At 38.9% G+C, this 278,279-nt stretch overlaps 3 protein-coding genes across 4 annotated transcripts in view; all 3 read right to left on the minus strand.

Moving 5' to 3' along the window:
- Positions 1-17,391, minus strand: part of ubr2 (ubiquitin protein ligase E3 component n-recognin 2) — a 42,207-nt gene extending 24,816 nt beyond the window's left edge. Inside the window, 11 exon segments of the mRNA XM_079855030.1 lie at positions 879-912; positions 914-937; positions 939-988; positions 1,262-1,382; positions 2,356-2,418; positions 2,522-2,660; positions 2,870-3,000; positions 4,025-4,135; positions 4,834-4,912; positions 8,332-8,591; positions 17,243-17,391. Of these exon segments, the coding sequence (XP_079711156.1) occupies positions 879-912; positions 914-937; positions 939-988; positions 1,262-1,382; positions 2,356-2,418; positions 2,522-2,660; positions 2,870-3,000; positions 4,025-4,135; positions 4,834-4,912; positions 8,332-8,591; positions 17,243-17,326 (1,096 nt within the window). The 5' untranslated portion in view covers positions 17,327-17,391.
- Positions 17,392-24,837: 7,446 nt separating this feature from the next.
- On the minus strand, positions 24,838-37,501 carry LOC307149690 (uncharacterized protein). The gene is made up of 19 exons (XM_079856197.1): positions 37,151-37,501; positions 36,889-37,018; positions 35,712-35,854; positions 35,532-35,618; positions 35,222-35,372; positions 34,440-34,601; positions 34,122-34,231; positions 33,063-33,191; positions 32,886-32,977; positions 32,694-32,805; positions 31,350-31,520; positions 30,667-30,737; positions 30,412-30,579; positions 28,158-28,276; positions 27,878-28,082; positions 25,768-25,975; positions 25,605-25,681; positions 25,295-25,464; positions 24,838-25,096 (listed from the first exon to the last, which is right to left on the minus strand). The coding sequence occupies exons 1-19, from the start codon at positions 37,217-37,219 to the stop codon at positions 25,053-25,055; spliced, it is 2,418 nt and encodes an 805-aa protein (XP_079712323.1). The 5' UTR covers positions 37,220-37,501; the 3' UTR covers positions 24,838-25,052.
- Positions 37,502-38,722: 1,221 nt separating this feature from the next.
- Positions 38,723-225,953, minus strand: prkn (parkin RBR E3 ubiquitin protein ligase). Of its 2 annotated transcripts, XM_079855031.1 has the most exons (13): positions 225,825-225,953; positions 223,728-223,787; positions 190,253-190,416; positions 159,005-159,221; positions 149,049-149,167; positions 131,380-131,463; positions 129,207-129,322; positions 121,414-121,550; positions 53,982-54,043; positions 52,164-52,313; positions 42,400-42,486; positions 41,695-41,812; positions 39,171-39,474 (listed from the first exon to the last, which is right to left on the minus strand). In XM_079855031.1, exons 1-13 carry the CDS (start codon positions 225,928-225,930, stop codon positions 39,365-39,367), a joined length of 1,530 nt encoding a protein of 509 aa, XP_079711157.1. In that variant the 5' UTR covers positions 225,931-225,953; the 3' UTR covers positions 39,171-39,364. The 2 variants fall into 2 exon arrangements, with proteins under 2 accessions (XP_079711158.1, XP_079711157.1); XM_079855032.1 differs by lacking the exon at positions 223,728-223,787 and having other exon boundaries at positions 38,723-39,474; positions 225,825-225,950.
- Between the last annotated feature and the right edge of the window lie 52,326 nt (positions 225,954-278,279).

Consider the following 278,279-nt stretch of genomic DNA (forward strand, 5'->3'; position numbering starts at 1 on the left):
CTAATCTGTCATTTATTTTTGTTTTGATAATAAATGGAGCCAGCCTCCAAAAGTGAAACCTGTCCTGTGATTTTTTGAAAAGTTTTTATATTGTGTTTATTGTCTTTACATTAGATTAATAAAGTTTCATATAATCTATAATATGGAATAAATAGCATTCAATACAAAATGAGTATCTCTCATATATTGAAATCGAGTTTTTATGTGAAAGATTATTTGCTTTGTTGTGCATTTTAGTCATATTACAAAATTTATTGAGGCCAAACATAAAATAACATTATAAACTGTCAGTTCACCACGTGACAGTAGCAATCAGGCAGGCTCCTGATTGGTTAACGCGGCGCGAATTGACGCAGAAGTTCAGATTTTTCAACTCGGGCGGCAGACGCGAATTCGCGTCAAACGCGTGATGCACAAAAAGCACAATTCGCGCCTGAGCGAAACGCGCCAGACGCTCAATTCCGCGTCATTCGCGCGAACTAGACGCGCGAATGAGGCGAATTCGCGTCTACCGCGCCGCGCTAAACGCCTCATTCGCAGCCGCAAGACCTCCAGACGCGCGTAAACGCGTCTTACCATTGACTTAACATTGAAATCACTCGCGCCAGACGCATTTTCGCGTTTGGTGTGAACGCAGCATTAGAGAGAAGAATATGTTCAGCCCCCTCTCTCCGAAGCTTCGAATATTCGATGTTCATTACTACTGAAGCTTCGAAGCTCAAAAATGGTATTCGGACCAGCCCTAACAACTTGTTAATTTGTTTATTTTGAGGTGACCTGTCAGAGGGAAATGTCGTCATGTCATTCTCTGTGCCGTGTGTTTCTGCAGTGCTGCATTATCTCAAGAGAGCTGATGTCAGCACACGCATTCACCTCACCTTTCCACATCTTGGAGTCACAGAGCAATGAGCGTGTCCACTAGAGAAGAGTTCTCTCCCCTCCGGCCCGCGCTGCAGTCCCACCTGACACAGGATCCTCCTCAGAGCATCTGCTGGGCGACAGTAACACACTCAGGCACTGATTCACTACAGCAGATGCAAACGCTGACTCAGAACACACTGCTCTATTAAACACGCGAAACTGATGAAAGATTACTGGAATCATAGCAAAATACCAAAATAAACAGCTGTGAAACAGCTGGAGAAGATTAGAAAGTTTGGTTTTGCACAAGACAGAGCAGAAATTTTATAATATGACTTGATTAAAAGGAAAGGCAAACGACAACAGAGAGGAAATGAGACAGAAAGATGCAGAGACAGACCTGAGGATCTGATGATCTGGCCGAGCCAGTTGAGAGCTTTGAGCGCAAAACACTGATGAGCCACTATAGAGGAGTGCATGACCTGAACCCGCAGAGGTTTCGTCTGACGGCTCGTGTTCCTCTGCAAAACATGTGTTCACAAACAAACTACATTTACAAGAACAATTAATGATGCTACAGTGTTGTGAATAGTTGCCAAAGAAAATATGACTGCTTAGTAAAAGTATATTATTTACAGAAAAAGTGAAACCAAAGTTAAAGTTTTCATTTGATTTAGCTGAAAACAGAAAATAGTTCTAGAAAAAAAGTTACACATCAACTAATTCATCAAATGTATTTAATAATGAACACTCAAATAAGAAAAAAGTTGTAATTTAAATGGCACAAGACAATATTATATCAACCTTTTATTATGATTAAATTTGATAAATGATTACAATTAAACAGTGGATATAATAAAATGTTTTTATAAAATATTTATTCAAACAAGAGCTATATTAAATAATGAAGACATCACTAACCGGATAAGTAAAATTATGATGAATATGTATTATAGTGCAAATATATATCAAAATGCTCCTCTCTTAAAGAGTTTTTTTTTGTAATTGGCTATCAAGCTGTGAACACTGAATGGCTTTCCTAAGGTAAATGAAACATTACAAGATGTTTTACTGATGTATCCTCACAGTTGAAACTGATTCAGAGTGATTAAATGAGACATGTTAAGGTGTACTGTTTCTTTCCACATACCTTCTGATGTTCATTCATGTGATATAACTAGTAGTAAAGAGGAAGAGATGATTGGTTCATGTGCCGCTTGAACTGAAGCGAGCATCAAATGCTATTTATTGTATGGGTTTTGGGATAAAACTGTCAGATATGCAAGCTGACACTTTTTGGCGAAATTTTGATGCATCAATGATAATAGTGATGTTTGTCTAAGCAAACAACTAACAATCTTGTTTGTGAACCATGTGTCATAGCCAGGTGCTGAACTGGATTTCTTCATAAGACTTAAATGAATGCCTTAGCTAACAAGAAATAAAAATAGTAAAAAACCCAAACGGATGGATTTGTGATTGCAGAAAACTTACCACGATAACAGATTTGGCCAGCTCACAAAACTGAAAGTCCCCGAAGCGAACAGACTTCCTGCCCTGAATACGGTGAACAGAAGTAATCAGTGAACAGAAGCTAGAGCCTTCAGCCTGAATCGTGGCTCTGGCAGGTGAACTAACAGCAGGTTAAGCTGGCACTTACATCTCTGTCCACGGTGGTGGCGAAACTGACGGCCTCCTTCTGGGTGCAGTTCACAGCTTTCTGTAGTGTGTAGATGACCTGCTCGTACGTGTGGACCTCATCATTGAACAGCATGCAGTAGTACGTGTCTCCACGGGCCCTTCAGAAGAAAATAAGCAAGTTACACATCTCCTAATATACTAAAACGCAGCTTTCAAAAACATCACATGCATGATGGACGATCATGAGCGTCTAGAATGGGTTTCTCTCCTACCCAAAAGCTAAAAATTGTGTCTTCTGATTGGGGAAAAAACATTTAAGGGACATGTCATCACATGACTTCAAGCTATGAGTGATTATATATCTTACGGTGGCTCGAGGCCTTCAGGTAGCTCGTCTTCTTTGTCCCAGGTGAGCATGTCCACAGCGTATTTGAGAATGATGGCGAAAACATTATACGTGCGAGCGATCATCTCCGCAGACAGATTAGCCAACGGATCCTGCCAAACAAGATGGGTTGTTATTGTCAACTACAACTATTAAAAATCATTAAAGCTTTTATTAAAATAAAAGCTGAAATGAGTTTAAGTTATCCTAAACTGACTAAAACTGAGATTAAAATTAATTAAAGACATATATTAGAGACATTAAAAAAACATATATAATTGTAATACTGTTATTTTACAGAAAAACAGTACAACTACAATATTATTGTTTATGGCTGTCTTAATTTTTGTGCTTTCCAACATTAAATCATAGAGCATTTAGTCTAAATCATAGACCTTTTGTCTCTTTTATTGACAACATTTCTCATTTCAAATCATATAAAATGGTTGGTGCATGTTGTTTTTAAAATGCAAGTTATAATCGCCCCAAACTTACAGTACTGTACAGAGTTTTGATGGGCATACCGCATACAGAAGCAACCAATGCATGAAATAAAGGTATTAGAAAATACAGAATTTGCCGTTTGTTTAGTAACTGTTTGAGGCAATGCAGTCAGATTAACACAGTTCATGCGGGTCCCAGGTCGAACAGCACGGAAATCCATATAAATGCGGAAAAATCACATCCCTGATGACTTTGATGTGGTTCCATTAATGGTCCTTGAGCGTAATTGGGATCATTAAATGCCTCATTATTCCCCTCCTGCTAAGACTATGTCACGGAGGAAGAGGTTTGTTTGTTTGATTGTTTTTAACGGCATGCCAGCTTCTGTGGCTATTATCATGGCGAGTAAAATTAATGGTAAAACTAAATCAGTTGTTTACAATTTATTTTTGCTAAAAACTCTTAAAACTATATTTGGTTTAACTTTGTAAAATTTCTTCAAAAGAGTTAAATGAATTTAAAAAAAAAAAAGTTTCACAGGGTTAAAATTAGCACAATTTAATAAAACATGTTTCAATGATAAGGAGTTTTGACAGAAAGAACATTTTGGTGGATTTTCTAGTATTAAAAACGTGTGTGTCATCCGGGAACGGCCTGTTCTACAACGGGTCCTCGGAGGAAGAGGGATCTTACCTTCTGGGAACAGTCACTGATATTGGGCTCGTGTTTCTGACAGTAAGGGCCCTTCTTCCAGGCCTCTGTGTCGCCACAGTCACAAAAGCCTCCTCCTCCTGAGGTGGTCATCTACAGCGAGCACAAAGACAGCAGCACATGATCTCAAGTCTCCTATATCTGTCTACCTCATTGTCATGAGTCAACCTGCAACTGTCTGTCTGCTCTAGTGTTCCTTAAAACAAACATACTTTTTTTTTCACACCCTAGAAAGCCTACTGTATTGTATTTGCTATGCACATTTCTATGGCCTCTAAATTATCAACATGATCAAAAATGTATTGTTGCGCACAATCTACTACATGCCTTCTGTCGTCTGATTGATAATTTATAGAAAGTAAAAGGCCTTTTAGTATAATTCTTAAAACATCCCACTTCAAATCATGATTCACGTGTCTTTTTTCTGAGAGCAATTTTTGCAATGGCTTTTGGTCAGCTGGTGTCAAGGTGATTTTTGTATGAAGATGTCTCATTTCAAACAAAATGGTTACAAAAATCAGTCATAGTTTAAACTGAAACTGTCCTTAAATTATAGGACAGTTAACTGTGTTAGATTGATTGTTTTCTCTTCACAGACACAACAGCCCCATCAGTCCTGTAACCTTTACAAAGAACTGTACTGTAAGACTTTCTTGTCAGGGAGAAGTCAGAGTCCGCGTGGCACTAGTGCAGACGGGTCCACACACTTGGTATTTGACACTTTCTCAAGGACTGTCACACCAACATGCTGACATACCCGAGTGAGATGTTTAAGACTCGTTTCCTCTTACCCTGTAGCGATGCTCTTTGTGAACGCTGCCTAAGAAGCACTGCATACACAGCACACAGGTTGGATCGGCCGCACACTCCCTGATAAGGAGAAACAAAATCAGATGTAAATGACTTCAACAGAAGGACAGCAGCTGTTAAAACCCCAGTGAGCTGCCTACAACAAACAGGTAGCAGAGACACGGATGAAGGTTGTTATAAATGGTAGCAAAATCATTAAGATTCCTCTTGACATGCATCGTAAAACATTCCCAGAATGCAGTGCAACTGAATAGCTCTCTTGCTGCATCCCGATTTGCCTACTTATACTATGCCCTAAAAGCATGTACTGTTTTTATGAAGAAAATGTACATACTTTAAGTGGATAGCAAAAGAGTAGGCAAGCTTTTGTCATAATCACATCTTTAACGGGCGGCTCCGTCACTTAATTACATGCATCCTGTCCTGTCACCATTTAAACTGATGACAATCATCGTGTCAGTTCATTGTAACATTCAACTTAATTTCATTTCTTACAGTGTCAGAGAGAAATGTAGCAGCACAACGTTGATCTGCCAGTCGTGGGTCTTTTTTATGCGGAGACTCTCCTCGTGTGTTTGCATAATGAGTCATTTACAAGTTAATATAACCAACATGTCATTACAAAAAGTTCAATTTGAAGTTCTAACTTTTCATTTGAACTTGTAAATTCAAGGTTTATTTAACTAAACAATATTTGAAGGGTACAATACTGTTTTATTTATCTACTTATTAATAGCATTAAAAACAAACAAATTTCATTTATTTAATTATTTTGTTACATTAAAAAGTTAAACGTAAAAAATAGTTACAAATGGTAGCATTTGGTTTCCTTGCCACTGTTGCTTAGTTGAGGACACATTTAGCAATATTATTGATTTGACAGCGTAGGATATACTAGTAGGGGTGTGCCGGTTTCAGAATTGGTGATGACGGTTATGACGTGAGTCATATGTGACGGTTCGTAACATAACCGTGGGGGGGGGGGGGGGGACGCCTATAACAGCGTTCGTCTGTTATAGGACAACTTAGTTTGAATAAACGAGCAGACACTGATTAGCTATTTGATCGCCTAAATTTAAAAAAAATACAATTTATATTTGTGTAGTGTTCAATGTTGTTATCGATAGAGATACGCGGATGGGGTATTATTTCGTCCGCAACCGCATCACAAAACTCATCATCCGCACCAACGTTTTTTGACCAAATTTCAAAGCCGCACCTGCCCGCCATCCGCTGATTGTTTTGCGGTCTATGGACGATGCAATGCTCTGCTGATGTGAGCCGCAAGAAAGCCTTTGTCTGTTCTAGGATGCAGCAAAGATATTTAATGCTAATGTATGAGGCATAGGCCTACGCTGAGTTTCATTCATTTACGACGAGACGCGCTCTAGTTCACAATGCAATGCAAGTGAACGCGGCGCATCGGAGCCTCCATGTCACGGTTATTATATTGTCATTTGCTTTTTATTTATTAAATACATGCAATTGGTTGATGAAACATTTATTAAAATTAAGATACAATTTGTACAAAACGAAATTCGCTTTAAAGAAAGGCTTTTAACAATGCAATGCAAGTGAACGCGCCGCGCTGTCGCCTCAATGTCACGGTTATTATATTGTCTACTATATTTGCTTTTTATTTATTAAATACATGCAAATGGTTGATGAAACATTTATTAAAATTAATATACAATTTATCCAAAACGAAATTCGCTTTAAAGAAAGGCTTTCTAAAGAAAAACTTAATGAAGTGGTAAAAATTATGTCTGACGATTTACAAAACAAAACTTGCGTTGGTACTTGGCAAAGAATCAAATACAGTTGGAAACGACGTAGACCATTAATGACACAGACTGTTAACAATTGTTTTTAATTAGTGTTTAAACATTCTCTATGATAAATGTTTGTAAAAAATATTTTAATAACACGGTTTTGGCGGTTATAGAGATCTTATGACGGTCGACTATAACCGTCAGTCTCACGGTTATATACTAACCGTCACACCCCTATATACTAGTACTGATAGTATTGGATAAGAAAGTGAACTGAGCCAGAACTGACATCACTGTTTTCTGCAGAGCTGCTTTATAGATGAACATTTCATATTTGATTAACTTTACATAGTTATTGAACTGACCTCAGCAGAAAAACACACTTTTCTCTTTAGAGATGCTTTAAAGCAGAATTGAAGAACTCTTATTTTCCTGTTTATCACTGTAAAGCTGCTTTGAAACAGTCTGTATTGTATAAAGCGCTATGGAAATAAAAGTGACTTTTTTTTTCAGACACAAACGGTTAGTGTACGAGAAAAAATAATAATAAAATAATCAGCCTTTTCATTTCAAAATCACTCCGCCATTTCAGAGCAAACATCAAGAAAGGATTTATTGAATATCGTGAAAAGGCTGAAAAATCTTCAACAATATATAAACGCTATGTAATTGTTATTGGTATTGTTTTAATCACCCAGCCCTAGTTGAATGAAGCTTTCTGAAGCTCCCTTGGCTGCACAAGATGTAGCCTATGTAGACAGCAAAGCAGATCCCTGGGGTTTTGGATCAGAGCCAGTAACACATTACATGACAGGATTGTAAAAAGATCTGCACAAATTCTTAGGATGCATTATATTTCACACAACAATCACATCAGATTCCAGTCTCATAAAGCCAGCGTGATAAAGTATCTGGGATATGTGTGAGCCCTTTCATTTGTTTCTCAAAGACACAGAGCAGACTCCAGTCACCTCCGGCCTCTTAGCCGGCTTACTGTGATCTTGCCTAAAGGACTTAACCTAACAGCAAGCTGACCTAATTCAGCCAAGACTTCCTCGTCTGTGGGAACACAGTGACCCGCACTATCCCAGGTCAGACGGCTACAGCAGCATACATGGGGAAAATAAATAAATATATTATGACAGACAATCTAGGCAATAGACGATGAGCAGCGCACAGAGTCATGATCATCAAACATCAAACGAATTGAGAATAATTGTGGGTGCAGACTAGATGAGAATCAACACCCTTCTTTGGGTGGATCAGAAAGACAGGGTTCCCACAGCTTTGTTAACTTCAAATTCAAGGACATTTCCAGGTCCAATACCATCAAATACAAGGACTTAATGTGGAGCCACATTTCAAGTGAGAGCAAGGTTACATCGTGTTACCTTGTAAGATACATTGTTACAGTTTTGAGTGCATGAACGTCATGGCAACGTACAACACAAAAGTACCTCACGCGGGAAACACTTAACGTAATGCGTAAATGTGCATAACTAACGGAAATCAAGCAAGCTAGTATGCATAGGCCACGAGGTGTTGGCGAAATAACACATTAGCGGACCGGAGGGAATAACATGGAATTTTTTCCAGAAAACGTCTTGCACACTTTCCAGGGCCTTGACATTTCTTTTTCAGATTCAAGGATTTCCAGGACCCGTGAGACCCCAGGAAAGAGATGATGATGAAGTGTTGACGGTGTACCTGCAGGAATACGTTGGCTCTCCCACTTTAAACACATGGCCACAGAGCTGTGAGGGCTGGTTGTTCTGCTCCAGCTTGGCCAATCCCACGGACGGCTCTTCCCCGCACAGGTACCACTCGAGCGGGCCCTGGAGCAGCAGCTGGGCCAGCAGATCCTCGTTCTGGGGGTTCAGGTTGGGGCCCAGGCAGTAGATCTTGGGGACGTAGCAAGCCAAGTGCTGGTACACCTCTTTGGGCAGGTTGCTCACCTGTAGCCATTTCTGTGGACAGAAGGGTCAAATATTAGACGCACACACACACAATAGGCCTGGGACGATACACCTATCTCCCGATTCGATACTATCACGATACTTGGGCGCCAATATGATATGTATTGCGATTTGATATTGCAATATATTGCGATTTTTTAACACTACACCATGGGTTAAATCATACACTTGCACAGACTGTACATGATGTGTAAGATGAGTCATATTTACAAAAACAATTCATCACATCTTTCTGACTTTTATTTCAGAAGCATCATACAATACTACATTCTCTTGAATAAATGATTCATTAAATACATTTTTTAAGAGTCAGTTGTCGCCACCTAGTGGTGAAACAACGTAATCGATAAATGCGTTATTTTAAGCGCCAAGTTTCTATCAAAAGCTAATTTACTCTATTTTGATCGATATCATAGACATCAGTGTTTATATGAAGAGTTGAGATGCAAAAGCCTCTGAGTGCCATCTGAAATTTTCTTCTAGAATGATCATTTTTATAAATCTTGTATATTTAAGTTCAGTAATTTCACTTAGATGACAATTAATAGGTAATTTGCATTGCCATTTAAGTGAAATAATTGAACTTAAATATACAAGCTTGATAAAAATGATCATTCTAGAAGAAAATTTCAGATGGCACTTAGAGGCTTTTGCATCTGAACTCTTCATATTTGAACTTTTATCCCATTACTTCTGATAATTTGAACTATTGTATCACAGAAATAATGAGGTTGAAAAGACTGCTGTTGTTTCATGACTACTCTCTCTGGGTTACCGGCAAAAAAGATTTGAATGTTGCGATATGATTTTGTCAAAGGTTTAATAGACAGACGAAATGGAAGATGATCGCGTAGGTGTTTGAATCGAGATCTCAGTCTTTTAAAGATGAATCGTGCAGCTCTACTGTCTTATCTCTCACTCAGTATATGAGAATCACGAGTGCTTTTCAGTGCTTTCAGTCTCACGTCGCTTTCACACGTCCACTTGAAAGGGATGTTACGTCACTTTAACACTCATAGATAACGACACATTTCATCCTCTGCATTGCTATACCATCCGGTTTAAAATGTCTGTTTAAAGGAAATGTGAATAAGGCAGACACTGAGTCTCAGATCTGATGTTGCAATTAAAGGAGTTACTATTACTGATAGATGATGGAATAATTACTTTATTAGGACGTTACTAACTGAACACAGCCCAATATCTTCTAAAACACACTGGCATTCTAAAGTTGAGTGCATTGACTGGAAATATCATGCATGGTTGCTGCCTAAAAAATATTGCATAACAAATAAGGTGAGAGAAGCACATTTTAAAAGACTTCATCTGGTGTACCAGTTAAAACTCCTCCTCTTAGGTTTCGTACTGCTGTAGATGTTAAACGTGATTTCTGTGGGACTGAGAAAGAAAATGTTGTCCACTTATTTTTTAATTGCATTTATAGCTAAATGTTTTGGGTCGATTTGGAATGTTTTCTTTGTAAATGCTTAGGGATGAAAGTTTACTTTTCTGAAAAAGATGTCTTTTTTTATTTTAATAGACAAAGATTACCAACAAATGTGGCATTTATTGTTAATCTCTGTTTAATTATGGGGAAATACCATATACACAAACTAAAAATGGGCTAAAGGAAAAACCCAACTTTTTAATTATTTCAGATAGAATTGAAAAATTATATTGAGTTACTAATTGGGTTGAAAAATAGTAAAGCAAAACATACTAGGTCTTTATGTGAAGCTTTTATGCTATTTATATGATGATCTCATACCTATATATTTTTTTTTATCGTATTTTATTTTATTTGTATTATTATTATTATTTTAATTACACTATATTTTATTTTCCTATTTGTTGTCATGTATAATTATTTATTTTTTTATTATTATTATTTTTGTACAATATTTATTGTCATGTTTATTATTTGTATGTGACTGGCCTTCAAAAAAAAAAAAAAAAAAAAAAAAAAACCTTTTCATCCTCTGTTGGAACTAAAGTGGCTAACTTCTGTCAACCTTGTCTATGAGCAAGGACGAAAATAAAGCAATTTAATTTGAATTTATATCGATTCTGTAATAATAATAAAAAAATCGATTTTAAAATCGTAAAAATATTTTTTTTAAATGCGATAGCTAGGTGAATCGATTTTTTCTCCTAGCCCTAAAACACAACTGTCTGAATATTAGAAATGCAGCCTTTTACTTTAATAATTTTAAATCTATGAATACATTTATTTAGTCAATTAGTGCTACAGTGTGAAAGCAGACACACAGAGATAAAAAACAAAACAATGGCAAGGTAAATAGATCAGTGGACAAAGGTCAGGTCTGAAAAGGAACACTAGTAGTCAGTGTTTGACTGCATTGCTGCATCCACTGGTTTATATTTGCATGACCTTACAGGACAACCAGTCATTTAAAACATTTCTCAACAAAGTTTATATGTAGCAAGTACTAGGCAGAACACAATGTTTGTTTTAGAAGTGTGAGGGTAGAGCTGCACGATTCTGGATACATTAGAGAACTCCGGTCAATTTTAACATTGAGCTCATTTTTTTGTACATTTGGAGTGCTGTCAATACAGAGAACAACGACAAAAATCGGTGTTGCCTACACCGTGTTATCCTCTTTTAAAAATTTGCACCCTGTTGACTTCAATGGGGCAAGTTTTAAACCTGCTTTTAGCCTCTTAACATCCTTGATGTGTCATTACAAGTGCACAGCCAATGTGAGTGATTCCTTCAGAGTGAACGCGGGTGAATCTGACTGCAGTAGATGTGAAAGATATGAATAAAAATGAAGTTAATTCGGCCAGCGCTCATACCTGTATTTATTTCCTGTTTTCGGTCGAAGTCCATAGTAGTCGATTGTCGAGTTCACGCGCGTGATCATAGGTAACTAAGCAATAGTGGAGAACTCGACAATCGACTACTGTGGACTTCGACCGAAAACAGGAAATAAATACAGGTATGAGCGCTGGCTGAAATAACTTCACTTTTATTAATATCTTTCACTGCAGTCAGATTCACCCGCGTTCACTCTGAAGGAATCACTCACATGGCTGTGCACTTGTAATGACACATCAAGGATGTTAAGAGGCTAAAAGCAGGTTTAAAACTTGCCCCATTGAAGTCAACAGGGTGCAAATTTTAAAAAGAGGATAACACGGTGTAGGCAACACCGATTTTTGTCGTTGTTCTCTGTATTGACAGCACTCTAAATGTACAAAAAAATGAGCTCAATGTTAAAATTGACCGGAGTTCTCCTTTAAGGCCCCGTCCACACTACTGCGTTTTCGTTTAAAAACGGAGACCTTTTGCTACGTTTTCACCTCCCGTCCACACTAAAACAGCAAAAACGGAGACCCAAAACGGAGAAGTTTAGAAACGCTGCCGACCCGTTTTTCGTTTTGAATCTCCGGAGGGCGTTTTAGTCTGGACGGGTCAAAACGGAGGACTTTAGAAACGATGGGGTGTCATCAGTCATGGCGTATATCTTTGCTAGCAGCTGTTGTGCAAGTAAATTCTGCATTTTACAATGCTATGCTACATGCGCCGGAGGCAAGCTATTATTTGAGCGATCTGTGACAATTCCCGTGTGCAGCGGCGGTATCGACCGTACATGGAGCGTCGGTTTTGGGTTAACCCGGGAAGAACCAGCGCATGGTGGGATAATTTTATCAATGAAGTTGTGTTTACACCGGCACGCGCATGCCCAGTGTTGGTGAATGGTCACGTGATCCGCATTTTCAGTCGTTTTAATGTGGACGGAGATCAATTCTAATACGCAGCTAAAACACTGGTGTGGACGGAGATCGTATTAGTTTTAATTCTCCGTTTCTAAACTAAAACGCAGTAGTGTGGACGAGGCCTGAGAATCACGTCATTTTTTTTTTTTTTCAAACTGAGATCAAGATTCTCCAACAAGTAAACAAAATAACGTAATTTACTAGACGTTCTGACAAAATATGAATGGCTGAGGTCAACTTAAAATGTTTAATTAATCTGAAATATTTAAAACACTCGGTTTGAATGAATGATTCAATGACTCATTCAAACACGTTTCATAACTGGATGAATCAGCGTTTTTGAATGATTCTGACAAATAAATGTTTTCACTTGTCACCACATGGTGGCATAAAGTGTAATCGATATAATCGTTATTTGAACCACCAAGTTACTTTAAATCGGGGGTTTGCTCTAATTAGATCACTACCGTAGACATCAGTGTTTTTATCTGAAATATAGACTTTTATCCCAGTTCTTCTGTGATAGAATATTTGTAAGGCAGAAATAATGATACGGTGAGGTTGAAAAGACTTTAACATGACACCTGCTCTCTTTGGGCCAGCAGCAGCGTGAACACAGATCTGAATGTTGCGGTGTGTTTCGTCAAAGGTTTAATAGACAGAACAGGTTTAAAGGTTTAAAAGATTGCGTGGGTGTTCGAAACGAGATCTCAATCTTTTAACCATTAATCGTGCAGCTCTATGTGTGGTGTGACCAAATTAAATGTATGTTATTGTTTTTTTCTAGATTATACAGCAGACATTACAATATGGATATTGTTGGTGGAAATTACATTAAATTAACATTTAATCAAATTAATTTCATCTGATTATTTTTCATTTTATTTAGAAGTTTGCAAACATGTTGATTACTAGAAAATTCACAACACAGAATTAGTGGAAAACAAAACATTCATGGAATTTTTTTTTTTTTTTTTTACTAAAATGGTTGTTTTATTAATATTCAAGCATCACAGACAATGCCAGACAAGGCAGCTCTGGCATAATGTCAATAACACTTAGTTTCTTTACAGTTATTGAGGTAAAAATGCCTAAATTACCAACAAGAAAAGGTACCGGCACCGGATTACCGGTTAAAAGGTGAACGGTACGCAACCCTAGTGATGAGATGAGTGGTTCATGTGCGCTTGAACTGAGATATTACAGTGATCTGTCAAACCGTATTAAAGAGCACCAAAATTACTTTATTGTTTGAATTTCATAATAAAAGAAACCAACAGAATTTTTTAGATGAGACTTTGCTTCATATTAAAAGTAACGAAGCTTTTTGCGATTATTGAATGGCAGGCATCAAACGTTTAGTGAAGTTTTGATCAACAGAAAGCAGCACAGACTAAAAGATTTTAGATTTAAAAACCCATACCATTACTGATTAAAATCAAGAAATTAATATTGTCAATGCAGAGCAAGTGTCCACACAGCTGACATGTTCCACGTTGTGTGCACAAAATAGACGAAAGCGCTAATGAAACATCTGTTTCGGCCACAGATTCAGCCCCAATTCAGTTTCAGACCCAAACTGAAAGCTGCTGTTTCGGCCCAAAAATTTTGGTGCATCTCGAGATTTTAATGGCAGCGATATTTGCTCGCTTTCTGTGTATAAGTTTTTATTTAAAAAATAATAATAATAAAATAACTACATATTGCAAAGTTTCTAGATTGACAACCGTATTTAAATGTGCAATTGAATCAGTTGTCATTGACAGTAATAACAACAAAACAAAACAAAATCTGATACAGTATGTCAAATAATCTGTATTAAGTCTTTGAGTGTAAATTTTTCATTTTTTATACTAACTTTTCAAATCAGCCACTGAAGTCTCATGAGAAGCCAGGTTACTCCGCTATATTTTTCTGTTGATATGTAAAATCAGGTAGCCTTAGGGATGCGCGGTATACCGGTACTGCAAAAATACCGGTATATATTATATTTCAAACGGTACAATATCATAATTTTGCTCAATTCGGTATTTAATGCGCTGCTGTTTCGAAGTTCACCGCTAGGCGGCAGTGCGCTACCCAAACTGACGCGGGTCACGCACAACCGGCAAACGGTGACAACGGAGGAACACGATGGATCAAACAGATGAAGCTCATTCTACACGCCCGAAATTAATAAATAAAGAGAGCAGTAGGAGTGAAATATAGCATTACTTTGCCTACAAAAGTAATGAGAAAGGTGAAGCAACAGACCTCAATGCACCACTCTACAAACACTGCTTTAAATTTGCGACGGGAGGCAACACATCAAATCTGGCTAACGTTGAGCACTTGTCACTTGATCATCCTGACTTGTTCAAAGAGTTCAGAGATCGACAGGTGAGTCCATCATTCAACTGTTTTAATTTAGACTTTTATTCATAGCGCACATACATAAAAGCTTATCAATTAAATATGGCACGGTAAACACGAAAGCTCAAATGTGCTTGCATGACACGCTAGAACCAATGAAGTTTAGGTCTCATAATTTTTGCACTTTCAAACAATCATATATTAATTGAATTTGAATGAATAAAGAGATTAGTGATATTAATTTTAGTATTAGTGATAGTAAAATGAATGGCATATCACTGCTGCTGTGGCGAGTGCGACCCCTAGAGGAATCTAAGGAATCTAGAGTAATAGTAGTAATATGGATATTACTAATATGAATGTTAGAGTAACACTTTACATTTAAGCTACATTTGTCAACATTCATTAGGTAACCTGACCTAACCGTATTATAGCATTTATTAATCTAGATCAATCAGTAATTATTATTTAAATATACTAATACATGTTTAGCATGTTAACATTACTTTATATGCAATGCATTAAACTAATATGAACCCAAACACAAACAGTAATCAAACCAAGATGAATAAATGCTATAAATGTTGATAATTCTCTGTTAATGCATGACAGCTAAAAATTAGTCATTTCATTATTCTATTATTATTCTATATTAATCAATTATTATAGATATTAACCTATTTTAATTGTATTATTTCAGGTTTCTTTCTTTCTTTTTTTTCAAAATCAAAATTTAATCTACTGTAAGTTCCCTGACTGTTTTTTATTTATTTATTTATTTTAACATTTTGATACTTTTTGTTTGCACATTCAGTACTGCAGAGTTTCAAGCAGTGTTTTTTAATAAAATTGTTTCAATTCACTTAAATTTTGAGGCTGGTTATTTGTCACCTGTGGTATCGATTTAGTATCGATACCGAGGTATTAGGTTCTGGTACCGTACCGAAACCAAAATTATGGTATCGAGCCATCCCTAGGTAGCCTACATTTAGCAATATAGCGGGTGCATTATGTATATGATATATATTGCGATGTAATGATGAACTATTTGCCTTTCTTTGCCTTTCTGCTGTTTTTTTTAGAAGGCAAGTGAGGTGTCTGACTCTGAGATAATGAACGGGAACATGGTTTGTGTAACATAACACAATATTAGCTATTTAATAACAGTCAAGGCTAATCATGCTAATTTCAGTTATGTGTCTGACGTTGTAGAAAGCGATTCATAAAACGCATTACCATTTTGATACATCCACATGTAGAGCCTGTATGAGTGAGTGGAGGCTGGGCTCATTTGCATATTCATGTAACCGCGTATACTAATTAGCACAAAATTGTACAAAAATGAATGCATGCCTTAAATTAGAAGACAGCCATCCATGTAGGAAGCTCACTAGGTTTTGTAACTATAGTGTGCAATTCTGACATAATTTGTTCCTAAAGAAAATACTAATAGCAACCTAGCTAATGTCCAACAGCAGGTATGTGCCACAATCACATGCTAAAAGGAAACACAGGGATTACATATGTACAGTAAGCGGAACTTGGCAGTCTCTGTGACTGTCTACATCGACCTACTAACCTGGATTTAGTGCTAGAGAACATATAGCCAAACAATCCAGCATCTCTTTTCAGACAATTCACCATATGCATGAGTTCATTTGAGATTGCCAATCAGATTGTAGTTTTATCGCTACAGACCTATAACACAAAATGATCCATGTTTCATGCGCATGCTGATTAATAGAGTCTAATATAGCCAGGATAATGTGCACTGTTGTCGTTCAGTCTATCAGACAACACAAACCAAGACAAACTGAGGTATTGAATGTGGTTTCAAATAGCCACCGTGTGTGCTACATTGTAAAAACAAACCTACTTGTGTTTAACCGATAGATGTGGCATGGAAATATAGTGGGTAAGCAGATATGCAAAAATGAAAAACAAACATGTAACTAGAATATCTAAAATAAATGAATGTTTAGTTTGTTAACCACAACATTCTTCAACACCTGCTGTTCTGCGAAAGAAATACAGATCATTCTAATGTTTTTACAGGAATGCAGAAAATCTAGGCTACACAAATAGTCAGGCTCGGTTTGCTTGTCTAAATCAGTTTAAACAGCGTGTCAAAAGAGCTGTCCGTGAAACAATGTTATTAGAAGAACGCAAAACCGTTAAGATATTGAACAAAGCCAGTGTTGTTTTTATCCAACTCTTGACAGATCTCTTTAAAAGCTTAATTTCCTAGTAAGCAAAACCATAAGTTAAACACCATAAGCGAGAAATTAAAGCATTTATAACGTGTAGGTACACTGCAGAAATACATGTGTAAACGGAGTGTTAAATGCGTGTTTTGGAGCTTGAGTTGTGAAAATTTCACAGGCTAGCTTGTTAGCGCGTTAGCAGGACAACACTCATCAAAACAACCCGAGATGAGGAGCGAGAAAAACAGAAAATTCCTCGCCCTCGCATCGATTTCTGCCAACAAATCTATATAATTCATCAGGATAGGGCATTTGCAGAGTCTTTATGAAACTGTCGCCTACCGCAGCGGTGTCCTTTGCGGAGAAATTGAGGAATTCGCTACACAGAGCGGACGGTGCATCGCGATCAGTCTCGGCCGCCGCCATCTTTCCTTCAGTGCCCAGCAGCAGCAGAAGCAGCAGTGCCAGTGAGGGAACCGGAAACCAGCCCTACTTCCGTTCCGTCACAAACCTGGAAAACTTTTCTGCTGACTAATGGGAAAGTACGGTCTGCGTCCCTGTGGTTGCCTTGGTGACAAGTCACGATAGTAGCCAACCACTCCTTCAAGTTCTCACAGGTTTTACCAAAGCATCTGGTGTTTTCAAAGGAAAAGAGTTGTCCTTCCAAACACTGTATGCTGTTATTTCTCTAATAAACTCCCTACATATGTTTCATAGAGGTGCTCATGATGTGAAGGCTTTTCTAGTGCATTTTTGCAACATCATTATGCAGTTATTTTTCAATCACCCATAGGCCAGTTGATCTATCAGTGATGCCAAACCTGGCATGACATCACATTTTTAAGTAAGACTATAAGTGAATATGAATAATACTTACATGTTCTTTCTGTTCCTCCTGATGTTCTGTTCCTTCTGAATATCCTAAATATTATAACAATTTAAGATAACTATTTAACCCTTTCACGCATTGTGGTCACTACAGTGGACAGCTATTAAAAAAGCATTTTCTTGAATTTGCACGGGTTTTTATGGCAAAGTTGCACATCAGCCTCTTCATTGGACCCTGGTGCATCATCCTATAAATTGCAACCAAGTGGCAAGCCGTTGTGTTTCGATTTATTTACCCCTCCAAACCAAGATGGCCAAGGGTCAGTCAGACATGCCAAGTTGCTCCAGAATATCCACCCATTCCTTCTATCCTAGGAGACTCTTGTAGGTAAAAAAAAATATTGCAGCATCAAGCAATATCTAATGAGTCATATCACAGTAAAATTTTCCAAGTTTTGATTTTAGATTGAGAGAAAACGTACTCGGTTCTCTCTAGAAGAGGGAACGAGTACTGCGTAAGTATCTTACGCTATGGGGAAATCTCTTTTCCGCGAGATACTGAAGCCAAAAATTATCCTTTAATTTTTAAATAATGTAAAGGCATAGGCAAGACGGCTCGCGTGCCTATTGGCTGACCTGCGGCAACTGCAGCAGCCTATCGAGAAAGGCCCCCGTGACGTCAGATCCAATGGGGGCGCTTCGCGCCCACTACGTCACTTCCCGCCGAAACTCACGTGGCATGGGCCTAATAAATATGGATTGATAGGCTGATCACACTGGTTTTCATTGCCAAAGCGAACCAGAGCTTGTTGCATGCACTGCAAAGATACGCAGTACTCGTTCCCTCTTCTAGAGAGAACCGAGGTTACGTTAGTAACCGAGTACGTTCTCTTACGAGAGGTCTCTCGTACTGCATAAGTATCTTACGCTATGGGGAACACAGTGTAAAACGCCGTGCGTGCTGAGATCCAACACCAAAGTCCCAAGGGCAGGCGCCCGGGGCTCATATAGTGCAAAATCATAAGGGACTCACAGAGAGTACGGGAAGGGGGCTGATAGCGTCATCCCTAAATGAATAGCACCTGATAAGGGGCCATTTATATGGTTTCACACTGCTAGGGCAAGAAATCAGCCTGGACAGATGAATATAATGGGTCTTATACACTGCCCGTTAGAGATATTTGATCGATCTGCGAGCGTTGCTCAAGCAGTTTCAGAATCCTGAGCCGATAGCGTCGGGGCAGATAGTTCTGATTTAATGGACCGAAAGTAGCTTAGCCTGCAAAGCAGGAACCTCTAGGTTATAAAACCTTATAAATGTAGACGGGGAGGCCCAGCCTGCCGCCATACAGATATCTTGCAAGGCAATCCCGCTATACCAAGCCCACGATGAGGCCATGCCTCTAGTGGAGTGCGCTTTGACACCTAATGGGCACTGCAAGCTCTTAGAAGTGTAAGCCAGCGCTATAGCATCAACTATCCACCTGGACAGGGTCTGTTTCGATGCAGCTAGTCCCCGACGCGCTTCACAGAAGCGAGAGCCAGAAGAAACGCTGTCTTGAAAGACAAGGGTTTGATGTCTATTGACCGTATTGGCTCGAATGGGGGCCCCTTCATGGCTTTCAGAACCGTAGAAAGGTCCCAAACGGGAACTGAGGGGGGTCTGGGAGGATTTAACCTCTTAGCTCCTCTAAGGAAGCGGATGACCAGATCGTTTCTCCCCAGTGACTGGCCGAGCGTCGGTTTAGCGAACGCCGCTATAGCCGCCACATAAACCTTGAGCGTGGAAGGGGTTCTACCCTTGTCCAGTAGCTCTTGTAGGAAGGAGAGAACCTCTGTCACTCCACAGTCTGTGGGTGATATACCACGAGCTGCGCACCAGCTATAAAACACAGACCATTTCGAAGAGTAGAGCCGTCTAGTAGACGGAGCCCTAGCTTGCGTGATCGTGTTTAACACTCCCACTGGGAGGTTAGCGGGTACCCATTGATGGCCCACACATGTAGGGACCACAGCTCTGGGCAAGGATGCCAGATCAAGCCCTTGGCCTGAGAGAGGAGGTCCCTCCTCACTGGTATTGGCCATGGGGGAGTGCTTGACAGCTGCATCAGAACTGGGAACCAAGCCTGGTTCTTCCAGAACGGAGCCACTAGCAGCACTGAGCATCCGTTTTCCCTGATTCGCTCTAGTACCTGAGGTCGGAGAGGAACTTGGGGAAAAGCATAGACCGGGCAGCGGGGCCAGACGTGGGCCAGCGCATCCCTGCTCTTGGAGAAAAACTCCGGACAGTGAGCGTTTTCTTGAGACGCAAACAGGTCTATCTTCGCTCTGCCGAGAGTTTTCCACAGCAGTTGGACTGTCTGTGGGTGTAGAGACCATTCTCCTGCCGGAACATTGTTCCTGGACAGTCTGTCTGGTCCCAAGTTCAGATGGCCTGGCACATGCGCTGCTCTCAGCGAGCGCAGATTGTGCTGAGCCCAAACCAGGAGGCGTTCCGTCAGCCTGTACAGGTTTCGGGATCTGATACCTCCCTGGTGATTTATATAGGACACCACTGACATGTTGTCCGAACGGACCAAGAAGTGGTGTCCTTTTATTCGGGGACAAAAGCGCCTCAGCGCGTTGTCGACTGCCATCATTTCCAGGCAGTTTATATGTAGGAGCTTTTCCCATTCTGACCACTGGCCGAAGAATGGTCTGCCCTCGAGCAGCGCTCCCCATCCCGAGGTGGAAGCATCCGTAGACACCACCATCACACTCGAGGAAGTCCCCTGGCTTACACCTGACCGGTACCAGTCGGTCACTTTCCAAGATTTCAGGGCTGCGATGCATCCCTGAGTGATCTTGAGGCGAAAAAGACCAGAGGTCCAAGCTCGCCATGGTACTCGCGCTTTTAGCCAGAACTGCAGTGGGCGCATGCGAAGCAGACCCAGCTGGAGCACTGATGATGCTGAGGCCATGAGACCCAGCATTTTCTGAAACCTTCTGAGCGGCACTGTAGTGCCGCGGCGGAAGGATTTCGTCATGCACTGGATGTCCAGCCTGCGCTGTGGCGATAGCTGAGCTGTCACAGACAGCGAGTCCAGTTCCAAGCCCAGAAAAGAAATTCTCTGACTGGGAGACAGTGAACTCTTCGCCCAATTGACTTTGAGACCTAGATTCTCGAGATGCTCGAGTAAAATGGTCCTGTGTTCTATGAGCTCTGATTGTGATCGAGCTAGAATCAGCCAATCGTCCAGGTAGTTCAAAACTCGCATGCCCCGGAGTTTCAGGGGTGCGAGCGCCGTGTAGGGACAAGCCGAACGGCAGGACTGTGTATTGATAAGCCTGGCCCTCGAAGGCGAATCTCAAGAAGCTCCTGTGACGTGACGCTATTTGTATTTGGAAATACGCGTCCTTCAGATCTATTGACATAAACCAGTCCCCTTGGCGAATTTGCGTGAGGATTTTCCTGGTCGTGAGCATTCTGAACCGGCGTTTTGAAAGCACTCTGTTCAGCTGTCTTAGATCTAGAATGGGTCTGAGACCCCCGTCTTTTTTTGGAACCAGAAAGTATCTGCTGTATAGACCCCCTTCGCTCTGAGCTTGAGATAAAGGCTCTATGGCCCCTTTGCTCAACAGTTTCGCTATTTCGGCTCGAAGTAGATGTGCTACTTCCTCTTTCACCATAGTTTCGATTCGCGCTGCATAACGGCGGGGACGTCGAGCGAACTGTAGCGAATAGCCTCTCTTTATGATGTTTAGCACCCATTCTGATACCCCCGGAAGCTTTGCCCACGCACTTGCATGAATAGCTAGGGGTTGAATGAAATCTGGGCTCTGGCCGCGACATGGTGGCGACCGGAGAGCTCCGGTGTGCTGAAACACAAACATCGCGCTTGTAGCGTTCGAGGCGGGGGGCGCGCTGATCGCAGCGGGCAGCCTGCCCGCGCTCGACTCTCTTACGGCGGGTTGCCGAGGGAAAGCGAGCGAATGCGGGCGCGGGACAGCGGGCGCATTTACTGCACTGAAAACACCGTCGCCGTGAGCTGACTGTATGTGTGTTAGTTTCGTTTTTACAGAAACCGTGGGACATGCAGTGTGTAGTGTTTGTGGGCACTGGTCGTGGGCACATTCACTACGTTTGATGCACAATCGACATGAGTCGATTTTATGTGTGCGAGCCCTGTATTTTGGCAGGCAGTGCTTGTGTGTAGGAATGAACACTCATAACACCATCGGCCGTGGCCGGAATACCAGAAAATACACTCTTTATGGGATTTATCTGGGTCACCGTAAAAACGGCGTTTGTGTGCAGGAAAACGGGCTGTGGTACCGATTTGTTTACTGCTGAATACACTGGAACAGTCGCATTTACTGGAACTGAACGAGCGAGAAGTTTTGGTGGAAGTCTGGCCACAGCGGGACTTGAACACCGTCGTTTCCCTAGGCTGGCTAGAAAGACTTTGAGGCCTCGGGCTTTATTTCGATCTTAGGCTGGGGCCCACGCGGCGGGGGCGGCGGCCAGCAGAGCGAGAGCGTGGTCTTGTGTCCCGGCTGCGGAGCTGGAGCGCTTAGGCAAAAAGTGCCTCATGGCCTGTGACGTTTTCTGTACCTCAGCGAATCTATCCGCGAAATCTTTGACGGAAGACCCAAAGAGGCCGGCAGAAGAGATGGGGGCATCGAGGAACGCGGAGCGCTCAGAGTCCGGCATCTCAGAGAGCGTCAGCCATAAGTGTCTCTCAGCCACGGTGAGAGAAGCCATGATTCGCCCTATGGCCTGTGCAGCGGACTTAGTGGCGCGAAGAGCCAGATCCGTGGCGCTTCTCAGGTCCGGGACGCAGATAGCTTCCGGTCCTTCCTCGTCCAATTTACGGAGAAGGTCGGCCTGGAAGATTTGCAAAATGGCCATTGTGTGCAACGCAGGTGCAGCCTGTCCAGCAGCGGTGTAAGCGCGACTGTGTATAGCTGAAGTAGTGCGGCAAGCTTTAGAAGGCAGCGCCGTCTTAGCACGCCGTCCAGCAGAGGGCGGGCAAAGATGGGCTGCTACAGCTTCTTCCACTGGAGGAAGAGAGAGATATCCTCTGTTTTTAGCATCGTCGACTACGGAGAATGCTGCTGAAACAGAGGTGCGCACTCTGGCTGAGAAGGGGGCGTTCCAGGACTTCGCGACTTCTTCATGAAGCTCAGGAAGAAAAGGCGCGGGTCTAGAAGACTTTGCAGGAAACATCCATCCAGCCGGTTGTGCGCGGGTTCCGCGGGCGCCCCCCACTCATGTCCACTGTAGTGGACTTCATGCATCAATTGCTATATTTTAGCTACAATTCATAATTATAATATGAATATTGTTTTTGAAACTTAAAACTTAATCTGCAGTGACTTTTTTTACTGTTAATAAATGTATTTGTATTATTAGAATGTAATTTTTATTGACATTGAAAAAAGTCATGTGATTACATAATGTATGACACTTGTAATGCATTACTTTACTTGTTAGATCAAAAAGTAATCTGATTTCGTAATGCACGTTATTGTAATGCGTTTTTTTCTCATAACATCGAAAAGTAATCTGATTACGTAATGCATGTTACTTGTAATGCGTTTCTTTACTCATAACATCAAAAAGTAATCTGATTACATAATGCATGTTACTTGTAATGCGTTTCTTTACTCATAACATCAAAAAGTAATCTGATTATGTAATGCATGTTACTTGTAATGCGTTTCTTTACTCATAACATCAAAAAGTAATCTGATTACGTAATGCATGTTACTTGTAATGCGTTTCTTTGCTCATAACATCAAAAAGTAATCTGATTACGTAATGCATGTTACTTGTAATGCGTTTCTTTACTCGTTACATCAAAAAGTAATCTGATTAGGTAATGCACATTAGCTGTAGTTAATTACTTATTAGATCAAAAAGTAATCTCATTAGGTAATGCATGTTACAATACATTACTCGTAACATAAAAAACAAATCTGAATACGTAATGCATGTTACTTGTAACACATTACTTTACTTGTAACATCAAAAAAGTAATCTGAATGCGTTATGCATGTTACTTGTAATGCGTTACCCCCAACACTGATCATTTCAGATGAGATTGAAAACACGTATCGCTAGTTTTTCTCAGAGGAGGGCTATGATAGAAATGTCAAGATGGACATATCTTGAACATAATCAGAATTATCAGCTAATAAGGGTAAATCTCCATACTCTGGTGCACTGGAGGGAGCATCTGAGTGGTTTCCACAGTTGTGACAGGCTGTAGAACATTCTGATGGAATCACGTCCTCATGTTCTGATATCAAAGATAAGCGAAGTGCAACTTGTATGAAGTTATATGAAGCCTTTGCAATATTTCGCATTTCTATTTTTTGTATATATTTTATAGTTTTGATATAATTGTATTGATTAGTTTGTTAAATTCACATACTTTATCTGTTTGATTATTGTCTTATATTTAATACAGTATATCTTCAGTTTAAACCATAACCGCATGCTGTCCACTCAAGTGGAAATCTGAAGATCTCTTTGAAAAATTTGTAAAAAAATAAAATAAAAATCAATTCTTGTTTTTCATGCCCTAAGAGCAATAAAAACACACAGGAAAAAAAATCCTGACTGAGGTTATCATAATTCATGCATGAAAGGGTTAAAGAAAAGAATTTATTCCTGTGATCAAAGCAGATTTTTCAGCATCATTTCTTCAGTGTCACATGATCCTTCAGAAATCATTCTAATATACGGATTTGCAGCTCAAGAAACAATCATGTGACACTGAAGACTGGAGTAATGATGCTGAAAATTCAGCTTTGATCACAATAATAGGCCTAAATTACATTTTACAATATATTAACATAGAAAGCATTTATTTGAAATTGTAATTCACAATATTACTGTTTTACTGTATTTTGATCAAATAAATGCAGCTTTGGTGAGCAGAAGAGACTTCTTTCAAAAACATAAAAAAAACTTTTGACCAGCAGTGTGTGTATTAACAGCATATGAGTTTTGAATGGCATGAGGGCGAGAAAATAATGAAGAAAAAAAATGCATGGGTGAACAATTCAGAGAAATAGACTTGGTCTTCTCTCACATATAATATAATAAAACCTTAATAATTAAGATAAAGTCACTTTAATATACACAGATGCAAACCTATATTGTTACAGTAACTTGGTACAATGCATAACTTAAGAATAAAATAATAAAATAAATGTTGGTCACAAATTCACGTATGACTTGCTACACAGAAATCCTTTCCAAGTCTTGCTCCTGGTGGATTCGGTGTTGATTTCAGTAGTTCATTGATCAGTTTCAGAGGTTTTGCTATCCGGTTTAAAGTTGCTTTGTCTCTGAGTGTGTCTTATCCTCATCAGTGGCTGCAGAAACACCAGTAACATGACTTAAATGAATATTCTGGATGAACCTAAGTTGCACTTTGTCATTAACCATGCACAGACAATAATTTAGATCCAATGACTACCTCATTAAAACCAGTAAAAATGGGCAGAAATGAACTTGCAATGAACAGCATGTTTGCCCCACAGACTTCCATAATAAGTGCAGAAGTCTCTTACATGATGTTGAGTTTGTCCGGGGCTGGGTCAGATTGAGCAGCAAACTGTGGAGTTCCTTCACTTCAGCCTTCAGCTCACTCAGGTCCTGACTCTGCTTCTGCTGGTCTTTCTGAAGTCTGTGAAGAGTCTTGAGATGTTCTTCTCTCTCTGGAGGTGCGACGCTTCTCCTTCTGTTGAAACAAAAACAACATACGTATGTTAGGCAGCCTTTCCAGGAACATCACTTGTCACAATACATGTAATAAAGATGGTAACACGAAAAATGCAACAATCTAAGCCCAGTAAGTTCCAGGATGTTCAATCTACCAACCTTGTGACATCTCTGGCATCTGCATACTGAGGTGAGATTGTCTCTCTTTGGATGTTCAGATATTTATCTAAAGTATCCTGCAGAGCATGCAAAGTTTCAGTTATTCTGCAATATAAGAAAAGACATTTAAAATATAACTTCCAGTAGTTGTTAACGTAGAAACCTTGATCTGTTCCGTAAGCTTCTTCATCTCTGCATGCTGATCTGGGTTAGTGGTGACATCATCATCAAATAATTCTCCAAGCGGGGCGCAATGGCGGTGGATGTGCTCGTTGTCATAGCAACGTCTCAGACAAGACATGGATTCCTCTATCTGCAGAATGATCGCTGCTTGTTGCATCACCGCATTGGCCAGCGCGTTGTCATAGACCCTGCAAACATAAGCGTTCAGCAAAAGGGTTAAAGGAATAGTGCTCCCAAAAATGAAAATTCTACCCAGGTCGTTTTCCGTACAATGAGAGTTCACAGTGAGCATATCCATCGTGCCCAAAATGCACAATAAACGTTAGGGCTGTTAATCGAACGTTTCATTACGAAATGATCTAGCATCAATTCTCTTAGCCAGCAATACAGAATTTGCAGATAGCTCAAAACATGGCACCAAAGATTACAAATTTTATTAGATTCAGGGGTGTGCAATCAATATATAAATATAACAATAATATGTGCCTATTTTACACAACCAGTTGTATTTGCACAAGAACTCTTTGAAAACTGCAAATCCTTTATCCCAATTGGGACATCCATAAAAAAAAAAAAAAAAAAAATTCTATCAAATCTCACATGAGATCATCAATTGTTTGAAGATTAGGGCCATCCCTAGGGTGGTGCAACTGGTGTGACCGCATGGGGCACCGTGCCAAATGGACAGAGGGGTGGCCCTGCACCGAATGCCCCCCTCATCCCCGGAAAACGATTGTGAATGGACCAACGGGAACATCCCTACTACCCAACCCTCCCGAACAGACCACTTCCAACTCCACCACTCAGAACGCAATCGCGAACAAAAACGAGGGGGACATCTCCAACCTTCCCGAATGGACGACTTCCATCTCCACCACTCAAAACGCAATCATGAACAAAAATGAGTGGGACATCTCCAACCTTCCCGAATGGACGACTTCCAACTCCACCACTCGGAACGCAATCATGAACAAAAACGAGGGGGACATCTCCAACCCTCCCGAATGGACCAATTCCAACTCCACCACTCAGAACGCAATCGCGAACAAAAACGAGGGGGACATCTCCAACCTTCCCGAACGGACGACTTCCATCTCCACCACTCAGAATGCAACCGTGAACAAAAACGAGGGGGACATCTCCAACCCTCCCGAATGGACCAATTCCAACTCCAGCACTCGGAAACGTAATCACAAACAAAAACGAGGGGGACATATCCAACCTTCCCGAACGGATGACTTCCATCTCCACCCCTCAAAACGCAATCATGAACAAAAACGAGGGGGACATCTCCAACCCTCCCGAACCGACGACTTCCATCTCCACCACTCAGAATGCAACCGCGAACAAAAACGAGGGGGACATCTCCAACCCTCCCGAATGGACCAATTCCAACTCCAGCACTCGGAAACGTAATCACAAACAAAAACGAGGGGGACATCTCCAACCTTCCCGAACGGACGACTTCCATCTCCACCACTCAAAACGCAATCGCAAACAAAAACGAGGGGGACATCTCCAACCTTCCCGAACGGATGACTTCCATCTCCACCACTCAGAATGCAACCACCAACACAAAACGAGGGGGACATCTCCAACCCTCCCGAGCGGACCACTTCCAACTCCCCCACTCCCACTTCACCCGGAAAACAATTGCGAACAAAACCGAGGGAGGCATACCCAACCCCCATCCACTTTCTCCTACCGACACCCCCTCCCAACCCCCCCGACCGGAAAGCGATTGTACACAGACTGAGGGGAACATCCCCATCCCCCAACCATCCCGAACAGAAAAATTGTCATTGACAATTTGACATCTTCTAGGTTGCTGCATCACAATCATGGTGTTTGAACAGATTAAAAGAGAATGCGCACTTTGACGAAAATGCGTCTTACATGAAAGTTTCAATGCATCTTAAAATATACAGTAGTGGCCAAAATTGATGTCAGGCCTAGGAAAATGTATATCTTCATCCTTTATTTAAAACATGAAATGCTTGTTTCATTTGTTGGCATTGATTCATATTGATATGTCGTTATCCGTTACACCCCTAACATGCATATCATAAAAGTACATGACTTATTAATACCTTTGGAAGGTGTCAGAAAGCAGAGCAATCAGTAAATTAACACAGAGAATAGCAGACAGGGCCAGAAATGTTCCGCAGAGAAGGTAGGCCATCACTGGGTCCACATCCACCATGGCATTAAACTCATACTCATCCACCAGGGTGATGCGGTACAGGCTGTAGAGCAGCTCAGGAACCGTCTTCATACTGGACACCTCAGCTAAACCTGAGAGCAATAGAGGAAACGTTTATGTCTCATGCATCATGTCTTTAACTATACTGTAAGTCTTTGTGACAGTACCTCCAAATATGATCCAGAAGGCACAGGCATATGGAATGTAGATCTCTATATAGAGAAAGAGGAAACGCAGCACGTCTCCTGCAATCTTCCCCAGCATGACAATGAAGGGACCCATAGCTCTAGAGAATAACATCAGCCATTTACCTGGAGTACAATCATGTGTCACGGTGTTGGCTAAGGCTAATAGAGTGCAAAGATCAGTTTTCAGAAGTGAAAATCATTAAAATCTCATCATTTACTCACCCTCATGTCCTTCGAAACCAGTATGGATTTCTTTCTTCTACAAAACCCAAAAGAAGATATTTTGACAAATGTCTTAATCTTTTTTGTTCATACAAATAAAGTCAATGGGGTTCTTCAAAATATATCCGTGTTCCTTCAGAACAAAGAAATGTATAGGTTTGGAACAACATGAGGGTGAGTAAATGGCACAATTGTCGTGTTTGGGGAACTATCCCTTTAATTGACACCATAGAGAAATTGTACTGTAATTTTTGACTCAATTACGTCTTTTGCAAAGTTTCATTCACTTTATAATAGTACACTACTCTTTGAAAGTTGAGACCCTAAGATATTATACTGTCTTTGAAAGAAATCACTTCTGCTCACCAAAGATGCACTTATTTGATACAGTAAAAACATAAATATAGTGAAATTTTATTACAATTTAAAATACCTGGTAATATATATATATTCCAGTGATCAAAGCTGAATTTTCAGCATCATTACTCCAGTCTTCAGTGTTACATGATCCTCAAGAATTCATTCAAATATGCTGATTTGCTGCTCAAGAAACATTTCTGATTATTATAATCAATGTTGAAAACAGTAAGTGCTGCTATTTTTTCTGCTATTTTTTTTTTTAAACCAAAGTTTTTTAATATTGTGATTTATCTTGGAGCTGGTTAATTTGGTTTATTTGGTCTTAGTCTTGACAGAGTTATTTTTGCAATCCCTATGGAAACAATGGGAAAAGGCTGGAAAAAGTGGCCAATTATTCCTTGAAAAGTGCAAATACTGCAGTAGCATTTAGAAGTGACTGAGTACATGGTGTGCAAACCGCCATGTCCTTATGTTTCTATGGTGACTGTAACACATATATTCCCATGGTTACCTAGCTCACAAAGAGATGGCCACCTGTGGAGTCTCAGAGAAACCTGAGATACGGCAGCACTGTTGTTCGGGTCACTGAGCAGGTGGTTCAGTTCGGCTTCAGGCGCTCTGTGTGCCGTAGCATCCAGGAGACCGTAAAGGTGTTGTCATTATATCTGAGGGCCTTGCTTTGCAGCACGAGTATCTATGGTAACTGCCACTGACCAGGTGTTCCTACAGAGCCGATATTCTCGAGTTTTTTCTCAGGTGACCACGATTATAGACGCTTCATGACCCCCCTTTAAAAAACTGTTTATTTTAGCATACATCCTTTAAAACACAATTGAGCAGTGGAGAATTTATGATTCAGCCATTTTGAAAATGAAAACCGTAATATTGTGAAATATTATTACAATTTAAAATAACTATTTTATGGTAATATATTTTAAAATGTAATTTATTGATGCAAAGTTGAATTTTCAGCATCATTACTCCAGTCTTCAGTGTCACATGATCCTTCAGAAATTATTCTAATATGATTTTCTGCTCAAGAATCATTTCTGATTATTATCAATGTTGAAAACAGTCTTTACTGTCACTTTTGAACAATTTAATAAAAGTATTAATTTCTTTCTTTCTTTCTTTCTTTCTTTCTTTCTTTCTTTCTTTCTTTCTTTCTTTCTTTCTTTCTTTCTTTCTTTCTTTCTTTCTTCTTTTAATTTTTACTTACCCCAAACTAGGATCATGTGACACTGAATATTGGAGTAATGATGCTGAAAATTCAGCTTTGATCACAGGAATAATTGACAAATTAAAATATATTCTATTAGAAAACATTTATTTTACATTGTAATAATATTTCACAATATTCATGCATTTTCATCAAATAAATGCAGCCTTATAGTGAGCAGAAGAGACTTCTTTCAAAAACATAAACAAATCCTAATTATTCCAAACTGTTGACCGGCAGTGTAGACTTAAATCATCCTGCATTTGTTTTGCATTTCAAACATTTCAAATTACATTTTCAGTTTTTCATTTCACTCCGCAAGGAAAGATATAGTATGGGTTATTTGATTTTTGGAAATCATAATCAGTTCCTCTAAAATCAAATATTCTTGACCTGCAAGATCCCAAAGTTACTTTCAAAATGGTAAATTACCTAAAAGCACGGACATGCTTCATTAGCCTTAACCACAGGAAAATAATGGACACTGCGAAGAGGCGAAGACTGTTCTGTCGAAGTGTGTCGGACACTAGGAATACGTCTGTCAAGTGGATGCCCAGAACGGCCAGCAGCAGCAAATACACGAGCCAATCAAAGATATTCCTGTGGGCGACACATCAGCATACTTAGTATATTCATTTTTTTGCACACTCTTTCACATTCTACATTGGCTTATTGTGAGTACATTACCAGGGGTCCTGAGTGTAGGTTCCTTTCAGGTTTCGAATATACTTAATTTGGCCTTCTAAGTAATTGCGTTCCTATATTACAAAGCAAAAAATATGAATTATTACAATTGTGTATTTTATTATTGTTTTTTATATATTGTTTATTACATGTTTTTTATTTTTTATTTTTATTTTTTATTTACTCATTGGTTCTTGCTGAAGCTCAAACGTGCTGCGTAACACGAGAATGAACCTCATTGGTTCTCGCACTCGGGCTTTTTTTTTTTTTACATTGTACAGACAAGGCAGTACAATTTTATCACAAAATGTGGACACACATAATGTTTAAGTTTTGCATTTACATTTTAAACGTTTGAATTGAGTGGTTAGGTTTAATCCAAGTTTTCTAAAGAGAAATGACTGCTTTATAATGATGTACAGATTTAACTTAACATTTTATTCACATACAAATATTGATCAACGCACATCAAATATGGTAAACGGAAGCTCAAATATGCTTGATGTGAAGGTGAGTAAATGACGACAGAATTTTCATTATAGGATGAAACAACCCTTTAAAATACATGCCAAAACATGGGATCCATTTAAACATCAAAACGTTTCTATTCAGATTGTGAGATAAGTCCATAAGCTTATGATATCCTTCATCTCTTGAATAAGAGCTGTATGGGTTTGTTATGTTACCTCAGGCCACATGGGGTGCGAGCAGCTCAAGTCCTCATTGATCTTCTGTACAGTCCAACACTGCCAGTGCTTCAGTTTCCTCCCAGATCTCACAATCTCCATCACTTCCCTGTACACCGCGGCCACCGTCAGCACCAGTGCCAAAACCACCAGCAACACACGCCACCAGTCCTGCCAACAGCAGTGCATGTACTGGATGAGTGTGTGTGTGTTTATAAGCAAGAAAGAGGAATATTCCAGTGCTCATACAGCTGTTTGCATTGCGTGTTCTACATAATGTTAAATATGCCCTGGAACATCAACACAGGAATAATAATAATAATAATAATAATAATAATAATAATTCGCTACATTTATATATCGCTTTTCTGGGTACTCAAAAGGCTTTACATGGAATGGGGAATCTCCTCAACCACCACCAATGTGCAGCATCACCTGGACCAGCTTATCGGTGGAGAGGAGACAGAGATGAAGCCAATCAGTATATGGGGATGATTAGGAGGCCATGATGGACAGAGGCCAAGGGGCAAATTTTGGCCAGGATGCCGGGGTTACACCCCTACTCTTTTTCCGAAGGACATCCTGGGATTTTTAATGACCACAGAGAGTCAGGACCTCGGTTTAACGTCTCATCCGAACGACGGAAAACTGTGTTCGTTTCATGGGGTCTATAGCCTACAGTAGAGACCATAAGTGATGTCCAGAGGGAATAATGATTTTAATGACCCTACAAGTTTGATTAAACCACCAAAATATGAGGGAAATATGTTATAGTTTTATTTTTAAAACACTAAACTTGGTTCGGGTCTTTTATCTGACAACATTTGTTTGGGGAAAAAAGCAACTGGTAAGCTACAGGTTTTATTTTACTGTAAAAAAAATAAAAATAAAAAAAAGTATGGAAAAGCAAAAAGCAAAAAGCTCACAGGAAAAGGCATACATTGACTATTTTTGCCAGCCTGGGCAGAAATTATGACCACACACTTTGGCGTGATTCATTGCGTTATCACAAATTAACTCCAAGCACAACTACACACTATGCTTACTAATATTCGAATAAAGGGTGAAGATGCAAATTTTCCTAGGCTGTCCATCAATTTTGTCACCTACTGTACATATCAAAATTACTGATCAATTAGGACTAGGTTACATTTTATTTCAGTGGTCCACTTTAGACATTCTACTTCTAGTAAATTTGCAACTACATGTCAACTTATACTACTAACCCGAACCCTAACCTAACAGTCTACTAATACTCTAATGAGATAAGTAGTTGCAATGTTACTTAAGAGTTAGTAGAATGTCTAAAGTGGACCATTGACTATAAACTGCAGTTAGTCTGACCTGAGGAAGATTGTAGCGATCTCCATCTGGACGAACTGACACAGATATGGCTACTGTTGTCCAGGACACGATAAATAGGAAGTTGAAAAGCAGGAGTATCCAGGCGCCCGTTCTGTAGGAAAACATTTAATGTGATGTGAATCACAGCCCGTGTTTCTCCATGCATCAGCGCTGGACTTTGATACGGTTTACCTGCCATACAAGTTCCATTTGACAGTGATGAGTTTGAGCACTACAGGGTGCATGATGAGGTCCAGTTTCCCTTCATTGACTATAAACTCCAGCTGTGGACAGAGACAGCTCTCATAACCCAATGCAGCAACACCTGTACCGGGGAACTTTGTATGAAATATGTTTAAAGATGTGTACCGGTGATGACGGATCAGAACCTTTTGGGTTTGTCTTGTCGGCCGGCTTTGGCTCCAGAAGATGAAGGTAGTAGAACTTTTGTCGGGCTATTCGGTCTTTCATAAGGAACTGATTCATTGCCAGATCAGCCTGTCGAGACCAAGATGATGATCACTGAGAAGTGTACTGAGAATAGTACAGCACTGTTCAAAAGTTTGGTTTTTTTGTAGGCTGCATTTATTTGATCAAAAATACAGTAATATTGTAAAATATGAACAAAGTTTCTATTTGAATATATTTTAAAATGTAATTTATTCCTGATCAAAGCTGAATTTTCAGCATCATTACTGCAGTATTCAGTGTCACATGATCCTTCAGAAATCATTCTAATATTTCTCATTATTATCAATGTTGAAACCAATTGCACTGCTTCATATTTTTGTGGAAGCCATGATTTTTTTTTTTTTTTTTTTTAGAATTCTGTGATAAATAGAAATTGAAATTGTTTTAAAAGTGTTTTAGAATTATTGACTGTCACTTTTAATCAGTTTAATGAATCTTTGCTGAATAAAAGTATTAATTTTGTTTGAATAAAATCGTACTGACCCCAAATGCAGTAGTGTATTTTTTACTATGTAATTATCAAACTAATCGTTTAGGGTTCAAAAACAGGAATGTGAAGCTTGCTTTTTTTATAAGCATAAATAATACATTTAAAATAATGTAAAATTATTCACTTATGTGAGTTATATTTCAATTATTATACTAAAAACAGTCATCTTATGTAATGTTATTTTTTTTTAATGAGGTATGAACTGAATTTTCTTCACTAGACTTCATTATGCCACATGATTGCAATCTCCAGATAAACCTTGCAAAAACTGTTACACTTGCGTCTCCTCTAGTATTGCATTACTTTGGTATTTCCAAAAATGTAGTAGCAATACTTGTATTGAATCCATCTTGGATTAATGGCCTTTTCTAGTATTTCTTTCATTCGACGGTCACTTTGGAAGCATCTACTAATCTACGAATGTTGATTATCTTGTACTATAACCATAACAGTGTTTGAGTACTCACCACAGGACTCATTTTAGTGATCATGGCAGTAATGCAGAGCTGTCCGTCTGAGTCCTGCACTCCAGCATCAGCTCCAAACCCCAGCAGCAAACGTGCCGTCTCACTCCGATCTGTACGTAACAAGAACTCTCATCATACCCAGGGATGCAGACGTCAAAACAGAAGAGACTTCTTCGACTGCAGTCATCAGGTTTGTCCACTGTTAGAGCTTGAGGACATGCATTAGGTCTGACCTCGTGGCTTGTCTAGTCAAAAGGTCAGGTGTTTGAGCCCCACTCGGGCCTATCTGTACATGTGAACTGCTAATAAAAGCCTTACCGAAGATTGCAGCCAGCTGTAGAGGCGTCCTCTCTTTATAGTCTCGAACAGCGATGTCCGCCCCGTGCTGCAGCAACATCCTAACTCCGCCAACGGCATCATTCTTAGCAGCAAAGTGCAGCGGAGTCTGCTTGTGTTTCAGTGTGCGAGCTTCAATGTCCGCTGCCGTTACAGTGAACAATTCAGAGACAACATACACGTTACCGTACAAAAGTTATGATTTATTTAATTATTTAATTCATTTTTGAGATAAGTCTCACCAAAGCTGCATTTATTTGATCAAAAATACCGTAAAAACAGTAACATTTGAAGTAACAGTGAAATTCTGATGTTAAAAATGTAATTTATTACTGTGGTCAAAGCTGAATTTTTCCTTCAGATATCATTCTAATATGATAATTCGATGCTCAGAAAACATTTCTGATTATTATCAATGTTGAAAACAGTCGTGATGCTTCATAATTTTGCGGAAAACACATTTTCCAGGACATTGCAAAAGAACAGCATTTATTTTGAATGCATTTATCATAAATGTCTTTGCTGTCACTTTTGAACAATTTCATGTGAACCTGCTGAATAAAGGTATTAGTTTCTTCAACAACAACAACAACAACAAAACTTTTCAATACAGTATATATGTGGCTTATCTTTTAATGGCTTATCTAAGTTCATTTTCCTTTCAAATCCCTATATGTTATGGCCAATTTATTTAAAAATCACAATTTTATCTTAAACTCCTGATAGACAAATTGTGGATTGTGGTGAGTCCTGATATCACACACCTCCTCTTTCTAACAGGAAGCGCATCATCTCCTCATAATCCAGAGCGGCCGCCACATGAAGAGGCGTCACTCCAAAGGCATCGGCCCTCTGAAAATCAGCCCCTCTTTCCAGGAAAAACCGCATCACGTCCACGTTCCACGCCCGAGATATCTACCAGAAACACAAACATCTGTGAATGCTTTACAGCTGTTTATAGGCAAGGCGTGACATATACTCTCAATATTTCAATTCCAAGCATGAGCTGAACATTTACATCACAGAATGATCATTTATGGCATATACATCTTACATAAGGAGTCAAACATTAACCTCATGCAGGGCCGTTTGCCCGTATTTGTCTGCTGAGTTTGGGTCGGCTCCATGTGTGAGGACATCATTCAGCAACTGCAGGTCCACCTACAGCAAAAATCAATATCACTGTGTGACACGGACAAATATGACACCACGTCTCCCGAAATTCACCAACGTGGAGCATTTGCTTCGTGTTACCTCATCTGTGTCTTTATTGCTGGCCGCCAGATCTCGAAAGTGATCCAGAAGCCTTTTATTCAGCTGGATCTTCATATTCTTCAGGCCATCTACAGCGTCTTCATCTGTTGCCAGACCCTTGTACTTGTTGCCTACATATTCCTCTAAAAAGACACAATCAGATTTAGGATTGATATTACGCCGAAAACAAAAGTACCATAGGTATTTATTTTATTTATTATAAAAAAAAAAAAAATAATTGTTCCATGAAAAAATTGTGACATGTTCCATGGTATTACCTTGGACATATATTGTAATATATATATATATATATATATATATATATATATATATATTGTAATATATATATATATATATATATAATAGTTATTTTTTTATTATTATTCTTATGTTTAAAATAATTATTAATCAAGATGTTTTTATGCTTTGTGCATCAAATCATCATATTAGAGTGATTTCTGAAGGATCATGTGACACTGATGACTGGAGTAATGATGCTGAAAATTCAATTTTGAATCACAGGAATAAATTAAATTAAAATGTATTAAAATAGAAAACATTTATTTTAAACTGTAATAATATTTCACAATATTACTGGTTTTACTGTATTTTTGATCAAATAAATGCAGCCTTGGTGAGCAGAAGAAACTTTACGTAATTATTCCAAATTCTTGATCGATAGTGTAATTTTTTTAATGTATGTGTGTTATGATAATGCCATGGTTTTCTTTGATGTAAAAAGATATATAGCACTCATACATATAATATAAAATACTATACTGTGGTATTTGAAAATGATAATACTTCATGGAATGCCACAAAGAACCATGGTACATTAATTCAGCAAATGGTATTTCAAAGTACAACATTATTACATTCTGATACATCAATGCACACATACAGTACAACTACAGTAGCTTTTTCTAAGGGTAATCGTAATCAAACAAATGTTCCACCATTATTAAAGTTTGCATTATCACAACCCTCTTCAAAACCACATTATACAAAGCAGGTAAAAAGTTAGAAAACCCTTTATATATATATATATATATATATATATATATATATATATATATATATATATATATATATATATATATATATATTAGAGAGAGAGAGAGAGAGAGAGAGAGAGAGAGAGAGAGAGAGAGAGAGAGAGTATATTTACTGTAAATACCTGTGTGTTTCTTCCTCACAGGCCTGCGGGCAGCATGTTTCCAGCGGCCTCTTGTATAGGACGCCAGGTGAGCGACTGACCGTCCCACATCTTTAACTGAGGTCACGGAGACCGGAGGAGCAAAGATTGGCTACAGACAAAGATACAAAAATCAGAAGTAAAGTAAAAATACATCACCAGATAACACGAGAGTTTATAATGTGAGTTGTGCTGAACTCAACAGTTCAGGAGATGGGATATAATAATATGTCTGTTTCCTCACCTGACTGGAGACTCCATCAGTCAGTTCAAGCTCAATGTTATCAGGCTCATCTTGAGCAAATCTCTTCATTCTTCTCCTGTGTTCAGCCGAGAACACCTGAGGATCTCCTTAAGATGCTAAGAGTGAAGTCACGGCCCCGAACATGAGCTCAGCAGAAGTGTAATGGAAGCAGGACAGCAGAAAATGCGCAGCTTCAGGTCAGTTACCCAGCATATCTCTCTTGACGTCTTTAATAACAGGCTGTGTTTGTCTTCACATGATTTGCTTCTCAGTTACCAATACCGTGAGTCGTAAAGCACATGTGTGTTAGACACTCAGTTACACCCTGCCTGTAATAAATCTTGATGAACTAACATTTATCTCATAATGTTTAACTTGAGGTCGCAGGGCAACACAAGCACAAGCTCAAGCACAAGCACAGGATTATGTTTATGGCACCAGTACTGAGTGTCCTGTTTTAACAGATAATGACCATCAAGGGCATCTAATCACCATACACCAGATAACACACAGGGAGGCTTGTTTGGACACTCTACATTAGGGTTTGGATTTGGATTTGGACCACTCTACATTGCCAGCAACTACATTACAATTGATTTCAATACTTTGTTGTTAGCATGTCGCTAAGCTAACCAAACAGAACTCTAGTGAGCATACAATTACGAAGTATAGACAGATATTAGGTAAAATAGTCCATTTTAGGTAGTCTAAACTATTTATTTTCAAGCATATGTATCATTCAGCCTCGGCCTGTAGTGTTTAAAGGCCCTGGTGTTCAGTTTCTCTGTGGCCCCGTCGGTTCGGTTCATAATCCGGCCCTGCTGACGCTCATGAGGAGAGAACAATAGTGAAACACTGGAGCGGTAAATGACTGACATGCCAGGAATGCGATGACATCATGCATTGACAGATGTCAAATTACATCAGCAATGGAAGATTGAATGCAAATAGACAAAAATAGTAACAAACGTACAATGAAAACAGGTGGACGTGTTATGTTCATTTCATATCATGCCAATATAGTGAAACATTTTCAATTTTAAAAAGAATCATAATACAACTGAATCTTGGTCAGAGCTCAAAAATATAAATAAATAAGTAAAAATATAAAATAATAGTGTCCCTAGTGTCTTGAAGAACCTAATACACATCGATTTTTTTTTCAATTCACTTTTATTCAGCACAACTGTTTTCAACATTGATCATAATCAGAAAATGTTTCTTGAGTATCAAATCATCATATTAGAATGATTTATGAAGGATCATGTGACGCTGAAGACTGGAGTAATGATGCAGAAAATTTAGATTGATCACAGGAATAAATTACATTTTAAAACATATTAAAATAGGAAAGTGTTTTAATTGGTAGACTGCTTATGATATAATTGAAACTGTCACTGTTGTTTATGTTGATTATGCTTATTTATTTATTTACCTTGTTTATATGTATATGTATGTGTGTATGTATTACAATATACAATTGTATATTTTGTTGTGTATTTATTATTGTCTATTCTGATAACTTGGTGGTGTAATATTTTCATTATTGTTTGTGTTTGTTTTTTGTTTGTTGATGTACTGTTAATAGTAATTTTGTTTTGTTTTTATTATGTTATGATTGTGTTACGTAGTATGCTATACGACCCCTCGAAAACAAGATGGTACATCTCTCTCCATTAATCCTAATAATAATAAAGAATAATTGTAATAATATTTCACGTTATTATTGTTTTTACCATTTTATTTTGGCCTTGTTCAGCATAAAAGACTTCTTTAAGAATCTTAAAAAGTCTTGCCGACCCCAAACCGTTGTACGATAGTGTATACCACTGCTAGATTTTGAATGTTAGATTGGATCAGGTTAGCATAACAATCAAAGCTGGACTGGGGAAAAGTTTCATTGTGGTTATTGAGTGTAGTCAGAAATACAGCAACACTCCCATTAGCAAATTAAATATGTTGGAATTTAATGACTTAAAAAAAAAAAAGAAGAAAAAAAAAAAAACAAGACTCAGGATTTCATTCAAACATTTTAATAACACTAGAATTTTATTCCATCGCACCTAAAATATTTGTGGTTACCACAACTACCATTGAATGTCAGCAGCATTTCATGATATGTACCTCACAACAGTGATAATGATTTAACAGTGTCCTGCAAGGTTTCCCATTGGTTCCATTCCCTGAGTTTCTGAGCGTATCCAAATCAAGTCTTCATCCGAACCAGTGGTTTCCCATACATTCCCTGTTCCACTCCACACGACAGATCCAGCACCAGTCAAACCTGCACTGTGGACGCGGACACACCATGTGCATACAGCCACCTGAGGAAGATCATGACAACACACCATTATCTGCACTGAAGGAGATAACAGCGTCATTATGACACACTCTTCAAGTGTAAAGATAAAAACAAAGATAACCAACCTAGTTTTAAAATGTGAAACCATATTCAGTATATAATGCAAAACATTTCATACAATAATATGCTCACATGACCATATATATATGATCATTTATATTTCTGGCATTAACTAAACGCAATTTGCTGAATTAACCATTTGTGTATGTATTTATATACGCTCACCGGCCACTTTATTAGGTACACCTGTTCAACTGCCAGTTAACACAGATATCTTATCAGCCAATCACCATGACAACAACTCAATTCATTTAGGCATGTTGACACGGTCGAGACGATCTGCTGAAGTTCAGCATCAGAATGAGGAAGAAAGGGGATTTAAGTGACTTTGAACGTGGGATGGTTGTTGGTACCAGACGGGCAGGTCTGAGTGTTTCAGAAACTGATGATCTACTGGGATTTTCACACACAACCATCTCTAGGGTTAACAGACAATGATCAGTAAAAGAAAATATCCAGTTCTGTGGGAGAAAATGCCTTGTTGATGTCAGAGGTCAGAGGAGAACGGCCAGACTGGTTCAAGCTTACAGAAAGGCAACAGTAACTCAAATAAGCGCTCATATCTCAACCGAGGTCTGGAGAAGAGCATCTCTGAACACACAACACGTTCAACCTTGAAACAGAAGAGCTACAGCAGCAGAAGAAGCACACCTGTGACACTCCTGTCAGATGAGAACAGCAAACTGATACTACAATTCACACAGACTCATATAAGATTGGAGAAATGTTGCCTGATCGGATGAGTCTCGATTTCTGCTGCAACATTCAGATGGTCGGGTCAGAATTTGGTGTAAGCGACATACAAGCATGAATCCATCCTGCCTCGTATCAGCGGTTCAGGCTGCTGGGGGTGTAATGGTATTTTCTTGGCACACTTTGGGCCCATTAGTACCAATTGAGCTTTGTTTAAACACCACAGCACACCTGAGGATTGTTACTGATCATGTCCATCTCTTTATAACCACAGTGTACAGTCTTCTGATGACTTCCAGCAGGATAACGCACATGTCACAAAGCTCAAATCATCTCAAACTGGTTTCTTGAACATGTTCACTAAACTCAAATGGCCTCCACAGTCACCAGATCTCCATCCAGTAGAGCAGCTTTGGGATGTGGAGGAACGGGAGACTCACATCATGGATGTGCAGCGATAAATCTGCAGCAACTGTGTGATGCGATCAGGACAATATGGACCAAAATCTCTGAGGAATGTTTCCTGCACCTTGTTGAATCTGTGCCATGAAGAATTAAGGCAGTTCTGAAGTGAAGAGGGGGTCCAACACGGTACTAGCAAGGTGTACCTAATGAAGTGGCTGGTGAGTGTGTATTAAAAATTCCATTGTGAGATACAGTATTTCATGCAGTGTGCTCTGTGTACTGCACATTGTGGATAATAATTTAGATTAGGGCTCTTTAAGAGCGGGTTTGCGACCCCTAGGTGTCTATAGCGGTACTGCAGGTGGTTCACAAATTATTGTTTGATTTCAAAAGAAATTAAAATCTATGTGAAAAAAAAAAAAAAAAAAAAAAAAAATTAAAATTTTTTTCTTCCATATAAAACTTCCATATTAAAATGCATAATGTAAAATGAAAATGCTTATTTTTATCAATAATGGGTGATAGACGTACAGTTTCTTACAATAGCATGCACTGTATAATGGTCCTAGATCTCATCATTTTCACGACTCACAAGTTTTTGTTGACAGCAAGTTTTTTTTTTTCTTGGAAAGATTAGCTAAACAATCAGAATGTTGTTAAACAACAGTCCGAACCACTGAACACACTGCACTTCTATCCCTCACAGCCTCGTATTCAGTCCTGTCAGAAATGAAATATGACACTACCCTGTGCATTAGCAGTTTATAAACTGTAGTCTGATACTGATTACAAATTACATGACAGAAATTATAATTGGAAACAATCTATTACATTACACATTTTAGAATCCATTTAATGCTGACTTTAATGTTTGGAATCTGATTCCGTTATCCAGATTACATATAATCAGTGACTACCCAGCACTGTAAGCAGTCAATACTAGTAATAGTAAGAGCAGTATGGTAGGACTGTATTCTGAAAAGCCCCTGAGAAACTAGAGAAAGGTAAAAGGTCCCATCCGTACCGTTCTTTTCCACGGGAACTTGGCATTTGGGACAGGGGTGAGTGGTTTGGGCTATAGTGTCCTGTGAGGCCTGATCCCAGCGGGCAAGACGAGCCGCTTCTTCATCTACAACATAACCCTGAAACACACACACACACACACATGTCTGGTTCACTATCTTTGTGGGGACTCTCCATAGCCGTAATGGTTTTTATACTGTACACACTGTATATTCTATCTCCTTACACTAACCCTACCCCTAAACCTACCCATCACACAAAACTTTCTGCAATTTTACATTTCCAAAAAAATATAATTTAGTTTGTTTATTAACCCATTCCCCTCATGGCTGGTCCCCACAATGGAGGTGATCTCAAGTTTTACTATCCTTGTGGGGACATTTGGTTCCCACAATGTAATATAAACCAAACGCACACACACACACACACACACACACACACACACACACACACACACACACACACACACACACACACACACACACACACACACACTGCACAGGCAGACTTGAGCTTTAACCTCTTCCTCTTCTATGGTTCTGTCATGAATCAGGTGATTTGCGAATGGCTTGCACTGACACTCTTATGGCTATAATCTCAGGCGGCTCAACCCAAAAGAGAGATGACTGATGATATCTGGCCAACATAAACTGAACTGTGCCCATGCATATGTGATGTGGTAATATTAAAAGTGTGTGTTTCTCACCTGTATGGCACGTCCTGTAGCTGTGGCCTTCGTGTGTGTGCAGGAGCCCTCGTGATACTCTTCCTTACAGTCCCTGCAAAACACCAACTGACACAAACAGAAAATCACTTACTATATGCCACAGCTCTCATATTGATCAGCAATTACACTGCACATTTTAGAGTGGCCTTTTATTGTGGGCAGCCTAAGGCACACCTGTGCAATAATCATGCTGTCTAATCAGCATCTTGATATGCCACACCTGTGAGGTGGATGGATTATCTCGGCAAAGGAGAAGTGCTCACTAACACAGATTTAGACAGATTTGTGAACAATATTTGAGAGAAATAGATATTTTGTGTACATAGACAAAGTCTTAGATCTTTGAGTTCAGCTCAGGAAAAATGGAGGCAAAGTGTTGCGTTTATAATTTTGTTCAGTGTATTATTATTATAAAAAATATTTCCCTTCACAATATAAATAGAAGGTCAATTTAACTGCACTGTGGGACAGTATTATAAGTGTGTGTGCGTGTGTGTGTGTGTGTGTGTGAGAGAAACTGTTTTCTATCTGAATATATTTTTTAAACTTTAATGTATTCCTGTGATAAAAGCTGAATTTTCAGCATCATTACTTTTACAATGGTAAAATACTGTAAACTATTCCAGAATAATGTGCAGAGACAACTAAAAGCCGTGTTAGTATTTTAGTATTAATTGTATACTATTTTGTATTAATAATTTAAATTAGCTTTAATATATATATATATACACACACACACACACATACAGTATATTATAGTATAAATTCATAATTTGAATTAGCATTAAACTTAATATACATATATAAAATTCAGGCAATTTACGTAATATTAAAAGTTGATGAATGTTATATACTTTATTTTTATTTTTAGTACTTACATTTTTTTTCAGTTAGTTGACAAGGCAATATTTCTAGTTTCCCCCCTAATGTTTATATTATATTTGATCAAATATTAGCAAATATCTTTAAATAAGTCTTAGTTAACAGCGCTGACTAGATGTAAACCATTTATCACAGGTTTAATTCCCCAATACTTGCAGACACTTTGGCTCTGATTTCTAAACGAGTTCTGATACGCCTCGGTCTGTCTGAATCATCATCATGTTTACAATACCAGTTTATGACGTAAATAGCACAAATGAATATTCATGCAGGATCGGAAGGCCACACAAGAGGGCAGTGTTTCTCCATGCCCGTGTGAACACACACTCTTCCTCCAGCTCTTCTGAAGCTCCACTGATCTAGTGTTTCTTCAGAGATCCAGACTGTGAAGTAGGGAACATCACATCATCTTTTTGCATTATAATTTCAGCTGCTCATGACAGATCCTCCTCTCAAGGTCTAGAGACAGATGCTTCTTTGTTTTCCCTCTCTCCAGTAATGATGAGAAAACACAGCTCTTTCGACAGCCACTTTCTTTCTACTTTTTTTCACCCCGGCTATCATTTGTTCCCTCTCAGACGCGCCACCCTTCATGTTTATTACCCTGGTCGCTGGTGTCCTTCTCCAGCACACTCATTTCTCCGGAGTGTGTGTGTGTGAGCCAGTGCGTTTGATGTGGAACAGTGTGAAACCCTTCTTAGTGTGAAATTGTGTGTCGGTTTCTTTACTTTTCGAGCAATGGGATATTTGAATAGTCAAGTCAGTTCTCGTCACTAATAAGCATTTCAACAGGTTAATATGCTCCCACGGAACTCCCAGAATCCTCCGCAGATTCAGAACATCTGCCAGTCATAAAGCTGATCATCGCTCTGTGCTTTTGTTTATTAAATATCTGAGCTAATTATGGAATCCTAAACCTTCTGACTAATTCTTTTTCATTCCCCCCCCCCCCCAATCATTCATAATTAACCGGATAGAGATTTAAAAAAGATTACAGTAATTCTACTGAAGAAGAAAGAAAAAAAAATCTAGCCGAATAATAATTTCTTGAACATAACTATGATGATTTATACAATTTAACCCATGACGTCTTAGGATTTATCTTTTTTTTTTTTTTTTTTTTTATGTTTAAAATCAGCAAAAATGCTGGGGAAAACACTAACAATTGCACATACTTTGATATTTGAATTTATAATCTATTCCTGATCAAAGCTGAATTTTCAGCATCATTACTCCAGTCACATGATCCTTCAGAAATCATTCTAATATGAAGATTTGCTTTTCTGATTATTATCAATATTTAAATACAGTCCTACTGCTTCATATTTTTGTGGAAACTGTGACACAGTTTAACACAGATTATCAGAAAGTTCAAAAGAACAACATTTATTTGAAATATAATTATTTTGTAACTCAATTTAACGTGTCTGAATTTTTTTTCTTACCTTAAACTTTTCAATGGCAGTCTTTCCACAAAAATATTAATCAGCAAAAACAGAAATGCCACAGGAAAAAGTTGCATCTGTTCTTTAAATGTGTCAGTCCATAACAGACTTATAGAGCGCATTCTGTAATAAACTTTGTCAATTATACATGCCGAACACGGGGCACTATGCTATAGGACGCTTTGATCTGGGCTCCAGCGTTTATACATGCAGTCAACTCTGTGTGTGTGTGTGTGTGTGTGTGTGTGTGTGTGTAGACTTAGACAGGATCTGACAGTGGCAGTCTGATGTGTGTTAAATAAGAACGTCAGAGTGAAACGGTGAAAGAGTTCTTAGAGAAAGAGACTTCTCTGATCATCTGCCAGACTGATCTCTCTCTCTCTCACACACACACTCACACACACACACACACGCTCACAGTCCTGACCCAAATGTATGGCTTCAGTGCAATAATAGCATCTTTCTGACACCTGGCTCACGGTCCCCAGCGCTCAGAGCCACAAACACAATGAGAGAACAGACAGATCGTACAGAACAGTTTCTCATAAACATGCCATTTTAAAATCACACTTCATCTAGTCACCTGACGTTTCCTACAATTAGGGCACAAATCGAGTGTAAAAAGGTTTTTCTTTTTTTTCTTTTTTTAAGGCGCAAACAAACGAAAGGTGATACACTGTGATTTCCCCCTGTATGGTTATTATTATAACTCAACTGCCAAGGCAGCATTTCTCATAGTCATATTGCTTAACTTGATGAAAAAAAAAAAAAAACCTGAAAAAAAAACCTAATAAATAATAATAAAAATATAAACATGATAAAACACAACAAACTAATCATTAATAATTAACTGTTTTAAATTAAATAAAAACCAAACAAAATATCATTCAAAATATTGAAAAAAAAAATATAGTAGTATCTCAATGATACTATAATAACACTTTTTAAGAGTTGTAAATAAATGTTTTTTTCTTCAAAAAAAAAAAAAAAAAAAAAAAAAAAAATCACATTTAATTCATTATGTAACCTGCCATTTCATTTTAATAATTTGTGAAATTCTTTAGCAATTTCTGGGTGAACATTGTTTTAGATCAACTTTTTTAAGTTCATTATTTTTCCGGTTCAGATCACATTATTATTATTATTATTGTTTTTAATGTCTTCATTTTGCTTTCCTTTTTTCTCCCGCAAACCAAAAATGCCTGAAAAAAGTTTAAAACACTTTATAATTGTTTTAGAATTATTTTAAACATTAAATGAATAAAAACAATTCAACAGACATCAATAACATTTAATTAAAAATTTCTGATAAAACAAACACACACACGCACACACACGCACGCACGCACACACACACACACACACACACACACACACACACACACACACACACACACACACACACACACACACACACACACACACACACACACACACACACACACACACACACACACACACACACACACTTTAGAATAGGGTTGATTATGTAGGAAGTTGCTACATGTAGCTATTTTGGCACAAAATACAAGTATATTATATTTTAAAAATTGTACAACTGAAAATATAAAAACTTCTATACATTCAGCATTATTAATAATACCTGTTGTTCCAGTACAGCAGATCTTTCTCCATCACTACATCTTGATTCTCATGAAGCTGAGAGCTGACAGTTCACACTCACTGTACACACAAACCACCACAGCAAACCCTGCTGAATTCACACACACTACAAAACTGACACTGAATACAGCGAGATCAACTCTAGTTTTCAACACACACTGCCGATACGGGGCAAACAAAAGAGAGGAAGGCCGAATAAAACGGAAGAGAAGATATAGAGAGGGGATATATTGATTTTCCTGTAGGTGAAGTAGGACAGGTTGCGAGGTGTCCCTCAGGTCCAGAGTGTGTAAAAACCTGTCTGTGTTTTTATGTGCCATCGTTGGTATATGTGTGTGTGCTGGTGCAAACGGTTCATTAACACCACCTCCAATAAAGCCTTTATCTGCAGCTCACAGACGCAGCTCTGACCACAGCAGAAACCGGACACACACACACGCACGCACGCACACACACACACACACACGCACGCACGCACGCACGCACACACACACACGGACACGGACACTGTAGAAGTTGTGTGGTTAGAAGATAAGGGACAAGCTCTCCAAATTCAAACTTATTAACAAACACAAAAATAGACTGAATCACAGCTAAAGCTACACCTGTACGTAACCATTGGCCAGTGTGATCTCACTAGCAAAAATATATCAGAAGAAAATATTAAAAATATTAAAATATTGCCCACCACAGGATGTTACGTGCTATCAAATTTATTTCAGTTTGAAAGTCTTGAAAGTTTTGAAGTTCCCAGTTATCTTATTTTAAAGGTTCCTAATTTTGTTTTGGGTTCTCCTACAATTGATTTACATGCATCCAAGGTCAAAAAACACTTTCATTTTCTCATAATATACACTGCAGCATCACCTCTTTTCTCAAAGAGCCTGAAACGGTTAATTCAAAGATTCAGTCTGTCTAAACTCCTCCTTACTGAGAGCAGACTGAGACTCTTCCAGTCTCAGCTACAACTTCAGTGTATGAGGGTCAAAGTAGATGTTGTTCACGGGCAGCCAATGAACACCATAGAACTGACATTATGCAAATTTGTTACATTGTTACATAGGTTTGTAACAGGAAGTGAGACTGGAATTACTGACGACTCGTTTCGGCAGTTCAGAATCGATTCTTTCTTTTAGGAGACAATAACTTTATTTGTCGTGCACTTTGATCTTTAAAACTTTGCAGACCTTTTGCATTCACAAACAGCTATTTTACACTGCATGAAATGTAATATTTGACAAAAGCATAATAGGGGCAATATTTAAATATAAAGTGAAGTTGAAAATGAAAATTGTGAAAATATATCAGAAAAAAAGAAAGAAAAGAAAATACTGATTGCCTGTAACGTTCAGTCTGGTTTCCGTTTTGTAGTCCTGCACTTTTAGTTTGTAAATCATTGTATGCAGTGTTTCTTTTCTGTTTCCATGGTTTCTTAGCATGCTTTTGTTTGTTGCTATGGTTACTCATTGTTTCATTGAGTTGACCCACCTGCTCCTTGTTTAGCTGTTTGGTTTCTCTGTGCATTGTTAGTTTTCCGTTCTCGTCTATGTTTAGTTGGTTGTGATTCTCCTGCGTTCCAGCATGAAACTGCAGCGCTCCTGCATGTATTTTGTTTTGGTTTATTGTTAAATAAAGTGACGGCTGCGTACAGATCCTCCCTCACTTCTCTCCTTGCTGCAACTAACTGTGACACTGCCCAACACAGGACCGTTTTTGTTTTGTTATTAGGTTACCAAAATTGTGTTTAAAAACCCCTGCTTTGTGTGTTTTTGCAGCAATCAGAACTATTTTTTTATTTGTTCGGTTGAACATTGAAACATAAAATATCGACGTAATCCTCATCCTTCCCTCGCATCCTGTAACAAGCCCTTCCCCCGCGGGTCAAAATGACCCACAGCCCTAAAATTATACTTTTTGTTGTTGTTGTTGTTGATCAGAAAAGCTTATATTTCATTTTTGTAATTTTTTTTATGGTTTTTTTTGGGGGGGTGAGATTTTGTATTATTATTTTATTTTATACATTTTTATTTAAATTAATAGATTTTATCAATAAATAATATAATTTGAGCACATTCTTCACATTCTTTCAACTTAAATTCAAAATAACTGCAATACATGCACATTGGGTCTATTTAGGTGTCTCTGCCGACCTCTTGTGGGAAAAAAAAAAAATATATATATATATATATAACATGATATTCAATTACTTTTTCGACTAGATGGCCTTATAGCTCTATATAGAGCACATGCACTCTTCCGCTGGGTCAATTTCAAGCCAATTTCTTGAGTTTATCTCTTCAGTATGCATTCATGTAAGCACTATAAAATAATTTTCTGGCAAAGTTTTCGCATTTTAGTTTTAATTTTGAGCTTTTTTTTTGAATTCCTTGCATTTCATTCATTCCTAAGGGGGTCAAACTGAAATTTGTTACTATTTTTAATACAACCAAATAAACTCCTTGAATCCAGTCAATTTTGTTTTTTTGTGTATTTATGGTTTAAGTGCGACAAAAGTCCTAAGGTATTTGACCACTCCGATGAACACTAAAAAAAATGAATAAAAACAAAAACATGAGTTTTCTTTGTTTTGGTTTCTTATTTTATTTTTAAAAGTCTTAATAATATTAAGTTCAATTTGTTGTTTTGCAAAAGCGTGTCAGTCAGAAGGTGCTTCAACTTTAGAAATGACTGTTTGCCCATTACAGGATGCTTTGTTTTGTTGTGTTGTGTTTTACAGTGTTGTGCTGCAGGGATGACGTATTCTTCTTGCCAAAACCCAGAAACAAGTTTTTATTTTAGCACTTCCTGTTCCACCGTTCCAAAGTCAATTGTTTTTTGAATGAGTTTTTGAATGAGAAACTTTTGCTGATCACAGAGTTTATTTCCTGCAATAATCCAAAAGCCAGTGGAAAAATCATATTGTTTTTTTGTCGAGGGAACCAGGATGATGCTAACTCACAGGTTGGCCAAAAAAAAAACAACAACAACAAAAAAAAAAAAAACACATCACTGCAGCACTATTCTATTGCCAAAATAGTGTTATAAAACCCTGCTTTGTATGCTTTTCTAGCAATCTACACTACATTTTATATTTTATTTGTTTGGATGAACAGTGAAATCATAATATAACATAATATTTAATTTTTAAAGTTTTGAAAGTCTTAAATTACGTTTTTTTTTGCAAAAACTAATGAGTGAGAAGGTGATTCAACTTTAGAAAATACTGTTTACCCACCACTAGATGCATTGATTTGCAATCCCGCTTACCAAGTTTGTGTCTTAAAACAATTTGTGCTTGTTTGGATGAACACTAAAACATACAAAAAAAACAAATGTAGCCTGGTGTAATGCTCGTCTCCAGCTCAAACCCTGTCCATGACAGCGGAAGGGTTTGAGGCATCACCTTCGACAGAGACAGAGAAGCGCAGATACAGGGTTTCCTCCCACTGCAATGATGATGTTTTTGTTAGCAAACATGCAATCAGTCAGTGCTAATGGCAGCTGAACTGCACCTTAATCTTTAATCGACTGGCTAATTAGAAAACATCATGCAAATTGTGTGGTAATTACATCTTAATCGTGTCGTGATTGGACGAGTGGAGTATGCAAGCGATAGAGGGCAGGGATGAAACACAGGAATGCCATCCTAAACAAGGGATATACTCGCTCAAAGGTTTGTAAAAGTGCAGATCGTTGTCATTTCAGGCTGACTGTTATGCCTGTATCGCATGAGACTGTATTGTTTGATAGATAACTTTATAATTACGGGCAACACAACGCATACTAGAGGTAAAGTGTGTACTTTTCTGAGCCGCTACACTCCTCTATATAGACCTTATTCAGAGCAGCGCCATGATGGCTATGAAAGTGAGCTGTGAGGGATTGACTTACTGTGTTTTCAATGTCATCCGCTGTATAAAGCTTCTAGATCACTTATCATTTTCCACAGCTCATATTGTCTGGATTTTTTTTTCTTCTGTCTACTGACATTTCTTCAAAAAGATATTTTTTGCAGTGTTTAATCAGCAGAACAATCAAAAAACACATTCAATAACAGCACAGCCCACTGAAGAGGTGTACGTCTGGCCCTCACAGCCTCGCATTCATTTCAGATGTAAATCAAAGATGGCGTTGCTGTGAATCACGTCTAAAGAGCCTTAAAGGGTTCTGTCAGACACTTCACATACAGATCCTTAGGGGTTCTCATCATGGGATCATTTGATAGATTAAGTTTTAATTACATTTTATTAACTGAACAGCTCTTAAAAATTGAAATAACCTGTTATACATGAAACTATTGTGCAGTCATTGAAGACATTTCTCTTATTTAGAACCTTTTTGGCATAAAGCATTCTTTAAAGACTCCCTGTGGTGAAAATCAAGTTTTTAACGTTGTTTATATGTCTATGTGGTGTTTTTAATAAGACAAACCATGTGCAAATTCATAAGTCAACACCATTGTTGTATTTTTTTCAAACCTCCCATCTGTCAGTCACTTCGACGTGATGTCAATAGGCACGTTTCCATTACAGATTTGCGGAAAACTTTTGCGATTTTTTCTAAATGTCGACAAAACACCATTGCGAAATGACGGAGTTTCCATTAACCGATGTTATGCGACTAAAACTACTTCTCGCGATAAGTAAATCCAAAAACCATGGCAACGGACGTTGGTAGGTTTATGTACTATATCCCGGCCACTGCACTAGCCATTATCATTAATCGAAGGAGACGCATGTGTGTTTTACAAGCATTAATGGTAAGGAACGACCCTTATACTTGTGAGCGGCACATATGAGGTGTTTCTGGGTGTTTCTCCCTCAGATCTGCTCCGAGGTCTTGATTGTGGCATTTATTTGAGGTTTAGAATCCATTATTCCTGTAATTATTTTGTCTTATATGAATTTAATAAAGAACTCCATCTCGTATTCTGTCCAAACACACCGCGTCATCTACGTCAGGTGACCTGTAAATGCGCAAAAACTGTTTCCATTGCAGTTTTGCGAAATATTTCTTTTTCGAATTGCCTGAAAAACCACCTCATGCGAGCGTAAAAACTTTTTTGCGATAAATGGGAGTTTTTGCGAAATTGACGTGTTTCCATTGGGCGTATTTTCAATTCGCAATTTCAATTTGCGTAATTTGAAGGGTGATGGAAACACGGCTAATGACTGACACTAGGGCCAGATTTACTAACAGCTTGCGTCAGCACAAACCCTCTTTTGGCGTTAAGAAACTACTGTCAGGATTTACTAAAGACACGCAGTGAAAAATTAGCGCTGAAAAGGCGTGGACAGGGTTATTTTTGCGGCTGATCTTATTGCATATGCATTTGTAGGAGTTTCCCTTTCAGACGCAAAATTTATGGGAGGAGAGTATTTAAATGAATAATGCAAGCTGATTTACTAAGGTTTGCGCTAGTCAGTTTACTGGTATTTGTACCATTATTTACCGCCCAAAAACAGCATGTCTTAAACCAGACGCTAACTGGTAGATCGTGTTGGTCATTATGGATTTGATCCGGTTGCGTCTGTGTTCTTTGATTTGCGTGTCGTCAGTAGATCTGCACTGTTTTGGAATTGCTCACTAATTTGCCCTGTTTAGTAAATCTGGCCCTAGGGGTCATTCTTGGGAGCCTCTGATGATTTGAGAAACGGCCAATGAAAATAAGCGAGTGGAATTTGCATGTGGACATACGGGTATAAAAGGACCCGGGGTGCATCCACTCATTCTGACCGTTGTCTCTGCATTACAGTAAAAGCTGTTGTGAGGTCAGTGAAGTGAAGATCTTACCCCACAGCCGAGTCCATTTCCTAACTCACAGCAGACTCTCCTTCCATCATCCACAGGAATCAGCCCGGCACCACATCCGGGAGCGGGACACAGCACTCCCCCCATCTGAAGAACACACTCCTCCGCTGCGTAGCGCTGGTAGCGCTCGTACTGGAAAACAGAGAGGGGCCGAGACTAAAACACAGCTTGTGATGTCAGACAGGGACAGCTGATCCCCAAAAAAAAGATGAACATGTCATTCCTAATCTTTCTTCTGCAGAAATAAAAGAAGACAACTTTGACTTCCATTTTTCAGAATTTTTCAAAATATGTTCTTTTATGATCCACAGAAGAAATAATGTCATACAAATTTGGAAAGACATGAGGGTGAGTAAATTAAGTCAGAATTTTTATTTTAGGTTGAACTATCCCTTCAAGTGTGTAAAAAAAAAAGTCAAACACAAGTTCAAACACTGGATGATTATACACGTATACATTTTATTTTTAATAAAAATGAGTCATAAGACACATTTGATTAGCATTTTACTGAAATTATTTGTTAACCCCGTAAGACCTGGCACATAAAAAATGTATTTATTTTTAAATGGAACAGTTTATTAAATGAAAAAAAAAAGTTTGCATTTGTGTTTTTGTTGAGTATCATATTTTATACATCAGGCTTCGAAAAACAAAAAAAAAAAAACAAAAAAAAAAAACACCTACATTTAATTTAGAAACCCAAACTGAGCAAAAATATGCAATTTGTATGGAAAAAAAGTCAAATGAAATTGTGATAGCTTGTAATCACTGATATCTTTAACAGTCCAGCAGAATACTTACATAAAATGCATATAAATGTCACTTTATATCTTTTAATAATGTCTTAGTAAGTTGATATTTAAATTATTAATTTTATGGTTAGATCAAAGCTCTGTAGTTTTTATTGTGGGGGCAAAACATATAATGCAATCAATGCAATAATGATTGAGAGATGAACATTTAAACCTTCCTCAAAAGCCTGATGGATCATATTCGATACTTATATTATAACATGATTTTTCAAATAAATGATGTATGGATAATCAAGTAAACCTAAGTTGCTTCAGTCCAGTAAGTGTTCATCTTGACATAATGCTAACAATATAAAAGTTATTCTAACATAAAAGATACGCAAACCACAACCTGAAGGTGGACGTTTTTACTTGCTAAAAGTATAACAGGATGCATGTAGTAGATTGTGTACAACAGGTTTTTCAGCAAAGATTTGCTTATGTTGATCATTTAGAGGCTTTAGTGTGTATCAAATATGGCTTTAACAAGCTGTTGATCAAATTATTACTATTTTATGATCCCTGAAACTAAATTGGGATGGTAAAAGTATTGGTATAAAAACAACCCAGAGTTCATCTGGCATAAATTTGGTTGTGACATCTGGCCCGCAAGCCGAGCGTCCCAACAGGACAGGAGAGAGTGAGATGAACAAGATGCGCACAGATGTCAGGAGAGAACAACATGTTCTGAAGCGACTGCAGAAACATCCCTAATGGAGCTCTGCAGAGGTGACACACAACCGCTCCGATTGGCGTGAAAACTTCAAAGACAAACACTTGGTGAAGATGGAGGGAGGAACGAGGAAAACGGTTTTGCACCGCGAGGACGTTTGGTGAGACGGTGCGGTGGTGAGGTCTTGTTGCGAACAGCCAATTACAAGCCTCTCGCATGTGACCTTCTGATGACCAGGATGAGCGTGGATTTCACATGAGCCGTGATCAGGACAGGGAAGGTTGCTGAGAAGGTGTGTGTGTGTGTGTGTGTGTGTGTGCATGAGACCAAACCTACCTGCTCATCTCCCAGGACTCGGAAATGATGAACCTCTCTAATGAGTGAATCAGGACAGCCGGCTGGAGACACAGAAAGAAAACAGGAACATTAGCATGGGCTGAAACGGATGTGTACAGCAGAGAGTTTGCACAAAACTAAAAACATATATCATCATTTACTCACCCTCATGTTATTCCAAAACTAAATACGTTTATTTCTTCTGTGGAACATAAAAGAAAACAGTTTTGATTGTGTTTTTTAGAATATCTTCTTTTTGTGTTGCACAGAAGAAATAAAGTCATACAGCTTTGGAAGGACTCAAGAGAATTATTAAATTATGAGCGAATTTTCATTCTGAAATGTTTCCTTCTGGTATGAATAGGCCTTTACACCAGCATGAAGTCCCATCCTGCTTTATGTTATATGCTGGTTTTGGTTTTGTTGTGGTCAATCTAGGTCAATGATAAGATACTCTTTTTTATGTAAATCTAGTCATTTATTCAAAAATACATTAAAAAGGCAACTGACAATAACATGAATACACTTCAATGAACACATTTTGTAATTTCTAAAAATAAAATTCAGTTTCATTTAGAAAATGATTGTGGGCATGAAAGCAAATGTGTCAGAGTGTTGCAACTGTCCTGATTAGTGTTATTTTAGTATGATTAAGATTTTAGATTTGAATATGTTTTTTTCATTATTAATATTTTGAATTTAATTTTGTATTTTTAAAGTTCATTTTAGTTTTTTTGTTGTTTTCTTTTTGTCACTTTTATGACATTATGACATTTATTAGTTATTTTTTTTTTTTAAATGTCTAGTTTTTATTCATTTGATTTTAGTTAAACTAAACAAAGTTAAACTATTTGAAAATGAGAAATGTTGCTTTGACAACTAGCTGAAATAAAATAAGTGTAAGTTTTGTTTTATATTTTATTTTATTATTTTATTTCAGTTAATATGTTTATTTTATTTCAAGTTTTTTTATGGTTTTATGTTTAAACTCTAATAACCCTTTCCATGTTATTATAATGAAGAAAAATGCCTCATTAACAAAAAGTCAGGGTCAATAAGTCTTTTCAAATATCTGATGATACATTTTTAATGAATTTAACATTCACTTCCAAGGTAAGGTTATTTCACAAAATGCTTTATGATACCAAATTAATGTCATTTATGAATTAATAATTAATTAGAGTTGTAAAAACACATTTCTACCAAAAAAATATATTTGAATTTTTACAAAATAATTTGTATTCAAGGTGTAAAGTAAATATGTACATACGTTTTAATTGATGTTTATACCACATGACATTCTTTGAGTCATTAAACTTTTGTTGAAAATGGTATAAAAGTTTTCAGAATCATGTGTAACGTGTAAATTCTGTTATGTTCTGTTTTCACTCTGTTTGCTCTGTTCCGGTTTGCCTGAGTTCCTAGTTAGTTACTCTGGCTGTTAATTAGTTTCCACACACCTGTTTCTGTTCTCCTTGATTTGTTTAAGCCTTGAGTTCTTTCTTTTCGGTTTCCGGTATCGTCTAAGGGTGCGTTTACACGACAAATATGCTTAAAACAAAAAGGTTTTCCTTTGAGTTTCCTTGTACACACGACACCATTGTTAAAATGATCCCCATTCACACGGATCAGTGAAAACGACTAAAAACGCTGTATTCTGCTGCCAGACCAGTAGATGGCGATGAAACACTATAGATTGAATACGTAATACGCATATGCATGACTTCATCGTCTTTAGAGATTCACGTTTTTGTTGTTTACATGGAGACCGTTTTCAAAAATGTACACTTTGAAACCCGTTTTCAAAAGTTTGCGTTTTCAGGCACCGAACACGCCGGTGTCGTATAAACGAACGGCCAAAACGCATTAAAAGTTTCATGCGTTTTTTGTAAACAGCCCCTTAGTTAACATGTTAGTGTTATTTATTCTCCTGCGATCGCCTGAGTGTTCCTTGTTTATTTCATTAAGACTCTTTTGTTCCTACAGCCACAACGTGACAATATAAATCCAACGTAAGTTTGAATTTGTTCTAAACTAAGATTTTCTTCCTCATCTTAGCCACTTATTTATCACTGACCCATAGCAAAACATAGCTGGTGAATCTGGTTGACCTATGAGCTTTCTGGTCTTGCTACTTTGAAGTCTTGCGCGTCAAGCTAGCCATGAAGCCTGTTTGGCGCGCCACCATCCAAAACACAACATACAGTATATGCTGGTCATTTCAGCAGGACGTTCCTTATCAAAATGCAACGAGAATTGACAAGTGCATGTATTAACATACATTACGCTCAATATCCCGAACTCGGGCGCACACGAACGCTAATGAGCGGTGCTCTTCAGGACGCCCAGCACTTGCAATGCTGATACGCACCCAACATCCACCTCAGGGTCACGCTCTGAGAGGAGACGCCTTTCATTCGAGCCACCTAATCTCCAGGAGGAGAGGAGAAGCACCTTAATGGGGAACAGAGCCAAAGAGGTCCTTCGTTTTCCTGGCCCGCAGAAAAAAACTCGTGCTTAAACCCACACAGGATAATTATGGACGGCAAATGAGTGAAGATGAATGTGTGTGAGCTTAGGCAGGGGTCTGACCCCAAAGTGGCAGTCCAATCCTCTCCTCTAACAACCATGGTGTAATGATCTGGTCCCTTTTGTAGGGAAACGTTTTGCTTTGGACCAAAGATTCTTGCTACACACCAATTATCTCTTCGGAGACTAATGACTACTCTAATCTGCATGTGATGGCACACACACACATCCTTGGACTTCTCCGTACACCTAAGCGGAGTGGAACTTTAAATTACAAAGAGTGAAATGGAGTGATCTCTAAAAAGATGAATGTAGATTTAAAGGCTGATAGCATCTGAGTGCAAACAATACAAAACACACGCTTATCAAAACGGCCAGAAGGAATTTCCCATCATCACAGACGATCTGCTCCCCACCGATTTGCTTTTGTGCGAATAGATAGAGAAAATATGCAAGCTGTCGGGGTTCATTTGTGGCCACTAAGTAACATCTTCACAGCCTCAAAAGACAGTAAATTTAAACCCTGAACATCAATTTTAATCTTAATCAGTTATTTACTTTTCAAAGGCTTTAAATTGTTGATCTTAGGGTGATTTCATACCTGGCTCGTTTGGAGCATTTGTTTCGGAACCTGGTGTGTTTTCTCGCTTAGTTCGGTTCGTTTAGGCATATATGAACACAGCAATCGCTCTCAGATCCACACCAAACCAATGGCTCCGAGATCGCCTGGACGAGATGGTCTCGGCCCGATTGCAGACGAACTTTGGGCGATTCGGTTGAGCTGAGAAATCAATCTGACCCAACGGACCAATGAACCATGCGGCATCATAATTCATAACGACAAATGTGTTATATAAAAATCAGCAGTGTCTGATTCTGTGAGTGAGCATTAGTTATTGCAGTTGAAAAAATCTTAAAATATTGTGTAATTGCTCTTCTCCGTCCATTGCAAGAATGCTGTCCCGACGAAGCCTTGCTTCCTGCATTACATATGTTATATAATAAAGCGGGAATGACAGCTATATTCGTGTAGTTATAAATAAGCCACAATGAGCTCATGGAGTGAACTTGTCAATCATCTTGATGGATGACGCAGAAGGAAACTCTGACAACTAAGAGGACAGTTTTACGCACATCAGACTTGCATAAACTCATTTTGGTACGGTTTGAAATGTTGCCTTGTGAAAGCTAACCAAACCAAGAAGAAAACACATAATTGTAACAAATTAAGTCTCTGTTTCGGAACAAAACAAATGATCCATAGGTGTGAAAATGCCCTTAAATGGCTAGTTCACCTAAACATGACGGGGGTCTCCAGGGATGTCATCTTAGCTTTTGCGTTGTGTTCTGCATTGTTCACTTGTCTGACCCCCATCTGAAGTTTTTGGCCAAATGAGCATGTTGCATTGGAGTCGGGCAGTCGGTGAGACGGATCACTCTGATTGGCTGTTTAGATTAGCAAACCAGTGCATGAAAAGCATAGTGAAAGTGAGCAAACGGCAAAAAGTGCACACAGAGAAGGCTCTTCCAATTTGACATTTTCATGTTACATGAGCATTACAATACACGAATATGTGATTCATATTCAAATATGAATCATATACCTGATTAATATTCAAAATGGTAAGCAAGCATTGTTTTGTTTGCGGTTTGTATATCTGCACTCTTCATGCCTGGTTCTGACGAATAATGCTACCCATCAGAGTGTGCTACCAACACTACATTTGCATTGTTTTAAAGGTAATGGATGTTAATAAAGCCTCAAACCACACGAATATGATGCTTGTAACACAATCCATAGGTAGCATTTTTTGCTATTGAATTGTTTCTACTGTTTTAATGGGAGGTAGCAACACCGGCTTCCCTTTTTGATTGATAAATACAGACTACAGCCACCTACCAGTAGGTGGTCAATCTAGAAATAACAGACAGTTATTTCCTCTCATGCAGGCGCTAAATGTACATGCTAATTGGCCATTGATTGCGGTCTTCAGCCCGGACGCAGACGATGTGAGGTGACAAAACAGTCGCTTTGGTCTGCGAGTTCTTTGATATCGGTTTGGTGTGTAACAGCCTTTTAGTGGAATAGACTTTCCATGGTGGGACAGAAATCTCTCAGGTTTAATTAAAATATCAACACTGTGTGTGTTTCAAAGATGAACGAAAGTCTTATGGGATTGGAACGACATGATTAAATGATAACAGAATTTTCATTAATGGGTGAACTGACCCTTTAAAATTGTCTTAAATTGTGTTCTTTCCCATTTAAAAAAGTGCAGACACAACTATGGCTGCGTCCAAAAGCTTAGGCAGTGACTTGTTGCCTCGCTGCCTAATCAGGGAAGGATTTGGCAGACAGCGTTTGTGCACAAAGGTGAAAAGAAACTGATTTAGATTTAGAAGTCTGATTTCTGACAGACCTCTGAGGCAGCGTAACGGTTTAATGATCTACAATAAAATAAAGCAAGCTTTGGTGAAAACTAAGCGAATATTAAATTACTACAATACCAATTTGTTGCTAGAAATGACATCAAAAGTGGTGGACATCAATTTACTCACAAACTGATTAACTGCAACTTTCAAATGGCATTATTTTTTTAGCTCAACTGTCGCGGAATGGAACGCACAGCATTGTGGGATATCAAAGGCAGCGAAGGATACATCTATGTTGCCATCAAACATCCATCAGATGAAGGAATCTCCGGAGACAGGAAGTGAAGCCAATATTGGATTTGAATGTGCCTTTATAACCGGTCCTACTTGACCAGCTCCTAGCAAGACTTGAACCGGGGTCTGCAGCATGGGAGGTAGGAGCGCTAACAAGGACGCTAAAGACGTAGTGTTGTCATAAGTACCAACTTCGGTACCAAGTCGGGACTGAAATTTAAAAAATGTGACGCTTTGAGCGGAATCGCAAACACCTCTGATTGCCAATTGTGTTCACACGTTCATCAAATATGACTGTGATTGGCTAAAATGATCAGCGCTTCAAAAACATGTTGTAAATATACACCAATGACACTCTTCCCCGAGCGCTTACACAGATACACACGGGAGCAAATTTGATCATTGTAGCCAATCAGAAACATATCCGATGAGCGCGTGAACACAATGGCCAATCAGAGGTGTTTACGATTCCGCTCAACAGCGCTCAAAGCGTCACAATTTTACAATTTCAGTACCAACTTGGTAGCGAAGTACCGAAGTACACTACTCTAGCATCAGTTGCTAAAGCACCTCTTGAGATCAGAGGTTTACACGCACAGCTCTTTCTGGCCTACGTCCGTTACAATCACCCCCCTAAACCTCACTCTCATCCGGGTCAAGGCACAAAACGTAACCGGTCCTACTCGATCTGCTCCGAGCGGTATTCAAACTTCTGCATGGGAGGTTGGGAGCGCTAACAAGGAGGCGAAAGACTCCAGCCTCTAGCGTCAGTTGCTAGAGCGCCTCTTGAGATCAAGGGAGTGAGGTTTACACACACAGCTCTTACTGGCCAATGTCCGCTACACCTTGATGCCTTTCTAACTTTGGAAAGCATCCTCTGAAGGCAGCATTTTTCAGCTTTCGGATGCAGCCTATAAGTAAGACGTTCGCTGGTTTCCCTAAAAACATTCCCCTGTTACAACATACATTTCCTACCCAGACAGTATCTGGATGTTTACCGCCAAATTGCATTTACACCTTCATTCTAATGTGTCTCCAGTGCGATGGGATAGAAGCAAATAGCCACATATTACACTGAAATTTCCACAACAACAAAATGGACAAAGTTCTAAAGGTCACATAGTAGAAACCTGTAGCAAAGTTGAAGTCTCGAACGCACACACCGTCCTGTGGACTGCAGAATGCTAATGTTGCTAATCCTCCTCCAGGGCTGCTAGCGCAAATGCCGGCTCACTTTTCTCATGCAAATGGGGGCGAGCGCACTAATCGCACTGGACCCGCTGGGGGACTCGCAAGCTGCCAAATATTAGAATTATAAAAGGGAAAAAAGGCTCACATTTGTCTAAAAATAATTAAAGATAAAGAATACAGAGGGCAATGAAGGAGTGTAGCATACTGAGAGGTGAACTTTTCAGGACACACACACACACACAGACAGAGAGACATATGGAAAGAGACCAGTTTGACTAGCATATCTCCTGTGGAGTTACCTAAGGTCAGAGCTGTGGCACAGCTGTTAGCGCACATCAGCTAGAAATACTCTCACACAGTTTGAATCCCATACCCACATTATCTATACAATAAAGAGGCCACATGCAGGTGGAACACATAAGGAGTTATTATCAACGAGTCTAACTGCTCTTTTCCATTTAATATACACTACCGGTCAAAAGTTTGGTGTCAGTACAATTTTATTTTTAAAACTTTTATTCAAAAAGGACGCATTACATCGATCAAAAGTAATCATATTTAACTCATGCGCAAAACTGGAATATCACATTTGCGAATAAAGCAGCGTTTCCATCATGTGTTGAAGAGAACAAAATCGTCACTTCCTGGGAAACTGGCGCAAAATATCGTAGAAACTTCTTCAACTTCAGAAAACACACAGATATGAACCGTTTAACTGCACATAGCTCAGCCATGACTTGAACTGGGGTCAAAAGGTGATGATGTAACATCCAAGTAGGCACGCCCTCACGCGATTATGACTGGTCGATTGATAAGCTTAAATCTGATTGGTTAAAGAGTACGAATGACCCGGGTGGGAGTGCCTCCAGGAAAGTCTCAAAAATGCACACACACAAATCCAAGGAGATTCACACACGATGGATGATTTACACATTCAGATTTAACGATAAACTCGTACATTTTAAACATTCCAACCTTTTTGAGCACAGTTTGTAAAAAAATTTTTTTGCGCACGTGAATTAGCTTTTGTGCATGTGATATTGACTACGCATGTGTGCATCATGTCTTTTTGCGTGAAATATTATTGAGACTAAATTCACTCCATACAAATCCGAGGTCTGTCCCGAACCGTGACTTCTGTGTTCCGTTACACCCCTAATCTTTATACATTCAAATATCCTGCATTAGCTGCCTTTATATTTTGAAGAAGTGGTTCCTTGCAAGGGTATCATTATACTTGAGGATTCATGAAGTGACATTGCATAATGTCACAAAAAAAAAGGTGTCTGATAGTCCTGCAGGGAAAGTTAGCGTATCAGAAAAGAAGAGGCTCTGAGAAGAAGCATCTGGCAAAGGCAGCTATATGGAGATGTTAATACACTACCGTTCATTTGACATGGTCAACTTAGAATCATGCAGCACAATAAAACCTGAAATGGCAAATGAAAGTTGAAATGATATACTGCAATGAGGGGGAAAGTCACACAGCGAAACAAAGAAACTTCCATTGATTTTTATTTTGTCATGCTGGAGGATCCGCCATCTGCCAGGCACAACTATGATAAAATGTCTGCTAAAGAAACAGCAAAAAAAGCCTTTACATCTCATGTCTGGCTGGTCAATATCTGTTTAGTCTCCTGTGCAATTCAATTGATCAGTTGTGCTGTGCTGTGCTGTACAATTCAATTTTGCTTGCAAAAGAAAATGTATTACAACATAATGAAATCAATACAGACACACGCTAATGACTGCCTTTGCCTCAAAACAGACATCTTTTGTTCGGCGTGTAAACGTGCGGTGTCAGGACAATTTGACTAGTCGAACTATAGAGCACTTCAAATCCTCAGAGCTCAAACAGTTTCTTCTGTGTACGGACCATTCGGGAGGGATCAAAAGATGCAAACAAAAGCAGGAAGATCAAAGTTTAACTCCCACCCTTCTTTTTGATCTGTACCGAAAGATGTTTGACGCGCACACACAGAGTTACAAAGACGGAATCATAAGCCTGGCACAACTGTTAAAGCCTCATTTAGCGACTTTCATAGCTTAATTACTATTCGCAGTTTGCCAGCAGGGAGGCGTCTTAATGTATAGTGCCTCCTGCTGACTGGCACAGCTGTTTGAGTCACGCTCAAGAAATGTTTTAGGAAATGAAACCAGCGGGTCCACGGCAACTCTAAATTTAATCCAACCGCAGGGGTTAGTTAGCTACTTAATGTGGATCTTATGCTTCTAGCACACTGCAATGCTGATAAAAGCTTGTGTTACAAGTACAATAACACTCCCCTCCACAGGAGATAATGAGCCAATGGATGTTCCCAACGTGACCATGGGCTTACCTTTTACTGCATATTAAAAGGCCAGTTCATGCAAAACTTTTTTTTTTTTTTACAATTATTTACTCATCCTGATGTCGTTCTAAACCCATCTGACTTTCTTTCTTCCACGCAACACAACAGGAGAAATCGTGAACTCTGAGTCATGTTCGAATTCGTGTTTTTGACATCAAACTTAATAGTCAATTTTTATTTGTATAGCGCTTTTCACAATGCACACTGTTTCAAAGCAGCTTTACAGAAATCCATGATGCTAATGCTTAAAATATCTTAATATATTCATGCCTTATAGTTATATTTAGCTGATTAGAGATACGGATAAAGTTAGATTTGCATTTTGCGACAATATAAACAATCAAGTTGAGATCTGCTATATAGTATACAGTATATTGCTTTATGTGAGTGTACTGCTGTGAATATGCAAATGAGATTAGAGAGATTTAATGGAGGAAAAGTATCGAAAGCCAAATGGTTCAGAATTTGCGTGCTTTTGACAGCCGTATCAATATTAAAACGGCGTCTTCATAACGGCAATAAGTTAACGTCACACGCCGCCACGCATTAAAATAATGCCACTCGCCGATAGATGTTAAATTGACGCCACACATAGACTGTAAAAAATACATATGACTCTACAGATATTTTTTCTGGTTTCTGATAACGGGAGGGGCGAGCCAGACTACATCGCGCCGGATCTTAAGCTAGACCTTTTTATTTTATTTATTTATTTGTATTTTTTCTTGAACAAAATTCATTTACATTTACACTTCACACTCAAAGTCATTTTCAGTGTGTTTACACCGCAAAACAAATCCTCTCCTTGCCATTTTCGCGCTCTTCCAAACGGGATTGTCCTCTCCGACTTGCCGTAGAGTCCTCAAACTCAGTAGAGGAGGGGCCATGCAGATGAGCTCATAAATCTGCACTTTGAGTGGCGTGTGGCGTCAATTTAACATCTATCGGCGAGTGGCGTTATTTTAACGCGTGGCGGCGTGTGACGTTAACTTATCACCTGGCGGCGTTATGAAGACGCCGTTTTAATATTGATACGGCGGTCAAAAGCACGCAAATTCTGAACCATTTGGCTTTCGATAGAAAATACTTAAATTCAACATGAAACCTATACTGACCCTTTACCTTGTTTAATGCACATCTTATTCCGCACGATTGATCAGTGAACATTACTCCAAAGAAAAACAATCTTTTGTCTTTGTAATATTTAATCAAAATCCAAAACTTAGCCTACTATGGGATATAAGGAATAATCCAACCAAAAATCAATTCTGTTATCATTTACTCGCCTTACTGCCATTCCAAACACTAAATGACTTTCTGCTGCGAAAAACAAAAGCTAAACAACATTGGAGGCCATTGACTTTTACATGGACAAAAAAACATGATTCTCAACATATCTTCTTTTATGTTCTACAGAAGAAAGACAGTAATCAGTTTTGGATTCATAAATGATGACAGAATATTCACTTTTGAGTGAACTATTAATTTAATAATTCTGGTATGTAATGGCCACTTTTTTTCAATCCAATCTTTTCGTGATGGATTCAGTCAATGAGTTGCGAAAGGCATTACACATAGACTTTACATTTTAGCCTGTTTACCACACAAAGCTGTCATATGGGTATCAATTGTTTAATATCAATTCACAATTAGAAATTATACAAAATTATTTACAATAATTTGGTCATTATGACATTGTGACATTATTTCTATACATTAAAGGTAGGGTAGGTAGGAATTGTCTAAAAAACTTATTTTCCAAATTTGTTTAAACTTTATTTATATATCAATACATCATTAAAATGTAAGTACTCTGAAAAAGAAAGTATAAAAATCGAGTGTCTGTAGACCTCTCACGACTGTTTTAAAGACAGCTCATTATTTCCATTCACTCCACCCCCTCCCTTCTGGGCTCCTTCCAAAGCCACGCCCCCAAAACACATGAACGCGCGACTCCGACCGCTGAGCTAGAACAGGGTTTCTCAACCTTTTGCTTACTGCGACCCACTTTTTTTTGTATGCCAGTCATACGACCCACTAAGGCTGGAAATAATTCAATAACTGAAATGCCTCTCAGATCTATAGGCTACTACTCCGTAGGCCTATATGTTTATTATAATTAATTTCACAAAAACACAGAAACATTTTCAATAGACAGACTATGAGGCAAAATGATTTTTTTTTTTACTCACGTTAATGTGACACTTGAGACACTATAGTGACGAGACCGAGACGGATCACAAAACTTATCACGGATCCGTGCGGTTTGATTAAAGTCAATTTTATTTTAAAATGCGCTTCTTTGGCTGGCTCTGATATAGCTGGAAGGCAGCATATTCAGGATATTAGCCTACTGAAGCGGGAATAAACATCACAATATGATTATCTGCTTCTATGATGACAAACGTCCCAGTAACACCACTGAGAAGTTACACACATACGGAGTTTCACTTAATTGAGGCTAAAGCAAATGTTATTTGATTACTCACTCACTCTTGAGCGTCTGGCGCGAGTGATTTTTCAATTCAATGTAAAGACGCGTTTACGCGCGTCTAGAGGTCCTGCGGCGCGAATGAGGCGTTTAGCGCGGCGCGGGCGCGTCCAGTTCGCGCGAATGAGGCGAAACACGAGATAATGCATCTGTCTTTTCTATCATTTCACTGTAGCTCAGCATCGCGATGTAAAGTTAACGTTATTACTTTAACAGCAGCAGTAAAACGGGCCATTTAATTTTGCCATTCATAAATAAGTGTTTTGACATGTCTAGCCGAGTGGCACTATCCATGGTACTGGGAGGGAGATTTAATTCTTGCATGTTTTTTAAAGTAAAAGTAAAAATATTGCGTTAGGCTACTTCATGAGTTAATAAGAAAAAATATTTCACAATTCCTGCAAATGCAGTGATGAAGTTCATGTTCTCGTGATTTATTTTTATGAATAAAAATGTTTCAAAACATCCATACATTCAAAACATATTTTTTTCTCACAAATCGCACCCTGAATACAGCGTTAGAAGCCACGGCAATAATGAAGTAGCCTACAACATTCGAAAATCAGATTCGTTGGAGGACTGGCTGTTTACATGCACAACTTTTGTTTCAATCTGTGCGCGTTTATGATTAGGTGTTTACATTGAGGCTTTTTAGTCCGATTGAGCTGCCAATGCGTTTACTAACGGATTATTTTGTTGCATGTAAACGTAGTCTATTGCAATGAGACTATTGTGAAGCCCATTTATTAGCTGTGCTAGTGAACACAGAAGTCTTGCGACCCCCTATAGAATTATCAACGACCCACCGGTTGAGAAACCCTGAGCTAGAAGACGCATTATTTACCTGAGACGAGCGGAGAGGAAGGAGCACAGTGCATGTAGTGACATCATGTCAGAATCACATGTAATAAAAAAATCTAACTTTATCATTATGAATATAAACAAATAAGATGTATTTTAGTACTCACTATCAAGCTAGCATCTTGATATTGGTAAAGTTTAAAATATTTTTTTTTAATTCGCTATCGAGCTAGTTAAATCTATACGGCAAAGCTAAAAACAGGTTGCATTGATACACGTTTTTCCATTTCCATCAGTTACACTGTGATGAAGATGAATTTCGTGTAAGATTCATAACATATATGGTGTTCTGCATGTAAGAGTTTCCATGAGGAAAACATTGTTGACTCTGATGAGGACTACATTCCAGAGACAAGTACCGCATTGTCAGCTCGAGGACAGGTCCGGGGTCGAGGGCGAAGCAGAGGAGGTCGTGCAAGCGGCCGTGCAACTTGGGTCTGAGGATATTGACACGTGTTTTATTTCTTTGTTTATCCAAAGACTTTTTGTTCATTACCTTTTCTAGTACTGTCTTCCTTTTTTGCCTTGTTTGCCTTCGCTAACTGCATATGCCGGTAATGTGAATTTTGACTGCTCTTTCTCTGCCATAGTTTTGCTATTCCTAGGTTCCGTGCCTCTTGAATTCCTCAAATCAAACGGGTGCGCGCAAGTGGGCAGATCCTGTGTGGCAAAAGGGTGGTTGCCATGGTTGCGAGAGAGTGACAGTCGCCTAAGCCAATCCTTTGTTTCATCCCGAATGGAAATAATGAGCTGTATTTAATGCAGATTAAACGGTCTAGAGTCACTCGATTTTTATACTCTTTTTTTCAGAGTACTTACATTTTAATTATGTATTGATATATATAGAAAGTTTAAACAAATTTGGAAAAAAGTTTTGTATAAAATTCCTACCTACCCTACCTTTAATATGAGCGATTAGCGAATGTTGTAGTAATTATCATGACTGTTTAAATAATAATTCATGGATTTATTATTTAATAATTATTTTGGTTAACACTTTACAATAAGATTACATTTTTTATAGTTAAACACATATGTTAACATGAACTAACAATGAAAAATACTTCTAAAGTGTTTATTAATCTTAGTTCATGTTAAATTCTATTTATACTAATACATTATTAAAATTAATAGTTGTCTCTGTTAATCTTATTTAATGGACCTGAGCTAACACGAATTCATAATAAAGAGTTGTATTTTTATTAGCTAACATTAACAAATATTAATGAATACTTTTACAAATGTATTGTTCATTGTTCATTTAATGCATTGTTAGTTAATGCAAGTTCATGAAATTTTTAAGAAAACAAGTGTTATTTTACATTTATGACAGTTTAAAATAACAGTACAAATTATATCACATACATTCCTTAAAAATAAAATGACGGATGGGACAGGTTTACCACACAAAGCTTTTACAGTGTTTGTTCTTTTTGGAGTTTGATAGTTGATGGATGTTCACTGTATGCTTTCATAAGCACAGACATTCTTCAAAACGTCTTATTTTGTGTTAAACTAAAGAAAGCAAGTCATAAGTGACTGGAATGACATGAAGGTGAGTAAATGATGTTACATAAATAGTGAATTCACCAGCACGACCTTTCATTATGCGAGTTGTTCTGAATGCATGATAATCTGCCTCGACTCTGAAGAAGGAGCAGAAGTAATGCTGACGCCACAGTGCCACATGTGAGACGGGACTGAAGAAGTCTGGATTCGCAGTGATCCACCTCTTATATCACCATCAAGACTTACTCATGACCCTTGAGTCTGTCTATGAGCTAAATGTGCTACAGCTGAGCAGAAATGACCAGAGGCACACAGACCTTTTCATTTCAGGGACGAAGAGAGACACAGACAAATTCTGGCTTGCATTACTCCCCATGTGATTACGATCTTAAATGCGATCTATTGTTCCTACTTTGAACTGTAAGAAGCTTTTCTTGGTTAAGCTTGCCTTGAGGACAGCGATCAAAAATAACATTAGCTTAGATATAAAAATAATGAATGGGAAGGGCTGAGTTTTACAGACCCATAAAGAAGTGTTTTTCATATCTGATTTGGAAAAAACAGATGCTGATGGAGGTGGGCTGTGTGTGATGCAGTGACACACTGATGACTTCACTCATGAATATTAATGTCGTCAGGGTGACATTGCTGTGTAACCTTCCAGGGGTGTGTTTCCTGAACAATGACGTAACTCGCTGCTTAACTACAGTAGTACGATACTATGTTGAAGGAATCAAGCTAGTCACGACTGTTTCCCGAAAACCGCAAATGTGTCGTTCAACCACGTTGGTAAATGATGTCACACAGGTAGTGGAGTAATAACAACTTTTAATGAAACTGTTTAAGATCGAATTAAAGCTAGATATTTAGAAATAAAATAAAGACATGACATCTGAGGACTAATTCTCATTTTTATCAGTTATTTTGCTTTCTTTCCAGATTCAATCATAGACTTCATAATAGTTTTTTTTTTTTTTTGTATTTTACATTAATGACACTTTAAAATAAGAGTACACGTTATATAAAATGTTTCATATTCTGTAAAAAATAAAATGACGAATGGTATGAGTAAATTGAAGACCAAATTAAAACCAGTCCTAAATTACCCCTTGTTACGTTCTATACGTGTTTGTTGTTGCGTTTTTGTTTTTCCCTCTCTTGTACGCCTCCTATTCGCTCTCAGGTTCCTGTGATAGGCCGTGTCAGCTGTCAATCATCATCAGGGCGGCTCTTCTGCGTCCAATCTGCTGTCGCCCCGCTGGTTTAAAAGACTTCTGGCGCGTCTCGTTTGGCAGCAGTGTGTGTTTGTTCAGTGTCCTGAGTTGCGTACTTTGTATCAGTTTAATCGAATCCCAGTTGTGTATGTGTAGTCTAACATTAATTTCCTTAGTGTTATTTGTGCTTTACGCCAATGTCCCGAGCTTAATGTTCTTTAGGTGGGAAAAGAGATCAGGTCAGTAGATCGCGCGATGTACATTGCGCCCGTAGTAATGTCAGGTGTTAGACACACTACATAAGAAGTGTGTGCTACACTTTGTATTTTTGTTTTCTTAGTAAGAGAAGGATTTTAGGGCGTCGAATACGCTGAAGAATTCGGTTTATTTTTCACATTGTATTTTATTATGTTAGAGGTTGTGGGGGATAGTTTAAGGGAATTATTTTGTTATATTTGGTTCTTTAATTTGGCCCCACTTAAGTTCATTTTCCCTATAATTATTTGTATGTTCTTTTTCCTTCTGTGTGTTTTCATTTACATTGTACATAGCTCACTCACTGTATCTAGCGGCTTCGGCTTTTTGTAATAAATGATCATGTGTCCAACAATTGATGGTTCTTTCAGCTGTCCCCAATCTACCAGCACAAGTGTGATATCTGAAAGTTGCGTTCCATCTCTAGACCTTTAAAGATCGTAACACCCCTTCAAAACCAGTGAATAGAAAACATATTTTAATATCAACAAATTAAGCCTGCAGGTTTTTGCATCACTTCTCTTATCAAATTGTGGCCCATTGAGCTCTTCGCTGCAGATTTTACACTCACAAGAGAACACTGGGACCCCTGACAAAGGCTCATAAACTAGTCTCTATCATCTCTGGCCTGCAGCCTCATAACCTTTGATAGCCTGGTGCAGGGGCCAAGCTCATGTGTGTCTGACACCTCACATCTGACAGCCCTTTGTTGCATTACCCCTCCTCTCTTGCTCTCATTTTTGGAAACTGGCTAAAATGCAAGAGGTCACACCCTTGCAACTCTGCCATACTCCATTAACATCACCTTATCCCAACAAATCAAGCTCTGATTGTTCTGCGTTCTGAGACAAGAGGCCAGAATTAGCATTTGAAAGCCCAATCAAAAGCCAAGTACTTGAATACTTAATTATGTAGATAATCAATACCCCCCGCACCCCTCCCCCCACCGCCCTGTGAACCCATGACATTTCCAATAAAGAGCATGCATAAGAAATGACAGTCAAACGCCTTCTCCTGTTCTCCAATCAAATCTCTCTGCAGTCACGGCCTATTGATGTCCAAAAATATCAGGCAGAGGCTAAATATACAGTTATTTCTTTTCTTTTCTTTTCTTATTTTCTTTTAAAGGGGTGGTTGATTATGATTTGACTTTTCTAACTTTACTTAGTGTGTAATGTTGCTGTTTGAGCATAAACAACATCTGCAAAGTTACGACGTTCAAAGTTCAAAGCAAAGGGAGATATTTTATTTAGAGCCCGACCGATATGGATTTTTGGGCGCCGATGCCGATACCGATAAAAAAAAGCCAGATACCGATATATCGGCCGATATTATTTATGTGTATATTATAATACAGTAGCAATATTATTTATGTGTATTATAGTACAGTAAGTTTGGACACACTTTACAATTGGTGTGTACAAACTTTTGATGGGTACTAGAGCCCGACCGATAAAGGATTTTGAAGGCCGATACCGGTACAAATATTTGTTGGTTTTAAAATCCGATATTCCGATATATCGGACGATATTTTTTATTTTTTTTCAGAAACGCGCAACAAAACATTAACAAATTTCCCTAACATTAGTTATTTGTAGTTATTTATGAGTTTTAACTAAAATAATATGATAATGCATTTTAAAAAGAAACTTGTTTCTTTTATTGTCACAACAGAACAGAGGAACATCAAAATATATTAAAGTTCTGATAAATAAAATGTATAAAAATACAAACTTAAGATTTTTTTTTAAGACTAAACGTTTAGTCCTTTGAACAAAAACAACAATTTCACATTCAAATTGACAACAAATTCAAATAGTCATAATTTACTCTCTCAAGTTGTTTTTTTCTTCTGTTGAAAATAAGTTATTTGGATGAATGTGGGTAACCAAACAGTTGATGTACCCCAGTGACTTCCATAGTATATTTTTCTCCTTTGGAAGTCAATGGGGACCAGCTACTGTTTGGTTACCCACATTCTTCAAACTATTAATATTAGAAAAATATTAGAAGGAAATTAATACAGTTGGAACAACATTAGAGTGCCTGTAAATAATGAGATCATTTTTATTATTGGGTGAACTATCCCTTTAAGGACACTGTTGGCTACTGTCTCTTTAAGAGCTGAGCACGACACGTCTAATGTACACGCATTTGACAAGCAGATTTTCTCTCAATTTTGCCTTCACTTTAGACAACCGACTTTGTTTATGTAAATCTTGTGTGTATTTATCAGTATTAGCACAATAATACTCGAAAGATAACTTAGTCCAGTATCCAGGCGCTGGTAGAAAGGCTTTTAGTGCATGTGAGCTTCATATGTACGCGCTGAGAAACGCACACGTTAGAACAGCGCATCAGCATTTAAAATTAAATGTTTAACCGACAAAGCATTAAAGCACATGCACATTATGAACTTTTGTGAACTGCAGTGTTAACATTTTATGTGAATATAGCCTACGTCGCGTTGTTCCGCTTCACTCTCGGCTTATTTAACCGCAGCAAAACTGGACATGAGTCACGAATTTTGTCATCCTTATTTGAGTTAAGAGAACTGATAGGGATGTTCTTTTAATTGTTATTCAAGCAATGTATGTCTCGTGAGTCGTTACCAACTCACCATGAACACACTTCACCGATGATCTCACTCGCGGTTCTCTCTGCCCGACTCGGGCTGGATCAGCAGGTTGCAGAATGTGTGGCGCGTTATACACGAGTGTTGCCAACAGGGACGGTGTAGAGTGCCCTCTGGTGGACAAACTATACAACGCCAACACTCATAACATGGTTGAAGGGTGTTTCGTCCGTTTTTATTTTATTTTTGAAATATTCATTTATCGGCCGTTATAAATGCCGATACCGATAGTTTTGAAAATGCCTAATATCGGCCGATAATATCGGCCTGCCGATATATCGGTCGGGCTCTAATTTTATTTTACAGAAATCGCTTTTTAAGGACTACAACAAACGGCTGGTAGGGACTACACGAGCTTCCTCCCGGGTTAGTGAAATCACTAACCCTAAAATTTAAATAAACCCAGACCCCCGGAAGATTTATTGATTATCAAGACAAAATATGCTAATCAATGACTAGAAGATAACTACACATCAGCAAAATAAATTCGTCAACTAACTATTCAGAAATGTTGTCTACATGTTGTCACTTCTTCTTGAGTCTCTCCATCTTTCTGACTCCGGTTTGAACATAAAAGGCTAAACATTTTTGAAATTTTCAGAGCGTGTGTGTGAGGTAATGAAAGCTGCTAGGGGCACAAGTTGTTGAAGCTCCGCCCTCTGTGCCGGGAGCAGCAGCTCATTTGCATTTAAAGGGACAGACACAAAAATGATGTTTCTGCTCACCCTCAAAAAGTGACAACTTTAACATGCTAAATAAAAATATCTGTGGGGTATTTTGAGCTAAAACTTCACATACACACTCTGGGGACATCAGAGATTTATTTGACATCTTGTGAAAAGGGCATTATACCACCCCTTTAAAAGTAATAATTTATAATGTTATGATGGATTTTTATATTTTAAGTTGGTCTGGGACAAGGGGTAAAATAATCACATCTATCCAAAAAGAGCATATGGAAATAGAAATGCTGAAGAAATGATAAAAAAATTTCCAATTCAGTTTGAATATATATATAAAACAAATACATTAAATTAAAAAAAGTCTATAAACTGTTAGTATCACTATTACTAGGAGTGAGAATTTTTATGCTCCTAACGATTTGAGTCAAGTCACAAATTAATTTATGTTTTATGCAGAAGTGAATTAAACTGCATTAAAGGCACAATATGTAACTTTTTTGCTTTAAAAATATAAAAAATCACTATATCTATGTTATATATTTGTTTTAGTTGTGTACATACATTATCCCGACTGTTTCCAACAACTTTCAAACCAGGAGAAATTTGTAATTTAATTCGAAGACACGTCCCGTTTCTTTATTTCCGTTTTGTCGCCGTCAATGGCATCATATCCGCATTGTCCCTGGTTTCCGCTCGTACTGCCATAGCAACCAGAGCCCTCTGATAGTAACCAAGGTGACAGACGCAGACAACTGTGTAGTTCGCAATGTCTATTTGCACGCTGTTGTTGTTTCGTTCAAACATTATGGACCATGGCAAGCAGACTTTGGATAAAAAAGGAGAACTAAAACGAGAATCAATATCAGCGCGGTGTTTTCGAGATGCCGAGAGCTCCACGTCCAAGACTTCGATCGCTCCTACATGTACTTTATTAAACAGGTGAGCACATTTACATTAAACTAATCAATGTTATATAGTTCAACAATGATAAAATGTTAGAATATGATCTGTATGTTATTCTAATGTTGATCTAGCTTACTGCTAGTCTCATACAGACAAACTAACACATCAATTTCAACATATTGAAATGCAGTTTAGTGTGATAGTGTAATGTTAGACCAAGTGAAACAGCGCTGTGTTACCTCACAAGTTTAATTTGTCTAATAAACTGATCTGTGAGTTATAATTCTGCACTAGCGTGTAGTTCGGTAGAATGAAATGTCCATATTCCTTTTATATCCGCGGGACTCGCGTCGCGTGTGGAGCTGATAACAGTTAGCTGTCTCTTAGCAATCCCAAACTGCTTCATATCACAGTCATGATAAAAGCATCTATGTATTCAGTCAACCATAAACATTATTAGATCGGTCGGCTTGACGTTGATGACAAGATCCATAATTCTTAGCAAATGTTGCGTCATCAATACGCCTTTGTTATTGTAAAGAGGTTAGCGACCCCTAGTGGCGAAAAATTCCATACTGTCCGTTTAAACTGATCAAAAGTTATATTAAATATATATTTATAATGTTTTGAAACATTTCTATATAAAAAAAATGCTGTTCTTTTGAACTATTTCAGAAATGTTTCTTGAGGATCGAATCATCATAATATGTAATAATATATATAAAATCATAATATTCTAATATTATTAGAATGATTTCTGAAGGATCATGTGACACTGAAGACTGGAGTAATGATGCTGAAAATTCAGCTTTGATCAGGAATAAAATAAATACTCAAATAAGTACTGAGTATTATTAATTAACTACATGTACTATAGAGTTACGGTTAGGGTTGGGTTTAAGGTTAGTTTTGTAATTGTGCATAATTTACTGTTATTACTGTAGTAATAATAAGTAGTAACATGTAACTACATCACCAAATAAAGTGTTACCTAAATTACACTTAAAATATTTAAATAGAAAACAGTTATTTTAAATTGTAATAATTCACAATATTACAGTTTTACTTGTTTTTGATTAAATAAATGCACCCTTGGTAATCATAAGAGACTTTACTTACTTACTTTACTTTTCAAAAAGTATTACCAAAACACAACCTTTTGAATTATAGTGTATATAGTCTCTGATTGTTCCAGGCTTTGCATCTCTTGTAACTGCATTTTTCAATCTGAGTCTGAAGGTGTGACTGAATCAATGATAAATATAATGCGTCTCTGAGGTGAATTTACCCTCCAAATGTCTCTTTAAGGCGCACTTTAGGTGTAAGACGTGTGATTAACATGACAGGTGTTTACTTGTCGATAACCAAACCAGATGTGTATCTGGTCAGTAGAAAGCTGCCAGGGCTCGCAAAATTTCAAAATCGCTGGTAGCCCTTCGGGCAGGCACTATTCAGATTTTGGTAGCCCGAAATGAATTTGACTAGCCCAGATAAAAAGTCAATTTTATTAATCTAGAATATTGGTTAGGAGTCAAAACAATGAATCAAAAACTTTTTCAAAACACAAAATATCAACAAATATGCATCTGGTTCTAACTGAACTGAAAGGTGTGTGGCCAGTATGGAACATGAATCAGTCTGTGTCTGTGGCTCAGCCCCCAGTGAGGGTATGAAAAAAAAAAAAGTAACACTTTAGTTTAGGGTCTAATGCTCACTATTAAGTTTCATTAACATGCAGATGGCAGGGTTTTATCATCACGGAGGTCCCGAATGTGAGGTAGGCTAGTGAGGGGGGTTCAGGGGCACCCCCGAGAAAATTTTGATTTCTCTGATCTACATATGTGCATTTTAAGATGTTTTGAGGGCCAAAAAAATTGGATAACAATAGCTTTAAATCCATGTAAGAGGGCAGCTGATTATTTTTCTCTCCTCATCAGCATCACACTCCTATTCTCTTTGTTTTTCTCTTGCTCTGTCTCTTCCCCTCCTAAAGCTGAGCTTTGACTGATATAGGTATATATTAGGTATATACTGATATATTTTCATTTTTGTCTGTCAGTGAAGTAAACTTAGGGTCAACTGATAGGTTGATTTATGAATCATTTTCTCAGACGCATTAATTTACTGAAAGCTACTAGGAAAGCTAGGTAGCCTAACTAAGTTTATTAAATTCATTCACAGTATGTACACATTCATTATTGATCTTATTCCTAATACAGGGCTTTATAATCAAATAGGTCCTACATTTAAGGTTATTAGGGGGTTCAAATTTTTTATTTCTCTGATATGTCCATTTCAAGACGTTTGAAGGCCAAAAAAGGATAAGAAATAGCTTTAAAACAATGTCAGTGGGCAGTAGATTGTGTCAATACCTGCTCTCACTTCTTATCCATCACTCTTTCTTTTTCTCTCAGTCTCCTCATCTTGCCCTGTCTCTTCCCCTCCTAAAGCTGAAGTTTTTTAATTTACTGAAGGCTACAAATTGTATATTAATTCTCAACATGTACACATTCAGTATTAATCTTGTGCCTAACATGAAAACGGATTTGTTAATGCTCTGTTAATGTCCCCTCACAATGACAGTAAACTAATTATTAGTCACGTTACATAGGCCTATTTTCAGTTCAAAATGGCAAGATTCGACAAAAGTATATTCGTTTGTCTGATTATTTTTGTCATTCGTTTCACATTTATGACCTAAAAAAGCTGTCAAATATGAAATGTTTAGTTTAGCTACTTACATCTTATCTCGCACTTGGCCGTAAACTGAAGCGTCGAGTCGCTCTGCTCAAATTCGCGCTCTGCAGCTTCTTGTGAACATAAAGCCCGCCTACTTTGATTTGATTGGTCATCTCAAATATTCTGACATTGACAGACCAATGAGACTCAAATTAACACACACACACACACACACGTCACACACCCCTTTCTGACGTGCGCTCTGCCAGAGAATGTCTAATATGGCGAGAAGTTTCACTCTCAGTACACTTCCGGCTTCTGAACTGGTTGCAGTTGCACTCTGATTCCATATGAGGACGCTCACAGGACGAGTGCAGAATGAATGGAGGTCAATGGCGGTATACCCCTCAAAATCCACTTTTCTCAGGATATAATTTTTTGTCTAGTAATTTGAATGTTGTATTCGAAAGGAGATGCAAAGAAATTACACATTGCTGGGTGTTAGATTTTTTAGAGTCACTTATTTGCTTTAAAAAGTCTTTCAAAATGTCAATGACGTCAGAATGCTGACGTCATTAGCAGAATGCTAGCGTGTTATGGGCAACAACAACTCAACCTGTAAGAAATCAAAACGACATAAGTACTCGTTCATTCAACTTTCGACCTAAAATCCATGCTGAACTTGCAAAATCTACAATCAAACCTGAGATTTCTCAACGGCAATCGGGTGAAAGAGACAAATTTAGCCGTCTAGCCCCATTGACTCCCATTCATTTTGCACTCATGGCGATCGCCCCCAGTGGAACTCTGGTGGTACTACAACCAAAATTCGGTACAATAGGACTTAATAGGGAGTGGCAGGCTCTCCGTAGACGGGCTCTGGCTCTGCTCTGCACCGCTGCGGATTGAAGATGAAGAACGCGCTGAATCTGATTAAATAACAAAACTGAAGCGAACACTATTTCAGATAGCCCGTCGGGCAGGCCGGTTATGCATTTTGGTAGCCCGACTGGAAAACACAATAGCCCCGGGACGTCGGGCAGGCGATTTTGCGAGCCCTGGCTGCCCTGCATGCTGTTCTTTTGTGATAGCAAAGAAAGACACCATTAAAAGTTTAAGATGAAGGTTTAGGCTCCTGAAGCCAGTAGAGTCAGATGAGTCTCACACTCAGGTAAACCTGATGACTCAGCTGTAGGATGGCAGAGCTCTGCTGGTGGCTTTAAAAGACTGAATTATGAAAATAATTTGTTGCATTTATATAGCACTTTTCTGGGTACTCAAAGTGCTTTACATGGAATGGGGAATCTCCTCAACCACCACCAATGTGACGGCAGCCATTTTGCACCAGAACGCCCACCACACACCAGCTTTTTTGTGGAGAGGAGACAGTGATGAAGCCAATCAGTATATGGGGATGATTAGGAGGCCATGATGGACAGAGGCCAATGGGCAAATTTGGCCAGTATGCCGGGGTTACACCCCTACTCTTTTTCCGAAGGACATCCTGGGATTTTTAATGACCACAGAGATTCACGACCTCGGTTTAACGTCTCATCCGAACAACGGTGCTCTTTGACAGCATAGTGTCCCCGTCACTCTACTGGGGCGTTAGGACCCACACAGACCACAGGGTGAGCACCCCACTCACTAACACCTCTTCCAGCAGCAACCTGGTTTTCTCAGGAGGTCTCCCATCCAGGTACTGACCAGGCTCAACCCCTGCTTAGCTTCAATGGGCAACCAGTCTTGGGATACAGGGTGATATGTCTGCTGGCACAGGGAAATATGAGAAAGATAAAGAGAAAGCATGCGATTACAGGAAGAGAGCGACGCTACAGCGGATCAGTAATGACCCAATAGACCCGTTAATACTCATTCAGGCAGAGATGACTTGTGTAAATCAGACTGCACGAGGAGAAACAAAGAGACAAGATTAACCAGTTCCACAGATAAGACATGGCTCATTCATGTTCATATGAATTCATATGTATATATTATGTGAGTCATTCCTACTATGCAGTGCATTTCATCTCCTCATCATAGAAGTTGTATAAATAATATATATATGTATATATATATATATATATATATATATATATATATATACAGTATATATGTAAGGAATAAGGAATGGACTGAAATATACATACTCATATATTAAGATTCAAATTCATTCTATTCAAATCAGACTCAAATTCATCCTCAAATTGCGGACCCCAGTCCAGAAGGTTTCAACCGGACCATGAGACAAAATGACAACAGTAGCATCATTTTACCATTTCTACAGTTTAAAGTGAGCAGCGCGTCAAAACAACAGAGCAACAAAGCGCTCAGGGACGTTTATGGTAATGATCGTTCAGCACTATATATTCTAATATTTTCATCTAGAGCCAAATATGCTTCATTCAAGCCCTTTCCACTCCGTGCACATTGCTTCTCTCCCCGCTAAAGACGTAACGTGATTTTTTAAATCTACATTTAGCATTAGGCCTATTAATCAGCATGTTCATTTTCATTACAAACAATGTAATTGTGATTTATTTAATTTTTTTGTAGATGGCAAGGAAAGACCATTAAAGCTTTGAAAACAAGGCATTGGAAAGTTTGTAAGTACATCTGGGGCCGTATTCACAAAGCATTTTATCTTACCACTAGGAGTACTCCTAAATCGCACTAAAAGATTTTAGCTAGGAGTTTTCTCTTAAAAGTTATTCACAACGCCTTTCAGACCTACTCTTAGTAAAGGAAAATGACAACTCCTAAACTATGATGCCTCCTAAACCTATCTCCTACGATGATGAGTGACAGGTCTGAGAATGCGTGCGCTACACAAGTAGTGCGAAGGACGGGAGATGATGAATAACTGAATAAATAGCCTAAATGAATAAAGAGTAAGGCAAAACAAATAGCCTAGTAGCCTAATGAAACATATGGATTGATGCAATCTTTGCAACATTATTGAATTAATCTGTCACTATATGCCTCTGCCTACGTTTGCAAAGAGAAGAACATTTTAATTTGATTCACAATGAAACGTTACAATTAGTTTACATGCAATGAGTAGCCTAGTTTTGGTTGTTGTTGGTGGCGTTATTGCACCCCAAGTTATGCCTACAATGCAAAATTGTTCCCTCGCGATTGGAAGCTCTTGTAGCCGCCGCATACGCATTTCAAAACATCGCAACGTGAAATGCCACAAAAAGCGGTTTGAGAAGGTCTTAGTGAGTTAGGAGTCCTCTCGACTTCTGTCCCAGGCTTAGGTGCTACTTTTAGGGCTAAAATGCTTCGTGAATTACTCTTAGTCAAAAAAATTAGGAGTCCTAAAGTTACGAGTGACACGCCCATTATTTTTAGGAGTTGCTCCTAAATTCGCCAGTTAGGAGCTACTTTTAGCCTTAAAATTCTTTGTGAATACGGCCCCAGGAGTTTATTTATATACTTGCCTGATAGCTTATGCTACCGCTAACCCGGACGTCGAGGTCACTTCCGTGATTTGGGAAAAGCCTGTAAAAGTCCTGGCAGAAAACGATGCATAAGGATGTAGTGTAACGACGCCCAGTTCCAGGAATGCACTAATAATTTGTTGGTAGTACCAGTTTGTAACAATTATTAGTTAACATTAAGTTGCCAACACTTAAAAAATAATAAACATTTTTGGATATACCAAAAAACCCGTTACACTACATCCTTATGCGTTGAGTACAGAACCTATTTGTACTACTGTAGAAGTTTGGTACTGTATTAGTGGGGTAATTTACAAGATACCACCTTGGATCCGTTAGTGCCTACACTGGCTTATATCTCAAAATAAGCTCTAACTTTAGTTGAAATTACTCCGAACCATCCCTTTAACTTTATTTTCTGCTCATAACAAGAACATTTGTTATGATTATAATGATATATGATTGTGTGATTGTGATTATGGAAATGGATTATGACTGGAAATGATATATGATTATAATGTCCGTTGATTGTTTGTTTTTAAATACTTATTTTAAGCAAAATATAAAAATGGTCCAGAGTTCAAGAGGAAAACCCTGAACCCCCATACAGTGTATTTTATCAGTCACATGGCCTTCTGCCATACATAGGTATCTAAACGTAAAAATAATAATATCCTGATAAAACTTCTGATATATATATATGACGCCACTGCTTTGGTTCTTAGAACCCTTGGGATCTTTGATGACTATTTTGACTGTTTAGGATTTTTTCTTTTTTCTTTTACAAAGTAGTACTGGTGCTCAGAAGGAAATGTATGTAACTATTCCAAAACGTATTGTCTGGACCTCCGTCGGGAAGGAAATATAGATACTGGACCTCTTAGACTTGAATACCCCTGCTCTAGAGACTGGTGGAATAACACTTCCAGGTTTAGTCTCAAGGACATTCCCCCTGGAGGAACCTGAGGTGCTCAAGGGCACAACTGTGACGCTATCAGTAGAAGGTTGATTGTCCCATGTGGGGTTTTAACCTGTATAGACCCCATGAAATCAATAGGTTTTGTGACATTCAGTCCATGTCTATTAGATTAGAGCCATCTATATGTTAGTATACTCCTAAAAGTTGACAAAAATAAATCATTTTGTTAACAAGGGTGAATTTGTGACCAATAAAATGCTATATAAAAATGTCCCACACACTAAATTACAAATACAACTGTCATAGAAATCATGGGTATGTTGCACCACTTTGTTGGGCACTAAAATCTATAACAGACAACATATTAATGTGCCCACTCCAACTTCCTGTTTCAATATGAAATACACTATTACTGAAAATAAAACTCCTGGTGAAAGTATTTCATAGAGTCTTTAATCTAAGCTGAACCAGCAAATTTCAGCATGTTCAATGCAATAATAACCTTAAGGCCCCAATTAACATCAGGTGAACTAATGTGACTTAATTTTGAACAAAATCAGTCTAAAACGATGTACGTTTGACGTTTGTTTCGGCAGTCTAAAACAGCTTGCCAAAGCGAACTTTCTAGAAAAGTTTACCCTGCTAGTAAACGCCTTGGAACTACGTGTATCATTGGTCCGTGGCGATTCTGAAATAGGTGGGTGTGGCTATGAAGCTCCGCCTTCTTTGATTTGGAAAACAACTTCTGTCTAATTCGTCAATTTCTTTTGTACATTTAAGGTCAGACTGGAGAAGTAGAGAAGTACTACAAAGCAGACTTTATGTTTTGTCATGTTTAATTCTGTAAAGCTGCTGCTTAAAGCAAACTACTGTATGAAGAGCTATAAATAAACATGATGTGACTTGACTGGAGAGCCGGATTAGCCTAGAAATCTAGATGCACCCTAGCGGCAGCAAGATTTATTTTGCAGCCAGGGTAGTCAAGCAACTCTCCGTTGACTTTCGAGCTGGAAAAACCAAACTCTAGTCAGGCCAATCAAATCGTGTATAGAGTCGATGGGCGGGCTTAACATAATGACGACAGAGTTGTGACGGTCCCGTGTGAATTCCCTGCTACTTGAAAACAAAGAATGGCGGCTGCTGCTGGCAAACAGCGGTCTTTCGAATCGGCTTTGGCCGCGACTCTGGAAGACTTGGAGTTAAGCTTTTCTTTGAGAAAAGAACAAAGAACAGCACTGAAGTCATTCTTAAAAAAGGAAGATGTGTTCGTAGTTTTGCCGACCAGATACAGCAAAAGTTTAAGCTCCGCTGGTGGGAAGACGCTCTGGTTGGTTGTAGTGCGTGCAGAGGGAATTTGATTGAGCCCTGCCAATGATGTGTTCCCAGACCTAACATCTTGATGTGGGTCTGGCTTGTCAGGCTAGAGCCGGATTGTAGAGCTTGTGCAAATATGTCCATATCGCTATGATCAGATGCTTTCTTAACTGCTGTTTTCTCACCGCTGTTATTGTTTTTGTGTTTACTTTGTAATTGAGAGGAAAGCGCGAGCAGCATATGTTTACATATTCATCTAAAAGCCACTCTCAGCAGTGTGTGTGGGTTCGGGATGTTCGCTAGCCGTAAATCACTGAAACGGTATTTTTAACTTTTTTCCCCCAAGCAAAGAATGAAAGGGAACGTCGCCGTGAGTTTATCAGTGACTTTATGGAATGTGTCTAACTTGACATCAATAACTAACATTCAGATTCAGAAGGGGATTTGTATGTTCTGAAAGTTACATTATAAGAACTCCACGTGAAAGTTTCATATAAAAACCTCTAACATGGGCCTCTGGCCTGGTAAACATCAATTCTTTCTTTTCTATAAATAAAAAATAACATTATGTTTTTTTCAACAGACAGCGGCCAGTCTAGACAAGGTCAAGACTTTGACAAATGACCTCAATTACACCCACATCTCCCTCCTGACTAACACCAGCGAAGCTCCAGAAAGCCTGTCCACGGCCATCAGTTAATCTCTAACACACACAAACAGAACAGAACCACTGACAGGACGAGATCACACACATTCACACTAGTTCCCCAGCTCCCAATGTTGTCTCCGCTGACTTTGAAGTAGCAACCGAGTCAGTGGAGGTAAACAAACGAGCACGGATGATGTTTCTGCAGTGGTTTTATCAAATCAAATCCTTCTGCTGCCGAAAGACAGCGAAGAGCGAGAGGCTCCTGGGATGAGAGAGTAGGAACTGCCAAACACTAGCCAGCTTCGAAATGAGATTATTTCTGGAGGAAATAGGTGCAGAACAAACGCGAGCACTTTGGTGGCACACACACATGCCTGCCTGAGAGGAAAATATACTTGAAGAAAGTCGGAAGCACCTTTGAGAGGGAATATGACATCATGAGGTGATTTGAGTTTGTTAGAAAACATCCTTAGATATCAGAGGGACATGTTTATGACAAAGAAACTGACAGCAAGAAATAGAGATGGATGACTTTCATCCTTCCACAAAACAGGGTACAACAGGGACTTGTACAACAGGGAAGGTCAAATAACATATATTTAATTAAATCATAGTCAAATCACACTAAGCCATATCACGATATCGGTTTTATTTCAACATATATTCTTGCTGCATGTATTCAGCATTCAACAAATGTTGAAATAAAACCAATATCGTGATATGGCTTAGTGTGATTGCCAAATCGACTATGATTTAATTAAATATATGTTATTGTTATGTTATTATTTTATGTTGAATTGGTCAATAACAGTGTAAATGTGGCCTATGAAAACTCAAGTGAAAAGACCAGCCTTTCAGGTCTGGGGTTTTGGGACATGTCCAATTTCGTAAAATCATCCTGGCAGCTGTAATACAACCACTCTTAATAAGGGTAAAGGTATTTTTTGCTATGTTGGGTATCACTGATTTATCTCCAAGAAGACATAGTTGTGGTTCCACAGGTAAATTAGACACCATCCACTCTTCAAGTACTGACAGAATTTTACACCAGAATGGGTGAACTAAAGAACATTCCCAAATCATATGTAAATAAGTACCCTCTTCTTCATTACATTTCCAGCATAGATTATTTCCAGCTATTCCCATCATGTAAAGCCTAGATGGTGTATAATAATATATATATGTACTATTTTGCACTGAATGAATTTCCCCCTAGCTTCCCGTATGTTCTTTCCCACATTAAATAGGATGTACCGCCAGTCATTATCATGGATATTAATCCACAAATCCTTCTGCCATATTGTTTTCAGGTTATTACAGGTATCTGCAGTTACACTATGCATTGATTTGTAACACATAGAAGCAGTCTGAGCTTCACGTGGCAACTGAAGATAGGCATAAACAGGGTTATCACTTGCATTAAATTTGTTCTTGACACAATGTCTAATCTGCAGATACTTTCAAAAGTTTCCTTGGACCCCAATATTACATTTTTCACCAATTCAGAGTATGACATAAAAAATCTGTTCTCATACAGATCACCAATTACAGTTACCCCTTTAAGCTGCCATCGTTACCAAAACAGCCCTGCTTTACCTATACAAATTTCAGGGTTTTTCCACAATGATGCATATGACTGTTTATAATGTGATGTCTTGCACACTTTATGAATTTTGCTACAAACATGTCTTGAATGTATTGCCACTGGATTTGAATCCCATTTAGCTCCAGAGCATTGTGAACGAATGCTAATAGGATGAAATGGTGAGGCCAGTTTCTGTTCTATCTTGATCCAATCCAACTCAGAATCTGTCTCGTCCCAATGTTTAGCCAGTTTGGCCATTTCAAAAGAGATATTATACGTCCTCACCTCAGGTAGTCCAAGGCCCCCTTTGTCTCGTGGGGAGGTCAACTTGCTCATTTTAATCCTCTGTCTTTTTCCTTCCCATAAAAAGTCCTTGATAATTTTGTCATATATTTTAAAGATAGGGTCTGGAATGTTCACAGGTATCATCATGGATATATAATTGAACTGCGGAGCAATAACCATTTTAACATAATTTACTTTTCGCCACAGAGAGAGTTTCAGCTGTTTTGTCCACATTTTTTTTTTATTTTGACAGCAGTGGTTCATACTTCAACAACATTATATCCTCCACATTCTGCATTAATTTAACCCCAAGGTACTTCATACCTTTTGGAATCAATTTAAAGCCAAATTGGGTCACTGTGTGGGAATGACATGTTCTAGATATTGGCATAGCTTCCGACTTCTCCCAGTTTATTTTGTATCCAGACACACTTGAATATAATTGGGTAATACTCATTAATGGAGGTAAAGATTTGAGAATATCACGAGATAACAACAAAATATCATCCGCATACAGCATTAACTTATGCTCTATCCCCTCCTCTACCCCCCTTACTCCCATAATATTTGAGTCTGCCCTGATCATAATGGCTAGAGGCTATAAAACTATTGTGAATAATAACGGGGACAGTGGGCATCCTTGACGAGTACCTCTTGAAACTGTAAAAAACGAGGAAGTCATGCCATTTGTCATCACTGTCGCTCTAGGATTTTTATATAATAAACTAACCCAGGACCTAAAAGTATGACCGAATCCAAAATTCGACAGGGCTGCAGCCAAAAAAGCCCCACTCCACCCTGTCGAAAGCCTTTTCGGCGTCTAAGGATATATATTTTCTGAAGAATTTAGCCACATCAGATGAATTAGCCTTCTCATATTATCGGCTGATGACCTTCCTTTAATGAAGACCACTTGGTTCTTATAAATTATACTTGGTATAATCTTTTCTAACCGTGAAGCAAATTTTTTTGCCAACACCTTACAGTCCACATGAATAAGACTTACTGGCCTAAAATTAGCCGGATCTTTTAAATCTATATCTTTTTTAGGTATCAATGGTATCAATGCTTCCATGAAAGTACTAGGCAATACTTCAGCTTCAAACGCCTCTATATAGACTTCTGTTAGAATTGGGGCCACTATGTAAACATAATTTCTATAATATTCAGCTGGAAACCCGTCCACCCAGATTTGCCAGATTTCATAGAGGCTATTGCAGTTTTAACCTCCTCTTGTGTATTGGGAAGGTCTAGAGACTCGGATTGCAATACATCTAATTTAGGTAACTTCATGTTAGAAAAAAGTTGTTTCAGTTTTTCTCCATCCAGACTACCTGAAGATGTGTATAGATGTTTATAGAACTTCTGAAAAATCTTTTGTCAATGATACTGTACCATAGTATCTCCTTTCTTAATTGCAGTAATAATGGTAGCAGCATTTTGCTGTTTTAATTGTCTGGACAGGAGCTTGCCCGCTTTTTCTCCTCCAAATACAAATTTGTATTTACAAATATCCTGATATAAATCATTAGAGTAATGTCTAGCCAATCAGTGTACAAATTGTTGCTTCCAAGTTCTTAACCAAGTCTCTTCCTTCCTTTTTCTTTCTAGCTGCCTTTGCAATCAGTTTCTCTCTAATGTATGCTTTTGAGGCCTCTCATACAGACGCCAACTTATCAGTGCTTCCTACATTCAATTCAAAGAAGGAAGTCAGATCATCAGCCAATAATGTGCTAAACTCCTCATCTTGTAATAATATTTAAACGCCATCTTCCCTTTCTACCAGGTTCTGTATTTAGAGCTATACCCAATTCCACAGTCGCATGGTCTGATAATACTATTGATCCAATTTTACAATCTACTACCTGCTCAGTGATAGAGCTCGAAAGTAAGAAAAAAATCGAGAAAATGTATGGCAATGAAAAAAAAAAAAAAGGATATTCTCTTACAGTTGGATTTACCAAGCACCACATGTCAGTCAATCCAATATCCTCTGTTAGCAAATGAAGGGCAGCCTTATCCCTTGGTATTGAAGGTCCCTGATATTTACTCTTATCCAGAACCATATCCATAACTGATTAAAGTCCCCAGCAATAATTATTTGCCCCTCTTTGTCACCACCCGGATCTGTCTTATTGAGGGCATATACATTGCATAATATCACTTTAACTCCATTAATGAATGAATGAATGAATGAATGAGGTATTTATATAGCGCATTTCATATGTACTACTGTACACCCAAAGCGCTTTACAATCATGTCGGGGTCTCTCCTCAACCACCACCAGTGTGCAGCATCCACTTGGATGAAGCGACGGCAGCCACAGTACAGCGGTGCCAGTGCGCTCAACACACACCAGCTATAGGTGGAAAGGAGAGAGAGCGATAGAGCCAATTCAATGGATAGGGATTATAAGGAGGCCATGATTGACAAGGGTCATTGGAGGGAATGTGACCAGGACACCGGGGTTATACCGCTACTCTTTATGAGAAGTGCCATGGGATTTTTAATGACCACAGAGAGTCAGGACCTCGGTTTAACGTCTCATCCGAAGGACGGTGCTCTTTGACAGTATAGTGTCCCCATCACTATACTGGGACGTTAGGACCCACACAGACCACAGGGTGAGCGCCCCCTGCTGGCCTCACTAACACCTCTTCCAGCAGCAACCTAGTTTTCCAGGAGGTCTCCCATCCAGGTACTGACCAGGCTCAACCCTGCTTAGCTTCAATGGGCAACATAGTCTTTGCCTAGAGGGTGATATGGCTACTGGCATGAGGGTTTCTATACCCTTATGTAATCCTCCCAACATCGTCTTTAGTTTCCGTTGACATTAAAAAAATCCAGCCTCTTATTTATTAGGATCATAACCCAATTTTGTTTGCTTGTTAATTATGAATAAAATATAATATATATATATATATATATATATATATATATATATATATATATATATATATATATATATATATATATATATATATATATATATATATAAGAATCAGCTATCCAGCCTTGCCTTGGCTGTCAAAACTGTTCTGAGACAGAACAGTTATCCTACTCTTCTGCCCACCCACCGCACCTGACCCATCTGCTCCACTTTGACAATCTTGCAAAGAATATTTGGTCCCGTCACTCTTTTGCCCCGCAATGTTCTTTGATGAACTGCTCTGCATCCGCACTCAATGTAAACACCTTATTCTACCCTTGCCAGCATATATTTCACGTTGACGCTTCTCAGCATCCTCCGCAAAGCGGTAAAATCCCTCCGTTTTCTGGCCAACTCTCTTGACATGTTGGGGAAGAAAGAAATCCTACATCCCTCCCATTCGGTCATTCCTTTTTTTGGCCGCTTGTAATACTTTCTCCCTGGCTGACGATAGCAGAAACTTAATCAAAACTATTCTTGGTGGTTGATCAGCACTGGGCCTGGGAGCGAGAGCACGATGCGCCCTCTCAATCTCGAACTCTCCATCCGGATCAATACCCAGTCCCTTCAATAAGATTTTACACACGCACTTGATCAATCCACCTGCCTCCAGCCCTTCTTTCAGACGATCATCCTTACGTTGTTGCGGCGGCTCCTGTTTTCTAAATCCTCAATTCGGTTCCACATAACTTCCAGGCATTTATCATGTCGCTCGCCAACACCGACGAGCTTCAAGGTGACGTGGAGATGCAGCCCTCCGCTTTGTCCAGCCTTTCTTGGATTGCATTCACCGAATTTTTGTCAGAAGTCTGTCTGATCATCATGCGGCTCGTCGTTATCCCCTTAAAATACTTAGATGTGGAGATCGACATTTGCGATCTAAAGCACTTTTTTGTTCTCCAAGTATGTGATCTTACCAAGGACACTAGTTTTGATAAAAATGTGGAGTGAATATGCTCGAATAAATAGAAAATATTGGTGGGCCTACGGAGCTACACAACAACTATGTTGCCATCTTCCTCGACGGCCCCATGTGACTTCATAAATATATATATATATGTATATATACACTGTATATATTAGTTTGGTTTGATTTCAGTTGGTTCATGTAAGCCCATGTATGAACACCCAAATTGAAGTTTCAAGTTTTTCCCAAATCGTTTAACCTAAAAAGGATTTTACACTTTTAAAAAGCCTTTTTTTAAACTTTCTAAGCAGATGCACTCCCCAACAAAATCGCAAAATCTTTACAAATATAGCTATTCAAGTTATCTGGTGATGCATCCTGTATTTTTTCATATCACGATATATATTGGAGACAAACAAAATCACAATGTCAGTTTTTTCAATATTGTTCAGCCCTAAATGGAGACTCGCACACCTCTCACACTTACAGGACGGACCCCAACTGACTTCCAAAGATGCTCTCATATTACAGGGGGCTCTTTGTGAATGGCAGAGTCAAATCGTTTCCATGGCAATACATGCAGCAAGAACCAATTGCCTCCACTTCAAAGGCTGAACCACTTAAAAGCGCTGCAGCCAGAGAGGGGGAGAAATACAGAAAGTGAGAGAACACCTTATCTCCTCTCCTGATGGCAAAACCCTTTACCAAGCATTACTTACACGGCCGCTTCCAGTGCAGAAAACGCCCAGCTCATCAGCCCAAACACAAAGCCTGTGCAGACTTTACCTCTCGCTGACAGGATACACTCTCCCTGATACCTTTGTAGGTGAGTTAAACTCTGGTCATCATGATACTATCCAGAACTATAACAAGAAATATGTCTTATAAAAACTCTAGCAAAAGGCTTGAGATCATATGTGGTAACGTAAGGCCAGAAACATACTTTACACCAGTGGTCACCAATCTTTTCAAGCCCAAGATCCCTGACCTCGGCCTTGATGAAAGGCAAGATCTACCTATAGAAGCAAATTGGCCAATTCCAATACCAGTTGCCGTTTTTTTCTTCCTCTTCTTTAAGCAAATTTATTTGTTGTTAATTTGCTCTATAACAGTCCAATCTGAAAAAAAAAAAAAACTGTAGCCATTTGAAATTAGAGTCAATCACTGCATTTTAATCACAATGCAAACAAAGATGCTACACACATGTAGCATGTTGTTTTTGATTTAAATTAGATTGCATGATTTCAAGACTTAGAGCAAATAGAGAATGGTCTGACTTCAGCTCTGTGAAATTGTTACATAAGACACACCTGCATAAAACAAAAACAGACGGACAATGAAAATGCAAATTGACTCTCTGACAGCAGGTGGTGCTCATGGAAAAGAAGCGTTTCTTTGTGTACCGCTGTAAAAAAAGCAGCTGCGCTTATAAACATGACTTTATAAGGAGGTAAAAGAAAATGCCATTGAAACTATTCTAAAGACAGTCAGTTTCCTTCAGAGATACATTCATATAAATCTCCACCCCAATTCAACATTTATGTTTTTCTTCCTATATTTCGAGCATCACAAACAGTGATCTTGCTGTGTCTGGTATTTTCTCTGCTGTGCGTCTGCGCTCTCTTTGCGTCCGTCTCTTTGTCCCATCTCTGGCCTATGTTAATGTCCTGTTAACAGACTTCGTAATATTTTCACACAAATGCCATTTTGGGAAACGATTGCAATGCAGTTTGTTTGCAAGTCTGGAATAGAGAGCATCCAAAGTGAAACTAAAAACCGCCCAGTTGCCGATTGTGTGTTTGGAGCACAAACTGTCCGTTTCCTATTTATGGCCGGTCGACCATTACATCTCTTGAAAAAAGGTTGCAAAACAACAAATCGATCGACGGGTTGGCGACCACTGCTTTACACAAATCCGCAAACACATTAAGTGCATACCTGCACTCTTGCAGTAACCAACCTCTATACTGAAGGGGGCGATTGAGCAGGGTTGGAATTGATTGGTGGCCAAAAGTACCACCAAAATGAACAAAAATGCCCCAATTTCAAGATAGGGTGGAAAAATGGCTGTTCTCTTTGCCACCATCATAATCCTGAGCCAGCTGAAGACTTTGCCAAGTGATCGCACTGCAATGCCCCTACAACCAACCTCTATGGGCTCACAGTATGGCTTACAGCCTTTGCTTCGGCAAGACATTTGCCTCTTCCATTCTTCCAAGTTTCTCTAGGCCTTACAGAATTCAACTGTTCCCTGCAACAGCCATTTGTAATTGTCGAGTCATCCATGAATGCTCTTATCGGGGACAGTCATGCACCAGACTTTGTCAAGGGGCCCTGCACTCTACCTTGGCTGATTTGACCACCATATTCATAGCAAGAGCAAAAAGAACCAACAAAATGGTGCAACCTGTTATTAATCCTTTCTCAAGACTGTGCCATCTTAAAATTTGCTGTAATAACCCAAGATCAAGGCAACTCAACCAGCCTATGTGTTATTTACCCATAAGCATTTGCCAAGTTCGACTACAGAACAACTAGGTCACCTCTGTTCCAGTGGCGGAGACAGAACGTCATTAATAGGTGGGCCTGGTGAATATACGGAGGGGCTTCGGGGTTTTTAAGCTTATACACACCAGAGTCTGTTCTAAGCAGCGTGTTGCATTTATCAAAAACTCTTTTGTTTTTTCCAAACAGCTGCTTGGAGACAAACGGCTGCTGTTTGGAAAAAATCCTCAAGATCTCTCATAAGTTGGCTATTGCTGGCTTTTCTTCTTCAGAGGCAGACTTATACTGCTTCTTTGGAGTTCGAAGCTCCTGCCGCAGTTGATGCATTTTGGTGGCTCTTCGGTTCATGGCATAAATGGTGGGCTTAGTTTTTCCTTTCTCAATGTGGCCAAACCTCTCAGAGGCATAATTGATGATTATGTCCATCATGTTTTTAAGTCGGCTGTCCACGTCACCTTTATCCATTGTACAGGGTGGGCCATTTATATGGATACACCGTAATAACATGGGAATGGTTGGTGATATGTCCTAGATGAACAGTTTCCTGGAAAGTGAATTGGTCGTCGTGGGTCAGTTGAATGGCCCCCAAGGTCTCCCAATCTGACCCCCTTAGACTTTTATCTTTTTATCTTATCTTTGACTTTTATCTTATTTCTCCTGCGGTGTTGCAATCAGTGTGTGAAGAGTGGGAGAACAGGGTTGCATTGACAATCCAACACAATGGGCAGCACATTGAACACATTTTATAAGTGGTCAAAAACTTGTAAATAACTCATGAACGAATAAAGTTACGTTGAAACCAAGCACACCATTGTTTTTCTTGTGACATTACCAATAAGTTTGATGTGTCACATGGCCCTCTTCCTATTGAAAAAACAAAAGTTGTATCCAAGATGGCCGACTTCTAAATGGCCACCATGGTCACCACCCATCTTGAGGAGTTTGCCCCCTCACATTTACTAATGTGCCACAAAACAGGACTTTAATATCACCAACCATTCCCATGTTATTACGGTGTATCCATATAAATGGCCCACCCTGTACTACTACTCTGCAAGTCTCGGTAGGCTCAGGTGCATGGAGGGACTGGGCTCTGTGGGGTGACTCCTGGCCGGGCTCCTCCTGTCTCCAGGGAGTATTTTTCATTGGGCTTGTCCGTAGCTTGCTAGGTTTAGGTAACTAAATCTATTACGACTGTTGTGCTTAAAGTAAAATGTGAAAATGAATGAAAAGTGTTGATTAGAGCATTACATTAAGATCTGCTCACACGTTGCATTAGATTTCCCTTTACATGTTTTTTTCTTTTTAGTGTTGAGCATTATAACCAATCACACACATTTCCGTTCAGATCAGAGTCATTTAGATTAGATGAAAAAAATGCCAGTTTTGTTCAGTGCACACACTCACTGACTGAATTCTGCACTCTCGCAAATTCAATTATCATATACAACAAAGTGCAGATACGACAGATAGACAACTTTAGTAATTGTAACTGGAGTTTTGTAAGAGTGCATAACCACTTCAGTGATAGAGAGCATTCTTTGCTCGCTTTCTGTATATGATTTATTCCCAGTTAGAATAAATATTTTGATACCATGCCAATTTGCAGTATCAAGTATCTAAAATAACTGGAAGCGTCAAACTCCAGAATTATCGCACATTCAAGTTACAAATGGTCCGTTTTTACGTTAAAAACAAGTTTGATAAATATGTAGACTTTGACTAAATTGCTCAGCAGAATTCTCTTCAAACAATTGACTTCAAAGTACAGTATTTAGTACTAGTACAGTACAGTTAGCAATATAATCAATATAGCGCCCCCTGTGGTGACACTGATAATCCAACATGTATTGTAACTGTCTGCACTGTTTTATGGATTGCAGTCTGAAGCATTTCAGAGTGCAATGATGCACAAAATCAATCAATGAAGCCATAAGCACCATTTTTTTTACATAGCGTTATGGGCCATAATAAAACCCACAATCAACCTTACCGCAAACAGCTTGAGGTCATCTACACTGTGCATTTGTGCAACGTTTGGTGCAAAATGAAAATGGTAATTCAATTATATAATTTACATTTGCCATTTCATACACTAGTTTTAATATGTAAATTGAATACATATTTTAACGCTTTATAAGTTGCAAAATTAAAATGAAAATATATCACAGAAATGATTAGATATGTTTAATATGTTCAACCAAAAACTGTAGCAAAATGATCATTTATGTGTTATTTTTCTTAATTGCATTTACACTCACAGTTAAGACACTTGCGAATGTATTTTCATTAAATGTCCCGCAATGAATGTAGCCGATCACGTCCCCGCCCCCTCCCGCCCTGTCATAAATGTCCATTAATTAAGAGGCTTACATTACTTAACCACATGACACATGCAGAATAACTGTGAATAAAGTAGTGGTGGGCATAGATTATTTTTTTTAATCTAGATTAATCTCACTGTAATCTTGGAATTAATCTAGATTAAAATGGCTCATTTGAATTCTGCTGAAGGCATTCAGAATATGTGTGTGCTACCCAAATAATGACTAAAGGGCATTCTTAAATACAAAGTGACATTTAAAAGAACTTGTGAAGAAATGCCAGAGATTTTTTTTTTTATTATTAAAATTAACAAAGTATGATTTTTTTTTTTTTTTTTTTTTTTTTTACTTTGATGAGCATATAAAACAAAACAGCTCCTTGGAAAAAATGAAATGTAGCCTAATATTGTAGTAGTCATAAACAAAGGTCTATTTTTAGTTCAGATTAACATTTGAGGGCAGCAATTTTATTCATAATGTCAAAATAAAACCAACGTAATGTTACTTGAAAGCATTATAGCCTACTATTCCTGCCAAACTTCCATGGTTGCAGTTAGTTTTACTACAGTAAATCCATGGTAAATGTTGCAGATCTGTGGACACTGGATAGTTCATTCATGGCACAATGTTTCTTCCTGGCTTACGCACTGTTTGATCCGTTAATAACGGAGAAATGTGAATGTTTCTCACTAGATCTCGCAGCGATGTTATTACTTAAGTAGCGAATTCAAATGATTTATTTACTGGATCTCTTGATCAAGATCGGCTCGCGCTGCTTTGGTCCAAACTGATAAACAACGGTCCGTCAACCACACAATAACGAGTAGCTCAGTTTCGTTCCGCTTGCATTACGTTTGCCATTTGATGTCGGACAATGTTGTGGTCGCTTGCCACGCGCGACCCGCCTACATTTGAAATAACGAAATTTTGGTCGGCAGGAAAAATGGTCCAACGAACCGTTCGATTTGAAAATGCGTACCGAACACCGAACCGAATCCGTGCTAAAATATCAAGGTTAAAGTCATCATAGCTTGCTTAGTATAGACCCAGCTCCCAACCCAAATTTGAGAATAGATTAACGGCGATATTTTTTTTATCGCCCGATTAGAGTCTCACGTTAACGCAGCACGTTAACGCCGATAACGGCCCACCACTAGAATAAAGACATGTAAAGGAATGGACGAGGTGGAACAGAGAGAAAAAGAGATAGAAATAAGGAAAAGTGCAAAATGGACCCAAACATGCTGCGAAAATCCATCAGAATTATAACTCAATTTCCTCTTTAATAACTCGCTGAAACAGATAACAAAAAAGTGTCTTTTTCATAAAGAGAAGAGCCAGTGAATCAATACCCATATAAAAGCATGGTTAGAGTCTCCACAGCAGAGAGATGCGCTATATTTCACCGGCCTCCTCGCTCGCCGTGCCTGCGGCGGGCCGTCCAGCAGTGATAAAGGGGCCTCCAAATCTCATTTTTAATGTCCTTCTCCAGCATGAAGGGCAACTGACCAGACAAAAGGGCCGAGCTGTTGCGTTCAGCATGAGAATAACGAGAAACGGAAATGTCGTCTGATACGAGAGAGTGTGTGGATTTGAAGAACAAGAAAGTCTGAATTAAAATTCAAGGCTCACGCTCTCCATTTGAGATAACAACAATCTAACGCGAGCTACTCCTTTTTCAAATGGACCAAATTATGATTTAATATAGTAGATTGTGCTCTAATAGACCAAATTATGATTCAATAGACTGAGTTTATGAATCCTCCTCCACTGTTCCTGACAATTTTGTCTCGCTGTTGCTACACTTGTGATGGTTCGTTTTGTACAGCCAGATTTTGATCAACTTGCTTTTTCAAGTAGAGAACCATCCACTTGTCTGTTCCAAGCGACCAGTTCATTTGTATAGTTTTTTTTTGTGCCAATGAAATAGCTGAAACTAACACATTGTTTAGCATTATTACTTTTTTTTACAGTAGGACTACCATTATAATACTCTCTCTCTCTCTATCTCTCTCTCTCTCTCTCATGGTATCATCCCTTCATTCTGATGAGACGAGTTGTTTTCTCTGTCATGTGGAGGTGAACCCACACACACACAAACACACACCTCCACACCTTCCCTATTCCCCTGACAGGTGGAGTCAGCCTCCCAGACAGATTGCACCTCAATCTGGCCTCTGATGGAGGAAGTAAAACAGTTTTGTCTTTTTTTTATTTTCCGTGCCCAAATTTCCAACCCACTAATTATCTCCTAATTATCTCTTTGATTAAGGAGAAAGCTAGAGTGTGTAAATGTGACAGTCACTGTGATGAGGATTAATGGAGCTGTTGTTCCGGTGACTGATACAACACTCTGCCATTGTGAATTACGTTTGTTCACTTTCAGACTTTCCAATTTAAGATGATTAAAAGCATAAAATTACAGAATCAAATTAATTTATCTTTAGGAAACATTCAATCTCGCCTAGTATCTTACTAAAAATGTATTTATATTATTTTATTGCACTATTCATTTGAGTGTTCAAGTTACTAACCGTACTAACTTTAAGATCCATGACTTTTAAATGTTTTCATATCGTCTCTTGATTTAAACTTCAGTAACAAAATCAACATTAGAGTGAGTAAATGTCGAATTATTTCCTCGAATCACTTTGTTGATTGCATCCTCAAGCATTTTTGTTCATGGAAGTAGGGGAGAGCGGGGCACAACCTAATGCTTTTTGACTTTCTCAGTTTGTGTAAATCTACTTAGGGTTCAGAGTATTTATTTTTTCCTGCATTAATTTCACACGTCTAGTACAATTATGTGGTTTTGTTTCAATTATACAGTGAATACTTTTTTCTTTATTTACCCCGAAAAAATGGAAGTGAAATGTGACAGCATAGGTGGGGCACATTGTAACATGAGCATATGACAGCTTAAAATGTTATCTGATCTAATAAAAAGGGATAGTTCACCCAAAAATGAAAATTACCCCATGATTTACTCACCCTCAAGCCATCCTACAGTGCTGGTCAGAATTATTTGCCCCCTTGGTAAATATGATCAAAGATGGCTGTAAAAAATAAATCTGCATTGTTTATCCTTTTGATATATATATATATATATATATATATATATATATATAATATTTTTATATATATATATTTATTGAAGTAAAAGAATTGAAAGTGGGGGGAAAATCACATTATGAAATAAATGTTTTTCTCCAAAACATATTGGGAACATTTATTGGCACCCTTTTATTAAATACTTTTTGCAATCTCCTTTTTCTAAGATAACAGCTCTGAGTCTTCTTCTATAATGCCGGATGAGTTTGGAGAACACCTGACGAGAGATCAGAGACCATTCCTCCATACAGAATCTCTCCAGATCCTGCAGATTCACAAGTTCATGTTGGCGCTTCTCTTCAGTTCATCCCACTCCTCTTCTATAGGGTTCAGGTCAGGGACTGGGATGGCCATTGCAGATGCTTGGTTTTGTGCTCAGTTTTTGTACCCATTTTTGTTTTGATTTTGATGTTTGTTTTTGGATCACTGTCCTGTTGGAAGATCCAAACATGGCCCGTTATAAGATTCCTAGCAGAGGTTGTTAGGTTTTGATTTTTCATCTGTTGGTATTTGATCGAATCCACGATGCCATGTACCTGAACAAGATGTGCAGGACCTCTGGCAGAAAATTAGGCCCACAGCATTAAAGAATATAGAAGTCATTTAGAAGTCTAAAATGAGAATTTTTGAGTTTGAGTTTGAAAGCTTGAGTTTGTTGCCCAGCCCTGTTTGTTTGGACCTCGAGAGGCGTCAAAGCTTACCCCACTCCTACATTCTACGTCATACATCGTCAAGTGTTACTCTTTTGGCGTACAGTAAGTCGACTTGCGTAGGCCGTCTGCCGGAAGCTAGTTATTTTAGACGATAAAGTTATAAATATGGATATTTTTCTTACACAAACACATCTCTTCACTTCAGAAGGCCTTTATTAACCCCTGCAGAGCCATGTAGAGCACTTTTATGATGGATAGATGCACTTTTATGATGGAGAGATGCACTTTTATGATGGAGAGATGCACTTTTATGGACTTTAAACAGAAACCGGCCATTCACTGCCACTATAAAAATCCAACCTTTAAGGACACCAATTTTCTTTGTGAATGAATAATGTATCGTAAATAAATAAATGTTCTTCCTTAAAATACAGGGTGCATAAGTTTGGACACCCCTATGTTAAATTCCCATAGAGGCAGGCAGATTTTTATTTTTAAGTATTTTTTTTTATTATTTTTTTAGGATACTATGCATCCTGATAAAGTTCCCTTGGCCTTTGGAATTAAAATAGCCCCACATCATCACATAGCCTTCACCATACCTAGAGATTGGCATGGGGTACTTTCCATAAGATCATCTCTCAATGCAAATCAAACTAGCTTTTAGGCTAACTGAAATAAAACCATGCCAATCTCTAGGTATGGTGAAGGCTATGTGATGATGTGCGGCTATTTTAATTCCAAAGGCCAAGGGAACTTTATCAGGATGCATAGTATCCTAAAAAAAATATATAAAAAAATACTTAAAAATAAAAATCTGCCTGGCTCTATGGGAATTTAACATAGGGGTGTCCAAACTTATGCACCCTGTATTTTAAGGAAGAACATTTATTTATTTACGATACATTATTCATTCACAAAGAAAATTGGTGTCCTTAAAGGTTGGATTTTTCCTCATTTTTTAAATTAAGGCATTAAGTTCAGTTTCCAAAAGATGATTTTTTATTCCTCTTTTTAGTCAACTTTAGTATGGGTGTCTAAACTTATGCATACCACTGTATACAAAATAGTACAAAACATAATAATAATTCATCATTTCTGAACATTGACTCTCAGGGCCCTATTTTAACGATCTGAAACGCAAGTATCAAAGTAGTAGCTGAAGTAGCTTCATTATTCATAGGTGTGGTTTGGGCGTAACGTGAAATAAACCAATCAGACCGACATCTCACATTCCCTTTAAGAGCAGGCGCGCTTCTTCCATGGCGGATTGCTATTATAACGGCGGATTTGCCAGACACACGCCAGGAGCGGTTCACAGCCGAAGAGACCGACGTTCTCGTCAGGGCCGTAAAACACAGAGAAGTGACATTGTATGGGGATGGAGAAACACACCCAAATTAGCTTTGGTTAAACAGGCGTATAAAAATTTGGGTAAATGTGTAAGCTAGATTTATGCCTATTTTTTCACATCTTCATGGACACCACAATGATTTCCCTCGTGTGGAATATTTTTCCTTGTAATTATGTATGGTTTGCAAAAATGTGAACTGCTGCTTCTGTGTAGATGAGAGAAGCAAAGTGTATGTGCGTTGTGCACACGCTACATTGATTATGGCCAAGCATGCGCCCTTAAAATAGCATATGAACGCGCCACTGACTTTAGACTAGGTTTTTCCTGGTCTGTGGCGGAAGTGTTTTCTAAACCTGCAAAATAGCACCAGGGAACGTTTGCGCCGGAACATGACACCTCTTTGCGCTGAACCGCCCCCGGGAGCGCAAGTTCATTCCCTAATTTACCGATGTGCGTCTGCCGAGGGAAAAGTCCGCTGTGTGTCGGGTGCAAAATAGGAATGATACATGTGTCGGTGTACAAAGTCAATTGCGCTGGGTGCAAGATAGGGCCCTAAGTTTTTATTCACCTTTTTTTTCATGGTTTCTCAATAGAATTCATAAAAATATAGAATAGAATAGCATAGTTCTAATAGGGGCTCATTGTAACGCAGTGTGACAACATGCCCCGCCTGCACAACTGGGATTTAAACCCAGAGAGTGTCTTCTGCTGATCAGCATTAAAGAACCATATCAACTGTTAAATAACAGATATAAGATTAAAATAATATCAGATTTGTCCAATTTTAAATAAGTAAGAAATTTACTTTTGCTATGGTTAAATAAACGTTTAGTGATATTTCCAAAGATTTCTGAATTTTGGCACAATATTTTCTAAATAGTGTTGATATGGCAACTTGTAAATACACTTGTTACATGCTGGCATGTGTGGAAGTATTTAAAACAAGTGTGTTACAACTAGCCCCACGTTAGGTTGTGCCCAGCTCACCCCTATCGCAATAGCATTTTCAAGTATTGAAAAGTTGTAGTAAAAATACACTATCGTTCAAATGTTTGGTGTCAGTACGATTCTGTGTCAGCAAGCACTCATTAAATTGATCAAAAGTAAAGACAGTAAAGACCTTTATATTGTCACAAAAGATTTCTATCTCAAATAAATGCTGTTCTTTTGGACTTTATATTCGTCAAAGAATCTTGACAAAAAACACAAAAAAATCACAGTTTCCACAAAAATATGAAGCAACATGACTGTTGTCAATATTATTATTAATAATAATAATAATAGTAAATAAGACATCATCATATTAGAATGATTTCTGGAAAAAAATACATTTTAAAATACTTACTTAAATAGAAAACAATTATTTCTAAACAGTATAATATGTCACATTACCGTTTTACCGTATTTTTGATCCAGTAAATGCCGCCTTGGTGAGCAGAAGAGGCTTTTTTTTATTTTGGATTGCTATATTGGTACATATACAGTACATGAAAATGTTTAAATAAATATATATATATATATATATATATATATATATATATATATATATATATATATATATATATATATATATATATATGTATTGCCTTCATTTAATTTGATGGAAACTTAACTAGATGTGCTTCTTTCAAAACATTTTGAATAAACAGTGCTAGGTTGAAATAATGCTCTTTCGAAATAAGTGAGTAAGTAAATAAATAAATAACCAATTTCAGACCAATGCATAATCGATATATATTGACAGTTATCAAAAGGTAGAAAATAGATTATTACCCAAGATACAAACACGTTAAGCTAATGGACATAATCCGAAGGAATCAGAGTTTATGATAAAATAGGCTTTGTTTTAGATTCCAGCAATTTAATAAAACCATTCAACATTATTCTTGAAATTCGGCTTCCAATATCCCATGTGTCAAAAGAAGCACATTAGCAGCAGCGTTTCTGCATAATGTGGCGGTTTCAGCGAGTGCTACACATTAGAGTATCAGGGTTTCAGTGTCAGCCACGAGCTTCACGTCAACAGCTCTAGTATTAGCTGGCCCATAATGCCCTGCTGTCAGTGAGTCAGCTTCGTTTTTGTCAGTAATTGGGCCCTGAGTTGGTGTTTAAGAGACCATACTAAAAACCCTGTTGTCACTTCTATCACATTAATGTTGAAACAGTTTCCATTGTGTCCTAATAAGGTCCTTCGAAGTTCAGCAATCTCAACATCTCCGCTATAAAGAAAGCGAAACAGCGCTGATTGGGATGAAGCTATTTCCAAACCAATCTTTCTGATGGCTCTATTTTAACCTTACCAGTTTTGCATAACTGAAATGTCATACTGTCCTGTTGGGAGCCCGACTGTTTCAGTAGACACATTATCATTAATCTCCTGCTGTCGGGATGCGGTGGAAGGGGTTTTGTTCGGTCTCTTCCCTGAAATGTGTGTTTGTCAGTGCATACTGGCCCCAAAAAGTATATATATATATATGGTATCTGATGCCTGAAAATGAGGAGGAAGAAGAAGAAGAAGAAGAGAAAGAAGCTGACTTGAAAAATAAATGGTACTTGAAGTCAGACTTGGAATTGTGGAAATTCTAAACTCCATGATGTGGATGTATGAAGTCAAGCAAACATGGCGGCCCCCAGGAGATGATTGACAATCAACAAGAAGCAAATAAAACGCATCAAATCACTCAACGTTCCAACTGTACATGATAGTAAACCTATTTAGCAAACATTTGCAGCAGCAAAAAATCTCTGTTGATAACTGCTAACTTTGCACAGCATCATTTATCTTCCACAATGTGTTTGCTAGGAGTCTTTGTTGACTAATAAGACACACTTCAAGCATCAGAAATGAGAGAAATCGAGTAGGAATCCCCTAAATTCAACTTTGAATGAAACACATGGTGAGTTTGACAAGCAGAAAATGTCCAAAAAGCAATACCTGACTTATCGTTTAAGAATTTATTAAAATATACATATATTTTTATCTAGAATGAATGCCACTTAGTTTGATATTTTGCCGTTTAATGCAATGACATTGATACAAATGTGCCTTAACCCTTTAGGCGCCAAGGTTTTTTTGAAAAAATGCTGGATTTTGACATCAAAATTTCAAAAGCTTGTGGCTTGAAAGGGCTTAAATATAGAGATCTACTGTAAATTAGAAAAATGTTGGGGATGACTGAAAGTTTATGTGGGGTGTAAATATACAAATCTAATTTGCATATTATGACATCATCAGGGGGCGGCCCTCTTGAATTTCATAATATTCAGGAAATAGTAGATATTGAACTGATGTTTGAACTTATTTGTACCACTGCGTGGCAAAGATGTACCGGGAGAAGCGCGCGCTGCAAAGATGTACCAGGAGAAGCGCGATCATTAGACGGCCGATCGTCATTTCCAAAAGGCAAATATTCCTCTTCAGAGTCAGAATCGGCGAATAACATTTGAACACATCCTCACGGTACAAGTTTTTATTAGCCATTTGACGATTTTCTCTCACAAATCTCACAATTTACTCAGACGCTCTGAACTGAACTGCTTCCGCATCAATGACACGATCGCTCACTTGCTCTGCTGTTTCCTCCAACACTTTGAATAGGAACATGACGTCATTTTGGTCTTGAATCTAAGTATTACATATCTGCCATCTAGTGGTAGGGAATACAAATGAGATATTATACCATATTAGGATTACCGCCTGTTTTATTAAGTATGACGTCTTGTCGCAATTTTGCGACTTTGGCGCTTAGAGGGTTAAGATTCCAAATACTTTTTTGGGGCTTCTAATCGTATTGCTGCTATGAACAAATTATTACATTGAAAGAGAAATTGACAATATTTAGGTTGGATATTCACCTGAGGAGCCCAAACACAGGTAGACTTCACTCAAATCAGCCCTGTTGAGTTTAAGTCGCATATATATTGGAGCTTTCAATAAAGAAGCGGCCACCTCAGGTACACAGAGCTGTTACAGGGGAAAAAAAGTTGAGATGTATCATTTTGGAAAGGGTTACGAAGTCATTTCTGAGGTTCTTGGACTCCATTAAACTACAGTCAGTGTGCATCCAAATGGAGAAGTGATGAAATGCCCAACCGGCCAGCATTTCTCCAAGGGCACAACAACACCTTACCTATGAGGGTTCAAAAGATCCCTCCGGAATGCAGAATCCCTGACAACATTCAAAAGACAACTGATAACTCATCTCTTCCATGAGCACTTAACCAAAAAAAAAAAAAAAAATCATTCCTTTTCCTTTAATCCTCCCTTATCGGGCTTATGCTACTCTGAACAATGCCTGAACTTCGTATTTTGAGCACTTCTTGCGTTGTTTTTGCCTCTTCACGATGACTCGCTTAATTTAGTCCTAAATTGTAAGTCGCTTTGGACAAAAGCGTCTGCTAAATGACTAAATGTAAAAGATCCTAGAAACTTTCAAATAACTTTCAAAGGACTCCAACCGTAGTTAGTTCAGTGTTCATGACTTATGAGATAGAGAATTTGTGAAAGAGTAGCAAGCTCAACAAAATATCTGCTCAACAAGAAGAACTTCAAGGTTCATGTCTGCTAAAAAGGCTCACTGGGGGTTTTTGTATTTATTTTTTGCCTCTACATTTTTGAAAAGTCCCACAAAATATATACATTTCACTGGAGTTTCCAGTTGAAACGAACAATAGTAACGGTAAAACAGCAGCAAATTTTTGATTCCTTTTCACACAAATTATTATTAAAGGAACAGATTATCAAAGACTTATTTTTACATGGCTCCTGGAAAAATTGTTATGACCTCAAAACGCATGATTTGTAAACTAATACATTTAGACATTTGAACCACATAACCAGCTCAATATGTTTGGCTTTTCTGATGTAGTAAACTTGCTTGTTAGCTCACCTGGTCCAGCACTGCACTTGCGATGTGAAACACTTTGGTACAAGTCCCGCGAAACACGAATCACAATAAAACAGCTCGAAGACTTCAAAGAATCAAGCTAAAATGGCATGGCTGCTTCATCTCACGTTTGCTTTTGTTAACACTGGGTTAGGTTTACACTCGGGTTTAGTGTAGGTAGTACGTTATTTTAAATTGTGATAGACAATTAACCTTTTAGCGCCACTGACCAATTCAATTCACATTTATTTGTATACATCAGCTTTACAAAAAATGCATGTGTTTACATTACAATTTGGAGCAGAGGTGGACGAAGTACACAACTTCCTTACTTGAGTGAAAGTATAGATACTACTGGTCAAATATTACTCCGTTACAAGTAAAAGTTGTAAAGACCTATTTTTACTTAAGTAAAAGTACAGAAGTACTCGTTTTTAAAAGTACTTAAGTATCAAAGGTAAAAAGTAAATGTTAATGCATTGTTTTATTATTGTTGCATTGTTGTATGTAATACTTAAAGTACCGTATGCCTCTGAATCTATGCCTGCACACCCTCATATCAATATCAGATTTATTTCTAGAACACAGTTCCAGTAGTGGGATTGAATATGAGATTGAATAAGTGCACTAAATAACGTCCACAATGGTTTCGGACACCCAAATGGCTGTTCCCTAAAATATTGCCCTATTTAAAGTTTTTGGGCTTTTAGTGTGAATATGTTAGCCTTACTGTTATCTATAATCTAGTGTGCTCCAAAAAAGTGACAAAATTCGCATTTACAAAACCAAACCCAACGTTGAAAATGAAAATCAGGTTTATGTCAGAATCCAATGTCAGATTGACGTTGATCTCCAACATTGGACAGACGTTGTATTGTGGTTGAAAATGAAAATAGAGTTGACGTCAGAAACCAACATCAGTCGGGTTCTGACGTCAACCCGACTTTTATTTTCAATCAATATCCAACGTCAATCTGACATCGGGTTCTGATGTCAATCAGATGCAGGGTTCTGACGTCAACCTGACTTTCATTTCCAACCAAAATGCAACCCCTGCGACCAAAATCATCCACTGACTGATGTTACTTTCTACTCAAGGACCATGACAGAATTGTAGTGAAGTTAAAGTAAAAAGTTTCCAGAAAAAATAATACTCAAGTGAAGTACAGATACTCAAAAAGTGTACTTAAGTACAGTACTCAAGTAAATTTACTTGGTTACTGTCCACCTCTGATTTGGAGTGATCTGTTATCATGTTAATTTTTACAGCAAATTTTGATTTAGTTTTAGTCATAGTCTTGACTAAAATGCCATTTAGTTTTAGTCATCTGAATTGTTTTAGTTTTAGTCTAGTTTTAGTCAACTAAATATCATAAGATTTTAGTAGACTAAATCAATAGTAGATTTAGTCGACTAAAATTTAATGGGTTTAGTTAAAAACTGCAATGCATTAAGCATTTCTCTCAAATTTCCAAGCTCATTATGAAAACATCTATTAAGTTAATATTAATGATATTAAGGTTTGAACTTTCAATAGACACAGATTTAACTGATGTGACATAACACATTTCTATTTATCTTCAAATTAAATTAAATCACTTCTCTTAAAGGGGGGGTGAAATGCTATTTCATGCATACTGAGTTTTTTACACTGTTAAAGAGTTGGATTCCCATGCTAAACATGGACAAAGTTTCAAAAATTAAATTGTACGTTTGAAGGAGTATTTCTGTGCCAAAAATTGTCCTTCCGGTTTGTCACAAGTTTCGGAAAGTTTTTTTCGAGTATGGGTATGTGTGACGTCAGATGTAACGGAATTTCCTTATATGGGTCCTAAGGGCACTTCTCCGGTAAGATCGCGGCCGCGCGCACACTCGTACCAGAGCAAGAGAGCGAAAGCAGTTCGCCATCAAAGCGCCCTGCCCAGCTTTTGGGAAGCCAATGTCACCAAAGAAGTGTGTTTTTGGTTGCCAGGGCAAGACAACCCTGCACAGATTCCCAAAGAACCCGGCGTTAAGGCACCAGTGGATGGAGTTTGTTTTTCCTGAGCATAAACGGAGTTGTGTAGACTGTTTGTTCCCTGCATTTCGACGATGATTGTTTTATAAACAAAGCCCAGATCGACGGATTTGCAGATCGTCTAATGCTTAAGGATCGAGCAGTCACAATGATAAAGGTTCGGTGAGTAAAACTGCTTCTATTGTCTCTGTGTGTTGTTACTAGCCCGGCGCGTTAGCACAGCTTTAGCGATCGCCCACAGGGCCCGCCTCCAGCCGCTCGGTTTTTTCCGGAAAGACTCGGTACAGCCTATCTTTCTTTTATAAATATAACAAAACTAAAGACTTTTTGGAGATATGAAGGATGCAATACTACTCTATAGGTACTCAAGATTAACAGGAGATTGAGTGAAAATGAGCATTTCACCCCCCCTTTAAAGAAACAAGAACATGGTTTTCCTTTTAATTAATGATGCATTCTTTACAACAACTTGCATCCAACATTCTTCATTCTTTCATGCAGACATTTATTTGTATAAGTTAAATATAGATTCATCCTTATTTAAGCTATTAAAGATATGCAGTCAAGAACATTGAGTTTGATTAACATTAATGACGTGGATCCAATACACTGATACACATCCGATATTCTCCCAGCTGTTTACGGGGAGATTATCGGATGTGACACAGACACAGTCTCTAGTCATGTGGATATAATTATAATTACTGAAAGGAAGTACAGCTGTCTTTACTCAGTCACTCTTTGCGCAACATCACATTTCATTAGAAAATTTGCAACCGTTTTTTCATTTTTCAAATAGGCTATAATAAGAGAATAATAAAAGAATATCACGGTACTGTATGCACATGTGTTTCACTCATGTCACAACGTCCCCTCGAATCGTCTGTGTGAACCAAACCCAGCATGAGTTGGATGACTGGCTGCTAGTCAGCCTCCTAGGGTCTCGTATAAAAGAGCTGCTTTTCTTTCATTCATCTTTCACTGGTAAGGATTTCGGAGAAGTCTACATATTTTCGTGTATTCTATTATTTAACGGTTGGGTTTTCCCCTCAAAACCCAGCTCGCTTTATCACATTATACATAAAACACAAAGAACAAGCACCTAGTGCCGCAGAGGCCATGCTTTGAGCTTCACAAGTTCAAAGCCAGTCGACCTGCAGATCCGTGTGGGTGTCTGTATAACTGAGAGAAGGCCTCATCGGAGCACCACAACTCATTTGTCTGAGGGGAAAAAGTTTAATATTCAGAGGCGAACTGTAACCTTCAGCCATGAGGGGCGTACCTGAGCACTGCTGCAATTCCAGGGTTCGTTTGTATCAAAGCCCTACCGTGAACTGCAGAAACATATACTGTACAGTGAATGTTCAAATCCAGAAGATCTTTCTTTTGACAGGAGGTCCTACTGAGACACCGAGTGAAAGAGAGAGAATCACTGTAGAAGAAAGATATGACTAATTTAAGTCAGCAATTTTCCACTCCATCTACTCTCAAGAAATTTCCAGTGGGAAAATCAGTTATTTTCCGTCAAGTGTAGCTCCGCTTTCTGGAATACTAAGCTGAAACATAAAACTGTGGAAAAACACACTGAAATGGTGCAGTCCTTATCTTGTTTTTATGCTATTGCAGACAGAAGAGATTCAAATTATGGTGGAGCAAATAATACCATACATGCAACCATATTTATTTTTGTCTACTGTAGACATTCCTTGGTCAGAATAAGCCGCACTTCACTCTGGAGCTGCAGGAAAATGCCATCATGATGCTGATTCACTGATTAATACACAGTTCCTATATCTTCTTCAGTGGTGTCAAATATAGCCGACAGGGAAACAAAACAACACAAATATTTGATTTAAAAGTTGCAAGACATCTGTATATTATTTTGTATAAGAATACGCAGTCCCAAACCCTTTACTAGTGACATTCTTCAGCTGTAATGTCAAATACACCAGACACAACTCTGTATATTCTTCTGTATAAATACAGATTCTTTTGAATGCCCGTCAAAGGCACCGAAAGGAGCTAGATAGTCCTGGCTAATGCTAACATGCTAACGACCACTTGTGTTGGCGTGTGCTTGTGTTCCTCCCTTGCCTTATCTTTCTGATTCCCTTCTAATAACCCTCCTTCATCCATGAAGTGACACTTTTACTGTTTATTTTATTTCCAAGGCATTGTTCCCTTTGTAAGAAGTGAAATGAATCTTCCCAGAAAATCTTCCAGAACACCTTGAGCAGCACAGGCCTTTACAGACACATACAGACTTACAGATAGAGCAAAGCGCTGATAAAAATTCCAACAGCCCTATAAATTTACACCAGATCACGCCACCCGTACAGGAATACTGATGTACCACGCACAGAGTTCTGGGATTATTCATCTAAAGCGGATAGCAGTCTACTGTGGATTATTTATACGCCAAAGACATTGATCATTATATGAATACTAATAAAGGCCAGAAGCAGGACTTCTATGATAATCTCCGAGCTCAATGTACGCTCCTGCAGAAGCATTAATCAGTTATATAACACACACACACACATGCGCGCACACACTGTATATACAGTGCTTTACATTAACACCCAGCAACCCACCGAATACGGGCAGGCAAGATGGCGCCGATGTGTATGGCTGGCCGTCGGTCTGGGGTGTTGTGTTTGTGCTTGTATTTTATTATGCTGGTTAACTTTTTTAACTCAACAAGTTGCTGCACTTTTGAGTTACGATCGGGATCAGCTATTACTTCTCAAATCAACTGTGGATGAGGCGTTAACAACCGACTACATGGGAGCAGGTCACTGTCCTCCTCCCTTGTTGGCCAATGTCCCCAGCCAACTGTGGTGGTTTCTGTGCGATGCTTCGTGCAAAAAGCGCCACCGGAAAAGAGGACGCCGTGGAGGCATCGCTGTTAAACTTAGGATGCTCCTAGCAATAAATCGGAGGTCTGTACGTCCAACTGCTGGAGTGTCCTGGAGGGATCGTGTGGATGGATTCAGATGATTGTGCCGAACGTTTTATGGATCGTTCCACCACGCAGTCAGGGGAGAGGCGTGGATCATAGGAACCTCCGTTGTTTTCGCCGCAGGAAGTCACCTGACAAGGAATTAGTACCAATAAAGCTGGCGCTGACAAACGCTCGCTCGTTGGTAAATAAAACTTTCATTTTGAATGATTTTATTGTGACGAACAATCTTCATATCAGAAACCTGGCTTAAGGTAGGAGATTGCTCCCCGATTTCTGAACTGTTGCCCGAGGGCTTTTTATGTATTAACTCTCCTCGCCCTGTTGGTCGAGGGGAGGATTAATGACTAAACATAAAAATAAAAATAAAAACATTCAATGTCAGATACTCCCGGTTGAACCTCTACAAAGCTTTAAACTTCAGCTGTTTCAAATTACAGCTACAAACCCTGTGATGGTCGGTTTGGTCTATCGGCCTCCGAAACCAAACAGAATGTTTGTCCAGGAATTTTCTGATTTGCTGAGCGAAATGTCCACTAAGTGTGATCGCTTTTTACTCCTGGGTGATTTTAATGTGCATATTTGCTGTGGTAAGGAAACACTTTCAAGTGAATTCTTAAATCTGAATCGTTCGGCTTGATGCAATGGGTAAATACCCCTACTCACAAACTGGGTCATATGTCAGACCTGATTTTAACTCATAATTTGCAAATTGACGATGAAATGGTTTTTGAGACAAATTTTTCAGATCATATGCCTGTCACTTTTAAGACAATGACTGGCATGCAACCTGTGCTTTTGGATGACTCTGTGTGCTGGTCAAGGAAACTGAGTGATTCTACAAATGTCGAATTCTCTGCGCTGTTTAAAATCAAGTGCAATCTTCACAGGCTAGAGTCTTCTCTGCCACTTTTAGGCGTGGATGTTGATACTTTGGACTGTCTTGCTCCGTTAAGACCCAGAAAACACAAATCAAAAGTAAATCCCTGGATAAATGAAATGACTCATTCCCTCAGAAGACAATGTAGGCAGGCAGAGAGAAGATGGAAAAAGAGCAAACTTCAAGTCCACTATGAATCCCTCAGAGACTCTTTATTCCAAATGCAAAAAATATTTACTTTTCTAACATTATTAGGGATAATGCTGGTAATCAGAAATTCTTGTTTTCGATTATAAATTCTGTTATTAACCCATTAAACAACACAAAGTCTTCACTGATTTCGTGTGAGGAGTTTTTACATTTTTTCAGTCAAAAGATCATAGATCAGCATGCCCAGTTTCCGTTTGTGGCTTTTGCTCCATCAGACACTCCTGCTTGCATTGCAGAGTGGAGGGAGTTTCAGCCTATTACTACATTAATACTACGAGACATTGTGCAACATTTGAAACCCACCCACTGTATAAACGACATGATGTATCATGCAAAACTTTTGATTCCTTATAATCCCCCGAGATCATTGCGCTCAGAAAATCAAAAACTTCTTGTCGTACCAAGGACTAAACGCCTTCATAAAGGTGATCGTGCTGTCGCTGGTATGGGGCCGAGATTATGGAATGAGCTGCCTTTATCTATTAGATCTGCTAAATCTATATCAGTATTTAAGAACTTGCTCAAGGCGCATTTATCATTGACCGCTTATAACAGGTAATCTCAATGTGGTAGATGTGGTGTGAGATTTGTTACTATGTATGTTTGATATTTTATTTTAATTTAAAGCACTTTGGGCAACCTCGGTTGCATTTAGCAGTGCTATATAAAGAAAGAAAGAAAAAAAGAAAGAAAGAAAGAAAGAAAGAAAGAAAGAAAGAAAGAAAGAAAGAAAGAAAGAAAGAAAGAAAGAAAGAAAGAAAGAAAGAAGTCTTTTAAAAAGGCATCTGAAATAATAAACTAAGTGCAATGTTGTGTTGTCAAAAATATTGCTTTTTCGATACATATTGATACTGAAATATGTGAAAAGCTTCCACTATTTATTTTCCACAGAATAGATACATGATACCAGCTATGCTTTCTCACCTCTCCTCACTCACTCGTTTAATTTGCTCCGGATGGATATTGTTGGTGTTACCGGGCTTTAATTTCAGCGTGGGATTCCCACAGATTTTATGCTCACAAGTGCACGCACATAAAGCTGCCTCTCAGTACTAAATTGAGTTCTTTTCACGTTTATTTGAGTGTATTTGTCTCAAATACGTGTATTTAACTCAGATACCTGTACTTGCGTGTATTTGAGTTTTTGTGTGTCAATTACACACAAAATAATGTTAAAATGTCGGTCTTGGCGAGTATTCATGTAAACACAGTCATTTATGTCTTAAGTGAATGTAAACAGTTGATAAAGAAACCGCTTGTGTAACAGTATAATGGATGTGTGCATCAGGTCTTAAAGTGACAGCAGCCTAATGCACCTGCTGCTAAATTATGAGATGATATTAAAAATATCTATATGGCAGCTTTCCCCCATGGTATCGATCCCAGTGAGAATGCTGAGTGGCGAGTAACTTTGGAAATCAACTAGCCACAGGGGCTGGTGAGCAAAAAAGATAATGTGAAGCCCTGAGAGCGAGAAGACACTAGAAGCCGGTAAGTTTTAGTGTAAAATGACTCTCAATCTCTTTCATTCTAGACAGGGGATCCCCGAGCTTAGTGATTCGGGTAGTCAAGAATAGTATTTTAGCCCTCAGTATCCTCCTTTTTTATTTTAAACTGTCTTAATATAGTTTATATACATTTTTATTTTCATCTCTAATTATTATTTTTATTTCTTATGCATAGTATTTTTTATTCCTATGCATATGTTGTAATTACATATATTGATTATTTTAATTCCTATGTAAAGCACTACTACCATTGTGAAATGTGCTATACAAATAAACTTGCCTTGCCTATATATATATATATATATATATACATATATACACACATATATATATATATATATATATATATATATATATATACACACACACACATATATATATATATATATATATATATATACACACATACACACACACATATACATATATATATATATATATATATATATATATATATATATATATATATATATACATATATATATATATATACATATATATATATACATATATATATATATATATATATATATATATATATATATATATATATATATATATATATATATATATATATATATATATATATATATATATATATATATATATATATATATATATACACACACACATACATACTGTATATATATATAATATTTATTTTATTTTTTTTGTCCCTAGACCTGCTCTAGCAAGAGCTAAAGTGAACTGAGTGGAGCAGCAAAGAAGTTTCAGTTGGATTTTTCCAGAGTTGACTCAGGCAGGTGTTAGGAGTGGCTGCAGGCAGTCTGTGGTATTTAAGGATATTTTTTGAGCTGATAAAATGTCAAGGTTTCCTCCAACAGGTGTTGCAGCAATTCCACCTTATCTAGCGTTTCACTCGCCATCGGCGGCTGAGCCCAGTTAACATGCAACTCCGCTCGTTTTACTGTCTGATAAGTGTGCCCACACAGAAACATGCAGCCAACCCTTCACTGACTCACATTTACTCAAATCAGTAATTGGTGTGTGTGTGTGTGTGTGTGTGTGTGTGTGTGTGTGTGTGTGTGTGTGTGTGTGAGAGAGAGAGAGAGAGAGTTTCTTTAGAAGTACAATGATCCAATTTTTTAACTCAAATGGGGACCCGCAGGTGGTGGAGGGCATCCCTGTGATTTTTTTAGTGGGAGGCGGCCATCCTACATGCCTGATATAATGACAGGAATAATAATAAATGTAGATGTAAAAGATACTGTATAAAAGGTGGAATTTCATCGAAAATTTGAGAAAAGTTTGTACAGTGTAGCTGACACATACAGCATCAGATAGTTTTTTTTTTTCTGTATTGTGACATATAACTGTGTGAAACACATTATTAAAATAGAAAAAACAAAACAAACAAAAAACATAGGGTTGGGATTTGATTATATTCATCATTTGTTGATTGGATGACAGATCTGATTGTGAGCTTACAGTCGATTGTAAGAAACGGGCAGGTTTCATCCAAATGTTAATATCATCATTACTGACCCTCATGTTGTTCCAGACCCATTCGACTTTTTTTTCATAGTACACAAAGAAACTGAACTTGAGAACTGGATCAGTCAACACTTTCTCACTGCCAACTCATCACATATGGATGCTTCCATTGCTTTCAATGAGAAACCTTTGGCATCCATACACAGATGCCATGGGTATGGGAATGTTATCATCATGAGGAAATTTTATTGGGGTAAAATTGTGCCAATATGGGGTATGAATTGCAATTTAACCAGAAACAATCATTTTATTAGATTACACTAATTTACATTACACTATTTTTGAGCACACAACCCAACCCCTAAAATCTAACCATTTGTTTATTATATCAGAAAGAGCTTTATTGCCAAGTATGTTTACACACATGGGAAATTTGTGTTTTAAAATATAATTTAAAACATAGGATATAACAGGCAGATACAATTACAGTCACAATTTATAAGAAAAAAAAAAAAATACAATTATTGTTCCGAGGCCAAACGATTTGTTTGAGGAACAGACAGTGATCATTGTCAAGATCAGGGGCCTGATTTATAAAATGTTGCATAGAAACAATCCTACATTTGATCTCACGATCATTTCTCATATGTGAGTATGTGTGATTCAGAGAACGAACGTACACAAAAAAAAAGAGAAAGAACGTGCGTCCACCTCTCTTCCAGATGTGAAAATCAAGATCGTAAATGATCCTGAAATTGTGTGCAGCTGAATGGTTTCAGATCTCCGCCTTGTAAACAGCACCTAATTAAAGTCATTAACATATAAAATAGCACCAGTAAACATCCAAATCCTTTACTTGAGGTTTCCAAATACCTGCAGTTCTCAGACTCTCACACAAGGAAAGTAAATGGAGTGGAGACATGGCGCTGAGCACTTTTACACATCAAAGACCATTTTTATAAATATGAACGTTGGTGTGGATTTTAGCGTACACACACACTAAGTTCAAATCTGTGTGTACGCACGTTTTATCCCAGATCCTGTACACACATTCGAAAATTGCCGTCGGAAGAAGCGTTACGTCAGCTTTGATTGTTAAATGGCATTGGCTCTCGTGTGTCTTGTGACCGACTGCGTCATGCTAAAGTTAGGGTGTAACTTTTGAAGGAGATATGACAGCACGTGTTCACAGAGCGGGATCATTTTCAGCGACTAAACCTTAAAGGGGTCATGACATGATAAATCAAATTTGCCTTGATCTTTTGACATATAAGAGGTCTTTGTACCAAAAAAACATCCTGCGAGTTTCATAGATTTAAACATCCTCCTCATTATAAACAGAGCATTTATTTAATCAAGCTCCAAAAACTGCTCATTTTGATCGTTTGATGAGGGATCTGTGACATCACATGGGCAAATACATCTGGATATGCCAGCATCCAGAGCAAGACATCCACGAATAGGCCCCGCCCACTGGCGTTCAGTCGGTTAACGGCTTACACATGCCTACACTGGATACGAGCGCCGCGTCACGTCAAGGCAAATAGAGCTCATTATAATCACTGATGCTGTCTACACTGATACAGTATACAGATAACATCATCCATGCACTAGAGTCTGTCGAAAACAGGACAAATGGAAGAGTATATGGAAGCGTAAAGGAACGTTCGCTTCGACTCATACTGTTTAAACAGCTCATTTACTCATTTCTGTATAGATTTCATAAGGATACCAGCTTCAGGAACAAGTGGATGGTTAATTTTGAATCGCTTTATGGATCATATCAGAGGATTATATGTTTGTTCGGAGAATTTGACAGCTGATTGTTTTGTAAATGAGGCACAGTGTAATGGAGAGTTCACAATGAAACAGATGAAAGACGCAGTCAATGCTTTGTCTGTAAATGACGGGTTTATATGGAGGATGTTTTCAAAACACTTTACGCTGATCCTGTTTCCAATGCAGTGACGTTAGCCAATCACAACAGTGGCCGACAAGCCTTAAAGGAGCCGCCCCTAAAAAACTAATCATTTCAGGCAGAAGGCCAGAACGAGGGTTGAAAATAAGCGTTTTTCCACATATGTTTTTTTTGTGTGTGTGTGTGTGTGTGTGTGTGTGTGTGTGTGTGTGTGTGTGTGTGTGTGTGTGTGTGTGTGTGTGTGGGTGTGTGAGTGTGTGTATGTGTGTGCTCTATTCTTCATATAATGACATCATGGCTTCAGAAGACTTGGAATGCAACACAAGTAGTTTGTAATACTTTTATAGGTCAGTTTTTGCAACAAGTATCAGCAGTCGCGTTTCCATTACCCTTCAAACTGCGCAAATTGAAATTGCGAATTAAAAATACGCTCAATGGAAACACGTCAATTTCGCAAAAACTCCCATTTATCGCAAAAAAGTTTTTACGCTCGCATGAGGTGGTTTTTCAGGCAATTCGAAAAAGAAATATTTCGCAAAACTGCAATAGAAACAGTTTTTGCACATTTACAGGTCACCTGACGTAGATGACGCGGTGTGTTTGGACAGAGTATGAGACAGAGTTCTTTATTTAATTCATAAAAGACAAAAGAATGACAGAAATTCTGGATTCTAAACCTCAAAGAAATGCCACAATCAAGACCTCGGAGCAGAAATGAGTGAGAAAAACCCAGAAACACCTCATATGTGCCGCTCACAGACACAGTATGGGTCTTTCCTTGCCATTAATGCTTGGATAACACGCCAACGTTTCCTTCCATTAATAATAATAATGTCTAGTGCGGTACGTGGCTGTGATATATATATATATATATATATATATATATATATATATATATATATAAACTTACCAATGTCCGTTTTATGATTTTTGGAATGACTTATCGCGAGAGGAAAAAATGACGTTTTAGTCGCATAACATCGGTTAATGGAAACGCCGTCATTTCGCAATAGTTTTTTATCGATATTTAGAAAAAAATCGCAAAAGTTTTGCGCGAATCTTTAATGGAAACGCGGCTAGTGACTACTTTTATCTGCCTGTTACGCGTTTTATTTGTGTTAGGTTTAGGGTAGGGTTGGTGCTCCAAAATATATATAAAATAATAAATCTTTATGTAAAGGACCACTTTGGAGTTTTAATGTATGCTGTTGATTACATGAACTATGAGTTGGGTTATTGGTAAAATATTTGTGTAAATGTTTGTAACTTATTAAAATAATTCTAGATTTTGTATGCGCTTTAATGTTATTTGTATGTGATTGACCGGAAATTCTGTGCACCTGTAATGTTGAAATGTGTCCCTTTGGTGGCACCGTAGTTTGCACAAGGGAAGATGTACTTTTAAAAGGTAGCTGGCGGGTGTGAATGGTACGCAGCTGTGTTTGAGCCTACATGGATTTTATCTGAGATTTTGTGTTTTATTCATGAACTTAAAGAACTTGACGCCCTTTCATGACGGAAGAAAGGACTATCGTATATTGTTTTGCATTCCTTGGTGAGCGCAGCGAGGTACGATATGTTTTCATTCATAGATAACTCAGAAAATTGTTTGCACATATGTATGGTTTATTTTGCTGTGTAATTAATGTTTGGCACCCTAAATGTTTGTTCACGCAATGACGTTTGTGTGTGAAATGTTTGTTGTATGTATGTTTTCAATACAGTTATCACGGTGCTAAGGTGATGATGGATCAAAAAGTTGAACGTCATGGTGGTTTGGCGAACTAAATAAAGGACACCTTATGCATCATTCCAGACTCTCTTTTTGGATCCAAGGGCTGCTACACTTTAAAAAACATTTTACAAATGCATGCAAAGAATTAAATGATCTTGATCGGACGCATAAGGCAAACAAGTGAAAGCACAGGAGTAATCGGCATGTCGAGAAATGATGCTAAAGGAGTAACCTGTGATCCCAACCAAGCGTCCATATGCGACATGTTGGGAGTGAGAGCGTGTTGGATCGGTCTGATACATGAACAAATGATTAAAAAGATCCAACTCAAGTGAATGATTTGTTCACAAATAGGACACTGTTATTTCTCTCATGGATGCACAAGGCAGAGCTAGTGCAGATCTGTCAAGACCACAATATTTCAGTCTGTTCCTCACACAAAACTATTGTACAACATCTGAAAACTTGGAATATCACTCATGTGGACTACTTTTATAATACTTTTTACAGATTTTTTTTTTGTCATTTTTGACAGCCAAAACACTTAAATACATTAATTTCTATCAACAAATCTCTTTAGCTCTTTAGGATAAAAAGCTAAATTAAAATAAATGATCAAAAATGAAATGTGCACATATACGGATAAATACACAAATATCAGTATAAGTGGTATGACTCATGCCTTTGATGTGAGTGGGTTCAAAACCCACCCGCATATATAAGTTTTAATAAGCAGAGCAAAATTGCTACTGTGTATCAGAGGATGTATATCAGAAATGGGGGCGTCGGGTTGCACTTTATTTCACTGGAACAGAAAGCGGGCGGCAGAGCGAGGGGGAGCGCATGTCTGAAGCCTTGTTTATACTTTCAGTCAACTTGCAATGGCCAAGAACCTTTCTGCAATGTCACCTGTTGCTTCACAATCCATGTAGAAATGATAGCTAAAATGATACTGACAATACTTCATTTTAAGTGATTAAAATTAGTCAGATCTTTCCATTCTTTACCAAAAATGAGACACAAAAAAAGCTAAATTGTTTCTAAAACCATACATATTATTATATTATATTATACATTTTTAAATAATAGATCAATTTAATTTATTATTTTTATTTTTGCAAAGGTCCCTTTAGGTGCTCCGAAGAAACGTATAAAGATTTTTTTTTAATTTTTAAATTTTTTATTAATGCATTTTAATGTATTTGTGTCCATATGGTTTATTATAGGTTAAAATTGGTAATGGCTGGCACTAACAACCTCTTTGCAAAACCTGTATAACATGACAAAAATTATAAGTTCACAAAAGAATCTGCTGAAATGCAACGCTCAAATAAGATCAGACTGAAATGACTGAGGACACTGTTAAAAATAAAACTGAACAGCCATTTTTGCAGATTTTCTGAACTGTGGAGGAGGTTTTGAGTTCTGAACATTACAGTAGAACATGTTTACATAGTACATCTAACTCTTTTGATTCAAAAGATCACAGACAATTCCATTTGTCACGATACACAGAGTGACCCACTCAAAATAATGGCCTGATTTAGAATAAAATGAAGAACGGGTGCATTACTGCTGTAATTTTCAGCACATTTGCATCTGTAAAATTCAACTTGTTCTTAATGCGAATGATTCAGATACAGGAGAGGAGGGATACAGGAAGCCGTGTGCTGTGTGTGTGTGTGTGTGTGTGACTAAATGTTAAGTGGAGATTTTGTGCCTTTGAGGTCAGCTTGTAATAAGGTGTTCTGTTAAAGCTCATTTCAAAAGAAGGTTAAGGCTGCGTTGGCTTCCGTTGTATTTTCAGAGAAAAATCTTCTTGAGCTCACGCAATCGTGTTTATCGGAGGCAGCCGATCATTTCGCGGATGTGCCTGGCCTCTTTCATCTGCACCTTTTGGACAAGCGTGTTTTGGCTGGACTGTTGAAAGTTGTTTAAAAGTGGAAATGGCATTTGAGGCTGATGTCTGACCTTTCTACACAATCTCCAGTCTGCAGTCACACACACAGTGATAGATGGCCACAAAGACATGCTGTCACAACAGGAACAAGTACACACACACTCTGAACAAACCTCTGACCTCCCACACCAGACACGCGCACGTGCACACACACACACACACACACCCTGACAAACACTCACTAAACATATATATGCCTGTATGTATCTGTCTGTCTGTCTATATATCCAGGCTGCATTTATTTAGAAAAAAAAAATACAGTAAAAAAACAGTAATATTGTGAAATATTTTTACAATTTAAAATAACTGTTTCTATTTATAATGTATTGTAAAATGTAATTTATTCCTCTGATCAAAATGAATTTTTAGCATCATTACTCCAGTGTCACATGATCCTTCAGAAATCATTCTGGGAAGTCATGAGGGTAAACGATGAGAACATTTTTATTTTTGGGTGGAGCATTTTTATAAATCAGTATAATTACTGACTGCCTGTTACTCACGAGTAACCAGAATCTGAACGTGAATCATTAAATTCCTTACAAATCCCATCTCTACCCAGCGCTGATGTGAGCTGTGCATTTTCAGTTTTGTTTGATTGTCTGATAACACTTTGCAGTAAGGTCCCATTAGTTAATGCATTAACATAATATTATATTATATTCTTTGAAACGACAGGGGGCGACTCCGAGTAATTGTCCTCTAAACCATCAGGAATCAGCGGTGAGAAGAAGTAAAGCCTGTTTTATACTTCTGCGTCGAACTGCCGCCGTAGCTACGTCGTAGGATGTGTGTAGCGCGCGTACCCTACGGCGTACCCTGACGTGCACCTCTCCAAAAATGTAACAACGCGTCAATTCTACGCGGACACAAGCGCGGTGATTGCTCTGCCAGAACCCCTCCCTCGGGGTTTCACATGCTCCCTAGGTGCGCGTCAACGCGGACAACGACACAGAAGTATAAATTAAAACCAACACGTTGCCTACGGCGTATAGGCTCCGGCGTAGGTCCGACGCAGAAGTATAATGAGGCCTTAAAGGGATAGTTCAGGATTTTAGACATGAATCTCTATAGCTTCCCCATAAGCAGTGTGGTGCATTGACCATGACTTACCCCCGACAGCGTCCTGTGAGCCGAGCTCCGGTCCAGTTTTGGTCAAGATGAAATTAGTCCGGCAAGTTTGCTGGGGTCACGGCAATAAAGCTTTTTTCTTCTCAAATCAATATGTGTTCAAAAGAGTGATATATTTGCAGCACAAAACCGCTGTCTATGGAGAGGTCAGACCTCGTAATGGCTTGGCACTATTTTCTCCCCTGTCATATCACTGCGCGCTGCCGCTACCTACAGCCAGCTGGGAGCCGCGCACGTGTCACTTTGTTTACAGCTCGTAAAGAGAACGATAACATGTCTGACTACAGCAGCGACGATGACAACATTGACTTCGACACACAGCCAAAAGGATATCTTTACGAACCTGAATACACAGATGACGAGTTACGCCAGATGGAGTTAGAAAGGACAGAAAGAGAGAGGATGGACAGAGAAGTTGAACAAGTTGAAGCTGGAGCTTGTACAAACTGATCGCTCTTGGTGAGTAGCTATGTTAGCTCGTTCGTGTAGCTGTTCTGAGCACGTAAACACTGCTGTAAACACTGCCGAACAACTGAAAAAGTGGTGTGCGCCTGCGCAGCTCGCAGCTGGCTGTAGGTAGCGGCAGCGCGCAGTGATATGACAGGGGAGAAAATAGTGCCAAGCCATTACGAGGTCTGACCTCTCCATAGACAGCGGTTTTGTGCTGCAAATATATCACTCTTTTGAACACATATTGATTTGAGAAGAAAAAAGCTTTATTGCCGTGACCCCAGCAAACTTGCCGGACTAATTTCATCTTGACCAAAACTGGACCGGAGCTCGGCTCACAGGACGCTGTCGGGGGTAAGCCATGGTCAATGCACCACACTGCTTATGGGGAAGCTATAGAGATTCATGTCTAAAATCCTGAACTATCCCTTTAAGGTACACATGTTAGTTTTTTTTTTTTTTTTTTTAGACACTTCACCAAAACCACACTACGAAAGAGTTGTGTAAAGCAGTAAACCTTGAGATTGATTATTACTTGTTGTGACATTAGAACCAAATAAATGGATATGAGAACGTAGCCTATACAACTAAATTAACAATATCTTACATATTTTGTAAACATTTTCATTTAGTTTCGTGAACATTTTTATAAAACATGGGCCTTTATTTTTATTTAAAGGCTTATGTCTGCTATTTTAGGCTCATTTTGTAAATGTAAGCAACTAATCTAGACGCACAAACACACCGCTGATGCGGTGAGACGTACGTGCTCGGCCAGATTCGGCTCGAAGTCGTGCATCTTCGGATGCGGAGCCGCGCGAAACGGCCCTTGCGCACACAACGCGCACGGCCGCGTATTTTTTTCACCGTGCATGTTAACTAATGAGTGCATTCACTTTTGATGGACAAAATAAATATGCTTTCACACAAAAACTGCCCAAAATGCACAGAATAAGCATGTCTAGTGTGTTTTAACAAGAACTGGAGTATGTCAGAAAATACATTTTGCATTTTTTTATAGAAGATTTACCCATTTAAACTTGTTTTTAATTATTCAGTTTGGGTGAAGTATGGTGTATGGTGTAACTAGCCAGAAAATATGATATAAATAAATGTTCAAAATTAACTAATTTTAAATAATAAGTCAATACATCATCAATACTTCTCCCAAAACATGTTTTTGTCTTACCCAGATACACTATGGTAAGCTTATTAAGTGTTTATATTTTAGACCTGATGGGATGGCATTCGTGGAGAATTTGCGCATTTGCGTCACTCACTCGTGTCTCATCATGTCCGTAAATAGAGAAAAGTTGCTCCGGATACTTTGCCATGTGTCTGGTGTGGGAGGTCAGAGGTTAGCTGAGTGTGTGTGTGTGTGTGTGTGTGTGTGTGTGTGTGTGTGTGTGTGTGTGTGTGTGTGTGTGTGGTCAGTTGTCACTAAGAGCGAGAAAAGTTAACATGGAGCAGTTAAATCTTCAATCTCTGGAGAATCACCCGTTTGAAACAAACACCAGACAGAGGAGAGTCTGCTGGAGAAAAGAGAACGAGAGCTCGTGATAAAACAAGAATCAACATCGGCTTGGCTTTCCATGGTGAGAACTGAGTGATTTGTTGTAAAAGCGACGTATGCTTGTAAAAGTATGCTTGTACTTTTTTTTTTAGTTATGAGAAAGAACCCCATTCATCAAGACAGTCATGCAGAGTCGAAGCACAACCAAAACAATGTTCTTCTGCAAAATGCACACAGTTTTGTTTTTTTAACCGAGGGCCAAAAGTTACATAGTGTACCTTTATCTAAGATTAATAAAAAAAGTGTTTTTCATTGTTAGTTCATGTTAACACTAATGTAGTGAACTAATGTTAACAAAAGGAACTTTATTGTAAAGTGATATTGACTGTCTTTACCAGATGCAGCCGAAGCAAAACTGTAAGTACTGAGAGCATATAATGTGTAAGACAAAAAAATATCAGTGAAAGAGAAAACGAAAGGAGGAGAATGGCAGCGAAACAAATGAAGGAGTGCAAGAGCAAGACAGCGGTAGATACATAGAGATACAGCGTTTGAGAGATTGGTGGGGTGTTCTGCCTGATAGGGGGTCAATGCTTCTCCCCGGAGCCCCATTACCGGGTGGCGTTAACGGATGTGGTGGGCCAACGGGGGCACGGTGAGGGCCCAGTGTGTGCGAATGTGTGCGTCAGAGAGTGAAGGAGAACAATTTGATAGTATCTCCTCTTCACTGCAGCCACCAACACACCACCATCAATCACTGTCAAACACAGCAGCCTATGCACACAAACACACACGAAATACAGAAACACACGCGCGCACTAATAGCCGCTCACGTCCATGAACACTTAAGGTGTGTTTACCTGCACAGGGCAGGGAGTATCCCACCAGCGGCTCCTGGATAAACTGCCGCTCATTGAGTCTGGTCACACAGTACAGGTGGAAGCAGTCCAGGCAGATCACGTGACGCTCAGCACACTGAAACACCAGCACCGGAGTCCTGGAGGACACACAGAGGCATGAATCCCACTGACAGGGTGCATTTACACTGCTTTGAATCATACTATAAAAGTGATTTAAGAAAAACACTACTAGCTTCCAATAACAAGTAATGTCTTTTCACACTGAAGGCAACAATGCTGTGTGATGTTGTACAATCACAGCCAATCAGAACATACTTCAGATGTTAGACAGAGATGGTCAGTGAGGGAATTTTCCGGTACCAATTCTTGATTATTTTTATACTAAACCCTACAAAGCTTTCATATTTGATACACAAATGTCTAAGGCCTCTAAATGATCAAAACTGCTGAAATTTACAGAATCTACTACATGCATCCTGTCGTCGTGATTAATACTTTATACTTTTCAAAAATTTAGTAAAAAATTATACAAAGTAAAATTACTTTTAGTAAAAACGTCCACCTTCATGTCATGGTTCACATGTCTTTTTGATGTGAAATCTTTGATGACCTTTATAAAGTTAACATAAGAATACATTTTATATTGTATGCATGTAATATTTCAAGATGAACATTTACTGGATTGAAGCAACTAAAGTTCACTTGATTATCCAGACATCCTCCATCATTTTTTTATGGCCAAAAAAGAAAGAACAGAGCCTCTGCTTTTAAACAACAATAAAAAATAAACATAAAAACACTTTATTCTAGCTTCATTTAGTCTTTTTTATTAAAGGTCCCGTATTATGCAAAATTCACTTTTGCATGCTGTTTGGACATAAATGTGTGTTGGCAGTATGTGTACACAACCACCCAATAGTGATAAAAATCACTCACTCCTTTTTTATTAATCCCCATAAATCATCAGCAGTGTCTCCCAACGACCTGTTTTCAGAATGCTGTTTTAGTGACGTCACTAAGCACAGGCCCCGCCCACGAGCGTTGACAGACATTGCCGTTTCAACATAGCCCCGCCCTGATCGAGTTCACAGCTGCACTGACGAGAATGTCTCCCAAGCGTTGTAGGTGTTGTGTGGCTGGATGTATTAATCCACATAGCTCTCTCTATTTACTCCCGAAATCTGAGGCAGCCGCTGAAGACGAGGTGGAATTATTTTGTTTTTAAAGAAAATGCTCCCTCAACTCTACCGAAATTCGTTTATGTCCTTGCGCACTTTATAACTTACTGTGTTTACTCAGCTCTTACGGTGATTTTCTGAAGTAAAACTGACGCTTCATCTTTTGTGTGATGTACAATAAACTTTATTAAACTCATCAGCATATGTTTGATCATCATTCGGACCTGGTACGAAACAGCAGACTTGTAGGCTATTAAGAGTGGATACATACAAGCAGATGACAAATACGTTATAATAACCGTAATTAAACAACTAAACTATACCTGTTCCATCTCTATACAGCACTCTGACTCTGTAGGCATTATTGTCCGACTCGAAATGAACACCGTTACTGAGAGTTTCTGATATTATCATCATTCCGTGAGATGAAATTGTCCTGAGAGAATGAGCGTGAGCTCATGAAGCTCCGCCCCCTGTGCCGTGCAGCAGCAGCTTATTTGCATTTAAAGGGCACACACTAAAACAGCGCGTTTTTCTGAGCCCCAAAAAATGACAATTTAAACATGCTGTAAAAAATGATCTGTTGGGTATTTTGAGCTAAAACTTCACATACACACTCTGGGGACATCAGAGACTTATTTTACATCTTGTGAAAAGGGGCATAATATGGGACCTTTAATACTTGAATGTGGATGTTTCATTAAAAAAAAAAAATCTAACCAAAATCTGAGAAAATCGGGTTTTTGTCAAAAGTATCAGATTCAGAACGATGATCAAAACATACATTGATTAGATCACGTCCATCAACACCTCAAAGCTTCACAGTCGTTACTTCTTTATGGGTCCGACATCTCATTCTGTAACGTTAGGCAGTTTTGATGTCTATGCTGTTGAATGTCTGATGATCACATTAGCTTACTAGTGCGTAAGCAATCTTCTATCCGTTCCTGGTTTACGCAGATCTTTTTTCTTTGCTTGTTTCTGGATCCCAAGATGCTGTAATATTTCAGAAGATGCGTAACAGCACCCCCTACGGTATAGCAGTGAAAACATGGATTGCTGGAAAAACTTGTCAAGGGCAGAGAAGCTACTGAGTTTTTGGTGTGCAATATGATCTGTGCAGTTTTCATGAGATTCCCTGGAGAAGAGCACTGATGAGGAGAGGGCTGCTGGGAGAACGGGGGCGGGTAGAGAGCTTGTTTAGATATGTTGCTTGTTCAAAACATTCGGAAAACCTCAAATACCCTTGTTACTTTAGTGTAGTTTTCTTTCCAGTTCTCCAGTCCTCCCTCTTCACTCGCAAACCCAGACTCACTTGACTGGAAGTCGACTTGCTAACACAGTGTTCCACCTCTCTGACCCGGTTCTCCCGCTTCTATTGTAAGAGCCTGGCCGCGTCCTTGTCGATGCCCTTTTAAACAAACGGAGGAGATCTGTGAGGAGGAAGAAGAGTGGAATGGAGGACGGTGGGAAAACAAAGCTCTACTCAGGAAGGTAATTGCGGCACTACTTCAATCAGTCCTTGATTTGAATGGTGGTTGTTGGTGATTGGGCTTCATTGTCTGGTTCCTCCAGGCACTCGAGCGCCCTCCACGCGAGAGCGGCAGGTAGAGCGTCTACGCGGGACCGCCCCGCTAATAGCTGACCTTCATTGGCAGGACACACTTAGCGCTCACTCTTTCTGGAAAAATGGCCACTGTTGATTGAAGGGCCGCACAGCAGGAGGTGTACGTAGGTTGCAGAGCACAGAAAGCTTATCGTTCAGAATGTTTGCATCAATCTTTAGTTTACCTGTCCAATGTGTTGCAGGCATTTCATCTTTTCTGACTGCTGGATCAATCAGAAAGCCTGCCTGTCAAACTTGCCTTGTTTAGAAAGTTATTTTTCCTTTCTGGTTGTTGTCTGTTGCTTTGTAATTTGATCAGTCTAATGGTCTATGAGTGAGTCATACTAAGACTTTATAAACAGAAAGAAGGTGCACTCGTATTATTATGAATGGGAGAAAGTGCAACGCCCAATATGGCGGAATCAGTCCCGCCCTCATAAGAAAAGAGCCAATCGTCGACTGGTAAAGTAATCGCGTCACTGCAGTGTTCACAGTCAGTTCACAGAACTCAGTCAATGTTCTGAGACGAGCGCTTATGACTGTGATCGCGCATTAGCTTCGTCCAGCCTGAAAAATGCAGTTTTTTTGTCACGATATTTAATCGTAAGCTTGGCGAACAGTTTTGGAGAATTTGATGTTTCCCCATTCAGAGAGATAGCACTTGCATGACCGAGAGGCGTTTTAAAGATGGCGGCCGAGTGAACTTTGGTCGTGTGGGACTTTGGTCTTACACAGTGTGCTAAGCAGGTGCCTATTAACAATAGCATTAATTGTTTGGCCTAATATTACTTTTAAAGCTATTTTATTTTAAATGTATTAAAACTGCAACTTAGACTGCAACTATAATTACAAATATACAGTGCTATGCATAAGTTTAGACACCCATGCTAAAGTTGACTAAAAAGAGGAATAAAAAATCATCTTTTGGAAATTGAACTTAATGCCTTAATTTAAAAAAAATAGGAAAAATCCAACCTTTAAGGACACCAATTTTCTTTGTGAATGAATAATGTATAGTAAATAAATAAATTTTCTTCCTTAAAATACAGGGTGCATAAGTTTGGACACCCCTATGTTAAATTCCCATAGAGGCAGGCAGATTTTTATTTTTAAAGGCCAGTTACTTCATGGATCCAGGATACTATGCATCCTGATAAAGTTCCCTTGGCCTTTGGAATTAAAATAGCCCCACATCATCACATAGCCTTCACCATACCTAGAGATTGGCATGGAGTACTTTCCATAAGATCATCTCTCAATGCAAATCAAACCAGCTATTAGGCTAACTGAAATAAAACCATGCCAATCTCTAGGTATCTCTAGGTAGGCCAAGGGAACTTTATCAGGATGCATAGTATCCTGGATCCATGAAGTAACTGGCCTTTAAAAATAAAAATCTGCCTGCCTCTATGGGAATTTAACATAGGGGTGTCCAAACTTATGCACCCTGTATTTTAAGGAAGAAAATTTATTTATTTACGATACATTATTCATTCACAAAGAAAATTGGTGTCCTTAAAGGTTGGATTTTTCCTAATTTTTTAAATTAAGGCATTAAGTTCAGTTTCCAAAAGATGATTTTTTATTCCTCTTTTTAGTCAACTTTAGCATGGGTGTCTAAACTCATGCATAGAACTGTATTTAAATACTTGATAGACAAGTTTCAACAGAAATGACATCAAAGTATATTTTAGTTTACCATACACTTAAACCAAACAGTACATAGAAATCTTATTTCAAAAACAATAAGTCCTGCTTTTACAGACAGAGCCAGGATAAGGCCTTAGTTCAATTAGGACATTTAAGTAGCTTTTATAAACGTGCCTTAGAAAAAAGAAAAGAAAAAAAACCTTACTGATGTGCATCGTGAGACAAAACAATGGCACTGACATATTTTAAGATATGCCGGTTCAATTTGCTTTCAGTTAAACCAACACTCATTTTAGTCTTGGCCTGGCCTAAGCAATTTTTGTGAAACCAGGGGTAGAAGTACTTATGAAATGACATATACATAAGTACTTAAAGGTGCATTGTGTAATATTTAGGAGGATCTGTTGACAGAAATGCAATATCATACACATAACTATGTTTTCAGTGGTGTATAAAGATCTTACTTAATGAACTGTTGTTTTTATTACCTTAGAATGAGCCATTTCTATCTACATATACCGCGGGTCCCCTTACATCGACATGTTTCTACAGTGGCCCTAAACGGACAAACGCGTTTCGTCACTATGTTGTTCTTCGTGCAAAGAAGCTAGCTAAAGTCAGCGAATAAAACACTGACACAATGATGAACAAGTAACAATAATATTCGCAATAACATATCGTTTTACTGAATAATTAAGTAAACATAATTTCTTAATTTATTTTCGTAAAGAAACCTCATTGCTTAACTGGCTACTCTCTGCTGTCTCGGACGACGACATCACTTCCTGTCGGTCACCGTAACTTCAGTTGGTTGCAATTCGTAACCTCACCACTAAATGCCGCTAAATATCACACACTGCACCTTTAAGTGGGTCAAAAAAATGAATCATGAATTTTTGGATGAAGTAGAACACAAACCACACTAGTACACCCATTCTGGTAATGCTGTGCTGAGTGGAAGCTCCTTATTGGTCAGGGGCTACATGACTTAAAGTGGACGGTAGCTCAACATGGGCTTGGCCCCGCCCACTCTAGAATGATCACCACATCACCATTGCTCTGGCTTATCACTGGTAACTATCTCAAACTGGGTTTTTTTCTGCAAAGCCATATGCAGCCACAAGTTTCTTCAGCAGGAGAAGTGGTCAGGACAAGTGGACTTTTGTCACTGCCAGGACAGTTTAAGCTACCTTGTGTGGTCTTAAAGGCCTGATATACTCACGGCGAAGTTCTTTTATGTCCTTCGCTTAGGGGTAAAATGAAGTTCGAAATATGCGATCAGTGATATACTGTAAGCGGACATCCGATGCCACCAACTCTGCTGAGAGCGACGGTTAATATGTAAATATGTGCTGCACGCTTTTCTCTCAAAAAAAAAAAAAAGGCACAAAAAATAAAGTGTTTGCATGAGCTCTGCAGAATTCTGCACTCAAGTAAAATTCTGCACTTCTCTTCCAGAAGAGATCAGATGTGCTCCTACAGTAGTCACATTCAAATCTAGACTCAAAACACTTCTGTTTAGCTGTGCATTTACTGAATGAGCACTGTGCCAATGTTCGTCCGACTGTTTGTACTGTACTGTATTTTATTTTTTTATTTTTCTTAACTGTTTTAATTATTCTTATTTCTTTTTATTATTTTAATTTCTTTTATGTAAAGCACTTTGAATTGCCATTGTGTATGAAATGTGCTATATAAATAAACTTGCCTTGCCTTGCCTTGCCTAAAGGCACGTCACATTTATTTATATAAAGCCTGGAACTTTATACAATCGATTGCTTAAAATTAAGCAGCTTCAAACATGAAAAACAGTGTCAGTGTCTCATTTCATCAGAAGTACAACTTAACTTTCTATCATAAAGCAGCTCTTCAGTATGTTTTTACAAGCTTTTCCGGAAACCGCTGTATCGAACTCCCAGAATGAACTCCAAAAGAAACTTCGTTTTGGATTGATTTTGTTCGAAATGACGTCACATCAGTTTGTTCTTCAATTTCGCTTGAAGTATATCAGGGACTTAACACTTCTCAAGGGCTTCTCTCGTCCGGGTCCCTCTTGATCAGAGGAGAGGCAATGCCAGTGCATCTGAGAGAGAAACCGGATGCTGCCAAAGGAGTTAGCAGTGCTAGGTCTCAAAGGCCTTAATAGGGCCAAAGCTCCACTGAAAGGCCATTGACCTTCTTCTAGTCGGATACTAGTGAGAAGTTTCCTCCGCCCATAGAATGATGGTGGGAAACCATCAACTATTGGTCGAATTACCCTATCGAGACGTCCCTATAGACCGTTTCCAGCAATTTAAGGCACAATGTTGGTGCCTGCAGGTATTAACTAACAGGTCTTCTTTAGGAGCGTGTAATCCTACCCATGATCACCTAACAGTTCCCATCACCAGCACAGGTTAGCTGCCGGATGCCATCACGGAGCCTACAGCTGCCAGCCAGCCTTTATTCATGGGGAATACCCAATGCCTGTCTAATTTCCACAATAAGTATTCTTTTAAAAGAATACTAAAGTATATTCTTTTTCACAAGAGTACTTTTTCAAAAGGGAACTTTTGACTATAGTTTAACTGCTTTCCATAATAGCTTGTAGCTTGACAAAGTTTCAAAGCAGTGATGAGTTTGTATTGTAGGCAGAGCTAAGCAGAATATAACTGTGGCACTTCCAGAGCACATTCCAATATGCATCAGTCAAAATAATCTGCAAGCCTCAAGTTAAAAATATGCCTATAAACCAATATTATTTAAATAATTAAATATTTTAAATTAAAAAAAAAAAATCAAAGTTGTAAATAAAACAAATATTACCAAGTACGTTTTACAAGAAAATGCACTTGTAGTCTTTCTACATAAACATTTCCCATTTAATCCGATATGCTACTTGCCATTTCTTTGTAATTATTTCAGCAATTTACTGGCAATTTCTGAGTGAAAACTGTTTCTTCACTTTTGAGTGAGTGTGTGTGTGTGTGTGTGTGTGTGTGTGTGTGTGTGTGTGTGTGTGTGTGTGTGTGTGTGTGTGTGTGTGTGTGTGTGTGTGTGTGTGTGTGTGTGTGTGTGTGTGTGTTTGCATTAATTCAGGGATTCATTGTGTTAATATATTTATGGTTTCAGGGTTTATTTATAGGTTTTAATCGATTCCCTAATAGAAACCAAGCAAAAACAAAATGTTTTGTAATCGTGGCTGGTTAGGAAAAAAGCTTTTATCGTTTGTTGGTTTATCACATCACGCCTGTTTGGGACACGCTGAGATTAATGTTGTAATGAACTGTCAGATTGGCTCTTAGCTGTGCAGCCTAAGAGACTCATTTCGACCTCTATGATGGGTTTAGAGACACATGGAAAAACGGAGAGCAACTCACACAATGTCGGTGCAGGCGATGCAGGGCACTCTGCGTGTGTTGGGCATTATCAAGTCCAGCGCTGCTGAAGTGTCATTATCACCAGTGGGGTGGGCAGCACATTTCAGGTAAAACTCCTACAAGAAACACAAACCAGACGCAATCATGTCCTGCAAACCCCCACTAACAGACTAAAACAACCTCATGGCATGAGGGTAGCATTACTGGATCCAGCTGAGTCAAAGCTACCAATTTAGTGCAACAAGTGAACGGTCCTCTTTGTCTGTCAAGCACTTACAGCACTAGACAGACAAAAAGGCACAATAAATAGTATGCCTCATTGAAAATGGCTTTCTAATATTAGTACAATCTGATGTAGCATGCTTGGTCAAATGTAAGTGACTTACAATGTAATGAAAAAAATTGTGGACTAGCTGTAAACACATTTACTCAAGACACCATAAGAGAATTTCAGGTGTGACTTAAGCCAAGGCAACGTCCATTTCCTCCAGCTCTCACCACAATTTCCTGTCTTAAAGGGATAGTTCACTTTGAAATTAAATTTTGGTATGTTTTAGCTTACCTCAAGGGCATCCAAGATGTAGGTGTCTTTGTTTCCGCAGTAGTTTCAATTTTGATATTTTTAGGTCAAACCGTTCTTGTCTGTCAGTCATATAATGCAGGTCTGTGGTCACTGTCTCAAAGAGCATGCACAGAGTCCAAATTAAAACAATTCCCCATCGTAAGTACACATTGATGGTCTAAGACACGAAACGAGCGGTTTGTGTGAGAAAACGAACAGTATTTATATCGTTTTTACCTCTTGTACACTTTCCAGCACTTGCGCAGACTAAGCCAGAACGCGTGCACACGTCACACACCAGGAAGCGCGCGCCCTCAGATCACTTGGACGTGGTTGTGTAGAGGTAAAAACGATATAAATACTGTTTGTTTTCTCACACAAACCGCTCGTTTCGTGTCTTAGGCCATCAATGTGTACTTACGATGGGGAATTGTTTAATTTGGACTTCTCTGTGCATGCTCTTTGAGATAGTGACCATAGACCTGCATTATATGACTGACAGACAAGAACGGTTTGACCTAAAAATATCAAAATTTAAACTACTGCAGAAAAAAAGACACCTACATCTTGGATGCCCTTGAGGTAAGCTAAAACATACCAAAATTTTATTTCAAAGTGAACTATCCCTTTAACCCTCATCCTTCCCTCGCACTTTGTAACATATCTTTCCCTCGCGGGTCAAAATGACCCGAAGCCCTAAAATTATACTTTTTTTTTGTCCAGAAAGCTTATTTTATTTAATTTTGATAATATTTGTTCTATTTTTTAATGCAATTCTTTTGAGATTTTTGGTTATTTTTTTTATTTATTTTTTACCTTTAAATTACTAGATTTGATCAATTAATAATCAATAAATAGCCTAGTAATTTAGTAATTTAAGCACATTCCTCTCACTCTTTCAACTTAAATTCGAAATAACTCACACTTTCATGCATAACCCTTTTAATTCAGCTTAAAATATTTTACATTGGGTGTCTTTGCCAATCTCTTGTGAAAAAAAAAGAAAATATAACTTGTTATTTAATGAATCTTGCCACTAGATAGCCTTATAGCTCTATTTGGAGCAAATGCACTCTTCCTCTTGGTCCTAATTTCTCTTCAGTATGCATTCAGATACACTGTAGACATTATACAATATTTTTTTTAGGTAAAGTTTTAGTATTTTTAGTTAGAATTTTGAGCATTTTTAGGTTTTTGTATGTGTACTGAAGCATTCCTTGCATTCCATTTATTCCTATGGGGGTCAAATTGACACGTGAGGGAAGGATTTGTTACTTTTTTTTTTATTTCAACCACAAAACTATTTTTTTTGTGTGTGTATACATGGTTCAAGTGTGACAAAAGTCCAGGGTTTTGGACCACTCTGATGAACACTCAGTTTTTAAAAATATTTGTTTCGGGTCAAAATGACCCAGGGGATAATAAACCGCTTAAACCAATCTGTTTTAGCTGGTTTAGGCTGGTTTTGCTGGTCTCCCAGCTAGTTTTAGCTGGTTTAGGCTGGTTTTGCTGGTCTCCCAGCCAGTTTTAAGTTGTGTTTTTTTTTTTTATTCAAGAAAGTGGCAATAGAATAATTAATATAATCATATGACAAAATTGTTGCTGTCTCACCGCTAGTGTGCCATCACAGTCTTGTGACTGACATACTCCATGAATCCTGTTAGGGAGAAGAACGTCATCCCAGCAGCACGGCCCCTACAGACAACACACACAACATCACAGAGATGATGGACATCAGTCACAGGAAGATGAGGGCGACTATGGTAATTGGACGATAAGTAAAGGGCAGGAATGTGATGAGGAATATAGAGTAAGATAGAAAGAAGGGTCAAAAGACAGAAGGGCAGTTTGACGCAAAGAGAAACGGATCAAAAACTTTGAACATTGGCTCACTGGAAAAAAAAGCCTTAAAAAGCCTGCAAAAAAAGATCTTATTTTTGTGCAGTTCCTTGCACAATACTAGGTTATGACCTCAAAACAGTCTTACCATAGTGCATGATTTGTAAATCATGGATTTGGTTTTTCTGACATAGAAAATGTTAGGTAACTAACATTGCACTTGTGATGCAGAGTACTCGAATACGAGTCCCATGAAACACAAACCACGATAAAAGAGCTCAAATACTTGTAGAAGCAAGCTAAAATGGCACGGTTGATTAAGAAAATGCTATGTTATTGCCTTAAAGGAGTAGTTCACTTAAAAATGAAAATGATATCCTCATTTACTCATCCTCAAGTTGTTTCAACCCTGTATGAGTTTCTTTCTTCTACTGAACACAAGAAGATATTTTGAAGAATGTTGGTAACCAGACAGTTGATGGACCTCATAGACCAATTTCGAGCCGACGTCACAGTTACGTCATGGCGTTAGCTGGTGGCAAAACAAAGGGAAAACTGGAGGCGGCCAATACAAACCAGCACAGATTCGGCTACATAATAAGGAGCTTAAATTAGTATTATTATTGTTATTAAATATCATCTTGTTGTGTTGTTGGGTGCAAGAATTGACGGAGTACAGGCTCCAATTTGAAATTATATTGCATAATGTTTTCTAAATGATTGTGATTATTTGTGAATCATCTATGATTGTATACATTGTTTTGATTGATTAGACTTTTTAAAGAACCTGGTAAGAAAGGGTAATCAAATACATAGTTAAAAAATGAATATGCTGTATCTGGAATTTTTATTTCTAGAAAATATTCACATCATTAAAATTGCACCGTAATGTCACTCATTACATTGTTGTCTTCTGTCTGGCGCTGGCTAGGCAGAACTGCGGATCGTAGGCTACCACACAAGTCTTGTACGTGACCATTTAGTACAGTTATAGGCATCTAAAGATATATATGCCCTATGTTTCTCTTTACGCTCAGTTTCACTATCAGGTAGGTGCAGAAGTCAGGCCACTCAACCGGAGGTAGCGTTAACGTTAAACCTGTCAGATTGTCCATCCATTGACTGAGCGTGTACGGGTCAGCCAATCTGGGATGTCCGTTAAAATTAACTTTTGCAAAATAAATCGCATGTTTAACTGAAAGAACGAGCAGAGAGAGCGACCCGGTCGCGCGCACGCACTCTCTCTTCGGAGCCAGGCGAAAGTGTAAACAAGACACCGTCTCCAAACTAGACGCTGTCTTGCTCTCTCTCCCTCGCACATATTAATCAAAATAAATCGACACGGTGGTAAAAGGTCGGAAGACCAAAGTTTCATGTGTAAATACAGTAACACACCATTGCGATACATCCATATGAAGACGTTGTTCTGCAGGTTCGTCGTCTTCATTTTCATCTCGCTCCGGCTCCGACTCTGGCTCGAACATGTAAGGCTGGCTGGACAAGTGTTCCGTTGTTGACATTTTGTTAATAACGTGTGAATAAAAAGTTTCTGTGCCGCTAGATAATCGAATCTCTGCTATCAAACTACAAAAATGGCCAAACGGGGTGGAGTTGAACCGAGTGTCACCTCTGCAACCTGGAGAGGGGGTGGGGTATGAAGTGTCTCATTTGCATTTAAAAAGACGCACCAAAACGAGTTGCTCTCAGACGCACATCAGAAAAGGGGTAGAAAAGGGGCCTGTGGAGCTATAATAATGAGGAATTCAGACCCAAGCATTGCAGTTCCGCTTTATATAGACTACAAATGTATGATTTATATGTAAAAAGGAACGATTTAAAAGCATGATATGTCTCCTTTAAGCATTTGCCTATTTAAATCCAAACAGTGATTTTTTTTATTTGGCCGAGCAGTGTATTTGGGGACACACCTCTTAATTATCGAATTCAGGTGTTTCAATCAAACCCATTGCCACCGGTGTATAAAATCAAGCACCTAGCCATGCAGTCTGCATACAGGGCAAATACCATAACCATAACCATACAATTAACACATGAACTTGAACTTCTGGAGACACAGAACAGCTCAAAGAACACAGAAACTCAAAGGTCTTCATTACAAACTGGAAAAGTGAAAGTTCAGTTTAACTTGAAGATATTATAAAAGAAATACATTACTAAAAATAGATTTTTTTCCAGTCATTATTAAAAAACAAGCTAACAAAACTTGCAAACTAACGTTAGTGAAGAGGCCAGGGGGATCGTTCTGCCACCACCTAAGCTCCGCCCACAAAAAAACGTCACCATGTTTACCAACTGAAAAGGGGTCTATTGACTTCAATAGTATTCCAATGGGGTCCATCAACTTTCTTCAAAATATCTTCTTTTGTGTTCAGCAGAAGAAAGAAACTCATACAGGGTTGAAACAACTTGAGGGTGAGTAAACGAGGATAGAACTTTCAGTTTTAAGTGAACTATTCCTTTAAGGAAGTAGTTCACCAAAAAAGTGAAAATTCTGTCATTATTTATTGATTCTCATGTCATTCCAATCTGTTTTTTCTTGAAACAGCGACATTTTGAAGAATCTTTATATAGCTCTTTTACATACATTGAGAGTTAAAACAAACAACCAAAAAAACATACATAGTGCTGCGTATAAATTCCAAAATGACCTTTCTGTAAGTATCTACTGAAAAATAACAATGCAGATTAAATAATTATAAAAAATATTTTTTAGAGTGGACTATCCCTTTAAAAACCACCAGCATCAGACCGTGTTCTTTATACCGGCCACCTCCGTCACACACTCTTCCTTGTCCTTCTGCCAGATTAAGACACTCTCTCCATCCATAATTGTTTTGGGAAAACGTCCCCCCCCCCCCACCCCACCCCGCCCGACTCCGACCGTGCCTGATTAGCATAAGCATTTAAACATTCTGACAGGGCCCTTAATAAGCAAGAGAAAAGGTTAAGAAAATCATTACTCGCCCACAGGGGGAGCGGGAGGAGGTGAAGGGAAGGAGGGATGAAACGCGTGCCGTGGTGGAGGAGCCCGGAGATTACACGAAGACACCTGCTTAGAGACAGCAAGGAAAGGTCACACAGACCCCCGACGCGTCGGCTCAAAACAAACGCGCGCACACACACACGCGTACGCCACTGAGAGTGTAAATGATTAATGAGAAAAACGCAGATGAATTATTCAACAACACACCTCCCGCATTGTTCACATCAGTCTCACCTCCCCACCCTCTCAGGACGGTTGTTTTTCCTCCATGGAGGAGAATCAACATCGCAGTCCCACAAAGCCTTAATTACATTAGTGTTTAACAAAGAGGGCTGTGTGTGTGAGCCAGCTGTGAGGATTCTACTTCCTGTATCCAGCAGAGACACATCTGATACACACACAGACCCGAGTCACAGCTCCTGATTGGTCGACTGCGCTTGCGTTCACCACACTCAATTATAGACATTTGAAGTCAATGAAAACACAAACATGGCACACATCCAGAGAAAACAGAGTTGAATCACACACAGCAAATACTCAGGAAACAGAGAACTAATGCAGTGACATCAAATCTTGGCTTATATAAGAAACCATCTTTGGTTTAAGACACATTACACAAATACAGTACACTTTGATGTCATGTGACTTACTAAAATCTATCAATCCATCCATACATACATCCATACATACATATCACATTATAAAAATAAATGTTTTTCTCCAAAACATGTTGGCCACAATTATTGGCACCCCTAGAATTTTTTACGAGTAAAATATCTCTGAAGTATATTCCCATTAATATTTACTTTTTTTTTAGCACACCAGGGTGACTAGGAACATGAAATTGTCTAGTTATGACTTCTGATGAGTTTAAATATGAGGAAACACAAAGGCCAAATCCCCTGAATCATCAATCACAATGAGTAAAACCAAAGAATATAGTTCTGATGTGCAGCAAAAGATTGTTGAGCATTACAAAATAGAGAGTGGCTGTAAGAAAATATCTAAAGAATTGAAAATCCCCATTTTGACCAACAGGGCAATAATTAAGAAGTCATAATCAACTAAAGATGTTACGAATCTGCCAGGAAGAGGACGTGTGTCTATATTGTATTAATGGACGGTGAGGAGGAAAGTTTGAGTGCCCAAAGACTCTCCAAAGATCACAGATGGAGAATTGCAGAGATTACTTGAGTCTTGGGGGTCAGAAAGCCTAAAAAAATATATCAAACATGTTGATATATTTCAACATGTTTGATATACTACTACATCTACTAGTGATATACCAAACTACATCCCCACATGTTGTTTGGGAGGGTTTCAAGAAAAATGCTCCTCGCTCCTCAAAACACAAACTCCAGCATATTCAGTGGTCAGACATGACTGGAACTTCAAACGGCACAGGGATCTGTGGTCAGATGAAACTAAAAAAGAGCTTTTTGGCAGTAAACACGCTAGATGGGTTTGGTGAACACAGGGATAAAAAGTACCCCATGTGTACAATTTAATATACCGTTGGATCTTTAATGTTCTGGGCATATTTTTCTGCTGGAGGTCCTGGACATCTTGTTCAGATACATGGCATCGTGGATTCTATCAAATATCAACAGATAAAAAATCTAAACCTGACGCCTTCTGCTAGAAATCTTATAATGGGCCGTGGTCGGATCTTCCATCAGGACAACAATCCAAAACATACTCAAAATCAACACAAAAATGTGTTACCGAGAGATTCTGTATGGAGGAATGGTCTCTGATCTCTCGTCAGGTGTTCTCCAAACTCATCAGGCGACAAAACTCAGAGCTGTTATCTTGGCGAAAGGAGATTGCAAAAAGTATTTAATAAAATGGGCAACGTGTTTTGGAGAAAAAACATTTATTTCAAATTGTGATTTCATTATATTTCAAATAAATGTCATTCTCATAAATGCTGTTCTCTATCAAATAATCCTGAAAAAATACTTCCACACTTCAGTAATACTACTAATAATAATAATAATATGAAATATGAAATGTTATAATATGACATGTTGAACACCAAATCAGCATATTGTAAGGATTTTGACACTGAAGACTTGAATAATGGCTGCTGAAAATTCAGCTTTGCATCACAGAAATAAATTAAAGTGTAAAATATAATAAAACAGGAACTAGTTATTTTAAATTGTAAAATTATTTCACAACATTACTGTACTGTATTTTTGATCAAATAAATGCAGCTTTGTTCAACATAAGACCTTTCTTTTTAAAACATCTTACTGATCCCAAAGTTTGTCTTGAGTATCAAAAAAATGACTGAGGATTATTCACTGAACACTGTAAACAAACCAATAATCGACCATAAACTAGTCAGACTGCAGCTTAACTGAGGATAAATATGAAGCCATGTTATATGCTGCTCTGTTACGCATTCTGGCTGTTATTTATTTATTTATTTATTTATTTATTTATTTATTTAACATGTTTATTTTTTACATTAATTTGTCAATTTAATTTTTTTTTTATGTTCATGTAGAGTTTATTGCTATAACATTACACCACAATTCAAACTTGGTTAACCCTGTCACAAAAATCGCAAATCCCATTGAATTATTTATTTTAAATTTTGCGTCCTATTTGCGGAAAGTGGCAGGAACACATTCATTCCTTCTCAAAGTAAAAAATATTACTAACATCTAAATAATAAATAGTCTTTAATCCCAACTATAGAGGGCTTCTAATGTGATCTGTGTCAGTGTTGTATCAGTGTGTTGAAGTGTGTGGAGTGAAGCATGAAGCCTCAGCATCACCCCTGACACCGTGTTGAAAGCAGGTGAAGCATTGTAATGCGATGCTCAAAGTTGACCCTGTTTGCAGCTGACCTTTCGAAGCGCAGCCAATGATTACCGGATAATTCACATGAGGTATTATTATGTGGGCTGTGCCAGTGCAAAAATCTACACAAAATTGGAGAGAGACAAAGAGCAATTTCATATCCTGAAAGTCCTATTTGTCTTCTGAGATTTATCAAGGCTACATATATTACTTTAACTTCACTATTGCACTATTCACTATTGGCTTTAAAGTCCCCCTGTCAATAATTGTATGCCTTAAAACTCAACTTTGATTACCAAAATGACATATTTAAATGTTTTTTTTCCTGTGAAAAATATTTCTTCATGCCTTAAAATATCTTGAATATAACTCTACACCCTTGCTTCATTTAGTACTGTATATGCAAATTCGCCATCTCAGTCTGCCTTCTAACAATCATCAGAAACGCTTTGAACAACTCAGAACGTCAGTGGAGAAAGGAATATAGTTCATCATAACATCGTAATATACATCATACACCCACTGTATTGCTAAATCTACCCGATTTTTCATATCAACAGAAAAAATACCGGGATAACCTGGCATCTCCTGAGACTCTACTGCTTAAAGATATGCTAAAGCCTGCCCCCCTCGTGATCTGATTGGTTACAAGGTACTTTGTGAATACCGGCGGTTTCAAGCCGCATTTTTGAAACCGTCTTTTTTTCACTGCAGTTTTTAAAGAGAAAATACTTAGCAGTGGCGTTGACTTATGAATTTGCCCATGGTTTGTCTTAAAGCATATTAAAAAACACCACATAGACATACACACCACAGGAGGTCTTTAAATAACACAATTTCTCCAGTAATTTTTGCAGAACACAAGATTTTCACAGAATAAAGAAATGCAGTATATTTTTACATTTCAGCCTTCTGCGTCACACAAAGCAACTTGTGCCACAAGTGATTTGGTCTACTTTTACAACTTTTATGATATTGTTGGTCCTTTTTGGAGCTTGACAGCTGCAGTCGTTTAAAAAAAAAGGACAGCCCACTTTCTTCAAAAAGTCTTATTTTGTGTTCCACAGAAGAAGAAAAAATCTAACAAACATTTTGAACAAAATAAGGCAAGTAATGATTAAATAATTGTCATTTTTTGGTGAACCCTTCCTTTAAGAACAAGCGAACAGCTCTACTTGTCGTAAGACAAATATGAATTCTGAAATGTAAAGTGTGAAATGTATTATCTGTGGGGCTGGGGGTTTCATTACAATGGGAACACCCCGAACATTATAATTAAAACTTCTAATTAAAGCCTTAGGGCACATTGAGATATTTATAATGCCAGCAATCTAATCAAAACTGTATTTCTCATAATTGCGTTCTTGAGAGATGCAAGCCAAGGTTATTTTCTATTAATGTTCAAAGCACAAAGAAACTTGTAACAGCAACAATAAGCAGGTTTTCCCCCTAAAGGCCTAATTCAGTGATGTAGGTTTTGAAGATCTCGGTGTAAAAGCGGCTAAATCATACAGTAAATCTGTTAAAAGCCAAGGCAGGGTGTTTAAGATAGGAGTTTCTGTAGATGGAGATGAATGTTTTTGACTGAAAGTGTTGCTAAGTCCAATATCTCCAAAGGCCCAAATGAAGAGCTCTGACAGCGAGAGCATAAACTTTGCCGTCTTCTCCTCCTCAGCAAGTTCTCTGGAGAGAGTTAGATGAGAAGAGCTGGAACCCGTTTCAGGCCCGAGGATGTTAAGAGCCAATCGCATCACAAGATTGGCAAAGGAACGGGGCGGCACTGGCACTGAGACAGCGGACAAACAGATTCTCAGCGCCGAAGACCACCGCGAGCGGAAAGAAAAGGCAGGTGCAGCTTAGCGACGTGTCAGTCAGTCTTCCCAAACACGGCAGAACGTGGAGAGGTGGGAATGATGCCCACGCGCTGGGACAGAAAGTCCATACGGGCCGAAAGATAAAACGGGCCGCGGGCGGAATTACGGAGGGATGGGGCTTATGACAGCCGAGACGTGGGATTGTGCTGTTCTGCATTCACACTGCAGGCTAAGAAGTGTCACTGTTAGTTAGTTATGAGACTTGGGGCAACAGAGCAAATGTTTCAGGTTACAGTTTTTGTCTCAAAGCCCTTATGAATGTGCACTGAAGAACAGCAGTAATAAGCAGGTTTTCCCACTACAGTCATAATTCAGTGATGTGGGATACAGTGTTACCGCATTAGAATAACTTGCCAAATATTGTTTAAAATGAGGACATTTAAAGCTGCAGTCTGTAGTTTTTCCTCTTTGTCGCCATCTCTGTTCGAAATCTGCAATTGCAGTTCTTCGCGGAATTATCAGCTTTACGTGGGTTGTGCCTCGGCACGGCACAGCACGGATGAATCCAATGTTTTGAGGAGAGTGTGCGGCTGTCACTCGCCGCGCCGGTGTGGATACTGTCTTTCGGAATCACAGATTCTACTTTTTGGAAGTATGAGCAACATAAGAGTTTTCAACAGAAAATGTCTTCTGAACAAGCAAGTAACATCCACATTTGTTCTGACCAACTAAGGGTAAAAAAGCATTGCAGTAAATCGTGCTGATTAAATCTAGCGATCGCTTATTATATCACGTCAAACCGTGCAAATTATACTTTCTTCTCAAATTGCTAATGTTAACAACATAAGCATTGTGTGTCTACATTTAATGCCTTTCCGATATTTATCCTTGTTTTCACATGGGCCCGGTTGCAGTCTATTTTTCTCTGTAGCCACTCCGAAGTCTTTCGCGTATTACAACGGATGAATTTCCAGTTGTCACTGGTGATTGTCATTTGAACCTTTCTGGACCCGCCATCATTGATAAGTCTAATTATATCAAGGGCTGTGAGAAAAGGCTATAAATCTCCACCTCCAGCATCCTCACACTCATAGCCTACTAGCCAAGACACCTTCTTTATGTGTACAGATGTGACGTAATGACACAAAGACATGCTCAAATTTCCCGCGGAAATCCAACAGTACCACTGGAATTAAAAACTTTATTACAAGCTTACCGTTCTGAATCGAGCTAAGGCATGCAGAGAGTTTTGAACACTGCCTGGTTATGTACTTGCTCACAAATTTATTTTGGATAATTTTTAACCCCAAAAAGTTACGGACTGCAGCTTTATGAATGTCCATGGTAAAGGAAAGGACAATCTGTTAAAAACTATGGATGGTCTGACAGGAATTTTTTTTTTTTTTTGTTTGTTTTTTTTTGCACGATACAATATCTATTTTAACAAACAACTAACTATTGGCCAATTCCGATACCGATATTTGTCACTGTATTTGTACTTATTTCATTCTTATCGCATACTTATGCGATACGCATACTTATTTGAACTTTTGCTATTAAAATTGATTATTGTTTTGATCATGTTTTAAAGGAGAACTCCGGGCAATTTTAACATTGAGCTCATTTTTTTGTAAATTTGGAGTGCTGTCAATACAGAGAACAACGACAAAAATCGGTGTTGCCTACACCGTGTTATCCTCTTTTTAAAATTTGCACCCTGTTGACTTAAATGGGACAGGTTTTAAATCTGCTTTTAGCCTCTTAACATCCTTGATGTGTCATTACAAGAGCCCAGCCATGTTGAGTGATTCCTTCAGAGTGAACACGGGTGAATCTGACTGCAGTAAATGTGAAAGATATTAATAAAAATGATGTTATTTCAGCCAGCGCTCATACCTGTATTTACATACTGTTTTCAGTCAAAGTCCATAGTAGTCGATTGTCGCGCATAGGTTTAGTACCTATGATCACGCGCGTGAACTCGACATTCGACTACTGTGGACTTTGACCGAAAACAGGATGTAAATACAGGTATGTGCGCTGGCTGAATAAACATCATTTTTATTCATATCTTTCACAACTACTGCAGTCAGATTCACCATGTTCACTCTGAAGGAATCACTCACATGGCTGTGCACTTGTAATGACACATTAAGGATGTTAAGAGGCTAAAAGCAGGTTTAAAACTTGCCCCATTGAAGTCAACAGGGTGCAAATTTTAAAAAGAGGATAACACGGTGTAGGCAACACCGATTTTTGTCGTTGTTCTCTGTACTGACAGCACTCCAAATGTACAAAAAAATGAGCTCAATGTTAAAATTGACCGGAGTTCTCCTTTAAGCAAGCAAAGAACAAAAAACACATACATTAAGGTAAATTAGCTAGTTTATTGCTGCATCATCAATTTAACATTCAGCAGGCCAACATTATAAGCGAAGAACAAAGATTAAAAAAAATAATAATAATAATACAAAATACAAATGATACTTGACAACCTTCAGAGGTTATTTTTGCTATCAACTTTATATATGCTGACAAACCATATTTTGTACCGATTTCATTTTGTTTTGGCAAGTATTTAATTATTTTACACATATTAGAAATATGTTGGGTTATGCAACAGACGTTATACAAATCAGTGCATTCATGCAGTTGATTAATAAACTCGGTTTGTTATATCTGCCTTTTTCATGCTATAGCTGATATGTCGATGGCTTTAAATGTATTAAAATGCAGCCGATAAAGTTCTTAAAAATGGAAAGGTCTTAAAAATATACTCCTTGAATTCATTTTTTTTTTTTTGTATAACTTGTATACCATTTTCAAATTTTCCAAAAATACAATAATAATATTAATATTAATGACAATTTCTAAATATACAGTGGTGTGAAAAAGTGTTTGCCCCCTTGGTAAATATGTTCAAATATGGCTGTAAAAAATAAATCTGCATTTTTAATCCTTTTGATATTTTATTTAAAAAATGTGCAAAAATCTAACCTTTCATTGAAGTAAAATAATTGAAAGTGGGGGGAAAATCACATTATGAAAAAAAAGTTTTTCACCAAAACACATTGGGAACAATTGTTTGCCCCCTTTTATTAAATACTTTTTGCAACCTCTTTTTTCAGCTGCTTTCAGATAACAGCTCTGAGTCTTCTCCTATAATGCCGGATGAGTTTGGAGAACACCTGACAAGAGATCAGAGACCATTCCTCCATACAGGATCTCTCCATCCTGTCCTCCGTTATAAGATTTCTAGAACAGGCTGTCAGGTTTTGATTTTTTATCTGTGTGTACTTGATCGAATCTGTGATGCCATGTATCTGAACAAGATGTCCAGGACCTCTGGCAGAAAATTAGGCCCACAGCATTAAAGATACAGCAGAGTATTTCATTTTACACATGGGGTACTTTTTTCTCCCTGTGTGCACCAAACCCATCTTAAGTGTTTGCTGCCAAAAAAGCTAATGTTTTTGTTTCATCTGAAATGCAGATTTATTTTTTTACAGCCATATTTGATCATATTTACCAAGGGGGCAAACACTTTTTCACACCACTGTATATGTGACAACTGATTCCACTGGAGGCAAGTTGAGGTGAGGACCCAAACGCAATTTATTTACAACACAAGATTAAACTTGTATGTAGTTTGTGCGCTGTCGCAGAAGCGTTCAGCTCTTGTGTTCAGCCTCCTCGTGTGAAGACCGTCTAGGGTAAAGACCATCAACTCTACATGTGCGACTCCACAGAGCAAGGACACCAGTAAGGCACTTAATTATCTTCTTCTATCTTTCCTTTCACACTTTTATCTTATTTACCCTTACTCAACATGTGCTTTCAATACATTCCTGTTGTCTCTCGACAACGCTCTTTCATCACACAAAGTAGGCAGCGCAATACTGCTAATCTGCATCCCAATCTCTCATCCTCACACACACCTCTCTCTCTTTCTGTCGGTCTATGGAATTGTCAGTCAGCAGTCAATAAAGCTGACTTTATTCCAGCCTTTGCATCTCATTCTGCTCTTAATATATTGGGCTTGACTGAGACCTGGATTCGTCCAGAAGACTCAGCAACCCCTGCTGCTCTCTCTAACAACTTCTTTTTCTCTCACTCCCCTCGCCAGTCTGGGAGGGGTGGGGGTACAGGGCTTCTCATTTCTAACAATTGGAAATACTCAACTCTCTCTTCTCTATGCAATAACAACTGGTTTGAATATCATGCTATTACACTTACAACTCCCAGAAAGATCCATATTGTAGTCATATATCGCCCCCCAGGTCAGCTGGGAAGATTTTTAGAGGAGCTCTACTCTTTCCCTGAGGACGGCACCCTACTTGTAGTCTTTGGTGACTTCAACATTCATCTAGAGAAGACGTTTGCAACAGACTTCATCTCTCTCCTAGCCTCTTTCAATCTCAAACCGACTCATCACCATGAGTCAACGACTCATCACCACAGGTACTCACAAATCAGGCAAACAACTGGACCTGGTTTACACACGCAACTGCATCACAGAAAACATTTTGGTGAGACCTCTCCATGTTTCAGATCATTTCCTCATTACTTTCAATTTGCAACTCTCTACCCGTGCACCTTAACCCCCCTACCAGTCACTTTCAGACGAAACCTGCGCTAACTTTCTCCCTCCCATCTTTCCTCTGCTGTGTCATCTTCTCTTCCCTCACCCTAACAATTCTCATCTCTGAATGTGAATACCGTAACGGATACCTTATGCTCCACTCTAACCTCTTCTCTAGACAATATCTGCCCTCTCTCCTCCAGGCCTGCACGCACTACTCCCTCTAACCCCTGGTTATCTGAGGTTCTTCGTGAACACCGGACCAAACTCAGGGCAGCGGAGAGGAAATGGCGCAAATCAAAAGACACATCTGAACTGAGTATGTATCAATCTCTCCTCTCTTCCTTTTCTGTTGATATTCATGCCGCAAATCTTCATATTTCCACAACAAGATCAACAGCTCCTCTAACATACGATCACTCCTCAAGACATTCAACTCTCTCCTCTGTCCACCTCCACAACCTCCACCACCACCCACCTCCTCGTTAACTGCTGATGATTTTGCTAACTTCTTCACCAACAAAACAACAACTATCAGCAGTCAGTTCTCAGCTCCACACATACAGGAACCCAGACCAACCTCTCCCACAGCCAATAACCTTCTCTCCTCCTTCTCTCCACTACTGAGGAAGAAGTATCTAAACTTATCCTCTCCAGTCATCCTACCACTTGCCCTCTAGACCCCATCCCCTCACACCTTCTACAAACCATCTCTCCCACACTTCTACCAGCACTCACACACATCATCAACTCATCCCTCCATACTGGCACTTTCCCTACAGCATTCAAGCAGGCACGGGTTACTCCACTGCTCAAAAAACCAACACTAAACACATCACTTGTAGAGAATTACAGACCAGTCTCTCTCCTACCATTCATTGCGAAAACACTTGAACGAGTTGCTTTCAACCAAGTAACATCATTCTTGTCTCTGAACAACCAGCTGGATGTCAACCAATCTGGCTTCAAAAAAGGGCATTCAACTGAGACTGCATTACTATCGGTGACAGAAGCCCTACGGATCGCAAAAGCTGCTTCCAAATCTTCAGTTCTCATTCTCCTGGATCTGTCTGCTGCCTTCGACACTGTGAATCATCAGATCCTTATGTCCACCCTCTCAGCACTGGGCATCACAGGAACTTCACTCCACTGGTTTGAGTCCTATCTCACAGGTAGGTCCTTCAGGGTCGCATGGAGAGGCGAGGTATCCAGAGCACATCAACTGACCACAGGGGTTCCTCAGGGTTCAGTTCTTGGACCCCTCCTCTTCGCCATCTACACCACATCATACAGGCACATGGTTTATCTTACCATTGCTATGCTGATGACACACAGCTCTTCCTCTCATTTCAACAAGATGATCCTACAGTAGTTGCACGGATCTCAAGCTGTCTGGCGGACATCTCGGCATGGATGAAGGAACATCACCTGCAGTTCAGCCTGGCAAAGACTGAGCTTCTCGTCCTCCCTGCCAATCCGTCTCTACAGCACGACTTCACTATCCAGCTAAATTCATCATCAATCACCCCATCAAGGTCGGTCAGAAATCTTGGAGTAATATTTGATGACCAGCTGACCTTCACAGACCACATTTCAAAGACAGCTCGATCATGCAGGTTTGCACTGCACAACATCAGGAAGATCAGGCCTTTCCTTACTGAGCATGCAACACAACTTCTCGTCCAGGCCCTGGCCATTTCTAGGCTTGACTACTGCAATGCTCTTCTGGCTGGACTTCCATCATGTGCAACTAAACCTCTACAAATGATTCAGAATGCTGCAGCTTGTCTTGTCTTCAACGAGCCAAAAAGGGCCCACGTCACTCCTCTGTTCATCTCTCTGCACTGGCTACCACTCGCTGCTCGCATCAAGTTCAAGGCATTGACGCTTGCTTACAGATCTATCATAGGCTCAGCTCCCTCCTACTTTCACTCGCTCCTACGAGTCTACATCCCTACCAGAAGCCTACGATCGGTCAACGAGCAACGTCTCATGGTTCAATCACAGAGAACCACAAAATCACTTTCCAGAACATTCTCATTCACGGTTCCATGGTGGAATGATCTCCCCACCCTCATCCGGAATGCAGAATCCCTGGCAACATTCAAAAGACAACTGAAAACTCATCTCTTCCATGAGCACTTAACCTCATAAAAAAAAAAAAAATAAAATAAAAAAAAACTTTTCCTTTAATCCTCCCTTATCGGGCTTATGCTACTCTGACCAATGCCTGAACTTTGTATTTTGAGCACTTTCTGCGTTGTTTTTGCCTCTTCACAATGACTCGCTTAATTTAGTCCTAAATTGTAAGTCGCTTTGGACAAAAGCATCTGCAAAATAACTAAAATGTAAATGTAAATGTAAACATAAAACAAAACCATGATGAGGCATGGAAACTATAAACTAAAACAGGAACAGGAACAAAGACTAGGAAAACAAGATACTGGAGCCAGGGCAAATAACAAACAATACTCGACAAAGACACGGGGCAAACAAGAGGGCTTAACCCCCTGAGGTCGGCAATCACGCCGGCGTGATCTGCTCGTTTTTTTTTATATCAGTGCAAATTACTCTGTTGATTTTGATTTTACATACTTGTATTGTACATCATTCAAAACTGTTAAATGTCTTCTTTTATTTGTGTACACTCATAATAAAAACAAAATGTTGTGTTTTTCGTAAAACAAAGAAAATAAACATGATGCGCGTTCTGCCGTCTCTCTCAATGTGAAACTCATTCTGAAACGCGACAGAAAATGACCTGTAACTCAGCGAATGTTTGTCACACAGACTTGAAACGCATGTTTATACAACGCTTGGAATCTCTATTTTTAAAGTATGTAAATTATATAAAAAACAAATATTCTATTTTTAAGTAATCCATACGAAAGCAGCGGCATGTACAGTTTCTCAAACGCGTCCTCATTAACTATAATGTGACCACACCCACGCGCGCACGAGCGATTGACATGCAAATGATCCATGCGGAGAAACACAGACCTGTAAACGCCCTCATCACCTCAAAACAAAGAAGCAGAGACTTCGTAACTTACTCTTCTCTGCTTTCATCGGGTTTGGACAACTGTAAGCTGTGCTGTGCTGTGCTGTTTACCTTGAATTTACCTCGGATTTACCTCAGAAGAACGCGATTTGAAGATGAGAAGATTTTTAAGGTAAGACATGTTAAACTGGTTGTGCCAGATTAAAATGTATGTTATGAAATGAGTTTGGAGTAAAAACATGAACTAAGCCTAATGTCATATATGTACATGTAGACAGAAACATGAAATGTGAAATGTGAACTAGAATGATAGGCAACCTTTCAGTGCTTGTATAGCCTACGTGTTCAACACGAGGATGTTTTTATATTCTAATAAAACACAGCATGGTAAAAGTAGGCTAATATATATATATGTGTTTGTGTATTCTGTACATTTTAAAAAGCTATTTTAACCTGAAAAATCTAAAATATATTCCCCAAATTGTGCAGCATAATTTCTCTTGATATCAGCATGTTCACAGCTGTTTTGTTGTTGTTGTTGTTTTTAGAGGAACAAGATGCCACTGATAAGTCCTGCTGACTTCAACATTCACATAAGTCTCCATACATGAACATGCTAAAGTGAAAAATCAAACACCATGGAAATGAAAGGTATGTAGCCTACTATGTTTCAGGAATGGCACAAAGGTGTGTGACAGTTCAAGTCTCTGTCTTTAGTTCAGTGTGTTAAATAATGTGTTTTTTTTTGTCATTATGTTGTGTTGTAAATACATTAAAAACAATCAAAAAGCCATTCTTTTTTAAATCTCCTCATTCTTTGTGCAAGGTTGCTCAGAATGGCAGGGCCTGATAGCTCCTAATAGGGCCATTAGGGAGTGTCTTTTGTCTTTCTCAGGTGAGAAAAGCTTACATAATAATGAGATGTCCACGCCTCTTGCATAGAGCTTTCTCACACAAAACACGTCGTAAAATTTTTAAATCAATATATTGTCTTCTCTGAATGAGCAGTCAGGGTGATTTTCACATAGTTTTGAAGCAAATATTCTGGGCTACGTGATACAATTTTCAAAAGTCTTATGAAGAAATAATCAGTATGGGTTTCATGAGCTTATTTCAGTGACAAATTTTTTTTGTTTTTTCACAAACCACGCATAAATGTTATTATCTCAAAACTACAAACTTTTATATACATGCTGCTGATATATTATTGTAGCAGAGTTTGTGCTGAATACAGTGTAATCAGACTTTAGCCATGAAAATGTCACAAGTAACAGAAATAAGCACAAATGTCAGAGCATGTCAGAACACCTCCAGGGCCAGAAAACAGCTCAGACCTCAGAGGGTTAAATACAGGACTAATGACGAGACAAGGGACACCTGTGAACAATTAACAATAAACCAATTACAACATGACACAACAGACAAGTGAACACATGGCAGGATCACATGAAAGACAAAAGACAGGAACAAGAAACAAACACCCAAAACGTGACAATATAAAATAATAAATAATAATATAACTGTTTCAAATATCAGGACAGCTGTATAGCTCTTTGATTTTATGCCCACTTTATGAATTTTAATTCAGAAATTAATAACGTGCTCATCATAGAAAAGGTGCAATCAAGTCATTGTATGTATGAATGATTTCTTTTTTTTAAATAAATGAATTGCTAGAACAGTTTTTTTCTTCTTGTCACATCACTTTAAATGCATCCAAAAAAAAAAACAAAAAAAAAACCAGTATTCCAAATGCCACAATATGAAAACACCTAACTGTTGGATTACCTTAGTGCCGGTAATGGTACACTCTTAAAAATCAAGGTTCCAAAAGGTTTTTTTTTTTTTTTTTTTTTAATGGAAGCTTGTTTCCGGTAATTGTGACTTTTTATCTCACAATTCTGACATTTTGTCTCACAATTGTGTGTTTATATCTTGTTATTCTGACTTTATTTATCGCAATTTCAACTTTATAAACCACAATCTCCCTTTTGTTTAGAATTGTGAGATATAAACTAACAATTGCAGAAAAAAAAACCTAATCATGAGATAAAAAGTAACAATTACCTTTTTTCTTTATTCTTTTTTATTCTGTTGTGGAAACAAGCTTTCGTAGTTTTCTGCAGCGACCCCATTGAAAACCCATTTTGGCCTCCTCAGAGAACAAGAGCATTTCTTTAAAATAGCCATAACACAACAAATAAAACTAAAGAACTTTATTCGTACCCTGCTGAGAGTAAGGGTGCCTTGTTTGCAGTCTCTGCACCGAACACGTAGTTTTCCAGGCTGGATGGCCTTGCAGACCGCCTTACAGAACACATAGAAACTGCTGTGGCCTTTAGTTTCTGTAAGAACAACCAAAAACATCATAAAAAAGCAATAATGGTAAAGTGTGTGTTTTTTTCTGTTAAAACATTTTGTCCTATTACAGTTTCTACTATCGCAGTGCACAGACAACTAGTGTTAAACCATTTGTTGGATGACATTCTAAAGCATGTACAAACTCATATTATTGTCAGTTGGCCAGCAACTTTATTAAGATCTGTAACATAAGACATGATTATATCACTTACTCATGATGATGTAAATGATGCAAGATATTTAAATCAAATAGTGCCTACTGAAGAAAAATCATAAATCTTCTAACTTTTACATCAGTTGTAAATGTGCCAACACATAGTGTGTGAAATATTCCTCACATTAAGCAACCGAAATGGAAATATGAGGGTCAAAATCGTAATGTGTCTTCACATTTTGTAACAGGTGGCGTTTTATGGACAGATGGAGACTCATCTCATATACTTTACGCTGTGAGTGACACATGGCCCGCACTATTTGTTACTAATATGCAAGGAAATATGCACAGGGACAAAAATATAGATTTTTATTGTAAATGGTGCAAAACACAGTTTCATGGTAAGAAACATTTATAGCTGGTAATTTTTCTCAACACACCATTATCAACACACCATTGGAAGATTGTTTGCAAAAAAAGTTCTCTGCACTCTTAAAAATAAATGTTCCAAAAGGAAGAACATGTTTCGGTTCTCCAAAGCATCCTCCAAAGGGACAAAAGAGCTCCTACTTCAGGCACAATATGAAGCATCAGTGACGTAAGTGTACGCTGATTGGCCGAACACATGCCATACAAACACCGGCACCCGCCATTTTTAAAAACACAGTTTACATATATATACTAACCCTACGAACTTCACGAACTTTGAAAACAGCGATAGATGGACCGAAGCCAAAGTCCAGGCACTTCTCACCCTTTACGCTACAGAGTTGTTGATGTTGTTAAATGCTGCGCTTAAAGGCACACTATGAAGTTTCCGTTTTTCTTAAACAGCGACCCCTAGAGTCACTGTGGAGTATTTGTATTTAACGTTACTGTCGTAAATACCACTCACGCAGAGTCGTCGTTTTCTTTTCCTTGACTCTTCCAACCGCGCTTTCTTCGTCGACTCTGCCATGATTAACGTCTGAAATGCATGCTAGTGTCTTCCATAGAGGCTGCTTCATATGTTGTTGATGTATGTGACGTCGTGCCGTAAAGCAAGTCGTGATTCTCGCGAGATTTGTCAGGGCGCCACCTCTCAAACCTGCATTGCTGGTTTTGCCAGTGGCGTCCCCTCTGATTCGCCCTATACGAGTTTGTTTACCATCAAAATTATTTCGTAGCTGTTATATTAACCCCCTGAGGTCGGCAATCACGCCGGCGTGATCTGCTCGCTTTTTTTTTATCAGTGTAAAAGAGACTCATAAATACTCTGTTGACTTTGATTTTCCATAGGAGTTTCATACATCAATCAATCCTGTTAAGTGTGATTTTTTTTTTTATACTCACAATAAAAACAAAGCGAGTTCTGCCTTCTCTCTGTCAGTTAAGTCCATTCTGAAATGCGTCCGAAAATGAACCATAACTCAGCGAATACTCAGTCAAACAGTCACACAGGCACACAGGCATGAAGCTTGAATTCTCTTCTTTTAAATGAAGTAATTATTATAAAAAACAAATATTCTCAGTTTATGCAATCTGTATGAAAAGAGAGAGATGTCAGTCGTTCTCATCTCAGCTCATTATTTTTAATTTGACCCCGCCCACGGAGAGCGCGCGCTATTCAAACGCAAATGACTGAGGCAATCCACGCAAACCTGTGAACGCCCCCATATCAGCTCGAGAAAACACATCAAGCTTATTCAGATCATTGTACTTGTTTACACCGTCTCGTGGCGCTGTGAGGAATAATACTATGATTGAAATAAAATGTATTTGTATAAGCAACATATTAAACTGCAAATTAACATTTATGTTTCTTATAATAAAAAGCGAAAGACCTATGTTACAGACATATGAAAGACAACATTTTGTTGATTAGTTTTGGATAGATTATACATTTTTACTGTAAAATATCTGCCACATCAAATAAGCTTTTGTTTGCCAATTTTTGCTCATATGTTAAATATAGTATGTTTTGTCAAAAATAAAGTAATCAAATAATATGTTATAGTGTTTATTCCAATGTAGCCTAGGCTATATTCAAGTAATGAATCCTTAACTTTGAAATATGTATGATAAAATGTATACTTTAGTTTTTACAAAAAAAGATTACACTTGAATTGTTGTTGTAATTGTAACCTTTTTAATAAAAAAATATATATTTACAAGGTAGATGTAAACAAACTATTAAAAGGTAAATATAAGCCTTTTCTTTAAATAATTTCTATTGTGTTTTATTAGTGACAAATTTGGGGAGAGGATAAATATTCCAAAACTGAAAATACAGTATGAGAATTAACTGCACAATTACTAGACATGTTTTCCTTGGATATTATAGGCCAATTTGCAAGCACAATTTGTGGAAAAATAAAAAAAAATTGAGATGCTTCCAACTGTTGCTCTTGCATTCTTTCTTGTGGCTCAGTCACACACCTGAATGAATGGCTCATTAAGTATGCGGGCCCCATTGTCTCCTCAGGTGCGAACCACTAAATATGCATGATGGTGTTGGATCGTTGACACCCACTTCGCATATTGCCTTTCCAAACAGAAAGTGTTTTGCAAAATTTAAATCAATGTATTGTGTTATGTGAATGATTAGGCAGGATGATTTTCACATCATTTTGAAGAAAAAACATCCATTAGTCAAAAGTGGACACATATTTAGTATGTGTTTTGTGGCCTTATTTCAGAAACTTTAGTTTTTAGTTTTTTCAATAACCATGCATAAACATTATTCTCTCAAAAATGCAAACATGTACATTCATGTTGCTTACATATTATGGTAGCCCTGTTTGTGCTAAATAGAGTGTAATTACACCTTTGCCATTAATATGTTTATAAGCAACTGAAAAAAGCACAAATGTCAGGGCATGTCAGAACATCTCAAGGACCCCAAAAACACCTTAGACCCCAGAGGGTTAAGGTACAAATCTTGCATAGTGTGCCTTTAAATGACATAGCTGTCGGCTGGCTTACAGATGGTGGTCAACCAGAATGAGACTTTTACCGCCGCCGCGGGAAAATTGGGATGTGTATTTGCTGCCTTTTACCGCTGAGTGGCGCTGTAATCACAGACTTTGAAAAGTGTCAGTTTATTCTCTTTAATGCCGTAATCTGCCGCGGCAGTAATTTGAGCTGAGGTCACAGATAAATTCAAGATAAATATTGTGGTTAAACGAATTCAAATTCATTAAATTTAAACAAAGTAGACACACGTTAACATTGTGTGCCCAGTTTTTCTATAATTTAGAAAGGCTATGTCAATAGGTTACTTGTCATTTTCTTCGTGTTATTTTAATGTGTTTGTAGATTTATTAACTGAAACATAACAGTGAAATAAATTAAAATAATTTACCGTGAAATTAAAACATTTTCAGGACTTGCAGCTCCTAACCGATGTAGTCGGTTTAAGCATTCTTTGTTATATTCAGAACTAAATAGCCTTACATGTTACAAACTTTTAAAACAGAGAAAATAGTAGACGTTGGCGATTCAGACGGTAGCTCTGTGGTCAAAGCATTAACAAGAGCCTCTCAGAGCTTCAAACGATCTGAGATCGAATCTCAGTGTAGCCGACAGTGTTGTTGATGCTTAATTATGTATCTGTTTATTAAAGTCAATCATCTTGTTTAATTATCAATTGTACATTACAACATAAATTTGCTACATTCCCGCTGCAAAGACGACACATCTGATGAAGAAAGACTGTCAGTCGATCGCACCAGAAAATGAAGATGATGAAGCTCGTCTTTAATCTGCTAAATTATTTTTTTTTGTGTGTGTGAATCATTCACGAGATTGAGATGACTGACAGTGATACCCGGCCATATCAACGGAAGACATTTTTCAAAACAGATCGAACAAATCAGAAAAATACTTTCAATACAGTATTGCTTTCAATTAAAAAATAAACAATGAAAATGTAAAAGAAAAATAAAATTAATTAAGTTTGAAAACCCATCGCACATTTTAAGATATGAATAAAGTGTCGAGACAGTTTATTTATTTAAACAGGGTTGCATCGATAGAGTTTATTCCCTTTGTGATGCAAAATAAGAAACACAGAATCTTAGGCCTATTCTTGCAACATTTTAAATTTCTATTGTCAAAGAAATTGCAGCTAAATTAAAAAATTAAAACGGTACAAAACGGAAAAAGTTCAAAGCAACATAAATTAAGAACAGGCGTTTTTCTTTGCCTCTCTCGCGATGGATATTTTTTTAGTAAGTTTGGTCTCCCTCACTGCGCGCGGCGGGTCTTTCTCGAAATTAAGCATTTCAGCGTAAAAAAACACCATACAGCTGATAATACTGTATATGTCGCTGTGTGTCATCCACACAAATCACGAAAGAAAAAACTGTAACAAATAGCTTTTGTTCCTTCAAAGATACAACATGCCTTGCTGAATTCACCTTACAATAAAACGAGGTGTGTCGCCAATAAAAGAGCTCTGTATCTGCTAAATTTAAATTGTTTGTGGAAAACCTATACAATCAATAAAACTACAATATACAATTTAATAAGATATAGGGCCTACTGTACATAGGCTATGGACTTTTGGAGATTTTGAGATTAATCCTTAAAAGAATTTTGCCTTTGCCTGCTCATCAGGCTGGCTCCGACACTCTCCATATGAAAGACGGAACATTAACACCTCTGTCCTGCACCCCCACGATAAAGCAAAGTATTGCCTTCTCCAAACCCCCCACAGGCTAGCTGAGTTTGCAAAACAAAACAAAGAGTTTGCCACTCCTCGTGCCAAACAAATTATAAACTTCAATATTTAATTCAAAACAATCTCAAAACGCTTTGTGACATTTTGAAAAGCCGTGGATGCATTACTGCCACTGGAACCATGAACGCAACAGAATACTGGTTCTGATTTTATTGTTTGTCGTTTAAACGTCATATATATGAATTATTATAGGCTACAGAAGTAAAGTCATTGTATAATATTTGTTCCTTAGTGTAAAATGGAAATGCATGGCGATTTTATTTTGTAAATAGGCAAAAAAAATGTTTTAGAAGACAAATCTCTCTGCATCAACAATAGACTATAAAATGCATTAATAGGCTAATATAAAAACACCAGTAGTCCAAGTTAGTTCGGGATTCGAACCCGTGTCATCTAAATGATCGTAACGTACGTTCAACCACTCGGCCACTATTCACTCGTTACGATACGGCCTAACGTTCCAGTGTGTGTTCGCTCGCACGAGCGAGAAACGCTCTTCATTCAAATGAACGCGCCGCCGCATTTGTTGAACACTAATTCAACATGCCAGAATAAAACCTGGCTTTAGAACAATGCATAGCGCCACTCGTCGTGGTGTGCCAAAAAATTACAATAATTTAGTTTAATTTATATCAGTGTTAATGTTTGAGTTAAAAAATCCTCTACAAATTAAATTAACCCAAAGTCGGCTATAAGAGTCCTTTAGGCTACGTAAAAAAGTAAAGGGCTTACAGTCTTAACATTTAGGCTACTTTGCTTAAATTCGATACATTTATTTTCAGTAGGGCCTAATACATTTGTAGGGATGTAATTTCAGTATGCTTTACCAACGCTATGTATTCAATTAAAGTTCCAAGAGGTCTGGGGTGCGTTTCCCGAAAGCATCGTTGGCCAACTATGGTCGCAAGTTCATCGCAATGTCCATTGAACTCTATTGGTAACGACGGAACTTGCGACCATAGTTGGCCAACGATGCTTTCGGGAAACGCACCCCTGGTCTCTATATTTCCTTCCCAGCTGACACTTATATGCAAGTGCACAGCAAAAATCACAACTTGTGCTTGCTGGAACGCAAGTTATTTAAGGTGTCTCAACTGTACACAGTCTACAGTGTGAATTCGTTACAAGGTTTCATTTAATTACATTAACGTGCAGCAATTTGTACAAATAGAGTCTATAGGCCTACTATACTGTTGTAGACATTAAATAATCTCATGTAGTATCATATTTGTTAAAATATTATAATGTTATTTTTTTCCATCTATGTTGAATATGAAAAGTGAACATCACGAGTAAGATAAGATGCATTATATCGAGAGATGGATATGGAGTGGGTCAGACATGATTTTGACCACTTCATTAAGTTTTGTTTAGTAGAAACCTTTTTTTAAAGTGAATTTCGTTTTCTATAAATTGTATCTTAATTTTAATCATTTTTTCATCACCCAATTGTCTGGATTCAATAAGTAAGAGAAGCAAACAGACACTAATCATAGAGGCGCCCGTGAGGTCACTTGCATTGCACGTCAGCTGGAGCGCATCTCATCCTCCTAATTTAACGAAACTCAGCGTATGCCTCACACAGACATGATAAATACATCAAATACACAAAGCTTGAAATGTCTTCAAACGAAATAATTCAAAACGAAAAAGAAAAAGGCTACTCTCTGATTATGTCTTTGTGCATTTCTCTCTAGGTGCGTTCACTACAAATATGGCGATCGTCAACTTCATCTTTGCAGTCGACACTGTCAGAAAACACTAGTTCATTGATAAAAATCATATGAAGACAAGGCATATATTAAGTTATTTTAGCTGTTATGAGAAAAATAAATCTAACAAAACCTAAAATCTAAATCTAATAAATAAAAATAAAAAATATTAACGCCAATTCAACATGCCAGAATAAAACCTGATTTTTGAACAATGCGTAACGCCACTCGGCCTGGTGTACCAAAACACTACATTTTAAACTTCAATGTTTAATTCAAAACAATCTCAAAACGCGTTGTGAATTTTTTTTAAAGCCTAGCCTATATACATTAAGGGCATTGAAACCAGGATCTTAACTAAAACGTGTTCCGCGTAATCTCTCAAAAATTATGCCACACTACTCCATGTAATTTTTTTTTTTTAAGGACTGCTTTTGAAATCACTATAAATTACTGTGCAATTGTATCGCTCACGAGAGCTCTTCGTTTATCTAATTCCTCAATAGAATAGTAAAAATATTCAGCGTCATTGCTCCTAACATCGTCTCTATTTTTAACTTTTGATTCTATTTTTTCAGCTGTAAAATTGATTCTATCTTTGGTTCTATTCTGTTGTAGCCTAATAGGCCTATTTATATATATGAAAAATATGCCTATTATTTAACCCACTTACATTTTAAAATACGGCAATTGCTGCTGTTTTGCACAATGTCCCTTTGCGCCACCTGGCGGTCATTTCGGGAACGACTTTGAAATGCGGCTGGTTTATTTTCGCCGCGGTAATTTCGCCGCGGCGGCTGGCGCGGCGGTAATAGGCATTCTGGTTGACCACCATCTGTACGTCACTTCAGAGTTCCTATTTGCGGTGCGAATGCAACCAGGAAAATGGCCCTAGGAGAACATTCTGGCTACATTCAGACTGTTGGTAAATGTGACCAAAATACGATTTTTTTTTTTTTTTGGCTCGCATGCGACTCAGATCTGTTTTTCTCATGACAGTGTGAACAGCACAAACCACATGAAATCTGATCTTTTCAATTCTGATTTGTGCCACTTTTATACGTGGTCCTAAATCCGATACAGGTCAGATGTTTTGCGAACTCAGTCAGTTCATGATCATGATCTGTTCACACTGGAATCTGATATTGGCCACATTTAAAACAACATTGTGAACAGCTATACAAAAAATAGGATCTGAGCAATTAATTGGAACTGAGAACTAAGGCTCGTAGCATCTGTTACCACAGGCTACCAGTAGAGAATAAGTCAATATTTATACATTATTTTAATCAAGTTTTTGTTTATTCTGTTTAGTGCCGAAACTACACTTCAAGTAAATTAAGTACATTCTTTTATTTAAGAACAGATGGGATGAGCTGAGCAACATTGCAGACTAAGTCTTAGCAAGCTTTTGTTTGCTTTTATTTTGTATCCCTTGCTTCTTGTCCTCTATTAGTTAACAGCTGTGGAGTGTTTTGAGTGGGAGATGTAAGTGTTGGTTAGAGCACTTTGTAGAGAACAAGAACAAGGTGTAGCAGCACTTCAACAAGCCACAACAGTCCTAGGACAAAGAGCTCACAATAGAAATTAGCCAGAAAAGAAGATCCAGACATCTTCTCTGCATATGATTTAGTTGAGAGAGGACATGTCCTATCAGTCTGTCCCATCCCAGTTTAAATCACTCAAGCACACACACGCACACACCTGGGAGCAGCGTTCTCATTAGAGCTAAAAGCATGGGGCAGCCAAGAGGTACAAGATACCTTGACACAGCTAACAATAAATCGAGCAGAGAGGGTTTTATAAGACAGGCACCCTATTATTTATGATTTCTGCATGATTCCTCCATTATGCTAATGCTTTTACAGGGAGAAGGGCTGGATAAAAGAGGTAGCGTGATTGGACTAAGTAGCCGAGTGGGCCGCTAGCCAGAGCGAGGTTGAAAAGGGAAGGACGGGCAGAGGACAGCTTGTAAAAGCGGCGCCATTGTGGCAAATGACAGCATCCACTTCACCAAGCGGTGCGCTTACAAATTACTGCGTATTACTGCTGAAGGAGGTTGCAAAAGCCTCAGCGGTGCACAAACTAATGTAAATGAAAGGATATACAGTACTTACAAAGGAATTCTAGTTTGGGACTGAAAGCATCATATAGGAAGTGAGTCAGTGGCAATTGCTTCAAGATTGCACAGGAAGAACAGCGTCCTATTACAATGGCAAATTTGTCATTGTGCAAATAATCTATATATAAGGTTGGGCACAGCAACATATTTGAGTGAGAGACAGTATTTAAAAAATTAGCACACATACACATAACTTCTAACCCAGGCTAAGTGGAAAAACGTACCTCGGGCATGCTAAAATGACATTACTTTGCTTCTTGCATGTCTTGGAACACTTTCAAAGTGAAATGTCCAGTGAGTGGCTCTAAAAGCATGTTCAGTTTTAACCGAAGCATGAAAATGGCAACGTTTTATTTACATTGATTTTTTGTACAAACTGCAGCAGTTTGGAAATGAAATGCCCAGTGAATGACGCTCAAAGGTTAGTGCTGTTTGGAAATAGCATACCACCTACACAAAACCCTAGTCTACACCTAACTGTTTGTGTTAACAAAAGCAAACGTACAGTAAAGAGATAAAAATGCATTTGCAGAAGCGACCATGCCATTTTAGCTTTGAGCTTGGACTCGTAACCGAACCGTACGCGCAGTGCTGTACCAGGTGAGCTAGCGAGCACGTTTACTATGTCAGAAAAGCCATAAATACGAAGTGATGCAAATGTCAAAATGTATAAGTTTACAATTCATGCACTATGGTAAGTGTTTTGAAGCCATAACAGTATTGTGCAAGGAGCAAATTTGTCTTCATTAACCGATAATCTGCACCGTAATCATGATTTGCCTAAAAGGAATAAAAGTTGTTGGTGTTTTACTGCCATAAGTGCTTTTGTTTTTCAACTGAAAACTGCAGTTATTTGTATGTTTTTTTAAAAGTTTTGAAAAAAAAAAAAAAAATGTATGTAGAGGCATGTTTTTCCTATGAGCTTATGTTGATTACTTCACCTTTAGTAGTATTTAGAGCAAAATTTGAGACACCAAAAAGTACACATTCTTCCATTAACTATTTGTGCTTCTTCACTCTTATAAAGCAGCAGCTGCCATTGGATTTCCACACCAACACAAACATACGCACATAAAACAACACACACAAACACAGTTCTACGGCCTATACCTGTGTGCCCAGCAGAGTCCCCCTGTCTGGACGCATCTGTCTCTAGAATGACAGCCAGGCCTTCGGATGCGGCGTTCAGACGGGAGCTACTGAGGTCGAGTCGGGTCAAGCTCTCGGTCCCGTGGCCCAGCCTGCACTGCTGGACCAGCTCAGAGCGCCGGGTCGAGGACGGGGGCAGAACCACGTGAACCGTGCTCTGCTCGGGGAGATCGCAGCCCTGCCACAGAAGAGGACAAGCAGATAGTTACAGCTTCATCCATGTTTAATATCACTGTACCTCAGGGATTCTCAAACATTGTTTGGTCTGTAACCCATCATGCACCAGTACACTCTGAAGAAACACTTATGCTTTTGTCAGGATTAGGTTCTGTTCTGAGTAGATTAATGTGGATGCTGTCTTCAAGTAAATTAGATTTCATGATGATCCACTTTGTAATAGTTCTCACTGGTCCACTTCTGCTAAGCAATTTATGGTAATTATTAATGGAAAAACTGAATATAGTAACCCCATGTCAGATTGCTCAGAAAATGTTTTTTTGATTTTATTTCTGAGACCATCCACAGTGTCAGTGATATGAATAGTAATTCTATGGTGCTGTAGTCTCAAAAGCGCATTGCGAGAGGATCTTTTCATCCTGTTGTCTTTCATTTCTGTCTCCAGCATGAGGAAAGAAAGGATCAAACTTTGCCGTCATAAGTACCTTCACAAATTCAAGTAATCAAGCTGGCACATACGCCGCAGACCGGTGGGATTGTAGCGCCGAGAAAACAGGTAGAGAGAATAAACATGCCAATCACTGTAAGACACGGACAAAAAGCTTGTATCTCGCAGAGAATGAAGGGAAGATGAAGGTAAAAACTGCATTGTTTGGAGAAGGCAGAAAAATGACAAAGATATCATACAGAATGAGAAGCACTTTAATACGGTACAATTCCCTTAAGTATTCGCTTGATTGTAGAAACATAGTCCCTTAATTTCCTGTCTGGATATGACTAAAAAATGGTCTCTTTGAGTAGAGATGTGGATTGTAGAAGATGTTCAGAACTTAATCATTTTCACCACATCTTCATATCCATCTTTTAGCGGGTATTTAAAAGAATATATATATGTTATATGTTATACATATATATGTTACAGTCATGGTCAGACTCAGAATGATTGACACCCCTGGTAAATATGAACAAAGAAGCTTGTGAAAATAAAACTGCATTGTTTATCCTTCTGATTAATTTTTTTTACAAAAATCGAACCGTTCATTGAGGTAAAAAAAAAAACTGCATTTTTTATTTTTTTAAATATGAAAGATCAAAAGGATAAAAAAAAATGCTGATTTATTTTCACAGCCATCTTTGATTATACTTACCAAGCGTGCCAATAATTCTGACCATGGACTGTATACATATTTGTACCTTTTAGTGGGTACAGGAAATAGTTCAGCCAAAAATTATAAAACCTTATGCTGTCATTATACACTTGCCATTTTTTAAAGGAACACGTCGACTTTTTGGGACTTTAGCTTATTCACCGTATCCCCCAGAGTTAGATAAGTCCATTCATACCCTTCTCATCTCCATGCGTGCCGTAACTCTGTCTGACGCTCCCATCGCTAGCCTAGCTTAGCACAAAGACTGGAGGTAAACGGCTCCAGCTAGCACACTGCTCCCAATAAGTGACAAAATAACACCAACATTTTCCTATTTACATGTTGTGATTTGTATAGTCACAGCGTGTGCAAATAACAAGGTCACATGAGACACAGCCATCTTCTAACCGTATACAGTGCTATGCATAAGTTTAGACACCCATGCTAAAGTTGACTAAAAAGAGGAATAAAAAATAATCTTTTGGAAATTGAACTTAATGCCTTAATTTAAAAAATTAGGAAAAATCCAACCTTTAAGGACACCAATTTTCTTTGTGAATGAATAATGTATCGTAAATAAATAAATGTTCTTCCTTAAAATACAGGGTGCATAAGTTTGGACACCCCTATGTTGAATTCCCATAGAGGCAGGCAGATTTTTATTTTTAAAGGCCAGTTACTTCATGGATCCAGGATACTATGCATCCTGATAAAGTTCCCTTGGCCTTTGGAATTAAAATAGCCCCACATCATCACATAGCCTTCACCATACCTAGAGATTGGCATGGTTTTATTTCAGTTAGCCTAATAGCTAGATTTGCATTGAGAGATGATCTTATGGAAAGTACTCCATGCCAATCTCTAGGTATGGTGAAGGCTATGTGATGATGTGGGGCTATTTTAATTCCAAAGGCCAAAGGAACTTTACCAGGATGCATAGTATCCTAAAAAAAAAAAAAAAAAAATATATATATATATATATATATATATATATATATATATATATATATATATATATATATATATATATATATATATATATATATATATATATATTCTTAAAAAATAGATTCTTAAAAATAAAAATCTGCCTGCCTCTATGGGAATTTAACATAGGGGTGTCCAAACTTATGCACCCTGTGTTTTAAGGAAGAACATTTATTTATTTACGATACATTATTCATTCACAAAGAAAATTGGTGTCCTTAAAGGTTGGATTTTTCCTAATTTTTTAAATTAAGGCATTAAGTTAAATTTCCAAAAGATGATTTTTTATTCCTCTTTTTAGTCAACTTTAGCATGGGTGTCTAAACTTATGCATAGCACTGTACATACTGGGAACTATATTCTCAGAAGGCGAAACACTGCTATTTCTGCGGAGTGATTTACTCGCAGCGCCTGAGAAGCCCCGTGGTGAGGAGCAGAGAGTTCGCTCAGAGTTGGAGTAAATCACTCCGCAGAAGTAGCAGTGCTTCGCCTTCTGAGAATATACACTGCTCAAAAAAATAAAGGGAACACTTTTTAATCAGAGAATAGCATCAAGTCAGTTAAACTCCTGGGATATTGATCTGGTCAGTTAAGTAACAGAGGGGGTTGGTAATCAGTTTCAGCTGCTTTAGTGTTAATGAAATTAACAGCAGGTGCAATAGATGGGCAACAGTGAGACAACCCCCAAAACAGGAATGGTTTTACAGGTGGAGGCCACTGACATTTTTTCCCTACTCATCTTTTTGGACTGTTTTTCACCAGTTTTGCATTTGGCTAGGGTCAGTGTCACTACTGGTAACATGAGGCGATACCTGGACCCTACAGAGGTTGCGCAGGCAGTCCAGCTCCTTCAGGATGGCTCATCAATACGTGCCATTGCCAGAAGGTTTGCTGTGTCTCCCAGCACAGTCTCAAGAGCATGGAGGAGATTTCAGGAAGACAGACAGTTACTCTAGGAGAGCTGGACAGGGCCGTAGAAGGTCCTTAACCCATCAGCAGGACCGGTATCTGCTCCTTTGTGCGAGGAGGAATATGATGAACACTGCCAGAGCCCTACAAAATGACCTACAGCAGGCCACTGGTGTGAATGTCTCTGACCAAACAATCAGAAACAGACTTCATGAGGGTGGTCTGAGGGCCCGATGTCCTCGAGTGGGCCCTGTGCTCACTGCCCAGCACTGGTGCCCTGTGGTTTTCACAAATGAGAGCAGGTTCACCCTGAGCACGTGACAGACAGGAAAGGGTCTGGAGAAGCCGTGGAGAATGTTATGCTGCCTGTAACATCGTTCAGCATGACCGGTTTGGTGGTGGGTCAGTGATGGTCTGAGGAGGCATATCCATGGAGGGACGCACAGACCTCTGCAGGCTAGACAATGGTACCCTGACTGCCATTAGGTATCGGGATGAAATCCTTGGATCCATTGTCAGACCCTATGCTGGTGCAGTGGGTCCTGGGTTCCTCCTGGTGCACAACAATGCCCGGCCTCATGTGGCGAGAGCATGCAGGCAGTTCCTGGAGGATGAAGGAATGATACCATTGAAGGGCCACCACGCTCACCTGACCTACATCCAATAGAACACCTCTGGGACATTGTGTTTGGTCCATCTGACATCACCTGGTTGCACCTCAGACTGCCCAGGAGCTCAGTGATGCGCTGGTCCAGATCTGGGAGGAAATACCCCAGGACACCATCCGTCATCTCATTAGGAGCATGCCCCGACGTTGTCAGGCATGCATACAAGCACGTGGGGGCCATACAAACTACTGAGTACCATTTTGAGTTCCTGCAATGAAATTTCAGCAAAATTGACAAGCCTGCTGCATCATTTTTTCACTTAGATTTCCGGGGTGTCTTTGAATTCAATCCTCTGTAGGTTGATCATTTTCATTTCCATCAAACGATGTGGCATCCTTTCGTTTATAACACATTGCCCAGTCCATATTAGTATAGATATCCAGCATGATATTTTTCCCCATTGAGATCTGATGTGTTTTCAAAGTGTTCCTTTAATTTTTTTGAGCAGTGTAGTTCCCAGTATGTATACGGTGGGGGGATACGGTGAATAAGCTAAAGTCCCAAAAAGTCGGCGTGTTGCTTTAAATAAAATGGTTTAAATAAAATGGTTTATAGTGACCACATTTGCCAAGGTTTAAAAAAAAAGTCCATAAAATGTATGCTATATTCTTCTCTACTTTTAAAAAACATCCAAAGGCATTCAATTATGTTTTACAATACATATTCATTCATGAAATGTTCACACACCAATTATTAAACTGTGATGCTCTACCATTTGCCTTTACCTCTTGTTGAGCAGAGAATCATTTCACCTGAAAAATAGCAGAATGTTTGATGCAAATCAGACAAAAACATTCCTTCAAGAAGAGAAAACCTCTCTGACAGGGAGAATGGTTCTTTTGTCTGAAACCGTTCTCAAACAAGTGTTCATTTCTTAGTGTTAGCAAAAAAAAAAACATAGACAGACAAAATAAAGATGTGAATCTCAACTTGTCCATTTTCTCCATCAGTCCCTGAGGGTTGATTTTTCCAATGGCATAACATCATTTAAAGAAAGACCCTCTCGCTCCAGGTTAACGGACACCCAGCAAAGCCTTATCACACTTTCCTGTAATAGAAGAGACTTCTAATACAGGCTGAAAGAAAGATGGGCCGCATGCTGGGAAACAAAGCAGCCATAGCAACGCATTGCTAGATCTCTATCGAGAAATGCAGGAATGGAAATTAGCATTGATCATTAGTTACATGATGGATGCTTTAAAGGCTGCTGTGACATAAAATATGCCGGTCAATATCAATTTAGTCGCACGGCAGTGCATTTTTGACTTTGCATTTGTGTTCCATGACAACATAACACCGAGATGATCCTTTTTATTCTAACGGTACAGCTACAGAACTCGCGATAACCTCTAATTCACATTAATTGAGCCAGCAGTTTTCCTGATAACTCCAGTTCTCAGAGTAAAGGGAAAATCTTTGGACAAAATAACACTACAAATGCACTCTGAGATAAAAAGCAATTTCCAGGACGTGAACTTGTGACATTTAGAAAAAGCATTGATCCAAACAAAACACACACACAGCCTGAAAATTGAGCACAAAACCTAGAGACAGAAAAATCGTCCGTAACCTAAGAATAAAGGGTAACACTTTATTTTACAGTGTCCTTGTTACATATATTACATGTACTACCATAGTAATAACAGTAAATTATGCATAATTACATGCAACTAACTCTCAACCAAATAACCCTATAGTAAGTACATGTAGTTGCTTAATATTACTCAGTACTTAAATATATAATTACACTGTAACAATGACACATAAAATAAAGTGAAACCGAATAAAGTTGAGGTTGTCAGCCCGCCTCGATGCTGACTTTTATTTATGCATATAAATATATATATATATATATATATATATATATATATATATATATATATATATATATATATATACAGTACAGGCCAAAAGTTTGGACACATTACTATTTTTAATGTTTTTGAAAGAAGTTTCTTCTGCTCATCAAGCCTGCATTTATTTGATCAAAAATACAGAAAAAAATGTAATATTGTGATATATTATTACAATTTAAAATAATTGGTTTTCAATTTATTATACTTTAAATTATCATTTATTTCGGTGATGCAAAGCTGAATTTTCAGGATCATTACTCCAGTCTATCAAATGATCCTTTAGAAATCATTCTAATATGATGATTCATTATCAAAGTTGGAAACAGTTCTGCTGCTTAATATTTTTTCATAACCTGTGATACTTTTTTAGGATACTTTGATGAATAAAAAAAAGAAAAAGAAAAAAGAAAAGAAAAAAAAAGAAGCAAATGTTTTCAAGATAGAAATCTTTTATAACAACAATATACACTACTGGTCAGTAATTTGGGGTCAGTAATTTTTTTCTTTATTTTTTTTTTAAATAAATCAATAATTTTATTCAGCAAGGATGTGTTAAATTGATAAAATGTGATAATAAAGAAGATTTATATAAAAAAAAAAAAATTATTTTGAATAAATGCAGTTCTTTTTAACCTTTTATTCATCAAATATATTAGGCAGCAGAACTGTTTCCAACACTCATAATAAATCAGAACATTAGAATGATTTCTAAAGGATCATGTGATTGACTGGATGTCACATGTGACACTGAAGACTGGAGTAATGATCCTGAAAATTCAGCTTTGCATCACCGAAATAAATGATAATTTAAAGTATAATAAATTGAAAACCAATTATTTTAAATTGTAATAATATATCACAATATTAAATTTTTTTCTGTATTTTTGATCAAATAAATGCAGGCTTGATGAGCAGAACAAACTTCTTTCAAAAACATTAAAAATAGTAATGTGTCCAAACTTTTGGCCTGTACTGTATATTATTTTTTATTTTATTTTATTTTATTTAAAAAAAAAAATGTACATCTTCAAATCCACTTACTTTGGGGACAGAGCGGCGCTTGTGTTCCTGATGAGCAGAAAGTGCCTTCATTTTACGCACATTTGCCCTTTTTCATTTGAGACATTCTCTTGGGGGAGCCTGATCAACAAGTCAGTCTTTTAAAGACAGGGACACTGTGCATTAGCAATGACTTGGCTTTTAAAAATACGCAGCGAATGAATTTCAATGCTGAAAGCACGGAGACAATCAATTTATCTTTCATCCGGAATCATAAGCAGCCCCAGAGAGTCTGGACACTTTCTCAAGGTCATTTATGGTCATTACCGGCATCAGTACTCAACATATTCGTCTATATTTCATCTTAAAGGGACACTGGATTAGCTTAGACTGTGAGCTGAAAGTCAACTGTGCATGATTAGCAAATAGTTTGTCTTTGAATTAAAACTAAAAGTTGAAAAATGGATGTTCTACAAAACTTGGCCCAAGGAAGTGACATTTTGACAATTTTCGTGTTCCTTTCAAAATAGATATTTTACTTTTCAAAGCGTTGAACACAAAAGGAATATCTGTTCCAAAGAATGTTGAAGCTTTAAGGGGTTATAGACATAGTAAGGGGGTTCTCAAGTTCCAAAAAGGAAAAAAAAAATGCACATAAAAGTGGTCAATACCTCAAGACTCTTGACAATAATATATATACAGTATTTATTTGTATTTTTTTCAGTGATGCCATTAAAGAACCATTTTGGGTTCCCCAAAGAACCTTTCAGTGAACAGATTCTTTAAAAAAAATCACTTATTGAAAAACTTTTTAAAAAATCTGAAGAACCTTTTTCCACTGTAAAGAACCTTTTGAAGCAATGGTAAGGTTCCATGGATGTTTAAGGTTCTTCATGGAACAATAGATCCCAATAAAGATTTAGTTTTTTTTTTAAGAGTGTAGTGCATATATTTTAAGCCTTCTTATAGATTTTTGTGAGGAAAATGCATGCAGTTAAACCATTATTTACTGAAAAACCCGGTCTTGTAGTTCTCAAATCCCATTTGCACTTCCATACATTCAAACTTGGTGCATGACAAGAACAACGCACGAGTATAATGGATCCGTGCAGACGATCTTAAAGTGACAGCATCCAAATTTACCTCCTGTTATTTTGTCATTTAATGCAAAACAAAAAAGTGAAAATCTCTCAGTCTCTCTTGACTGAATCACTTTTATAACTGTAATAAGAATAAATGTACATTTAATTTACACAGTAAAGACTATGCATTGTTTTTTTTTTTTTTTTTATTTATGTAGTATTTCTTATTTCTAGCGCTTAAAGTTTTTCAGGTATAGGTATATTTTATTTATCACTCTTTAAATAAGGTTTTTACGATATCAAAAATGTTGATACCATTGAAAGGTCATAATTCGTATCACCATGTTCAATATCATTCAAACATCAAAAAACTAATACTAGCCTAAAAAAAAATATATATATCAAGCTTGTGAAACAGTGATAAACATTATCACTCATATCGTGGGTGACATAAACTCATATTGTGACATAAAATTTTGGTCATATGCCCCTATTTGGCAGTCTTATATTTTCACAGTCATGGCCTTGTAATTGACTCTGGAGCATTTGGATTTGGCCGAGAATCAAACTTGACCTTCTTCAAGTCTTTGTTTTGACTGACTCAACTGACTCTTACTTGAATGATCTGGTTTCGACTACAACAATTGGCATCAATGACATGGTGCTAGGCATCTTTATACACAAGTATGAAATTTAAGAGCTATGGCAGAGATTGTTATTCAGTAAACAATCCTTCAATTTCTTTTCTCATATACAGTTTCATAAGACTTATAGCTTATAACAATATAGTGCATATGGCTTATAACAATATAGTGCATATGGCTTATTTTATGATAGATCAACATTGTGTTCCACAGAAGAAAAGAATACAGGTTTAGAATAACATTAGTATATAGTCACTTTTAGCAATTTAAGCAAATGCCTTTGCTCGCATATCTGACAAAAAACTGGATATGACCATGAAAAATGTGTAATACCATATAATAGAATTTAATATAATAAAAACCCACTTTCAAATTAGCATTTTATAAAATCCCCTATTAAAGCACCGCTAGGGAGCAAGTTAAAATCCACTCTCTTAGTTCAATCAGAGATGACTAAGCATCTTCGGAAAACACTGACAATGTGAGTTGGGCTCAGCTGAGACACTTCCCCATGTAGACAGATGGTGTGGAGAGCTGGGCTTGAGACAAAGGGCCTGAGAGGACACTGTGACTAATATGAGCCAGGACTACCAACTGTGGAAGATCGACGCCAGACAAAGATGGAAAAACAAGAGCATCTTGCTGGTTAAGCTGCTTAAGAAGTCAAGGGCGACACTAGAATCACATACTAACATCCGCTTTGAAACCACTATTAAGTATTTACAAGGGGACCCCGTCCTTGCAATGCATTGACCAAGCATTCACGTTTGCATACTAGCGTTGAGTATATCTTTGGCCCAAGGAAACACGTGGCGCAAACCTGAAATAAGATGGTGATTGGCTCCTTGGTGAGGTGAAAGGCAAGGGCGAGGATGACTCTCATTCAGGAAGAGTCCTTGAAGCTGAATGCATGTTGTAACCTTCAGAGCACTGGCGTTTATCTGTATTGCTCCTTCAGAGAGTGTGGAGAGTGTGAAAGGAGGAGGACGAGACAGAGAAAAATGGGGGAGATGAGCACTTTGGAAAATAGAGGTAATAACAGTGAGCAAGCCAATGGGTCACAGAGGAATATAAAAGAGTGAGAGAAGAAGACAAAAAAGAAAAACAAAGACAAAAAAACAGCACAGAACACAGCAAAGGAGGCACACGGGACGTAACAGAGAGAAATAATGACAAACAACTAGACAAGCAAAGAAAGAAAGCAGACAAAACACTGACAGCAACATGAACTCTCTTCAGGAAATTCATTAAGAATGAAATCCGGACACTGGTAGCGTTGTTTATGTGCGCATGCTGCCTGTGTTGCTTTAGCATCTGATTCACTAAAAGGAATTATGCAAATAAGGTGACAACAACAAGCCAATGAAATCTATGCTGAATGCAGTTTACACATAGCCTAGAAATCTAGACGCACCCTAGCAGCAGCAAATGTAATTTGCAGCCAGGGTGCTCTAGCAACTCTCCGTTGGCTTGCGAGCTAGAAAAAACTAATTCTAGTCAGGCCAATCACATCGTGTATAGAGTCGGTGGGCGGGCTTAACAATGACGGCAGAGTTGCGACGGTTCCGCGTGAATTCCCTGCTACTTGAAAACAAAGAAGATGGGTCTTTCGAATCGGCTTTGGCCGCGACTCTGGAAGACTTGGAGTTAAGTTTTTCTTTGAGAAAAGAACAAAGAACGGCACTGAAGTCATTCTTAAAAAAGGAAGATGTGTTCGTAGTTTTGCCGACTGGATACAGCAAAAGTTTAATCTATCAACTAGCTCCGCTGGTGGGAAGAAGCTGTGGTTGGTTATAGCGCTATCCTATTGCATGCAGAGGGAATTTGAAAGACAACCGTTTATCCCGCCCCTCGGATTGAGCCCTGCCAATGGTGTGTTCCCAGACCCAACATCTTGATGTTGCTTGTCAGGCTAGTTTACACCCATCAGGTTCTGAGTGCTAAATTGTGAAGGATACAGCAGACTGCCGCAATCTGACACACTTTACTGTTATTTATATACTCTTATAGTATTTGTAAATATTTAATATAAATAAATATCAGCTTTTATTTTTATATTTAAAGTTTTCGCTTTAATTTTAGTTTAAGTTTTAGTAATTGTAATTTTTATGATCTTTTAAAAAGTATTTCTATTTAGCTACAATTTATCTATTTATTTGTTTTTTTAGTTTCAGTAATTTTAGTACTTCAAGTCACATTTATTTTATTTCAGTTAGTTGCCAAGGCAACATTTTTCATTTTCCTTTAAGGCCCCCTGTGTTGAAAATCAAGTTTTTAATGTTGTTTATATGTCTATGTGGTGTTTTTAATGTGCTTTAAGACAAACCATGTGTAAATTCATAAGTCAACACCATTACTGAGTATTCTCTCCTTAAAACTGCAGTGAACCAAAAACACGGATTTGAAATCGCTGGTGTTTCTGACGTCACAAACTACCTTGTAACCAATCAGATCAACGTGTGATCGTCAACGAGTGGATCTCTGAGCTGCTGTGAGTGAGTGGAGGGGGGGCTCATTTGCATATTCATAGAACCGCACATACTAAATGAGGCAAGGGTGTAGAGTTACATTCAAGATATTTTAAGGCATGAAGAATATTTTTCAAGGAAAAACCACTTAGCCTAAATATTTCATTTTGGTGATCAAAGATTCTTTTGTAAAATAAAACACACACAGATACACAATAATATAAAACTTAGCTTTTTTTTAATGAAAACTGCATTTATATGTCAGTGTCTATATGTGTAACACGTATGACTGTCTGGAATTAAAGATGAGTTGATTACAGCATCACAGACTGTGAGAAACACATATATAAAGTGAGACCCAGGAGCTATGAGCTGTGCAAATAAGCTATTAGTCGGTTACATTCTCCAGAAACACTCAGTACAACACACTCACGCATACACAAGGCCAAATCTTTTTAATTAGTGCGAGTTTTATCTGTGCCCCAGTAAATTCACTGCACAATGAAGCTGTGGTAAATATGGATGAGAGACACGTAAATTAATTTTGAGAGAAGATGAGAGCTTATTAAAACAAATTGAGTAAATATACAGCATATTGATTCCACAGAGGAAGGTGGCAACCTGCTGCTGGTGTCAACACTCAAGAGCCACTCGAGAATAGAGCCCAGGGAAAACACAAGGATTCTCACGCATTTACTGACACACAAAATCGTTTGTGCTTGTTTTCTGCATGCTTCAATTTTGTGAAGAAATATGGCCACCAAAAAACTAGAAGTCTGCAAACTGACCTGAGAATGACTAGACATTATAGACTGACAGGAAACAAGTCAAATGGCCATTAAAATTTATTTTTTAATTACAGATTGACCAATATATCTGTTTTTCAGATTAATTGGCACAGAGACTTGCTCTTTGGAACTATCAGATATCAGAAAAAAAAAACATTTTTGATAGTTTGCAATAATTTTTAATTTATCTGCGTTCTTCTGTGACCAGCAATGGAGGGTTCTGCCGTTTCAAGTCTTTGGTTCTACAGTACAAATGTGCAGTCACATTTATCGTTGGTCTGCAAATTTTTGACGAAGTACAGTAATTTCAATCGGAATCAAAAATTTTGAATAAGGGTGTAAGCCCGTATATCGGTCCAATGGGTGGTCTCCAATAATACGGGTGAAGGTCTCTGCGCGTTACTGTCTTTCCTCGTGGCAAAGTAATTTGATTAAATGAAATACATCTTCTCACATGTATTTTCTCGTTATTTCATCTGACTCCATAAATGAAAAGGTTTTAATGATATCTGTGTATCATTAAATGTGAGCGAATGTTTAAATATTCTTTTTAACTCTTTACTGAAAATAATGTCAGAGTCAGTTAGAATAAAATTAAATGTTTACAATTTATTATGTCAGGTAAATGTACCATGCCAATTTCATAATCAGTTCAAAGACAATCAATACAATAACATCAATATGCTCAGAGATAAATACATAATGCTGAAGTCCTTGAGGTCCTTCAGCATTATGGGCTGATCTGAGTTACAGAATCGCCCTGAGCCTCTTTTTCATTTCTTTATATAGACAGACCAAGGCAGAAACCTCTTTTCAAATGTAAACATGAGTTCACAGTGGGAATTTACATTAATCACCGTCCCAGACTTACGTCCCAGAGGTTGATTTACATAGAAACATTTGCTAACAATGGGAATTTGCATTGAGTTTACACTTTTTGAGAGCAGGGGGGCATTTGCCTGGAAGACCCACCCTCTTTTGTGTGCCAGTTATCTCTAAACTCTTAAAAACTTTATTACCTTTTGTTTTACTTCTTTGGGAATGAGACATTTGTACCAGTCGCACTGAGACATTTCAAATGATACCAAAAATGTGTAATACTGTATGATAATTATTCACATTAAACCATATAGATTCTTGGGTGAATTTAGGTAGGAATGGGTGAAGGGAATGATGTGTAAATTGGGAGGTGATCAACTCAAGTGTGATCGTGTCTCGAATGGGGATGGTAATATAGCAAGAGAGTTCAAATGTTAAGTTCCTTTGTTTTCTCAGAGAATAGCCCTCTCCTCCAGTTCTTCCAGTTTCTCCAGCCTTACAAGGGCGAAGGATTTCCCGACATTTTGCAGTGGGTTCAAGTTCGTCACGTGGATTCACTGCGTTGACCAACAGAAAACAAAAGTGGTTATGTGTGATGTACTTTATATATTGACAATGGATTTTTTTACTCTAGTGGTAAAATAAAAACAATTTTAAAAAGTTTTTGTTCATATAAATTGATTTTAAAAAGGATCTGCCAATTACCTTTTATCTGTTATTGGCCAGATTTTCAGATTTTAGTGGTAAATACACTATTGGTCAAACTATGAAAATTTAAATGCATGATTAAACTCTTCTTTCTTTGTGGATGTGTCTTGTGCAACATACTAGGGCTCAAGGGCTGGGTTGAAAATATTAATTTCTCGACTTTAATCGATTCTTATTTTGATGACCTAAAATTGATTCTTAAAACCCCAAAATAAATTGTTTAGTCTATGCTGTTTTCAGTTGATACGTGAAAAAAAAACTTCACTAAATATTATTTGTTGCGTGCCTCCAATCCAATAAATTGTAATAAGCTTGATGTTTTATTTTTTTAGATGAAAAAGTATAAACTTTCAAAGTTGGTCAATTATATTAAGTCAAACATTAAATAATTAAACCGTTTTGCTACTCTTTAATGCCAGTTTCAGACAACACAATATTTTTGTCTGTTATGATAGTTACTGTGTCAGATTATGCAAATTCTTGTTGTGACGTGGACAAGAAACATGCCAGACTACACGCTGCCCCCCGACCAATCATTGCTTGCCGTCTTTAAAGGCGTGCGTGATGTCATCGAGAAAACAGTTCTAGCGACTGACTTCAGGAAACAAGAGCATAAACAAACAATGGCTACCAAAGTTGCATGTTATATGCCAATTCCAGCACTCGCTAGGTTGCTGAAGCGCCTCGGCTATTGTTCGCCAGCGTTTATCTTTTTTCACTCTGTTGTGGTAATCACTCGAGGAAACATCATAAAGGCGGGAGTATTGTTGCCATAGCTCTACAAACCTTTCTTCAATTGCATAATTCCACCTAGAAGCACCAATACCACATCTCTCTTTTGATTCACCATGTTTGAAAGCCATGTACGGAAGAGCTTCTGTGCTCCTATTGGTCAACGTCACAGATGTGACAGAACCCGTTGTGGAGGACAGAAAACAATTAAACATGCTAGTCTTTCTGTTGTGATGTCATGAAGCGCCGCAGATGCACACTATGACACACTATACGAGATGAAACGATTGAATCTTGCATCCTGACGCCCATGATCGTTTATGAATCACGACGACACCTTACGTCAATCAGATATTGTGTAGTCTGAATCCAGCATAATGTGATGTAACATATCGCCGTAGCAAGTTCAAGTGTAGTTCAAGGCAGCACAGCGCACGCGATCTGATCAGCTCTTCCGTTTTACTACTAGTTGTAGCACAAATTAAACATGAATGAACATCAGAAGGTATGTTGGAAGATACATTACAACTTACCGAAATCTGTATCATGTCTCATGCAATCACTCAATCAGTATTTCAACCGTGGAAAGACATCAGTAAAACAGATTGTGAACAATATGTCACGTAATGTTACACTAACCTCAGGAAAGCGATTCAATGACCATAACTCGTTAGTTAGCTAGAAAAAAATGAACACTAGAGAGGAGCATTTTGCTAAATATATGCACACTATTATATATTCATTATATTATTACATAACCCGTGATTGTTATTATTATAAAAAACTTCCTTCTGTGCAACTAAAGTGTTTGTATACAAATTAATTAATTTTAACCATTAATATTATAGTAGGCCAAATAAGATCTATGTATAGTTAATGATATACATGATTAGTTTAGAAACATTGACATGTTCTCTCTCATCATTGACTCATTCTCAGAGAGAGAGAGAGATTTATATGAATATCCAGAGAACAACAGTAGAGAATTGCAGTTCCTTCAAGTCACATTAAACTGATGATATTTACGAGATGAGTGCCATAAACGGCACCACAATGGCGTAATTACCAGTGAGAAATGTTCTTTTTGCACCCAAACCTTGCAAATTGGTATTGATCATAATTAAATGTTCTTTGTGAGTGCTCACTCTACAGTTACAGTAGTTTGCACACATTTTGTTTACTAACAGATTATGAGGCAGCAGGCTATATTCCCCAGCCTATACCTTTCCCATCATTCTCTTTGGCAGCACAAGAATTATAAACACATAGGGTAAAGCATTGACTTCACACTTATGAGGAATAATAAATAGATTGTGCTTCTCAGGAAGAGAAAGAGGGAGAAAGAAATATGAAATTGTCCAACATGTCTAATCTGTTCGAAACAAGCGTGCCGCACAAGCCCTGAAAAGTGAAGCCAAAACGTCTCGATCGCCCCCCGGTGAGTGGTCCTAGTATAGGTCATAAGCCACGCCTCCCTGTGTTACTCAATGGGACGTGAGACCAACTAAAAAATTAAATACACTTTCAAATATCTATTTCCCAAAGGTGGTTTCTTTCATTTTCTGTCGTTTTTATCACGCTGATGTAAGTTCAAGTGTCTGTTTCAAAAATAAGTTGGTTTTTAGTTAGTTACGTGATGCGGTGGTGTAACGTCATGATTGACAGCTGTGATTGACAGGTTCTCTGAGCGAAGTAGTCACTGAAGCACCAACGGACATTTTTTCGGGATCTTCGGAGGACTGAGGAGATTGTATTTACTTTATTTTAACAAGCCTCTTGTCGTACTGCAATCAATTTTTTAAAAAGTGTGCAGAATCCACTCTCTCTGCGAGAGTGAGGGCGGAGCGTTGATTTCGCGGCTTTACTTCCTGCTCACTACTGCGCAGGTCTGGTCCCGAGATCGCTACTGCGCAGACTCAAGTTCCAAGATGTCAGCGCCATATTGCGACACTAGCGGCTTCAGTTCTCATCAATGGAAGAGAGCGAAGGGGCGTCGTCCATCTTTTTTTACAGTCTATGGTTCGAAATCACACTGTATTGCATTGTAATTAGACTTCAGAACTTATTCTGTAAGTAGGAACTTCCAGGCAATGACATGAAGGCAGCATAACATCTCTAGAGACAACCACTGTTCTAAATGTCTGTTATATCAGTCAAAACCTCAAGTAAGGACTGAATGACAGGAAATGTGTGAACAATCCAAGTCTGTACAATTAATGTTTCTCCACTGATTTATGAGCTCTAGCGTGATTGAACGATTACCTTAAGTTAAGACTGTGACATGGCAGTTTTTTACCAGTGTGGTGGTCATGGACCAACTACCGGCTGTGGTTCTGAGAGCTACAATAGATCAAATATAAATATGTTTTTATATAAGTGGTTTTCTTTACTGATAAAGTTGTTTCATTGGAATGTAGACAAGTGTTTAAATAAAAGGTTCTCAAATGTACACTGTAAAAAAATTCAGACCTCTCCAACTCAAAACTTTCTAGGGACTGGTCACATCTAAATTTTCAATTGGCTTAATGAATTCTATACATTTTAAGTGAAGACCTTACGCTATGATTGAGAGCAATGCATCTTTTTGCATGGGGATAATTATTTGGAAGCCATTTATTGAGCCAGTATGAATTTTTCATTTTCCACAATTTTTCTAAATTTTATTTTTTTACAGTGTCTGATTTTGAGCAGCCAAATAAATATAGAACTATAAAGAAAAATAAAATAAAAAAAATCAGCCATTTTGAATGCCTTTTTGATTTAAAAATGTAGGCTAAACCGGGTTCCTGGTCAAATTCAAGATTATGACTTGGCTGATTTAATTTTTTCCCCATTTCGCCCACTTCTAACTGGAATTGACAATGAAACGTCCTCCCATAATTCTTTCAACTCATCAAGTTTAGGGCCTCTTGCTCTTCACAAAGGAGGGCGAATGCAGCTACCAAATTTCAGTGCAATCCCATGATCCTGGCTGTCCTCTCCTTTTCAGCTGACACTCCATTTGTGATGGCCAGGATAAGATTGTGGCCACATCAGTTAAGCCACGATCATTCTAACTTCTTAACAGCGGCTACAATATTGGCCCAGTTATCTGTGGTGATGCATGCAAGCTTTCTTTCAATGAATCCCCACTCCTTGAATGAACAGCGAAGAGATTCTGATAAATGATCGTCTGTGTGGCTTTAGGGTATGAACATAGTCTGCAGGCACCTGCTCTTCAGCTTTCATTCTTTATTTATGATATGCATGGTCAGACTCATAAATGGAGTCATGTTAAAGCCGGACCACATATCAGCAGTGGTGGAAAATAAATCACTTTCTTGCAGCTCAGCAATGATGGTCTTCTTAAATAAATTCAATAACTGGAGAATGACAGTGTTTGAAAAAAAGTTTGTCTGTTTCTCAATGTGCGTTCTTGTCTGTACTTGTGTTCTTGTGGACTTGTGAAACGTCATCAGTCGCTGCCCAAGTACTGTTCCAATTCAAAGTTCACATCTAGCCAAGTCCAGTTCAAATCCCCGGATATGTTCTTGATCCGCCCCTTTCGCCGAGGATGCATCGAGAGGTGACTTGTGCGGACTTGAGACAGCCAGGTATCCCAGAATGCATCTCACACCAACCAGCAAGCGTCAATAGCAGATTAGAAAACCCGCGTAGTTTAAAAATGCTACTGTTATTGTGTCACGAATTGTAGTTTTAAGAGTTTTTCAGGTGAGAATGTAGTTGTTTAAAGCTCAAATCTTTGGTTTATTTATAAAGATAGCGCCTATTTGAAAATTTGATCTGACGTTTTCGGAGTTGTGAGATCCAGGCGGTCACTGGACGCTCGGCGCTCATGTACCCCGCCGAGAACATCCTTTCCTCGGCTAGTGCTGCTGACATTTGCCGCTGGCTCGGATGTCTCTAGTCTAGTGGTTTAACATGAGATATAAATCATCTTGTGTATATCTAACGGGCGATTTATTTATTTAATTGTCTCATTAATCTATAATTTGTTCCCTGGCAAAACGTTTTGGCTGAGAGCAAAGTGAAGTTTTAAAGCTTTATATATTTAGTCTATTTAACTTTAACGTTGTAGCCTAGAGAGCTGACTTATGTTTGACTGAATCGTTTGCTTTATTATTGTATAGCTTCTTATACCTTTTAGGCTACTTATACTTTTATAATGGCTATTATTGATCATTAAAACTGACATTTAACAAAAAGGGTTATGTCATTTTATTTTATATATTTTAAACATACAAAATATTTTATTATGCATGTTGCCTACATTCTCTTCACTGTATGTACATATATAATACAATAAAATGACACAACCCTGTCTCTTTTTGCTAAATGTCAATGTTTTAATGATCAATATTATGTTTTTTATGTATCATATAAAAAAAACAAAAAAAAAAACAGAGTCAGGGTTGTGTTTTATATTTCGTGTTGTTATAAATATATGCAGTGAAGACAATCAATTGCGTTGCCTGAACCACATTTGTGTTGATTTTTTTGTTGACAAGATTTTTTTAAATGAAAATGAAAAGAGGCAGTGTGGTGTTTTATAACATATTTTGTTTTATTGTAGCCTAAATATACATAAAGAGATAACCGGAGTAGCCAGAGCGAGCTGAGTGACGCTATCAAGTACGCCGCTGTTCCATTTGCAGAATTATCGGACTTGCGTCCTCCCGTCCTCGGGAGTTCGTTCTCCTGAGTCGAACTTGTCAAGTCCGAACTACCAAGGATTCAAGTCCGAAGTTTGCGTACTTGGTATTGAGAAATGGCTTTTGTGATTGGCTATTCATATTGTTTATCGAACAACTGGAGCATTGCTCTTAAGGCAGGTTTCTCCACAGTGCGGAGCGGCACATTCTCGACCACCAAATACATTGCCACATTTCTCGTTAGCATCTTCCATTTATCGTTGTCTGGTTTCTATTTGGCCAGTTTGGAAAAAGCCTCTCCAATACCAACCTGACCAGATTTGCGTTTGCGTTCACAGGAACTTGAAGACGTCACTTGAACAAACGCGATTGAAGTGTTCGCCCTTTTAACACTTAAAGCCAACATATGGCTTCATCCACATTTATTGGTTCACCTCTCTCATTTGGCACAAATCAAAAATATTCCCAGCTCAGTGATGTAGCATTTGTTTTCCCAACAAGGTCCATTGCTGAACACAAAATCAATTTGCTGAATGCATAATAAACTGGATTTTGCCACACTCAAACCCGCCAATCTAAAGGAAATACCATGTATGGTGTTTGAAGTAATTTGTGTATTAACATTATATCTTAAAGCCTAAATTAAACAATCTAAAGCTAAATGGTAGGCTATAAATAACAATTTCCTTCGCCACTGTTACTATATTACACTTATGTACAAAACTCTGTACTTTATACTTGTCATAGTGTGTGACATCATGTGCACCTTATCGCCGGTGGCACAAATGATGAGCAGATGATTTTCAGTTGAGTTATGAGGTGAGACGCTGAGCTCCACACAGCATCTGCTACAGCTCTTACACACTGCAGGAGTTTCATCAGTGAAAATGAGGTACCATGTATCACACAAATGTACTCTGCTTTGTTCAGACTTCAGTGGCAAAAACTAGACAAACCTTGTTGTTGACATACACAAGAGCTCAAACCCGAATTTGCTCATATTTACCACTAGGAGATTCAAATTGTAAATATTTCCTAACCGTGTGTGTTGTCTGCACATATAGGTAAATCTCTTTCCTCATCCTTTTTACCCACATAAAATCAAAGATCCATGTTAAACTGATCATATTTAAGAGATGAGTGGCATAAACGGTGCCAGAATGGCTTAAGTATGGCACAACTCAAAATGTGAACTGCTTATGCATTTTTAACCCATGTTAGGTATATATGCATTTACTACCATTCAAAACTTTGTGGTTGGAGTAATATTGTGAAATATTTATAATTCAAAATACTGTTTTTCTAATTGAATGTTTTATCTGTGATCAAAGCTGAATTTTCAGCATCATTATTCCAGTCTTCAGTGTCACATCATCCTTCAGAAATCATTATAATGCTGATTTGCTGCTCAAGAGACATTTATGCCTTTATTATCAGTCTTAAAATTAGTTGTGCTGATTAATGTTTTTGTGGAAACGTTTTTCAAAATTATTTGATGCAAATTCACGGCTGTAAAGTAAACGGTGCAGCTAAAAACATAGAATAGGACGCAGGAGAAAAAAGTTCAAAACTCTTCAGTGATAAAAAAAAAACACAAATGTGATGTTTATCTAAAGTCCCTTTTTTCTTATTAGAATGGTTGAATTGGATCATCGAAAGTCAGCAGCAAAGACATTGTTTAATAAAGTGAGATAAAACACAAAGTAATAATAATAATAATAATATGTTTATGTTATATTGCGCCTTTCAGATAACTCAAGGTCGCTTTACAATAAAGCACAAATAAACCTCGAGTGTAACTAAACGAGCCAATGGACATTGGCATGCGAGTTTTGGATATGACGCACCGCCATCAGCACCAGTGAGTGAGCGGATTTCCCTAAACGAGCATTACACAGGTGTGACACTGCGTCTTATTCAAGATGTCATTCCACCCTGTATTTCTTTTATCCGTCCAGCCTCCCACTGAAAGCCATCAGCTTACATTCCAGAGAAAGGAAAACACAAATGCCTACATTCAAAAGTATAAGAGAGAAAATGCCTCTTCTGGTTCAAGAATCTACTTGCTGCACAAACTGCCACAGACTTTCACAAAGGATTGCAGTTCTTGAAACAAAGTTACTTGCGGGACCACCAAACCAGACGGAACACACAACAGACCTTCGTCATGGACGCCCTCAGCATACAGCCGGTGAGTCCCATGAATCTAGTGCTCCTCGACAGGCCATACTGAGTGTAGAGAAACAAGCCATAACTGATCAACATACAAATCGATGGCACAAACAAGGAGCGAGACCCAGAGGCACTCGAGACATCAGATTGTCACGAGCATCACATATTGCCGCAGTAGCATCCTCTACCCCAGATACAGCTCTGACAAGGATTGCAAACACTGGTTTCCTACCACCGCCTATACACCTTGAGAACAGATTTGAAGTATTAATGAATGTAGATGTGGAATCCCCAAACGTGATGAATGTGATCAAACAAAGATCGAATCAGCCAGTAGCTAACACTGATGCTAACTGGCACTCAAGGTCGAGCAGACAGCGGCACTCAGCTCAGAGCGCAGCCGAGCACAGGACTCTGATAGTGGGGGACACCATAATCAGAAACATTAGCGGCAGGGATACAACTACGTGCTGCCTTCCACAAGCAACAACTTCCGATGTAAACAGGGAACTTCAGAACAGATGAAACATAAGACTGCAAATCGACTTTTCATTCATGTGGGGAAGAATGATATTCATAAAGAGCAGTCAGAACTCCTTTCAATTAACTTTTTGAAACAATTAAAAAACTGAAAGTTCAGCCATTCATCAGTGGACCACTCCCAGCAAAAGGAACAAACAGGTTTTCACGGTTGCTTGGGCTTAATACATGGCTGCAAAAAAACCTGCAATGTAAAAGGAGTGAACTTCATTGACAACTTCAATCTTTTCTGGAGTCAGAGACAACTGTTTCATCAGGATGGCCACCACCCAAACAAACTTGGTTCAAGAGTGTTAAACGACAATATCTACTTCTCCCTCCATCATCCTTCTGCAGTGTGTGCCAATCCACTCAATCTGAACGGCACACACACACCTGGACACAGTATGAATGACCACAGGACTTCACTTCAGCACCTGAATGGACACAAAAAAAAGAAAAAAACACCAAAGCCTGTGGGTCCAGCTCGCCCTCCCCCTCCTCCTGTGAAAGCTCTTCGGCCTCTGCCACAACGCCAGGGCCCACACCCTCCTCCATCTGCTCGAGGTGAACCAAAAACAGCTGATACCAGCTCTCAGTGATATGTGTTGGGTCCCCACTATGATAACAGGAACTTTCTTAAATGTTTACAGAACAAGCGGGAACCCAGTGTGCCTGTATATTTCTCTATTTCTGTTCTATTACAAGATAGAAAGACTAAGGCCTTCAATAGACGTACAGCAAACCCAACTAATCTGGTGCCTATTACACATCAAACTAAATTGCTGTGGGGACAAAACGTAAGACTGTTAAGTTAGCACTTTTAAACATCTGCTCACTTAAAAATAAATCACTTCTAGTCAACGACTTAATAACCACAAACAACCTGGATTTTATGTTTCTAAATGAAACATGGCTAGAAGACAGCTGCAGTGCAACAGTCCTCAATTAAACATCCCCTCCTAACTTTACTTTTATGAGTGTCTGCAGAGGAAGTAGAAGAGGTGGGGTGTCTCTGCTCTTTTTAAAGATGTCAATCAATATAAGCAAATATAACATACAATAATATAATATAATATACAAATATTCTGGGAATTACCCATCTTTCGAATATCTGGGTACTGTGTTAAAAGGTGCTCCACGCATTTTACTTATCATTATTTACAGGCCTCCAAAATACCCTCCAGCCTTTGCTGAGGATTTTACTGAACTGTTATCAACACATACCTCAGAGTTTGACTGTTTTGATATTGCTGGAGATTTTAACATCCAGAATGCAGAAAATATGGCAAAAGAAATCAAAATGGTTTTAAAAACTTCTGATCTGACTCAGCATGTACATGGACCCACACACAATCGTGGACACACTCTAGATTTACTAATCAGTAAGGGTCTAAACATTTCATCGATTGTTATTAAGGATGTAGCGCTGTCTGATCATTTCTGTATTTTCTTTGATATATTGATCTCTCCTGCCATTGAAGCTAGATCTGTGTCTGTCAAGAAGAGATGCTTAAATGAGAACACTAGTGTACTATTTATGAAGGCTATATCTTTAACACCAAGCATATCTGCTGACTCTGTTGATTTTCTCCTTGATTCTTTTAACTCAAAAGTTAAAAGTGTAATTGATGATATTGCTCCTGTGAAAGTCAGGAAGAAGAGTGGCAGACTAAAAGCACCTTGGAGAAACTCAACAGCAGTGCAAAATATGAAAATACAATGCAGAAAAGCAGAGCGCATGTGGCAGAAGACAAAACTTGTAGTCCATTATAACATCTACAAAGACAGCATCCATGCTTTCAATATGGAACTAGGCAAAGCTAGACAGACTTTCTTCTCAAATATTATAAACACCAACTTAAACAACACACACACACTCTTTTTGCAACTGTAGAGAGACTGACAAACCCCCCAAGCCAGATTCCTAATGAATTGCTCTCAGACAGCAAATGCAGTGAGTTTGCTTCCTTTTTCTCTGAGAAAATCAATAATATCAGAAAGGAAATCAGCACATCCTTGAGCACTGGGGTCAGACAGCTCAGACCACCTGAGAAAGTAGTCACTATGTCTGATTTCGACGAAATTGATGGCAAAATTTTGGAAGAAACTGAACAGCACCTTAAAATATCAACCTGCGCCCTTGACGCATTACCCACATCTTTTATCAAAAGTGTGTTAAACTTTTTAGAAGCAGATCTCCTAGAAGTGGTAAACTCCTCACTTATCTCTGGGAGTTTTCTAAACTCCCTTAAAACTGCAGTTGTCAAGCCCCTCCTGAAAAAGAGCAATCTGGATAAGACCATATTAAGCAACTATAGACCTCAAATCTTCCTTTCATAGGCAAGATCATTGAAAAAGTTGTCTTCAATCAGTTGAATAAATTCTGAAGCTCGAACGGATACTTTGACAATTTTCAATCTGGTTTCCGACTGCATCACAGCTCATAAAGATAATAAACGATATTCGCTTAAATACTGATTCAGCCAGATTATCAGTGCTGGTACTACTCGACCTCAGTGCTGCATTTGACACTGTCGATCATAACATACTTCTTGACAGGCTGGAAAACTGGGTTGGGCTTTCTGGGATAGTCCTAAAATGGTTCAGGTCATACTCAGATGGGAGAGGTTATTATGTGAGTATAGGAGACCATAAGTCTGAGTGGTCATCCATGACATGCGGAGTCCCTCAAGGCTCAATTCTTGCGCCACTCCTGTTCAACCTATATATGGTGCAGTGTGGAGAAAAAATCTCTGGTAGCCGAGGCACTCCTTAATTAAAATGTCTTTATTGAAAAAATGACATGTCCTAACTGGACAACTTTAAAATGCCCACGCGTACCGGCATGGGGCCTTCTTCAGGGCATAATGAAGCAAATAGAAAACAGGTCTTATAATGACAAAGACACACAAGTCATTTCTGTGGTGGAGAGGGATTGACTCATGACGGTCAAGGGAACACTGTGGTGACTAGTACAGATTACTAGTCTGGTACGGATTATCAAGAGAAAACTGTGGTGACTAGTACAGATTACTGGTCTGGATTGGTACAGATTACTAATCTGGTGGGCTCAGATAATCCACGGTATATGAAAATCCACAGAAGAATAATGCCCGTCATGGGGAAATCTCAGAGTCAAAATTAGATACACCGGTGTATCTTATTTACCAGATGAGAAGTTTATTTACTATTTAATAAACCAGATGTGAAGTTTATTTACTATTTTAATTCATTTTACTCTAATTAATTTTATAACTGTATCATTTATCTCTTTTAATTCCTTTTATAACTGTTTTAATTTCCCCTGCTTTTATTTTGTGTCTATTTTCTATGCAAAGCTCTATGAATTGTTATAGTGTGATTATTATAATTCCTTTCTATGTAAAGCTTTTGAATAACTGTTTGAATTCTCCTTGCTTTTATTTTGTGATTATTTTTATTCCTCTCTATGTAAAGCACTTTGAATTGCCATAGTGTTTGAAATGTGCTATATAAATAAACTTGCCTTGCCTTGGGTCTAAAGCACACTGAGATAGCTTTCGTGGATGAGTCATGTACCCACTGTGGGACGATGACTGTTGCTGTCAAGACTCCAATACCTCAAGCGAGGTGGAGCCCTTTCACCTACTGTATCTCCTGATCTAGTTCCTCTTCTGGTGGCCATCTGAAAAGGGCTACTTTTGCTGATAGCTTTGGTGGCCTGAAAATCATAGTGAGGGCTTCCCGCCGGGTAACCAATCCCTGTGGGTCCCTCACTTCTCTACCACACCGCAAGCTGTGGAGCTTTCGAAGGAGTGCACTGGTCCCTCTCTTGGGGTGCCAGTTGTTTCCTTTGGGGCTCCGCCTGATGATCGGATGTCAATTGCTGCATCGGAGGGTGAGCTTGCATCCTCTGAGGAGGAAGATTCGGCTGCATTGCCCCCTTCGGAGTCCGTAACATTGCCCGAGTCTGACCCGGAGCTAATGGCTATGCTTTCCCGGGCCGCTGAGGCTTACAGAGCCTGTGGAGAAGCCGCCTCCACCTTGAATGCCATGGTGCTCCTGCAGGTCAACTAGGTCCAAGTGCTAAAGGAACTGCACTAGGGATGCGCCGATCCGATATTTGTATCGGGTATCGGGGTCGATACTGAATAAAATGCTAGATCGGGTATCAGCGACAATTGCCCCGATCTGCTAGTCGATATAAAAGTTTATGGAGATGCCATGGAGACGCCGCTGTGCTGTGCGCAGTGTGTGACATCATACGCTAGCAAAGTGCACTGTACGCAGCACATGTTAACAAGCTAACATTCGGAGTATAGAACAGCGAACAGCATGGAGCGAGCCAAAACATCTGTGATTTGGAGGTATTTCACAATAGTTATGCCAACAAGTTCCCACGCGGTTTGCAGTATATGCCAAGTAAATGTTCCGAGGGGTGGTGATAAAACTTTGAATTATAATACTACAAATTTAATGAAGCATTTACAGAGATTTCATCCCAAAGAGCATGCCGAGTTCAACAAGCTGAAAAAACAAAAACGCGACGGCACAAAGCAGCTAACTTTGGAGGAGACAACAGAGAAAATTCAGAAATTTCCACATGGTAGTGTGAAAGCAGCAAAAATCACTGAAAGCATACTGAATTTCATTGTTATGGATGGGCAACCGCTGTCCGTCGTTGAGAACAAGGGCTTCAGACTCCTAATAAACCATCTAGAGCCACGGTACGACATGGTGAAGCGGAAATATTTATCCGAGATTGCTCTACCTGAACTGTACCAAAAAATTTGCAAACACATATCCAAACAAATGAAAGATGTCAAAGTACTGAGTTTTACAACAGATATCTGGAGCTCTGACGTGTCTCCCATGTCACTTTTAAGTCTAACGGCACACTGGTTGGACGTGAATTTTGTGCCAAAAAGTGCCATGTTAAATGCAACAAACTTTCGCGGGTCGCACACCAGCGATGCGATTGCAGCTACTCTAAAGGAAATGCTTGACAAGTGGCAAATCCCGCTGAGCAGAGTCCACGTTTTTCTTCGAGACAACGCCAGTAACATGAAAAGAGCAATGGACGTCATGGGAGTGCGCAGTCTAGGATGCGTTGCTCACACAATGCAGCTTGTTGTTAACGAGGGACTTCTCTCACAACGCAGTGTGAGTGATGCTGTTGCAGGTGGGAGACACATAGTTGGACATTTTAAACACTCTCCACTTGCATATTCCCGATTGCAAGATATACAGCTCGAAATGAACATGGAACCAAAACGCCTCCAACAAGACGTGCGAACGAGGTGGAATAGCACCTATTTCATGATAGAGTGTCTGCTGGAACAGAAGCGGGCTCTGTCAGCCTATGCTGCGGACCATGACCTACCCACAACACTCACGGCAAACCAGTGAGCCTTGCTTGAAAAAACAAAGACCTGCCCGGAACCGTTTGAGGAGTTTACCAGGAAGGTGAGCTCAGCCACTGCCTCTGCTGCTGATGTAATCCCAAGTGTCACTGTTCTCAAACGTGTCCTCTCCATGGAAACCGATGCCGACTCTGGGATTAAAACTATGAAAAAGACCCTCCTAGAAGCTATCGATAAACGCTTCAGCACAGTGGAAGATGAACCTCTGTTTGCACTTTCAACCCTCCTGGACCCAAGATACAAAGACAGGTAAGACTGTAAACAATTAATAACTTTAATAATAATTTGACACAAAATATTGAGTTTTTAAAGGAGTTTATTGATTTAAAAACTATTTGTATTGCTTCCGCTAAAGAAAATAGTCCGTTCCGTCTCTACGGTTAGAATCCTGCGTCCATAGCAACGCTCTGTTTTTCATGGCAACGGTGTGTTATACTTAGCAGCGTTTATCAAGAAATAACAGACCGCATTCTACATTAAAATTCAACCAAGCCATGTAAAAAATAAATATATATTCAGATGCCATATGTGTAGCTGACTGTAACGCAGTTCAGATGTTATGGGAAGGAGGCGAACATTTAAACATTTTAAATAAAAATAAATAAAACGCATACAAAAATGAAAGTATAAACCAGCAGCCCCTCGCAGACGACTGCTGGCCACAGAAACAAAACACAACATAAAATCAGGCCTGCTGTTCCTCTCTTGTCTTTCACCGTCGTAGCTCCTCCTTTTATGCTTCCGCTCCTCCGTGAGAGATAAGTATGCAGTAAATGACTAAAGTAATTTTTGAGACTTAGTTATTGAGCTGCATTTATTATTTTCTTTGTTTTTATGTTCTTTCTCACACTGTGACACGTATACTAGTCTGTGACTGTAAATTTAAATGTAATAAGATGCCATGATGTAAAATTACTTTTAATAGAACTGAGAATATGAATATTGAACAACAGTCCATGTGCACTATAGATTAACTTTGATGTCAGATTTAAAGGATAAATGTGCTACCATCTGGTTGGTATGATGTACTATGTAATTTATGTATGTATGTATCTTTTTCAGATTCTTTACCAGTGCAGAGTCTGCAAAGCATGGTAAAGATGCACTGGCCAAAAAACTGGAGGAAGACTTGAGGACCACCACAGGTGATGAGGCAGAGGCATCAGACATTTCAGAGCCACCAGAAAAAGCCTCCCGGGCAGAACTTGAAGCAGCAGTAGCTCCATGCAGAAGTAAGAGCAGCAGTAGCTTCATGAAAGAATTTGATAGAATTCGGGAGGAGCGTGAGGAACCTGGTGGTGCAGCAAGCTGCTCCAGCACTGCTGTCCAAATGCATGGATTTTTTACAGAGGAAACAATCCTTGTCACACACGACCCATACAAATACTGGGAAGTCAACCGCCAGCGCTTTCCTGGCCTTGCTGTCGCTGCCTTGAATTACCTCTGTGCACCCTGCACTAGCGTAGAAAGCGAGAGGCTCTTCAGCACAGTGTCCTGTATCTTGGATGAAAAGCGAAACAGACTGACAGCTGAGAGAGCTGAGATACTTGCTTTCCTATGCAAGAACCTGCCAGTGATGCTCAAGACTGAGATTGATATGTTAAATTGTTAAACACAACAGGATGTTCAATTTCAGTTTGTAGAGAAGCTAGTGTTTTATTTATCTGTTTCTGTGTTGGATGTTAAATATTATTTCCACTAAAGCATTGAAAGAAGCTGAATCCTGTTATTTTGAATATCTTAAGCAGTAAAGCTATTGCTTTTTTGCTAAATTTCAGCTGTTTTATTGTTTATTGTGCATTGATTTTGAAGTTATATTTGCACTGGTGCTGGTTTAATGAATAAATCACTAAACTTGTGAATACATTGTTTGTCATTTTGTTTTACAAGGCAAAGAAATTATTGTTTAAGTCAAGCCTGATATCTTGCAAAGTAATGCATACAGCTTATTAAGTAATTCAGCACTTTTAACATTTTACCTTTGTATCGGATCAGTACTCAGTATCGGCCAATACTGAATTGCAGGTATCGGAATCGGTATCGGAAACAAAAAAGGTGGATCGGAGCATCCCTAAACTGCACAAGGGTATTTCTGACCCAGGGGTTATGTAGGAAATGCGTGCAGTGACTTTCGTCGCTCTTAAGGCGAGATCCATCACTGCACGTAGTTCCTACGCTCCCCTGGGTTGGGCAATGTCCACCTTAGTGGTCTAGAAAGGACGCAATTGAGCCAGTCCCTCCAGCCAATATGAAGGCGGGGCTCTACAGCCCCTACTTCATTGTACCCAAGAAAGGCGGTGAGTTACGACCAATCAAGCTCCCGTGCAAAATGCTAATGCAGAAACACATCTTCAGGTGCATCCATCCCCGAGATTTGTTTGCAGCGATCGAGGCGAATCGTGCCTGGAATTCGGGCCGGCCAGCTCTCACGTTATCCTGAGACCTCGGCCCGGATACGTGCCCAAAGTTCCTACCACTTCCTTCAGGGACCAGGTGGTGAACCTGCAAGCACTGTGTTTGGAGGAGGCAGACCCAGCCCTAGCTTTGCTCTGTCCCGTCCGCGCTTTGCGCCTGTACGTGGACCGAACGCAGAGCTTCAGGTCCTCAGACCAGCTCTTTGTCTGTTACGGAGGCCAACAGAAGGGAAAGGCTGTCTCCAAGCAGAAGTTAGCCCACTGGATAGTGGATGCTTTAGTCTTGGTGTATCAAACCCAAGGCGTGTCTTGTCCATTTGGGTTGAAGGCACACTCAACTAGAAGTGGCACAAGGCACCTAGCTGGCAGATATACAGTATGTATATCCATATGTAATGTTCCCTGCAGCGATCCCATATGTGTATTCTTCCACAGTACGGCTCCCCTCTCGGTGAGCCAATGTCTTTCCCTCGACTGAGTCCGCTGTGTCGTCTCTGCCGGTGTGCCCTTACCAGGCTGAGTCACCCCATATGTTGTACCACCCCAGAGACATCCCATATGTTGTACTTCCCTACTTGGCCAGTCCATATGTGTAAGCTCCACATGGTACCTCCCTAAGGGCAGGATGTGGCTTCCGCAGCATTCCTTTCCCATTGGAAAGGACACACTTTCCCAGTGTTATCCAATAGTCTCACTCAGTGGATCATGCGGAACAGCAGTGTTTGACGTTCTCTGCATAAGCCCTGTCCCATCTTCAGCCCCAACAGGTGCAAGGGGAGTAGGAGGTTTATGCAGGGCGCTGTAAGGGCCAGCAACAACGGTGTGTTGGTAGATTTCCTCAATTCGTTGGATCAGTTCTGACGTAACGTGACTGACTGAAAGGGAACGTCTCGGTTATGTATATAACCCTCGTTCCCTGAAGAAGGGAACAGAGACGTTACGTTACGTCGTCACAGTTGCTGTACGCCCGTGGGGCGACCGGGTACCTGCTTGGCTCAGATTCGGAAACCAAATATGCGATGCATCAGCTTCCGTATTTATACCCGCACTGCGGGGCAGTGAGTCAGATGCAAAACTTGTATGCCAATGTATATTGGCTCATTTAGTTACACTAGAAGTGGACGTGACATCGAACGTGACCGACTGAAAAGGAATGAGGGTTACATACGTAACAGAGACATTTGCATTTTACTATCTTTATATATTTTGAGGAATACTGAATACTGTTTTTGTGCAAGTGAGATGAGGAAATTCATGCTTGCATTTAGTCTAGAACTACAATAACCATCATGTTCACACAGCGCACACAACACCTCTGCACGATTTCTCCGCTTAGGTCATGAAATCACTCAAAAACTCAAGTAAGATGGCAGATTGCAAAATGTGTACTTCCAGGGGTCCTATGTCAGCCAAGCAACTGCCATTGAGATGCATGGTAAAGCAACAGATTGCTTTCTCCGGTTATTGTAGACCTCTTTAGCATGAAAGTGCGTGGACAACGAAAAGTGCTTCTGAATGCTTCAGTAAGTGTGTGTCTGGTTTAATGCATAATTAAGAAGGTCAGGATTAATGAAGCACCCTGGACTAAAGTTCAGGAGATACTTTGGCTCTGTTTACTCTGACAGAGACCCCACAGAGACCTCCTCATTCACAATGCTGAGAAAGAATGAGCGAGCGAGAGAGAGAGAGAGAGAGAGAGAGAGAGAGAGAGAGAGAGAGAGAGAGAGAGAGAGAGAGAGAGAGAGAGAGAGAGAGAGAGAGAGAGAGAGACTAAGCAAAAGCATGAGAAATAGAGGAAATTGATAAGTGAAAAGCTTTGTAATAACAAGTTGTCTGCTCGGTCTAATACACTTTACAAGATATTCTCTTACTTGCAAAGAGCAACCTAATTATCCAAACACAAATGCACAAAGAGAGTGAGAAAGCAAACCCTTGTGAAAAAGAAGTGTGCTTAAATCGTATTGAATGTGCAAAAGTATATTTTACACTTATTTTGATGTGTTGACTAACATACTAAAGCACATATAAAGTACATTACCTGATTATAATTTAACTGTTTTACCTGAAGTGTGGACTCATTGCAGAGCTCTCGTCCAGCAAAGATGACCCGCAGTTGATCAGGCTGTACGCCCTGCAAACGCCCCACCATCTCCTTCAGCTCAGCTACACTCGCACCCCTTTCCAATTCCACTGGGAACCCATGGCTGGAATTAAACCGCACATACACTAAGAGAGCAGGAGACAATGAGAGCGATTTTGTCAGATCCTGATCATTTTCAAAGACATAGATAAAAACAAAAAAGAAAAAGTAGCATAAGGATATAGAGTATACTTGGATGGAACAAGGAATAAGCCATATAAACCATATATACAGATGTAGTCAAACTCATTGGCACCACAGTTATTCCAGGTAGCTGTAAAAATAAATCTGCATTGTTTATCCTTTTGATATTTCATTAAAAAAAAAAAAAAATAGCAAAACTCTAACCTTTCATTGAAGTAAAATATTTTAAAGTGGGGGGTAAGATATCGTGCATTAGGACGATAGACACACGTCCTCTTCCAGGCAGATGTATGACATCTTTAGTTGATTGGAACTTCTTAATTATTGCCCTGATGGTGGAAATGGGAATTTTCAATGTATTAGCTATTTTCTTACAGCCACTTTCTATTTTGTGATGCTCAACAATCTTTTGCTGCACATCAGAACTATATTCTTTGGTTTTACTCATTGTGATGGATGATTAAGTGAATTTGGCCTTTGTGTTTCCTCATATTTATACTCCTGTGAAACAAAAGTTATAGCTAGATAATGTCATGTTCCTAGTCAAAACATTTATTTAACTATTATTGTTTTAATATTAATGGGAATATATTTCAGAGATATTTTATTAATAAAAAATTCTAGGGGTGCCAATAATTGTGGCCAACGTGTTTTGGAGAAAAACATTATTTCATAATGTGACAGAGTATAAAAAAAAAGATAAATTGTATAGACCAGGCAATAAACTATATATAACCTGGATATAGTAGGGGTGTAGCTGTACACATATTCGTACCAAAAATTAATATTTGCTGTGCATTAGTACTGAATGCAGTGTCATTTTAACCACTGAAAGTGAGGAACTTCTCTTTGCACAGACATTTTGCGAATGCAAAGGAACTGTTGCCAAACATATAGCATGCGAGAAACATAATAATCACTGCAATAATGATCCAATCATTGACTCTTAAAGGGGACATATCATGCTAAATCCACATTTTTAGCCCTTAAATGCATTTTGTTGTATATTTGGAGTGTTTAGAAGTACAGAAAAGTTGAAATTAGTCTCTTCAGGTGCTTCGTTGATATCTTTGTATTCTGTTTTGGCCTTATTTTTCAACCTGTTCCAATTTTTCTGTTATCTATGACGTTTTGTGAACTATTACGTCACAGTATTTGCAGCGGAACTGCCAAATAAGGACATTGACTTCCAGCCCAACACTTCCAGCAATCCGCCATTTTTATTTCTCGCTGCAATTTTGTAGTCCAAGCTAAAAGATGCAGAAGTTACGAGAGGGTAAGTTAAAATGTTCGGTTGTTGGATGTAGTAACCCACACGCTTCATTATACCGTCTAATGTAGATGAACTGCCGCGCTTGTGACAGGGCGCATGTTTAACTGAAAGAACGAGCAGAGAGAGAGACCCGGTCGCGCGCGCGCACGCACTCTCTCTCCGGAGCCAGGCGAAAGTGTAAACAAGACACCGTCTCCAAACTAGACGCTGTCTTGCTCTCTCTCCCTCGCACATATTAATCAAAATAAATCACGGCGGTAAAAGGTCGGAAGACCAAAGTTCCATGTGTAAATACAGTAACACACCATTGCGATACATCCATATGAAGACGTTGTTCTGCAGGTTCCTCGTCTTCATTTTCATCTCGCTCCGGCTCCGACTCTGGCTCGAACATGTAAGGCTGGCTGGACAAGTCTTCCGTTGTTGACATTTTGTTAATAACGTGTGAATAAAAAGTTTCTGTGCCGCTAGATAATCGTATCTCTGCTATCAAACTACAAAAATGGCCAAACGGGGTGGAGTTGAACCGAGTGTCACCTCTGCATCCTGGGGAGGGGGCGGGGTATGAAGTGTCTCAATTGCATTTAAAGAGACCGCACCAAAACGAGTTGCTCTCAGACGCACATCAGAAAAGGGGTAGAAAAGGGGCCTGTGGAGCTATAATAATGAGGAATTCAGACCCAAGCATTGCAGTTCCGCTTTATATAGACTACAAATGTATGACTTATATGTAAAAAGGAACGATTTAAAAGCATGATATGTCTCCTTTAAGCATTTGCCTATTTAAATCCAAACAGTGATTTTTTTTATTTGGCCGAGCAGTGTATTTGGGGACACACCTCTTAATTATCGAATTCAGGTGTTTCAATCAAACCCATTGCCAGGGCAAATACCATAACCATAACCATACAATTAACACATGAACTTGAACTTCTGGAGACACAGAACAGCTCAAAGAACACAGAAACTCAAAGGTCTTCATTACAAACTGGAAAAGTGAAAGTTCAGTTTAACTTGAAGATATTATAAAAGAAATACATTACTATTGCACAGTAGAATGTACTTCTTAAAGTAATAATAATAATTATACAATTTATTAAAACAATATTGAGTATAATTTTAATTTTAATTTGATTACATTTTAAAGATTACCTAAAATTTTAGCTTTATAAATTTATTTACCTCCATTTTTGAAAGTAAATTTGAAACAACACAAACACACAGTAAACAGCATAAAGGCAAAAGTGTGAAAGTACCAGACTCACAGAAGAGACTAAAGACAGGAGTCGTAGATAGCAGCGGTCGGGACGAGGACAGAACAGGAGACCGACAGAGACACAATAGAAACCCATGTTAACATTCAGGCTGTGCCGTCCCTCCTCTCGAAAACACAACCCCCTTCATTAAGATGACGGCGATTTGGCGCAGAAGGACTTTTTCTTGTTATCGTGTGTGCTTATTATTTTAATTGAAATAAGTCAACCTTTTCAGAGCCCCCAGAGGCGTAGAGATAAACCGAAAATGGAAAAATGACTGATATTAAAGGAAGAAAATTTACACTAAAAATTCCACATTATGAAAAAAAATGGAAAGGGTGAGAGGACACGTGTGAAGGTGTTTGTTCTCCACACTGTTACAGAATTATGTGTAATTTCGTATAATATGTTTTGATTCTGTATATTATATGTTTTTTGTATTGCCGTTTGGGTAACACTTTATTTCGATAGTCCACTTTAGACATTCTACTAACTATAAGTAACGTTTCAACTACATGTCAACTAACTCCCATTAGAGTTTTAGTAGTCTGCAGTAGTCTGTCAGTAGAGTGTCAGGTTAGGGTTAGGTGTTAGAGTTCGGGTTAGGAGAATAAGTTGACTTGTAGTTGCCAAGTTACTTATAGTCAGTTGAATGTCTGTTGAGGGACCAACAAAATAAAGTGTTGGCAGATATTAAGCAGACAGTCTACTAATACTCTAATGAGAGTTAGTTGACATATAGCTCCAAAGTTACTTATAGTTAGTAGAATGTCTAAAGTGGACTATTGAAATAAAGTGTTACCGCTGTTTGTAAGCAGGATCCCCTGATCAGCTGGGTTATGGCTCCACCGCTTTGATCGACGCGGGTTTAAAACTATCGCTTCCGCTCTGTGAAGTTGAGCTGTCGCGATTCCGGGCCGGTCGCACTTCTCCTGTCTCCTCTCTAGCCGTCAGAACATTATTGAACTTGATTTAGATTCTGAAATGTCTTTTATTTTCAGTGATGGTGTTTTGTAGGGTTGACCTGCCCTTTTCTTTGAGAAAACACATTCGTTCTGTTTTGTTAGTGTAATTAGGGTAATTTTCTGGATTTTGATTTGGATACTTCAAGGGAAGTTAGTTTGATATTTTGTTTATCTGATTTGGGCCTTGGGTCTTCCTGAAGATAATATACCCACTGGTTTATGTTACTCTGGAAATACTCAATTTTACATCTTCAAGTTCATCTTAATAAAACGTTTATCGTTTTTCTTGAATTTTGGACTCATTGTGTATCTTTTGGTGTGACGACTGGGAGTGGGAGTCATGTCTATTTTCTTTTGTTACGATTTAACCTAGATGGATCTTAATACACACTCAATGTAATTAGCTCAAATTAAACATACAGCATCGTCACAAAGCAAATAGTAAGTAATTGTGAAACTGTGTGAACAAAATCATATTTAGCTCTCAAATAGGACAGACAACCATATTATGCTTCTGTATAAACATAGCTATTTTATCTTTCTTAAGGGGTTCGTGCGTGGGGTCAAGGTCACTCTTCCGCCGGAACTTTTATAAAAGTTATAAATATAGATATTTTTCTTACAAAAACACATCGCTTAGCCTCAGAAGGCCTTTATTAACCCCCTGGAGTCGTATGGATTACTTTTATGATGAATGGATGTGCTTTTTGGGCTTCAAAAACAAGAGTAGCATTCACTCCCATTATAAAGCTTGGAATATTTTTAGTATAACTCTGAGACAGGGAGAGAGAGAGATTTGATCATGCAGACTCAATATCACTCAGCCATAGCTCCTCCAGGAAATTGCATTCAGTGATATTGTTGACTTAAGCACAGAGGGGGCAACACTTGCACTGATTGCTACTAAACGACAAAAGCTGAGGGTCTTGCAATGCTCTTTAAGAGGGCTTTGAGTGATTGCTTGTTGTTAAAGCGTGACATTCTCTAATAAAGGCATTCTGTCGACCATATTTGAAGACAAATGACACTTGAGCCAACAGCAGGCCAAAAATACAACAAATCATATCGGAGAGAGCGGACAAACACAGAGGAAGAAACCTGCACATGATGGTTTGGAAGAGCAAAAACAGTCTTGGATTAAAAGGACGATTATAAGGATAGTTCACTTAAAAATGTAAATTTTGTTGTCAATTACTCTCCCTCATGCCATCCTAAACCTGAAATGTGTTTACCGTACAACGTTGTAACTCACTGTTTAACTACTATATGGTGCATCATTGGAGAGACTGTTTCCCGACTTTGTCACACAGCTGTCGTTCGACCCACATTGGTTCAACAATACAGAAACCTTGTTAATGACGTCACGCAGGTCATGGAGTAATAACTCCAGCTAATTAATCGATTTCAGTTCGAATTCATGTAAGATTATTGAACATGGCATCTAAGGACTTTTGCTATTTTAGTTCTCAGTTGCTTTGCTTTATTTACAGATGTTTGATTCAATCCAGGGCTGCAACTAATGATTATTTTGATAATCGATTTTTTTTTTTTTTTTTTGATTAATCAGATGAAATAACAAAAAAAGTATTATACATTAAAGATTACTTTTATAAGTTAAAAATTAATTTCAATCCATTATTTTAAACAATGTTATTCCACATTCTGCCCAGTGTTGTCCTCCAAACAATGTGTGATATAAAGCTTATAAGCAAATATAGTGATTCTATCTACAGTAGGCTATGCTGTTCATTAATTAACAAACAAATACAAACATTACATTTTAAACCTAAAATCAGCTGATTTCTTACAATTTGACTAAATTGAAAATTATGGTAAGACTTTACAAACGAGTTCATTAGTTAACATTAGTTAATGTATTAACTAACATGAACTAACAATGAGGAAATACATTTGTTACTGTCTTAGTTAATAAAAATACAGCTGTTCATTGTTTGTTCATGTTAGTTCACAGTGCAACCTTTGATTTAAATAACGTATTAGTAAATGTTGAAATGAATATTAACTAAGATTAATAAAGGCTGAAGTAGTATTGTTCATTCTTAGTTCATGTTAACTAAGGTAGTTAACTAATGAGCCTTATTGTAGTGTTACCAAAATTATAATAAACAAAAACACAAAATGTTAACTTGTACTTGGTATGAAGAACACACATTCAATTGTCTGAACATAGTAATTATATTATATTAATGGGCTATTCCAACAATAGTGCCTTTACTGTTACTGTTCTCATAAATATGATTGCACGTGTTACATGTAGTATTTAAAACCAACACTTAATTTCAAAAAAAAAAAAAAAAAAAGAAATTATATATATATACAGTATATATATATTATTTATACTACAGGGCCGTTGAATGCTTGAATCTGATTGGTTGACGAACGTTCTAAGGTGTGCATTATTTTCAGGGAAACGCACGGCTAAAGTAGTTCCAGGCAGGTCTTGACCGCATTACAGTTCCATATCACTTCGCGTAGTTAACGGTAATAACGGAAAATAGGATACAATTCATAACAATAAAAAGCATTTAGCCCCATGCGCTTGATCTGCAATTTTCAATGTCTAGCTTCACAATCAATAGAAACATGCAGTTTAATTTTAATAAATAAAGTATATAGTCCTGTCTATATTATAATCAATAGAAAATTAAACTGAATATAGGCTAAATAAATGGATAGTCCTGCAGTACGGATTTTTATTACAGATAATAATAAATAAATAATTATTTATAGGCCCACTTGTTAAAAGGGCTTTGTGTTTCATTTATTTGGCTATAGTCTACTGTCATCTGTCAATGAAAAAAAAGAAAGAAAAAAAAAGAATGAAAACGAATTAAATTAATAAATAAATAGGCTAATAATACTGACGCACATGCTTTTCTGTCTCATTATTGCAACATCTCTCTCTAATAACTGCATTAATAACTGCATAAAGCCGGGGACACACTTTAAGGCCGGTTATGAATGCAATTTGATACTTACGACTGATAATGCCCAAACTCGTGTTCAGCGCGTTCAGTCTGTGTTCAAAGTCGGTGTTTAAAATCTGCTGCGATGAAAACAGTAAGAGAATGTGTCAGCTAGTCGTGTGTCCCCAGCATTAGTCTGCTATCAGTGGCTCAAACCTCCGTTACTAACTCTAAAATGACGTTTTGGAATTAGCAACAGAGGCATTGGATTAGATGCATAAGAAATTAGTCCTACATACAAGAGCGTTTTAATGACAAAAACTTTACAAACGTCTTGAAATACATAATCTGAACAATGTTTCGAGGTGTGGTAACTGTAGTATAAGAGGAATAATTGACTTCAGGCCGTTGAATTATTAGAAAAATAATGCACACCCGAGGTGAACGGCCACTCCGCTTCGCGTCGTGACCGCATTACCACCTCGGGTGTGCATTATTTTTCTAATAATTCAACGGCCTGTCGTCAATTATTCCTTACATATATATATATATATATATATATATATATATATATATATATATATATATATTCAGTTTGTATCTTCCAATATTTTCCGTATGAGTTTTGTCCATAGAAATTGATTATTCACTACTGTAAAGCAACGTGACTGGTTGATGTTGTCAATTATTTTCATTGTCGATAATAATCAATTTTATTGATTAGTTGTTGCAGCCCAAATTCAACCGCACGTTCCATGTCATGCTCTGTGGTCCCCCATGGGTACTGGAATACATTCATGGACACTTTAAAAAAAAAAAAAAGGCACTTTCATTTTCTTGACAAACTAAAAGTCGTAGAATAGAATTATGTATACAAATAATAAACGATAAAGATTGTACTGCATGCTAGCTTGCTTTATTACTCGCGAGCGTGATCTGTGTCCATATGTCATACAAGAAGCTGTGATTCTAACAACAGGTTGAGAGCTGAAGGTCCAACCACACAACTTTTTGATGCTGTTTGCAAATGTTTATTGGAACTAATGTTTTGGGAAACACCGAATCGTTGAACTACGCTGGTAACAACAGAACTTCTGACCATAGTTGACTAAAGATGCTTTTGGGAAACTGTACAACACAAATAATTCATTTTGTCTGTATAATGAAAGTCAGTGGAATCCAATGTTGTTTGGAAACCATTATCTTGTTTTAGTTTCCAAAGAAGAAATAAAGTCACACAGTCTTGGAACAACATGAAGGTGAGAAAATGACGACAGAATTTCCCTTTTTGGGTGAACTATCCTTTCAATATCACAATGTATTTCATTGCCTTCGTAAAATACGCCTCTTCCTTCTTTATTACACACATCACTGCTATATTTCTTTACGCTGTAACACCAAACGGGCTTTAATGTCGGGGCAACTGGTCTATTTCCACTACTGATTACGCTAGGAATAGCAATGACTGCGCTGACAGTTGAGAGAAAGATAAGCCCGTACCGAGCGCAGAGCCACAGTCAGGGCAGGTCGGGGGTGACGTGTGCTGTCGTGCTGCTTTCCATAATGTCCCTCATTGTTTTGTCTGCCTTCCAGGAGGATAACAAATGAGTAAATTCCCCCTTTGTCATGTTTCATCACAGCAGGAGTCAGTTTTGCGAGCGCATCTCGACGTGCCTGGACTGTCAGAGTTTTTCGTCAGTCGGCGAGAGTGACAGAAAGCAATCATCACCGCGCCACTGGGCCCGATTTTAAAGCAATGAGGCCAAACTCTAGAATGCTACAATTCAAGCCCTAGTAAGTTTAACTCGCAGATATCCAGATATTACTATTCTCTTTCAAGAGCTACAGACTGTCTTTTGTTGCAGTGGTGTGAACCAGGAGTGTTTCATAATGCTATCTGATTTTAAGTCTGACTTTTTAAGCTGCTAATGGCCAGATAGTAATGCATTCTTTATGAATCATTAAAATAATGTCCGTAAGCATGGAGACTGTAGTATACAGCGTGAGATTTTAAAAGCTTGGCATAAATGTGTGCTACAAATTAAAAGTGGCTGCTGGGATAGTATTTTTTACTTTAATCAAAGTGGAGGCTTGGACCTGGAAACAGTATTCAATAAGTCACAACTTAACAAGCAGATGTTCTTTGCAAAATATGCAGAAGGATCCAAAAGTCCATTAGTTAAAATGCTTCTGCATTGCATTTTTCAAAATGAATGCTTTTGTTCCCAATACAAATTAGCATCATAACAATTAGAATGATAAATTGAACTAAATAGTTAACATGAATTCCAGAATGTCTTAGTATTTTGCATAAAGGCACTATGAAACTGAAGCAGCAACAGATCTTTTCTTTTGTATTGTGATGTATAGCCGAGTGAGTGTAACAAATCATCCAAAAGCTTTTTGATTGGATGTTGAGATGTTGGTGTTGCACTCCAAAATGAACATAAGCTTACTGTCAAATGTGGAGTGATGGTGTTTAAGCGGATATAATGATTGGAGAAATCTGGCATTCGTCATCAGAGACAAGTCTGACATTTTCCCTGGAAGATCGAGTTGACACTTTGAATAAAAATTAGGGGGTCCGAAACAAATGTTAACATTTAAAATGCATAGATGATCTAACATGTTTTTTACAAAATAGACTGGATGAATTTTCCTTTCATGCTTTAAAAGGGACCTATTATGCCCCTTTTTATAAGATGAAATATAAGTCTCCAGTGTCTCCAGTTGTGCCCGCACCATGGTGGATTGCTATTTACATGGTGGAATTTGCAATACCCCACAGATCATTTATTATACCATACTGTAAATGCCCCTTTTTGGATGTAAGCAAAATCATGCTGTTTTTTTAATGCGTGTATCTTTAAATGCAAATGAGCTGCTGTTACGGAGCCTTTACAGCTTGTGCTTAGGACAGCTTGCGCCAACTGTTTGTTTTTATTTATTATCTCTATTGCGGTTATGCTTTCGTGACATTGCTGTTCTTCATCATCATTAAAGTTTATTATTTGCATGCGGAAGCCATATCAGTTTAAACTTCTAATATGCGGTTTTCTGAGCACACACACAGAAAGCAGGCTGTCATCTGCCACGTGTCACATGAGCATTAAACTTAGTTCTTTATCCCGTCTTATTGCGCTTAAACTTTCAACTACACACAAAGATCACATAAACACAGTCGGTTATGTCTGTGAATGTAATCAGCTGGGAAAGATTTTGCATGTGTATACTAGATATGTGTATTAAAGTGGCAGCAGCCTAATATTGAGTACCTGCTGCTATGTTGTTAATGAGATTCACTCACTGCTCTTGACTGAATAAATTTAGTAGCTTTAATAAGATAATCTTTTTGTTTCTGCTGTTAAAGGTGCAGTGAGTGATTTTTGAAAAATGCTGTTGAAAGTGCATCAGACTGAGCACCATAACAAACTTGCAGCAATTTAATAAAAATAAAATGTTGTTTTGTCGTTCGTACGTCATCTTCACTTTATTTTTCGCAAAGCATTATTTTGCTTTACTTCTGCTATGATAAAAGAGAGACTCTTGCATTGTGTGTTCGTGCATTTTGGGGGTTGGAGCAATGAAGGGAGGGGTGTGTTTGTTTGGGTTGATTTCAAATATCAACAGCGTTCAACAACTATTTTGTAAAATGGAAACTGCAGTTTTAAATGTTCTAGCGAGGAGATTAACATGGTGGACTGTCTAGCAGTTACTCAGGGGAGGAGCTAAGCTCATTGGGTCAATTCCTTCGCCAGTCGTGGGCGGGGCCTGTTCTACAGTGACATCACAATAGAGTGGTGCATGTATGACGTCAGAACCTTCCTTCGAGATTTTCCTATGGGGTCTTATAATGGTTTTGTTCTACAACATAAATTACACACACCCATATCGAAAACAGGCTTTTTTTTTACTCATAAATTCAAAAACCCTATTATAAACTCCCATAGGAAAATCTCAAAGGAACCAGCAACGAATTAGACTTCCGGGTTCTGACGTCATACCTGCATCACTCTATGTGTGCATTCCTGAAGAGCTCATTTTGAGACACTGTCTCTGATTTATGAGGAAAATAAAAAATGGAATGGATGGATTTTAGCATAATAGGGTGGTTGTGTACACACACACTGCAGATTATGTTCAAAAAGTTTTAAGTCATAAAACTTTCTGCTAAAACATTCTGCTTATATCCAGGATTTAAATACAATTTTGGAATCCCAGATTTCTGATGTGGACCCAGACTTTTAGGCCTTGTTTACACCGGGTATTAAGATGCGTTTTGGTCAATCGGATCACAAGTGGGCGACGCTAAATACAGGGTCTAAAACATTTTGAGCTTTTCAACTTTCAACCACTTCCAGAGGTAGTCGAAAAACGCATTCGACCAGATTGCATTCATAGTGTAGACGCTCATGTGATCGAATGTGTTCAAACAGCCACAAAAGACGCCTAATCTCCACCTACATATCTAATGCTTGAAAACATTATGGAAAGTGCGCTAGCTAGACAGGATTTAAACTTTGTCGGCTGGATACCCACATTAGGTTTAAGATGAAAAACTTAGCTTATTTTGTCCATTAGATCAAAAGATTTTGAAAAAAAAAAAAAACATATATTTACCCGCCCATAGACCCTCCCCTCAAAGAATACAGGACAGAAGTGGTTGAAAGTGGACAAAAGAGACGGATTAAAACACCAGGTGTTAACGGGAACGTGTCTCCCTCGTCTACTTGTGATCCGATCAACTAAAATGCATCTTAAACATGGCCTTAGACTCAGTGATACATTGTAAATTTGAGTTGAGGTATTCTAATTTCTTTATTCAAATACCATCATGCAAGATCTTTTCATTCAAAGAAACGACAAAATTCAGATGACTTGCACTCAAATGAATCAGCCAGGCCAATGTAATCAGAAGCTGCTGAGGCAAGTTTTAAACAGGCATCCAGGTGCTCATCAGTTCAGGTTGAGCGGTATTTGGATTTGGTTATCTTCATGTGGTAAAATGCTGTCTCACACAAGTATGTTAAGCCACACAACAAGGCTGTCATGGTTCAGCGCACATCTTCTGATGTTGGGATATTTTCTCTCATCGAAGTTCCAAAAATGTCCAGCAGAAGCTCTGCCTTCATCTGAATGTCATGCTGCAGAAATCAGATTTCATCCTCTAGGGCAGATGTGTTTATTTGGAAAGCTGACACAACGTTTGACGTCTGTGTACAGCTGCTGGAAAATGTGGAGTTCTGGTCTTAAAACTGAATCTGATCTGAAATAAGTCGCAAAAATAGACAAATGCAGTCTGCTAAAACAAATAACTGCAGATTGTACGTCTGCATGAGTATTGTGATAAATGTGGTGAACTAATTTCTAGAGATTCACGTCTACTCAACACAGGGTGCAAATAATTACAACTGGGTGAAAATCAAACCCATACCTTGACCTTGATGTTGTTGGTCCCAACAAGCTAAATGCAACCAACAAGAACATTAACCCGCAGTTTCGCAGCTCCCATTACGTCTGCTATCTGAGACCTCGTGTCTTGGTTTACTGGACCATGACAGTGGAAATTGCTTGAACCATCTAAAATAAATTTGTGTTAAGAGTAAACTGAGCACAGGGTGAAGTGAAAAAAAGTGGAGAGATGCATATAGAGTGTGTCTATCTACCTGAACACTAATGTGCTGGTAAGGGAGAGTCTTATTGAATCTCACAGAATTTGTTCCAGCAGTTTTAAAAGGGTCTCACTGGAAATTGAATCTTAAAAATGTTTGCCTTCAGTTCTGTGAGTGCACTGATTAAACACTTATTTACAGAACATGATCATTTTGGTTTACTGCAAAATGTCATCCTTACATAAAAAAGAAATGAGCCAATGTGTGAAAACAAGACTTGAAAATGCTGATGCAGAAGACTGTAATTTTCACTTGATTTACAAAAATTCTAGGCTTTCTACTGGTGCTCTTCAATAACACCCATCAGCATGAAGTGAAAAGTAAAACAGTAGTTACTTCATGACCTTGAAAGTCCTGGCTTTAAAGCCAGTTCGCATCAAGAGCTTGAACTATAACAATTACTATAAACTTTTAATATGGATTCTAATTATAAGAGAATAGGGAAGGACACACCACAACTATAAAGATAACGACACAGAGGAAAAATATCGTTGGAATCAATTTCAGAGCATTTTTTTTTCCCAGCTGATGAACACTAAAAACATTGACAGCCAATTAGAATCCGACTGACTTTAAAGAGCTAGAGGATTTAAAGCAGGAGACAACATAACTGAAGTACGTGTTTATAATAAACTGGACTTTATCGTTTGTTGGCATGGATGCTAGTTATCATTCTTGGTGTGAACGGGCCTTTAGAGCAGTGCTTCTCAAACTTTTTGACGCTAAGGCCCTCCTTTGTCTGAGGCAATATTCGAAGGCCCTCCAATCTAAGCTGAAATTTAACCTCCGGTACATATGTTGTAATAAACAGGGATGGATTAACACACGGACCTACCGGGAACGTGCCCAGTACCCTAGACAGGTCCGAGCCCAGGGCACGACCGCGTCATGATCCGTCCCAGGTAATAAACCAAACTCAAATATGATGTCAGTTTCACTTTGTACATTTTTATTTTTTTAATGATTTTAATCAAGATTGTGTTAATATAACTAAGTTTAAATAATTTGAAGACTTAATGGGGTAGTGCACATGCACTGAACACATCCATCAGAGCTCACTGTCAATGAAGCGTACTTTGAATGGCTTTTGCGCTCATCTGTGTGCTAGACAGAGCAGAATGTGGAAAATCTTGACTCAAGACTTGATCCTCTTCTAGTCTTGCTCAACGTATTGACTCAACTATTGAAAGTCAGTGGAATCCAATGTCGTTTTAAATCCATTATAATGTTTTATTTTCCAAAGAAGAAATAAAAGTCATACAGGCTTGGAATGAATAAAGGTGAGTACAAATAAAGGTGAGTACACAGGTCTTGACCTGGACTTGGATTTGAATGAGCTGGTCTCAACTACAACACTGGTTATAGGCTTCTTCTGGTTAAAGGTGCAGTAAGCAATTTCTGAGAATCATTGTTGAACTGTTGATATTTGAAATTAAGCCAAACAAACACACCCCTCCCTTCATTGCTCCGCCCCCAAATGCACGAATGCACAATGCAAGGGTGGCTGCATCCGAAATCACATACTTATTTACTTTATAGTAGACAAAAAAAAAAAAAACAGTAGGGCCTATGTGACAAAAGACATATGTGTGAATTCACAGTCCTCATAAATGAGTAGGCAAAAAGTACCTGGATGACCTGCTACTTCTGGCGAGATTCTGAAGTGTGCATACGATGGTCACTTTACTATCCCGTGGCCTCATGGGATAGTAAAGTGTCCATCGTATGCACACTTCAGAATCTCGCCAGAAGTAGCAGGCGAGTGCATTTTAGCAAGCGAGTGCATTGTGTGTTCGTGCATTTGGTGGGGAGCAATGAAGGGAGGGGTGTGTTTGTTTGGGTTCATTTCAAATATCAACAGTTCAACAATGATTCTCAGAAATTGCTTACTGCACCTTTAACCAGAAGAAGCCTATAACCAGTGTTGTAGTTGAGACCAGCTCATTCAAATCCAAGTCCAGGTCAAGACCTGTGTACTCACCTTTATTTGTACTCACCTTTATTCATTCCAAGCCTGTATGACTTTTATTTCTTACCTTTAAGTTAGGTGTAAGGTTAGGGATGGAGTTTGGCCCTTTAATTGTTTTCATGGAATGTTGTTCCAGGACCAACAAAAAATATTGAACCAGGAACAGGTACTCATGACTAAATCACTTGGTCAAACAATGCTTTATGTTAGCATGTCATGTCATGCCCACCTGCTCATTTTGTCATGAAAACAGAAAGACCACACCATTTTATAGTGGAGTAACATGAATTTGAATGAAACAGTCTTTTCTTCAAAGCATGTCTTATTATCTGTGTATGTGGTCACAACATAAGGAAATCTGCAACCAACCGCCAGTAGCGAGCACATTCCCTGAATGACTCAAGAAAACGACTCTTCTTAGCAGCTTAGAAAGAAGAAAATCTACCTGCCAGCCATCTTATAATGAAATGTGTGTTATTTACAGATAACATGCCGAGACTGCAATGCCGAGAAAGCAGAGAGAATAAAAGAGTGCAAGATAGACGAGGCAGAGTGCTGTCAATCAAAAGAGGGGTGACCGGGGTTTCATGACCAGCCAATGATTTGTGTCCGCCTGGAGTGGCAGACGGCCAGATCAATCTAGGCCGCACACAGCCAGTAATATGAAGACAGATTGGCTTAATTCTGTACTGCAGCATCTGAGAGAAATGGAGTCTGGGGACTCTTTAGCGCTGGAGCCAGACAGAACCAAGGAGGAGAAGAAAGGAGACAGAAAGGAGGCAGGGTCAGAAGAATGTTTTACGAAGGGAAAGATGTAAATGTGAAACCCAAGAGAATGGGGAAGACTTGAAAGTTTGGACAGAGATGGCTCCTCATGTTCTAGGGATAAATCAGCAGGGTCAACTAGTGGATTAGTCTTCTAACACCTGACTAGCTCATCTCAAGGATGTCTATAATACATTAAAGTGATAGTTCACTCAAAAAAATGAAAATTCTGTCATTTACTCACCCTCATGTCCTACATAAGACTTTTGTTTGTTTTCAAAACACAAATGAAGACATTTTTAAAGAAACCTGAGAAATGTCCATCTCTCTATTGAAAGCCCAAGCAATCAAAACTTTGACTCTTTAAAAGGCTTGTAAAGACATAGTAAAAGGACATTAAATATTGTAAACAAATGCGTTTCTGTACGGCAAAAGAACAAAGCTCTTAGTTTCTTGCGGAAGCGTGTTTGTGTGAAATGCAAGAACAAATCTCACTGGATCTTGTGCGTTTTGTTGAGCAATGTTTATATATAAAAAAATGCCTAAATTAAATAATATAAACAAACGTGATGCTTCAGAACACTTGGATTCATATGAGTTACTTGTATGATATCTTTCTGAACTTTTTGATGCGTCAAAGTTATGATGGAATGGACTTTCAGTAAAGGTACAGAAATCTCTCAGGTTTCATTAAAGATATCTTAACTTGTGTTTCAAATATGAACAAAAGTCTTATGGTCAAAGAGGAACAAAAGTCTTATTTTGGGGTGAACTAACTCTTTAAGAAAGCTATCCTCAACTGCAATCAGGGACCCCAAAATTCGGTTCCAGACTAGCCAATAAGAAAATCATGACAAAATGATGTTATGGCAAGTTAATTGACTGAAGGCACAAAAAGAACAGAATATTTTGATTGTTTGTAATTTAACTTTTAATACATTTTTAGCAGTGGTGTATTAAAGCGGATAAATTAAGAAGCACAACGTCTTGTATATGGTTTTAGCGTGCTGACAGTCTCCCATGCTGTCAGCACAGTAAAACTCTTTTAGAAGTTGCATCTCTAAATTCATCCACTTTAAAGCACAGCTGCTACAGCAATGAACGCACCGCTTTTCTAACAGATCCACCATCTTCAACAATAAATGTCAGTACACTAACTGTTAGACTTTAAAACGCCTGCTGCTAGCAATGTTCCTGTTACTATGCATATGTCTTCTAATTTTTAGGAGGATTATGAAAGTTTTGTGCAATAAAAAAATAAATATTTAGCTTATATATTTGGGTTAATGACATTACTGCTGATTTTGTCAGATCCAATAATTTATTTAAAAATAAATGACAATGAACTTCATTCCTGAATTAAAATTTATTTTATTTTGGGGGACGTATAAAAGTCAGTGTGATGCTCCGTCCAGGTGTTTGTTTTTTTTTTTGCTTTTTTTTTTATACAAGAATTTGGGCTGTGTGCACACCCTCTAAGAAACACCTCTGACCGGGGTCTGATGGACCTTAATTAACAAGACTTCCTTGAAACAGACTAATGGACTGCTTCATTGACTAACCCACTGCCCTAGTCGATTCAGAAAATATGTCGTTTTGCACATCCCTATAATGTTCATGGAAATAAGAAGGTGATTACTGTAAAAACACCTTAGGAACAACAGCTGACATTGCAGGCCACTTTCTCTGGGCTCGGGTCGGTCTACTTGCCATTGATTAGCAATAAAGCACCGCTACAGCGCTGACAAAAGCACCATAAAATACTGCCAACTCCATTGCCTTTAATTTCCCCTACCATAACAATAAAGAAGATTGATTCTTCCATTCCAGAACTCTGTTTGAGCAATTAAGAGAACAAATACTACTGTAAGGCTTTTTCATTCCCTGCCTCTCGACTTTTAGTGATATGACTGGAAGGACAAAAATAGACAGCGTTGTTTGGGCCACAACTCAGTGGTAGTGACACAGAACTACCAACTGTATAGTGCTATCTATCCATCCACATGGAAGGGAAGGAGGAGGGTGGAGGAGAAACGGGGAAAGGGAGAGAGTACAGGAGCAAAAGACGAGAGGCCCGCGGCACTGTCTAGAGGAGAGTTATCCGCAGACCAATGGCCAAATTGATTCCGTCGAGCGCAGTTCATCAGGCGCACAGCGGCACTAGGAAATATTCCCTCCTCCATCCGTCCTCTCCTATTAGCACAGTGGACGAGTAATTTTTCTCTGGAAAGAGCTAATGGAAACATGCAGTAAATCACCACTTAAAGGTGCATAAAAATGTACAACTTCAGCTATAATAAAATGTAATAAATATATATAGGGAATGTGTTGAAACAATCGATCATTTAATTACAAATGACGCACTGTAGCTTAATTGCTTTAATTAATTATAGTTATTGTCAAAAGTTATCTGTGAATCTGTGTGTCACACCAAGGATGATTAATATGTAGTTCAGTCATGAAACTCTAGAGGGCACTGGCTGTTCTTTTTTACATGCAATCTGCAAGCAATTACATCATTACCGCATGGAGCAATCTGATTGGCCTCTACTGATCCTGCAGCCAATGAGATTGGTTGCTCAACATTTAAATAGTCTGGTTCAGTGTTTGCTGTAAACTAGGCCTGCAGTGCTGAACCCCTCCACCTCCCCCAGCTCCACCTGCTTAGATCTGCAACGGGATTATGTGTGTCTATGCAGCAGCAGCAGTGTTGGGGAAAGTTTCTTTTAAAAGTAATGTGTTAGAATACTTTTTATGGAAATACTTTTTTATTTTTGGCAAATGTAAAGATGCTTGCACACCAAAAGTGAAATGAATAAGCTTCAGGCTGAAGGAAATGCAAACTCACGCCTGTACAGAAGAGGGCGCAGCTCAAACAAACCGCTGCCATTCTGGATTGCAGAAGAATAGGACACAGGAGGAGAAAGTTCAACCAGAGAATGCCTAATAAGGGGAGAAGTTCCACTCTCAGTAAACTTCTGGCTTCTGAACTGGTTGCAGTTCCACTCTGGCTCCACATGAGGGCGCTCACAGGACGAGTGCAGAATGAATGGAGGTCTATGGCGCTATACCCCTCAAAATCCACTTTTCTCAGGATATAATTTTTTGTCTAGTAATTTGAATGTTGTATTCGAAAGGAGATGCAAAGAAATTACACATTGCTGGGTGTTAGATTTTTTAAAGTCACTTATTTGCTTTAAAAAGTGTTTTAAAATTTCAATGACGCCATACACATCGTACGACCAGAGATACTGCTTTACAGCAATCCTTCTGTCACTTTGGTGCTTTCGCGCTCTGCCACTTTCTTTTCTCTCGAGGCATCGACAACACAGCTGACACAGGTAAATACACGTGCTAGAAGAGGTTTTGTTTTGTTTGTTCCTGGTCCCGCTTCGGATGCCACGATGCCATCAAGCGGTATCTCTGGTCGTAATCAGTCCTTCACTGACCAATCAGCGTTCATTAGCAGAATGCTAGCATGTTATGGGCAACAACAACTCAGCCTGTAAGAAATCGAAAGGACATACTTGTTCATTCAACTTTCGACCTATAACCCATGTTGAACTTGCAAAACCTACAATCAAATCTGAGATTTCTCAACGGCAATCGGGTGAAAGAGACAAAATTAGCCGTCTAGCTCCATAGACTCCCATTCATTTTGCACTCATGGGCGAACGCCCCCAGTGGAACTCTGGTGGAACTACAACCAAAATTCGGTACAATAGGACTTAATAGGGAGTGGCCAGGCTCTCCGTAGACGGGCTCTGGTTCAACACTCTTACTTCAGCAATAAAAAAGGAAACAGACATGTGATGCTTAACTAGTCATTTTTGCTTATTCGTATGGTTAAACTGGATCATCAATGGTAAGCAGCAAAGACATTGGTTAATAAAGTGAGATTATTTAGTTACTTAAAGTAATCAGATTACATAACTCGCGTTACTTGTAGGCCTATATGTGTTACCCCCAACACTGAGCATCATGTCTGAACCTGCACTAGCCAATCACACATGAATCCTCTGCATGAGGAATAAGAGACCTGCATGGTGAAACATGGGTGAAATCAAACTAGGGTTCGTACCAAGCCATTGAAGCAAGTGTGAAAAAAGCCTCAAAGTCTAAAATGATGTCACAGGCCATTCGGCTGAGATCTGTGTCCCCGGCTGGTCCCTCAAATCAGATTATGAACATCCCTGATTCGCCTTGACATCTACTGACCTCGTCTCTGTGAAGATAAATTCATATACTGCTGTTGGAGGCAATAAACTGACAGGCGGACCAAATGGTGTTGATGATTTTGGACACAAGAGCGTGACTGTCTGTCTGTCATGGCCCATCACTGAGGCACAGGTTGAGCAGAAAGGCACATCATTAACAATGGTAATTAGGCAGTGAGACTCGACCTGTGCCGGTGGCACCGGGGCCAGCACACCTGAGGGACACTGGCTTCAGCCCACCAGACACTTATAAACCAGCTGATAGATGCAAAACGATAAAGCACTTAAAACAAGAAGGATGAGGCAACGTAAAAAGGAAAAGCTAGGATGAAATTGAAAATGCTAGATTTAGTTCAAGGGCTCTATATGAAAAATGCATTGTTTATTTAGCATTAAGCTGCAGTCTCTTTAAAGTAAGTGTTCTGTTTGCCTGAATCCAAGAGGTCTGAGAGTTAAAAGCACTGCACAAGTGCTCTTATACACAACCAGCCTACTAAAATAAATACGTCAAAAAGTCTCCATCCGACCATCCATCTGTCTGTCTATTTCTCTATCTACACACACTACCGTTCAAAGGTTTGTCAGTAATGTTTTTTTTTTTTACAGAAAATTATGATTATAATGTTTATTAAGTTTCTTATGCTCGCCAAGGCTGCATTTATTTAATTATAATACAGTAAACAATATTTTGCAATATAAAATGACTGTTCTATAAATTTGTTATAAAAATGTTATAGGAATACATTTAAAATGTAATTTATTCCTGTGACCAAATCTGAATTTTCAGCATCATTACTCCAGTCTTCAGTGTCACATGATCCTTCAGAAATCATTCTAATATGATGATATTTCTGTGGAAACCGAGATAAGTGTGTCTTTACTATCACTTTTGATCCATTTAAAGTGTCCTTCCTATCCATTTCTTTTTAAGAAAATCTAACTGTCCTGCATCTACAGTATTTAGGCCTAAATACTGAATATATGTTTTATAAAATTTTAAGGAAAAATATTTTCTTAGGTTATATATCCTGTTTTATAAGTATATACTGTAAGTTTTTAAGTATGACAGAATAAACTCTGAGTGAAATGTGTCACATTTATCAATCATTTGTTATGAATAATTGGTTCAAAGTTCCAAATTAAAATGAGATGAAGGAATTTTTTTTTATTTTTTTTTATGTGATACCGTTATTGTTTTTGGCCTATGACTAACATACTGCTCTTCTAATCTTTTCTCTAGTTTTTCCCATTTTGTGATTTATCCCCAGTGAGAAATGTTTCACCTGCGTCCTTCACGTCAGGCCTGGGGCGGCTGCCGCCATCTCACATTTGCATGAGTCTGTGTAACCAATTCCAATTTCAGGCAGAATTTGTTTTCCAGACCCCATCCTCAAGTTTTAATTATAAAGTGAGGTATTCAGAGAAGGAGCCCAGCGTGTTTCAGGTGGCTATTCACACACCGGCACAACTGAACCATGAAATTATTCCTAGGTCTAATCATTGACTAAACAATAAAACATTAATTCAGGGAAAATGGATCAAAGTGAGGTGTTTCAAGAATGGGATTGGGGTCCTAAGAGCAAGAGAGGAAAAACGCATTAGACCTGCAGTAAGACTATACATGTAAATTGTAGGTATTTTAGAGACACTGCCCAAGAATGAAAAGGTTTTGTGCTTGGTAGAAACATGAAGATTGCATACGTTGCAATGTCAGTTACTAAGCGTTTCAAATGTCAAAGTGGAATATGTGACCAAAAATACATCAAATTTAAATCACCCTCATGTCGTTCTAAACCTGCATTACTTCTGTGGAACATAAAATCCACTGAGCACGAAATAGACGCTGAACACAGTAAAAATGACTAATTTCAGCCCTCCAAAACCGAAAATAGCTTTTTCAGACGAAAAATCTCAGTAGCCGAAATTTCGGTGCATCTCTAACAGAAATTTTAAAGAATGTCGTGGTTGCTCTTTTCCATACAATTACAATTAACGGAGACTTGATCTTTCAAGCTTTCCATTTGATAATCTTGAAAAGCTTCCCCTTTTACCTATTTTGGAGCTTGACAGACAGCCTCATTTACATTAATTTCAGTCAAAATAGTGATCAATAACACGCTGCATTTTCTTTATTTACTATATAGGATTTATTTACTTTATTTAAAAAAAATAATAATAAAATAAAAAAAAGATTTTATATATATATATATATATATATATATATATATATATATATATATATATATATATAAACCAAAAATATTTAATTTTATATATATATATATATATATATATATATATATATATATATATATATATATATATATATATATATATTAAAAATTAATTTCAGAGACATATAATGGATCAATACACCTCTTCTACAATGAACATGTTTTTAATTTCAGAATTATAATTCATTTTGACATTTTTTGGGAGACAAAAAAGGTCAGGGTGACATTGTCCTGATATTATAATAAAGATAAAAGCCTCCTCAAAAGAATGACATTTCTCTTATAAAAGAAATCTTCGCAGCTCATTAATTTCTGAAAAACTTTCAGTCTCCCCTGTCACAGTGGAAAACAACACGCACTGTATTTTGTTCACGCACAAGGGTTTAAGCCGTCCTTTTATGCTGTCATTTACCGCAAACATTCAGGCACGATGCACGTATTCCATTATCTGGAAAGCGCTGCAATGAATGACAGCATTCGGGACATAAACGACCTTGTAGACCCTTAAAAGTGGCCTAATGATAGACTTTAAGCTCGGGCGACAAACATATCGGTGCAAATCCACTGACCCTGTACTAGTATTGACTGACAGCAGTGCAGTCATTATCCTGTTCAATTTCAGCAATAGCTCTGCAATGTGCGGGGGTAATTAGATAGCAGCACTTGCACTCTGCTGTTGTGGTATCTACCCCTTTACTCACTTTCTCCAACCTATGCTATTTATTGCCACTCTTTGCTTTCAGCGTCTCCATCCATTTCTCTGATTCTCATGACAGCTCGCTTGGAGATATGAAAACCTGTGATTGACACACCAATTTCCTTTCTGCCAGCACACGCCAAAGCTACGATTTCTCAAAGTCTCTTCTTTTTCTGAGCCTCGGGTGGAACCAATAAGCGGAAATATGACTGAAAAGACATATCAGGCTTCAGATAAAGAGCTAAAAGAGCTCCCGAATGTTAATATGTGATTAAAATACGCTATTTGAATTCCCTCTTGGCAGCCTGAAAAGCAGTAAATAGAATGGCCTTAAATCTCAAATTTGTTCTCTTAAAAGGTCATCGGGTTATAAAAAGCTCTGAAATGTTGAAAGATGTAAATGGAAAATTAGTCATTTCCATGTTCAGCGGGAAATGAACTGACTTTCTACGAAAGGAATATAAAGAGTTCTGCTCCAGAGAGAAATAGCTTGCGTTTGAAAATGAAGATTGTCTATCACCCTTGGATTTTAACCTTTAACCCAAAACCTCACTTGATAATTACACTCTCTCCTGATGCACATACCATCAGTCCTAAACAGCATGAGATTAAGATTACCTTTTCAAAGAAGGAACTTGTGCTTGCTAATCACTGCTAATTAGATGTCGACCAATAGTGACATTTACCGACAACGATAACTAGGTTGGCCCATGCTGGCCGGTAACCGATTAATCAACCGATATTTAAAAAAAAAGATAGGCCTACTTAATGAAAACAAACATTACTATGGTAGCTTGTTTCCACCACAGAATAAAACATTTTAAAAGATAATTGCGACTTTTTATCTCATAATTGCAAGTTTACATCTCGCAATTCTGACTTTATTTCTCAGAATTGAGAGATATTAAGTCAGAATTGCGTGATATAAAGTCAGAATTTCATGTTATAAAGTCAGAATTACGAGATATAAACTCGCAATTGCGAGATAAAAAAAACACAATTGCGAGTTTATATCTCGTATTACTGTCACTGTATAACATACCATTTCACTGTCTGTTTTAAATCCACATATAAAGTGTCTTGCGTGTCAAAACAAACTCCAAAAGGCGTCAGTGATAGTTTGTTTTTCGCCTCTAGAGGTCGCTCTCGTATTGTTTAATGCCAGCACATCCTTCTCAGCCGCTCAAACAATGGATGCAACCCGGTATCTTGTATCAGTATCTTGTAATTGTTCCAGAAATCAGTTATCGGTGCCGAATAATCGGCAAAAACGATCAATCACTCGACCTCTACTGCTAATACTGCCAACAGTCTCTTACGCAACGGAGGAGTTTGTGATGGTTTTCTTGTGACTTTATTCAGTTTCTGACAAATGTACAAACCTCAAAGTTGAGTACAAATTAATTTTATGGTAATGAATTTAGGTAGATGCTTGCATTTGAATGCAAATTGAAACAGAATGTGACTAGGGGCTCTGAGGCATAGATATGCTTAGATTGTGCATTAGAAACTGTTGCTAATTAACGCAATGATCATTTTATGTAAAGTCCAGCCTGATTACTTGAGGCTTATTACTGGAGGCTAATTAAAGCAGTGGGACTAGTGATCATAAACGCCACAGGCCGAATCTGTGCAATCCGAAAATATTCATAATATAATATAGAGCAGTGCAAAAACCTGCACATCTGACACCTGGTTAAAACTTATAAATAACTCCATAATAACCTCAGATAACCGCCTCAAAATAAAACCTTATAGGCTATTTTCGTTTATGTCTGTGCAAATACATCGAGAATTTTTTTGCACTCACACAGGACATGTTCTTGCATTCTGTGTGTGTGTTGTTGTTGTTGTTTTATTCTGTTGTGGCATGGCGTTTATGAAATGGAAAATTAAAGTCCTTTTTATTCCATCTAAAATCGTTCAAGTGCACATTGTAATTATGATTTCTGAACAAGTAGAACTTCTAATTAAATTGACTAGGGTCATGCAGGTGTTGCCCGGACACCTTATGGAAAAATTTATGAGCCACAATTTCACCAGATTCTTTAATTCACCGACTGATTAGTGAAAAAATATCTGCCAGTTAGCAAATAAGTTACTTAATGTCAAGTAATGTCATTAATATCCATGAGAAAAGCAGACACCTTAGTAGGACATCTTCAATTAAAAAATAATGAGGTAGTTTATGTGCACCTCATAGAATGTTAGTTATGAAGTTTGATTAAAGTATTTTCATATATACACTCACCTAAAGGATTATTAGGAACACCTGTTCAATTTCTCATTAATGCAATTATCTAATCAACCAATCACATGGCAGTTGCTTCAATGCATTTAGGGGTGTGGTCCTGGTCAAGACAATCTCCTGAACTCCAAACTGAATGTCAGAATGGGAAAGAAAGGTGATTTAAACAATTTTGAGCGTGGCATGGTTGTTGGTGCCAGACGGGCCGGTCTGAGTATTTCACAATCTGCTCAGTTACTGGGATTTTCACGCACAACCATTTCTAGGGTTTACAAAGAATGGTGTGAAAAGGGAAAAACATCCAGTATGCGGCAGTCCTCTGGGCGAAAATGCCTTGTTGATGCTAGAGGTCAGAGGAGAATGGGCCGACTGATTCAAGCTGATAGAAGAGCAACTTTGACTAAAATAACCACTCGTTACAACCGAGGTATGCAGCAAAGCATTTGTGAAGCCACAACACGCACAACCTTGAGGCGGATGGGCTACAACAGCAGAAGACCCCACCGGGTACCACTCATCTCCACTACAAATAGGAAAACGAGGCTACAATTTGCACGAGCTCACCAAAATTGGACAGTTGAAGACTGGAAAAATGTTGCCTGATCTGATGAGTCTCGATTTCTGTTGAGACATTCAGATGGTAGAGTCAGAATTTGGCGTAAACAGAATGAGAACATGGATCCATCATGCCTTGTTACCACTGTGCAGGCTGGTGGTGGTGGTGTAATGGTGTGGGGGATGTTTTCTTGGTACACTTTAGGCCCCTTAGTGCCAATTGGGCATCGTTTAAATGCCACGGCCTACCTGAGCATTGTTTCTGACATTGTCCATCCCTTTATGACCACCACGTACCCATCCTCTGATGGCTACTTCCAGCAGGATAATGCACCATGTCACAAAGCTCGAATTATTTCAAAATGGTTTCTTGAACATGACAATGAGTTCACTGTACTAAAATGGCCCCCACAGTCACCAGATCTCAACCCAGTAGAGCATCTTTGGGATGTGGTGGAACGGGAGCTTCGTGCCTTGGATTTGCATCCCACAAATCTCCATCAACTGCAAGATGCTATCCTATCAATATGGGCCAACATTTTAAAGAATGCTTTCAGCACCTTGTTGAATCAATGCCACGTAGAATTAAGGCAGTTCTGAAGGCGAAAGGGGGTCAAACACAGTATTAGTATGGTGTTCCTAATAATCCTTTAGGTGAGTGTATATATATATTTGAATGTTCATGAATGTGAATTTTCATACTAATGAGAATGATATGCTTTATAGCACTTTATAGCACTTTATATAAATTTTCATTTGTCAAAATGTATTTTAGTTATTTGGTCAGTTAAAGCTGCACATATTTAACAAGCAATACTTTGTGAATATCATTTTTTTCTGTAGTCACTGTTAATCGTTCAAAAGTTTGGGGTCGGTACGTTTTTTAAAATGTTTTTGAAAGAAGCCAATTGTGCTCACCAAGGCTGCATTTATTTGATCCAAATACAGTAAAAGCAATAATACTATTAATAACATTTATTCCTGTGATCAAAGCTGAATTTTCAGCATCATTACTCCAGTCTTCAGTGTCACATGATCCATCAGAAATCATTCTGAGAAATCATCATGATGATTTGCTTCTCAAGAAACATTTCTTATTATTATCAATGTTGAAATCAATGTTTTTTCAGGAATTTTTTATGAAGTCCAAAAGAACAGCATTTATTTAAAATAGAAATAAATCTTTTGTAACATATATAAATGTATTTACTGTCAATTGTGATCAATTTAATGCATCCGTGCTGAATAAAAGTATTAATTTCTTTAAAAACTTTGCCCCTACATTTTTGACTGTGCCTCATGCACATAAATGTTACTGTAGAGCCCTATATTTGTTTATTCACATAACAATGTCACTCATAAATTGCTCCTTAATTGCAAATTGCACATTGATAATCTGATGCAGTAACTGGGTCTCATTGTCTTCCTACATATTCCAACATATACTTTCAACTCCCCAGTGAAGTAGAAAGTTTGCATAAGATAAAAGCATGCAAATAGAGACACGTGCAGCTTGAGTCCACTGCTGTTCTGTGGCCCTCGCGTCCTAAAATAGCATTTCTAATACAGTACATGCCAACTTCAAGATTTAAGATTCAGATTCAGTTATGAGCAGCAGCCTCAACAGATCTACACAGAGGCTCCGAGTGTAACGCAGTGTATATGATGGTCTGAGAGTTGCTGACAGCGAGAGAAAATGCTGCGTCAAAAAAACGTTCCACTTTGGACATGGAGAAAAAGAGGTAAGACGAATGTGGATACATATTAAAGCAAATTATTCTTTGCCCACAGTCAGTCTGGAGGCAGGAAAGACACTTAACTGCAAAAATCAATAGCAATTTATTCTCTCCTTGGACTCCAAACACAGCGAGTAAATAATCCTGTCCCTTTGCACTGCCGTCCCGAGAGAGGACCGACACGGCGCTCTCTCTCTCTCTCTCTGACTGAGTTTATAAGCAGACCCTCCTGACCTCCTGATCACTTCCACTTTGAACAGATATCCACTGTCAATCTGTCTCTATCCGTCTCCACCAGAGGACAGCACAGGAAAAACATTAGCGCTGAACCCAATATACAAACCCTTTACTTTACCTGTGTTTCTGTTCAGGGTCTATAGTGGGGTTGATTTTCCCCTGATAGAATCTGCTTTGGGGACGGTACTGCAAACCTCAAATGGCTTTTACAACAAAATATGATTGTTATGAGAAGCGCACACAGTATTATCCCATCTTAAAAATGCAGCAAGCAATATTTTTTGGTATATTGCACATTACATGTCCCTACTGCCTGACAGATATCCCTGAAATAGCTGTCCTGAGACATCGGTCTCTATAACAGCCTTGTAAACAGCAAAGAAGAGTCAGGGAGCAGCTAGCTTGTGTGTGTGTGTGTGTGTGTGTGTGTGTGTGTGTGTGTGTGTGTGTGTGTGTGTGTGTGTGTGTGTGTGTGTATTAGTCATCCAAAATTAATAAGTTTCCGTATTTTGATCAAATTAAGCCCCAAATCCCATCACAATTTTCAAAACACTAAAAGCCATAAAAAGTAATGGTCATATCAGTACACAAACCCTGATTTGTTATTATAAGCAGGGCTTGACATTAACACCCGCCAAATGTGTGTGGATTCCAGCAGTGGCGTGTAACGCAGTTTTTAAAAACATTGATTTTTCAAAATATTAAGTGTCATGGATGTATATTTACACAGAGATTGGTAGGTCTATTCGTTAAATCTGTTTACTTTAGAAATCTTGCATTAAATGCCAACGGTGACCGTTCAAAAATGGCAAAAACGCTTCTTGTGTGTTTTGCCCGAAGTTTGCGTGCCTGTAACTCAAGAAGTATTAAAGATATCCTTTTAGATTCTAATTCTTAACAAATATTTATTTTGGTATCTTAATTTTTATGGCCAAATATGGTTCATTTCCAGAGATATCTCAATGTGGCTCCATCATTTGCAGTTTCACTTTTGTAAAAATGTTTGTGAAATTGTTGAATTTTACCCATTTTCTATATCTACACCAACACATTTAAATATCATCAACCTCTATTCTCTTTTTAATTTGTTTTTGTTTTGTTTTTGTCAGGAAGGTACATATACATATCGCATAAAATTTTAAAGCATAAGAACTGAACGTCTTTGAAATTTCAGTCAATAGCATTTTTTAACAATGGCACTTAAAAAATTTGAACTAAATGTTGTTGCAACCATGTATGAAGGAATGAAAATGCATAATTTTCTATTAAAGGGAACTTAGAGAATTAGTATGGGCTGCTTTTGGTGCTTGTGCTAAAGGCATGAATGATACTTCAACTCTACAGCTGGTCAAGGAGAGTTGAGTTGTTGTTTTACTGTGCGGTGACGGTCATACTATCTAGAGAGAACTGAATGCAATTTTGTCTTGAGCCCGCATCCACCCAAAACAACCAAACAACGGCCAAGTAACCGACTGCAGTCAAACACCTTAGCAAGTGCACAACAACAGCCTGATAACAAGCATCTGCAAGGTGTCTGCAAGCATCACTCACATTTCTTCAGAAAATGTTAAAACCTTTCCTTTCTTTCTTTTTTTGTCAGAGTGACCAATAAACATGAAAGATTTCAAGCATGAAAGCTGTTCTTTCATCTATATGCAGACTAAGAGCAATACAGCAACACACTGTAGGATGCTATGACGAATCAGACCAGATAGTGTCTCAGCTTCCATAAGCAACGTCATGCAGACAGTAGAAAGACAGGACAGGACAAAATGTAAAATGAAGTGTTGTATTTAGAAACTAGAGCATGCTTTAAAAAAAGAAGAGATAAAACCTACAGTGGGGAAAAGCCTCAAATATAGATGGTTTTCAAGTAAGACCACAGAAAACGTGGCTCCTTCAACTTCTTGTAACACTCAAAGAGACATCCGAAGAGGACCTGACAGAAGACAGCGACTACATTTCTGAATCCTGAGACAGCACATACACAAATACCTCTTACACAAAGTTGTCTGACAGCTCAGGAATAAAACATGCACTTTATTTTATCATAAGGTTGGTTGACATTTAAAAAATAATAATATGGAAGAAAAAAAACTGGTAATGAAGTAAGGAATAATTGACGACAGGCCGTTGAATTATTAGAAAAATAATGCACACCCGAGGTGGTAATGCGGTCACGACGCGAAGCGGAGTGGCCGTTCACCTCGGGTGTGCATTATTTTTCTAATAATTCAACGGCCTGAAGTCAATTATTCCGCTTATACTACAGTTACCACACCTCGAAACATTGTTCAGATTATGTATTTCAAGACGTTTGTAAAGTTTTTGTCATTAAAACGCTCTTGTATGTAGGACTAATTTCTTATGCATCTAATCCAGTGCCTCCGTTGTTAATTCCAAAACGTCATTTTAGAGTTAGTAACGGAGGTTTGAGCCACTGATAGCAGACTAATGCTGGGGACACACGACTAGCTGACACATTTTCTGACTGTTTTCATCGCAGCAGATTTTAAACACCGACTTTGAACACAGACTGAACGCGCTGAACACGCGTTTGGTCATGATCAGTCATATCAAATTACATTAATAACCGGCCTTAAAGTGTGTCCCCGGCTTTATGCAGTTATTAATGCAGTTATTAGAGAGAGATGTTGCAAAAATGAGACAGAAAAGCATGTGCGTCAATATTATTATTTATTTATTCATTCAATTCGTTATAATTAATTTGTTCATTCTTTTTTCTATTATTGACAGATGACAGTAGACTAGCCAAATAAATGAAACACAAGCCCCTTTAACAAGTAGACCTATCAATAATTATTTATTTATTTTGCTGCAGGACTATCCATTTATTTAGCCTATATTCAGTTTAATTTTCTATTATAGATAGCCTAGGACTATATACTTTATTAAAATTAAACTGCATGTTTCCATTGATTGTGAAGCTAGACATTGAAAATTGCAGATCAAGCGCATGGGACTGCATGTTTTTTCTTGTTATGAATTGTATCCTATTTTCCGTTATCTCTCTATAAATTACAGAAACGTCTGTCTGTCTGTGTGTGTGTGTGTGTGTCTGTCTGTCTGTCTGTCTGTCTGTGTGTCTGTTAACCACATATCTCTCGAACCGTTAGTCCGATGGATTTCAAACTTGACAGGTGTCTCGCTACGGTCACGAGTAAGTGCAGTGCCAAGTTTGACGTTGTTTGGATGAGAAATGCTAAAGATATCGTTAAATATATCATTTTTATAAGGTTGTGGTTTAAAAATAAACATTCTGACACTAGAGAGTTGTATCGGTCAAAGAAGCCCCAAGAAGGTTGTGGTTTAAAAATAAACATTCTGACAATCTGTCAGCTACACTGTTTACTTCTGAATATTATAGTTTGGATCCAAAACGTGATAAATCCATTTTGATTAATTTGAGTAAAAATGTGTTTTCTTTACCAAGAAACCAACAATTACTAAAAACACACACAAAAACTGATTTTGCACGGGCATTTTGCACTGCTCCCTGAATCGACACTCTTATTCATTTGTGGATGTAAACTGAATCTGTAAGTCAGCTATGCTGTTTACTTCTGAATATTATATTTCATTCTGGTGCGCTTAACGCTATCGCTACTGTGTAATAGTAGCCTATGCTATTCACCAACTAAACATATCCTATTCAATGCGTTCACAGTCTCTTTCACGGGCATCATTTGTAGTGGCCTATACACAAACTGTTTACTCAAGCGCAGCGTTTTCTCGGAGTTCACTGTGTGCTTTCTACCATGCACAAAAAAAAATGTCACTGAACTTTTGCTGTGTAATTGTAACAATGAGCATTCAATCACACCAAACCAACAATTACTAAAAACACACACAAAAACTGATTTTGCACGGGCATTTTTTGCACTAGTTACCGTTAACTACGCGAAGTGATATGGAACTGTAATGCGGTCAAGACATGCCTGGAACTACTTTAGCTGTGCGTTTCCCTGAAAATAATGCACACCTTAGAACGTTCTTCAACCAATCAGATTCAAGCATTCAACGGCCCTGTAGTATAAAATTATATATATTATGCTAAATCATCATTCCGTTTCAGAAAATCTATGGCTTTTTATAAAATAAAAAAAAATCATCAGAGGCTTCATATGACCTTTCTCCTCACATCATTCATTTTCTTCTGTGAAGCACGAAATAAAAAGTGCTGATATTTACACTGACAAGCAAAAGAACACACAAACACATGTACACTGCCTAAGCCCCACTAAAGTCTTACAAAATGCCATCAGTTCTCATGTTTCACAAGACATATCACAACACTATAGTTTCACTAAAACTCGAACTAAAACTATCAAGGATCGATTTCATTAATTGAAATAAAGCTGAAATAAAATATAAATTGTTAACAAAAAACTTAAACTAAAAAAAAAGAACTGAAATTAGAAATGTTGCCTTGGCAACTACCTAAAATAAAGTAAGCTGATACTGAAGTACTAACGACACTAAATGAACAGTGTGAAAAACAACTTCAATTTAGGTCTGTTTCCATTACAAAGCTATTGTATTTCTTCTGAAGATTTATAGAATATTATGTACAAGTCGTATGGACTATTTTTATGATACTTTTATGGAGCTTTTTTGTCATTTATGACAGTATAAACCACCATCGACTTTCCTTGTATGTACAAAAGCAGCTCAGACATTGGAACATTTCATTTTGCATTTCACAGATAGAGTTGAGTAAATGATCATGACATGAACTATACCCATTGTGCTCTTGAGAGACACCTAACCCTAAAATAATTGCTTGAGTAAAAGCTAAAATGTCAAATATGTCAAAAGTAATTAATTATGTTGCAGACTGTCATAAGAGCATTCAGACGTTCAGCTCGGTATTCTGAATAGAAGCATTTGTATGGAGTGCAGCATTTGAACATTAAAAAGATGCAAGATTATTGCATCCAATTCAAGCCAATTTAAATCTTTTCTAATCAAAAAACATATCCAGATGCATTGATGCAAGACAGATTTTGGTGCTGCTGAACATGCTCTACCCTGGCGGGACGAGAGTTAGTTCTCCTCACAGCTCAGTCAATATAAAAACAAGCTTACGTGACATGACTATTGGCACAGATATTGTTCCAATAGCAGGAGATGCTGTGCCTGAGGGTAGAGGCGTGCTGCTTGATTCATGCTCATTCTGCCAGACAAGCGCCAGTCAGTTCACTCAAACCAAATCCCTGTCTCGCGGGGATCAGCGAGCCCCGTACCGAGACACTCGAAAAGACACAATCAATACGTCTTCTTCAGAGCCCAGCAGTCCAAAGGCAGACTCAGGCTGAGAAGCTCTAACGATTTATTTCAGATTCAACATTGATATCATTTTTCACAGATAATCTAGGCAGGCAAAGGGAAGTGGAATATGACGGGTCGGAAAATTATGCGAGACACCTAAAAAGGACAAAAGAATTTTGCTTTGAGAAAACATCTGCTGAAAGATGCATGAGAGAAAGTTTTACCGGAAAATATGCTACAACCGAATTCTATATAGGCCTGGTTTCACAGACAGAACTTAGATTAAAGGGATAGTTTGCCCAAAAATGTAAATTCTGTCATCATTTACTCACCCTCATGTCGTTCCAAACCTGTAAGACTTTTCGATCATCTTCAGAACACAAATGAAGATCTTTTTGATGAAATCTGAGAGCTTTCTTTCCCTCCACTGAAAGCTACGCAACTACCGCTGTGACGCTTCAAAAAGTTCATAAAAAGATTGTAAAACTAATTCATATAAATTGTGCAGTTTAGTCCAAATATTCTAAAGAGACTTGATCGCTTTATATGATGAACAGATTGAATTTAGGCTTTTATTCACATATAAACATAGATCAGCAAACAAAAACAGAAGTAGTCCAGTCATTTTATGAAAAAAGGTTGAACAAATTGCAAAGGAAGCAAACTCAACTGATTTTGTATCCTCAATATGTCCTGAGTACGGAAAAAAAAGCCCCGAAGAATCCCATTAGGGGAAAGTTATGAAAAAGACCCAAATATAGCCTATTCATTCTTTTTCTTTCTTGAATAGGGTAAAAATTTTAACCTTTAGATATCACCATGAAAATGACTGAGTTGATTACTTACATCAAGACAAACCAAAAATGTATCACAAGTTTTTTTGAAATTGTTTGTTAACATGGACAAATGGTGCATAATCTAATTACGTATGTGCCAATTTGCATAAATACCACAACAGATCTAAACATTGGGTAAAGCCAGGTGAAAATGTCTTGTTGAATCTTGTTGACACATAACAGTAAAAGACTTAATGTTAAGGTCTGAATGGAACCTATTTAGGCTACCCATGAGCATTAATACATAAAGGAAGGAAGAAGTACTTTAGAAACCAGCATTTATTAATTATTGTTGCAGGGATGGGGTCCGTGGGACTGTTTCTGGGGGTTCACTTTTTATTTTGCCTACCTTTTGTCTTCTGCATTCTTCTTACCATTGTCTCCTGTTCTTCCCTCAGACTCGTCCCCCAGAAACAGTCCCACGGACCCCATCTCTGCAACAATAATTAATAAAGGCTGGTTTCTAAAGTACTTCTTCCTTCCTTTATGTATTAATGCTCATGGGTAGCCTAAATGAGTTCCATTCAGACCTTAACATTAAGTATTTTACTGTTATGTGTCAACAAGATTCAACAAGACATTTTCACCTGGCTTTACCCAATGTTTAGATCTGTTGTGGTATTTATGCAAATTAGCACAAACGTAATTAGATTATGCACCATTTGTCCATGTTAACAAACAATTTCAAAAAACTTGTAATACATTTTTTGTTTGTCTTGATGTAAGTAATCAACTCAGTAATTTTCATGGTGATATCTAAAGGTTAAAATTTTTACCCTATTCAAGTAAGAAAAAGAATGAATAGGCTATATTTGGGTCTTTTTCATAACTTTCCCCTAATGGGATTCTTCGGGGCTTTTTTTTTCTTTACTCAGGACATATTGAGGATACAAAATCAGTTGAGTTTGCTTCCGTTGCAATTTGTTCAAGGTTGACCCCCATTTTGGCTTAAAATGACTGGACTAAAGCTCAACCGAACCTACTTGACGAGGGAGAACAAACCTCTTGCTGAAGCTCAAACGTGCTGCGTAATACAAGAATGAACCTCACTGGTTCTCACACGTCAAGCGAACATGCATGAGCTTCCGTATACCACAACTGATGTGTGAGTTGATGAATGTTTATTTATGAATAAAAGCCAAAATTCAATCTGTTCATCATATAAAGCAATCGAGTCTCTTCAGAAAATTTGGACTAAACCGGTCAATTCATATGGATTAGTTTTACGAACTCTTTATTACTTTTTTAAAGTATCAAAATGTCAGTTGCGTAGCTGTCAATGGAGGGACAGAAAGCTCTTAGATTTCATCAAAAAGATCTTGGCTGATTATGGCAAGATTATGGCTGTTCACGAAATTGCTTTGATTTCTATAAAGATAAAATATTAGGCCTATGCTAAGTAAAAAAATAAATAAAGCATGCTTATTGAAACAATAAAATAATTATTTAAAAAACGATAGGCCTATAGATGAAAAACAAACATGAATCTCAGATAATAATGGTATTCTATCTGAGAAGACTCTGCAAATATGATTTCCTTCAAACGAGTATTAAATGCATTCATAAGAGCATTCATGTCTTCATGTCACACAGGAAAGTTTTCTTAAAGGTCATACAGCTCTCTGTAACTCAATGGTTTGACACACATTCTTGTATTCTCTTTGTATGTGGGTTTCAAACATCTTGTACTTCTAAAGCTCTTTTTTTAAATTATGTCCTCTATACCCAAATGTTAGTGTCATCAATTTTAACAGCTGTTAGGTAACGTTAAACAGGTGCACACAATAAAATCACACCGACATATACTCAGTCAACTACACAAGGGATTTTTAACTAAATGGCTGAACTATGTTCTTTATAAATAGCAGGTATACTGTCACATTTTTGTTGGAGAAATTGTTATCTATTTAAATGCTATAAATTTATGCAATTTATTAATCACATTATAGATGAAAACAAATATTGGATATTTATGTATGTTACCTTATCATTTTTGCTGTTTCTTGAATTGTTTTGTGGCCTATTTCATAAATATTTTAAGGTGTCTGCAAATAAATGCAGACTTCAGAAACTCACCCTGAATAAATAAATAAAAAAGGTAAAAAGTCAACTAGCCTCATATTAGTAGTAGTAGTAGGTCTTGTTGGTGAAAAAGTTCAAATGTTCATGTTGTCAAAACTCTCCTTCACATTTATTTGAATTCGCGTAATTTGAAGTATAACCTAGAACCCAATGCTTTACACTGAGATGCATTTTACAACATTTTATATGATTATGCCTTATTTCTTTATTAAACAATTATGCTGTGCTATGTTGATTATTTGAAGAGCGCAGTGAGCTGTCATGTGAATGTAGCCTAATGTCAAATGACACAACATCACCGGTCTGAAATCTGTTTCAAATGGAAATAAAGGCATTGTTATTATAGCCTACGGACAGCCATAGGTAGCTGTTAATAAACATGGGCTTACCGATCATGCTGTGATATCTGTTACAGCCCAGATTCACTCCAGTGTGTGACTTTGGTGTTTGTTGACATGTCGCGTGCGCTAACAGGGCAAAACAGCACGGGATCATGGGAAATGTAGTCCATGAGTGCCCGCTCTGCAGCGGAGGGGAAATAATTAGCGTAGGAGATGACGAATGACACGTTCTCTGAATTTCTCTAAATTTAATTCAGCTATAACAGGATTAGTTCAAATTCAGGTGGGTCTGACAGGTAACAGTGCTAAAGACGTGAGCGGTGGAAAAAATACATTTCCTGGTTCGATAAACGTCAGAGGAAGTTATTGGACCAGCATGTTCTTTGCAAGTGGTTTATTGGGGGTAATGGTGCGTTCAAGTCATCTCGTATAGATCGTATTTACGAGTTGAACGCACTTGAACGCCACCACAATGTCGTAAATACCAGTGGGGAGTTCGGGATTTTCTTTAAGCCCCGATCTGAACGAGTTGGGGGCGTGTCAGTGATTAACATGGCGGAATACACAATATGTAAAGGTATTTAGCTGTGATATTGTCAGGCTTTTCTATTTACAGAGCAGTTAGCTAATCGCCAACACAGAATATGATAGTATTATAATATAACAATGCAACATGTAACGATGAGTTGCAGTGGCTTCATAAATTATTTAAAAACATAAAAATACAAAGTACACCTGATGCACATTTCTTTGTTCTTCATTTTCTAGAACAAGAGTTTAATAACCTTACTGTATTTTTGTGTAATTAATTAAGAGAAAGTACTCCGCCATCTTGCTCCGATGAAAGTGACTTGAACGCACATGTCGTTATAAGCGCGACTTCCCACCTCGTACGTACGAACCTCCCAGGAGGACTTGAACGCACCATAATTCCACAGTTTGATGGTGATGATCAGAGCAGGTGCATATAAATCAGGTAACAAAAATATAGAACGATTCTGTTCATAAAATCATAAAATTGCCAGTACTTGAACTTTTTTTTTTTTACAAACTGTCACAAAATGTTGTTTTTTCACCTCATCCTAAAAATATATTTGAGCTTTAGTTTATTTTATTAAAAAGGTTCCCAATCTTTGCCAAAATGTGTCTAAATGCAGCTTAAAACCATGATTAGTTTTTTTAGTTTCTTGTTATTTTCTAGCTGCTAACATAACATTTTAAATTTACAAATTTACTAAATTTACTGCTAAAATACAAATTTATAAAGTAAATACATTTTAAATATAACAGTGTTATAGATTTTGCCTACACTACATCATATTTCCCATAAATTATAGCAAAAAAAAGTTTGACAATATTGTGTTAAAAAATGAGAATAGATAGATATGGATAGATATGTTCTACTTGTCTTCCTGCCAAGCTGATGACCGACTCCAAATTGTGTCACTTCTTAGGTTTTATTATCAAATGTTTAATGAGCGGGAATTGTGCAAGAACACAGATATAAATATTATATTTTTTGTAATTATTATTATTATTATTATTATTTACCCATTTATTTATTGAATTCTAACAAAATCATTTTTCTGCAGGTATAGCATATACTGCAGATATTTCATCAGGCCCTCTATTAATTCTGGATGTTATACCAGTGCTATTGTTTTTTGGAGGGCTTATAAAAGTGTGAAATGGACTTCTGTTTTGTTCTTTCACCTGTTTCCCGTCACCAGGCTGACCTGGGAATAATCCTGTTTCTTCACCTTTTGACTATTTGTAACCGAGTTTCAAAATAAATGTACAGTCAATAAAAATAACTTGTTGGTCAGAAGAGTTGGAAGAGTGGTTCTTCTCGAACAATTGTGAGTAATGAAACAAATGTACCTCTGCTATGTTATCTTGTGGTCTTACTTTTGAGATGTTTACAATTTACATAATATTATAATTTTGGTGCACCATCCCTCCCAAATTGTTGCACCAGCACACAAGTTAAAATATTTTATTTCTGCAAACTCACATGACAGTGTCTTCAACTGTATAGCAATATCGTTTAGCAGTTTCCCGTGTCAAAATCACAGATCCCATTTGGATCAACATCCAAGAAAATCTGAACAGCTTAGTGGTTACCTAAATCTGCAAGCCCAAATTGGACTGTTTCATGGAAATTGTGAAGTTCAATATTGACCTTTTGAGGTTCTCATATTGTTGTGTATTTGCTGAACTTGCACGAGTGGCTTTTGGTTTACTTGGTCTTTCGCTCTAAAATGCAGTGCATATTTTGATGTGCACTGTCAATGCATTATTCAGTTCAAAGACAGAGCCATTTAACTCTTCCAAATAGGATTTGGTCTGTCCCAGAATTGCTTGCCCTGTTTAAAGATCTATCTTACGAAGATGTTTGTTGTGTACACTTTAATAAATGCAAGAACCTGTTAAATCTGGAAGAGCAGCAAATGATTTAAACCTCATTAATATTCAAATTGAAAAGGCATCAATGTTATGTTTTCTACATCTCTACAAATATGATGTGGCATATAACAACCTTACTCGCATGGTAAAATGACTGACTAAACAGGATTCAATTTGCATATTAATGAGCTAGATGACAGATTATAATATTTTTCCTTTTCCCTCAAGGGACAGACTCCTTTTTAGATGTTTAGTTTTCCAGGAATAGCTGATTACTTTAAAGAAAAATAAAACAGATAACTTACAGAACAATAGAAGTTAATTTGATCTTGTGTTCATCAGGTTAACATTTTAGTCAATGCGAATGCGAATGATTTTTGCTGCCTTCAAGTCATGTTAGATTAATTGTATTATAATTGAGACTGTACAACTAATTGCTGCGATTTGTGAGCTTTTCTCAACAAAACTACATTTCTCATAATTTTGGGTGCATAAAATCATAAAATACATTGATAGACCATCTATTAAAGGACATACATTTTTGCACTAGTGCAAAAAAAAAAAAAAAAAAAAAAAAAAAACACCTTCCTTTGTCGGTAAGTATAAGGAAAAAATGCCCAACAATTATTATTTTTTCAGTAATTGCAATTTATGAACTCGGAAATAACTTCCCAAAAGTATTTGAACGCAGTATTTTTCAGGTTCCAGTCCTTTTTAAATATAAAGGCATTTCTTCTAAATGTTGGCTTTGTGTGCAACAATTGCCCTTCTCAGAACTGTTATTTTCTATGCCTGTCAATTAAAAAGGTGACATAGGACTGTTGGCCAGGAAGCTGTTAATGTCAAATCTTATTTAAACTACAGAGTTTATGAAAGAGAAAAAAATGATTATAATAATAAATAAGACATGAAATGCAAAATGCCAGAAACATTTAACTATGTGTTTCACAGAGCAACTTTTTTTGTTGTTTTATTGCTCTCTTTTGTACCTCCTCTGGCCATGATTTCTGTTTAGCTCCAGTTCTCATAGTGACACTACTATATAAAACAGATTAGAATCTTTATTTATTGCCTCACGGCCAGAGCCTGCAGAATTTGTTTCCGTCACTTTCACGCAATGTCATCATAGAACAGCACATGAACTTATTACAGAGACAATTCCCCTGGAGCAACCTGGGGTTAAGTGCCTTTCTCAAGGGCACAATAGTGATGGCTCATGGCTCACTCGTTAGAGGGATTGAAGCGGCCTTAACCACTACTACACACCACACACACACTTACATGTGCTGCAAGACCTTAATCAAGATTCACTTACAATGTAATGGCACTTTCACACTAGGACCCCCTTTTCCATCAGACCACGTGAGATGGTCTATATGATCTTCCTCTCTCACCGAAGAACACCTATGCCTGACCAGAGAGTTGACCACGTGTCTCAGTTCATCGACGGGAGGAAACCTAGCATGGTTGTTGTAGGTTTTTGAGAATTTTACCAAATGTTTGACTTGACCTTAAAGCCAGAACCCTCATTTAACAACACTACCACAGCTTCAGTTCTTCTGGTTTCAGGTTCAGCTACTGGCAAGAGAGAAGAAGGGTACAGAAAATCAATGGCTCAAAGTCATATAAGTAAGGAGAATAGAATTATCTGACAAAACTAAAAAATACTACACTTCTTCCCAATGTTATCGGGGCTGGTTAGGAACCAGGATTTGGAAAAATGCAGCTCGGTTACAAATTAGGCACTGGCTCTGACACCAACCCCAGTGGAAAAGCAGTATCAGGTCATTAGAGAAAGAGATAGAGTTGTTTTTGAACCAGATTTAGTGTTGATGTGTGATTGCACTCCAATGAGAATGATTAGAAGAAAATAATTAGAAGTTTTCAGACTCTTCGGACTAAATTGTGCACATGTAAAGGACCTTTTACATGACTCATGAGTTCAACTCTGCTCCTGGAGATCCATTGTCCTGTAGAGTTTAGCTCCAAACATCATTAAACAACTAAATCAACTAATCTATAGAGCTGCGCCACAAGCAAAAAAAATGAGGCCTTCGGAGGATGCATTCGAAGGTAGGAAGGCATCAAGGCACGTCCGAATCCAATGTTAGCTTCAGTCCCTGAAGATACCTTCATCTGATGGATGTTTGAAGGCAGCATAGATATGTCCTTCACTGTTCACTCCCTTTGATATCCCACAATGCTGTGCGTTCCATTCCGTGACAGTTGAGCTAAAAAATAAATATGGCATCTAAAAGTTGCGGTTAATGGTCAGTTTGTGTGTAAATGTACGTTTTTGGCCAACTTTATCCGCTTTTGATGTTATTTCTAGCAAGCAATTACTATTGTAGTAATTAAATATTTGCTTAGTTTTCACCAAATCTCGCTTTATTAAGTTGTAGATCACTAAACGGTTACGCTGCCTGCGAAGTCATTGCTTGATAAGGCAACAAGTCAACAGCCTAAGCTTTCGGACAGTCTTCAGGATCACTTGAAAATCACAGTGTGTTGAAGCAGGTTAGAAATAAACTGCCTGACGTCGGGTCCTGATTTTCACTTTGCAGTGTATTAAAGCTTTTGCCAGCTCAAAAACGGTGAATTTTTACAGTGCATGTTCCCCACTTCCTATATCAACTATAGCCAACTTGTAAAATTGCCCATCCGTGATACTATCTGCAACGCTTTTCACGTGAGGTCAAATCAAAAGCCTTCGCATATTCATGTGAAAGAGCCTTGAGAACCCCCATCTCTGTTTAGCTTCATCTAGTCAAAACCTGCATAAGGATCTTGCATAATTCTACTCAAATTCTAGCCACAAAAGCCATATTTGTTCACCTATCTGAAAATGACAAAGGAATATATCTTTTGCAGCAAGTGTCATCTGAATGTAGAGTCAAAGACTAAATGTCAAGAGCATCGGCGGTGATATGTGATGAATAACTGGAGACCTGTTCTTCCTGCCGTACGCTCTTTGTCCTCTCGCTGGTCACTCTTCCTCTAGGAGCCTTGCTGAGCTGTAGTAAGATAAAGGCAGGTGTGTGGGGATTCGGTCAATACGTGGATCGATGTCTCCACAGGCGAAGCTGCTCTCGCTCAGTTGAGGCTGCCACACCATGACTGCCCGTGTGTTTCTAACATCTTTCCCACATCCAGTCTTCCCCTATGGTATCTTTTATACTGCACTTATCTGATCCTGACCTTTTCCAAATGTTTTGTTTTCTCAACGTGTTTCTTTCCTTTTTTTCTACTATTGTTTACTTTTCCCATGCTTTGTCACTCATCAATTCTGTTTTGTAGCTGTGTATTATTTATTAAATTCATCAAGTGGAGGTACATCTGGGCTCAAGTGTTTACTGTGTTTACTGCACTCTTTGGCTAAAGGCCAGTACATCAGAACAGGGACATATAAGAGACAAGCCACGAGTTGAAAAATGAATGGGAATCCGCTATAACATTATGGATCATGCCATGATTTCCTTTACTTACATTTTTTTTCGATTTCCACAATCCAGTATATCTGTGCTTGATAAAATCTTTGCAACGTGTGCTTGTTTTCATGTCGTTAGCTTAGCAAAATGCTACTGTCAAACTATTAAAATCATTGCAAGTCGAGTCTCTCTTGTTGAGTTTCTGCCTGTGTAAAGCACTTCAAATCAATCGCCTATGAGGTATGACAGTCAGGATGCTACCTTTGAAGGCAGCTATCTATGTGTGGCAACCTGCCAGGTTTTGGAACGGAGCCGGTTTGCTCCCCTGAATCCCTTCTCACTCAGAGTTATGTACAGTACATATCTCTACTAGATTTGGCACCACTCTGGTTCAAAACAGCTAAACAAATTCTTTTAGCTTTTCATCACGACTTAATCTCAGCTTGCTCTTAGACTCCTGCCGCTGTGAAGTTCCACTCGTAGGTGGATGCTCTTATCCATTTACTGTCTTTGATTTACAGTTCCCATCCACTTCCATAAGCCCACTCTATTCATTCAATATCTCGTCTGCTATTTTACGTCCCTATAGATAGAGGCACGGGAAAAGTCTTTTCTGTGACTTTTATCACCGTATGCAATAATTCAATTTCTGACACCAAATCATCAACACGATCAGCGTGTATCTCGGAGGTGTGTCGGGAATCGGGATGCATCGGGATGTGAATGATTTGAAAGGAAAAACCCTTCAAAAGTGGAATGAGGATTGAGAGTGGGGTAGCTGGCTGATGACAGCCAGGGGGGCTTTTTCCGACAGGCTGATCTCTCTCATTCATCATCATTTGGCTTTTTAATGGTCTGACAGCCCTGGCAATGCTGAGGAACTGCTGTGTCGCTTTCTCCGTCCCTCTATCTCACTCATGAGCCTCCAACTGTTGTCGCAGTGTCGCTCGATCCCCCGCCGCAGATGCCATGCTGGCATGTTTCCCGTTGGCGCGGAGGAGCCAGATTGGTACCGGGATCAACTCCAAGCTGTCAGAGATCTGCCTCAGATCCAGGAAACTGTAGCAGGGCGGTTGCAACTGACAAATATACTGTGTGAGTCGGAGAAGAGGGACTTATGTCACAAAGTTATTTAGTTTCAAATGCGAGTGATGTTGAGTGTTTTCGCGACCTGTGATTGTTAGGATAAAGATGTTCGCTAAGAGGGTGGACCAGATTTCCTTGTGTTTGGTCAAGTCAAGTCACCTTTATTTATACTGCGCTTTAAACAATACAGATTGTTTCAAAGCAGCTTTATGGTCCAGCTCAGTTCAGGTCTCATTCAACAGCGTCAGTACATTCATATCAGTAATACTGTTGAATATTAAGAGTCCCCAACTAAGCAAGCCACAGGCGACAGGAACCCAAACTCCATCAGGGGCAGAATGGAGAAAAAAACCTTGGGAGAACCCAGGCTCAGTCGGAGCCAGTTCTCCTCTGGTGAACACGGTGTTTGGTCCTAATTAATAAAGCAACATTCCCACCTAAATGCACTAAAGGAGTGATTAAGTAGAAGTAGATTCCTAAGAGAGATGCTAGCTGTCTTCTTCTATTTGCTAGAACGCAAAACATTTCCTCATCATCCAGATCGAATCTACAACTACAGTATATCAGGAGATATTCACAGCTCATTGATTCATTCTCATTCTATGTTGTTGCAAGGAATGCTTAAAGCATTTTTACATTTAGAATTTCTGAATTATTTAACACATTATTATTGATGTAGGAATTCAGTAATCTTGACAGATCGCACACTGACTACAGTATGTTAACAAGCTGCATTTCTGTTCAATAGGAATCCACTTGTGTACAACCTGTACTAAAATAAAAATGAAAAATGAGATTCCTTGACAACAATGTAATTATGTAGAGATAATTGAGTCTTTTGCCTCAAGATGTCTCATCTTCGCAAGTTTGGTAGTTCTCAGCTAACAAACTGTGTTAAAGTTTGAAAGAAGAGAAACATTTGAGACAAAGATGATACTGAAATGCAACTCTTGAGCTATGAACGAACAGCATCTGAGCAATAAAATTGTCCTCTTGGCTGGAATGAAAGAAAATGAATCCACAAAACCCATTCATACTGTGAAAATAAACAAGTAATAATAACTCAGTGAGTGTTTTAGCGCAATTTTCTGACGTCATGGGATCACAACACTAAGAGATAGTAAATCTTTTTATGTTTTTTTTTTTTTTTTTTTTTTTTTTTTTTTTGTGCGTTCCCGAGATTAGATCTTCCTTAACATAATGCCGAAACCCCGAAGTCTCTAGGTGGTCTGGTTGAGGAGGAGATAGAAGTGCAAGATTGGTGCGCACAGACAGAACAGAAATCATGAGTTAACAATCGCAATTTTGTCCGTAGGAAAATTGCGCTAAAAATATTATAATATAATTATTTTTTTCTCCAAACCTATCATTCCCTTATCATTCCCTGTCCATACCCCAGTTTGAAAACCCCTGCATCAAAGAACTTACGTTGTTGCCATTTGCAGAGCTTTTTTGACTAAATTGGAAGCTGTCCAGACATCAACAATCTTTCTGGCACTTCTAGTTTCTGACTCCTTAGAAAAGGACAGCACTTCTGAGAAAGGCCAACTTTAAATGTAGCTTTAAAAACTTTGACCTGAAAGCAATGTGCTCTATTCAGCTAAAAAACACATAAATCCAAACACTGAGGTATGATTGTTCCTATCATCAAGTAATGGTTGAGGCAGAATCATTGAAGGCATGATTTGTAGAATATAATCTGCACTGAACCCACGAACAGCATTTGTGCTCAGGCTTGTTGCTGCTTGTATACACCTGAAGTAGTGCTGGGCGGTATGACCAAAAATCCACATCACGGTATTTTTCTAAATTACACCAGTTTCACAGTATATTCTTTTTTTCCAAGCATGACTGGGTGTAAAACACATTCACTGAGTGAGAGAGGAAATGCTGCAGTTGATTAACTTAGAATGCCCTATTTTACTGTCATGAGTGAATATTGTAGAAAAAAATCCACACCAGTATTAATACAGGTTTGCAAGGCTGTTCACAAAGGGGTGCCAGCAGGATGCGCTTTAGGAGCGACAGAAATAACGATTTCCTCGGTAACTGCTGTACACAAAGCAGCAACGCTCATAAACGCTGCTTTATCAGGAAAGATAAAGAAAGATTCAATCGTGATAACAAAGAAACTTTTCTAAAGACCGTCAGTTCACTTCAGATACATTGATATAAAAACACCCGCGCCGCGTTTTGATTTTGAAACGTGCAGTGCTCATGTTTATTCAACGATGTCAGTGCCAACCACAAATAGATTTTCCAAAAGGCTGTGTTGATATTGTGAACCAATGTATGGGAAACACTGTAATATAATTTGACAGCTATTAATTATAGTTTAACCTATCCATCTTCAAAGTCACGCTTAGTAACACGCATAGACAGTAAAAGAAATGGACACAGCGACCCCATTGGATTCAACGGAGAAAAGTGAAGTCAATTAGAAGCACTCACTTCCTGATGGCTGACCGTACTGCGCAGACTCAAACTGAGCTTGACGACGTAGATGTGACGTGAGCAACCTGTCTGTCTTCTAGTAGCTGTACCAAGAGAAATCTGAATCATTCCCTTCTGAAACTTGCAGAGACGGAGAGTGTGAGTAGGAGGTGTCCATGAGCTTCTCTTCCTGTCCATACGGTAATTTCTCTACTGTGCGACAGTCTGAGAGTCGCGTGGTTATGACGCAATCGTTAGCCTATTTTTACAAAAACTGCTTCTACGGGGCCATAACGTAAAATACAAGGTAATGGAGCCTTTTATACATTTTCATGTTTCTTTAGAAATAAATAATGGACAAATGGAGTCTTTAAATGCCTCAGATGTAAAGTTATTCGCTGTCAAAGTGACGCCAAAATGAATGGGAGTCAATGGAATGCTAACAGCAGGTGATGGTCTGCTAATCAATGGCGGCGCCCGGGGAAGCTTACGTTTTTTCTGAAACATTACCCCCTTGGTAACACGTGCATCACCACAGTGCAACTGTGAAAAAGGACCCTCTCAAACAGTGTCGCGCCGCGTTCCGATTGTTATTAAAGCGACATACACCGGTATTGCGGTATTTAAAAAATTCATATCATAACAAAAATAAACCGGTATTCGGTATGAACTGGTACACCGCCCAGCACTAACCTGAAGAGAGGAAATGTGATATTTCTCCTTTTATTTCTCAGCAGGGGTGCTGTAATAAACCCTTTAAGTGTGCAATTAAAAAAGGGTTATTTATATGTTGATATAAATTTATTATGTTTTTAAAATATGCGTGCAGAGTGTGACATCATTTTTTGACAGTTGCGGTGTGAAAGAATTCGTCCGCTCTGCGCAAATCCACTGTCGGTGTTGTGTAAGGTAGGCACTATAGGCAGGTTTTTTGTGTCCATTTCTATTTACTCTCGCTCTGCATGCTCTTTTATTGTATATGAGAGTGTAAACAGCTCAATAACCCTTTCATTAAAAGGCTTAATTTATGTCCCGTAGACCGGTCCATTGCATTAAGACTGCAAGCAGTATCAATAATGTCAAAAATGTGATGTGCAGTCATGTGCAGACACATGTCTGGGTGTGTATTCTGTGTACGAGTGTTCTCACCAATACACTTCGCCGACTTTTCAAGAGTTTTATAGACTTGATATTGTTTCTTATTTGTTGATACTGTTTGAATAAGATTCCCCGTTTCTCTGAGATTGCAGGGTGTCTCTGGTAGGGTTCCCCACCACTGTACCCTTTTTCTTTTCTCTAAAGTGGAGAGTTAATCCTGGCTCCTGAGGGTCTTACAGACCCCTGTGTAATGCACCCTCAGGAATACATTGTCGGTGGAGAGTGAGGCTCTATTCAATTACATCCACTTCATGACATAATCAAGTAAGAAAGCTTCCTTACTTCCTGTGGTTGTCTTTTGTCATAACAGAGGTGACGTTCATCTATGAAAGCAAATGTCCTTGTCTTATATTACAAGTGACACAGTTGCAAAAGCATTATGTGTGGTAACTTAAAATATCTGTTGTAAAAGGACCATAGCTAAGTTCTGTTCTGTTCACATTCTGGTAGCCTTCTTGTACTTTTGGAAGACAAGATACATTCCTGCAGATTGTATGTCCTTTTGCACATGAGACCCCTGCAGTGATGGCTGAAAACGTACTCGGTTACCTAACGTAACCTCTGTTCTCTCTAGAGAGGGAACGAGTATTGCGTAAGAAGCTTACGCTACGGGTAAAGTCATCTTTTCTCGAGATATGAAGTCAAAAAATTATCCTTAATTTAATATCTTGTCAACGCAGTGCGGCAGCAAGCAGACCTAGAGCAAGCGAAGTCGCGTGCTCATTGGCTGCTCTGCGGCAACTGCAGCAGCCTATCGCTGAAACCTTAGCGTGACGTCACGCCCAATGAGCGCGCTGGGCGCGCTCACGCGTCACAGCCCATGTGAGGAGGCGTGGCTTTAGCTTATAAAAGAAGGTTCAGAGGCTGCTATTCTCTGGTTTTTGTCGCTGAAGCGAGTGAGCTCGTGGCGCGAGCACGGCGGTTTACGCAATACTCGTTCCCTCTCTAGAGAGAACAGAGGTTACGTTAGGTAACCGAGTACGTTCTCTTACGAGAGGTTCTCTCGTATTGCGTAAGAAGCTTACGCTACGGGAACTTCCCTTGTCAACGCCGTGCGCGCCCCGCATCCACTGAATGAGTCCCAGGGAGAAACCCGGGGAACACTATAACAGGGAACCGGGCGGCCAAGAATGGCTAGCGCAGTACATAAGCACACACATAAGGGGCTCAGAGCGGCGTGGCCGGTCTGACTAACAACCCCAGAATTGAGCTCAACCAGGAGAGCTAAATCACACAGCAGTAGTCTGCACACAGAGTGGGCTGGCTACGCGGGACTTAGACAGATAAGAGTTTAGCCTGCAGGGCAGGAACTTCCAGATTGTAAAATCTCACAAATGTAGAGGGGGAGGCCCAGCCTGCCACTGTACAAATGTCATGAATGGAAATTCCACTAGACCAAGCCCATGAAGAGGCCATGCCTCTGGTGGAGTGGGCTCTGATACCCAGCGGGTACTGCAGATTTTTAGACGCATAAGCGGCTGCAATCGCGTCCACTATCCACCTGGACAGGCTGTGTTTCGAGGCGGCGAGACCTTTGGTGCGCCCACCAAACGAAACGAAAAGCTGCTCCGAGCGCCTGACAGCGGCGGAGCGTGTAGTATAATTCCTAAGCGCTCTGACAGGGCAAAGGAGTTTACCATCGATCTCGCTGCCGGATGACGGCAAAGCGGAGAGAGAAATGACCTGCGCTCTGAACGGTGTGCCCAGACTTTTGGGGACATAACCGTGTCTCGGTTTGAGGATGACTTTAGAGTCATTAGGTCCAAACTCGAGGCATGCAGCGTTAACTGACAGCGCGTGAAGGTCACCCACGCGTTTAACTGACGACAGTGCTATCAGAAAAACGGTTTTTAGCGTGAGATATTTCATATCCACTGTTTCCATGGGTTCAAAGGGATGCGCTTTCATGGCCTCTAAGACCAGGGAAAGATCCCAAATAGGAACCGACGGGGGTCGCGGCGGGTTCAATCTCCTCGCTCCCCTGAGGAAGCGGATGATGAACTCGTTCCTCCCTAATGCGCGGCCCAGCGCCGAGTCGGCAAAAGCTGAGATGGCCGCAACATAAACTTTGAGCGTGGAGGGGGACCTGCCCGCGTCCAACAGCTCTTGGAGGAAGCACAGCACCTGCGATACCCCACATGTTAGTGGATCCAGCCCTTTGGCGGTGCACCATTTACTAAACACAGACCATTTTGAAGCATAGAGCCGCCTCGTAGAGGGGGCTCTAGACTGTGTGATCGTGTTCACAACCCCTGTTGGCAAGTCAACGGGTAACCGTTGATGACCCACGCATGCAGAGACCAGCGCTCTGGATGGGGGTGCAAAATCGAGCCGTGGGCTTGAGAGAGAAGGTCTCTCCTCACCGGTAACGGCCAGGGGGCTGTGTCCGCCAGCCGTATTAGATCCGGGAACCATGTTTGATTCTCCCAATACGGGGCTATGAGGAGCACCGTGTGGCGCGCTTCCCTGAATCTCTCGATAACCTGCGGCAGCAGGGAGACCGGGGGAAAAGCGTAAAGCGGGCCGCTGGGCCAGTTCTGGGCCAGCGCGTCCTCGTTCTTTGAAAAGAACTTTGGGCATTGCGCGTTGTCTTGTGACGCAAAGAGGTCGACTTTCGCTCTGCCGAAACGGCGCCACAGTAACTGGACTGTTTGGGGATGCAAGGACCACTCTCCAGGGGGAACATTGTCCCTGGACAGTCTGTCTGGACCATCGTTCAGGCGACCCGGCACGTGCGCGGCTCTCAGTGAGCGCAGTGAGTGCTGAGCCCACACTAGGAGGCGTTCCGCCAGGGTGCAGAGCATTTTGGATCTGAGACCGCCCTGGCGGTTCACATAGGCTACCACTGACATGTTGTCTGTGCGGACCAGTACATGGTGGCCTTGCAGGTATGGGAGGAAGTGCTTGAGCGCATTCTCGACCGCCAGCATCTCTAGACAGTTTATATGAAGGCGACACTCCTGGTCTGACCAGCGGCCATAGACCGGTCTGCCCTCGAAAAGCGCTCCCCAACCTCCGTTGGACGCGTCTGTCGAGATAACTTTCCGGCGTGAGACAACTCCCATCGTCACCCCAGTGCGATACCATTCGGCTGCCAGCCAGGGTCGAAGGGCTGAGACACAGCCCTGACTCACTCTGACTCGTAAGCTGCCGGCCGTCCAGGCTCGGTGAGGCACTCGCGCTCTTAGCCAGCGTTGAAGCGGGCGCATGCGCAGTAAGCCCAGCTGAAGCACTGCAGCCGCTGAGGCCATGTGCCCCAAAACTCGCTGGAATGTTCTCAGCGGAGTCTGGTTGCCCGTCTGGAAAGATGCGGCTAGGTGTCGAATGCGGCGCGCGCGCTGCTCTGACAGTCTGGCCGTCATAGCCACCGAATCCAGTTCTATTCCGAGGAACGAGATAAACTGGCGGGGCAGTAATGAGCTCTTGGCCCAATTGACCGAGAGACCCAAATTTTCCAGATGGCCGAGAAGCGCTGTCCTGTGAGACAAAAGCTCTGACTCTGAATGCGCTAGAATTAGCCAGTCGTCCAGATAGTTCAGTACCCGTATCCCCTGAGTTCTCAGGGGAACGAGAGCCGCGTCCATGCACTTCGTGAATGTACGGGGTGCCAAAGATAGACCGAACGGCAGGACGGTGTACTGATATACCCGGCCGTCGAAGGCGAATCTCAAGAATGGCCTGTGACGGGGAATTATCTGGATCTGGAAGTATGCATCCTTCAGATCGAGAGAGATAAACCAGTCTCCCTGGCGAATTTGCGCGAGGATTTGTCTGGTTGTAATCATTTTGAACGGCCGTCTCATGAGGGCTCTGTTCAAGTGTCTCAGATCTAAAATGGGTCTCAGCGTCCCGTCCTTCTTGGGTACGAGGAAATAACGGCTGTAGAAGCCCGACTCGCTCAGAGAAGGATGCACTTGTTCTATAGCCCCCTTGTGCAACAGCTTTGCTATTTCTGCCCGAAGCAGATGAGCCACTTCTGTGTTCACACTCGTCTCGGTTCGCGCTAGAAAGCGAGGCGGACGGCGAGCGAATTGAAGCGAATAGCCGTGCTTTATGGTATTCAGCACCCATTCTGACACGCCCTGGATAGCTTGCCATGCGCTGGCACATCTCGCTAGGGGTCGAATGGTCTCTGGGTTCAGATCGCCGCGCTGTGCGGGATGGGGAACCTGTATCAGAGAAGATAGGGGGACGCGCGCATTGCGCGCGTCGCCGGTGCTCGAATACGGGGGCTCGCAGACAGTGGGGACTGGCTGTGCAGCATTCAATGGCTCGATCACTGTGGACGGGGCACATTTTGAAGCTGGGAGCCCGTGGCGCGAGAGCGGCATGGGGGTAAACGTGTCTGATTGTAAGTGCGCGCGCTCGTGAGCGGGCGCGGGGCTTACATACACAACACGGCCAGTGCTGGGGAGCTTTAGAAGATCTGCATCCCGGGATAACTGAGTGACAGAGCGTGCAGCGTGTAGGTGTGGGCACAGATTCGTGGGCACATTTTCTACACTTAGCACTCGAGCGGCGCTTGCCCGCTTTATGAGAGTGCGCTCTGTGAGCGTTACCGGGGAAACCGTGTTTGTGTGTAGTGGTGAGCACGTGGGTGTGGGCACATTTTCTACACTCATGACACCTTCGGCGTGAGCCGGAAAACCCGAAACCAAACTCTTTATGAGATATCTCTGGGTCGCCGTAAAAACGGCGTTTGTGTGCAGGCGAGCGAGTTGTGTTACTGGCTCGTTGGCTGCGATGTGAACCACTGCAGTAGCCTTTTTTAAGGGGACTGACAGGGCTGAGCGCTTTGATGGCGGTCCGGCCGCAGCGGGACTCAGCCATCTTTTCCTCCCTGCGGCTGCTAGGAGGACTTCGCGGGCTCAGGTTTCAGCGCTATCCTAGGCCGGGGTCCCCGGGGGGGAGGCGGTCTGCGACGGCTGACTGAGCGCTGTCTAGGGCGGCCGCCCTGGCGTCGCGAAGATGGAGGCTGAGCAGAGCGCTGTGTCGAGCTGCGTGCAGGAGGCTGATCCTGAGAGCGGCCAGCAGCGGAGCTCGAGCGGCGGGGCAGAAAGAGGTTCATAGCCTGTGAGGCTTTCTGCACCTCTGAGAAGCGATCCACAATCCCACTGACCGCTGGGCCGAACAGGCCGGTGGGGGAAAGCGGGGCGTTGAGGAAAACTGCGCGCTCCCTTTCGCTCATATCCGCCAGCGTCAACCAAAGGTGCCTTTCGGTGACGGTGAGCGAAGCCATGGACCTTCCGATGGCTTGTGCCGCTGACTTGGTGGCGCGAAGCGAGAGGTCCATCGCGCTGCGCAGGTCAGTCAGAGTGTCCTGATCCGGGCCTCTCTCGTCCAGATCACGGAGGAGATCGGCTTGGAGGATCTGGAGCACAGCCATGGAGTGCAGGGCGGAAGCGGCCTGGCCGGCGGCAGCGAAAGCGCGGCCGACGAGGGCTGAGGTGGTCCTGCAGGCTTTTGACGGCAGGGCAGACTTTGAGCGCCATCTAGCGGATGGCGGGCAAAGGTGCGTTGCCACGGCTTCTTCGACCGGAGGGATCTGTGTATATCCCTTCTCGGCGGCCCCGTCCACTTGGGAGAGGGTCGCGGAGGCCGGTGAGCGGAGTCTCGCGGAGAATGGGGCGTTCCACGATTTAGCGAGCTCAGAGTGGAGCTCAGGCAGGAAGGGTGCTGACCTAGAGGCGGGCGCTTGGCGGCGGCTAGGCAGAAAACACCCGTCGAGCCTGTTAGGCGCGGGGGCCTTGGGTGGGGACCAGTCCAGTCCCAGCTGGTCGACCGCTTTGGTGAGGAGGCGGAGGAGTTCCGCGTCGACACTGGCGCGGGACTTGCTAGACTCCTGTGTCGAGGAGGCGGAGCGGTGAGACCCCGACCATGCCTCGCTGTCCGAAGCCATAAGAGAACAGCTGTCTGATAAAGCGGCGTCGTCCGCTTCATCCCCTAGGGCGACGGCAGTGCGGGCGAAGGCCGGCCGCTGCGCGTCGGGAAGGGGAGAGGGAGATAGCGAGGCTCGAGGGAGGGGCTCCGGCGAGCACTCAGCAGCTGCCGCGGGTTCCGGTGGCCTCTGAGAGCGGCGCTTCTTCTTGCGCGGCCCGGTGGAGGCAGACGGTGAGACAGCGAGAGCGTCGAACGAGGCGAGTCGAGCCCGCAGGGTCGACATCGGCAGTTCTTCGCATAATTCACAGCCGCCCGCGGAGAGAGCGAGGGCTGCGTGGTCACGACCCAGGCAGAGAACGCAGATCACATGGCGGTCTCTTTCGCTGAGCGGAGCTTTGCAGGAAATGCAGTTAGGCATGATGCAATGTAAAAGGATATAATCGCCGGATAGCGAAGCAGGCAGGGATAGCTGAAGGCGGCGAAGACGACCGGCTTCCTCAGGTAATCCTCGGCTTGCAAGGCGCTTGTTTCAACGGCGGCTTCCTCAGAGTCCAGCGATGCGTAGTGCGTCGCTGAAGAGACAAAAATCAGAGAATAGCAGCCTCTGAACCTTCTTTTATAAGCTAAAGCCACGCCTCCTCACATGGGCTGTGACGCGTGAGCGCGCCCAGCGCGCTCATTGGGCGTGACGTCACGCTAAGGTTTCAGCGATAGGCTGCTGCAGTTGCCGCAGAGCAGCCAATGAGCACGCGACTTCGCTTGCTCTAGGTCTGCTTGCTGCCGCACTGCGTTGACAAGATATTAAATTAAGGATAATTTTTTGGCTTCATATCTCGAGAAAAGATGACTTTACCCGTAGCGTAAGCTTCTTACGCAATACGAGAGAACCTCTCGTAAGAGAACCAAGGTGTTTCCCCCAAAGGGAAAATACATTCTGTACAATCAGGGTAACGCGTAGATGCCTTCGCTCCCTGACGATATGGAAGGAGCCTTGGTTTCTGTCCCAGGGCCCGGTGTTGGGAGCATCTTGTCGCCAGAAAACGTCTCGACAGATGCATCCCGACAAGGCCACTTTTCAAGAGGTCTATGGGGGGACCATCATCTCTCTTGGCACATAAATTGCCTGGAGATGCTGGCTGTATTCAGGGCTCTGAGAAGCTTTCTCCCAGATCTCAGGGGCCACCACATCCTGATTCAGTCGGACAACATGTCGGTGGTCTCCTATATAAACCACCAGGGGGGTCTGAGGTTGCGCCCTCTTTATGACTGGCACACCAGATTCTCCTGTGGTCCCAGGGGAAACTGTTGTCCCCCAGGGTAATGTATGTCCCCAGGAACCAGAAATTGGGAGCAGACGTCCTGTCGAGGCAGGGGCTGAGGGCCGGGGAATGAAGACTCCACCCCGAGACGGTGGAGTCGATATGGGAGAGATTTGGCCCAGCGGAAGTGGATCTATTTGCATCTCATCAGACCATCCACTGTCTGCTGTGGTTCTCCCTCACGCACCCAGCTCCTCTGGGGCTGGATGCCATGGTACAGACATGGCCGAGGCTGCGCTTGTATGTTTTTCCCCGTCTGCTCTACTCTTGGTAGACCCTTTCTGGCTGGCCCGAGTATGGTTCTCTGACATCATATCAATCCTGGCAGGACCTCTGTGGGAGATTCCCCTCAGGAGAGACCTGTTTTCCCAGGTCAGGGGCACAATATATCACCCCCATCCAGAGCTGTGGAAACTTTGGGTCTGGCCCCTGAGGGGGCTCAGTACCTAGAGGCTGGCCTGTCAGCTGGAGTGTTCGAGACTATCCTCAACTCTAGAGCTCCATCCACAAGGAGACTGTACGGCCTAAAGTGGAATGTTTTCACGATTTGGTGTAGAGAGCGTGGGTTGGACCCAGTTAACTGCCCTGTGGCTTCAGTGTCCTTGTTACATATGTTACATGTACTTACCATAGTAAGTAATAGTAAATTATGCATGATTACCACCAACTAACCCTCAACCAAATCCTAATCCTTCCCTATCCCTGTAGTAAGTACATGTTGTTAATTAACATTACTCAGTACTTAAATCTATAATTACACTGTAACAGTGACACCTTAAAATAAAGTGTAACAGCCTATAGTAAGTATGTAGTCACTTCGTATTACTCAGTACTTAAATATATAATTATACTGTAACAAGGACACCTTGAAATAAAGTGTAACCTGAAAAAGATATTGAAAAACTAATTTCCAACCACCACCTTGAGAGCTGAGGATTATTTGCATTCAGATTTTTAAAGCATCTCTCTGCTTGACTACACATCCATCCTGTAATATCCTGTCAGCTGAGCTTGGGATGATTGTGACCTCACAAAGTCAAAATGCCTTTTTGATGCATTTTGATGACTGCGTTTTTACCTAGTCTCAAGAGAATAAAGGAACAGAACGGAGGAGGAATATTGCAAGCACAGTCTGGCATTCACTGCCATGCAGCTGTGATTTAAATATCACCCTGGTGAAAACTCTATACATTTAAATTTCATATCCATTTTCCATTTTGACTCTCATTAACGCATTCAAGATTTTGAAGGTCGGCAATGAAACATTTGATGTTCAGTTGCATCTTTAAGGAGTTGTAACAGGTCAGATGATTAAAGCTGACATTAAGAAACATTCTTCTGTTCAGCAGCAGAGGGCAAAATGTAATTTGGCAATTCAGCATCCAGGGCCAGGCCGCATCCAACTGATGTCTGCTTAAACGGTTGGTTGTGCTGACCAGTTTAAAACAGCAGTGCTCTTTTATCTAATGGAAGTTATGTCATCATTTACTCACTTTCATGTTGTTCCAAACCTGTAGGCTGTTATTTATTCTTTTTTTTCTTCTTCTTCTTTTGGAATGCAAAAGGAGAATTGTTAATGTTTTTATTTAACATTAAAAACTGTTACAGTTCATAGGATAGGTGTGTTGCACACAGCATTACTCATTTTTTGTACTTTTTTGGGAGTTTCAAAATATAAAGTTGCATGGTGTGTAATAGCTTTTCCATCTCTGAGGCAAATTGTGTGTATTGGAGGGAGTTGATCTTATGTTCAAGCTCAATCAATTCCTGGTGAACAGACTGAGACTGACTAAAGCTGTGGTGCAGTTCTGTCCTCAGGGGTTATTTACTCACCGTTTACCTCCTCTTTTTCCATCAGCACAGCCTTAATCCAGAGGAGTACAGGCCTGCCAGGACCACAACGCAGTGCTTACAGTCATTGATAAGCCAGTCGAATTATATCAATCCACAATCTGACTTGTGATGCAGCCTGGAATCATATGGGTTTTTTCTCCATTTCTGTAACCTGATGGAGTTTGAGCTCCTTGCCACTAGTGTCACATTTGGCTTGCTTAGTTGGGGTTTAAAATGTAGTTCACTACATTAGTTAAGTAAGGAATAATTGACGACAGGCCATTGAATTATTAGATAAAATAATGCGAAGCGGAGTGGCCCTTACCTCGGGTGTGCATTATTTTTCTAATAATTCAATGGCCTGAAGTCAATTATTCCGCTTATACTACAGTTACCACACCTCGAAACATTTTTCAGATTAGGGGAGACCGGGGACAGTTGCAACAGGGGATGGTTGCAACATGTCATTTTTCTCCAATCAGAAACAAGCTAGAGTGATGACACTCACACTGCACATGCACAGTTAGACCCTCCACCTACCAAGAAAACAGTAGACATATTCAACATCTGCTGCTGCATTTATTGAACAAAACTTGTTTTGGAGGTATGAAAGTAAATTTTTTCATGAGATGTATTTTTGTCATACTGTCCTGAAATTTTGTATGAATTAATCAAAACTTACTTTGTTTGAATTATTGTTTTGTTGACTTCTAAGTGACATGGTTAGCATGTGTCAAAGTCAGTGTGTCTAGCAGGAATATGATGTTCTGTCATGGCTGATAGGGTTGGGGACGGTTGCAACAAGTTATAAATTGCATGTTTAATAAAAGTTTGTTGCATTGCAAATTGTTCAATTCTTCCTGTCTGACACTGAAATATGGAGAGATTGAATATCATCTGTAATTCCTGCACACTGAATCTATGTAGGCCTATGTTCTACACATGAACAAACAAAACTCAATAACTGTTATTTGATAAATATGACTAAATAAATAAATACTAGGCTACAAAAATATTATTGAAATAAATAATACTATAATATTATAGTAGGCCTAAAACAGTTAATATTTTCAGAATTCTTTGCTCATTGAGACAAAAAGCTTAAGTTAATTAATGAAATTTAAGTTATTTTTAATCATGTTGCAACCGTCCCTGGGTTGTGTTGCAACCGTCCCCTGGGTCGGGGTCAGTTGCAACATCTGACTTCTTCCATTCAAATAAATACTGTGAACGATATGTCATATATAATCATCTTTAAATGGTATGGGTAATTAGCAGACAGATGCAAGTTTAATATATACAAATTTGGTTGGTCTAGTCCAAATAGTCTCTGAGTAATTGAGAGAAATGCAAAAAGTGTTGCAACTGTCCCCGGTCTCCCCCTATGTATTTCAAGACGTTTGTAAAGTTTTTGTCATTAAAACGCTCTTGTATGTAGGACTAATTTCTTACGCATCTAATCCCATGCCTCCGTTGCTAATTCCAAAACGTCATTTTAGAGTTAGTAACGGAGGTTTGAGCCACTGATAGCAGACTAATGCTGGGACACACGACTAGCTGACACATTTTCTGACTGTTTTCATCGACTGCAGCATATTTTAAACACCGACTTTGAACACAGACTGAACGCGCTGAACACGCGTTTGGACATGATCAGTCATAAGTATCAAATAACATTCATAACAGGCCTTAAAGTGTGTCCCCGGCTTTATGCAGTTATTAATGCAGTTATTAGAGAGAGATGTTGCAATAATGAGACAGAAAAGCATGTGCGTCAATATTATTATTTATTTATTCATTCAATTCGTTTTAATGAATTCGTTCATTCTTTTTTTCTTGCATTATTGACAGATGACAGTAGACTAGCCAAATAAATGAAACACAAAGCCCTTTTAACAAGTAGGCCTATCAATAATTATTTATTTGTTATATTATCTGCAATAAAAATCCGTGCTGCAGGACTATCCATTTATTTAGCCTATATTCAGTTTAATTTTCTATTGATTATAGATAGGATAGGACTATATACTTTATTTAGTAAAATTAAACTGCATGTTTCTATTGATTGTGAAGCTAGACAGTGAAAATTGCAGATCAAGCGCATGGGGCTAAATGTTTTTTCTTGTTATGAATTGTATCCTATTTTCCGTTATTACGGTTGACTACGCGAAGTGATATGGAACTGTAATGCGGTCAAGACCTGCCTGGAACTACTTTAGCCGTGCGTTTCCCTGAAAATAATGCAAACCTTAGAACGTTCGTCAACCAATCAGATTCAAGCATTCAACGGCCCTGTAGTATAACATGAATTAATAATGAAATGCACTTCTACAGCATTTATTAATCTTTGTTAATGTTCGTTTCAACATTTACTAATACATTTTTAAAATCAAAAGAATTTGTAAACATTAATGCACTGAACAAACAATGTGCGACAGTATTTTTATTAACTAACTTTAACAAAGTGTCACAGTTCCCTTTCAGTCGAGAACGTCAGACGTAGTCGAGAACGTCGACTGAATGGGGATCACGCTTAGGGAGCCTGTCTTCTTCGTACTACTATTTAATCAAGCCAATTCAACATTGGCGTGCGTGATTACACGCTCCGCCCTGCAGCGTGGGTATAAACATGGAAGTGGACGCATGCACCAGTTGCCTTTCGCTTTGGAGCCGATCAGATGTCTCTGAAAAGTTACTACTGTTTATACAGCACGCGAGTGTGTCGGTGTTCTTGCGGGAAGACCTCCCAGTGTTGGTGTTTCTACAGCGCGAGTGCAGCGGTGATCGCGAGCTTCTTGAGCTCTCAACTGCTGTTTTAACAGCATCAAATTTCTGTTTGTTTGTTTGTTTGACGGTTGGTTAGAGGGCGAGAAGTGAGTGCTTCACTGTTTCAGTTCACTGATTCAGTGTTGCCGCGGTCATTCCCTGTGTGCTCCGGCACTGGTGACGGTCCCATTTCCTAAAAGAGCAACACGGGTGTGAGTGCGTCTTTCTCAAGATGCCATTTCATCCATGCGTTTCTGGGTGTGGTAAGGCTCTGTCCCCCTCTGACGGTCACGAGAGCTGTATCGCGTGTTTGGGCTTACAGCACGCTGAGGCAGCTTTCGTGGATGGGTTTTTCCTCTGGGCCCCTCCCTAGTCTTTCCTCTGGGTTGCCTTCCCAGAGGAGGGCTAGGGTCCCATCCGAGCTGGGTGATCTGAGGATCACAGTGAGGGGTAATCCGCTCGGCAAAGTCCCGTGGATCCCTCACTCCTCTTTCACACCGCAACCGGTGGAGCTCCCCGATGAAGGCGCTGGTCCCTCTGTGGTGGACCGACCAGCCGTTTCATTCGGGTCCCCTCCAGAGGACAGGATGTCTATCGTAGCATCGGAAGGGGAGCTGGGCTCTGGAGATGACGACTCGGCTGTGCTGCCACCCTCTGGGAGACCAGCGTTGCCCGAGCCAGATCCAGAGATGACAGCTACGCTGAAAAAGGCCGCCAAGGCGGTAGGGCTTACATAAAAAAGAATAAAAAAAAGAATACCCAGGTCCTGACGTGGAGACGGCCGCAGGAGGGCTGCCCAGCCCGCTCCAGATGCTGCCAAGCCAGGTGGTAAGCAACAGCAGAAAAGTTGAACCTGGACGGGCCACCCAGGGATGGGGAGGTTGCTCTTGGAGTGGCCACCAATCCACTCCCTCTAGCCGGGTGAGGGCCGGCTGGAGTTTTTTGTTATGTGTGTGTCTGTTCCGCCACTAGCTCCTGTAAAAACGGGGCCAGCAGTACCCACATTCTCAGTAAAAGAGCAAACTTCCCTATTCCTGGGTCCCAAGAGGGCCAGTCTGGCGGTGTGTGACCCTACATAGACTTACACCCCTCAGCCCCCTCTTGGTCGCCGGCTGGCAGCTTGGTGTGGTTCGAGGACCCGTTCATCCACCTTCTCATGCATCCCCTGCCACCCAGTGGAGACAGGTAAGTGTTGCACTGCACACTCACATCCCTGTCCTCCACCTCGCTGCCCCACCTCGGGTACATCTGTGGTCTTCTGGGCCTGGGCCTGGTTCGTAGAAGCAGAAAGAGCTTCCCAACCGGTCCCGACCAGACTGTGACCATCAGACTCGGCTATGCAATTCATTATCGCTCGGCACCGCTCAAGTTCAGTGATAATCGTCACACTAGGTGTTGAGCAGATATGCTCCTGTAAGCTCAGTGATATTCATCACACCTAGTGTTGTGCAGTGCTCCTGTCTTGTGTGCGCATATCGCTGTCCTACTTGCGAAGGATGCGATATAGCCGCTCCCTCCAGCTGATATGAAGGCCAGTTTTATAAACTCGTTCTTCATTTACCTAGTATGTGGTGGGTCATGACCATCTTGGCCCTGTGTCACTTGAAACAGGCCCTTTCTACGAAAGCCTCTGTCCAAGTTTCTGTTTGACCTGAAAGACATACTTCAGATCTCTAGCCTTCTGCACCACAGGCCATCCTGCGTGTTGCGTTTGAGGTTTCAAAGTATCAGTACAGAGTCCTACCCTTCGAGTGCTCCATAGCCAGTTGGGTCCTCAGGTCAACTGGGAGAGAGTAATCTCGCCCACGGGCTGAGTATCTCTTTTCTGGTATGGAGATGGACTCGGTCTAACATGCCTCTTCAAGAAGAGAATACGTCCAGTCGGTGCTATACAGAAGTGAGAAAGGGTCCCACTGAAAGAATTTTCAGAGGCTCCTGGGGCATATGGCAGATGCCGCCGCATGACTTCCTCCATGAAGACCGCCTCAGCACTGGCTTAAGGTTGAGTCCCGAGGTGACCGTGGCAGAGCGGCACACCCTGTGTGACAACAGATCACCCCGGCCTGCCGCCAAACCCTCAGCCCGTGTTCAGACCTGTCATTTCTCCGGGCCAACCGCTCCTAGAACGAGGTCCACTAACACCGACTGAGGGGCCATGTACAAAGGGCATGCTTTAATGGAGGCCTGGGCGACCTCCGACTGCATTGGTATTCATTACCTCGAGTTGTTGCAGTTCATCTTGCTTTGAGCCACCGCTGCTCAGCGAGCTGGTACTGGTCTGAAAAGACAGCATTGTGACCGTTGCGCTAGCTTCCCTCGCATGTCACAACTCCTGCCCCTGTTTAGCAGTTCCTGACTCTGTTGTTCTCGCTTGCAAATTGCTGTTCACAGGCTTGCAGTGCTTTTGGTCGTATCTGTGCGCAAAAAAACGTGCCAAAAGTGTAAGCGCGGAAAAATGGAAGTAAGAGGAATACAGATCCTATTTATTTTGCGTTAGCATGAAGCTGCAGCTTCACAATACATGAATTACACTTACGAATGACAATAAAATGCTGCAAATATTTTTTCTTAGACTTGAAAGGCGATTTACACCTTTACAAATCTTCTCTTGCGCATGTGAATTTAACTTAAGCTTGCAAACTTATGTACACTTTCACAAATCTTACCCTGCACATGCGATTCTTTATGGCATCATATTACCTTCATAGTTATCTCTCAACTAAAAGGGGATTGTTGTTGCCTGGTTTCAAGTGTCTGGTCAATTTGTCTGGTTCATTTGTTTAGTTTCTATTATTTATTTCTAGGCTCGCTCCTGATAACTGGTGCTGGAGCACAAACTACGTGGTGGCTTCATGCGAGCCCTTTCTCCTTTGTTGTTTGAATTGTTTCTTTGTTTTTCCTACTGTTTTGAATATTAGTATATTGTTTATTTTGATTTATTTTTATGATTTACCCATCACTGTTTTCTGTCTCGTGACTAAATTGTGATATTAAACTGTGCTTTAATTTAATTTGTTTTATTTATCTATCTTTGATTTTCTATCAGGAGCTGAGGTCCCACGGGTGAAGGATCTTTTGTGGTGGTGGAGCTTCTTCAATGTTTGCTGTGTGACACATCTGAAGTGTTTGGTTGTGTGATCTGAGTGCACAGTGGTGTGTTTGGAAGTGTGCTTTTGGTGATCACTCCTGTGGGGAACCTCAGCCCTGTAGGTTGGTGTATTTTGTTTTGATGTTTTTCTTTTAGTGAGTCAGATTTATGCCTCAAGGATGTATCTCAAACTGTCTAGTATGGCAGCTGAGCCCATTGGAGCCTAAGCCTCTCGTCAAATCAAAGAATTGTCAATAAATGTATTATTCTCAAAAGTGGTCCTGACTGAAATAGAGATTGGGTGATCGAATGGAATTCAAGCGATGATCGCCAAACAATATCAGCTGACGCTTAGATGATCCGTTACTCCACCTACTCTAATCAACTACAATATTTAAGCCCATTCAAACACATGCTCCATAGTCTGTCACACAGACATTTGCACCCACCTCCACCCCTTCACCTCCTAGCATCTCCAATAGAGCATTGGATTTCTTTGTAGAAACTCTCTTTATTTCTAATCATTGTATCTCCTTCTATAATGTGTCTGTAGCCAAGAAACATTTGGTTATTGTCAGGCTTGGGGGATTTATGCCTCAAGGATGTATCTCAAACTGTCTAGTATGGCAGCTGAGCCCATTGGAGCCTAAGCCTTTAGCCAAATCAAAGAATTGTCAATAAATGTATAATTCTCAAAAGTGGTCTTGACTGAAATACATTAATGTTAACGCATGAAAACTTATTGTAAAGTGTTACCATTCAGTGCTTAACCAACCCCAACTTTTCTAACGGTAGTGTGTGTATGAAACATACTTTATTTCTCAGATTTTATTATTGTACAAGTAAAATAAGTTGAATCAGTGTCATAAGGACTGTTTCCATTACAGTAAACCAAAGGCCCAATATATGACATGCTGTGCACTGTAACTGTTACAAATTGCACTGACAGACAGGTTGAAGAATTACCCCTAATAAATCATAGCTTTATTAGGGTTAATCCACAATCGTAATCCACATGACAGGACAAAAGATCAGAACCACAGGGCAAATAATCCAAATATCAGCAAAGTCCAAAACACAGGTAGACGGGGAAATCCAGGAAACCAGTAAGAAGGACCATAACACGGGAAAACAAGAGAGCGAGAGCTCACCAAGAAAGGCAGTGTAACACTAACAAGACTTTGCAATGAATGAGTGGAAACACTGGGCTTATAAAGGCAGAGCTAAACAAGTTAATCACACAGAGGTGAACATAATCACACTTAATGAGTCAGGCAATGGGTACTGGGAAATGGAGTTCATGATGAGGTAGCGAAGGTGACGGAAGGAGAGCTTTCTGGTGGCGACCATGGGCACTCCAACTGGTGTTTGTGACAGTAACCATGAGACTGAACTGAAAGCTACATCATATTATATTGATCATCATCATTGATCTGTGTTACACTTTATTTCAATGGTCCACTTCAGACATTCTACTAACTATAAGTAAATTTGCAACTACATATCAACTAACTCTCATTAGAGTATTAGTAGACTGTCTGCTTAATATCTGCTAACACTTTATTTTGATGCTCCCCAACAGACATTCTACTGACTATAGGTAACTTTGCAACTACATGTCAACTTATTCTACTAACCCGAACTCTAATACCTAACACTAACCTAACAGTCTACTAGTCTACTATTGTCTACTAATAATCTAATGATAGTTAGTTGACATGTAGTTTCAAAGTTACATACAGTTAGTAGGTTGTCTAAAGTGGATCAGGTTGCACTTTATTTTACAATACATTCACTCTCAATTTACTTATAGTTTTCTTAGCAAGAACGTACTGAGTAATATAAGGTAACAACATGAGTTAAGATTAAGTTTAAGGATAGGTTCAGTACTAGTACCTAGTTTTTACCCAGTTATTGTACAGTAATTACTACAATAAGTATATAGTATGTACATGCAAAACAGGACTGTAAAATAAAGGGGGACCTTGGACCATATATAAATGATTCTGATAATTACAGTTATTTACAGCACTTACAGTTTTTGGTTACACTTTATTGTAAAGTGTCTGTGTTACAGTGTAATTATATATTTAAATACTGAGTAATAATAACTGCATGTACTTACTATTTGGGTTAAGGTTAAGATTTGGGTGTGGTTTAGGGTTAGTTGCATGTATAGAGCATCACAGTCCCGCCCACAGCCGGTGCCGGAAGTAAAAATTCAATACAATTTCTCCATTGACAGTTGGGATATAAGCCATAAAAACGTAACCATACATGGTAGACTTAAAACCAGCAACGGCAGTACTAAGCGATTGTATATGCTCATATAACCGCCAAAAGTTCATGGGGCACTAACCTTGTTTTGAGATAAATGCCTTTTATTCGCGATGTCTTGGAGAAGTACTTCATTACCCACAATCCTAAACAATCCCACAGTGATGCATCTGATTGGTGGAGCTCGTGTAAACCCCGCGAAAGTTCGTGAAGACTGAAGATAAATAGAAAAAAGAAAAAAAAACTGTTGCGTTTTTTTGCACGGTATCACTGATGTGACATTTGAACCGAGGAGTCTTCATATATGGTATGAGTCATATCAAGCATTTTATGATGCCACTGTCAAAACAATATTTAGCTTAGGCATACCCAGAGCCATAGAGAGCTCTTCATGCATTTACTGAACATTTGTGTAATAATTCATGGCAAGGTAATAAACTGAATATGATGCACTTTCTGGTTTGCTGACCTTTACTTTTTAATTTTCACTTGTTGTTATTAAGAAAATACATTAAATGTTATTAAAATTAAGGATGAACTATAACTTCATGAATAAAATGAGCATGGACCACAAGTGGGAAATTGTTGAGGCATTTGTCAGCAACCTGCCCGTGGGCCGCTGAAACTGATGAGCAGAACGCCGCGCGGACCGCCAGATCTGCACCCGTGAGCCGCGGACCGCCAGCCATGCTTTCCAGTCTATTTACACAATTACTACTGAAAGAACTGCTATAAACGGCACAAGAAAAAGTTCGCGTGGCTGTCGTCAGATTTTAAAGTCGCTCTAAAGGCTCTTTCGCGGTTGTGGCTTCAGTCAACTTCAGTGAGGCGCGGTGGTTTATGGGATGAGTAGTTCCTTCGCTCGGAAATGAAAATATGTACACAGTCTTGTACCTTTGACTTTTTTTGGATTTTCTCGCCGTTTTTTCACTCGAAATGATATGTTGTATGCTTATGAGTTCAGCCGTAGCTGGTTATCCTCAGACATGTTCTAAAACTCTTTAGATACGGATTTTCGAAAACGTCAATGGGAGAAATGAATGGGAAATTTACTTCCGGCACCGAAGCGCTCTCGGGCTGTGGGCGGGACTGTGATGCTCTATTTATGCACAATTTGTAGTATTTACATGTAACTACAAGTGTAACAAGGACACTGTAAAATAAAGTGTTACCAAGTTTTTCTCAATCGATTTGACACATTTCTCCAAACTCAGATCACTGTTCTCAAAACAATTAATATGTTGATCTGAACACTTTGTAAATGTAATTTTCAGGCCCCCCAGATGCCATTCTCTTGTAAATAATAGGCCAAAACGCATAAAAAGTTTTCCATTTCAGTTGAAAATGGTGTTGTATAAATGGCCCCTAAGAAAAGGAGAGGGCATAGGAAGAGTACAATAGGATGAAGGAGAGGGAGAGGAGATGGGTAAAGTGGAGGCTTTGGTGTAGTAGAAAGAATAAGAGGAGAAATTGTAAGAAGATATTAACTGAAAGGAAAGGGATAGCAGGATAAAAGAGGAGTGAAGAGCCATAGAAGGTAAAGACTTTCAAATGAAATGGGAGTCACCCTTCATAGCCTCTTCTTTAAGAGAAGCTTGAAAACAGAACCAAAGTGTTACTTTGGCATTCCACTTCTATATTTAGATTATTGTGCGATACTATGATTGCTGATAGAGTACAGTACATTTGTAATTTTGAGACAGCCTTAGAGTAGTAAGTTCTGTAAATGTTCAAACATTTTTTCAGAATTGAAGTTCAAGACCACTGAGCTAGATGACCAAGTTTGTTTTCAATGGAAAAAGAGCATGTTGGAAACAATACCACCAACCAGTGGAGATGTTGAGGCAGAAGAACTTCTATAACAAAACTCCTCATTGAAGAACTTTACGGTAGACATTTATTTGTATTAATGTATTTGTGTATAACTGATAGTATTTACTTTTAATAAATGCATTACCAAGTAAAGTTGAACTATTTGGCTAAGATTGTTTGAGAAATCGACAGAGAAAAACTGTAAAATGGAGAGCAGTGTTCTGCTGTATTTTACTTTTATTAAGAAGTCATCCTTCGATGACTTGCATGTGTTGGAGTCATGTGAACAATGCCTTTTTTTTTTGGAAAGGAGCAGCTAAATAACATATTGTCTTCTTTTTTGTGATGTTCATCCTAGTGAAACGGCTTCTCGAACAAGAAAAAATGTAGGGCGAAACTTAATTTTGTTCATTGGGAATTGATTGGATGGTTGTGGTTTGCTATTGGTGGATCTCATGTGAGTGACAGGTTGCCCCGCCCTCGCGCCAGTAAACACATCATCAGAGAAGAGAAGAGATGTCAATGCAAGAGGGAGGGGAAGGTACTTGATTAAAGATTATGATGGCGCTGATAAATAATTTATAAGAAACACTGCAATATTCCATAAGAATTGTCAATTTTGATTTCATGGTGACTTTAATATATTTGTACCTGATGAAGACCTGATGGTCGAAACGTTGTGCTTTTAATAAATTTATCTTGAGTAGCATGCAGTGTGCAGACTTCACTTTTCTTTTTTTGTTTATGTTATTTTGATGTCCTGCACCTGAGCCCAATCTGGGTATTTGGGATGTGCATACCAGTTTTGTATTTTTGACTTTAATATAAACCCTCAAAAACCTTCAATGTTAACGAACACAAAGCCTAAATGCCACACGTCACTGTAAAGCCAGACATTGATTCCTTCGGCCCCGCAGGCCAACACATCTCAGCCCAATTAATAATTAGTTATTTCATTGCTATGCCTTTCTTCCTATGAAAACAAGCTTGTTATTCATTTCGTTGTCATCAGATTTGTTTTTTTTTGTTTTTTCATGAAATATCAAAAGATAATAAGCAAAAAGGTCTTGCCAACGTGGTTGCCCAGTCGCTCTCTATGAAATCGATATGTTGCCTCTGATGCTTTTTTTTGTCTGCATGAATCAAGATGTGTCCTCTGGTCAAAGGCCGGATGCGCAGCATTTCCAGAGACATCATCAATAATCACTGAATGGCAGCGCAAAGGTGAAATCATAATACCAAAGGGGAATAATCTCAGGGGAAGAGAACACGCAAGGCACTGTGGGATACGGTATAATTCCCACATTCTGAAGAAAGATAACATAGATTTTATTTTACAGACGTGAGGTGTTTATTGATAACGATGGTAATGCATGAGCTTTTAAAATGTGACACGTATTCTCGCTCCTCTAATCTTTTGGCCTAAAACATGGTCTTACAAGCATTTCACCCACAATATTAGATGCTTTTAACTATATACACTAACCAAAATGTTATGGTTCATGTTCATGTTATATTGCACAACACTTTTGCTGCTAGTGAGGTGGTTGGGTTTGGTGATACGGGTCGGTTAAAGGGATAGTTCGGCCAAAAATGATATTTAACCCATGATTTACTCACCCTCAAGCCATTCGAGATGCATATGTCAATCATTTTTCAGACAAACACATTTTCAGTTATTTTAGAAAATGTCTTAGATCTTTCAGTGGTTATAATGTGAAGTTATGGGGTCCACCTCCTTCAAGTCCCAAAATGTGCATGCATCCTTCACAAAAGTAATCCATCCGGCTCCAGGGGGATAAACGAAGGCCTTCTGAGGGTAATCTGTGCGGTTTTGTTGTAAAAATATACATATTTAAAACTTTATAAATGAAAATAACTTGCTTCCGGCAACGGTCGACGCGCGTTCACGGGAGATGGATGCCGGCGTATGACGTAGGACGTAGCATTTGATTTAGCTGTACTTCGTTCTACGTCACGACACTTCCTACGCTACGTCCTACGTCATACGCCAGCATCCATCTCCCGTGAACGCGCGTCGACCGTTGCCGGAAGCAAGTTATTTTCATTTATAAAGTTTTAAATATGTATATTTTTACAACAAAACCGCACAGATTACCCTCAGAAGGCCTTCGTTTATCCCCCTGGAGCCGGATGGATTACTTTTGTGAAGGATGCATGCACATTTTGGGACTTGAAGGAGGTGGACCCCATAACTTCACATTATAACCACTGAAAGATCTAAGACATTTTCTAAAATAACTGAAAATGTGTTTGTCTGAAAAATGATTGACATACAGGTGCTGGTCATAAAATTAGAATATCATCAAAAAGTTGATTTATTTCAAGAAACAAATATATTATATAGACTCATTACATGCAAAGTGAGATATTTCAAGCCTTTATTTGTTATAATTTTGATGATTATGGCTTACAGCTTATGAAACACACAAAATCAAAATCCCAGAAAATTAGAATATTACATGAAATCACACAGTAATTACACAGTGATACCATGGTCATTGAACCAGGTTTAGGTTCTTTTGGCAGTGTGGGCCGGTGCAGATCCTGCTGGAAAATTAAGGAAGCATCTCCATAAAGCTTGTCTGCTGAAGGAAGCATGAAGTGCTCTGGACATGTCCTGGTAGACGGCTGCGTTGAGTGGACAGCACAGTGGACCAACACCAGCCGATGACACGGCTCCCCAAACCAACACAGACTGTGGAAACTTCACACTGGACTTCAAGCATCTTGGATTGTGTGCCTCTCCATTCTTCCTCCAGACTCTGGGACCTTGGTTTCCAAATGAGATGCAAAATTTGCTCTCATCAGAAAAGAGGACTTTGGTCCACTGTGCTTTATTAAATCCAGAGTCAACGCAGCCGTCCACCAGGACATGTTCAGAGCACTTCATGCTTCCTTCATTTTCCAGCAGGATTTGCACCGGCCCACACTGACAAAAGAACCAAAACCTGCTTCAATGACCATGGTATCACTGTGTAATTACTGTGTGATTTCATGTAATATTCTAATTTTCTGGGATTTTGATTTTGTGTGTTTCATAAGCTGTAAGCCATAATCATCAAAATTATAACAAATAAAGGCTTGAAATATCTCACTTTGCATGTAATGAGTCTATATAATATATTAGTTTCACCTGTTAAGTTGAATTCTTGAAATAAATCAACTTTTTGATGATATTCTAATTTTATGACCAGCACCTGTATGCATCTCGAACGGCTTGAGGGTGAGTAAATCATGGGTTTAATATCATTTTTGGTCGAACTATCCCTTTAAGGCAGGGGTGTCAAACTCAGTTCCTGGAGGGCCACAACCCTGCAGAGTTTAGCTCCAACCCTAATTAAACACACCTGATCCAGCTAATCAAGGTCTTCAGGATTACTAGAAACTTCCAGGGAGGTGTTTTTGGAGCTGGTTGGAGCTAAACTCTGCAGGGTTGTGGCCCTCCAGGAACTGAGTTTGACACCCCTGCGGAGTTAGGAAAGGGGGTAGCACTTTATTTTATGTCATTGTTATTTATGTTACATGTAGTTACTATAGTAATAACTATAAATTATGCATAATTACATGCAACTAACTAAACCAAACCAAACATGTAGTTACTTAATATTACTCAGTACTTAAATGTTTAAATACAGTGAAACAAAGACACCTTAAAATAAAGTGTAACCGGAAAGGGTCAACAGTGTAATTATAGATGCAATTACATACAGGTATATTTTAAATATTAATATAACGTAAATAATTAATGTCCAGTAAGTACAGTGTATCAGATGATTAATAAATACAATATAAGATTAATATAAAGTGGGTCTAGTAATTCTAATTAGATTATTCCTTCTGTACTAGTTAGAATGTAATATTGTCAGATTTCTGCACTTTAAGATTAAGATCCGTTCCACAGAAGTGTCATGACTCCATCAGGGGCGGGTTGAAACATTTTGTGCCATTAGAATCAAAGAAAACAAATTTTTCTTCAAAGGTTGCTAATAGTGTCTGTTTGAAACAGTACATGCTGGACATGTGCAATTTGTGCCAACAACGTGTGCTATTGCTTCTTTTCTTCTTTGGAGAGGCGTTTATTTTCAAATGTGGGTTTCACATTTTGATATTTTTGTTCTCCTGATGCCCAAAATGGCACAATTACGATAAACATTGAAAGAGTACATGCTTTTTCTCTTTATAGTTCTGTAGTATGTAATTTTAACCACCATATAACAGTGATTTTGACCAAAACATTTGCTTTTTGTGAGAACCGAGGAACTTCTTTCAAATAAAACCTCACATGTATCATCATCTCTGTCACATGGTTATCTTAAAGGTGATGTATCCACTTTTGGAATTGTTGAATTTAGGAAGCTTGTCTCAAATATAGTCGGGGTACAAAAGCACTCCCTCCAGTAGATGGCGATGTAAGTCTGGTGCTGCTGGGGGTCACTAACATGTGGCCTGAACAGTGGCCATTCAAACAGTCAACAGTCAAGGCAACTGCATATTTCATTGTGTAAAAATAGCTATAAAACAGCATTTGAACACTGAAGACCAACTTAAAAATGTACATCACTGCATTAGATACAAATGCCCCTCCAACTTCACACAGGTGTCCTATCAGACATTAACTATCACAATCCTCCACTAACGTGACAACCACAAAATGTCACAATACTTTTGCCTTAATTTTGAACAGGATATCTATTGTTTTAGCATTTAAACTGTAACTTAGTGTGTAATAGGCCTATATTTATTTAAATCTTTAAAATAAATGCCACTAGACTTGATGTTTTGGTAACACGTTACAATAAGGTTCCATTAGTTAACATGAACTAACAATGAAAAATACTTCTAAAGTAGGCTATTTATTAATAGTATTATTTACTAATACATTATTTAAAATCAAAAGTTGTATATTTAATGAACCTGAGCTAGCATGAACTAACAATGAATAGAATTGTATTAATTAACGTCAACAAAGGTGAATAAATGCCATAACAAATGTTAATTATATAAAATGTTAACATTTTAGGGTTAAAGTATTAAAATAGCTTTTGGGTCACTAAAATGTTGAATTTCAAACTAAAATAGAGACAAAAAAAATCGAGTTTTAAAATGCAAATTTGAATATGTAAAACTTCCATTATTCTTATGTGTGCTCTCCACAGATTTTATGAATTATGCAATAACCGTTTAAAACATGATTTACTTGGACAGAAACACAGATGACGGCTTTGGTTTCTCTCACGTCAAAAATCTCATTTGCAAGTGTAATAACATTAAAGAGTTTGCTGCAATCATCACGTTATCCTATTAATTATTAAAATAAGGGCTCCCAGGGTTCTTCCATTAATCACTGTTGGCTTGAACTGGAGTCTGTCGAGACACTCTAATCATTTCAACAGTGAATAATTATCATTCGGTATGTACAGCGGCAGAGCGCTCGGTGTGAGCGGAGATCGGTGTAGCGGCAGTGGATCCTGTACGGGCCCAGTGGACCTGTTGAACACTCTCCAGAGAATGAGCATTAGCATTTCAACATGCATGCATGGATGAATCCTCCTTTCCTTCCGAATGTGTCATCAACTTGTCATTTGAGGACAAAACATGTAGTCTTGCTCTTTGTGAGTGGATGTTCAATACGAGTTCTCTTTGGCAGTCCCACGACTTCCCCATGTGTCATTCAGGGGACGAGTTCACGACACAGGCCCAGTATCGAGGGGCTCGGGACTTCAGCGGGGAGCGTACGAGCGAGAGGAATCTTAACGCAGAAGTCTTTGTGTTTCCATTGGTCACTGTGGAGATTCAAATTCAAAAGGATCTGGCCAGTGAATCGACTGTTGGCACACTGGGAGTCTCACACGGCCCTTTCCCCCTCCCCATCAGAAAGCCACACACCCCCCATGATTAAGGCTAATTACAATGGCGAATGCACTCCTGTGAGAAAGCGTCTCAATCCGGTAGTTGTCCATGCCTGAAGGGATCCAAGCACTAAAAGAAAAGAGGCTAGAATGTCGTGGTCTTGGAGATATTGTATAGAGGTTATGCGTGTGACGTCACCGTCGGCCGGAGTGAATGCGGTTGCACACACTGAGTGGGAAAAAGACTGAGCGGCAGCATTGGTTTTAAGCGCGAATGCCGCGAAAAACACATCTAAAACGGGAAAGAGCTTTGAGATTGACTGTACAACTAGATTTGACAAGAAATCTGAGGTATATTTTTACACACTGCCGAAGGAGAAGCAAATGGATCGCTGCAATTCACAGAAACAACTGGACTCCAGGCAGTGAAAGGTGGATTTGCAGTTATCATTTTGTGTCAATATGCTGAATTTAGGGGTAAAATCATACCCTATATATTGTATTGTATTGTTATATATTGCATTGACAACTCATCAATTAAATATTTACCATCATACATCATCTGCATAATTGGATGTTTTTCAAATAAACACTGACAAAAAACTATACAAGTTTTAAGGCTGGACGATATGATATATATATATATATATATATATATATATATATATATATATATATATATATATATATATATATATATGATGTATATATAAGTGATGGATTTTTAGACCTACCCTTTAGTCACATGGATTAGACCTTCCTATATATTGTATTTATATAAAGCGTTCACAGGCTAATTTGCTTTATGTATTTCCCCGGTGTCTAAATCAGGCACATTTAAATGTCAGGAACACGATTCCTGGCTGCATGTCAATATCCATGGATCACTGGATCACTGGATCTTTGGTAAGTTGTAAGGAGCACAATATTTTGAGTTCAACCTTTAGTTTAAACTGATAATCGTTTGTTTTACTCATGTTTCGCAGTTTCCCCTATTAAATCCAGCAGCAGCTCTTCTGCCACTCAGTCCGGCTGAGGGAGTGTGTTCCAGCGGGAAAGTGACGTCAACGCATACCCTCAATAGGGGTGGGGGTCCTTCTGCCGAGGTTCAAACTAATTTAACAATCGACAGCTTGTCACTTGATAATAATAATGTCACAAACTCATTCTCTATGTCAGTTCCCATCCCACCATCTGTCTCCGGTCATTTAGAAGCCGCATAAAGCCTGTGTACACCTTCACTCAGACTTACCTTACTCACTTATCATCTTCACCTTCTTCATCTTCCTCAGATCCACTGCCAGTCACACTGTATCCATCTCCTATCCTACAAAAGAGAACAAAGACTGTTACGTTAAGTTACCAATTGAATCTCTCTTACGTTCCTGAGTTGACTGAGCTGACGATTCTTCAATGAAGTCCAGTGTTGAATATTCCTTGTGTTTGTGCTCTGCTGTTTGTGACAAATAAGACATGTTTCTTGAGCAGCAAAGCAGCATATTATCATTTCTGAAGGATCATGTGACATTAAAGACTGGAGTAATGGCTGCCAGGGTTGTTATATTTACTAAAACGAATCATTTATAATTAAATCATTTATTATAATAATAATAATATAATTAATTATAATATTATATTTAGTAATATTATAATATTCATATTATACTATTATTACATTCATATTTCTAAACCTTTAAAATCAAAACAGTAAATATAGAAATAAAAACGAAATTTGTGAAAATTCTCGATCTCAGTGGTAAAATAAAACTGATGCTTTTGCCATCACAAGAAGAAATTACAGTTTAAAATATCTTAAAACAGAATTGACTTTAAACTGTAATAATATTGTTTTTGTCTTTTGTCTTTAATACTGTTTTTACTGTATTTGTGATCAAATAATAATGGATATCATAAGTGATCTGATCTGATCTCCTAACTACTGCCTTTCAATTTTCAGACAAATTAGAAATGTTTTGTGTCTTGAAATATGATCATAATAATCATAATCATAAATAGAATCATAACCATAAATTCCATCCATTTTCCAAACCGATTACAGGGTCTTAAGGGTGCTGGAGTGTAGTACGGACAGTAGTACGTACAGTATATATAAATTATCATCAATAAGCATTTATTGTTTTATGATATTAAAAAATCGCATCAAAAATGTCTCAACTATGCTATACACAATCATTTTTATAGATCTACACATGTTAGCTGTGCATTTTTCTTCCATTTTTGCATTTCTACGAGGATCATCTGAGTTGATACTCAAACTAAGAACTCAGACGAGTCTCCTGAGCTACGAAACAGCAACTTTCCATATCACACACTCTTCTATAGGAGAGACAGGCCTTCTCCGTGGAGTGGGGCTCAAGCTTGAGTCAATAGCAAACTTTCATGTACAATGTCAAAAGCAGGAATGCACAGGTATGCGTTTTGTTGTCTTGTGGGCTCCTGATGTTGCCGCTGAGATTCAATATAAAGATGCTTCAAGACAGGTGAGGAGAAAATAACATGTCAAGCTTATAGATTGCAAGAGTAATGATGATTGCAGGTCAGGAGCCTGATGCGGAGGCTTTATTAATATGTCTTATTTTAGGTGATGACACTCGAGCACCTGAGGTGAATGTGTGTGTGTCTGTGTGTTATCAAAGGCATGTGAGTGTGTGTATTTTCACTGTTTCATGCAGTGTCTCTCAGTAGCCACATGCGTAGGGGGTCTCTACCCGCATCGAACCTGAATGATTCCTCCTGTCCTAGTGACCCAACCTACCCCAGGGTCACGTCTCCACTGATGGAGATCAGATTACATGGAATCCTTCAGAAGTTTCCTCCGAGCCATGAGCTTCCCTGCTGATACACCGGGGAATCCCTGGCAGAAGACATGTTAACGTGGTGAAGCGGGCAGACGCCCCCTTCGTAAATCACGTCTGGCACGGGAGGGGAAAGCTTGAAGGTCAAACCTTTTCAGCACTCGCAAATTATTTCAATCCTCAGCGGAGAGTTTTCATTACAGCTGCCTCCTCATCTGAATAAACACGGCAGCCTGCTACACTCTCTGGAAGTTGGCACCTTCACTACCGCAGGGTCAGCGATTCAATAACAGACAGGACATCAAACAAGATCCTGTCCAATTTCATGTTTTCAAGAGGCGTGAGGCTTTCATACAATAGGAGATCCTTCTGAACAGAATTGGAAAATGTTGAGTTCGGCTTTGTGAGACGAGTGACAGACAGGAAGAGAAACCTAGGAAATTTGTTCTGTTCAAGCTAAAGTTGCACTTGAGAATTAAATACTGGTGCACTGCTGACTGCAAACTGCACTGTACTTTTGGTCACAATTTATATTAGGTGTCTTCACACTTACATAAAAACATTTACAATGAACTTATCGTGTTGATGTCTATGTACTGCAAAACTCTTTTTCTGCTATTGATGTGGTATACTGGTAAGGTTAGATTTGGGGTGGGAAAAACAGCATCTCTTGTACCTGACAACAACACTAACTCAACCAGGGGCCGGTTTCACAAAGATAGACTTTGACTATGGCTTATAGTAGATAGTCAGACTTCAGATAGACATCTAAATCAGACCGTTGCACAAAGCACCTAAGACTCTGACTATCTTAAGTAGGACTACACTGCAATGCATTCTGGGTAAAATAAGACACTTTTCAAAACAAAAAACATGGCGGATCGAGTAAGCGCATTCAACCGCTCAGTGCAGTTTACCCCAGCAGAAAATATGTGTTTGTTGGAGGAGTATAAATGACGGAGTATGTTTTTATGTTCACTGTTCGATCGCGCCCGTGCCTCTCACACACACACACACACACACACATTCCAGCATTGCAATCTTGACATCGCAGCCTGTTATTATGCAGCGTTCACACTAAACGCAAATAGAGCGTAAAATTCGCGTCTAGTTCGACTCTTGAACATTTTGAATCCATTCGCGCGTCCAAGGCGAATAGGACGCGCGTATAAAGCGAGTGTTTGAAGCGAAATAGACGGGCATTCAGAGCTATGACTCTACTACCCCCTGTTTGAGCAGTCACGGTGTATTGCATTTTACGCATCGCCCGTGACGCTTACGTATGAAAGGGAGCGCGTCGATCGTTGCTCGCGTTGACTATGTAACGGCCCTAACAGTTACAATGACATTTTACTTGGGAATGTAGTAACAAGAAGAAATGTTTAAATTATGAGCCATTTTCCCTTTTCTTTTGGCAGTTTGTAATGTAACTGATTGTTGGTTGTCAAGGTAACGTAGAGTCTTAGACCTAAGTTAGCCTGGGGGTAAGGTGTCTAATTTTTTAGGTCTAAATTAAGTCAGTCTTTATTTTTGTGAAACAGTCTAACTTGCATTAGACTAGTCTATGAGCAAATTTTAGACTTGTCTAACACTATAGCAGGGGTGGGGAACGTTGATCCTGGAGGGCCATTGTCCTGCAGAGTTTAGCTCCAACCCTAATCAAACACACCTGAAGCTAATCAATGTCTTCAGGATTACTGAAGTTGCAGGCAGCCAAATGTTTTATTCAGGGTTGGAGCTAAACTCTGCAGGACAATGGCCCTCCAGGATCAACGTTCCCCACCCCTGCACTATAGACTGGTCTAAAATAGCTTTGTGAAACCGGCTGGTCTCGTCCCCCTTTTTTTTTTTTTTTTTTATGCTTTTGGCGGGACTTATTTAAATGAGGAATGTTGTGACGTGCTCATTCCCGGAAGAAAACTCAAGACTACATGGAGGCGTTTCAGGGAGTTCAGAAACAGTGACACTGACTTTGACTGAGACTTTGTGCCTTTTTCATGCTCAAACAAAGTGCAACATTACACACAAACGAAAGTTGAACATGTAAAAAAGCATAATAGGAACTCTTCAAAATAATGTTAGAACTTCAGTGGAGAATGGCTTATAGTTCATCGTAACATCACATCATACATAATTCACCCGCTATATTGCTAAATGAACCTGATTTTTCATATCAACAGAAAATATACTGGGATGACCTTGCATCTCTCGAGACCGCAGTTAATGATATGCTAAAGCCCGCCCCCCTTGTGATGTGACGGTAGTTTGTGACATCAGAAACATCAGCGATTTCAGTTTTTGAGACTTTTTTTTTTCACTGCAGTTTTAAGAAGAAAATACTCAGCAATGGTGTTGACTTATGACTTTGCACAAGTTTTGTCTTTATTAAAAGCATATTAAAAACACCACACAGACATATAGACAACATAACCCAGCACAGTGGGTCATTAAGGAGTTTAAAAATTGTGTACATTTTAAGTGGTGTATCTGTACTTTTACTACACTGTTTTCCCTCTGTTTGTGGTAATTACACTGTTTTAATTTTATTTTTATCCATCAAAGTGATCGGGAGAGTAATCGGTCTCGTAACTCCGGTCAAATTAAATTCCGCATAGAAAACTAACCACAGTAGATGGTGCCGACTGCCGTTAATCACTGCTGTGGAAGCACATCCTTAAAGCATCAATTCAATCGAGAATCAGCATCTTCCTCAAATTTGAAGAAACAATAATAATAATACATGTCCCAAAAATAAATAAAATATTTACTTTAAAAAATAACTCTCTTCTTTCTTGCTGCTCTGCTGTGCTGGCGCCCTAGGCTTCTGGCACGTGCCGGCCCTGAGGAAAGCCTATCCACAGGGCCTGAAATCTGGAGCGAGGTTGCCGCAAGTGCCATGTTTATAATCCGGGGAATTGCCATTTATTTACTTCTCTTCCTCATGTCATGCTTATGCTTCAGCAGTCGGAAGCATGTTGACCTTTGATGAGTTTAGAATGAGTGGGAGATGTGCGCTGTGAAAAACATCCAATGTACTGAAACTGGAAATGCAATATGCACCTTATTGATGACCCATGGTGTTATACTGGATCTTAGCATGTGATGTGATACAAAACTACAGCTCATTAATAAACAAAGTTTTTTGTTCGATCCATTTCAAACAATCCACCTTCATATGTGCACTTGCGCAAAAATATCTTTTGTCCCAGTCAGTTACGGATGCTGCAGATAGAGCAGCTTATTCGCTGAGACTGCCGCGGCCCAGCAAAGAGATGTGCGTTTGTGTGGTTTTTTTTCCACATTTAATGCAAATTTCTCATTACAAATGAAATTATTAGCATAAAATCCGTAAATGTAGCTGTGTAAAAGGTAGTGGATGATTCCACCCTTTTAGAACAATGTGAATTTACATTTAAATTGTAACATATTCGATGGAATGGAATTACATAATTCACTATCTTAGCCTATTTCAGTGCATTAGAGGAGATAAACTGTTTGATAATATAAGTGATTCTCATTTCTTTATTACTAAAAATAGCAACATTTTGGAGAGAAGTTGGCTCTTTTTAATCTCTGGTGTGTGATGCTGAACTCTCAAATGAGTTTCTAAAGTTTTTTGTATTCTTTGCACTGTTGAACATTGATAATATATGTGCAATAATATCTCGCTCAGTGTTTATTAAGGCATTACAACTGATTTTAAATCTTTTTTTTCATACATTATGATTTAAATGGTGATGAGTGCACTGGAAAAAACTTTTCATCTCTGAAATTCTGATAGCTTGTAATGTAAATTAACAAGATCTTTATAACAGTATAGCAGAATATTTACATAAAATACATCCGTGGTTGAGGCAAAGATGAAAAAAAGGGAGCTGGAGCTATAGGCGCAGCGGTTTTTCTTTAATAACAAAATCAAAATAACAAAAATACTCAGGTTTCTCAGCAATCTTAAACCATGTGAACAAAACAACCACAGTACACTGACAATAACGGGACAAAAAAAAAAAAAAACTGTAAACATACACAGGGAAACACATGGGACTTAACAAGATAATTAACAAGTGTAACACATGAGGGCAAATCAAAACCATGGGTGCGTCTCAATCAGCTCCCTAGTTCAGTAGTCTGGGCACAGAGCCATTATAAGGTCTGTCTTAGGGTGTACTCACATTAGGAGATCTGAACCGCGTTTGAACCACAAAGTCTGGTTCGTTTTACTAGGTCGCTCCGTACCATGCCGAGCGCGGTTCGTTTAACAGTCCCTGGCCCGTTTGCAAGAGGTGGGCCAGAGCACGGTTCAGTTGGGCTTGGGCGCGATACGGTACGCATGTAATGTGGAATAGCTACTACTTTTGTGTGTGCTACTGTCATCATTACGACATCAAACATCTTCTATTATAACTTGGACTGTACACTTTTCAATTAATTTAATAAATTCAAGTATACTTAGGTTTATAATGGGTCTGGTTTTCACCTTATTGACGAACAGAAATTGTAATTTGCAAGTAAAGCTGCAAATTTCTCCATCAAAGTCAGATGCCTCCGTAATAATCTTCTGATACGAGCTGCACAATCAAGTTCATTCAGGCACACCACAGCTCTACCGAGGAGGACAGAGAGAGAGCCACCACAGCGCGATGCCACCAGCTCGATTAACACAATTTCGACATATCAGTGTAAAAATACGGAGGAAATGAAGGCTGACACAGTCTATGCGGGCAGGGTAGGAGGCGGTTTATTTTATAGCATCCACCTCAACTCTCTCCGCATCTACTAAACGCACACCAGGTGAAAGCGGCCGCCGAAGCGGGCTTCCTCACCATGAAAGCAATGGAGCTAACTGGGAAAGCATGAAAAAGGGAATACTCCCCTGTCAAAATTCATCCACCAGTTTAAATGAGCCTCATAAAACGCAGGGTCCAAACCATGAGGTGCAGACGCTCGATTCTGATCCCTCAAAAAAATAATCAAGCGAGAGATTTCCCACCATGACTCATCACAGTGCATATACAGCTCCCTCAAGAGCTGACAGCACTCACTCTGCTCTTAAGCTCACACTGACAGGCCGTATCTTCACACACATTTAGACAAACTGATCCTGAAGACAAAAGAGCTGATGACCCTTTGATACTAACAGGTGCTCTACGTGACGTTATAAGGCTGGGATCTGCCAATCCATTGCAGTGTTTCCACACATGCTTCAGACACCAGTCATGCCTGGGGCCGTTCCCAAAGCGTCAACGTTATGATGCAGCGCTGAGTTCCCTCGAAAGGGAACAGTGCAAAACAAACAAGAATCAGAAGAACCCAGATCAGAAGTGACATTGTCATTCTGTACTCCAATAATGTCCTAGTAATGTTAGTTTTATGATCAAAGCTCTGTTTGTATTGTGGAAGGCAAAACATATAATTCAATCCAATCCAATCCAATGATGATTGAACAAATACAAATTCCTAAAAAGCATGATGTGTCATATTTGATATTCATATTTGAACATGTAAAAAAAAAAAAACATGATGTATGGATAATGAAGTAATATTGCTTCAGTCCAGTAAGTGGTCAGCTTGAAATAAAACTAACAAGTTGTTCTTATGTTTATTCAATTAAGAAAAGATTTCACAGCAAAAAGCATGTTAACATTGCACACGTAAACCACGACCTGAAGAGGGATGTTTTAGAATTGTATAGACTATCAATCAGATGACAGAAGGCATGTAGTAGATTGTGTACAACAGGATTTTCAGTAAAGTTTTGATCATGTTAATCATTTTGGAGAATTTAGAATTTCATGCAAAAAAACAACAACATCAATTTGGGGCAAACTGAAATTGCTTTGCATTTCCTCATCCTCTAGGTGAGCTCATAGAGTTGGGCCTTGTCAAATATGTGAAAAAACTTTTGAACAAAGGTAGAACAAAGCACAGGGGAAATATTTAGCCCTGTCACATTTGAATTATTCCTCTTTCCTCTGAGGTATTGAGGGTCCTGCATTATAGTTTTTCAGCCATCTCACACTGGAAATGAGTGTTATAATGTAAGAACATTCTGTGGCTGGAGCAGCAGTAGTTCGGCAGACATCATTTGTTGTGTTACATTAAAAATAGAGGAGTGAAGCTATAATAGGCACTGCTGCGTCGGTGGCTACCAGACACTGAAAAATAATCCCTACGGTTATACTTCTCTACTCTAATGTCCATGAAATTTCTATGAAAGGGCACATGAGGGTAGACGGTAAATGTGCCAACGAGAAGGTCAGGAATGAAGACAGTATGGTCCCTCCTCTGGCATAGAGTCATTCTGAAACCTGAACGAATTCCCCCCCCCCCCCTTTCTTTTCTGTCTATTCTCTGAAGTGGAACACAGGGATGATACAAATATATCTCTCTTATTTGAAGACATTTTATGGCTTGGCGGTTGCCTTTGGGACCTGACAGGTCACTTTTTTTATCTACATGCTTGCTAATCACTAAAAACAAATTGTGTCTTTACAAATTTTTTTTTTTTAATTTCTTTAAAAAGAAAAGTCTTTAGAAAAATATTTTACTTCGCAATGTGGTGTTTTTTTTTGTGTGAAACAGGATATTTAACTAAAAAAATAATAATTATGATAGGTTTGAATTTATCTATTAATTGGTAGTGGTCATCCAGGCAAAATTTTGTGGGCGAAATCCAATCATTTCCTATACACTCTAAAAAATAAAACATTGGGTCAACAAAAAAAAATATGTTAACGTTTTCCACTAGAATTTTTAAGTTAAGACTGCTGGCAGAATTACATTAATTCAAAGCGATGTTTTGAGTATGGTGAATTACATTTTAGGCCACAATAAAACGCATTTCTAAGTAACACGAACTTAATAATTTTCAACATGAATGCAAGTATTTAACCTGATCCAACATAATGTTTTAATGGTTTAATGAACCAATTCTTAATGCGCATGTGAACGCCATCAGCGTTTCTCACAGGTTCGCGTTTAAAGTCTGTGTAGAGAGAATGGTGTCGTCTTAGCGGCCCGTAATTTAATAACAAATGATCGTTGCGACGGAAGCGAATCAATCAAAACTAACTTTAGCTGGAAAATAACTTTATTAAAGAACCGCTATAAAGCCAAAACATTCTCTGTTACCTTAAATTATACATTTATCTCTGTAAAGCTGCTTTGAAACAATCTACATTGTTAAAAGCGCTATATACATGAAGATGACTTGACTTGACTTGACTTGTTTTAAGTAAGGTGAAGAAGTTTTTTGGCCACAATAAAACACATTTCTAAGTAACATGAACTTAATAACTAAGTTGATCTCTGCAAGAGTTAAGTTGAGCCCTGTCCTATAATAAAGACATTTTCAATTTTGATTAATATGCGCAGCGCGAGGGAGGGAGGGAGAGCAAGACAGTTTGAAGACTGTGAGAGTGCGCGCGCGCGGCCAGAGGAGGGTCTCCCTTTCTCTCTCTCTGCTCATTCTCTCAGTAACATGCGCGGGCGCCTGTCACAATTGGCGCAGCAGTCAGTCATCTACATCATACACCGATCAAATAAGGCTTTCCACTTATCACTCCACGCCGGTGTGGTGAACAAATGAGTCCTAAGCTCGGACTCATCTCTTCAATCGGACTCATTTGTTCACCACACCGGTTCTGTTACTGAAGAATCCAACCATAGACTGTAAAAAAATATGGACGTAGTGTCCGTGACGTCACCCGTAGGTTTCTGAAGACCGTTTTTGAAGCCTAAAGTGGGCGTGGCCGACCGTCGCCATCTTGGTAGCGCGTCACTCCCGAATTTATTTATTTTTACAGTCAGACAATTAGCTGAGGTAAGGTGACGGCTAACAGACAGCAGACAAACGCTAATGATGACTAATGACCAGAGCAGTGGGAATCCACCTGTCACTCAAAAGTGGACACCCTTAATTATGCAGAACTTTAAGGCTTAATATAATGTGAACGGATGAGTTATAAAAAAATTCACCCCCCTCACAGTTGTCATGAAGGGAAAAATAAACTATATAGACCAAAGCCACTTTTTGCACCATGCTGTAAACGTGTTTTTTTCTGCTGTAAAGTTGGGTATTTTAACATGGGGGAGATGCAGATTTGACTCACTTCTGCACCCAGCCTCAAGCGGCCAGTCGATGAATTGCCATTGAATTCACTTCCGTGTTGGTTTCAAGAGAGAGACAGATGCTGCGTTCCAAACCGCATACTTCCCTACTATTTAGTATGGGAAAAAGAGTAGGCGAGCGAAAAAGTATGTACGAATCCAAAAGAGTAGGCGAGAATTACCTGGGTGACGTACGAATTATCGCGAGATTCGGACTTAAGTGCGTTCCAATATGCCTACTTTCCTACTATATAGTAGGCGAAAACAGTACGTGAAGGAAGCAGTACGTTCGAAACATCAGTATTCATAAAAGAGTAGGCGAGAAGTTCCCGGATGGCTTACTTCTTCCGGCCAGATTTTTGAGTGCTCATCCGATGGATACTCTTCTATCCCAGGAGGCCACGCGAGAGGATACGTCATTATAAAACATCGCAGAGATCAGTGGTGCTTTCAAATGTGAGTAAACACGTTCCTTTTGTTAAAATTGCATGTTGAACTACTGTAGAGTAAACTGTTGAATTGTTGAAGGTGTAAAGACGTTACACAGTATAGTATAGTTGTGATTTTGCTGTAAAAACACGTTTTATTATGTATAACGTTAGCTAGGGGAGCTCCAGTAAAGACACGTAAGTTACGTCTCTAAAGTGGATTTACATAAACAAACGCTTTATGTATTGATTTACATAAACAAACGCTTGCATCAAAGACGCTTATTTTAAATGTCTATTTACATCTGACAGGAAAATCTTGAAATATCACAACATGAAATAGACATCTGAGTGAAATGTGTGCTATTATGTAGAACAAATCTATAAAGTAACTAACGTTAAACATAAGTTATCTATTTTATTTGTCCATTACTGTTGATAAATTGAGGAACATTTATGTTGGATAAAAAGTTAAAACAACCTCAACATGTAAATGTAGTGTTGAGCTCATAAATCACAGAGGTAATGTGGATCTTGTCTGGATGTTACAGGGTCAGATGAACAGATGTGTGTTTATCCGGTGGAGAGTGACTGAAGAAGGCTTTGAGTGAGTATACTACAGAAATGAATAACAACTATTTCAATATTAAGTTGTAGTTTATTTTAATTATTGTAATTTCAAACAGAGCTATTACATCACCTTTCTGATTCTTGATTTCTGTGCATTTGCTGCAGATCTTTTGTGGTGGAGCAGGACCTGCAAGGGAAGATGATGGCGGCATTTGTGGAAAAAAAGCGTTTTTGTCTTCTAAATAATACTGAAATCAAATGACATTGTGTGGTTAAAATTACTGCTTTTGTGTTATGTTTGTGCATTTTGTAGGATCTGAAATGTCAGCGGGCTGGTGTGAGCACTGAGGATGAAGAGCACAGAGCTGAATCCTAGAGATGGTCCCTCCATCACTCCACTTGCCTCAGATTGTGAAGCACAACACATCACGCAACAACCTCCGGCACGAGGGAACGGCTCACCTCTGGCGGTCAGCTGATTCATCAGAATAAAGCCGCAGAATGGGAACCGCTGTGTTGAGACGGCAGAAGGATGTGGGGTTCAGTGCCTGTAGTCTACATACATGATTGTAGTTTGAATAAAGCTTTGTTTCATGTGTTGACTTATGCATTTGTTTATTATGTGATGGTGACTTTCATTCATTCTTTTACTAATTTATTAATATTTCTCATTGTTGTCAGTAAATAAAATATAATTATTTAATTAATGTTTTATTTAATTGTTTGAAAGAAAATGTAGATATGTTCATTATATACACATCTAGAGTGTATTCAAACATGCATAGCTATGTCATATGACATACATTACAATTTGTTTGTTTTATTGAATTATATAATTTTCAGTAAAAAGTCATATAATTAAGTATTGGTCAGCATTTATCGTTGTTATTATTGTATGTTTTGGGGTGGGATAGAAATGCAATTCATTCTGAGGTAATATTAATTTTTAATATTAATGATACTTAAATTTTTCGAGTATAAAATCAACAGTTTTCCTCCAAAGGCAAATCTTCATACAAGCTGCCCTTTGTGCAGACATTACAAACGCTGAGGAAACCCGTTCTAGGTAGGGCTGTCGAGTTACTGATGTTATGAGATCTGTAAAAAATCTCATTATGTATGCAAACCCATAATATATATATATATATATATATATATATATATATATATATATATATATATATATATATATATATATATATATAATGGGTTTGCATACATAATATGAGATTTTTTACACAGGAAAAAAGAACCTACAAGGTTGAATATCTTAATATATATTTTCTTAAATAATTCATTATAATACATTTAAAAAAAACATTTTTTGTTATTTATAGGCCTGAGAGATGAAACGACAGTTAAATTCAACAAGAAAAAGAGGAAAAAATAAAGCAGTTAGCCACTTTTGCTTGTGGATGAAAATATTTGGATATAAAAAATTAACAACATATTCAAGAGATGACAATTTTGGGATTTCGTAATAAAAATAAATAACATCGTTAAGGATAAAACGGTAGTTCACATTAGTAGGGTTAAATAAAATAACTTAAATCAACCCTAAATGTATTCACAAAATAAATGGGCAGCAGTTTCTTCAAAAAGACCACAAAATGAGCAAGTTTAACCAATATCAAGATTTACGGATAGATGAATTAAACGTGTCCGTTCGAATCTTTTAAGTTGTTGCGCGTGTGATAACGCGTCGTAGGTCACATGATAACGTCAACATGGCAGATGTCCGGTTCGCATTCATACTCAACGAGATTTGGCTATAAAGTAGCCTACCTACTCTTTTAGCGCTCGTTAAGTAAGTACTCATTGAAATTAAGTACCTACTCATTGAGTATGCGGTTTGGAACGCAGCCAGGGAGGTTGCTGCTTGAATCCAACAAGAGACAACGATATGGCGCAACCAAACTGTTACATGATTGGCTGTTAGCGTGTAACTCCCTATGTTGCTAGGTTACCAGAGAGTGAGTGCCTTATGCTGCCTTCACGTGCTATGGAAAAGATGATATTTTCCACTTGTGAACTGGTATTTACCAGTGTGTTGTGTTCAAGTGCTTTTGTTGTTGTAATGTAGTACCGGCAAGGTCTGTGTCAGTAGAGTATCTTTTTTATCTTTACAAAAAAAACAAAAAAACGTAAATGTGGTGCTTTCTGATGATTAAAACATAATTAATAATAAAAAAATAAAAAAAACATGACATAAAATGATTAAATATGAACCAAGGAAATTGCGGCGAAGTTGAAAATTGAGTATTAACGCATTATATTACAATCGTTAATGACACAACATTGTATCTAGGCTACAAAAACTATCCGCTAACAGTATTCACGACTCTTGCGTTGCTCTCCGCCATTTTGAAAAGGTCAAAGGTTATCTCATCTCGGCAACTCGTGCATCAAAATATTCTACGAGTTGCCCAGTGGAAAATACCACATGAGGGGGTGTTCATGTGCATTTTCCATGTCGGCTTTTGGTATTTACCATAATTACCATAGCACGTGAAGGCACCATTAGTTCATGCAGCCAAACTTGCTTCGCAACCTCTGGTTTCTTCCGACGAAGAAAAAAAAAATCGAACGTTTTATCGAACGCATTTTTTTATTGATATTGATTACATGTCGTGAGACATATCGTTATCGTTGTATCGCCCAGCCCTACTTTAATCCATGTTTTTAACTAATTATTTATCACATTAACTGTCTTAACATGAATATTAACCCTTATAAATGAAATATGGTTCTTCAAAATAAATTCTCAACAGACAATGAGAGCAGGCTGTCAGAGTGTTTCTGTTGAAAACAAGCACTGAGACCCAGGGAGAGAGCAGCTGCTCGCTAACAGCAGAGAACAGGAGACAGACGCAGGTCATTTTTATTTAATTTGTGTAATGTTACATTTTATTCATAAACATTAAAAACACACTCTTTTGTGGTAAAATACGAGTAAAAGGTAAAAAATGGAATTCCAAATTTTAAAAAAAAAAAAAAACGAAATTTGGAAAAATAAATAAAACGGAATTCATAGGGCCCTACATAACTCCGACTGGTTTTGAGCAAAGTATCTGAACAAATAGTGTAGTTACTCAATCAGTGACATGCTACAGCTACTAGCTAACTTTACCTCGGCACACAGACTATAGTCTACTATCAACACTGCTCAAATTTCAGAGTAAGGACTAGTCGACTTCCAGATTTCGGTATTCGGTTAATGTATAGGCTATCACACCAACAGAATCCTGAGCGAATGCGAATATGTGTAATTAAGCATACAATTACTTAACATTCACCACATTACGCTTCAACCAGTTTCAGCTGTGGCCCCCCTCGTCTGGCCTTGAACATGCGCGCGGAAACTGTGGGCCGTTTACGCGTCATCAAATTGTTTTTTACATTAACAGAACTAAAAAAATTAATTATTTTTTGATTAACTGAAAATGTTAAACTCTGACAAGTCATGATAGTATATTTAATCAATAGGCATAATTTGTGTGTCATCCAAGCTCAATAAAATAACAATTATAAGTAAAAAGTCTAACAGTATCTCAGAAATTGACTTTTTATTTCACAACAATATATATATTTAAGTAGTGACTAAAGGTCCTCTGAATTATCTGCGCAAGTGGAATTTTGCGTGAGGGTGAAAAAGTTCCCTTGCAGATGTAGCTTTTGGTCAAGTTGTTCACACGAATATGCCATGTCGACAAACAGAAAGCCTCCCCACACTATTGACAATGAAGGTTTTTTTTGTTGTTGTTTTTTGGCAACAAAATTCTCGCTGTATTTGCACTATTGTGACCATACCTTTATAGCACACACCAGAATGAAGCTCCGTGCAGCAGCTCCAACACACAGTTAATGGCTATGGACCCCGTCCACACAGTAATGATGAAGTCAGATGAAATGGAAAGTAATTTCAGAGGTTATTTTTGTTAACTTAGGTATTTTGATTTAAGATTATGAAGATGAGCTGTTTTTTTTTTTTTTTTTTCTTTCTTTGGAGAAACACATACCGACTTTTAACTTTTCTCAATAAGATCAGAAATGTGCATAAAGAAATAGCTTCTTCTTCTTTTTTATCCAATAACTGGCTAATGTTTATGTCAGGAATGGATCTTGACTGCAAAGTGCAAACCATTCAAAATAAGATCATATTCAAATAAATTCAAAACACCATGATAAAGCTGGGTTGCTCTCCTGATTCTAGAAGTGCTGTTGTGAGGAAGGCAGGGCCACTTTAAAAGTCTCCCCAGGAATCAGTGTTTGCATTCTCCATCCTGTGCCTTTTTGCGTTATCACACCCTGTGAACCGTGCCATTCTGCATTCCTCTCCACACAAAACCCCTCAGCCCAGGCCCGGCTGTCTCAACATGAGAGATGGTGGCGATGGGATCACAATTTTTGCAGACGGATGACGTATTTCAGCAGAGATGGTGATGCGTGCAGATGGTGAGGTATGTAGTGTGCTCTCTGCTTTGAAGGGAAAAAGATGACGATGTATAAAAAATCTTAAAGGAATAGTTTACTTAACTAGCTTACTTTATCATCATTTACTCTTTCTTGTGTGAGAAACTTGAGAAGATATCTAGTTTTTTTATACAACAGAAGTGGACTATTCTGTAGAATATTCTGCCAAACTCCACTCTTGTGGCTCATTTATAAGACACACTGGGTCCTATCATACACCCGGCGCAATGCAGCGCTAGTGTTTTTTGCTAGTTTCAGCCCAACGCAGTTATCATTTTCACGTCCTGCGCCACGTTGTTTAAATAGCAAATGCATTTGCGCCCATCTGTGTGCCCATGGGCTACTGGTCTGTAAACGAGGTGTGTTCGGGCGCATTGTTGGGGTGTTGCTATTTTGAGGAAACTGAAATAGACTGCGCCATTGACCAACAAAAACCTGGTCTAAAGTCAATGGTCCAATATTTTTTTTGCTTTTTAAAGAGCGCGTTAGTAATGTGCACCTATAGGCAGGTCCACAATGCGTGTACACTTTGTCCCGTAGATGATCTGCTAGCGCTTTAACCTCGTGCACAAGCAGATATGTTTCCTCGCTATAGAAGCGTTCAGTTTTTACACTTACAAATTCCGCCATGTAAATAGCAAATCCGCCATGGCGTGAGCGCAACTAGCTTTTAAAGGGAATGGGAAATGAGACTCTTATTGGTTGCACGTTACGCCCAAAACACACCCATTACTCATTAAGAGAACAT

Source organism: Squalius cephalus, assembly GCF_949319135.1.
Source record: "Squalius cephalus genome assembly, chromosome: 21".
Classification (NCBI taxonomy): Eukaryota; Metazoa; Chordata; class Actinopteri; order Cypriniformes; family Leuciscidae; genus Squalius; species Squalius cephalus.

Coding starts and splice junctions, on each gene's coding strand:
- LOC307149690 (XM_079856197.1), bottom strand. CDS start 37,219: ATGAAGAGATTTGCTCAAGATGAGCCTGATAACATTGAGCTTGAACTG. Junction 37,019..37,150: donor CTGATGGAGTCTCCAGTCAG/GTGAGGAAACAG, acceptor CTTTGTCTGTAG/CCAATCTTTGCTCCTCCGGT. Junction 25,682..25,767: donor AGCTTACGGAACAGATCAAG/GTTTCTACGTTA, acceptor CATGCTCTGCAG/GATACTTTAGATAAATATCT.
- prkn (XM_079855031.1), bottom strand. CDS start 225,930: ATGATCCCGTGCTGTTTTGCCCTGTTAGCGCACGCGACATGTCAACAA. Junction 131,464..149,048: donor GCACCCTTACTCTCAGCAGG/GTACGAATAAAG, acceptor TGTTGTCTGTAG/GGGCCGTGCTGCTGGGATGA. Junction 121,551..129,206: donor ATCGCCTGCACCGACATTGT/GTGAGTTGCTCT, acceptor TGTGTCCTCCAG/GACTCCGGTGCTGGTGTTTC.